This window comes from Mya arenaria, chromosome 16, assembly GCF_026914265.1.
Source record: "Mya arenaria isolate MELC-2E11 chromosome 16, ASM2691426v1".
NCBI classification, from domain to species: domain Eukaryota; kingdom Metazoa; phylum Mollusca; class Bivalvia; order Myida; family Myidae; genus Mya; species Mya arenaria.
The window spans coordinates 34,392,640-34,660,415 of record NC_069137.1 but is presented as its reverse complement, the minus strand read 5'-3'; the positions used below and the strand labels follow the sequence as shown (position 1 = coordinate 34,660,415).

General features: G+C 36.8%; 7 protein-coding genes and 4 long non-coding RNA genes across 12 annotated transcripts; 5 read left to right on the top strand and 6 right to left on the bottom strand.

The window, feature by feature from the left end:
• Positions 1-7,390: 7,390 nt before the first annotated feature.
• Positions 7,391-9,997, bottom strand: LOC128221303 (uncharacterized). Its single transcript, XR_008258956.1, has 3 exons — positions 9,225-9,997; positions 8,933-8,998; positions 7,391-8,084 (listed from the first exon to the last, which is right to left on the bottom strand). It is a non-coding gene; the product is annotated as an uncharacterized LOC128221303 (long non-coding RNA).
• A 39,228-nt stretch (positions 9,998-49,225) lies between these two features.
• LOC128221580 (uncharacterized) lies at positions 49,226-50,076 on the bottom strand. The gene is made up of 2 exons (XM_052930185.1): positions 49,924-50,076; positions 49,226-49,651 (listed from the first exon to the last, which is right to left on the bottom strand). The coding sequence occupies exons 1-2, from the start codon at positions 50,074-50,076 to the stop codon at positions 49,226-49,228; spliced, it is 579 nt and encodes a 192-aa protein (XP_052786145.1).
• An 8,194-nt stretch (positions 50,077-58,270) lies between these two features.
• On the bottom strand, positions 58,271-60,581 carry LOC128221579 (uncharacterized). The gene is made up of 5 exons (XM_052930184.1): positions 60,475-60,581; positions 59,682-59,961; positions 58,991-59,224; positions 58,522-58,885; positions 58,271-58,398 (listed from the first exon to the last, which is right to left on the bottom strand). Exons 1-5 carry the CDS (start codon positions 60,579-60,581, stop codon positions 58,271-58,273), a joined length of 1,113 nt encoding a protein of 370 aa, XP_052786144.1.
• A 48-nt stretch (positions 60,582-60,629) lies between these two features.
• Positions 60,630-75,099, top strand: LOC128221578 (mucin-2-like; the record flags this gene model as incomplete). Its single annotated transcript, XM_052930183.1, has 10 exons — positions 60,630-60,776; positions 61,125-61,747; positions 62,099-62,366; positions 62,964-63,032; positions 63,192-63,683; positions 63,843-63,929; positions 64,162-64,298; positions 69,056-69,400; positions 69,552-70,182; positions 75,082-75,099. Coding segments are annotated over 10 exons (2,817 nt in total), but the record flags the coding sequence as incomplete, so codon positions are not given.
• Positions 75,100-78,452: 3,353 nt separating this feature from the next.
• LOC128222603 (uncharacterized) lies at positions 78,453-81,061 on the top strand. The gene is made up of 3 exons (XR_008259173.1): positions 78,453-78,542; positions 79,708-79,914; positions 80,390-81,061. It is a non-coding gene; the product is annotated as an uncharacterized LOC128222603 (long non-coding RNA).
• Positions 81,062-83,466: 2,405 nt separating this feature from the next.
• On the top strand, positions 83,467-87,080 carry LOC128222604 (uncharacterized). Of its 2 annotated transcripts, none has more exons than XR_008259175.1 (3): positions 83,467-83,624; positions 85,513-85,715; positions 86,957-87,080. It is a non-coding gene; the product is annotated as an uncharacterized LOC128222604 (long non-coding RNA). The 2 variants fall into 2 exon arrangements; XR_008259174.1 differs by having other exon boundaries at positions 86,890-87,027.
• An 18,763-nt stretch (positions 87,081-105,843) lies between these two features.
• LOC128221806 (uncharacterized) lies at positions 105,844-107,084 on the bottom strand. Its single transcript, XR_008258991.1, has 3 exons — positions 107,024-107,084; positions 106,407-106,470; positions 105,844-105,957 (listed from the first exon to the last, which is right to left on the bottom strand). It is a non-coding gene; the product is annotated as an uncharacterized LOC128221806 (long non-coding RNA).
• Positions 107,085-115,655: 8,571 nt separating this feature from the next.
• On the top strand, positions 115,656-122,406 carry LOC128221577 (C-type lectin domain family 10 member A-like). Its single transcript, XM_052930182.1, has 4 exons — positions 115,656-115,779; positions 116,461-116,553; positions 118,919-119,036; positions 122,217-122,406. The coding sequence occupies exons 1-4, from the start codon at positions 115,656-115,658 to the stop codon at positions 122,248-122,250; spliced, it is 369 nt and encodes a 122-aa protein (XP_052786142.1). The 3' UTR covers positions 122,251-122,406.
• Positions 122,407-130,856: 8,450 nt separating this feature from the next.
• LOC128221576 (sushi, von Willebrand factor type A, EGF and pentraxin domain-containing protein 1-like) lies at positions 130,857-135,227 on the bottom strand. The gene is made up of 5 exons (XM_052930181.1): positions 135,010-135,227; positions 133,224-134,416; positions 132,797-132,922; positions 131,762-132,015; positions 130,857-130,865 (listed from the first exon to the last, which is right to left on the bottom strand). Exons 1-5 carry the CDS (start codon positions 135,225-135,227, stop codon positions 130,857-130,859), a joined length of 1,800 nt encoding a protein of 599 aa, XP_052786141.1.
• Positions 135,228-151,767: 16,540 nt separating this feature from the next.
• Positions 151,768-267,544, top strand: LOC128221076 (intermembrane lipid transfer protein VPS13A-like). The gene is made up of 82 exons (XM_052929518.1): positions 151,768-151,966; positions 152,649-152,692; positions 153,875-153,917; positions 168,058-168,153; positions 168,573-168,674; positions 169,362-169,531; positions 169,718-169,777; positions 172,042-172,122; positions 172,811-172,862; positions 173,164-173,294; positions 173,860-173,966; positions 175,044-175,215; positions 176,062-176,245; positions 176,862-176,962; positions 183,347-183,414; positions 184,133-184,210; positions 184,692-184,782; positions 185,164-185,268; positions 186,147-186,205; positions 186,660-186,818; positions 191,196-191,368; positions 192,870-192,987; positions 195,166-195,301; positions 195,998-196,162; positions 198,033-198,189; positions 199,314-199,367; positions 202,168-202,256; positions 202,570-202,707; positions 204,169-204,259; positions 205,211-205,327; positions 206,280-206,383; positions 206,930-207,097; positions 207,442-207,749; positions 208,009-208,159; positions 208,861-209,017; positions 209,531-209,649; positions 211,026-211,195; positions 213,531-213,610; positions 214,179-214,307; positions 215,213-215,349; positions 215,909-216,022; positions 216,431-216,583; positions 217,257-217,344; positions 219,640-219,654; positions 222,027-222,091; positions 223,900-224,019; positions 225,463-225,588; positions 226,269-226,430; positions 227,224-227,346; positions 227,627-227,776; positions 228,098-228,256; positions 228,496-228,659; positions 228,801-228,906; positions 229,212-229,343; positions 230,295-230,381; positions 230,865-230,978; positions 231,299-231,400; positions 232,115-232,207; positions 234,296-234,388; positions 237,031-237,135; positions 237,604-237,753; positions 242,426-242,557; positions 242,967-243,100; positions 245,944-246,073; positions 246,448-246,570; positions 250,246-250,358; positions 250,766-250,919; positions 251,199-251,333; positions 251,768-251,849; positions 252,724-252,793; positions 253,271-253,379; positions 255,344-255,463; positions 255,573-255,700; positions 256,102-256,183; positions 258,480-258,593; positions 258,779-258,854; positions 259,747-259,910; positions 260,298-260,467; positions 260,855-260,969; positions 261,162-261,256; positions 261,520-261,721; positions 262,451-267,544. The coding sequence occupies exons 1-82, from the start codon at positions 151,867-151,869 to the stop codon at positions 262,493-262,495; spliced, it is 9,678 nt and encodes a 3,225-aa protein (XP_052785478.1). The 5' UTR covers positions 151,768-151,866; the 3' UTR covers positions 262,496-267,544.
• LOC128221075 (uncharacterized) lies at positions 186,915-190,212 on the bottom strand. The gene is made up of 5 exons (XM_052929517.1): positions 190,151-190,212; positions 188,745-188,835; positions 188,219-188,400; positions 187,658-187,765; positions 186,915-187,222 (listed from the first exon to the last, which is right to left on the bottom strand). Exons 2-5 carry the CDS (start codon positions 188,824-188,826, stop codon positions 187,151-187,153), a joined length of 444 nt encoding a protein of 147 aa, XP_052785477.1. The 5' UTR covers positions 188,827-188,835; positions 190,151-190,212; the 3' UTR covers positions 186,915-187,150.
• Positions 267,545-267,776: the final 232 nt, after the last annotated feature.

The window sequence follows — 267,776 nt, the reverse complement described above, 5'->3', positions numbered from 1 at the left end:
ATTAACTTAATGAACTTATTTACAGGAACAATGTGCTCGTTTGTGGCAAGTTACATAACTTCAATATTAAAAGAGTTATGGCCCTTTGAAACATTTTAAACAACACATATTTTCATGATTTATAAGCCCGTTTGTAAAACAGGACGCATACAAGTGTCATTTGCCGCATACACGCGGGAAGGGTCCAGTATGTTGTCTAAAACATATATGTTGTGAATAACTTTAGAACCATTTGTCGAATCAGGTGATCGATATAGGGCCATCTTGTTTAAAATTCTGTTAAGATTGAGCTTTTCTACACACTTTAATGAACAAACACCGGACAACAATTGATTGATACTAAATTGACCATTCATGCTTGTAAAAAAAAAATCTAAAACATGTATCGTTTATTAGCGTAATTTTCCGCGAGATCGGGCATAGTGGTCACAATTTTCAGCAATTTTTAACAACAGCCCAAATTTGAACTTCTGGTTAAATTTATCATTTTACCGATCACTTCGCACAATTCTTTTTGAAGGCTGATAAAACGTGAACGAGTTTTTTCAAAGCTGCACTCTCACTGATTGACCTTTATAAAAGATATCTCAGAATCAGCTGATTTTGACATTAATCTCTTCATTTCAGTCATATAAGTTAACTCACAATATAACAGATGGCAATTGTGTGGAGATCGGGCGAAAATTTCCGTTTTCTTGCAGCGTGAGTAACGCTTTTACCCATAATTCAACTTTCGAACGTAAATATAAAAGACAAAAAAATAAAAAGGCTGTCAAAATAGTCAGTCGGTGAGTGTGCAGCTGTAAGAAATTTAGAATAATTTTGCACAAGAATCCATCACGAGAAGACGGCATGTCACATACAAGATCCATGTGTCTCAAAGGTCAAGGTCACCGTCTCGACGTCTAGAACTTGGCACAAGTATTCATCGTTAGAAGACGGCATGTCGCATACAAGATCCATGTGTCTCAAAGGTCAAGGTCGCAGTCTCGACGTCTAGAACTTAGCACAAGAATTCATCACGAAAAGACGGCATGTCGCATACAAGATCCATGTGTCTCAAAGGTCAAGGTCACCGTCTCGACGTCTAGAACTTAGCACAAGGATTCATCACGAGAAGACGGCATGTCGCATACAAGATCCATGTGTCTCAAAGGTCAAGGTCGCAGTCTCGACGTCTAGAACTTAGCACAAGAATTCATCACGAGAAGACGGCATGTCGCATACAAGATCCATGTGTCTCAAAGGTCAAGGACACAGTCTCGACGTCTAGAACTTAGCACAAGAATTCATCACGAGAAGACGGCATGTCGCATACAAGATCCATGTGTCTTAAAGGTCAAGGACACAGTCTCGACGTCTAGAACTTGGCACAAGAATTCATCACGAGAAGACGGCATGTCGCATACAAGATCCATGTGCCTCAAAGGTCAAGGTCACCGTCTCGACGTCTTGAACTTGGCACAAGTATTCATCATGAGAAGACGGCATGTCGCATACAAGATCCATGTGTCTCAAATGTCAAGGTCGCCGTCTCGACGTCTAGAACTTAGCAAAAGAATTCATCACGAGAAGACGGCATGTCGCATACAAGATCCATGTGTCTCAAAGGTCAAGGTCACCGTCTCGATGTCTAGAACTTGGCACAAGAATTCATCACGAGAAGACGGCATGTCGCATACAAGATCCATGTGTCTCAAAGGTCAAGGACACAGTCTCGACGTCTAGAACTTGGCACAAGTATTCATCATGAGAAGACGGCATGTCGCATACAAGATCCATGTGTCTCAAAGGTCAAGGTCACCGTCTCGACGTCTAGAACTTAGCACAAGAATTCATCACGAGAAGACGGCATGTCGCATACAAGATCCATGTGTCTCAAAGGTCAAGGTCATCGTCTCGACGTCTAGAACTTGGCACAAGTATTCATCATGAGAAGACGGCATGTCGCATACAAGATCCATGTGTCTCAAATGTCAAGGTCGCCGTCTCGACGTCTAGAACTTAGCAAAAGAATTCATCACGAGAAGACGGCATGTCGCATACAAGATCCATGTGTCTCAAAGGTCAAGGTCACCGTCTCGATGTCTAGAACTTGGCACAAGAATTCATCACGAGAAGACGGCATGTCGCATACAAGATCCATGTGTCTCAAAGGTCAAGGTCATCGTCTCGACGTCTAGAACTTGGCACAAGTATTCATCATGAGAAGACGGCATGTCGCATACAAGATTCATGTGTCTCAAAGGTCAAGGTCACAGTCTCGACGTCTAGAGCTTAGCACAAGAATTCATCACGAGAAGACGGCATGTCGCATACAAGATTCATGTGTCTCAAAGGTCAAGGACACAGTCTCGACGTCTAGAACTTAGCAAAAGAATTCATCACGAGAAGACGGCATGTCGCATACAAGATTCATGTGTCTCAAAGGTCAAGGACACAGTCTCGACGTCTAGAACTTAGCACAAGAATTCATCACGAGAAGACGGCATGTCGCATACAAGATCCATGTGTCTCAAAGGTCAAGGACACAGTCTCGACGTCTAGAACTTGGCACAAGTATTCATCATGAGAAGACGGCATGTCGCATACAAGATCCATGTGTCTCAAAGGTCAAGGTCGCAGTCTCGATGTCTAGAACTTGGCACAAGAATTCATCACGAGAAGACGGCATGTCGCATACAAGATCCATGTGTCTCAAAGGTCAAGGACACAGTCTCCACGTCTAGTTTCAATAACTTTGTTTTAAAATACATTTGTATCGCAAACATAAATTGGACGGGGCTAAATTTGACACCAGGCAAATCAACATAGACGAGACTCTATCTAAACGATCATAGTTGGTCATTCGTAAGGAAGTTAGTGGCTGTTGAGGATGTCCATGGTTACTTCTAATGAACAATCTTTAAGGACCATACTAAGATTAAACGTTCCCAGTATAAAGGATCTTGGTCTTGTGGTTTCAGACGAGGTTTTCCTATATTATTGTTCAGGAAACCGGTGACATGCTGGGCAGGAACAGCTTGACCCCAGTGACATTATTTGAACATTCTTGGTAAGACTACTACATGATGCTACAATCAAAAACTAATGATCCAACAAATACAGTTTCAGCCAAGCTAAGACGTTACCTATATGATAATATTTTATTTATAAAACAGGTGGCCCCGATGCGTGGCCAATTTTGACTCCAGACCGAAACTTAGCTATTTGCCAACATGTTTTAAAGTTCTTCTTTCCGTTGCCATGATATCTAGAGTTCTGCATGGTATTAAAATCTTCGAACAATTTTGAAAGGGGGCCTCACAAGGAAAACATACTTGCTAAACACATTTATTATGAGATTATTCATGTAAGGTTGCATATGACCATATTAATAAACAAATATTTTGCCATTACATAAATGGATAGTGCAGGTACCATTTTTGTTCAGTTATTTTGCAATTTTCTTTCAAAATACACACTAGTTATTTTAGAATATACAGTCTAAAAAATGTATCACTTCTGTGTGTTTAACACAATATAAAAAGGTATATAAAAGTTTATAATTTTACACTTAGAGAGATAAAAGTAGTATATATGCTTTCAAGTGGTTTTTAGGGATATATCTGTGAGAAAGAAATTGATTGTTTGAAACAGTAAAAATATCAATTCGATATTTTTTACTGATTTGAAATTATAGCCTGCTCTGCTATCCAAAACAAAATTCAGAGCACACAGGGCTGTGACACAAAATCAATGGCGTTTCGTGAAAAAATAATGCAATTAAATGTCTCAATATACCAATTTTAGGCATATACTAAAACAAGAGGGCCATGATGGCCCTGTATCGCTCACCTGTAGCTTTGCTAAATAAAGTGAACATTCTGACCTATTTTCATAAAGATCCAATGAAAAGTATGGCCCCTAGAGGCCACTCTTTTATTTGTCCCACTGACCTAGTTTTTTACCCCACATGACCCTATCAGTAGGCAATGCTTCAAACCAAATATTTAAGACCTAGTCCTTGTGGCTTCAGACAAGAAAATTTTAAAGTTTTTTCCTATATAAGCCTATGTAAAACTTGTGACACCAAGGGTGAGGCCTCTTTTCACCACAGGTGCACAAATTGAACAATCTTGGTAGCGGGCCACTAGGTTATGCCACATATAAAATGCCAATGTCTTGTTGGTTTAGACAAGAAGTTTTTTGTTCTATATAAGCCTATGCAAAACTTGTGACTCCCCCCAGGATAGGGCCTCTTCTCCCCAGGGGCATAAATTGAACAATCTTGGTAGAGGACCACTTGGTTATGATACATACCAAATATTGAATGCGTAGGCCTTGCATTTTCAGACAAGAAGATTTTTAAACACTTTCCTTATATAAGCCTATGTAAAACTTGTGACCCCCTAGGTGGGGCCTCTTATCACTTCAGGGGCATAATTTGAATAATCTCGGTAGAGAACCACAAGGTAAAGCTACATACCATATATCAAATGCCTAGGCCTTGTGGTTTTAGACAAGATTTTAAGTTTTCACTAAATAAGCCTATGTAAAACTTGCGACCCCCGGGCAAGGGCCTCTTATCACTCCAGAGGCATAATTAGAACAATCTTGGTAGATGTCCATAAAGTAATAATACATGCCAAATATCAAAGCCCTAGGACTTCTAGTTTTGGAGAAGATTTGTTAAGTTTTCCATATCTAAGTCTATGTAAACCACGTGACCCGGAGATCAGGCTAAAATTGTGACCTCTATTTTGTTCACAAGGTTTTTCTAATAATTGACCTAGTGACCTAGTTATTGACTGCGTATGACCCAATATCGAACTTGACCCAGATTTTATAGAGATGATCATTCTGACCAAGTTGCATTAAGATTAGCCTAAAATTGTGACCTCTATTGTGTTCACAAGGTTTTTGTACTAATTGACCTAGTGACCTAGTTATTGACCGCGGATGACCCAATATCGAACTTGACCTAGATTTTATAGAGATGATCATTCTGACCAAGTTGCATTGAGATTAGGCTAAAATTGTGACCTCTATTGTGTTCACAAGGTTTTTCTACTAATTGACCTAGTGACCTAGTTATTGACCGTGAATGACCCAATATCAAACTTGACCTACATTTTACAGCGATGATCATTCTGACCAATTTGCATTGAGATTAGGCTAAAATTGTGACCTCTATTGTGTTCACAAGGTTTTTCTACTAATTGACCTAGTTATTGACCGCGGATGACCCAATATCGAACTTGACCTAGATTTTATAGAGATGATCATTCTGACCAAGTTGCATTGAGATTAGGCTAAAATTGTGACCTCTAATGTGTTCACAAGGTATTTCTACTAATTGACCTACTGACCTAGTTTTTGACCCCAGATGACCCAATATCGAACTTGACCTAGATTTCATAGAGATGATCAGTCTGACCAAGTTTCATAAAGATTAGGTCAAAATTGTGACCTCTGTTGTGTTCACAAGGTTTTTCTAATAATTGACCTAGTGACCTAGTTATTGACTGCGGATGACCCAATATCGAACTTGACCTAGATTTTATAGAGATGATCATTCTGACCAAGTTGCATTGAGATTAGGCTAAAATTGTGACCTCTATTGTGTTCACAAGGTTTTTGTACTAATTGACCTAGTGACCTAGTTGTTGACCGCGGATGACCCAATATCGAACTTGACCTACATTTTATAGAGATGATCATTCTGACCAAGTTGCATTGAGATTAGGCTAAAATTGTGACCTCTATTGTGTTCACAAGGTTTTTCTACTAATTGACCTAAAGACCTAATTATTGACCGCGGATGACCCAATATCGAACTTGACCTAGATTTTATAGAGATGATTATTCTGACCAACTTGCATTGAGATAAGGCTAAAATTGTGACCTCTATTGTGTTCACAAGGTTTTTGTACTAATTGACCTAGTGACCTAGTTGTTGACCGCGGATGACCCAATATCGAACTTGACCTACATTTTATAGAGATGATCATTCTGACCAAGTTGCATTGAGATTAGGCTAAAATTGTGACCTCTATTGTGTTCACAAGGTTTTTCTACTAATTGACCTAGTGACCTAGTTTTTGACCTGGGTTGACCCAATATGGAACTTGACCTAGCTTATGTTAAGATGATCATTCTGACCAAGTTTCATTAGGATAAGGCTAAAATTGTGACCTCTATTTTGTTCACAAGGTTTTTCTAATAATTGACCTAGTGACCTAGTTATTGACTGCGTATGACCCAATATCGAACTTGACCCAGATTTTATAGAGATGATCATTCTGACCAAGTTGCATTAAGATTAGCCTAAAATTGTGACCTCTATTGTGTTCACAAGGTTTTTGTACTAATTGACCTAGTGACCTAGTTATTGACCGCGGATGACCCAATATCGAACTTGACCTAGATTTTATAGAGATGATCATTCTGACCAAGTTGCATTGAGATTAGGCTAAAATTGTGACCTCTATTGTGTTCACAAGGTTTTTCTACTAATTGACCTAGTGACCTAGTTATTGACCGTGAATGACCCAATATCAAACTTGACCTACATTTTACAGCGATGATCATTCTGACCAATTTGCATTGAGATTAGGCTAAAATTGTGACCTCTATTGTGTTCACAAGGTTTTTCTACTAATTGACCTAGTGACCTAGTTATTGACCGCGGATGACCCAATATCGAACTTGACCTAGATTTTATAGAGATGATCATTCTGACCAAGTTGCATTGAGATTAGGCTAAAATTGTGACCTCTAATGTGTTCACAAGGTATTTCTACTAATTGACCTACTGACCTCGTTTTTGACCCCAGATGACCCAATATCGAACTTGACCTAGATTTCATAGAGATGATCAGTCTGACCAAGTTTCATAAAGATTAGGTCAAAATTGTGACCTCTGTTGTGTTCACAAGGTTTTTCTAATAATTGACCTAGTGACCTAGTTATTGACTGCGGATGACCCAATATCGAACTTGACCTAGATTTTATAGAGATGATCATTCTGACCAAGTTGCATTGAGATTAGGCTAAAATTGTGACCTCTATTGTGTTCACAAGGTTTTTGTACTAATTGACCTAGTGACCTAGTTGTTGACCGCGGATGACCCAATATCGAACTTGACCTAGATTTTATAGAGATGATCAGTCTGACCAAGTATTCCAAGTTTCATAAAGATTAGGTCAAAATTGTGACCTCTATTGTGTTCACAAGCAATTGTGAACGGACGGACGGACGGACGGACGGGACGGGTGAGCTAAAAAGTTGTTTCAGTTTTGAAACACAATATATTTCACAATTGTGAACACCAAAAATGAAAATTACACTTGTGAAATATAACTTTGATGCTTATTTGTTGATTTTTTTACAAAAGTGAACTGAAAAAACAAACAATTATCCTTTATTTCTACATCATGATACATGTAATTCATCAAACCAAATATTACAGTGACTAGTGCAGATAATTGCATATAAAAATATAAAAAAGAAATTTCAACTACATTATACCTTGGTCAAATAAACGATACATTATTATTATTTAGTTGACATATGATTAAAAATGCCTATTTTAAGAATATGTTCATTTATTTAAGTACATGCCATTTTCACATTACACACCCAAAATAAAAAGGATTAGATGATGTCATTTTATTTGACTACTCTTTCTATATATTCACATATGTTTCATGATCAATACTTAAAGTTATACATCTGTGTTGTAAAATATGGTGTTTGTTACACAAAAATCTCAAAAGCTGAATTTTGAAATATGCGGCCTAGACACTTCACATAAAGACTGATTCCTTACTTTAACAAAACTATGACACAAACCACAACACTGGTGATAATTATTCAGCGTTGCTGTAGCTGTCGATCCTGTGCTGATAGTTTAGTCTTAATGAAACCTTTTACCACTGTCAAAGACCTTCTATGTAAACATTTGTTTTGCTTGATAACAGTCTCTTAATCCAACTTGGAATGGCGTTTCTGTAACCTGAAGCACTTCTGTATACCAGTTTCCACAGGGGGGTTTGGCTTCAAGGTGTTCTTTTTCACTTCCTTGGATGGTGCTTAACTCCTTTAAAAATATATAAAATATTTGTATAAATGCTACATAAAACATTATGAATTTCAAACTAATTTGGGACTTGATATCGTCCGCCGATAGCTGGTTAGAGAACAAAGAAGTGATAGCAGCATTGTTAGAGAACAGAAGAAACGGTGACCATAACGTTTTCAGCATCTGAAATCTGTCATAGATGTGCAATGCTTGAGAAAGATTATTAGTAGTTATTTTAAATCATATCTATCACGACAAAGTCATAATCAGAAAATCCCCACACAAGGATATATTTTTATTTTTGATAATTGAATGCAAGACCTTGATCTAAATATATGTATTAACTAATTGAAAAAAAGAAAAAAATACTTCATGAACAATGTCTCTTGGACCATACCAGGTGCCTGAGTCGGAGTGAAGTTGAATGTCTCTAAGTCAAAGAAAGGATATATGTTCAATTGTGCTCATTTTAATGTTTTATTTTTATACAAAAGCAATGAAATTATTTCTGACATTCATATGATCATAACTGTCCTCATCTAACTGATAATTCCCATGAACCTCATTAGTGCTTCTTGGGTCAATGACCAATTTGACATAGGGCATTTATGATTGAATCAATGGTCCTGAAATGAACTTTCACATATTTATAATATATATATTTACATTTAAAGTACTATATTAAATTGTGAATGCTATAAAAATATAAATATGTGATAATGCAATGCTAAATTAAGGTTGTGTGTGGAAAGATGCCCACATCTTATCTGCAATAAATGGTCAAGAAAGTTTCTAATGTCACCAAGCTATCCTATGTAAATATATACATATTACACCTATTAAAGAGTCCACAATCACAAACTTACCAATGTTGGAACTCGAGGCAATGTCCTCATAATAATGGGCTGGACCATTGTGAACATCAGAGATGCCTGAAATAAACAAACACATCAAATAATTCAGTAATAATGCAGTTGAGAAACATCTGATAAAAAAAAAACTCCCACTGAAGGCAATTGAAAACACACAGTGTAAACTGACAGGCAACTGAGGACAGTGTGTGAGAAAAGACAAGCTATTGAGATACAACATGTACTATGAAACATTAGGGCTATAGTAATGTTAAGACACATTAAGAGTCTGCAATCACAAACTTACCAATGTTGGAAATTGGGGCAATGTCCTCATAATAATGAGCTGGACCATTGTGAACATCAGAGTTGCCTGAAATAAACAAACACATCACATAATTCAGTAATAATGCAGTTGAGAAACATCTCCCTTTTAGATACAGCATTCCCAGGAAACACAGTGTATAACGACAGGCAAATGAGGGCAGGGTCTTAGAAAACATGAAATATCATTACCAAAAATAAACAACATAGATAAAATTATATTCTATTATTTATCTAAAAAACCATACTTAGACTCACTTTCAGCAGACATTTTATTGATTTTAAAAGTAATGTTATTAATTTGGTTACTGTTTTTTATTGTTCATTTAAAGCTGCACTCTCACAGATTGAACGTTTTGACAACATTTTTATTTTTTGTCTTGGAACCAACCAATTGTTGCGAAAATCCATGGAAACCATTTATATAAGACTGCTGACAAAAAAAAGATCGCAGATTTTTACATTTAAGAAAAAAAAAATGATGTTTTGTGCATTTTTCTTAAACAGTTAGTAATGGTTTAGGCCATAAAACATTAATTTCGAACGTAAATATGAAAATCCACCATCTGATTTTTTGTCAGCAATCTTAAATCACTAGTTTGCAGACAGTTATGCACAAATTTGGCCTTTCCAAGACAAAAAATAAAAAAAGCTGTAAAAATGGTATATCTGTGAGAGTGCAGCTTTAACAAACCCGCCGCTCAAAAAAGCAACTTCAGAAAAAAAATGAAATTGGAAATCCCAAACTTTTTTAATCCCTCCGCCGCGAATATAACCCGTCGATTAAAATCATATGTCATGGAAACAAGGGAAAGTTACAGAGCCGGACGGACGGACGATTTTAATATGCCCACCTTCGGGGGCATAAAAAGACAACTCCTTCCACATTCAGCTTTTCATCGTTTCTATAGCCAGTCTATAAGTCATCCAATTGTAAGCCCTGATTTTTGTATCCAGATGTTTGATTGGACAACAATGCTCGAAGAAACTGGCGGACTGGTTTCAGTTAAGCTATTTCTCGGACAGCATAACAGTAAATTCATTTGTTAAAATAAATGAAAGTGATACATTCTCCGATATTTTTAACACAAACATTCCCTCTTATACAATCGTAAGGCTGTACGTGGATATCGAACGGCTGAAAATGCAAGTAAACATGAAGAGAAGATCGCCATACCAAATGACATCCATGTTGAAACAATTTGGGGAAAAATTCATTGTCATAGAGGTTCTGTCAAAAATTGAGAAAGAAATCATGCCACCGACAATGACTGTCCAAGCATTTGATATAATGATGTCCACGACAAAGAAATTCCCAAGGCTAATAGTCAACTGGTTTTACCTGACCTCAGGGAAATAGTATTGATTATTAATCAACACAACATTCAGTTAGTTTTAATAGTCGACACATGTAAAGATTAAATAATTAGAAAACCATCCAGAAAGTTACTGTCGTGTGAAATAGTTGTAGTGTTTAATAAAAGAACTTGTGTAAAGATTCAATGCTGTGAACACCATCCACAGAGGCAGTAACTGTTGTGTGCAATTGTTTCAGTTAGTTTTTAATAAAAAAATGTTTTTGAAGATTCAGTGATGAGAACAGTATCCAGTCAGTATAAACTATCATGTTATGATTCAAATGGAACTGACTTATGTTTAATATAAAAAATGTGTTATGATTGTGAACAGGGTTATGATTGTGAACAGTGTTATGATTGTGAACAGTGTTATGATTGTGAACAGTATCTAGTCAGTATTACCAGTCATGTTATAATTATAATGGAACTTATTTGATTAAAATAAAACTTTTGTTAAATTGTGAACAGTACCTAGTCAGTTTTAACTATCAAGTGATCAATTATAAAAAAAATAATAGTAGTGATCAATATAGAACTGCTGTAAAGATTTAATGATGTGAACACCATTTAGGCAGTATTTGTTTAGTGATTGGAAGAAAAATTGTTTAATATAGCACTGTTGGTAAAATTCAAGCCTATTTGGTGTGTTAAGTATTAAATTCTTAATAATAAGCTTATTAAAAAATGCATCCTACCAAAATATATAACAAGATTTCGACATTTAAAAATGAAAGGCCTTTGTCCAAATATGTCACAACTGTGAATCTGTTCACCTTATATATTAAAGTGTGTAAGCCAAGTTGATTAGAACTTGGAATTGTGTGTGCATAAAGTGGTTTAAAAACAACTGTTTTAACTTTTGTCCTGTCCCTAAAATCAGTCCATCATGTTATTCCTACATAAAAATATACACAAACATTCACAGCATTAAAATAGATGATAATTCAATTTTAACCGGTTAAAGGATTAAGGGTGCTTGTATAACAAATATTTGCTCAAATATCCTCTTTGGAGACCACTAATGGTCACTTAATGACATATTTGTTGTTGCGGGATTGGTTGATTGACACGATCACTAGATTTTATCAATGTATTGTTAAAAGGTCAAACTATCCATCACATTTGGATAAGTCCTGGTGGCGTAGTGGTGAAAGCATTGGGTTTCTATTTTTTTCCTCACTTAACAGGCATGGGTTCGCACCTAACTTTATAAAAGTAAAATACTTTTTTTATACAATAATTATACACTATATATATTTTTCTGCAATTTGGATATCATAGAGTAAAATTATAATAAATAAGTGTTTGCATATATATGCATTACCAGAAAAACAATTTTTGGTCCAAAAACACGAGCGAGTCCCTTAAAAATGCAAGAAAATATAAACATATTTAACATCTAACATTAACCACATACAAATTTCACAGTCCATTGTAACCACATCCCCCTAGGTTCGGGGAAATAGAGGGGATTTTGACTTTCGGTCAAGCCAATCCTGGGTAAAATCACCAGCCTGCTGGGACAAACTGCTGGTAAAATCCCTGCAAAAATGGCCCCGGACACCAGGATAACTAAGTAAGGCCCATTCTCCGCTATTTTCCCCCAAAACAAAACCACTGCATTCACTCGACACTGCGGATCCACCTGAAAGGTAAAAACACGGCCCATTTCCCCCGCTTTCCCTTGTATACCCCCGGACCTGGGGGGAACTTTGGCCCTGAGGGGAGGGGGGGGGGGGGGTTCAATTGACTGGTCTGGTGCTGCATAAATCATGCTTAGTTTTTATATAGATCTGCAAACGTTTTCACTGCTACTGTTATAAATTGTCCCCAAAGACAAATGACTTCAGAAGGAATAGCTTTTACAGGTGTAAGCGACACATGCCAGTATTTGCTAATTTCAGGTCCTTAACTCTGGTCATACTTTGTACAGATGGAAAACATTTTCACCTGAACAACATTTTTCTAAGGCTTCATGACACTAGGTGAAATACTTTCGTAATAATGAGCACCAGAGGTTTGCGAGTACAAAACTCATATGATGGACACACAGACGATCAGACTTAATCCAAGCACTTAATTTAATTTATTTATTTTTTTTACTTTTTTTGGGGGGGGGGGGCTAGAATACCTCAGAATTGGTCTGTTTCCTTGGTTCATATCAAGATGTTTCATATAAAGATGTTTTTACTGAAAGAGATTACAAGTTGACATGAAAAACCATGAGGAAATTGAGCTTACTGTATAATTAATAAAATACCTGCACAAATTGCCATGTCCATACTTAGGTTGTGGGGCAATCAGTCTTTTGGGATATATGGAACATCTGTTCTGTCTGCTGCATCTTCTTTGGGCTGCCATTACGCTTCATCACCTGGCAAATAACAACAGCAAACTTTATTTCTGTTTCTAAAGTATGGAAATGTAATGAGATCTTCAAACCTGAGGGCCGGTTCTGTTTGTCGAGTTTTAGTAGGACCAAGAATTCTGCAACACATTTTTGCGATGTGAATTATGTCATTAATCTTTCGCAATGTGGTGATTTGTAACTGATGCTCCAGAGTCATTTCCCACATAGAAATAAAAGCTTGATGAGGAAAGGCTTTTAAAAGATTGTAGAGTGATTCTTAGTTTATTTTAAAACAATAAATTAAAATTGTTTTTTGCGAAAGGGTCACCAATTTTTTGGAGTAGGTGATCCTGTGGGTCAACTGATAAAAATATTTGTGTAGCGCCCTGCATTTATTCATCGGAATCAGAAAATAAACACCATTTTGGTAGGATGTAAATTAGGTGAGCCAATATAGAAAAATATGGCAAGATTTGAAAAATTTATTGATTATAAAATCAAAAATAAGCATGTTGATGAATTTAATAGAAAAAAAGCATTATCATTTTGAATTTGTAATACAGAAAATGAATGGATATAAAGAGATATGTCCTGAGTGAAGTGAATAAGTGATACAGAAAACCTAAGGTCCTAATTACCATTAAATACTGGAGATTCCCTTTTAAAACTGTCTGTGCATCCTTGGGACTCCTCAAGATTCACTTAATTATTGTGAAGGGCCCTCAGTTGTATGATTCCTGGATTTTTTAGTGATGTTTTGTTTAATCATCATTAAAAAGCATGGACAGCATATTATGCACCAGTCAACTGCACCCCCCCCCCACCCTGTCCTGGGAATAGAGGGGACTTTGACTTTCAGTCCAGCAAATCCTGGGTAGAATCTGGGCCCTGAGAGAACAATTGCTAATGCCCGTGCTCCCACACCCAAGGTATATATGAGGTAAGGCCCATCTCCCCAATATACCCCCAGACTAGTCTAAAATAATAGACGTGTTATAAGGGTTTCTTCTAATCCCTAACGTCCAAACGGGTTTGTGCAAAAACAGGGGGGTTTTGAAAATTTTGAAATTGTATTTAGAGAAGTATTTCATGTTTGAAATAGATAATAAAGGTTTATGTTCATTTTTTACCATGTACCAAAACAAGCATTACATGCATTTAAACCCAGGATGTACCTTTCCAATAAAATGAAACATGACTGACACAGACAACAATAATGCAAATCCTAACAACTCGACCATCTCCGGCACGCTTCGAGATATACCTCATAAATACAATCGTAACAACTCGGCATCCCCGAGGTGTTCCAATTGTTGTAAAACTGTGAACCCCAGCCTTGCAGGTGCCCTTCATGTATATATAGATTGTTATGTTTTGACGGTATGAAATGAAAAAAACCCACAGCAAACTCATAATTATTCGTTGGATATTTATTTTTTTTGTGTACGGAACTAATATGAAATAACATTATTTGGTAATATTTATTGTTTATATGATATTTTATTGACGCAATATGCTTTAACCCGGAAACATGATCGGAATAACTACCAACTTTTGGTACAAAACAATTTGTACGTGAAGGATTTGCCATATCAAATCGTAAAAAAATCTGTCAACATACAATTATTTGGTCTATCCCCCAGACCTGGTAGAGCGTGGTTACAATTAATTGGTGAATTAGAACGGCTATTTTAATGTCATAGAAAAATTGTTGTTGTTTTTTGTTAACCTGGTCAAAATGCTAATTTGGCGAACCATATACTATAGTCTCATAAAGAATCCAATTACATTTTAACCTCAAGCACCTGTGATTTTAACAAACAATTATTGTACTCAACTGGTCATACATTACTGTACAGTACTGTTACTATACATCATTAACATCTGAATCTTAAAAGCAGAATGTAAAGTTTACATCTTTAAAATGTTGAAGACATTACAGAAATCGCAGTCCTAAAATTTCCTAGTTAATTTTTACAACAATGGTCGCGAAAATACATGACATATGTTATTTATCACGAATAATTAAAAATCCATTGCTTACATAATCATTATTGTACTGTTTTCGTATTAACTGCAACATAATCACACATGATTTGAATGAATAGATACAACTTATAACACAGGATATACGTAAATCAACATTGCTTACGGTTCTGTCTGGTGTTGACCGTCAAATGAGGTATCGAGTGCGAAACACAAAATATGGCGAATTTCGTTATCGACACACTCGACCGACACACTCGACCTTGACACCTCCGACTAAGGCCCAATATTTGTTTATTATTTATTTTTATGTTTTAGCCCAAAACGAGTATTTTAAGAGTAATTTATTTTTTTGTCAAATGAGGACGTTCTCACTTGACCGAAATGTCCTCAGTCGCTGCTGTTATTTCTAATAAATGTCTTCAGTTGACGCAATGACGGTCTGTACACACACACACACACACACACACACACACTGGAACATGAAGCGCGCGGCGTAATCGATTACCCTTACCACATATGACGTGCATCGCTTAATCGGTTAACCCAACTAAAAGAGTTAGTAAATGTTTTGTTGACTTGTTAGGAAGCTTCAACTTGTTCCTGCGTGTTATACATTTTCGCGACACAAGTACTATTACTGTTGTACACCATGCCTCGATCAAACAAAACAGATGGTAAACTTGATGCGGTGTCCTTAAGTTTAACGAACGACGATATAGAGAGTATCGCTAATGCTGTAGCCCGTCGTCAAAATGAAAAGTTTGATATTCTTGAAGATAAAATTGATAAACTTGATGATATGCTCAGGAACTGTGTTCAGAAGCCAGAGTTTGAGAAAACTAAATGTAATGTCAGAGTTGCAAGATATCAGCATGATAATTTGGAACAATATACTAGGCGGGAAAACATTCGTATACATGGTGTGCAGGAGTCTAGTGATGTCCCTCTCGTATCCACAGTTCTTTCCATTCTAAATGACATGATTAAATTCAAGTCACAGGATGACGAAGCTAACGTTAGTGAGGATGGCACTCCATCGCCTTTCCTGATTGAGAGTGATATAAGTACATGTCACAAAGTTGGAGGTAAAACTAATGGTGCTGGCAAACCCAGGCAGATTATTGTTAGATTTGTGTCCAGGCAGAGTGTTCACATAGTCTTCAGAAATAAGAAGAATCTTGCCTTAATGGAAAAGTATAAAAACATATTCATCACTGATGATCTCACTCAACTCCGTATGAAACTTAAGTCTGTTCTGAAAGAAACAGTTGGTGTGTCTAGGATCCATTCCAGAGACGGCAACTTACACTGTCAAAAGGATGGAAAGCAGTATACGGTTGCCACACCAGATGATCTGCATGTGTTGGGCATAGAAGTGGACCTGAAAACACTTGGACTGGAAGCACTAGAATAGGAAAAGGAGGATGATGACATTTGTGACAGTGATTCTGACCAGCATTTAAATATCAGTGACCTTTTCAATGATCAACAACATTCTGATCATTCTTATTGTTCACTTAATGTAAATAAGTTAAAAATAGTTAGTCTGAATGTATGTGGTCTATCTTCTAAACTAAAATATCCAGACTTTGATGATTTTATTAAGAAATTTGACATTATTTGCTTGAATGAAACAAAATTAGATGAGTTTGATAATATTGATGTACAAGGTTACAAATTCTTTGGAATTAATAGAAAACAGTTTGTTAAAAATCTGGTGGTGTTGGGGTATTGGTATGCAATAGTCTTTGGAGTAAAATTAGTTTTTTTGAAAATTCAAATGAAAACTGTATTTGGTTTCAAATTGATGAATCTATTCTTGATACTAAATGTGTGTTTGGAGCAATTTACATACCTCCCGAGGGTTCTCCTTATTCAAGTATCGAAATATTTGATCAGATTGAATCTGATATTGTTGATTTTCGTTCCGAAGGTCTTTTAGTTTATATGATAGGAGATTTCAATGCTCGTTCTGGTTTATTGTCTGATTTTATTTCTGTTGATCAACATATTTCGGATGCAAGGGAAAAGCCTTTTATGCATAGTGTGAATAAATGTGTTTAACTATTTGTAGTATTCTAAGCCCATGTGTATGTTGAGATTTGAATGTGGTGCACTGCCTAATAAAATATTAAGGTTGAAAATATCGTTACAATCCTTTCGTTGTAATTTTGTTTCCGTAAGACTTATAATGACTTAGAACTCAAAACAAATACAGATATCGTGGCCGTATTGTGTTTTCAATTTTATTTTTAATGGCCAAAAGAAGTATACGGTCTAAATATAGCTTAGCGTAGCTGGACTTTTCACAGTTGATCTGGGCCTGTGCATACTTTTCATGAATTCATTTTATCATCAACTGCAACAAAAACGTTGTACAGATGTTTTTATTGTATTCAGAATAAGAAAAGTAAGTAAACTTTTATTCAAGTAATTATGAAATATTCTAAATTGTAAATACATTTTTTTAATCAACTACGAATAATTATTTTATTCTAAATCTTACTAAACTGCCTGAAGTCGCCGTTTGGACATTCATATTTCTTTAATTTATATACATGTTGGTATCTTTTATTTTAGTGTTATCCTAGTAAATGTACATCACATTCTCAATGCAATGTGATTTAATAAATCAACCACAATTCACTTTAACAAGACTCCATTCCTATCAAAATGAAAGTCCTTAATTTCTTCAGATTCAAGACATTTGACCAAGAAATACCATCATATGCAAGACTTATAGTCAAAATGGCAATCTTACTTGCTATATATACAAGACTTTTAGCAAGGACAAACATCGTTCTTTGCTATATATTATAAACTGTAACTTCCTTTATATTCCAGACTTTTGGCCAGGAAAGACCATCTTACTCCCTTTATGTTCCAACTTTTTTTCCAGAAAGACAATCTAATTCCTTTATATTCCAATGTTTTAGACCATTTGTATTTAGTACACTGAATAACAGTGGAGTATGTTAAATACAGTAAGAGCGAGTAAAGAGAATTACAGTGAAATTTGTCAACTACAGTAAGAGCGAATTAAGTGAATTACAGTGACATTTATGAACTACTGTTAGAGCGAGTGAAATTAATAATAGTGACATGTGTTAACTGCAGTTAGAGCGAGAAAAGTGAATTACATTGGGATTGATTTGTTAACTACAGTAAGACTGAGTAATAACAGGGACAATTGTAAGCTACAGTAAGAGCGAACGATTTACAGTGGCATCTGTTCACTATGGTAAGAGCGAGTGATTTCAATTATAGTATACGGTTGTTACATGGGCATTTGTGTAACAGTCAAAACTGTTGTTCCGACGAAGAGGGGATGACTTTTGAATGTCACCGAGGGACAATATAAATATATATTTATAATGTAAACTACAGTTAGAGCGATTAAAGCAATGTGAACTATAGAGCCATTTGCAAACTACAGTAAGGGCGAGTAATGTAAATTACAGCGATATTTGTTAACTACAATAAGAGCGCGTAATGTGAATACAGTTACATTTCTTTACTACAGTAAGAGCGAATAGTCTGAATCACAGTGACATTTGTTAACTACAGTAAAAGCGATATTGTGAATTACAATGACATTTTCTAACTAGAGTAAGAGCGAATTGTGTGAATTACAGTGACATTTGTTAACTAGTAAGAACAAGTAGTGTAAATTATAGTGGAATTTGTTCATTACAGTTAGAGCTAGTAATGTTAATATAAGTGACATTTTTTAACTACAGTAAAAGCGAGTAGTGTGAATAACAGTGACATTTGTTAACTGCAGTAAGAGCTAGTAGTGTGAGTTACAGTAACGTATGTTAACTACAGTAAGAGCTAGAAGTTTGAATTACAGTAATATTTTTAACTACAGTAAAGGCTAGTATTGTGCATAACAGTGACATTTGTTAACTTCAGTAAGAGCTAGTAGTGTGAATAAAAGTGACATTTGTTAACTACAGTAAGAGCGATTAGTGTGAATAACAGTCACATTTGTTTAATACAGTATCAAATACAGTGATATTGTTTAACTACAGTAAGAGTGAGTAGTGTCAAATATTTCTGCTACCCTGATTATTTTACAGTATAAATTTATTGAAGATGTTCGTGCATCATTATAAAAACATATGACATTCAAACGTCTAATTTAAAGTCTTAATAAAATTCGAAATGGGCATAAAATACACTCAAGAATTTACATCCAGTACAAAATGCATTCGCATCTTATTTCGCTTATATGATTAATTGAGACTTGTCATATTTGCATATTTCAAAAACATAATTGTTAGTCTTATTTAAAAACAAGAATATGAATAGTAAAGTTTGTGAAATTTTAAATACTTTTATCCATATAATCAAGATATTTAATGCATACATCGATTTCCTTGAATCAGATAAAAAGGACATTCGCTTTCGAAAACATAATATAGTTGAAATATGCAATAATCAATTAAAAATGTTTTATTGGTGTGTTATGTTAACTGTAGTGTATGAAATACCATACATATTTAGGAATATGTACATTATTTTATAAGTGAAATAAACTGTAACAAACGCCAGCTCTTAAACATATCATTTTACTAAGTTGCAACTTTTTAAACAGAGACAATATCGTGGATGACATCGCAATATATAACATCAATGTACTACGTACTTATTGTAATAAAATTCAAAACAAAAAGTGGACATATGCGGCCGCAAAAAACGGAACTGCAAGGGTTCGCTTTAAGGCGCCAAGCAGTCCGTTAAAAATACAACCAGCCGAGATAAGGGCAGATAATTTGTATTTTACCCCCCTTTGCTAAATATTTAAAGTTAAACTTAACGCAATGTTTGTACGCAATACACACCCTGCTGACACGCAATTAAAACGCAAAGCAAACTGTTTCCACAGCGTTTAAAGGTTAAACGCAAAAATTGCTAGACTCAACACGCAAGAACCTGCAGGGTTACGCAACATAGGTGTTACCATAACACAAGAGCAACAACCTAAGGACTTGTATATTATATTGCGTTAAATTATCGTCTTAACATGTTTTTGCCCGTTTGTCTGTAACCACCAATTCACCGATGGGTATGGGGCTTAGCCCCGCCATCAAGTTTCAAGTTGGGAACAAACATAAAAAATATTGGATTTAACCAAAAAGATTATTGACTGATATAGTGATCATGTAGATTAAATGTTGCCCTACTCTCAGCTGGCTGAATTTTTCTTTGCGACTTGTAATAAAAAGAAGACATGTGAATGAGTATAACAACTTATGTTAAAAGACTGGCACTATATAAAATATAAATGAATCTCCCAGTCTTATCCTTGGCGCATATTGTAGTAATAGGTCCCGTTGTCTGTGTGTCACTCGAGGGGACGACGATCAAACACAGTGACGCCGTTTGTGCTCCTGGCAAGTTTTTTCATCTCCACGAACAATTCTCTCAATCATTATTACAACACCGAGCGCACTGAAAATACACAAGCAGAAAAAGGACAGCAAGAACACCGTTTAATGCCTTGATGCTGTAACTTTAAAACTTTACTGTTTACTCTACAAGTGAAAAACAATGGGGAGTGGGAGGGCGGGTGTAAATTTTTGTATGCTATCCTACAGACGACGAAAACGGAAAGGAAGAGCTATGACAGACTGGTTAATAATTTCATCCTTAAATCTTGATATCTGATTACATTCGATCCCAGAATCGAAAGCAGTCGATAAAAATTAATTGCACTTCCGGCTGTCAGAAAGTGTAAACAAACGACCACAATGCGTCAAAATTACAAAGTTGTGTATTACTGCGACTACATAAACAATTCTTACAGAACTTAAATAGAGCGGTTTATTTCCTAAAAATAAATGTCGTTATGCCTATAAAGTCATAACGAATATTATGTTTGTAGTTGTCGCCATGTTCTGTGTTGTATGATACAAGACCACATTGGTCGATGATATTATGGTAGATAGATGTTTTGTTCTGTTCTACATTTTGAAATAAGAATAATACGGAAACCAAAAAGTTTTGTTATTATATCTCATCCCAAACAACAATGACATTATCTGACGCATGACGTGTATAATCCAATCACCAAAGTTAATTTGCAAAACCCAGAAAATGGCGGACATTTCAAGTGTCTTGCTTATTACAGGAAACGAAAATGTATGTTTACAATCAAACATGTTTGTCGTCATTACTAAAGCACATGTACAATACCGCATGGAATAAAACCACTGAGAATGTTTTTGCGATGCATAATGGGGTATTAAATAGTCCTTCATTGTGTAATGATATTTCTTAACAAAGGTTCAATTATTTGCCGTGTGACTTACATGAACGTGTCAGAAGAAGCAGATATTTGTTAAGGTATCTTTTCTGCAATTTTAAGAATTGATGCCTATTTTGACTATTTTGATTTCGACCATGTTTGATTAGCCTGAGACTCGTTTAAAAACGATGTGCCTGTATAGTGAAACAGCACCAATCGAGTTTTGTAACTTAACGACAAATTACATAGAATTTCTGTTCGGTTTTGTAAAAGTAGCGAAAAACTTGTTCAAATCAGTTGCATCGTTCATATTTCATTGTATTAATAAAATTGCGCTATATGACCTTAGGTGTATATAGCAATGGCGGGTCATGCTAGCCCACTATCAATTACCATGTACTTTGCACGATGTTAATACATGATAAAGACAACCATAATTTTGAACATCCGATCAAGTAACAAACGAACAACGTGTATGTATCAATTTTATTTCGAGGCACTTCTCAAATTCTTTTAAAAAAATCCTTTTTTCCTTGATCAGAGGACTTTGGAAATTTTGTTCCATTCTTAGTAAATCCTACATGCACAGTCCAAATAACACCCTCGAATTCAAAGAATGATATGACATCGCTTGTGTCTGAGTCGTCGAGTCTGTGTTAAACCACAAGTAGTGTCGTCGATGGTGTGTCTGAAACAATATAAATAGCATAAGGAAATACAATTAACATGCTGTCGTGAAAGGTAAGTTTTGTTTTGTGTCGGCAAAATATATTACATGCAAGCATAAGCTCTGTAGGGATTTTAAACCAATTATTAAAGTTTAAACATATAGTACCATTCTAATAACAAATATATATGTAAGACACAGGAAGTAACAAAACATACTTTTATATACTTAATTAAGTTATGTTACCATACGTAATCTTACAGGATTTGTACAAGTTCCATAATAAACTAATTTAATTTGAAGAATTATTACGAACAAGAATATATAATTTAAATATATATACGAATGAGACCATTTTGATTACCATGTCTGGACATAACATTTAATTGGTTAAGCAAGAACTAGAACGTTTACTGGTAGATAAGTACATATATGTACATGATATCCCATGCAAATTACCTCTAGCGTATGTCTCTGACTCATTCTTCGTTGCTGCACTTAAAAGTGTGACATATTGATAACGGGATCTTAATATCTATAAAACGTCTTTTGTCGATTATAAATATTTGAACTCTGCTCTGAACAAATTAATCGATTAATTTATTAACAGTGAGAATTGTTTAATTTATTTCGAATTCTAACAAAAAATCAAATTCCTTATTTTCTGTTACAAATTGTCTTTGAAGAAATTAATATCAAACAAATATCAATGTATCAATGTAAGAAATCCAATAAAAATAACAACGTTTTCAAAAAGCTTTCCTTTTTCATTGGTACAACAATACTAAATGCAGTTTCTACCTACTCAAAATGTTCCCAAAAAAGGTATATACTTTTTGATTTGAGTTTTTCTGTCTATATTGCTTAATAGTAAAACATTACAATCATGGATAATTATTGACGAATTCAACGGTAATGCAATATCTGAAGTAGAATTATCAGAATTAGTAACGCCCATTGTAATGACATAGCGCACATTATTTTGATAGCTGGATCCATCCATCTGTCTATCAATATTTTGACTATGTCAATCAGCATGTTTTATCATTAAATAAACGCTCATTCGCCAGTGTCCTCGAGATCGTTTCAATTAGAATAAAGATAGTAAATGAAATACTTAAACACTGATGGGATATGGCAAATACAAATTCACAGTCAACAATTAAAATTTGGCTTATGTGAATGACATTTAACATTTAGCAATTGGAATTTCACGAATAGCATACGAATACTGTATAATAAGGTTAAATGAAAAGTTTTAAGTAGAAAGAGGCAAATGGCGAATTGTGCGTTTGTATGTAAGTGGCAATTCAATAAACATATACCAACTGACAATGTCATCCATATTTCCACAGCATAGTTATGGTGTTTGATTTAAAGTGATTTTGTTTTTCTTAGTAAACAATTGGAGGTTTTGCAGAACCAAAATCGAATCATAATTACGCCTTTTTTGTAATTGGCCCGTTTTTATGACACAAGGTTACTTTATATCAGTAGGGTTATTGAAACTTTGTTAGTAGCCCTTTATAAGAGTCCACCGAGTTGTTTTTACTATTATCCTACAATCAGGGTACTTACGTACCCTACCAACTGATAAACTTGCAAACGAACATTTAGTGGACATACTTTTAGATCAAATTAATTAAGCTTGGTTCCGTTCAATAAAACAAAAGGGGAACTTCGGATACATTTTAAAATACGCGTTGAAATATATGATTAAATATACTGTAAATGAAAAATATCCCTGTCGTGATAATGAATTAGGACACAATCTTGTTGCCAATGACTTTCAAAAAGTTAATCTTCAAATAAAGTTTATCAGGGCTAAGATCATCATATGTTCACCGTAAGATGCAGAAGAAAAAACTGACATATACGAAAATTTATTTCTGTTTTATTTAGGCCATAACTTCCTGTAAGGGATCTTAGATTAGACTTATCTTATAAGGAGAAGATTTGTAACAGCAACTCTTAGGTGGCTTGATGTAATATTTTGTAAGAACAGTTTAACATCACGTAAACTTTAAGCCATGTACATATAAATTCCTTTAGACCATTGCCTTGAAAATACTCCAAGGTATTCAAACTAATTTACAACATCGACAGTTCCGTTGTTGCATGAAATTTCTAAGACCCGTGAAATGTGTCATACTTACCATACTGTGCATTTGCAGACGGGGATCATTGGTCATCGAGTAATGGCCGTGAAATATGCAACATTTGTCACTGCATGCGATAAATATTCGACGATAAGAGGAATTTAGGGGAGATTTTCATTTGATTGAATTTACTTACACCCATTATACACATCAGGTGCTTTCAGTTTATTATTTCTCTTCGATTTGGTCAAATTGCAAAACATGAATGTTCTCAAATGTGACATGTCAATCGTTTCTAGTAACCTAGAATGCTCAGGTGTCCGTGCGTTGTTTAGACCCCCTATTACCCCCCTTCTTCCCCCAAACTATAACTCTCCAAATTGTGTTTAAAAAATATCCGAAACATATCCAGATGTTGTTTAAACATCATATTGTGTCTTAAAACTGCACTCTCGCAGATTGACCGGTTAACAACTTTCTTAATTTTTGTCTAAGAATCAGTATTGTTTTACGTAAATGTCTAAAAACTAATTACATGTAAGATATGTATTATCTTAGTTCTTATTTGTGCTTATAAATTGATGTTTTACGGCTTAAAGCGATCAAATGCGTAAAGAAATTAGTGTTTAATGGCAGATAAATAATAAACATTAATATGATAACCTGCAATCTGATCTTTTTGTCAGCGGTCTTCAACTACTGGTGTCCAAACATTCAGGGCTTCCATTAAAGGACGTTTTAAAGTATATTACTCAGGACTTAGAAATGATTTCCAAAATTGATTTCTTGGAAGTACATTCCCGTCAAAATCAAGTTGGAAGAATATAGTGAGCGAAAATGTGAGCCATGTTCGAGAAACGGCGACAATACAATAGCTTATATTTTGTTCCTGGCCAACATATGCAATAATTTTGGACAGTTCTGTGAACAAATGATGAATATTATTAGTTTAACAACTGAACTGGAATATTTATGACAATGCAATCATTTGACTTACTAATAGACAATTGAATGCATCGAAATTGTTTCTGTTGTGCTCATGATGCGAGATGGTATTTAATGTGGAGATATGTTCTCACAAACACTGACACTCATTGGATCATGCTTTATAAACCTAGATACACGGGCCTATTAGAACTGATATAGCGTTGCGATTTGTATATATATTATTATTATCTGTAAATCGGTAGAAAATATATCAAATTTATCTAGATATTTCGGATTTGTTCTACGAAATGTATGCCATGTTAAATTTTCGTCAAAAATGTTGATATAATCTTGGTCTCTTAATCGTGTTTTATAATTAATAATATAGTAAAGTAACTGTTGGTAAAGCAATTGGAACTAGACACAGGCCTGGCTGTACCAATTTCATGTAATTCCATTATAAGTACTTAAAGTTTAATACTTCAGTGTAAGTGTGAATGTTGTTTATAGTTTTGTTTAAGTGTACTGTAATCATGTAAACGTGTATGTTAATAAACTTATAGTTTTGCTCTGTATCGCCGCATAGCGGCATGCCGCATAAACGTGTTTTTTTTTCGTTTATGAGGTGATTTTCAACGCATAAACGTTTATGCGGCGACGCTCAACGCATAAAGCAGAAATTGCTTATGTGGGGTGCAACTGTGCCTTTTTGCCACATAAAGAGGATTAACCTAACCATTTAATAATATTATAAAGCTAAAAAATATTTCAACAAAAATGATGGTGATGACGTTGATGATGATGATGATGATGATGATGATGATGGTGGTTGTGGTTGTGATTGTGGAGATGATGGTGGTGGTTGTGATTGTTGAGATGATGATGGTGGTTGTGATGATGATGATGATGCTGATGATGATGATGATGATGATGGTTGTGGGGATGATTATGGTGTGAGAGGTTGTGATTGTGGTGATGATGATAGTGGTTGTAATGATGTTGTTGATTATGGTGATGATTAAGATTAGGGCGTTGCATATAACTGTCAATTTAAAGAAAATATGGGAAAAGTTGGCATGCAAGTTGGGCCAAAATGGAAGTTGAAATTAAACCTTTAGAGTGTTCAAATGACTAGTGCATTAAAACACAATCAATGAAAGAAAGAAGTCCACGATGAACCTAGTTTGAAATGACGTTGAAAGTATTTAGTTAGCGGCCTGGCGGCCTAAAATGATATCCTATTTTCTTATAAAACAAAGAAATATTAACTGAGTATTAAGCACACACTATCACTCTGAGGCGATTATCAACATTTTTTTTTTTAAAGTCGAACAAGCAGTCAGCTTTTCAAAGCATGTGAACATACCTCTTCTTCTATTTTCTTTATGTATTTTCTGTGTTTACTAGTATGCCCAAATTATCACTCTTAAGCAATTAGTAAGCAAATCGAGCACTTCAGCGGCCTAGCGGCGTAAAGTTAGCGGCCTAGCAGCCTAAAATGGTATGTATACATGCGTTTTATTCCAAAACAATGATGAATCTATGGTTAAACAATCTTGCTAAATACAAAATAAAAACTAAAAATACTGATATTCGCTATAATGGATTTTTTAGGCAGCTTGGTCGAGTTTTGGGCGAAATGCAGACATTCGTTAAAGGATGGTAATTTATGATAGGAACCATAATTTTGTTATTTTTTTAGAAAAGGAAAGGCATGTATAAATGGTTTATATTAGAAACCAATTTTAGGCCGCTAGGCCGCTAGGCCGCTGAACTGCTTGATCGACTATTTTGAAGAAAAAAAGTTGCTTAAGAGTGATTATTTGTGCATAAAACAGTAAATATATCATTGTTTTCGAAGAACAGGCATGTTTAATGCTTTAAAATAGCTGACTACTTTATTGACATTTTTGAAAAAAAAATGTTGATAATAGCTTCAATGTGTTAATTTGTGCATAAAAACAGTTACTATGTCATTGTTTTAAGAGAGAATACATGTATACATGCTTTGAAATAGGATTCAATTTTAGGCTGCTAGGCCGCCAACTTCACGCCGCTAAGCCGCCAGGCCGCTAACTTCATGTTGTTAGGCCGCTAACTTCACGCTGCTAGGCCACCAGGCCGCTAACTTCATGTTGCAAGGCCGCTAACTTCACGCCGCTAGGCCGATAACTTCACGCCGCTAGGCACCTAGGACGCATGGCCGCTTTCACATACATTTTGAAAGTGCGCATTGTCAAGGGTACATGCCCGTCAGTCTGACAATAAGGCAAGAATACATGTAACGTCATAGGACGATTCAGTTTTCTGAATGTCCCTTATGACGGTGTTGTGCTTTGTCGTAACATTTAGTCCATCCTTTAGTCGGGTTAAACGTCATTTCAAACGTTTTCGCAGAAAGATCATTTGGTTTGATTAACATTTAAACCGATCTTTCTTTATCTATGTCAAAAATTACGTCTCTAAAAGTCTAGTTCAAAGCTTGGTTAAGTGGACATTAAAAACTAAGACCGATCTTGATGAAACTTTATCAACCACTATTGTATTATTATATGTTTTAATTGCCTTTTATGCGGCGAAAGTGTGACTTTGTGCCCCATGAAAAATCCTTTTTTATGCGTTGAAAATCACCGCATAAACGAAAAAAAACACGTTTATGCGGCGATGCCGCTATGCGGCGTTACATTGCTCCTCATAGAATTACGGAGGAAATAAAGGTAATAAAGATTATTTATATAGATTTTTAAATACTACGTATTTCAAAATCATGTAGCAAGACGGTTGTAAATATTTGAATCAGTTGCAGGCATACTGATATATGTAAATTACAGAAAAAAGATTCCGTGAAAGCAGAAGAGCGTTCATAGTACGTTGAGGTACTGAGTAATATGTAAAATACTACATTGGTATTAAAACCTTATCCAGTAATGACACATGGCAATAAAATAGCAACTATGGCTCTTACCTGGAACTTCATAGGGTCCAATTATACCATCATATCTTTTATGACTAACGCATTTACATATCTCAGATTTCCTTAACGAGATCGTTGGCAAAAATTGCAAAAAGCGTTGATGACAACGTGCAACCTTGTTTCACACTAGTGACACAGTCAAACCAGTTCGTTTGCGAATTGTTTAACCGGACACAAGATAGAGAACTTGCGTAAATGTTTTACTGAATTATAAAACTTGCGGTCTATATTATTGTTAGTTTGTACAAGAGCATGTCCCTATCAAAGTACTCAAAACAACGTCGCAAGTCGACGTACGCTGCAAATACATTTTTGTTGTTCCGTATAACACTATTAAGCGTGAAAACATGATCTTCACAAGATCTATTGGCCTGGAATCCATTTTGCTCGTCCGCAAGGATAATTTCGTTTTCGGGTTTTTCAATACATCGTACAATTTATTGTCTATTCAGCATGCTGAACCAATTTTACTCTTCTGTAATATAAAAGCAATCTCCTCTTAACGTATATTACTATTTAATGAGTCATTTGCGACATAAACAGGATCACTGATATTATTTTCCAAAAACCTTTGTGTATTTATGAGCGATTGTAATGGTCATCCCGAAATTGTCGAAATCCGGGCAATTATACAAGTCCTCGCTCCATCGCTCAAACACCCTATTTTTATCGCTGGTAAATGTACCATCTGATTCGTATAATTCTAAAGGAATGCGTGCGTCTTTTCGTGGCCAAAGCGCTTTGATTTTATTCCAAAATTCCTGTGCATTATTGGCCTCAAAAGTCTCTATTTCTATAGAAATGTCCCTTCTGTATGCTCGTTCTGTTCTGTCTGGCATCTTATCGAACGTATTCCGTGCTGTAATATACTCAGCCTAAAAACGAGCTCTCATAGTCCTATTTTCCTTGCACTTAAGGTATTTTTTTCATTATCTCTAAGTTTATTCCAGATGCCCATGGGTGAAGATAAAATGCCCGTATGGAACTCCTTTTTAATGGTCGCCAAATTGTAATTACCTCCCTCGATGAAGTGAGTCGTCCGTAGCATCAATGAAACCTTGTCTTGTGGTAATATTTAGAACGCTAATAAATTATTTCTCGCTTCATATGTCACCATAAAACAGTTTTCACGCACCTTTCAAGAAATAATGCTTCACTCTCCTAATAACTATTTAAAGACCGATTTGACTTTTTACATATTCTGAATCACTGCGCGCATATCCATGACAACCACGAATATCGCATATCCATACGCAATTATTTTCACTAAGCACAAAAGAGTTCCAGCAAAAAAATAAGTACAGTTTTACTTAATTTTGTTTCACTGAGGTGGTAGAAAAAGCCTCTACCTTGTAAGATAGGTTCATCCCGACCCTCGCGCAGAGTGTTTTGCGGAAACTCGGTAAACCTCGTTTCCGCAAAACACCCTACGCTCGGGTCGAAATGAATCCATTTGACACTCTTGGCCATGGAAGATACTTATAATCCAGTATAGAGATGTCTTCTTTTAAAGCAGTATGCAAAACCAAGATGATGGTTTTTCACCCTAACACTGAGAACAAAACCTTTTTTCATAATCATTTTTCAAACACAAATATTTATGTTTCAGAAATATTCTTAATGTATCTTTTTATTTCAAAATATGTGTATCAATAAAGCTTTGTTTTTTATATATCCGATTTATCATTTTCCATATTACATTATGCTACAAGTTGCTCTTAGGGTTTGATTAGGCGTGTGAAACTGGCTCATAAAACAACGATAAACCTTCGGCATTCAGATATTAAACGACACTGACGAAATTCTATTTGTATTCTCTGTTCACATTTACAACATAAGCGAAATTCACAACATTTTCAACATTTACTTCATTCATAAAATCCATAATACTGGCAACATTCCCAACATTTACGACAATCGAAGCAATTGCGCCATCCTAGAGATTCGCGGGATACTTTATATTTAGGACCATCACGGTCATCGCAACATTTTATTATTTAAGATAAATATTTACAACCAAAAAATGGGAATGTCGATAATGTCGGAATGTTCTGATTGTATGGTATTTCGCAAGTGTTTTGAATGGTGCAGATGTTGGGAATGTTGTGAATGGTTGAAATTTTGTGAGTGTTTTGCATGGTGTAAATGTCGCAAATGTATTAAATAGTGTAAATTTTGCGAGTGTTATGAACGGCGTGAATGTCGCGAGTGTTTGAATGGTGTAAACGTCGCGAGTGTTTGAATGGTGTAAACGTCGCGAGTGTTTGAATGGTGTAAACGTCGCGAGTGTTTGAATGGTGTAAACGTCGCGAGTGTTTGAATGGTGTAAACGTCGCGAGTGTTTGAATGGTATAAATGTCGCGAGTGTTTGAATGGTGTAAACGTCGCGAGTGTTTGAATGGTGTAAACGTCGCGAGTGTTTTGAATGGTGTAAATGTCGCAAGTGTTTTGAATGGTGTAAATATGCGAGTGTTTGAATGGTGTAAATGTCGCGAGTGTTTGAATGGTGCTAATGTCGCGAGTGTTTGAATGGTGTAAATGTCGCGAGTGTTTGAATGGTGCTAATGTGGCGAGTGTTTGAATGATGTAAATGTGGCGAGTGTTTTGCATGGTAAAGGTAGCGAGTGTTTTGCATGGTGTAAATGTCGAGAGTGTTTTGCATGGTGTAAATGTCGAGAGTGTTTTGCATGGTGTAAATGTGGCGAGTGTTTTGCATGGTGTAAATGTGGCGAGTGTTTTGAATGGTGTAAATGTGGCGAGTGTTTTGAATGGTGTAAATGTGGCGAGTGTTTTGAGTGGTGTAAATGTGGCGAGTGTTTTGTATGGTGTAAATGTGGCGAGTGTTTTGAGTGGTGTAAGTGTTAAGTGTGTGTTTTGATTTTTTTCAAATATAATTTATCGTGGATATTGCGAAGGTCGTAAATGTTGCTGAGAAACTGATTGTATCAAATGAAATGCTGTAATTCATTGTGAATATCCGAAATGGTGTGAGTAATGGAAGCGTTGCGAAGTGGACGGCTTGAATTTTGTGAAAGTTTTTTTTTATTTTAATTTAATTGATAGTTAGTTAAATCATCGTTGTCAAGCCAGAAGGAAATAAGAATGCACTATTGGATTGCAAGTAAAGTTTAAAAAGAAGACTTTAAACTTACGGTATAAGAAAATAAATATGAATTAAAGAGTTAAATACACGGCGTACCCTGTCCGTTGTGTAATAATTGGCCCTCGTGCTCATAATGTCTCTCGATTACGTCTCTGGCCAGAATGAGTCACTCGGGCAAATTCATCGGCCCGGCTACGCTCTGTATTAACCTCTAAATAACAGACATTCGTTTCCGTATTTTTACGTGGCCTGGACCATACTTATACAAAACCATGTGTGACTCACGTGCCAAAAAGCGCGGTTTTAATATTTTAAAAGACATTGATACGTGATTTAAAGTGATATATTTTAAAGGATTGAAGTGAATTTAAGACAAAAATAGCACTTCAAAATCATTTCACTTCACACTCGTCATGGTGTTGAAGTCAGTGAACAACTATGCACGTGCTATTTGATTAATGTATTAAACAACATTTGCATAGTCAATGTTTCAGGTTTGTGGGGAAAAGTAGCATTTATGGGTATGCTAGGCGAATCGAAACATCCGTCCCACGCGTGTCGTCGGAGCAGATATGTCGATCCGTCCTGCATACTTATAAACAAATTTAATATGCGTTAAATCTTCGCTGTATAGAACAATAAATGCTATGTGTATTCAAAGAGCAAGTCTGTGAATTAGTTAATTATATTATATACTTATATTTACAATGAATCCCTTCCAAAGCTGCTTTACAGCTAGTCTGTACTCTGCATTTCATCTTAACCAAAACTATCAAGGGAATATCCATTGTAACACTGTCTTTAGTATGGCGTCTGATGGACTTGATGTTGCGACAACATTTAAGTAATGAAGTTTCTGCTCGTTCATTTGACGCGGTATTAAGTAATTGAACTTTAATTTGAAAATAGATAAATTGAAGGTAACGTGGCAACTCGGCAATCAAACGAATTTTACTTTTTACATCGAGCAAGACATCATATATGTCCGTAATAATTTATTTAACAAAGCATTTCGCGTTCAACTTACATATCCGACTGCGAAGACGAAAATATAACTCACATTTTTGCTTTTGCAAAAGCAGCATGCGACGCAGGCCATTGGTATCACAAACACAATAAACACTAATGTAAAAGGGTATGCGATGTCGCAAAATGACTGCATCGTATAAATCCAGTGTTTACTTAATTTATTAACAACTAAACAGATATTCCGACGTAGTATTTTTACAAGGATGCATTTACAACTGCTGTTGATGCTGTTTTTGGTGCTGCTACTGTTGTTGGTGGTGCTGCTATTGTTTCTGTGCTGCTGCTGATGATTATGTTGTTAAGCAAGGAAAACGGTTATGAAGTGTTTCATCATCGGAAGTAGCAGCAGCAACAGTAGAATGTCGTCATAAGAATAATCGTTTATGCTATTGATATCATTTGCTCGTGATAGATCGAACGTTTTCTAGAGTAAAAATCAAAGCGCTGATAGCGCTGCATGAACAGGGTTTTATACGGGTTTTCACCATTATGATTCACGACCATGTGTGTATGCTGATTGTTTACCAAGTTATAAGTTTCCAACGCCAGCATTTTAAACACTTTTAATATTTTTATGTTATTGGCAATGCTTCATTTATAGTATACACTAATATTTCAGGATGTTATTGTTCGGACAAGAAAGTCGATGGTTGGAGAGAATTTTCTAAGTTATGGTGCTAAAAGGTTAATTTGAAAACGCTTAGCAGGTTTAATGTTACTAGATGTTCCTGTCATGATGTATATTATCATGCACATAAGATGGCATTGTACCAGTGGCTAAAATAGCCATGTCAATTGACAGCAAGTCGGACACCTTGAGATACTGGGATTGATTTTAGGGATGATTGGTCAAGCCACTGTTGCTATTTTTGTGAAATATAGTTTATGGTCAATTGCAATTAATAAAGTGATGCCTTTATCATTTATTGTAGTGGTAAACTGTTAGTTGCATGCAGTTTAAACCATAAGTGCATTAGTTGTAGAGCCAAAGTAGTTTATATAGATCGGCAATTACTGTATATGAACGCTATACGAATTTTTAAGGTGAACTAAACTTTTAAATAATTACAGATTGTAACTTTTGTTATTGTGTTTCTACATCTATTTTGCAATTATCGTCTATGCCTTTGTGTTGTATCGAACCGGGTTTACAGTTAATCAATATGCCGTTGGGTCAGCAAGGATATTATTATCGTGGATTGTCAGTTTGAGCATTTTTTGAAAGTACTTATCAAAAGTTTGAGATAAAAAAAAATATATCAAAACAGACAAGATAAAAAAATAAATTCACAACAAAACTTTGTTTGACCTTGTTAATTCAAATAAGTTTGTTGTGTTAACAAAACGTTCAATAGAAGATGCATCAATTAAGACACAAGTATCAAGTTGGATTCCATTACTCTTAAAGGTTCTTGTAACAAATGTTTTTTGTTTCTTTTTGAAAACGAAATAGAAGAAACAATGTTATATACAATATTGCTAATATGCAAAATGAAATATATCAATTTTATACAGAACACAGCTTATACCTTTAAAATACAAAAAAAAATCAGTGAAATGCAAAACAGATTATACACGAACACGGTACCAGTATCGAGGAATTTTAGTATTGAGAGAAATCGTAAGGATGATGAAATCTTTCAAAATGCCTTTTATCTACAGATTTGTCTGAAATAAAATATGTTCTGAAGTTTTAATGGCTTGAGTAAAACCAGTTACTGGAGACTTTTAATCATCCATCTAAATGTACACTTTAAAAGTATATAAAAAAATAAACAAAAAAAGTCTTGAAAAATCTTTAATTTCAAACGTGCTCGGTGTAAAGCATCGATACACGGGATACAACTTTCCTGGGTTGAACCAGTACTGAGTACATCACTTTTCCAAGCACTACCCTTTAAATGCCGAGCGCCAGGCAAGGGAGCTACTTGTACCAACTTTTAACGTCTTTCGGTATGACGCGGCCCGGGATCGAACCCACGACCTCCCGCTCCGTAGGCGGACGCCTTAACCACAAGGCCAAGGAGACGGTCAGCAAACTCGTCAGTACTTTAGTACGTGCCTGGTGTGCGTTTGTTATTCCCACGTGATCAAATAACGACTGTTGATTGGATGCGGGCTATCATGCGATGTTTTAATGGGGGAAACTGCGCAGTGAATGAGATCATTATGTCACGTGATCGAATGATCGAACGATTCGCTTTGAGTGGATAGTTATTCTTTGTTTCCGTTTCGATGTTCATTCATTTTTGGCGCAGGGATACTTCTTTAATATTATCTTTATCTAAGTTCAACAAATTAAATGATTAAAACAAATATTGCGTTATGATTGCTTCTTGCTTTGTCACATCTAGCTCGGTTATTGAAAACATAGCTTGCAATTTATATAGTCCGCACTTTCTCTAACTATATTTTTGGTGGTAAAGAAGCAGACGACACTTGTTACTATTAATAGGCATTTTATGTTGTGAGTGTCGAGTTTGTGGCTACACTGAACAGGGTTGAAAACAACCCCGTTCAATAATGCTCAATTTAAGGCTGAGTTAAGACTATTCTTCATATGTCAATCAACCATGATGACGTTGTCAATCAATTGTGATAACACTCGTTCACTTTATCACACGATATCACTAGAGTCGATAGCAAAATGTAGATTATCATGAAAAATGTTAAGTGGTTAATCAGTCAGACAAAAACTGGTTCATAGCCGTGCACCTCTGCAATACAAATACTGTACATGCACCCGATATGGTCTACTTTGTGAACACACACTGAAATTGATCCATCACAGTCGATATTTCGATGAACTAATTAATATCCTAGTGTTTGCTTTGTTACAAAAGCGCATGACGATTTACAAGCAGACATTTGAACCCATTAATAAAAAATAAATTAATTAATGAATAGAAGTTAATTGGTTGTTTCCGAACGTGATTTATTTCACCGAGTGAGCACCACAGGCTATTTCTTAATATTGATGTTTTGTGGTCACGAGGTAAATAATATATTGCGATCTTACAGTGAAACAAACATTCATTATTTTAAGTACATGCCAAAAAAGGATATTAAATGTATCATATTTTTTATATTAAATATACATAAAAATCACAAAGTAAAATACGGTATGCTAAAAACAAAATTATCGGCCACGCTGCGAACCTCATCTCGGCATGATTTATTCAGTTTTGATGCACAATCCTCATCGGTTGTTAAACATCCTTTGTGACATGTTTTTTGAAAGTAAGAAGTTGACCACATTTTACGAAAGAAGATTCTTACAGATATCTGATTAAAAAAGCATTCGTTATTTTTCAAAAAAATCAATCGAAATATAAACTTTGATTTTCTTGTGTCAAAATGACCCAAAACTATTAACAATGTTGTGTGGGTTCTTGAAGATATATTTTCACATAAGAAAATATTCAATAAAATGATGAAAACATGTGGATTAAATTCATTGTCTAGGAACAAAAATGTAAATATCTTCCTGAAAAAAATCGAAACCACCAAATAGCCTCAAGACGTTGTTGATTTGGTAGTATTGATTTTTTTATAAATGCCAACGTTTAAACTGTTAATCTGGATATAAAGCGAAAGTCATCATGCCAAAACAACTATTTTCAACAGCATGCTACGTTAATGTATTTGAATATTACAATGCTTTTAACATTGAGAAAAACCGAAAAGGCCTAAACATGCTTTTGGTTCGGGTTACCTGACCCAACCTACGAAATAGGCACAGACCTTGCCGTTTTTAAAGTCGGTTGGTAGTCAGTGTATGAATGAATATGGAGTTTAAAACCTTAAAGCTTTATACAGAAGATTACTTTAACATCAATTCTCCAATTATGACAACAAAGTTCTTATATAAAGCCTAATGCCTACCTACCCTACCTGTTTTTAAAACGGATGTAACCCTTACCAAACCTATTTTATTTGACCGAACCAAAATGCTGCTTTAAAGTCCAACATGATTAAAGCCTTTTGAAGTTGCCGCTAACATAAGATAGATTTATTTTTTTACATCAATTTAATTAATGTTTCAGGATATTGAAAATACTAAACTGTTGAGCTTAAGCTTGAAATGTATATACATGTAAATATTCGTTTGAAGAAGAACTCTTGAAAAACAACAATACTGAAATATGTCTTTACATTTCAAATCTAGATTTGTGTTTATGTATTGTGCTTATAACTCGTGGCCAGAATGAGTTATTTTGGAAAGCATGAATCTTTGAAAAGGGACAGTGACATACTAAAACACACGTGTATATAGGGTCATTGACAACCTAGAAACAGACATGTTGTTTTTGCTCTTTAAAAATGATTAATACACTGGCTGCTTATTTTGGCTTTTATTCATTTTGTAATCAAGTAGGCCTACATTTGTACGGAATTCAAACAATTTAGATTTAAGTTCACATTAATTATGTTTTTACTGATAATAAGTATAACTATTTATTTTTAAAGGGAGACAAAGATTGTTAGCATTTGTTTTAAAATCTGTTCTATATTTTATTTTACATACATACACACTTTTTATCGATCACTTGCCAACAACATGCAGATACTCATGAGAAAAGAAATGTGTTAATCCTAGCGTAACTCATGCTTTACTGAAAAATCTCTACTGTTTTAACCAGGTTTTCACATGGATAACTTCCATTGAATTGCGTCAAACCCACCTATGAAACTGAATAACTTGAGTAAGGGTTGACACATCTTGACCAAACTTGGTCTTTATAAAGAGTTTATGGGTACCTTTCATGGGATAGAGTTTCGGGGCCCCAGTCAAGGTCACTATTACTAAAAATAGAAAAACGGTTGATACGGAATAACTTTAGTTAGGGGTGACATATCTTGACTTAACTTGGTCAATAGGAAGAGTTTATGGAGTCATTTCATGGAATTGCGTCTAGGGTCACTATGGTCAAGGTCAAGGTCACTGTTACTAAAATTAGAAAAACGGTTGAAACTGAATAACTTTAGTTATGGTTGACATATATTTACCAAACTTGGTCTATAAAAAGATTTTATGGATAACTTTCATTGGATTGCGTTTGGGGTCAAGGTTTAAGGTCAAGGTCACTGTTACCAAAATAGAAAAAAAATGAAATTGAATAACTTTAGTAAGGGTAACATATATTGACCAAACTTGGTCTATAGAAAGAGTTTGTGGGTATCTTTCATATGATTGCGTTTGGGGTCCCTAGGGTCAAGGTCGAGGTCACTGTTATTAAAAATAGAAAAACTGTTGAAATTGAATAACTTTAGTAAAAAGGGTTGAAATACCTTGACCAAACTTGGATACCTTTCATTGGATTGCATTTGGGGTCCCTAGGGTCAAGGTAACTGTTACAAAAATAGAAAAACGGTTGAAGCTTAATATCTTTAGTTAGGGCATATCTTGACCAAACTTGGTCTATAGGAAGAGTTTATAAATACTTTCATGGGATTGCGTTTGGGGTCCCTAGGGTCAACTTCAGTCAGTGTCCACACATCTTGACCAAACCAGGTATAAAGCAAGATTTTATGGATACCTTTCATGGGATTGCGTCTGGGGTCCCTAGATTCAATGTCAAGGTCACTGTTACTAAAAATAGAAAAATGGTTGAAACTGAACAACTTAAGTTAGGGTTGACATATCCTGACCCAACTTGGTATAAAGGAAGAGTTTATGGATACCTTTCCATCGATTGCTTTTGGGGTCCCTAGGGTCAAGGTCACTGTTTCTAAAAATACAAAAACAGACACAGGCTGAAGTACTTCTGTCAATCATTAAAAAACCTGGTTTCGTCGCATTGCGGTGTTTCTTTTTTTATTTATATTATTATTTTTTATAGTTATTATTTATCTTTTGATGATATTTCATAATTGTTACAAGCATTATGTTTGCCTTTCAAATGGAATATATTTTTTCGAATGACCTAAAAAATGCGAACGAGCAGATTCTGTTATCTTTTTTTTTTCTTTTTTTTACGTTTGCTTCAATTTCGCATTTTGCAACATTGTTTGTGTGTGCCTTTTTAACCCTCATCACATGCCTTGAAACTGTTTGTAATTTATAAAATCACTCTTTGGAATAAAACTGCTATGGTGTGATGTTGTGAATGAGTTTGAAATAAGATACCGAGTGAATGGAATTAGACTGAAAAGTGTGCTTTCCAGCGCTCCCACATTTCCTTCCTTTTCCCACTTTCTTCCCACTTGAAAGGTCTCCTATTGTTCTTACTTTTTGGGTAATCTTTCATAAAATTTGTCATAGCTGTGAAAATACATCAACATCATGCTAGTGAAAAACCCTTATTGTCCGTACCTTTTAAGCTGGATATGTTCTGTAGTTATTCATACGCTCGTATATATATTTGTACCAACTGTATAAGTGGTCAAACACTACTGCAAATCTCCGATTCTATTTTCTTTTGCGTGTCAATTCTTTCAATGAAGGTTACTTTTGTCAGTTTGTAAATCATTCTTTTAATTCTTCGCCATAGTCACATAGTATTTTTTTATATTAGGAGCATCCAAAAAGGTGAATGTATCATTTCGTGTTTCCTACGGTAGAACATAGGTGACATCCGCAACACTTTATTTATAAAATGGCCATAACTTAGTTAATGAAGGCCACAAATTGGTAAATTGTGGCAAAAAAATAGTAACTTGTGGAAACAACTTAGTCAATTGTGGCCACAACTTTATAACTTAAGGCCTCTGTGTCACCGTTGTTTCCTGAATGAAATGGGTTAAAGTTGTATAAAACACATCTGACATCTACTGAATTAATCAGACACAAGAACTGAGAATTTAAAATTATAATGCAATAGGAACACCGATATCATTCGTTTCTGTTTTGCTTTTCTCGCTAAAGTGAAGTGATCACTTGATATTGAAAAGACAAAAGTTTTCATGATGACTTGTTTAAAATTTTGTTTCACTCGGTTGTTGGATAACAAATGGTCATTTCTCATATACATGTACAACTAATTCCAGTTTCAAATTTATTAAAAAGAAGGCAACAGATGACAAAGTACAAATATGCATAATCAATAGAAACAACAATATACATTTGTACAAGAAATTTGACTCGTGAAACACAATCAGAAGCAAAAAATACAAGAACTAAATGTCAAAATTTCAAAGTAAATAAATATGAGAAAAGTTTTTAGCTAGACTATTCGAAGAATAAGGAGGTCTTTACTACTCGCCCCAGCGTCGGCGTCAGGTTTAAAATTTAGGGCAAGTTTGGATTTTCACGTATAACTTCAATATCCTTCATTCATTTTACCTAATACTTCACACAGTTATTCAGGGCCATAACATAATGAGGTTAGATAACTCCATTTTATCCTTTATACAAATTATTGCCCCTGATTGACTATGGAACTAAGGATAATGTTTTAGGGCATGTTGGAATATTTATTAATAACTCCTTTACCCTTCATTCAATAGACTTAATAATTCACAGTTGTTCGGGACCATCACACAATGAGGTTACACAAATCCATATTATCCTTAATACATGTAATGGCCCCTGATTGACTTAGAAACTTCGGTTGAGGTTTCAGGGCAAGTTAGGATTTTAATAAAAACACTTAATACTTCGCCTGTTAATGACGACCAACTTGCAATACGTTCACATAATTCCATTTTAACCCATAAATTATGGCCCTTGATTGATTTTTTTTATTGATTTTTTTACAGGCGCAATTTACAAAAGGAAAACAAGTTATAAGAATGTTCGGCGCAGGCTAGTGGAAGAGCAGCGTCAAAAACACCTTATCTATCGAATAGTTTTAGTTAGGCTTGACTTAAAGTGACCAAACTTGGTATATACGAAGAGTTTATGAAGACCTTTCATGGGAATGCCTTTGAGGCACCTTGGAATAAGGTCAAGGTCAAAGTTACTATTAATAGAAAAATTGTTGGTATTGAATAACACAAGTAAGGGTCTATATATTGAGACCAAATATATAAAGGAAGAGTTTATAGAGACCTTTCCTGAGATTATGTTTTGGGCCCCAAGAGTTATGGTCTAGGTAAAGGTCACTTTTGCCATTTATAGAAATATGGTAAGTATTAGTCACTGTTACTAAAAATAGATTACCGATTGGTACTGAATAACTTTAGTTATGGTTGACATACAGTGACCAAACTTGATAAGTAGGAAGAGTTTAATGACTTCCATGGATTTGTGTTTGGGGCCCTTTAGGTTCAAGGTCACTGTTACAAAATATAGAAAAAAGCAGTTGAAACTGAATCTCTACTACCAATAATTAACAAGAGCACCGCCAAACGGAGCATTATACGCCCGAAGAAGATTCGGCTTGAGGTCCTTTTAATGTAGTGATGATTTGTATAAAGTTATCTAAAAAATCGCTTTATTAGTTACCAAGTTATGGCCCGGACACGGAATTGCTAACGGACGAGTAACAAAGATGTGGCCCGGAAACAGAATTGCTAACGCCCCCCATGGTGATTCTAGTCTTTGAGGTATGGACCTGGAAATTGCGCGCGACACATCCTTTTAATGTAGTGATGATTTGTATAAAGTTATTTGAAAATCGCTTTATTAGTTACCAAGTTATGGCCCGGACACGGAATTGCTAACGGACGAGTAACAAAGATGTGGCCCGGACACAGAATTGCTAACGCCCCCCATTGGTGATTCTAGTCTTTGAGTTATGGCCTGGACATGGAATTGCTAACGTCCCCCCATGGTGATTCTAGACTTTGAGGTATGGACCTGGAAATTGAATGTGACACATCCTTTTAATGTAGTGATGATTTGTATAAAGTTATTGAAAATCACTTTATTAGTAACAAAGATGTGGCCCGGACACAGAATTGCTAACGCCCACCCCCCATGGTGATTCTAGTGTTTGAAGTATGGACCTGGAAATTGCGCGCGACACATCCTTTAAATGTAATGATGCTTTGTATAAAGTTATTTGAAAATGACTATTAGTGACCAAGTTGTGGCCTGGACATGGATTTGCTAACGCACCCCCATGGTGATTCTAGTCCTTGAGGTATGGACCTGGAAATTGCGCGCGACACATCCTTTTAATGTAGTGATGATTTGTATAAAGTTATTTGAAAATCGCTTTATTAGTTACCAAGTTATGGCCCGGACACGGAATTGCTAACGGACGAGTAACAAAGATGTGGCCCGGACACAGAATTGCTAACGCCCCCCATTGGTGATTCTAGTCTTTGAGTTATGGCCTGGACATGGAATTGCTAACGTCCCCCCATGGTGATTCTAGTGTTTGAGGTATGGACCTGGAAATTGAATGTGACACATCCTTTTAATGTAGTGATGATTTGTATAAAGTTATTTGAAAATCACTTTATTAGTAACAAAGATGTGGCCCGGACACAGAATTGCTAACGCCCCCCCATGGTGATTCTAGTGTTTGAAGTATGGACCTGGAAATTGCGCGCGACACATCCTTTTAATGTAGTGATGCTTTGTATAAAGTTATTTGAAAATCGCTTTATTAGTTACCAAGTTATGGCCCGGACACGGAATTGCTAACGGACGAGTAACAAAGATGTGGCCCGGACACAGAATTGATAACGCCCCCCATTGGTGATTCTAGTCTTTGAGTTATGGCCTGGACATGGAATTGCTAACGTCCCCCCATGGTGATTCTAGTGTTTGAGGTATGGACCTGGAAATTGCATGTGACACATCCTTTTAATGTAGTGATGATTTGTATAAAGTTATTTGAAAATCACTTTATTAGTAACAAAGATGTGGCCCGGACACAGAATTGCTAACGCCCCCCATGGTGATTCTAGTGTTTGAAGTATGGACCTGGAAATTGCGCGCGACACATCCTTTTAATGTAATGATGCTTTGTATAAAGTTATTTGAAAATGACTATTAGTGACCAAGTTGTGGCCCGGACATGGATTTGCTAACGCACCCCCATGGTGATTCTAGTCTTTGAGGTATGGACCTGGAAATTGCGCGCGGCACATCCTTTTAATGTAGTGATGATTTGTATAAAGTTATTTGAAAATCGCTTTATTAGTTACCAAGTTATGGCCCGGACACGGAATTGCTAACGGACGAGTAACAAAGATGTGGCTCGGACAAAGAATTGCTAACGCCCCCCATTGGTGATTCTAGTCTTTGAGTTATGGCCTGGACATGGAATTGCTAACGTCCCCCCATGGTGATTCTAGTGTTTGAGGTATGGACCTGGAAATTGCATGTGACACATCCTTTTAATGTAGTGATGATTTGTATAAAGTTATTTGAAAATCACTTTATTAGTAACAAAGATGTGGCCCGGACACAGAATTGCTAACGCCCCCCCATGGTGATTCTAGTGTTTGAAGTATGGACCTGGAAATTGCGCGCGACACATCCTTTTAATGTAATGATGCTTTGTATAAAGTTATTTGAAAATGACTATTAGTGACCAAGTTGTGGCCCGGACATGGATTTGCTAACGCACCCCCATGGTGATTCTAGTCTTTGAGGTATGGACCTGGAAATTGCGCGCGACACATCCTTTTAATGTAATGATGATTTGTATAAAGTTATTTGAAAATCGCTTTATTAGTTACCAAGTTATGGCCCGGACACGGAATTGCTAACGGACGAGTAACAAAGATGTGGCCCGGACACAGAATTGCTAACGCCCCCCATTGGTGATTCTAGTCTTTGAGTTATGGCCTGGACATGGAATTGCTAACGTTCCCCCATGGTGATTCTAGTGTTTGAGGTATGGACCTGGAAATTGCATGTGACACATCCTTTTAATGTAGTGATGATTTGTATAAAGTTATTTGAAAATCACTTTATTAGTAACAAAGATGTGGCCCGGACACAGAATTGCTAACGCCCCCCATGGTGATTCTAGTGTTTGAAGTATGGACCTGGAAATTGCGCGCGACACATCCTTTTAATGTAATGATGCTTTGTATAAAGTTATTTGAAAATGACTATTAGTGACCAAGTTGTGGCCCGGACACGGATTTGCTAACGCACCCCCATGGTGATTCTAGTCTTTGAGGTATGGACCTGGAAATTGCGCGCGACACATCCTTTTAATGTAATGATGCTTTGTATAAAGTTATTTGAAAATGACTTTATTAGTGACAAAGTTGTAACGCCCCCATGGTGATTCTAGTCTTTGATGTATGGACCTGGAAATTGCGCGCGACACATCCTTTTAATGTAATGATGCTTTGTATAAAGTTATTTGAAAATGACTTTATTAGTGACAAAGTTGTGGCCCGGACACAGAATTGCTAACGCACCCCCATGGTGATTCTAGTCTTTGAGGTATGGACCTGGAAATTGCGCGCGACACATCCTTTTAATGTAGTGATGATTTGTATAAAGTTATTTGAAAATCGCTTTATTAGTTACCAAGTTATGGCCCGGACACGGAATTGCTAACGGACGGACAGACGGACAGACGGACAGACGATGGAGGCCATAACATAATACGACCCTTCGGGCGTATAAAAACCTAGGCACATCACGATTCGTGTTCCATTTTTTAATTTGATTTTTTATTGCATTTGACAGGCACATGTAACATTGTTATTGAGTTCACTTCTAAGTAAAAGCGGTGTTGTCGAGCGCGCTGTCTTACGACAGCTCTTGTATTATAAAGAGGTGTTTTTTCAACCAGACTTGTGACTGGCTTAGGTCAGGTTAAACACTTGACAAAGGAGGAAATGTTACACACCATTACTCTGCCAGCACCCTTAAGAGCCCTTCCAGGCGGGTTTATCTACTGTAGAAGTCCTAGCGAGGAGAAGTACTGGGCCTCTCGGATTATTTCTACGGGGCCACACTGGTATTTTATGGACACAACGCCAAACTGATGATCAGGATACATGAAGGGATATACTGAAGCAAATATCGGGTGCATCAGCCGCATAGTCCGATCAGTAACGAAGGGATGTCTGCAATCAACATCATGTATTTAAACCACCAGTCAGGCTTGAAAACTCTGTACACTTATTTCGCATTTTATCTTTGCAAAATCTACTGAGTTCACCTGAAAACATGCAGCATTGGGTAATGAAGCAATTGTTTGGCCACATACTCACTTTGTCCATTCAAAAGAAGGTAGGAAATGGTAACTAGTATCGCCGATACCTATGTCCGTTTAATATTTATCTTTTTACCGTACTTATCAACATTATAAGCACAACCACCATCGTACTGATCACCATCAAAACCACAATCACCACCACCACCATACTTATCATCATCATGACCACAGCCACCATCGTGCTTATCAACATCATGACCAACACCTCAATCGTACTTATCACCATCATGAGCACCACCAGCATTGTACTTATCACCATCATGAGCACCACCACCATTGTACTTATCACCATCATGAGCACCACCACCATTGTACTTATCACCATCATGAGCAAAACCACCATTGTACTTATCACCATCATGAGCAAAACCACCATCGTACTTATCACCATTATGACCACCGCCACTTACGTACTTAGCACCAACATGACCACCTCCACCACCACCGTGCTCATCACCATCACGAGCACAACCACCATCGTACTCATTACCATAATGACCACCACCACCACCATCGTACTAATCACCATCGTGAGCGCCATCACCATTGTACTTATCACCATCATGAGCACAACCAACATTGTACTTATCACCATCATGAACGCAGCTACAAGCATACTTATCACCATCATGACCACCACCAACACCGTACTTATCACCATCGTAAGCACAACCACATTCGTACTTATCACCATCATGAGCACAATCACCATAGTACTTATCACCATCATGAGCACAATCACCATCGTACTTATCACCATCATGACCACCACCACTACCGTACTTCTCACCAACATGACAACCTCCACCACCACCGTGCTCATCACCATCATGAGCACAACCGCCATCGAACCTATCACCATCATGACCACCATCACCATCTTACTTATCACCATCGTGAGCACCATCACCATTGTAATGATAACCATCATAAGCACAACTACCATTGTACTTATCACTATCATGAGCACAATGACCGTCATACTAATCATCATCATCACCACCACCACCACCAACACCACAACCATCACCATTACAACCATCACCACCACCTCCACCACCACCGTGCTCATCACCATCATGAACACAACCTCCATCGTACTTATCACCATCATGACCAACATCACCATTGTACTTATCACCATCGTGAGCACAATTACCATCGTACTTATCACTATCATGAACACCACCATCATCGTACTTATCACCAGCATGAGCAACACCACCATCTTACTTATCACCATAGTGAGCACAATCACCATCATACTTATCACAATCATGAGCACAGCAACCACCGAACTTATCACCATCATGAGCACAGTAACCATCGTACTTATCACCATCACGACCACCACCAGCACAGTACTTATCTCCGTCGTGAGCACAACCACCACCGTACTTATTCCCATCATGATCACAACCACCATCGTACTTATCACAATCATGACCACCACCACCGTCCTTATCACCATCCAAACCACCACCACCATGTTACCACCATCATTAGCACAGTCCCCATCGTACTTATCACCATCACGACCACCACCACCACCGTACTTATCAACGTCGTGAGCTCAACCACCATCGTACTTATCAACATCATGAGCACAGCCACCATCGAATTTATCACAATCATGAACACCACCACTACCGTACTTATCACCAACATGACCATCTCCACCACCACCATACTTATCACCATCATGAACACAACCACCATCGTACTTATCAACATCATGACAACCACCTTCACCACTTTTCACCAGCATGAGCACCATCACCATCGTACTAATCACCATCGTGTGAACACCCAACATCGTACTTTTCACCATCATGAGCACAGCCACCACCATACGTATCACCTTCAGGAGCACAACCACCATCGTAATATCACCATCATAAGCACAGCCACCATCGTTCTTATCACTATCATGACCACCACCACCACCGTACTTATCACCATCGTGAGCACAACCAACATCGTATTTATCACCATCATAAGCACAATCACCATCGTACTTATCACCATCATGACAAACACCAGTACCGTGCTTAGCAACATCACCACAATAATCACCAACATGACCACAACCAACACTGTACTTAATACCATCATGAGCACAATACCATCGTACTTATTACCATCATGATCACCACCACCATCGTACTTATCACCACCACCACCACTTCTATCATCACCACCACCACCACCAACACCGTGCTTATCAACATCATGAGTACAACCACCATCGTACTTATCACCAACATGACCACCACCACCATCGTACTTATCATTATCATGATCCCCACCACCAACGTACTTATCACAAACATGACCACCACCACCACCACCACCACCGTGCTCATCACCATCATAAGCACATACACCTTCGTACTTATCACCATCATGAGCAACACCAACATTGTACTTATCACTATCATGAGCACAACCACCATTGTACTTATCACCATCATGAGCACAACCACCATTGTACTTATCACCATCATGAGCACATCACCATCGTACTTATCACCATCGTGAGAACAACCACCATCGTGTTTATCACCATCATGACCACCACCACCATCACCACCAACATGCTTATCATCAACACCACCGCCAACGCCAACACCGTGCTTATCACTATCATGAGCACAACCACCATCGTACCTATTACCAACATGACCAACACCACCACCACCACCACCACCACTGTACTTATCACCATCATAACCACAAACACCACCACTACCACTGTACTTATCACCATCATAACCACCACCACCACCATCGCACTTATCACCATCGTGAGCACAACCACCATCGTACTTATCACCAGCATGAGCACCACCACCACCATACTTATCAACAGCATGAGCATCACCACCATTGTATTTATCACCATCGTGAGCACAACCACCATCGTACTTATCACCATCATGAGCACTGCCACCATCGTATTTATCACCATCATGAGCACTGCCACCATCGTACTTATCACCATCATGATAACCACACAACCGTACTCATCCCTATTATGAGCACAACCATTATCGTACTTATCACCATCATGACCACCACCACCACCGTACTTATCACAAACTTGACCACAACCACCACCGTACTTATCACCATCATAACCACCACCACCACCGTACTAATCCCTTTCATCAGCACAAAAACCATTGACTTATCACCATCATGGCCACCACCACTACCGTACTTAACACAAACATGACCACAACCACCACCGTACTTATCACCATCATAACCACCACCACCACCGTACTAATCCCGATAATGAGCACAAAAACAATCGTACTTATCACCATCATGACCACCACCAGCACCGCACTTAACACAAACATGACCACAACCACCACCGTACTTCTCACCATCATAACCACCACCACCACCGTACTAATCCCTATCATGAGCACAAAAACCATCGTACTTATCACCATCATGACCACCACCACCAACGTACTTATCACTAACATGACCACAACCACCACCATACTTATCACCATCAAAACAACCACCACCACCATATTTATCACAATCATGAGCTCAACCACCATTGTACTAATCACCACCATGAGCACAGTCACCATCGTACTTATCACCATTATGACCACCGCCACTACCGTACTTAGCACCAATATAACCATCTCAACCACCACCGCGCTCATAACCATCATGACACCACCACAATCGTACTTATCACCATCATGACCATCACCACAATCGTACTTATCACCATCATGAGCACCACCACCATTGTACTTATCCACCATCATGAGCGCAACCACCATCGTACTTATCACCATCATGAGCACAACCACCATCGTACTTATCACCAACATCAGTACAACCACCATCGTACATATCACCATCATGAGTACAACCACCATCGTACTTATCACCAACATGAGTACAACTACCATCGTACTTATAACCATCATGAGCACAACCACCATCGTACTTATCACCACCATGAGTCCAACCACCATCGTACTTATTACCATCATGAGCACAACCACCATCGTACTTGTCACCAGCATTAGCACAACCACGTTCGTACTTATCACCATCATGAGCACAACCACCATCGTAGTTGTTACCATCATGAGCACAACCACCATCGTACTTATAACCATAATGAGTATCACCACCATCGTACTTGTCACCATCATAAGCACAACCACCATCGTACTTGTCACCATCATGAGTATCACCACCATCGTACTTGTCACCATCATAAGCACAACCACCATCGTACTTATCACCATCATGAGCACAACCACCATCGTACTTGTCACCATCATAAGCACAACCACCATCGTACTTATCACCATCATGAGTATCACCACCATCGTACTTGTCACCATCATAAGCACAACCACCATCGTACTTATAACCACCATTAGTATCACCACCATCGTACTTGTCACCATCATAAGCACAACCACCATCGTACTTATCCCCATCATGAGTATCACCACCATCGTACTTGTCACCATCATAAGCACAACCACCATCGTACTTATAACCATCATGAGTATCACCACCATCGTACTTGTCACCATCATAAGCACAACCACCTTCGTACTTATAACCATCATGAGCACAACCACCATCGTACTTGTCACAATCATAAGCACAACCACCATCGTACGTATCACCATCATGAGCACAACCACCATCGTACTTGTCACCATCATGAGCACAACCAACATCGTACTTGTCACCAGCATTAGCACAACCACCTTCGTACTTATCACCATCATGAGCACAACCACCATCGTACTTGTCACCATCATGAGCACAACCACCATCGTACTTATAACCATCATGAGTATCACCACCATCGTACTTGTCACCATCATAAGCACAACCACCATCGTACTTGTCACCATCATGAGTATCACCACCATCGTACTTGTCACCATCATAAGCACAACCACCATCGTACTTATCACCATCATGAGTATCACCACCATCGTACTTGTCACCATCATAAGCACAACCACCATCGTACTTATAACCATCATGAGCACAACCACCATCGTACTTGTCACCATCATAATTACAACCACCATCGTACTTATCGCCATCATGAGTACAACCACCATCGTACTTGTCACCATCATGAGCCAACCAGCATCGTACTTATCACAAGCATCACCACGATGGTGCCACCACCATCGTACTTATCACCATCATCAGTACAAACACCGTCATACTTATCACCATCATAACCACCACCACCATCGTACTTACCACCATCATAAGCACAACCACCATCGTACTTATCACCATCATGAGTATCACCACCATCGTACTTGTCACCATCATAAGCACAACCACCATCGTACTTATAACCACCATGAGTATCACCACCATCGTACTTGTCACCATCATAAGCACAACCACCATCGTACTTATCCCCATCATGAGTATCACCACCATCGTACTTGTCACCATCATAAGCACAACCACCATCGTACTTATAACCATCATGAGTATCACCACCATCGTACTTGTCACCATCATAAGCACAACCACCTTCGTACTTATAACCATCATGAGCACAACCACCATCGTACTTGTCACAATCATAAGCACAACCACCATCGTACGTATCACCATCATGAGCACAACCACCATCGTACTTATCACCATCATGAGCACAACCACCATCGTACTTGTCACCAGCATTAGCACAACCACCTTCGTACTTATCACCATCATGAGCACAACCACCATCGTACTTGTCACTATCATGAGCACAACCACCATCGTACTTATAACCATCATGAGTATCACCACCATCGTACTTGTCACCATCATAAGCACAACCACCATCGTACTTGTCACCATCATGAGTATCACCACCATCGTACTTGTCACCATCATAAGCACAACCACCATCGTACTTATCACCATCATGAGTATCACCACCATCGTACTTGTCACCATCATAAGCACAACCACCATCGTACTTATAACCATCATGAGCACAACCACCATCGTACTTGTCACCATCATAAGCACAACCACCATCGTACTTATCGCCATCATGAGTACAACCACCATCGTACTTGTCACCATCATGAGCCAACCAGCATCGTACTTATCACAAGCATCACCACGATGGTGCCACCACCATCGTACTTATCACCATCATGATTACAAACACCGTCATACTTATCACCATCATAACCACCACCACCATCGTACTTACCACCACCACCATCACCACAACCACCATCACCACCACCACAGTGCTTATGAGCATCATAGGCACAACCACCATCGTACTTATTACCAACAAGACCCCAAACACCACCGTACTTATCACAATCATGAGCACAACCACCATCCTACTTATCACCATCATGACCACCACCACAATCGTACTTATCACCATCGTGAACACCATCACCATTGTACTTATCACCATCATATGCACAACCACCATTGTACTTATCACCACCATGAGCACAGCTACCACCATACTTATCACCATCATGACCACCACCACCATCACCACCAACATGCTTATTATCAATACCACCGCCTACACCAACACAGTGCTTATCACCATCATGAGCACAACCACCATCGTACTTATTACCAACATGACCACCACCACCACCACCACCACTGTACTTATCACCATCATAACCACCAACACCACCACCACCACTGTACTTATCACCATGATAACCACCACCACCACCATCGCACTTATCACCGTCGTGAGCACAACCACCACCATACTTATCAACAACCTGAGCAACACCACCATTGTATTTATCACCATCGTGAGCACAACCACCATCGTTCTTATCACCATCATGAGCACTGCCACCATCGTACTTATCACCATCATGAGCACTGCCAACATCGTACTTATCACCATCATGATAACCACACCACCGTACTCATCCCTATTATGAGCACAACCATCATCGTACTTATCACCATCATGACCACCACCACCACCGTACTTACCACAAACATGACCACAACCACCACCGTACTAATCAACATCATAACCACCACCACCACCGTACTAATCCCTATCATGAGCACAAAAAACATCGTAATTATCACCACCATGACCACCACCACCACCGTACTTATCACTTACATGACCACAACCACCACCGTACTTATCACCATCAAAACAACCACCACCACCATATTTATCACAATCATGAGCTCAACCACCATCGTACTTATCACCATTATGTCCACCGCCACTACCGTACTTAGCAACATTATCACCATCTCAACCACCACCGTGCTTATCACCATCACGGCCCCCCCACAATCGTACTTATCACCATCATGACCATCACCAAAATCGTACTTATCACCATCATGAGCACCACCAACATTGTACTTATCCACCATCATGAGCGCAACCACCAATGTACGTATTACCATCATGAGCACAACCACCTTCGTACTTATCACCATCATGAGCACAAGCACCATCGTAATTATCACCATCACGAGTACAACAACCATCGTACTTATAAACATCATGTGCACCACAATCATTGTACTTATCCACCATCATGAGCGCAACCACCATTGTACTTATTACCATCTTGAGCACAACCACCTTCGTATTTATCACCATCATCACCACAACCACCATCGTACTTATCACCATCATGAGTACAACCACCATCGTACTTATAACCATCATGAGCACCACCACCATCGTACATGTCACCAACATGAGCACAATCACCTTCGTACTTATCACCATCATGAGTACAACCACCATCATACTTTTAACCATCATGAGCACCACCCCCATCGTACTTGTCACCATCATGAGCACAACCACTTTCGTACTTATCACCATCATGAGCACAACCACCATCGTACTTATCACCATCATGAGTAAAACCACCATCGTACTTAAAACCATCATGAGCACCACCACCATCGTACTTGTCACCATCATGAGCACAACCAGCATCGTACTTATCACCATAATCACCATGAGCATCATAGGCACAACCACCATCGTACTTATTACCAACAAGACCACCACCACCACCGTACTTATCACAATCATGAGCACAACCACCATCGTAATTATCACAATCATGAGCACAACCACCATCGTAATTATCACAATCATAACCATCACCACCATCGTACTTATCACCATCGTGAACACCATCACCATTGTACTTATCACCATCATATGCACAACCACCATTGTACTTATCACCATCATGAGCACAGCCACCACAATACTTATCACCATCTTGACCACCATCACCACCGTACTTATCATCATCGTAAGCACAACCACAATTGTGGTTATCACCACCATGAGCACAACCACAATTGTACTTATCACCATCATGAGCACAACCACCATTGTACTTATCACCATCATGAACACAACCACAATCGTATCTATCACCACCATAAGCTCAAACACCAATGTACTTATCACCATCATGAGCACAACAACCATTGTACTTATCACCATCATGAGCACAATCACCAATGTACTTATCACCATCATGAGCATAACGACCATTGTACTTATCACCATTATGAGCACAACCACCTTCGTATTAATCACCATCATGAGCACAACCACCATCGTACTTATCACCATCATGAACACAACCACCTTCGTATTTATCACCATCATGAGCACAACCACCATTGTACTTATCACCATCATGAGCACAACCATCACCGTACTTATCACCACCATGAGCTCATCCACCAATGTACTTATCGCCATCATGAGCACAACCACCATTGTACTTATCACCATCATGAGCACAACCACCTTCGTATTTATCACAATCATGAGCACAACCACCATCGTACTTATCACCATCATGAACACAACCACAATTGTACTTATCAGCATCATGAGCACAACCACCATTGTACTTATCACCATCATGAGCACAACCACCTTCGTATTGATCACCATCATGAGCACAACCACAATCGTACTTATCACCATCATGAACACAACCACCTTCGTATTTATCACCATCATGAGCACAACCACCTTCGTATCTATCACCATCATGAGCACAACCACATAGTACTTATCACCATCATGAGCACAACCACCTTCGTAAGTATCACCATCATGAGCACAACCACCTTCGTATTTATCACGTCAGAGCACAACCACCATCGTACTTATCACCATCATGAGCACAACCCCATTGTACTTATCATCTCCATGAGCTCAACCACCAATGTACTTATCACCACCATGAGCACAACCACCATCGTACTTATCACCATCATGAGCACAACCACCATGGTACTTATCACCATCATGAGCACCACCAAAATCGTAAATATTAATATCATGAGCACAACCATCATCGTACTTTATCACCATCATGTGCACAACCACCTTCGTATTTATTACCATCATGAGCACAACCACCTTCGTATTTATCACCATCATGAGCACAACCAACATCGTACTTATCACCATCATGAGCACAACCACCATCGTACTTATCACAATCATGAGCACAATCACCATTGTACTTATCACCATCACGACCACCACCAGCACCGTACTTATCACCGTCGTGAGCACAACCACCACCGTACTTATTCCCATCATGATCAAAACCACCATCGTATTTAACACCATCATGACCACCACCACCATCGTACTTATCACCATTATGACAACAACCACCACCGTCCTTATCACCATCCTAACCAACAACACCATGTTTACCACCATCATTAGCACAGTCACCATCGTACTTATCACCAATGACCACCACCACCACCGTACTTATCACCGTCGTGAGCTCAACCACCATCGTACTTATCACCATCATGAGCACAGCCACTATCGAATTTATCACAATCATGAACACCACCACTACCGTACTTATCACCAACATGACCATCTCCACCATCACCATACTTATCACCATCATGAGCACAACCACCATCGTACTTATCAACATCATTACAACCACCTTCACCATACTTTTCACCAGCATGAGCACCATCACCATCGTACTAATCACCATCGTGTGAACACCCAACATCGTTTTTTTCACCATCATGAGCACAGCCACCACCATACGTATAACCCTCAGGAGCACAACCACCATCGTAATATCACCATCATAAGCACAGACACAATCGTTCTTATCACTATCATGACCACCACCACCACCGTACTTATCACCATCGTGAGCACAACCAACATCGTATTTATCACCATCATTAGCACAATCACCATCGTACTTATCACCTTCATGACCAACACCAGTACCGTGCTTATCAACATCAACACAATAATAAAAAAACATGACCACAACCAACACCGTACTTTATACCATCATGAGCACAATACCATCGTACTTATCACCATCATGATCACCACCACCGTCGTACTTATCACCACCACCACCACTGACATCACCACCACCACTACCACCACCACCAACACCGTGCTTATTAACATCATGAGTACAACCAAAATCGTACTTATCACCAACATGACCACCACCACCATCGTACTTATCACTATCATGAACCTCACCACCAACGTACTTATCACAAACATCACCACCACCACCACCGTGCTCATCACCATAATAAGCACATACACCTTCGTACTTATCACCATCATGAACACTGCTATAATCGTACTTATCACCATCATGAGCACAACCACAATCGTACTAGTAACCATCATGAGCACCACCAACATTGTACTTATCACCATCATGAGCACAAACACTATTGTACTTATCACCATCATGAGCACATTACCATCGTACTTATCACCATCATGAGAACAACCACCATCGTACTTATCACCATCATGACCACCACCACCAGCATCACCACCGTCATGCTTATCATCAACACCACCGCCTACACCAACACCGTGCTTATCACCATCATGAGCTCAACAACCATCGTACTTATTACCAACATGACCACCGCCACCACTGTACTTATCACCATTATAAACACCAACACCACCACTACCACTGTACTTATCACCATCATAACCACCGCCACCACCATCGCACTTATCACCATCGTGAGCACAACCACCATCGTACTTATCACCAGCATGAGCAACACCACCACCAAACTTATCAACAGCATGAGCACAACCAACATTGTATTTATCACCATCGTGAGCACAACCACCATCGTACTTATCACCATCATGAGCACAGCCACCATCGTACTTATCACCATCATGAGCACTGCCACCATCGTACTTATCACCATCATGAGCACTGCCACCATCGTACTTATCACCATCATGAGCACTGCCACCATCTTACTTATCACCATCATGATAACCACAACACCGTACTTATCCCTATCATCAGCACAAAAACCATCGTACTTATCACCATCAAAACAACCACCACCACCATATTTATCACAATCATGAGCTCAACCACCATCATACTTATCACCATCATGAGCACAGTCACCATCGTACTTATCACCATTATGACCACCGCCGCTACTGTACTTAGCACCATCACCACCATCTCAACCACCACCGTGCTCATCACAATCATGAGCACAACCACCATCGTACTTATCACCATCATGAGCTCAAACACCACCGTACTTATCACCACCATGAACTCAAACACCAATGAACTTATCACCAACATGAGCACAACCACAATTGTACTTATCAGCATCATGAGCACAACCACCTTCGTAATTATCACCATCATGAGCCCAACCACCATCGTACTTATCACCATCATGAACACAACCACCTTCGTATTTTTCACCATCATGAGCACAACCACCATTGAACTTATCACAATCATGAGCACAACCACCTTCGAATTTATCACCATCATGAGCACAACCACCATCGTACTTATCACCATCATGAGCAAAACCACCTTCGTATGTATCACCATCATGAGCACAACCACATTCGTATTTATCACTTCAGAGCACAACCATTATCGTACTTATCACCATCATGAGCGCAAACACCATTGTACTTATCACCATCATGAGCTCAACCACCAATGTACTGTTCGCCACCATGAGCACAACCACCATCGTACTTATCACCATCATGAGCACAAACACCATCGTACTTATCACCATCATGAGCACCACCAAAATCGTAAATATTAATATCATGAGCAAAACCATCATCGTACTTCATCACCATCATCAGAACAACCACCAATGTACTTATCACCATCATGAGCACAACCACCTTCATATTTATCACCATCATGAGCACAACCACCATCGTACTTATCACCATCATGAGCACAATCACCTTCGTATTTATCACCATCATGAGCACAACCACCATCGTACTTATCACCCTCATGAGCACAACCACCAGTGTACTTATCACCATCATGAGCACAACCTCCATCGTACTTATTAACATCAATAGCACTACCACCATTGTACTTATCACCATCATGAGCACAACCACCTTCGTAATTATCACAATCATGAGCACAACCACCATCGTAATTATCACAATCATGACCATCACCACCATCGTACTTATCACCATCGTGAACACCATCACCATTGTACTTATCACCATCATATGCACAACCACCATTGTACTTATCACCATCATGAGCACAGCCACCACAATACTTATCACCATCTTGACCACCATCACCACCGTACTTATCATCATCGTAAGCACAACTACAATTGTGGTTATCACCACCATGAGCACAACCACAATTGTACTTATCACCATCATGAGCACAACCACCTTCGTATTTATTACCATCATGAGCACAACCACCATCATACTTATCACCATCATGAGCACATCCATCATCGTACTTATCACCATCATCACCACGATGGTGCCACCACCATCGTACTTATCACCATCATGAGCACAAACATCGTCATACTTATCACCATCATGACCACCACCACCATCGTACTTATCACCACCACCACCACAATCACCACAACCACAATCACCACCACCACCATCACCACAGTGCTTATCAGCATCGTTGGCACAACCACCATCGTACTTATCACCAACAAGACCACCACCAACACCACCGTACTTATCACAATCATGAGCACAACCACCATCGTACTTATGACCATCATAACCACCACCACCATCGTACTTATCACCATCGTGTACAACATCACCATTGTACTTATCACCATCATTTGCAAAACCACCATTGTACTTATCACCATTATGAGCACAGCTACCACTATACTTATCACCATCTTGACCACCACCACCACCGTACTTATCACCATCGTGAACACCATCACCATTGTACTTATCACCATCATATGCGCAACCACCATTGTACTTATCACCATCATGAGCACAGCTACCACCATACTTATCACAGTCTTGAACACCACCACCACCGTACTTATCATCATCGTTAGCACAACCACAATTGTACTTATCACCACCATGAGCTCAACCACCATTGTACTTATCACCATCATGAGCACAACCACCACCGTACTTATCATCATCATAAGAACAATCACCATTGTACTTATCACCATTATGAGCATAACCACCTTCGTATTTATCACCATCATGAGCACAACCAACAATGTACTTATCACCATCATAAGAACAATCACCATTGTACTTATCACCATCATGAGCACAACCACCTTCGTATTTATCACCATTATGAGCACAACCAACAATGTACTTATCACCATCATGAGCACAACCACCTTCGTATTTATTATCATCATGAGCACAACCACCATCGTACTTATCACCATCAAGAGCACTACCACCCTCGTACTTATCACCACCATGAGCTCAGCCACCAATGTACTTATCACCATCATGAGCACAGCAACCACCATACTTATCACTATCATGAGCACAAACACCACCGTACTTATCATCATCATAAGAACAAACACCATTGTATTTATCACCATCATGACCACTTCCACCAACACCGTACTTATCACCATCGTGAGCACAACAGCCACCTTACTTATCCCCATCATGAGCATCACCACCATTATACTTATCATCATCATGACCACCACCCGCACCGTACTTATCATCAACATAATCACAACTACCACAGTACTTATCACCATCAAAACCACCACCACCATCATACTATTTATCACCATCATGAGCTCAATCACCATCGTACTTATCACGATCATGAGAACAGCCACCATCGTACTTATCACCATCATGACCATCACCACTTCCGTACTTATCACCAACATGACCATCTCCACTACCACCATCATCACCACCACCTACACAATCACCACAACCATCACTACAACCACAACCGTGCTTATCACCATCATGAGCACTACCACCATCGTACTTATTAGTATCATCACGACCATCACCATCTCCACCACCTAGCTAATCACCATCACCACCAACAACATCACCACCACCAACTCCAACACCACAACAACCACAACCATCACCACCACCATGCTTTTCACCATCAAGACCACCTTCACCTCCAACCACACCGTACTTATCACTATCATGACCACCACCACCACCACCACCACTACCACCGTACTTATCACTACCATGAACAAAACCACCATGGTACTTATCAACGGCATGTGCAACACCGTCATCGTACTTATCACCATCATAATCACCAACATCATCGTACTTAACAACATTATGACCACCACCACCATCACCACCACCGTGTTTATCACCATCAGCAGCACCAATACCACCTCTATCACCATGATCACCACAACCACCACCGTACTTATCACCATCATGAGAAGAACCACAATTATACTTATCACCATCATGACAACCACCATCATCACCATCACCGTGCTTATCACCATCACTACCACAACCACAAACACCACCACCACCACCGCCGCCGCCATCAACATCACCGCCACTACCACTGTGCTTATCACCATCAAGACCAACTTCAACTCCAACACCACCGTACCTATCACTATCATGACCATCACCACCACCGTACCTATCACTACCATGAACAAAACCACCATGGAACTTATCAAAAGCATGTGCACCACCGCCATCGTACTTTATCACCATGGTGAGCACACCCACCAGCGTACTTATCACCTTCAAGAGCACACCAACCATCATACTTATCACCATCATGAGCACAACCACCATCGTACTTATCACCATCATAAGCTCAGCCACCCTTGTACTTATCACCATTATGAGCACAACCACCATCGTACTTATCACCATCATGAGCTCAGCCACCCTTGTACTTATCACCATCGTGAAAACAACAACCATCGTACTTCATGATCACAATCGTACTTATCACCATCATGACCACCACCACTACCGTACTTATCAACAACATGACCACCTCCACCACAGTGCTTATCACCATCATGAGCACAACCACCATCGTACTTATCACCATCATGACCACCACCACTACCGTACTTATCAACAACATGACCACCTCCACCACAGTGCTTATCACCATCATGAGCACAACCACCATCGTACTTATCACCATTATGACCACCACCACCATCGAACTTATCACTATTATGACCAACACCACCATACCACCACCGTGTTTATCACCATAGCCCCCATCACCACCACCATCGTACTTATCACCAACATGACCACCACCTACATCAACACCACCGCTACAACCACCACCATAGTACTTATCACCATCATGAGCATCACCTACATCAACACCACCGCTACAACCACCACCATAGTTCTTATCACCAACATAACCACCACCTACATAAACACCACCGCTACAACAACCACCATAGTACTTATCACCAACATGACCACCACCTACATCAACACCGCCGCTACAACCACCACCATTGTACTTATCACCATCATGAGCACAACCACTATCGTACTTATCACCATCTTGATCACCACAACAATTGTACTTATCATGAGCAAAACCGCCATCGTACTTATCACCATCATGAGCACAACCACCATAGTACTTTTCACCAACATGACCCACCACCACCACTGTTCTTATCACCAGCATGAGCACCACCACCATCGTACTTATCACCATCATGAGCACAACCAACATTGTATTTATCACCAAATACAATCATGAGCACAACCACCATCGTACTTAAGACCATCATGACCAACACCACCATCACCACCACTGTGCTTATCACCATCAGCACCACCACTACCACCACCACCATCATCATCACCACCACCAACGTGCTTATCACTATCATGAGCACAACCACCATTGTACTTATCACCATCATGAGAACAACCACAATTGTACTTTAATATCATCAGCAGAACTAACATCGTTATTTATCACTATCATGACTACCACCAACATTGTACTTATCACCATCATGATCACCACCACCATCACCACCGTGCTTATCTCCATCACCACAACAACCACAAACATACCCACCACCACCTCCGTCGCAATCACCATTACCACCATCACCATCACCACCAACACCAACACTACAACCACCACCATCACCACCACCACCACAACGCCGCAATCACCATTACCACCATCACCATCACCACCAACACCACCACTACAACCACCACCATCACCACCACCACCACCACAACGCCATCACCCATCACCATCAATAACTCCACAACCACAACCACCACCACCACCGTGCTAATCACCATCATGAGCACAAACATCGTGTTTATCACCATCATGACCACCATCACCATCACCACCACCGTTCTAATCAACATCATCACCATCATCATCACCACCACCACCATCTCCAAAACAACCACCATCATCATCACAACCACCACCATCACCACCACCACCATCATGCTTTTCACCGTCAAGACCACCATCACCTCCACCACCACTACCACCATCACCGGACTTATCACCATCATGAGTACAACCACCATCGTGCTTATCACCATCATGAGCACAACCACCATCATACTTATCACCATCATGAGCACCACAGCCATCGAACTTATCACCATTAAGACCACCACCACAATCACCACCATCGTACTTATCACCATCGTGAGCACAGCCACCATCGTACTTATTCCCATCATGGTCACCACCAACACCGAACTTATCCCCATCATGAGCAAAACAACCATCGTATTTATCACCATCATGACCACCTCCACAACCACCGTACTCATCCGAATTATGAGCACAATCACCTTCACCACCATCGTGCTTATCAACATCACCACAATCACCACCAACACCACCACCACCAACACAACCACCAACACCGTGCTTATCACCATCATGAGCACAACCACAATTGTACTTATCACCAACATGACCACTTTCACCACCAGACTTATCACCAGCATGAGCAACACCACCATCGTACTTATCACCATCGTGAGAACAACCTCCATCGTACTTATCAGCAGCATGAGCACCATCACCATCATACTTCTCACCATCCTGAGAACAACCACCATCGTACTAATCACGATTATGAGCACAGCCATCGTACTTATTCCTATTATGATAACCACCCTCACCGTACTTATTCCCATATTAAGAATAACCACCATCGTACTTATCACCATCATGACCACCACCACCGTCATACTTATCACCAACATGACCACACCCACCCCGTACTTATCACCATCACCATCACCACAACCATCACCACCACCACCACAACAACAAATATCAAGACCAACACCACCATCACCACCACCACCACCATCACCACCACCACAACTACTGTGATTATCACCATCACCACCACCACCATCACCACCACCACCACCACCATCACCACCAACGTGTTCATCACCATCATGGCCACCACCATCACTTCGCCACCACCATCATGACCACCACCACCACCTTGCTTATCTCCATCATGACCACCACCACCACCGTGCTCTTCATCATCATGACAATCACAATCCACCAAAGTGCTAATCACTTTCATTACCAAACACCACCTCCGAGCTCAGCATCATCATGACTACCACCACGACCGTGCTCATCACAATCATAACCATAACCACCGTGTTCATCACCATCATGAACACCACCACCACCGCTCTCTACACCATCAAAACCACCACCACCTCCACCTCCACCCTGTTCATCACCGTCATGACCACCATAACCATCTCCGTGCTCCTAACCATCATGACAATCACCACTACCATATTGCTAATCACCATCATGACCACCACCATCGCAATAACCGTGCTTATCACCATCATCACCGTCACTGTACTTAAAACCATCATGAACATCATCACTACCATAATGCTCATAACAATCATGACCACCACAACAACTATCACTGTGCTTATCACTATTACCGCCATCACCACTATCATCGTGCTCATAACCATCATGACAATCACCACTACCATCTTGCTCATCACCATCATGACCACCATCACCATGCTCATAACCATCATCACAATATCCTCTACCATCTTGCTTGTCAAAATCATGATCACCACCACCACCATGCTTATCAGCATCATCACCATCACCAGCAACCACTTTGCTCATAACCATCATGACAATCACACCACCTAAGTGCTCATTACCATCATCACCACAACCACAAGCACTGTGCTCATAACCATCATGACAATCACCATTACCATGCTTATCACCATCATCACCATCACCACCACCACCACCACAACGCCATCACCCATCACCATCAATAACTCCACAACCACAACCACCACCACCACCGTGCTAATCACCATCATGAGCACAAACATCGTGTTTATCACCATCATGACCACCATCACCATCACCACCACCGTTCTAATCAACATCATCACCATCATCATCACCACCACCACCATCTCCAAAACAACCACCATCATCATCACAACCACCACCATCACCACCACCACCATCATGCTTTTCACCGTCAAGACCACCATCACCTCCACCACCACTACCACCATCACCGGACTTATCACCATCATGAGTACAACCACCATCGTGCTTATCACCATCATGAGCACAACCACCATCATACTTATCACCATCATGAGCACCACAGCCATCGAACTTATCACCATTAAGACCACCACCACAATCACCACCATCGTACTTATCACCATCGTGAGCACAGCCACCATCGTACTTATTCCCATCATGGTCACCACCAACACCGAACTTATCCCCATCATGAGCAAAACAACCATCGTATTTATCACCATCATGACCACCTCCACAACCACCGTACTCATCCGAATTATGAGCACAATCACCTTCACCACCATCGTGCTTATCAACATCACCACAATCACCACCAACACCACCACCACCAACACAACCACCAACACCGTGCTTATCACCATCATGAGCACAACCACAATTGTACTTATCACCAACATGACCACTTTCACCACCAGACTTATCACCAGCATGAGCAACACCACCATCGTACTTATCACCATCGTGAGAACAACCTCCATCGTACTTATCAGCAGCATGAACACCATCACCATCGTACTTCTCACCATCCTGAGAACAACCACCATCGTACTAATCACGATTATGAGCACAGCCATCGTACTTATTCCTATTATGATAACCACCCTCACCGTACTTATTCCCATATTAAGAATAACCACCATCGTACTTATCACCATCATGACCACCACCACCGTCATACTTATCACCAACATGACCACACCCACCTCCGTACTTATCACCATCACCATCACCACAACCATCACCACCACCACCACAACAACAAATATCAAGACCAACACCACCATCACCACCACCACCACCATCACCACCACCACAACTACTGTGATTATCACCATCACCACCACCACCATCACCACCACCACCACCACCATCACCACCAACGTGTTCATCACCATCATGGCCACCACCATCACTTCGCCACCACCATCATGACCACCACCACCACCTTGCTTATCTCCATCATGACCACCACCACCACCGTGCTCTTCATCATCATGACAATCACAATCCACCAAAGTGCTAATCACTTTCATTACCAAACACCACCTCCGAGCTCAGCATCATCATGACTACCACCACGACCGTGCTCATCACAATCATAACCATAACCACCGTGTTCATCACCATCATGAACACCACCACCACCGCTCTCTACACCATCAAAACCACCACCACCTCCACCTCCACCCTGTTCATCACCGTCATGACCACCATAACCATCTCCGTGCTCCTAACCATCATGACAATCACCACTACCATATTGCTAATCACCATCATGACCACCACCATCGCCATAACCGTGCTTATCACCATCATCACCGTCACTGTACTTAAAACCATCATGAACATCACCACTACCATAATGCTCATAACAATCATGACCACCACAACAACTATCACTGTGCTTATCACTATTACCGCCATCACCACTATCATCGTGCTCATAACCATCATGACAATCACCACTACCATCTTGCTCATCACCATCATGACCACCATCACCATGCTCATAACCATCATCACAATAACCTCTACCATCTTGCTTGTCAAAATCATGATCACCACCACCACCATGCTTATCAGCATCATCACCATCACCAGCAACCACTTTGCTCATAACCATCATGACAATCACACCACCTAAGTGCTCATTACCATCATCACCACAACCACAAGCACTGTGCTTATCACCATCATGACCATTACTACCACCACCACCTTGCGTATCACCATCATGATCACCACCACTGTGCTCATCACAATCATGACCACCACCATCAGCGTGCTTATCATCATCATGACCATCACCACCATCGTTGTGCTCATAACCATCATGACAATCACCACTATCATCTTGCTCATCACCATCATGACCACCACCATCAGCGTGCTTATCATCATCATGACCATCACCACCATCGTTGTGCTCATAACCATCATGACAATCACCACTATCATCTTGCTCATCATCATCATGACCACCACCACAATCATCACCTTGCTTATCACCATCATACACCACTGTTCTTATCAACATCATCACCATCAACGTGCTCATAACCACCATGACTATCACCACTACCATCTTGCTCATCACAATCATGACCACCATCACTGTTTTTATCACATCATCAACATCACCACCACCACCGTTCTTATCACCATCTTCACAATGACCACTACCATCTTGCTCATCACCATCATGAACACCACCATAACCGGGCTTATCACCATCTTGACCATCACCACCATCACCGTGCCCATAACCATCACCCCTACCATCTTGCTTATCACCATCATGGCAATCACAAACACCATCACCGTGCATATCACCATCATAACCACCATAATCGCTGTGCTCATCACAATCATGACAACCTACACCACCATCAACCAACGTTCTTATCACCGTCATGACAATCACCACTACCATCTAGCTCATCATCATCATGACCACCACCACCACCACCACCATCACCGTGCTTATCACCATCATCACCATCACCGTGCTCATTGTAAAATGACAATCACCTCTACCATGTTGCTCATCACCATCATGACCACCAACACCACCATGCTTATCAGCATCATCACCATCACCACCAAACACCATGCTTAAAACCATCATGACAATCTCCACAAACAACATGCTTATCATCAACATGACCACCACCACCACCACCACCACCACTACCACTATGCTCATCACCATCATGATCACCACAATCACTATGCTTTTAACCACATGACCTTCACAATCCACCACCCAGCTCATCACCATCATGACCATCACTACCACCACCACCTTGTCTATCACCATTAAGACCACCACCACCACAGTGCTCATCACTATCATGACCACCACCGACACCTAGCTCATCACCATCATGACAATCATCACCATCATGCTTATAACAATTATGCAAACCACCATTGCCATGCTCATTATTAACATGACCACCACCACCACCGTGCTCATCACCATCACAACAACCACCATCACCATGTTTATCACCTACATGACCACCACCACCACCGCGTTAAACACCATCATAACCACCAACACCACCATAACCATAATGACAATCACCACCATCACCGTGCTCATAACCATCATGACAATCACCATTACCATGCTTATCACCATCATCACCATCACAACCACCACCGTTCTTATTACCATCATGACAAACACCACTACCATCTTGCTCATCACCATCATGACAACCACCATCACCGTGCTTATCACCATCATGTCTATCACCATCATGTCTATCACCATCATCACAGTGCTCATAACCATTGTGACAATTACCACTACCATCTTGCTCATCACCATCATGACCACCACCACCACCACCACCATCACCGTGCTCATCACCATCATGACAATCGTCACTACCATCTTCCTCATCACCATCATGACCAGCACCATCACCGTGCTTATCACCATCCTCACCATCACCGTGCAAATAACCATCATGGCAATCACGACTACCATCTTGCTCATCACCATCAAGACCAGCACCACCACCATCCACCACCATTCTTATCATTACACCACCATCAACGTGCACATAACTATCATGACAATCATCCACTACCATCTTCCTCACCACCATAATGACCACCATCACTGTGCTTATCACCATCATCACCATCACCATGCTTATTACCATCATCACCATCACCACCACCATCGTTTTTATCACCATCATGACAATCACCACTACCATCTTGCACATCACGATCATTACCACCACCATCACCATGCTTATCACCATCATGACAATCACCACTACCATCACCCATGCTTATAACCATCATGACAATCACCCTCACCATCTTGCTTATCACCATCATGACCATCACCAACAAGACCATGCTCATAACCATCATGACAATCACCACTACCAACTTGCTCATCAACATCATAATCACCACCAACACCATCAACCACTGTTATTATCACCGTCATGACAATCACCACTACGAACTTGCTCATCACCATCATGACCACCACCATCACCATGCTCATAACCATCATAACAAACACCACTACCGTCCTGCTCCTCACCATCATGACCACCGCCATCACCATGCTTATCACCATCATCACCATCACCGTGCTCATAACCATCATGAAAATCACCACTACCATATTGCTCATCACCATCATGACCATCTCATCACCGTGCTTATCACCATCATCATCATCACCGTGCTCATAACCATCATGACAATCACCACTACCATCTTGCTCATCACCATCATGACCATCACCACCACCACCAACACCGTTTTTATCACCATCATGACAAATACGCTTACCATCTTGCTTATCACCATTACCACCTTGCTCATCACCATCATGACCACCACAATCACCTTGCTCATAACCTTCATGACCATCACCACCATCACCGTGCTCATAACCATCATGAAAATCAAAACTACCATCTTGCTCATCACCATCATGACCACCACAATCACCGTGCTTATCACCATAATGACCATCACCACCATCACCGTGCTCAAAACCATCATGACAATCACCCCTACCATCTTGCTCATCACCATCATGACCACCACCATCACCGTGCTTATCACCATCGTCACCATCACCATCATCACCTTGCTCATGACCATCATGACAATCACGATTACCATTTTGCTCATCACAATCATGCCCACCACCATCACCGTGCTTATCACCATCACCACCATCACCGTGCTCATGACCATCATGACCATCACCACTACCATCTTGCTCATCACCAACATGACCAAAACGACCACCATCACTGTGCTTATCACCATCATCACCATCACCGTGCTCATAACCATCATGACAATCACCACTCTCATTGTCCTCACCACCATAATGACCACCATGACAACCATCACCGTGCTTATCACCACCATCATCATACTTATCACCATCATCACCATCACCACTCTAACCGTTCTTATCACCATCATGACAATCATCACTACCTTCTTGCTCATCACCATCATGACCAACACCATCATCGTGCTTATCACCATCATCACCATCACCGTGCTCATAACAATCATGACATTAACCACTACCATCTTGCTCATCACAATCATAACCACCATCACCACCATCACCATGCTTATCACCATCATCACCATCACCATGATCACCATGCTCATAATCATCATGATAATCACCACTACCATCTTGCTCATCACCATCATTACCAACACCATCACCGTACAATCACCATTATCACCATCACCACCACCAACGTGCACATGACCATCATAACAATCACCACTACCATCTTGCTCATCACCATCATGACCACCACCACCACCACCATCACCATGCTTATCACCATCACCACCATCACCGTGCTCATAACCATCATGTTAAACACTACTACCATCTTGCTCATCACCATCTTGAACATGACCACCACCATCACCGTACTTATTACCATCATCACCATCACCACCATCACCATGCTTATCACCATCATAACCATCACCGTGCTCATAACCATCATGACAATCACCACTACCATCTTGCTCATCACCATCATGACCACCACCACCACCGTTCTCATCACCATCATCACCACCATCATCGTGCTTATAACCATCATGACCATCACCTCTTCCATCTTGCTCATTAGCAACATGACCACTAACACCACCATCACCGTGCTAATCACCATCATGACCACCACCATTCATCACCGTGCTCATCACCGTGCTCATCACAACCACCACCACCACCATGCTTTTCACCATCATCACCACCTCCACCAACCACCTTGCTTGTCACTATCTTGATCATCACCACCACTACCACCACCATCACCACCACTATGCTAATCACCATCATAACCACCATCATCCACCAACGTGCTTATTACTATCATGACGAACACCAACATTGTGCTCACCACCATCAGCACATCGTCATCCACCACCACCGTGCTAACAACCATCAGCAAATCCACCACAATCATGCTCACCACCATCAGCACATCCACCATCATCATGACCACCACCGTGCTCAACACCATCAGCACGTCAACCACCACAACCACCATGCTTACCACCTTCAGCACATCCAACACCACCACCATTTTGCTCACCACCATCAAAACTTCCACCTCCATTACCACCACCACCACCACCGTGCTCACCACCGTCAGCACATCCACAACCACCACTACCGTGCTCACCACCTTCAGCAGATCCACCACAACCGTGCTCACCTCCATCAACACATCCACCATTACTGTGCTCACTACGCACATCTTCCACCACCATCACCGTGCTTCCCACCATCAGCACATCCAACACCAACACCATCAGCACTACCACCACCCCCACCACCATCGCCACAGTGATCACCACCATCAGCACATCCACCACCACCATTACCATGCTCACCACCATCAGCACATCCACCACAAACATGCTGCCCAGATTCAGCACATCAACCACCACCATGCTCATCACCATCAGCGCATCCACCACCACCATGCTCACCACCACCAGCACATCCATCACCACAGTGCTCACCACCATCAGCACATCCACTACCGCCGTGCTTACCACCATCAGCACATCCATCACCACCATGCTTACCACCATCAGCACATCTACCACTACTGTGCTCACCACCATCAGCACATCCACCACCACCGTGCTCACCACCATCAGCACATCCACCACCACCACTACTGTGCTCACCACCATCAGCACATCCACCACCACCGTGCTCACCACCATCAGCACATCCATCACCACCGTGCTCACCACCATCAGCACATCTACCACTACTGTGCTCACCACCATCAGTACATCCACCACCACCACCGTGCTCACCACCATCAGCACATCCACCATCATCACTACTGTGCTCAACACCATCAGCACATCCACCACCACCACTACTGTGCTCACCACCATCAGCACATCCACCACTACCGTGCTCACCACCATCAGCACATCCACCACCACTGTGCTCATCACCATCAGCACATCCACCACCACTGCGCTCACCACAATCAGCACATCCACCACCACCGTGCTCACCACCATCATCACATCCACCATCACCATGTTCACCACCATCATCACATCCACCACCACCACCACAACTGTGCTCACAACCATCAGCACATCCACCACCAGCATCACTACCGTGCTCACCACAATCAGCACATCCACCACCACCACCACTACCGTGCTCGCCACCATCAGCACATCCACCACCACCACCACCACTACTGTGCTCGCCACCATCAGGACATCCACCACCACTACTGTGCTCGCAACCATCTGCACATCCACCACCACCTTCACTACCGTGCTCACCACCATCAGCACATCCACCACCACCACAACTACCGTGCTCACCACCATCCGCACATCCACCACCACCACGACGACCGTGTACATCACCATCAGTCACTGAAGCATGGAAACAATGCAGTCACTAATTCTCATAAAACTCTTATAAATAATTGAAATAAATATCATAATTAAAGAGGCAAATATCACATGTATTAATAAACGTGCTTATATTAAACGTGCTTATATTAAAAAATATTGTTTTAAATTAAATATCACATGTACTAATAAACGTGCTTATATTAAACGTGCTTATATTAAAAAATATTGTTTTAAATTAATTTAAAATATGTTCATTACACTAATATATCTACATTGCTGTAAACTGTTTTTCACTTCTTGATTCATGAGTTTTTCCATCCAGTCTATTATAAGCCACGTGCAAATGAAGCCACATGAATGTGCAACTTTTTAAATAAAAGTATTATATAGGAATATACATGAATATGAAATAAACCTTTTCTGGTACCCATGTTTGGTTAAGGAAATCTTGGGAAAGAATGCTGGTGCCTTTTAGCATTTTCACTATAAGATTTCAACTAGAACTCCGCGAGTTGGATGTGTCGCCTGACGAATTATTTACTGTCGACATTATAGCTGTTAGATTGGCATTTTATTCATTTATAGACAATGATGTTGCCATTTAACTTTCAAGTGTTGGTGGCATTTGATAGTTTACGAGATATGCCACGGACAAAACCTAAGCAAGAAAATTAACAAAGGGCAATAACTCTAAAAAATATGGCAGCAAGAGTAACGGTTCTTGTGCACTGCACTTGCCCTCAATGAGATCTATCTAGCTATGAAGTTTCAAGTTGATACCTCTTATATTCTTCAAGATATGCCCCGGACAAAACTAACAAAGGGCAATAACTCTAAAAATATGGCAGCAAGAGTTACGGTTCTTGTGCACTGCACTTGCCCTCAATGAGATCTATCTAGCTATGAAGTTTCCAGTTGATACCTCTTATATTCTTCAAGATATGCCCCGGACAAAACTTTAAGCATGAAAATTAACAAAGGGCAATAACTCTAAACATATAGATGCAAGAGTTACGGTTTTTCTGCACTGCACTTTCCCTCAATCAGATATACCTACGGAATAAGTTTCAGGTTGATACCTCCTATAGTTTACGAGATATGCCACGGACAAAACCTAAGCAAGAAAATTAACAAAGGGCAATAACTCTAAAAATATGGCAGCAAGCGTTACGGTTCTTGTGCACTGCACTTGTCCTCAATGCGATCTATCTAGCTATGAAGTTTCAAGTTGATACCTCTTATATTCTTCAAGATATGCCCCGGACAAAACTTTAATCATGAAAATTAACAAAGGGCAATAACTTTAAAACTAAGAAAGCAAGAGTTACTGTTATTGTGCACTGCACTTGCCCTCCATGAGATCTATCTACATATGAAGTTTCAAGTTGATAGCTCTTATATTCTACAAGATATGCCCCGGACAAAACTTTAAGCATGAAAAATAACAAACGGCAATAACTCTAAAAATATGGGAGCAATAGTAACAGCTCATGTGCACTGCACTTGCCCTCAATTAGATCTATCTACATATGAAATTTCAAGTTGATACCACTAATAGTTTAGGAGATATACCCTGGACAAGCGAAAATGGGACGCGGACGCCGCCGCCGCCGCCGAAAAAAGTAAGCCCTATATGTCGTCTTTTCAGGCGACACAAAAACCATCAGAAAATGCCTTTTTCAGTTTTCGTGTTTTTCTTAAAAAATAAATATAATTTGTTAATTTGACAAACATTTAAGAAATTAATTCAAAACTAATGATTTAATAATAAAGAATTGAAAATGATGTCCATAAATTTTTTATATGAACAAATTTAAATACATATCTTTGTGTTGATAATGTTGTTCAAAGCATATTGTGCAAACATGACTGCCAAAGTAGTCCAATCACAACACCATCATGACAGCCACCACCACCACCACCGCCATGCGAATGTATCTCCATACCACCAATCTAAATAAAACAGCTTAGGTTATGTGGACAAGACATTTAAACTTAGGGATAATCATCATTATCATTATCATCATCACCATCATAATAATCATCGTATGACCACAATGACAAACAATATGACCACCACCACAATCATCATCGTCATCACCATCACCACCAACACCACGATCACCAGCATCACCATCACTAACAACCATCATCATCATCATCATCATCATCATCATCATCATCATTATCATCATCATCATCATCATCATTGCCATCATCATCACAACAACAACCACCAGCACCATCATCATCATCAACATAACAATCATCATCTACTGTGAAATCATTAATGTTCGTGGGGCATTAATGTTCGTGGTTTTCGTGGGTTGGGTGATCCACGAATTCAAGATCCCACGAAATATAAACACTTTATTCACTTTTTCAATTGCCTTGTTACGTACATACTCTAGTATATTCTTTACAGAGGTCGCAGTATACAGTGTTAAAACCTGTCTCACTGTATGACTTACGATCATTATTCTGTTAATATATTACTAGTATAACTGCCTTTAACAAATAATGAACCAAATCAATTAAATGTGTTTAATGCAGCAAATGATAGTTATAAGCACGTGGTTAAACGTGTGCTGTTAATGAAAATCTCCAAGTTTACAAGATGTGCGTGATGAGTGTCCATACTCGATTTTTTTATTTAATGAAATAATTAATCGATTACTAGTACATTGAAGGTTAATAAGCACCGAACGTGACAATATACGCACCTTTTCGGTGTTTTCACAGTTTGCAAATTCTTAATTGGCATTCAATGGCTTCCCCTATCTGTATTTATGATCAGGGTACATCTTCTTTTATTACCTTTATTCCCAATTAAATCGATAATTGACATGGGTATATGCACTAATTGGCATGTCGTACCACATTAGCGAGTTTGTATCTTTATTTACATCTCATCATTGCACATACCATAAAACACATACAATGTAAAATAACATTAAAAAACAGTGCAATGCCATTCCATTCGGAATTATAAGAGATGGTCCATGACCTTTTACAATAATATTTTACCTATCTACAAAATATTCATGTACATGTATTCTAAAAGCTAACAGATTTGCTAAATTTATCAATAAAGCGAGTGTCATAAACCGAGTGACGTATAAGACGGAAATCACGGGCCAGCGCGTGGATATTATGCAGACGATCTAGGACGATCGCATCTTCGATTATTTTTTTCCAAAAATGAAAATCCACGAATTCAAGTACCCACGAAATTGTTTTTTTTCGACAAACCACGAAATTTCATGCCCACGAACATTAATGATTTCACAGTAAATGCAATACCAAAATCACAATCCATTTCATTCTCATTGTATTGACTTTGTTCACCTGGTCAAGTTCAGCCATTGAGTCTTCATTGCCTGTACACCCATAGCCAACTCCACTGCTAGAGGCATCTCTTCTGGGTAGTTAGACACTTCCAGTAATTCAGACGCTAAAAAAGTGAAACAGCTGGAATCTCTTATTTTAGTTAAGAATGTATGCATAATCAAAACAAGTATCAAATCATGTATGTATATGAAACAAAAATAGTTATATTATTTTATAGTTTCATACACTAAGATCACTTTTTGTCTACAGTATTAGCACTATCTATATATTTACCTAAAGGTGCTAAGTTTCATTCACTTTGATCACCCGCTTCAATCCTGCTGTCAAGCTACTGTCCTCAGTGAGTTATCTCTCATAACCAACCCAAATGCATGTGTCAACACTTCAAGTGGACAGTTGGGCACTTCCCAGTACAGTGGGCACTGAAATATTGAACTGATGCAGTAATTTATTTCAATAAAGAGTTTATATATATAAAATTAAAACAAGTAGCTTAATCAAACAAACACATATTAAACATATTTAATGTTAATTAACTAATATTATTCAATGGAAATAAAGAATAAACATCTCTACTATAACAAGAACCACCATTGCTCATTTAAATTTAAATTGACAGTTGTGTTTATAACTTTTACGACACCTTTCACCATATGGTAACAATACATTTAAAAATAGAATAAATTAAACCTTTCTTAAATGATACGTATTGCTTTTGATGTTTTTTGTTTGCGAAATGTTTTTGGAAGTTTGTCTAATTGACCCACCAACTTCGGGCCCCAGCGGGATTTTTGCAGAATAACACAGGTTTTTTCAACCTCACTCTTCAACCTTCTGGGGAAAATTCCTGCGGGGTTTCAATAAAACAAGATTTAAGTTATTTTAGCTCAAAACAACATCTTATACCAAAAGGAGCTTCGACACCGGAAATGAAATAACGTGAAACAAAAAAACAAAACTTTTCTGTACAACGAAATCAATATAAGCCTTGTTTTTGAGATTATTTACATTACTTTTAAGTAAATAGCTTCTTTGATGGACTATTTAGAGTTATTTCTTTCATTTGAAAATTCCATTTACTTAATGCATATTTTACGGGAGAAAAACCCAGCAAAAATCAAGTACGCCATTTAATGAAAAATAGCAAGATATAAATTACACTTTAAAATTCATCTTCCAGCGGTTTGATGTTGTTTAGATGTAAAGTTGTTAAACATATTTATATTGAGTAAATGATATAAAGTTAACATGTGTTTATAATATTTATTATTTTTAACTTTAACTTTATATTTAACAGATCTTAATAGTTAGTTGTATGTAACCTTCAGCATCGTCAATATACAGACGTCGCAAAATCTAGTTATGTTATGGCCTTGTCACCATCAGTGATCTTCCAGTTTATTTATTGCCTAAATGATAACTTTCATTAAAGGCTTTAAAATTTCATTTAAAAACTACAAAGTGATATATAATTTTGTTTAAATAATGGATAACTACCCCCCTCCCCTCCCCTCCACTACCATTAAACATTTTTACATTTTGAAGCTGCACTCTCACAGATTTGCCGTTTTAACAGATTTTATTTTATTTTTTACGTTTTGTCTTTGAATGAGCAAATTTTTGTGTGAATATCTGCAAACCAGTGTTCAAAGACTGCTGACGAAATATAAGATCGCAGATTTTTAATTTTCAGTTCGAAAACTAATTTCAGAGTTACTTACAGTTTAAGAAAAATGCATAAAAAATGAATTTTTGAACTAAAAAAGAAAAATCTGTGACTATTTTTAGACTGTCGGCTGCAAGCCGACAGTCTTTAGAGAGCGGTATTTCAGAAACGCGACTAGTCGCCTGACACGACATATTGAACATGAATATATTAATACACACCACCTGCGTAGCAACAGAACTACTTACGTGAATGTGGGGCGTCAAGTACCTGCTTATGTGTATTTAACGCGTTATTGCCTTTTTTATGACAAACATTGCGTGTTACTCTTAGTATAGTTGTACCGTTGCAATTTGGTGAGTTTTATTGAACAAAATAATGAAAAATAATGAAAGTATAGCAATTACATACGAAGTCATTTTACCCTACATCCAAGAGTAAGCTACACCACATGTTTGCACACCGTGTGACGTCACACATATCCCGGCATTCAAGACTGACCCGGCAAACCCCGGCAAAGAACTTATTTTATGAATGAAAGCTATTAAGAAATAAATCATACGCGGTTAAAGAGTTCATGTCATGTAATATTTTGTGAAATAGCTTTTATGTTTCAAATGATTTTTTTCAGCAGCAATCGAACTATTGTATTTGTTTGAGTAAATTATTTGGATTATACCTATCACAGTGTGTCAACGTTATGCCTATTGTTATTTTGGACTATAGGGTGTAGTTTTTAAAGTCATACACAATATGGCGGCGATTATGCGGAAATGAAATTGTATGTTACTTCGAACATGTTCTTCTACAAAATAACCGACCTGTATTTAGTGCTATTGCTTTAACATCAATCGAAGCAAAAATGGCATCAATGTATGCGTCTAAAAATGTTAAATTTAGATGGAGACAATCCAGAAATGAGCTGCCAGGAAGTGATCGATTTCGGACACGAAGGTACATGTACATTAGTCTGAAATAATAGGCGTGTTATACGGGATTCTTCCAATCCCTAACGTCTAAACGGTTTTGTGCAAAAAGCGGGGCTGTTTGAAAAATATTGAAATTGTATTAAGTGAAGTATTTTATGGAAATGGATAATAAAGTAAAGATTTATATTCATATTTTACCATGGAAGTGCAAAGCTATTTTGCAAAAAAACAAGCATTTAATGCATTAAAACACATTATTCACCTTTTCATTAAAAGGAAAGTTGACTGACACAGACAACAATTATGCCAAGTGGAACAACTTGACCCAATCGTAATAATTCGGCCACCTCCTACAAGCTTCGAGATAATACAATCGTAACAACTCGGCCTTGGCCGAACAATCTGAACACCTCAGCCAGTATCCAACAGGGATTGACTATCTCGAAGCTTACCGAAGATGGCGAGTTGTTACAATTGATGGCCGAAATGTTCCGATTGTTGTAAAATTGTGAACTTCAGCCTTGCAGGTGCCCTTCATGTATATTTTGTTATGTTTTGACAGAATGAAATGAAGAAAAAACCATCAAACTCATAAGTATTTGCTTGATATTACTTTTTGGTTACGGAATTTATATAAAATAACATTATCTGGTAATATTTCTTGTTTTTATGATATGTTATAGATGCAATATGCTTTAACCCGGAATCCCTATCGGAATAACTACCCACTTTTCGTACAAAACAATTTGTACGTGAAGGATTTGCTGTATCAAAAATCGTAAAAAAATCTGTCAACGTACAATTATTACGACTAGAAGGTAATCTAGCTGATCTTCATCTCTTAGTCTAAATATTTGTACGTTGACGGACTCTTTTTACGATTAAAAAAATGTATATATATATATGTATATATATATGGCAAATCCTTCACTACAACATCTTCATGTTACTTTCAATTCAGAGTTGATTATTCACTAAAATTATTTCGCATTTTTAATTGTTGTTTAACCTGAAACGTCTCAACCATCAAAAAAGAACATATATGCTTCAATAGTCTAAAAAAATAGACGTGTTATATGGGATTCTTCCAATCCCTTACGTCTAATCGGGTTTGTGCAAAACAGGGTGGGGGTTGAAAGATATTGAAATCGTAGTTAGATAAGTATTATATGTTTGAAATAGATATTAAAGGTTTTATATTCGTATTTTAGTTATTATCATGTAAGTGCAAAGATTTTTTTCACAAAACAAGTATTTAATGCATTTAAACACAACCATTTTACATCTATGTAAATATATGCACCGCAGTCTTGCAGGTGATCTTCATGTATAACAGTTTATATCATTATGTTTTGACAGTATTAAATGAAGAAAAACACTCATCAAACTCATAATAATTCGTCAGCTTTTATTTTTTGTGTACATAACTCATATTTTAGATATATATAATTATCTGACCCAGAGTCCCAATCGGAATAGCTACTCACTTTTGGTACAAAAAAATTGTATGTGAAGGATATGCCATTTCAAAATTTGTAAAAAGATCAGTTAAGTCACTATTATTTGGACTAGTGCTTCAAGTGTTTGATTTATTGACTCTATAATGTATAATGCACCTGTCAATTGTAGAGCCAAGCTGGGAGCTGCCTAAAAATCAGTTACCCAGTTAGCTCAGTTTGACAGATCTCCATGCAAGTGTTCACATGGTCGTGGGTTCAAGCACCATATCAGTAGCATCTTTTCTCAAAGGTTTACTTTAGAACCCATCATCCAGGAGTAAACAATTACCGGGTATGATTTTTTTATTAAATATTACAGGCCATGTTCTTTTGTAAACTTTCAGATTGAGAAGTGCCTGAATACAAGGCTAGTATTGTTAACATCATCTGATACAATCAACTGGAACAAAGCTGAAGTGGCTGCCTGACCTGACTTAAAAATTGGATGGCAGTATATCAGACTAGAAGATTACAAGTATTGAGGTGGACAAAATGAAACATGAGCCTACCAAAGCTGACAGATTGCACAAGAAACACATAAATGCAGGTATTTACTGAGATATTGTAATTATTTTTTGAAACTTCTCATTCATTTAGGAAGTTCAGTTGAAACAGAGTTGGCAAAAAAATGAACAAAGGTATATACATTTTGAATTCTAATTCAAATGAGAACTTTACTGGCCAGCACAGAATGGTAAAATGCTAGTCTACCAATATCAATGTGCCTGGTTCGAATCAGTAAAGCTGATGAATGTACTGGCTGTGTAGCCAGGATGTGAGTAGGTCTGCACTTGGCTAATAAGGCGTATCATATGTTTAAGCTGCACTCTCACAGATTGTCTGTTTTACCAACTCTTTTTTTTATTTCTTGGTATTGTAATGAATTATTTTATGCGAATTTCTGAACACTGGTCATAACAGACAACTGGAAAAAGGGGATCGCTGCTTTCTTATACTAATTCAGTCAAAAAAGACAACTGAAAATATTGGAACGCTGTTTTCTTAGTTTAATACGGTCAAAAGATGATGTTCTGTGCCAAAAATCTCATTATTAGTAAAGCGTTAGTAATGCTTTTAACCATAAAACTAATAGTTACAAATGTAAATATAAAAAACATGATCTTATCTTTTGTCAGCAGTCTTATTTCATCAGTTTTCATACTGCTTTTCATTAGCTTATTCCAAGCCAAAAAGTAAAAGAAGTTGTCAAAACCTTCAGTGACTGAGAGTGCAGCACTCTTACAGATTGAATGTTTTGACTACTTTATTTATTTTTTGTCTTGGAACGGGCCAATTTATGTGAAAATGCATGTTAACCATTCATATAAGATTGCTGACAATAAATTTGTCAGAAAATGTTATTTGTAAGTTCAAAATGTTTTATGCATTTTTCTTAAACCGTTAGTAACGCTTTAAGCCATAAAACCTTTGTTTTCAACCTGAAATATGGAAGTCTGCAATCTAATATTTTGTCAGTAGTCTTATATCACTGGTTTACAGATATTTTAGCAAAAAAATAGGTCATTCCAAGACAAAAAATACAAAAGTTGTAAAAACAGTAAATCTGTGAGAGTGCAGCTTTAAATGACTAAATGTTTTGATTTGGCTCAATTTTCACCTAAAATCTTATAGTTTTGTGGCATCTAAATGGTTTGTTTTTAACAACATTACATGTGCATATGTATATATTTGTTCTTAAATTTGTAATTTAGATTGGAAGATTCATTCTCTGGAAAGTAGAAAAGGGCATGTTACATACTGTTATCACTGCCATGACAGAAACCATATTGAGGAGCTGGTCCACCTGTAGGAAGAATTGCTCTATTGGTTGGAGCAGCACTATTACCCAGCCATACACCAGCACTTAGTTTGTCATAGGGAGCATTTCTGAGCAGTTATGGAGACCACTAACTATGCAGGTATGTCATAATCAAAATCTTGGTTTATGTATTTTTTTTATAATTTAGCATCTGTTGAGAAGAAATTTATTCCTAGATTGAAGGCACACACTATAGATTGATGCCCAAAAATATATTTCTTATTTTAATGCATTATCATGTCTAACTCATTTGACTTAAATGATCAAAGCAAAAGAAATGCAAATGATTAATCTGCAGATATACAAATGTAAGCTTTATTAACTGGGGAAATTGTTGCCACTTGTCTATTAATTAAAGAACACATTTATAATTAATAATGTTTAATCTGTACACAAATCATGTGCCTGTTTTAACCATCAATGTCAAAGAGTCCAGCATGGTAATGCATTAAATTGAAAAAAAAATGCATTAATTTATATGAACCCTTTAAAACAAAGACATTTCCTAAATCCAATAAAAAATAATTGAATATTGATGCAGAGTTCAGTTAGAATATGATATAACTTTTTTGCAGTTGTTGCAGTGAAACTTGCACCAGTGTGTTTTCTGTGGAGATAAAGAGATAGTGTCCAGCAATGAAGACCCAATTCAAGATCTGACCTTGTAAGGCCAATATGAAATAACTGTGTGGGAAAATGGGAAAAACCTGCAGTCAGGAATGCACGGAAATCATCAAAAGAACAGTGTTAAATTAATCTTGAATAACTTGACATTTATTTTGTTTGACATATTTATTCATGGTGCAGTGAAAACATTCTTTTTTTTCTCATGGTTATTTAAATTTAGAATTGATAGGAGGGAACATCACTATGTAGTTTTATGTTCATAGTCAGATCAAAACCCATGTACATGCCCAAATGAGCATTCGAAAATATCAAAATGGTACTTGTTGTATGTAGTGTAAGTTAATTAACATAATAAACAAAAGTATTTAAACAATTTCAATTTATTATGCCCCTTTCAAAGAAGAGGAGTATATTGCTTTGCACATGTTGGCCGCTACGTCCGTCTGTCTGACAGTAGACCAAAGCTTTTCCGGGTGATAACTCTACAATTCCTAGACCTATTGTCAAACTTGACATGAAAGTTTGGTTTAACCAGTAGATGACCCCTTTTGATTTTAGGGGTAATATGGTCAAAGGTCACAGTGACCTTGAACAGGAAGGTGTCAAACCATACATCTGACTGATAAGTTGACAATGCCTGCACCTATGGCCCTGAAACTCAACCTGGAGGCTAAGTCTGACTATTAGAAGATCCTATTGATTTAAGGGGTCATTGGGTCAAAAGTCAAGGTCACAGTGACCTTGAATGCTAAAAGATTGTACTAATAATGACTGGACAAAGCCTGCACCCATGGCCCTTCAACAACTTGACTTTGGGGTTGGGCCTGACCAGTAGGTGAGCCCTATTGATTTGTCACAGACCATTGAACGCAAAAAGCTTGCCTGTGTGACAACTCGACAAAGTCTGCACCCATGGCCTTTAAACTTGAAATTTAGGTTTGGGGTGACCAGCAGATGACCCCTTTGAATTTGGAGGTCAAGGTCACATCTCCAATATTGGTCATTAAAACTATGTCATTTACTTATTCCCTGCTGCTAAGAGGATACATGTTTATCAGCAAACATCAGCCATCATCTGAATATGAGTGAAAACTGTACCAACTACCCTCATACTTTGAATAGCATAATCTTAAAACTGCCTCAAAGGCATCTTTTGTCAATGAAAAACCAGCTGTCATTTCGGTCCATGCATATTTCATTCAATTGTCCAGATATTCTTGACAACATGGCGCTAATTAATGCTGCAGATTTGAAATTTAAGACATTAGTTTTTTTTCTTCAGCACCATGCAGATTTATTAACACTTTTATAATAAAAACAAACTAGAAAACAAATTTTAAAGATATTAGTTTTTTTTTCATGGTATGATGCCACAGCACCATGCAGATTTGTTTTCAATTTAATATCAAAGAAAGTAACTCGAGCACAAATTTTGTAGATATGTGGACTCTGTTGATAGAAGTTCTGGGAGGCATTTTTAGGCTTGAAAGAGCATTTAAAGTTATATTTTTATTTTGTCCCTTGAATCTTGGGTATAGTTTGTATTGTATTTGCATTTTAAAGACATTGGCTTCAACAGACCATAATGAAATGAAGGAATGTAATTGCTTACTGAAACTGTTATAAGCGACGTCATAAATTGAAGCAATTTTAACATAATGAATATGCATTGAACTAATTTAAAGCGGTTCAAAATTAGGAAATTTGAATTAAGAATCTTGTAGGCCATTGGATACATGATTAAGTAGGGCCAATATATTTGTGCTTATTATAATCACATTTATCCTTCTTCATCTACCTTAAAGAGTGGTAATCATTTGTATGAAATCATTTGATCATGTTTCATTTGAAAGAACTTTGCGGTAGTGTTTGCTTGCTTCAGTTACGTCACCGACAGTCTTGCAGCGCTTTCAGCGCTTTGATTTATCAGCAGACTTATATGAATGCATTTTCACGTTCCATGACAAAAACAAATGTTGACAAAATGTTCAATCTGTGAGAGTGCAGATTTAATAATAAATTATGTGATGTAAAGTTTATGAGATAATTGAATACAGAAAACATTGATAGTGAATAATCAGGGCTTTTTCTAAAGTACCCACGGGTCCGACTATCGGACCCATTCCCAACGCAAAATATATGATATTTTTCCCAATCTTCAGAAAAACTCCCAATCAAAAGTAAAAAAAAAAATAAGAAAACAAAATTATTATTTTTTTAATGAAAGTCTGGATTAAGAAGTAAGGATTATGAATGAATTTAAATAAGGTTGTGCTAAAAGTAAGATAAAATATAAGGGTTATTTTTAATTCTGGTTACATTATTCATTCATGCATTTCTTTGGGCTGATTGGGGACACAGTAGGCCCCTTGGTCTTAGGGATGTACTCTGATGAGTAGTTTTTAGACTGTCGGCTGCAAGCCGACAGTCTTTAGAGAGCGGAATTTCAGAAACGCGACTAGTCGCCTGACACGACATATTGAACATGAATATATTAATACACACCACCTGCGTAGCAACAGAAATACTTGCCATTTTTATGACAAACATTGCGTGTTACTCTTAGTATAGTTGTACCGTTGCAATTTGGTGAGTTTTATTGAATAAAGTAATGAAAAATAATGAAAGTATAGCATTTACATACGAAGTCATTTTACCCTACAACCAATAGTAAGCTACACCACATGTTTGCACCCCGTGTGACGTCACACATATCCCAGCATTCAAGACTGACCCGGCAAACCCCGGCAAAGAACATATTTTATGAATGCTATTAAGAAATAAATCATACGCGGTTAAAGAGTTCATATCGTGTAATATTTTGTTAAATAGCTTTTATGTTTCAAATGATTTATTTTCAGCAGCAATCGAACAATTGTATTTGTTTGAGTAAGTTATTTGGATTATAACTATCACAGTGTTTCAACGTTATGCCTATTGTTATTCTGTACTATAGGGTGTAGTTTTTAAAGTCATACACAAGATGGCGGCGATTATGCGGAAATGAAATTGAATGTTACTTCGAACACGTTCCTCTACAAAATAACCGACCTGTATTTAGTGTTATTGCTTCAACATCAATCGAAAAAAAATGGCATCAATGTATGCGTCTAAAAATGTTAAATTTAGATGGAGACAATCCAGAAATGAGCTGCCAGGAAGTGATCGATTTCGGACACGAAGGTGCATGTACATTAGTCTGAAATAATAGACGTGTTATACGGGATTCTTCCAATCCCTAACGTCTAAACGGGTTTGTGCAAAAAGCTGGAGTGTTTGAAAAATATTGAAATTGTATTAAATGAAGTATTTTATGGTTGAAATAGATATTTAAGGTTTATATTCATATTTTACCATGGAAGTGCAAAGCTATTTTGCAAAAAAGCATTTAATGCATTAAAACACAGTTTTTACCTTTCCATTGAAAGGAAAGTTGACTGACACAGACAACAATTATGCCAAGCGGAACAACTTGACCCAATCGTAATAACTCGGCCACCTCCGACAAGCTTCGAGATAATACAATCTTAACAACTCGGCCATGGCCGAACAATGGGAACACCTAGGCCAGTATCCAACAGGAATTGACTATCTCGAAGCTTACAGAAGATGGCGAGTTGTTACAATTGATGGCTGAAATGTTCCGATTGTTGTAAAATTGTGAACTGCAGCCTTGCAGGTGCCCTTCATGTATATATTGTTATGTTTTGACAGAATGAATTGAAAAAAACAACATTAAACTCATAATTATTTGCTGGATATTACTTTTTGGTTACGGAATTTATATAAAATAACATTATCTGGTAATATTTCTTTTTTTTATGAAATGTTATAGACGCAATATGCTTTAACCCCGGAATCCCGATCGGAATAACTACCCACTTGTCGTACAAAACAATGTGTACGTGAAGGATTTGTTGTGTCAAAAATCGTTAAAAAATATGTCAACGTACAATTATTTGGACTAGAAGGTACATCTAGCTGATCCACATCTCTTAGTCTAAATATTTGTACATTGACGATTCAAAAAAAATACATATATTTACATTATATAAATATGGCAAATCCTCCATTACAACATCTTCATGTTACTTTCAATTCAGAGTTAATTATTCACTAAATTTATTTTGTATTTTTAATTGTTGTTTAACCTGAAACGTCTCAACCATCAAAAAAGAACATATGTGCTTCAATAGTCTAAAAAAAATAGACGTGTTATATGGGATTCTTACAATCCCTTACGTCTAATCGGGTTTGTGCAAAACAGGTGGGGGGGGGGGGTTGAAATATATTGAAATCGTAGTTAGATAAGTATTATATGTTTGAAATAGATATTAAAGGTTTATATTCGTATTTTAGTTATAACCATGTAAGTACACAGATTTTTTTCACAAAACAAGCATTTAATGCATTTAAACACAACCATTTTACCTTGCATAGCAACTGGACCATCTCAGGTTAACTTCGAGATAGACCAGTCACCTTTTGTATATATAATTTTAACAACTTGACCATGGCCAAAAGGCTCCGATTGTTGTTAATCTATGTACCGCAGCCTTGCAGGTGCTCTTCATGTAAAACAGTTTATATCATTATGTTTTGACAGTATGAAATGAAGGAAAACACTCATCAAAATAATTCGGCGCATTTTATTTTTTGTGTACATAACTCATATTTTAGATAATTATCTGACCGGAATCCCAATCAGAATAGCTACCCACTTTTGGTACAACAAAAAATGTATGTAAAGGATATGCCATTTCAAAATTTGTAAAAAGATCAGTCAAGTTACTATTATTTGGACTAGTGCTTCAAGTGTTTGATTTATTTTCTTTATAATGTATAATGCACCTGTCAATTGTAGAGCCAAGCTGGGAACTGCCTAAAAATCAGTTACCCGGTTAGCTCAGTTTGACAGATCTCCATGCAAGTGTTCACATGGTCGTGGGTTCAAGCACCATACCAGTAGCATCTTTTCTCACAGGTTTACTTTAGAACCCATCATCCAGGGGTTGACAATTATAATTTTTTTATTAAATATTATAGGCCATGTTTTTTTGTAAACTTTCAGATTGAGAAGTGCCTGGATACAAGGCTAGTATTGTTAACATCATCTGATACAATCAACTGGAACAAAGCTGAAATGGCTGCCTGACCTGACTTAAAAATCGGATGGCAATACATCAGACTAGAAGATTATTAGTAATGAGATGGACAAAATGAAACATGAGCCTACCAAAGCTGACAGATTGCACAAGAAACACATAAATGCAGGTATTTACTGAGATATTGTAATTATTTTTTGAAACTTCTCATTCATTTAGGAAGTTCAGTTGAAACAGAGTTGGCAAAAATGAACTAAGGTATATACATTTTGAATTCTAATTTTTAAATGAGAACTTTACTGGCCAGCACAGATTGGTAAAATGCTAGTCTACCAATATAAATGTGCCTGGTTCGAATCAGTAAAGCTGATGAATGTACTGGTTGTGTAGCCAGGATGTGAATAGGTCTGCACTTGGCTGATAATGCATATCACTTTAAATGTTTAAGCTGCACTCTCACAGATTGTCTGTTTAACTAACTCTTTTTTTATTTCTTGATCTTGTAATGAATTATTTTATGCGAATTTCTGAACACTGGTCATAACAGACAACTGGAAAAAGTAGATCGCTGCTTTCTTATATTAATTCAGTCAAAACGACAAGTGAAAATATTGGAACGCTGATTTCTTATTTTAATACGATCAAAAGATCGTGTTCTATGCCAAAAATCTCATTATTAGTAAAGCGTTAGTAATGCTTTTAACCATAAAACAATTAGTCACAAATGTAAATGTAAAAAGAACATGATCATATCTTTTGTCAGCAGTCTTATATCATCAGTTTTCATACTGCTTTTCATTAGCTTATTCCAAGCCAAAAAGTAAAAGAAGTTGTCAAAACCTTCAATCTGTGACTGAGAGTGCAGCACTCTCACAGATTGAACATTTTGACTACTTTATTTATTTTTTGTCTTGGAATGGGCCAATTTATGTGAAAATGCATGTTAACCATTCATATAAGATTGCTGACAATAAATAAGTCAGAAAATGTTTATATTAAAGTTCAAAATGTTTTATGCATTTTTCTTAAATCGTTAGTAACGCTTTAAGCCATAAAACCTTAGATTTCGACCTGAAATATGGAAGTCTGCAATGTAATATTTTGTCAATAGTCTTATATCACTGGTTTGCAGATTTTTATGCAAAAAATAGGTCATTCCAAGACAAAAAATACAAAAGTTGTAAAAACAGTAAATCAGTCAGAGTGCAGCTTTAAATGACTAAATGTTTTGATTTGGCTCAATTCTCACCTAAATTCTTATAGTTTTGTTGCACCTAAATGGTTTGTTTTTAACAATATCACACTTGCATATGTATAAATTTGTTCTTAAATTTGTAATTTAGATTGGAGGATTCATTCTCTGGAAAATAGAAAAGGGCATGTTACATACTGTTATCATTGCCATGACAGAAACCATATTGAGGAGCTGGTCCACCTGTAGAAAGAATTGCGCTATTGGTTGGAGCAGCACTATTCCCCAGCCATACACCAGCACTTAGTTTGTCATAGGGAGCATTTCTGAGCAGTTATGGAGACCGCTAACTATGCAGGTATGTCATAATCAAAATCTTGGTTTATATATTTTTTTTATAATTTAGCATTATGTTGAGAAGAAATTTATTTCTAGATTGAAGGCACACACTATAATTTGATGCCCAAAAATATATTTCTTATTTTTATGCGTTATCATGTCTAACTCATTTGACTTAAATGATCAAAGCAAAAGAAATGCAATTGATTAATCTGCAGATATGCAAATGTAAACTTTTTAACTGGGGAAATTGTTGCCACTTGTCTACTTATTAAAGAACATATTTATAATTAATAATGTTTAATCTGTACACAAATCATATGCCTTCTTTGTTTTAACCATCAATGTCAAAGAGTCCAGCATGATAATGGATTAAATTGAAAAAAAATGCATTAATTTATATGAACCCTTTAAAACAAAGACATTTCCTAAATCCAATAAAATATAATTGAATATTGATGCAGAGTTCACTTAGAATATAATATAACTTTTTTTGCAGTTGTTGCAGTGAAACTTGCATCAGTGTGTTTTCTGTGGCAATAAAGAGATAGTGTCCAGCAATGAAGATCCAACTCAAGATCTGACCTTGTAAGGCCAGTATGAAATAACTGTGTGGAAAAATGGGAAAAACCTGCAGTCAGGAATGCATGGAAATCATCAAAAGAACAGTGTTAAATTAATCTTGAATAACTTGACATTTATTTTGTTTGACATATTTATTCATGGTGCAGTGAAAACATGTTTTTTTTTCCTCATGGTTATTTAAATTTAGAATTGAATTTAGAATTGATAGGAGGGAACATCATTATGTAGTTTCATGTTCATAGTCAGATCAAAACCCATGTACATGTATAAATGAGCATTCGAAAATATTAAATTTTAATATTAAATAAATTTATTATGCCCCCTTCAAAGAAGAGGAGTATATTGCTTTGCACATGTTGGCTGCTACGTCCGTCTGTCTGACAGTAGACCAAAGCGTTTCCGGGTGATAACTCTACAATTCCTAGACCTATTGTCAAACTTGACATGAAAGTTTGGTTTAACCAGTAGATGACGCCTTTTGATTTTAGGGGTAATATGGTCAAAGGTCACAGTGACCTTGAACAGGAAGGTGTCAAAGCATGTCTGACTGATAAGAAGCCTGACTATTAGATGATCCTATTGATTTAAGGGGTCATTGGGTCAAAAGACAAGGTCACAGTGACCTTGAATGCTTAAAGGTTGTACTAATAATGACTGGACAAAGCCTGCACCCATGGCCCTTCAACAACTTGACTTTGGGGTTTGGCCTGACCAGTAGGTGAGCCCTATTTATTTGTCACAGAGACATTGAACGCAAAAAGCTTGCCTGTGTGACAACTCGACAAAGTCTGCACCCATGGCCTTCAAACTTGAAATTTTGGTTTGGGGTGACCAGCAGATGACCCCTTTGAATTTGGAGGTCAAGGTCACAACTCCAATATTGGTCATTAAAACTATGTCATTTACTTATTCCCTGCTGCTAAGAGGATACATGTTTATCAGCAAATATCAGCCATTATCTGAATATGATTGAAAACTTTACCAACTACCCTCATACTTTGAATAGCATAATCTTAAAACTGCCTCTAAGGCATCTGTTGTCAATTAAAAACCAGCTGTCATTTCGGTCCATGCATATTTCATTCAATTGTCCAGACATTCTTGACAACATGGCGCTAATTAATGCTGCAGGTTTAAAATTTAAGACATTAGTTTTTTTCTTCAGCACCATACAGATTTATTAACACTTTTATTATAAAAACAAACTAGAAACACATTTACAAGATATTGTTTTTTTTTCATGGTATGATGCCACAGCACCATGCAGATTTGTTTTCACTTTTATATCAAAGAAAGTAACTCAAGCTTAAAATTAATTTTGTAGATATGTGGACTCTGTTGATAGAAATTCTGGGAGGCATTTTTAGGCTTGAAAGAAGTTATACATTGTGTATTTTTATTTTGTCCCTTGAATCTTGGGTATAGTTTGTATTATATTTGCATTTTAAAGACATTGGCTTCAACAGACCCTAATGAACTGAAGGAATGTAATTGCTTACTGAAACTGTTAAAAGCGACGTCATAAATTGAAGCAATTTTAACATAAGGAATATGCATTTAACTACTTTAAAGCGGTAAAAACTTAGGAAACTTAAATTAAGAACCTTGTAGGCCATTGGATACATGATTAAGTAGGGCCAATATATTTGTGCTTATTATAATCACATTTATCCTTCTTCATCTACCTTAAAGAGTGTTCATCATTTGTATAAAATCATTTGATCACGTTTCATTTGAAAGAACTTTGCGGTAGTGTTTGCTTGCGTCAGTTACATCACCGACAGTCTTGCAGCGCTTTCAGCGCTTTGATTAATCTCCACTATAGAAAGCGTGAAAATGTAACACATTGGCTGATAGCTGGTCAGATCATTAATATATGTGATTTCAATCCTCTAGAGCAATTCAAACTCCATTAGTTGTCTTCATCACTGACAAAATTTGCACACCCAACTGAATAACAACAATAAGCCGCCATTTTGAATTGAACCGGAAGTACACTTCTGCAGACGATAATAGATGAAGCTTTCAATTTTCTTGTAGGTCAATCGACCATGATGGCAAACTGGTGATATTTTAACTATCACTTGTAAATTATTGTTGAACTAAATTAGTTTTGACTCCTTACTAAATGTACAAAATTATTCAATGGCAATATCAAGTGACTGTTATTTCTGGAAAGAGCATGTCAATCGTCAGTTTGAATTTTCTTATAAAAAATAATTTATTTTTTACAAAACAGTCATTAGCGCTTATTGCAATTTGCTTCATTACTTTGAAATGGTTTTACTTGTGTAATACTATCATTCGATCTAGAAAGAGACAATTTAAAGAAGTCGCAAAAATATGTGACAGTTTAGAATTTATGATTCGTGACAGCATTCATTTAATGTTCTAGGATGATGGGGTGAATAAAAACATGTGTAACTCATAATTGTTTATAATATTCATTAAAATACTTGTCCATTTTAGACTCAATGGAGACAAGAAATACACAACCAGTTATACAGTCAACTTTCTGCGTTACCGGTACGCCTGACCCCTGATCATTTTGACACCGTACAGAGCCCCAACCCACCAACATGTCGTGTACTGAATTTCTGCAGGTGCTCACTTGTTTGTGACACTAGGGTTATTGGAAAGGATTTCAGTTAAGATAATTTCAAAATTTATGAAGTTCTTTCTTGTCATGAAAGTGTCATTGTGGATTTAAATGGAACCAAATATATATTTGACAAAAGTGATAGTAGCTGTTAATACAAAGTTGTACATTTATTGTTTTACCCAGGACGACCCATTCCTCTCAAACATAGCCATTCTACTACAGAAAAATGCCCCTGAACTGTCATATGACTTGAGAACTTGATAGTAGATTGCAAATAGTTTACTTTTACTTTGAGGCGTATGTGAATCATCCTGTACCTACAATTAGTCCTGTTTCAACTGCAAAGTAAAACTTCAATGTGAATGACTTAAAATCTCATCAATTCTATAATCTTCTAGAGTTAAAATCATTTACAATAAGCCTTATTTAAAGAAAGAAGACTTTATTTTAAACTTGCTTCTTATCATTAAAATCTTAATTCAATGTTGTATATTTTTCAGGGAAAACAGACTTAAAATAAAGGATGACAACTGCCATTTGAGAAAGAAAAGGAGTACATGGGCGATACATACTACTGCACTACAGTATAGAATAAAATCATCTACCGACCCCATGTTAGTTACTGTGGGCATCAACATTGATACAGATGCAATTTTGGAAACTGTTCAGAAATATGAGTTACACTATCTTAACTAAAGAAGAAATAAAAAACGTTGTATACTGTAAAGTGAAGGACTGGTTTACACTAACTAGTTGCTAAAAACGTTTGGCAAGTTGCTGTGATTAAATAAATTACAAACTTACACATCAACCCTCAAGAAGAAGAACCATCATCATCTAGAATGATTGCATCATTTGGCAAGGTGTATATACTCACAACATTGTTATGTGTCATAAGAAGTGGAAGTGTTCTATAAGGACAACTTCCTGACAAAACCATAGAACTGTCATATTTTCAATGCTTAGTCTTGTTTCATTATAACTATTTAAACCATTATAAACATTAGTATCATAAATTAATGTGTGTTCATTTGCATTACTTAGTTTTTTTAATATCAAATGTTTTTGTTCTTTAAGATTTTGTTGTGTAATGCTGTTGATTAAGCTGACCTTGAAGTAAATCTGCTGTAACATGTAATATGGATATTGTTTTTAATTAATGTCACAGATTCTAGTGGTATTCCAGTAAAAGTATACCTCTGGTATTCACTGGTATTGTAGTATACCAGCGGTAAACTTTTAGTGGAATACCACCAAAATTTACCGCTGGTAATCCACTGAAATACCATTGGTATACCACCGGCATACCGCTGGTATTACAGTGGTATTCCACTGACATTTTTACTGAGGCCGCGACGTTGACAATCAAATGATGACAATAGGTTGTCATTTTTTTCAGACGAGCTTATAAAATGTACGAATTTTACAGTGTTTAGGCCACTCCTTTTTTATTTTTTGGTTTACAAGAATTTTTGAAAAAAATGTCCACTGGGTGGTCGAAAAAAAAAAAAAAAAAAAAGGAAAAAAGTCACAAAACATACTCTTAAAGGGTGAAAATAAGAGAGCAACATAACAACGTTGAAAATTTATATCATTTACTTGACATTTAATAATTTTAAACTGCTATTTATACATGTTTTAATACACTCAAAGTTTCAAAGTTCTAATTAAACACACAGTTTAAATCGTACATACTGTGCATATAAAACATCAATGAAATTGACTATAAAACATGTTTACATGTATACACTAAACTTTTTATCAAAGATACATTGAATATCACTCAGCAAGACATTTGTTTAGCTTTAAGGGTATGCTAAAGCAAAAGTGAATGCAGAACACTTAAAAACTGACACATACTAAATTGAAAAAGGGAGAATTTTACGCATTAAAATTGCACTGTATTAAAACAATACATTACATTTTCTAAACATTGTTTCAGTTATTTTAATATTGGAAAATGTCAATAAAGTGAAATAATTACCAGTTTTGTAAATAAGGAAGTAACATTTTAAGAAGACATTTGAGGTTTTAATATTGTGAAAACAATTCCTGAAAAACTAAAAACCAAACTAGACCTAGATTTGAGTTTTAATAACCTTTGCGGGGTCCTAGTTGTGTGTAAACCGATCCATGCTTAGTCCGAATATTTTCGGACCGGGATATTTAACATGGGATGTTCAGCAAATTACAACATCAGTACATGAAAATCACATAGCAAATTAATAAATCTAGCATGTGACTTAACTTTATGTACCAATGATAGTAACAGAGAAATCCATAATTATGTATCGGATATTTTCATATTCTCCCAACTCCGCCATTTTGTGTAATACATGCGTTCACAGGGCATCTATATTTCATGCTTGTTTATTTTTCACTTTAAAGAGTATTCCTTGGTTTCAACAACAAACTTTATTTATAGTGAAATATCAAGTTCATTACAAATTGAAATGGACTTATTCAAAATAGTTTTCCGTGTTGTTTTATCTTAATGTTTTGCACACAACTCCTGGCATAAGTAAATGTCACTGACACATGTGCTCTACTCTTTCATTGTTTTTACTCTACTATTAACCCAAACATGAATAAACATGTAATCTAGAATAAACACAAGCTTTACACTGACTCAATGACAAGTATTTCCAAACCATTTTGTGATTTAAAATCCATTAACACCACCGACCGAACTTGTGAGACTAGGTCACCGGTGTCAACTTAGAAATTTTACTTTCGATTTCACCACTCACACTTAGTGCACTGTTATTTGATATTTAACCATAAAATGTTATAAAATGTTTTTCTCACACATAATTTACAGATATTTGTGTCTACTAAAATGATGGCAGCCGCTGACACTTTTATTTTTTATCTATAAACAACAATATTTTTATAACCTAAATTGGCGGGGAAAAACAACAATCACGTGACAGTTATTGTTTGTGTCGGCTGTCCAATTTGCCAATGTTTTTATTGCTATTGTTTTTTTAACAACTCCTGCATATTTTAATTAATTATTTCATACAAAGAATGACTGCTATCGTCAATTCCGCCATTGCCACCGGCGCTGCCATAACAGTTGACTTGCTCACATGCTATTACTATAAATGGGCGAATACGGCTTCGGAACAACAAACCAGTCAAGATCTGCTGCATTCATACTCTTAACTGATCGTTTTTCTTTCGTTTCGCACCAAAATCAATACGGTCGGGAAAATAATTTTGAAAAAAAAAGTGAAATTCATTTTTTATTTTTTTTGTACTTTTCGGAAAATTGGACCCGCCGGTTTTGTAAACCAATTTATATAAATTGGTGGCCATATTAAAGGGACTAGACACCAGATAATACAATTGCAAGAAAAATAGATAATTGTCAAAAACTTACATACAATTTATATGCTTGTGTATTAAACTTTTAATCTTACTTTAATAAATATATAACATTGCTTAAGACTCATCCATATTTCACAGTTTTGCACCTTTGTCGATATGAAATTTACTGGGGTGTGTCTACTACATAATCCCAGTAATTATAAAGCGTCAGTATATTTATCTGTACTCATAAAAAGATATGATATAAACTTGGAAATCTTTATGCACTCTTTTTAAACGAGGAAACCCAAATGAGACAGTTGAATGATTGCGCTGTTGTAGTCATCGAAATTAGACCTTTGGATGAACAAGTCCGAATTCTTATACTATTGCTTAGCATCAGTTCTCTAATAAGCCCTGCTATATAAAATTCAGAATTTGAGCAAGCCCAGAAGACATTTAACCAGTGCAGAGCTTGCGAGCTTGTGCTAATTTAGACCACTGCTGTTTATTTAAATCATGTAAAATTATTTATAATATACCCATCATAAATCCACATGATACATACCGCAAAATACGGTAGTCTGTATTCCACTTCTATGCAATACGGCCGTATTCCTCTCCAGTGCAATACAACCGTATTCCACTCTTGTGACATCACGTCATAACAACTTACAAGTATCGTTGCGCAATGTTCAAATTATATCAACAACAAAAAATGTGGCGTTAAAATGACATTTATTATGAAAACATGTGGCTTTTAAGTGATCTAACCAGTAAATTGTACTAATAACCCTTTTATTAATATACATTTCTCAGTTATGTACATAATAAAAGGGTAACATTAGTACTGTATTTTGATCCGGGAGGTGGTATTCGACTCTCGTGGATTTTTGCAGATTACATTACATTACATTACTTATTCAGAAAGCGACTATCGTTGAGTGATGACAAGTCACCATTGCAGAACGTGAGACCACAGGCTCTAACTATTGTCTGAATACATTTAGTATGGCATACATGTGCAAAACAACACAAAGAAGAATATCAATTTCTTTTTAATCATTATTCATTAAGTACAACAAGCAGTTTAATATCCCTGTTGAGAATCTGTTCTTTAACTGATGAACTTTTCATGAATGTTCATGAACTGTCCATCAAGTTCTTGAAAAAAAATATCAATGTAGCTTATAAACAGTTCATGAACCAAAGTTGATGAATTTTTCATGAATTGTTCATCAAGTTCATCAAAAGAAGTTCACGAACCTTATGCTATAATAATAAAAATCATAAATTTTCTTGCACAGAATTCATAAAAAATAATGATACATGTAAGTCTATAAAACTGTTCATGAACTTGAATCATCAAAGTTTAATGAATTTGATGAACTGTGTAACCTTTCAAAAGATGACATGTCCAGCAGAAGGGTGCGGCAGCAACAGGCAGGTAGTTGAGAATTGAGAAAGTGGTGACTGTTTGGTGAAGGTCGGATGAAAACTTAAAAAGCCATTTTGGACAATTCAACGGCAATAACCTATAAATGTGCGAGGTTCCCATGCGTATCTATCAACTGGCATAAAAAAATCCAGCAAGTTGCAGATTTGAAACATTTGTTAAATAATAAATAAACAATAAAATATTATTACCAGCTTTTTTATCAGATCGTCCAAGATAGAGATAATATGGGAGCTGGTATTGATCTCACTATTAGACAGTGTTATAAAAAATAACACTTCAACTAATAGCATTGAAGACCATTGAGTGTATTTAATTAATCCAAAAAATAACAAGCTCTAAAAATCAATTATCATTCAGCACCTTCCTTCAAGTTATAAAAGATGGTATATCGTGCAGCTATAAGGTCATCTAACACCTTGTTTTTAGATTAAATCTGCGTTCTTATATTTTGTCAGCAGTTATAACTGCCTTCCATGTAATTTCGCAAAATAGCAAGACTAAAGAATAAAAAAAGTGTCAAAACGTTTAATCTGTGGGAGTGCAGCTTTAACACTGGGCAAAAGAATATAAAGTAGAGACCTAATATTAGTAATTTACGCATCAATAATGAATAATAATCATTATTAATGACAAAAATTTGACAGTGATCTAAACTGCATGGATTGAATTTGTCAATAGAGTTGTTATTTCACATTTAAATATGTACCGGATCCGTACGGGTCATGAAGTGATTGTTGCTGTCCACCATTTTGTATACATGTTGATTTTTATCGAATGAAATTGTACCAATCCGTCAATGATTATTAATCCTCAAACTCACAGTTATCCTCGCTTCTCAATGTATTGGGAGCATTGTAAATAACATGTGTCCAGAATAAGTGTGATCCCTAATTTGTCTGTTGTATGTTAACTAGTGAGATATAATTAATTACAGAGTATATTTACCATAAATAATTCATGTAATTTTCATAGTAAAGTCATCATCATCATCATCATCATCATCATCATCATCATCATCATCATCATCATCATCATCATCAATCAATCAATCAATCAATCAATCATCATCATCATCATCATCACCACTGATGATAAAACGAGGTACTAAAAAACCTTATATTATTATTAATCACCCAATAAATGTCATAATAACATAATAACATCGTTTTTTCGTCACAAATGGTGTTCTTTTGAAATGGGTGAAATATCAATCCGTGTGAATGTTAATATCTAAAGCCGTACATCGACATGACAGTTGATATTGCTTATTGATCTATAACTGTGATGAAAAACAGCCATTTCTTTATTCAATTATCCCCTAAACAAAATCAAAACATCAAACAATTCATTAGAAGATGAATGAGCAATTACAGGCAAGAAGAAGTTGATTTCAATCACAATAATCACTTTCAAGCATTTTAGTCTTGTTGGTAAACAGTGTTGAGGTAAACACTCAGGCCACTACTTTTATATAAATTGGTTTACAAAACCGGCGGGTCCAATTTTTCGAAAAGTACAAAAAAAATAAAAAATGAATTTCACTTTTTTTTTCAAAATTATTTTCCCGACCGTATTGATTTTGGTGCGAAACGAAAGAAAAACGACCAGTTAAGAGTATGAATGCAGCAGATCTTGACTGTTTGTTGTTCCGAAGCCATATTCGCCCATTTATAGTAATAGCATGTGAGCAAGTCAACTGTTATGGCAGCGCCGGTGGCAATGGTGGAATTGACGATAGCAGTCATTCTTTGTATGAAATAATTAATTAAAATATGCAGGAGTTGTTAAAAAAACAATAGCAATAAAAACATTGGCAAATTGGACAGCCGACACAAACAATAATTGTCACGTGATTGTTGTTTTTCCCCGCCAATTTAGGTTATAAAAATATTGTTGTTTATAGATAAAAAATAAAAGTGTCAGCGGCTGCCATCATTTTAGTAGACACAAATATCTGTAAATTATGTGTGAGAAAAACATTTTATAACATTTTATGGTTAAATATCAAATAACAGTGCACTAAGTGTGAGTGGTGAAATCGAAAGTAAAATTTCTAAGTTGACACCGGTGACCTAGTCTCACAAGTTCGGTCGGTGGTGTTAATGGATTTTAAATCACAAAATGGTTTGGAAATACTTGTCATTGAGTCAGTGTAAAGCTTGTGTTTATTCTAGATTACATGTTTATTCATGTTTGGGTTAATAGTAGAGTAAAAACAATGAAAGAGTAGAGCACATGTGTCAGTGACATTTACTTATGCCAGGAGTTGTGTGCAAAACATTAAGATAAAACAACACGGAAAACTATTTTGAATAAGTCCATTTCAATTTGTAATGAACTTGATATTTCACTATAAATAAAGTTTGTTGTTGAAACCAAAGAATACTCTTTAAAATGAAAAATAAACAAGCATGAAATATAGATGCCCTGTGAACGCATGTATTACACAAAATGGCGGAGTTGGGAGAATATGAAAATATCCGATACATAATTATGGATTTCTCTGTTACTATCATTGGTACATAAAGTTAAGTCACATGCTAGATTTATTAATTTGCTATGTGATTTTCATGTAATGATGTTGTAATTTGCTGAACATCCCATGTTAAATATCCCGGTCCGAAAATATTCGGACTAAGCATGGATCGGTTTACACACAACTAGGACCCCGCAAAGGTTATTAAAACTCAAATCTAGGTCTAGTTTGGTTTTTAGTTTTTCAGGAATTGTTTTCACAATATTAAAACCCCAAATGTCTTCTTAAAATGTTACTTCCTTATTTACAAAACTGGTAATTATTTCACTTTATTGACATTTTCCAATATTAAAATAACTGAAACAATGTCTAGAAAATGTAATGTATTGTTTTAATACAGTGCAATTTTAATGCGTAAAATTCTCCCTTTTTCAATTTAGTATGTGTCAGTTTTTAAGTGTTCTGCATTCACTTTTGCTTTAGCATACCCTTAAAGCTAAACAAATGTCTTGCTGAGTGATATTCAATGTATCTTTGATAAAAAGTTTAGTGTATACATGTAAACATGTTTTATAGTCAATTTCATTGATGTTTTATATGCACAGTATGTAAGATTTAAACTGTGTGTTTAATTAGAACTTTGAAACTTTGAGTGTATTAAAACATGTATAAATAGCAGTTTAAAATTATTAAATGTCAAGTAAATGATATAAATTTTCAACGTTGTTATGTTGCTCTCTTATTTTCACCCTTTAAGAGTATGTTTTGTGACTTTTTTCCTTTTTTTTTTCTTTTTTTTCGACCACCCAGTAGACATTTTTTTCAAAAATTCTTGTAAACCAAAAAATAAAAAAGGAGTGGCCTCACTGGAAATTTATTTTTAGTCTTTAAGGCCGATGATTTCATTGCCAATCAATCATTATTCGTAGCAGTTACTTTTTTTGGAAATATTTTTACCGCCTGTGCCTTGCAAAGTGGGAAAAAAGTAGATTTTTGGGAAAAATACAAAATCATGCCAAAATAGCTAATATTTATAATGGTAAATATACATGTTTTATCTTTTTTATGCATACATTATGCTGTGAAAGAGGTAGTCTTATCAAGATTTTGTTTGTATTTGTGTTGTTATTATTCATTAACGTAATCGGCATTTATCAAATTGGGAAAATATTCTAAAACTTTGGGAAACAAGGGGAAACAGTCTTTAGAAGGCGGTAAATTGCACCAAAAAAAATCACTGCGTAGCCTGGTTCATTTCTTTCTGCGCCTCAGGCAATCAGGCTACCGTTGATTTCATACACTAAATTTGTTAAGATATAATGTCATTTTAGTACCATTGCGATTGGATGAAAACTGTGTTGAACTTTGAACTTTTGTATCCCTGTCTCCAGACTGCCATAGAAAAACTTGTCAAAAGACTCGTTGACAGCCATTTAGGTGGACTATAACCTGCTTAGATGTTAAGGGATTAGCAGATGATCCATGGGTCCAGAATTTGACATAAGAGGGGGCATAACATAGGTGTGTATGCTTTTGACTACTGCCCCTCCCTCAAACGCCTTGTGACATCCCTCCTCCCCCTGGGGAGCCTCTTGTCGGGATTAGAAGAATACCGTTTTTGGACGATGCCCGCTCAGGGCAGCGTTCATAGTAGGGGCAATCGGCTGAAAAGTTACAAACCGATTTACCGCCTGTCTCAGTCGAAGAAAGAGTGCGGTTTTTCAATGCTTAAAACACCAGTAATATTCAATAGCTTACAAGAACATTTATAATTATGCAATAAACCTTTAATTCTAAAGCACAAAGGATATGTTTAAAATACATTACTTAAGAATGCATTTATTTTATCTTGATTTTTTCCTGCGCGAGCTGACCGTTACATTTAATGACATTGGACTTTTTCCTTGTTTTGGCACCAACCAAATTACTTGCTAGAATAAATCCGGACTCCAAGCTTTACTAGAATAAGGGCCAGTTTTATTAAACTTCGTACGAAGTCTGTGTTGCTTACGAACTTTGTACGATGTATCTCAGGCTGTTTAGCCGTTTTATTAAGAATTTCGTTCGAACATGCACCTGTTTCTTTGTAGATCTACGAAAATTTCTACGGAAGCTCTTAGGGTGACGTACGAACTTCGTAGACTAAAAATTGGCCGCAACAACAACAGAAATATTCTATATTGGCGGTCTTTCATTTATTATGGCGTATTTTAACAAAACCAACTGCCAATTTCAAGACAGAAGACGACTCTGTGGAATCTGCAACCCGGTGAGTAAATTAACAAATCGTTAAGACGCCGTTTTGACTAAATTTTCAGGGAACGCAACTTCGCGCCAACTGTCAAAATGTTTTGAAAAACAAAATGCTCTTATTTCGATGCATTTCAAGAGTTTTGTTGTGATAAGAACACTGGAATATAGACTGAAATACTATCCAACCATTAGACTCATGGTATTTGAATTTTACGGTGTTTAAAGTAAAACAGCAAGCTAAAAACAGACTGATTTTATGACAGTGTTTTCATCTGTCAAAGTTTTTATCATTTTTCAATAACTTGCTTTGACTTACATTTACAAGATTATCATGTCTCTAATAGTGTTCAGAAATTCCAAATCAACATTGAAGCTTATAAATTTAAAAGTTGCCTGGGGGTGGGGATGCGGAGGGTGGGATGGGTCAAAAAGTATTTTTTTTAAAATATCCAGAGCAGCCAGAAGGTAAGCATAAGCTCTATTGGTCACAGTTGGGAGACTTGTTTGTCCCAAACTACATTTTTTTCAATTTTCTTGCGGTTCTGAAAACATTGCAGCTAGTAATGGGACTTGGACTGGGGACTCCCTGTTTGCAAGTTTGTGCTCTATCAACTTGGCTCACAGGCCCTTAGAAATTAAAATAACTTAAAGCTTGCAGTTGAATTGTTCAACCAGCTCGACAAACTGTTCCTGATAACTTAATTTGCAAACAATCTGACCTTTGTGGGTTAGTACTGGGACACACTCATGAACGGTATAATATTAGTACGGTAAACCTGGGTGCAAAAGTGGGACAGGTTCAGATCTTGAACCCCACGACTGATGACTACTTGAGCTCAAGCAATGGCTTTATTAAAACAGAAACCACCTTGCATTTAAAGAAAAATGTCAACCATATTTTAAGCTTCAGAAAGAAAACAGCCTGTTTATAAATAAATAGATTATTCATTTTTTATTTCAGATCTTGACATGGATCCAAGATGCTGGTAACTAGGCGGGACGGATTGTTACACAGAACTGCAGGTTTTTGGATGGGTAACTAAATTTCCATATTTCCGGTTTACTTGTGTTATTTATAAGCAAGATAAAAGTAAATACACCGCAAGAGCGAATCAAGTGGAAATCGTGCATTATGTATGTATTTACAGTCAGTTTGTAGCATTTTTTTTTACCAAATCTCAATTTAATACAAACTTTTAAGCTTATAATGCATATAGTTTGATGCACATTCTATAATTATAATATTAAAGATGTGCAGCATATATATGGAATGATCCACATCACTGGATACTGTATATATGTAACATTGCATGTGAAAATGCATAGCAACAAGTGATATAAGACTGCTGAAAAAATCACATTGCAAGTTTTCATATTTATTTTCAAATATTGATGTTTTATGCATTTTTATTAATTTGCGACAGAAATATGAAAAACTGCGATAAAATCTTTTGTCAGCATTCTTGTATCGCTGGTTTTCAGATGTTTACACAAAATTTGCTCATTCCTGGACAAAAGATAAAATACTATTAAAACTGTTAATCTGTAAGAGTGCAGCCTTAAAGAAAACAAATGAAATAAAAAGGGTTTTTAATGATTTCTAGCAGATAAGTCTGTTGTCAAAGAACCAAATTCAAGGTATCATTATAGCCGTCTGTCATGTCAGAGACAATACACTAATGTTATTGTATTATATTTGTATATGATGTATAGGTCCTAATTATTAGGTCTATAAATCCGGCTTTAAATGATTTTGTGTTGTGCCCTTTATTTAACTGAGAAAACAACTGATGTTTTATTAAACATATTTTACAAGTGGCTCTGTGAAATATTCTGTGACTGTTAAAAGGTGTAAATTTAAAATATTTTGTATATATGTACTCAATTTTTTTGATTATTGTTTTTTTTTTTGCTCTTAAATAATTTTTGTTTTTCGTTTCAGAGACTCAGCGCCATGTCCCAAATACTTCAGAACCTAGATTGAAAGTTACCGAAAGAGCAATAGACTTTCCAATCTCTACAAAATTCATCTTAACTGTTTTTCAAGGTGATACTTGAGACTACCAAAGACTTTTCAAGGACAGAATTCACAAAACAGTTTATGCCACCATCTCATATCAAAGGATTGTGCTTGAGTTGAACAGCCTTCAAACAGAAACTGCTTCAACACCTTCATTGGATTCATTCTGATTCAGTTTACCCTTGCTGTGATCTGAGCACTTATTTACATCAATTCAACATTGTAAATTGTTTAAACTTGAAAATTCTGTCTTCGTGCAACTCACATGAATCTATTTACTGTGGACTTTGATGTTGACTCTATACAGGAAGAAGAGACCATCTTTTTACATGCTGGCATATCTTTTAAAAAGGAAACAAATATTATAACCAACATACTACACTGTTATGTCATCCAAGGACTCAACTACTGACTCAATTTATAAATACTTCAAAGGAAAAATGTCTCTGTCAATGTAATTACTGCTGTGCATAATAAGACATTTTTTATTATGCGCCCCTTCTAAGAAGAGGGGTATATTGCTTTGCACATGTCGGTCTGTCGGTCGGTACCGTCTACCGGCTGTAGACCAAAGCTTGTCCGAGTGATAACTCAACAATTCCTGGACGTATGGTCATCAAACTTGACATAAAGGTTGGGCCTGACCAGTAGATGATTTTAGGGCTCATCGGGTCAAGGTCACAGTGATCTTGAATGGTAAATTAATTTTAAAGCTTGTCCGAGTGATAACTCAACAATGCCTAGACCTTTCGTCATCAAACTTGATATGGAAGTTGGGCCTCACCATTAGATGACCCCTATTGGTTTTGGGGATCATCGAGTCAAAAATCAATGTCTCAGTGACCTTGAATGGTAAAAGGTTGTCCAAGTGATAAATCAACAATGCCTGCACCCCATGGCCCTCATACTTGACTCGGAGGTTGGGCCTTACCAGTAGATGACCCCTATTGATTTTAGGGGTCAAAGGTCAAGGTCAAAGTGATCTTGAAAGCAAACTCGACAATTCCTGGACCAATCATGCCATTCAGTCTGAATGGTCATCAAACTTGACATAAAGGTTGGGCCTGACCAGTAGATGACCCCTTGTGACTTTGAGGGTCATCAAGCCAAGGTCAAGGTCACAATAACCTTTAATGCAAAAAAGATAACAAATCCTCTCTCAGGGATATCTCGACAATGCCTGAACCTATGATCATCAAACTTGACATGGAAGTTGGTCCTGACAAGGAGATGACGCTTATTGATTTTAGGAGTCATTGGGTCAAAGGTCAAGTTCACAGTGACCTTGAATGCGAAAATGTTCCGAGTGATAACATGACAATGCCTGTACCCATGGCCCTCAAACCCGACTTGGAGTTGTGTCTGGCCTGTAGATGAGTCCCTTTCATTTTAGGGGTCAAACGTCAAGGTCACAGTGACATTGATTGAAAAAAGCTTGTCTGTGTGATAACGTGTCAATGCATGAACCCATGTCCCTCAAACTTGACATTTAGATTTTTGTAGACCAACTGATGACGCATATGGATTTTGAGGTCATATAGAGTCAAAAGTCATGGTCATAACACACTCTATCCTCCCACTTTGAATGGTCAATCTTAAAACGGCATCCAATGTCAGTGACTAATCAGCTGTCATTTCGGTCCATGCTTATTTCATTCAATTGTTCATATAATCCTGACAACATGGCGCTCTGGATCGAATTTAACGGTCGCTAACTCGCAAAATGCGAGTAAGAATCGAAAAATGCGAGTAGAAAATCCTGGCACTCGAATATTTTTGCGACCGCAAATAAAATTGTCGAATTCGCTCAAACTCTCCTTTGCGCTTCAAAAACTCCTTTCCGCAAGTTTACCGCATAATTGATAATCACGTGACCCGGAATATGGACGCTTGTCGCTGTGTACAATGGTTATTATCGGATATTTAAGTAAGCGCCTCGAAGATAAACTCGTGACCGTGTATGGACGCTTGTCGCTATCCTCAAATGTTATTATCGGGTATTTAAGCAAGCGCCTAGGAGATAACTGTTTTCGTCTGGTTTGTGATTCGCAACTGCCAAAAAAGAAGAGGAAATTAACCACGTTTTGTTACGCGAAAATGCCTGGAAAGGTGAAAAGGCTGACAGCGACGCGATGATTGACCGAAAAGCCCTTCAATAAAACCAAACCTAGCGAAAAGTCATGAATTGTCGGTACTTTGTCGCAAACCGAAAATTCTACGGCATCTGTCAGAACCGTCAAAAAAAGGAAACGGAGTTGAACACCAAACTTTTGAATGCAACAAAAGAGAATAATGGCAATGTTGATTTCAAAGTGTAGTGTGATGTTTGTAAAGAATTCGCCAGCGATAAAACATCAACTGTAGGCATTACAGTATTTTATTTTTTATTTACTAAGCAACAGTTCGCACCCTGCCCATATTACTGGCTAGATCCTTCATGCGTTGGTCACGTGTGCAACATACATTACCATCTAAAAATGTCAGTGTACATACATATTTTCAAGAGAAAAACATCTACTCGGTGTAGGATTCGAGCCTATGAACCCCTGCTTGCAAGTCTGGTCCTTTACCCAACTTGACTTACCAGGCATTTGGCTACTCAGACGTATTGGAATGGCTTAAAATAATGACTGCTACACTCCTCCCCACTTTACATTTTGAAAGTATAAACATAGGTGGGGAGGAGTGTAATCACTTACTACTAATGATTCAAGGCTTTTGAGTAACCAGGAGCTTAGTTATCCCAGCTGGGTATATGACTTAATCTATGTAAGAATTAAAAACAAAATGTAAAGGTTTATAGTTTATTCTTATCTCAGTGCACTTGATAAACAATGTACATAATGCTACCACAAAACTACTTGTTTATTTGGCAACTAACATGAAGTAAAACAGCCTTTAAATAACTGCTAGTGGAACCCACCATTTTGCTAGTTGAAAAAAATGGCACTGGCAAAAACTTGCTAGTGGCAAAAAAAGTTAAATTCGGTCCCTGCAGCCTCAGGTCGGGGCATAATGTTTGACAAACATCTCTTGTTGATACTTGGCTCATTTCTTACAGGTAGCTGTAACATTTTGGGCAACTTCTCAATTATTTTGTTTAAGACATTTTTCATCTAGCTCATCTAAGCCTAAGTTAGTGTTCATGTTAACTTTTATGACTGCCTGTTTATTGTACTTTTTATAAATTATTTTTAATGACTTTTTCTCAAGAACCATTTGGCTAAGTATGTCTCCTCCTGAAATATACTAATTCTTTTAGCTCCAGTTGTCTGTCTGTCCGTCTGTAACAAATTGTGTCTGCTCCATGTCTCTTTAACCTTTCGAAGGATTAGATATAACTTCCCACAAATGTACACCATATTGAGAGGAAGGGTTTATTATTATAACTGTTGAGCAGTTTCTGAACTTGACTGTATTATATCTTGCATTTACCTCAAGCTGTTAAGTGAACAATATAACATTGACCAATACAAGGAACTTAACCTTCTAGGTCACCATTTTGGAATAAAGTAATACTTAAAGCTCATATTTCCATAAGAATCTGCTCATATACAGTTTAAATAGCTTATACAAGTATATCATTTCAACATAACATCAGATCCTCCACTGTTTTATGTTTGCAACATTTTTTTTAGACTTTGATTTATATATCATGACTTTTATGAACAAATACCAAACAGCAACTCACAGATCTATACTCATTTGGGCAGAATTTTGTAAATCCAAGCATTGTCATTTGATATTCAATGCTTTTTGGCAAAATGGGGCATTTTCTGTCACATTAAAATCAATATTAACAACAAATCTCCAACTTCAATATTCTCATATTTTTGTGCCCATTCTTTGCCAATTATTTGTTTGTCTATTGGTATACATGTATGTTTATTCATACTGTTTTTCAAAATAACGAATTAATAAAATGTTTGAAATATTTTATTTGTTCATAACATATTTAATATAACAAAAAGATGACTGCATTTTGTTTTATTTCACATCATGATCACTCATAGAGCAAGACTTGAAGAAGTATAGTGATATAGCCACGAGTGTTTGTCTGACTTTCTCCTACCCAAGAGGGCATGTGTTTGAATCCCAAGTTGGAAAACACAGTTCAAAGGTCAGTTGATGTATCCTGATTGCAGGCAAAGAGAAACACTCTATGATGGGCACCTGTAAAATAGAAGATACATAATCTTTACTATTACCCATAAAACGTGAGTTGTTAGTAAAATAAAAGAAATGGTCTAACATTTTTTTCAAATACAATTCTTGATAATATTTCTTGTAAAAGTACACATTTATCTTAAGAGATAAAAAAAAACACTATAGTACAAATTTGTTTTGTAAAAGCCATTTCTCAAATTCAAATGAAATGCCTGCCTTGACAGTGATATTTTGTATTAAGATTACATATATTGGTAAAAAAAATCGGTAGTTTGCAAGAAGCAGAAGCAAGTATTTTCTTATTTCATACTATGTTAAAATGGCAATTGCATCTGTTTTTGAAAGACTGGGTCTAATAACACTAAAAAATATAATAATAATCCTACTCCCCGATTACTGTTTGCATAGTTTTTGCAATAGTTGGTTTAATCATACGCTGAGATATACAGTCATACCCAATGCTTTTCAGTGCTGCAACACTGCATCTCAGATGACTGAGCTTTTCTTTCAAAAGATTGCCTGCAATGAAAAACTAAATCATATCAATAACAAACAAAGAGGATACTGTAATTGACAATAGGTCTACCTATTTGTAATGACAAATGTCATTTGTATACTGGTTAGTATATAGAATTGTATAGAATTGTATATTAAAACATATTTGAGTGTGTAAACTTACATACGTTAAGGAAACAGTTCAAATAATATTAAACTCTTTCTTAAATTTGTACTTCCGGGGTTTTCAATCGAATAGAACAAAGAATTAACGAACGTAATAGTACATTTACCTTTTAGGATGTGATTATTTAACATGTTAACGCCATAACAATTATTATACACAATACAAGCGATAAGAAATGAATATAGTTGGTATCGAAATGTGTCATAACCTGAAAGCATTGCAATGTGACACAGGAAACAGCTGTTTAAACGGGTAAAACCATCCCGTAACAACCGTAGTCGACAAAACGTTACCACCCACTATATTTATTAAAATAAATAGTAAATTTTGATTATTCGAAAAGCGAAGCAGATCAAATCACTATTTGCGAATTTGTTTTAGTATACTCACATCTACGGTTTGTTTACATTTTCGTCCGATCCTTCCCCATTTTGAAGAGTAATTACGTACGAAAGCGTTAATAAAACGGTCACAGAAATCTTCGTATGTAACTTCGTACGAAGTGATCGCTTGCTTAACATGCATTCATAAAAAATAGTCATGCATGACGAAAGTTGGCTCTTGAAATAACCAAACTGTCAATAGTTGATAACAACAACACGATTTTGAAACCAGGCAGCTCTCCCTGTATATTTTTCTGCACATACACCAGAGGCACCGTCCCTCAGCACTTTCAGTGCTTTGATACAGTAATGCACCAGTCAATTGTAACCACCATCCCCAGAGATAGAGAAATGGGCTGTGTTTTTACCTCCGCAGTGCAGATTGTATGCGGTGGTTTCGCCTTTGCACCAAAAATAGCAGGGAATAGGCCTGACCTAAGGTGTCTTGGATGCGGGGGCATTTGGCAGGGATTTTACCAGCAGTTTGTCACTGCAGAAAAGAGATTTTACCCGGGCTTGGCTTGACCGAAAGTCAAAGTCCCTGTTATGCACCAGTCAATTGTAACCACGCCCCCCCAGGTCCGCGGAATAGCAGGGACTTTGACTTTCAGTCCAGCCTAGCTCGGGCAAAATCCCCACCAAATGCCCCCGCACCCAAGGGACATTAGGTAAGGCCCATTCCCCGCTATTTTTTGCGCCAAGACAAAACCACCGCATTCACCCGGCACTGCGGGGCCACCTGGAAGGTAAAAACACGGCCCATTTCCCCGGTATATCCCCGGACCTGGGGGGGGGGGGGGCGTAGTTACAATTGACTGGTGCAGGATTTCCCCGGACCTTGGGATGCCTTGGTGACAGTTGACTTACATGTGCATAACGAGTTTTCCTACTTCTTACCTTATTCAACAAGCCACACAAAAAATTAAATGAATAAAATACATGACTTACCCAGTGGGTGTTTGGGATATCCATTTAGTGTCATTCTGCAAAGCTCGTTGATTTTGTTTATTTTTGATGAACCACAAAATAATTCGTCTGACACCTTCCAGCAGGGCATTCGGAGCTCCTCGGCCATTTTTTCAAAAATGTTTTTGAAAAAAATGGCCGAGGAGTTCCGAATGTCCAGCAGGGGTGAGTATTGATTACTGTATGTTTGTGTTAAACCGGTTTAAACCCTTATTCAAGTATCAATAATAAAACAATTTTACGCAATATTGACATGTTAACGTAACAGCACAACTCATTAACGTCACTCATAATTTTATGCAGCATTTTTAAAGTCGGTTAAAAAGAGGAAGATAATTAAAAAAGCACCAAGGTTACATTACACTATTTCATAAGTTTCGAAATAAGTCAAATGACCTTTTATAATAACAATAAATAAAATAACTTGGGTGTTATATCAAACAAATGAGTAATTTATGTAAAAAAATTGTTTTGCTTTAAATGAAGTGCAATATACGTGTTGCAATAATAAATTGTCAAAACGGTTTTTGCTGGGTTTTTCTCCTGTTAAAAAGACATTACATTTCTGAAGCCAGTTGTATAAAAGTGAATAAGTCCTAACCAGAGGTTATCTTTTGGTTATCTCCCTGGTTTGGTCAAGTTATCCGAAAACCGATTGTATAAAAATTAAGTTATCCTAACCAGCGAGTGATTCGGCTAACTTTTGGACAAAATTGGCTGCTGTTGTTTTTTAAAACTACGCTGGGGACCGAAATTGGCGGGTCAATTAGACAAACTTCCAAAAACATTTCGCAAACAAAAAACACCAAAATCATACCTTAATGAAGCCTGCTAACTAAATTATAGGCCAGTATTTGATTACAGCGTAATTATAAGGTACTTGAGTTTGCAAACACAAATTGGAGGTCGTTTCAGACTGACATAGATCTATATGAGCGAATATTCAACTACTTAAGTTAAAATGTTAGCAACGATCACATTAAATAACTTTAACAAAGTTCTGAACAATTGACTCATTATTAAACCATTTCTTCCATTTAAAAACCAACCTTAATTATCCACCATTGCGCCTCTAAGGATGTGTCTCTTATTGCGTCTCTTAAGCCAACTCCATTGGAAAGGTTTCACTTCCGGTTGGACGGAGCGACACTTCCGGTACTGTTGGCGCTGAAACATTGAACCAATAATTTTGTTCAAAAATGTCGACTTAAGAGTTTACATGAATAACACTAAATTAGCATCATTTTAAAAGATATTTTTAAGATGTAACACCGAAGTAAAATGTAATATGGAAGTAAAATCTATGAGTCGCATCGCGCCATTTAGGTCATCTCGTTGACACACTCACACACGCACGCACGCACGCACGCATGCACACAAAACAAACTCTTAAGAGATCTCATGATAAAGGTAACACACTCGTGGTCATTTTGCTTTTTGCCGTTTGACAATAATTGAAAGCAACAAAATACCAGAATAAAATCAGTTGAAACAGTTCGGGATATTCGTACAAATCATTAACACTATCAGCAAGCTAAGTGCATGTAAAACAAACAACATACCTGCAATCCCGAATACACAACTATTGCGAAACGTCCATCTTTTTCCGGTTCCCACCTTCACCTGACCAATGTAAATGCAAGGTTGAATTTATCGCTCCATGCATTTACACCTACACGTACACATGGCCAGGGGCTAGAATGCATTTCTTAGTCTATTTTGTTTAGATGCTTCCACTGAGGGTGTGGACGCGCTGGTCCGGCACGGATTACATCAAGTATACTGCTCTAGTGCAAGTTGTCCTATATAACGCCGCATAGCAGTTTTGCCGCATTAACGTTTTCATTTTCGTTTATGCGGCGATCACGTTTATGCGGCGACGTTTAAATGGGATGTACTCCGTATAATAAAATAGCGGGAAAAAAGAGAAAAATGTCGAAAACTGACATTAACTTGGCATCGATGTGTACAATGCATTGAAATTTACTAACTGAAGTACCACAAAGTTTACAATTTATTTAAGTTTAGCAGTTATTTCGTATTTATCCTTTAAAAAAGATTACTGGGTATGTCTACCAGGTAGAATTCATTCCTTATGCGTGATTGGATAGTCGGTGTTATCACGTGATATTACCCATGTAGAGGTATAGCTTAATTATGTCACACAAAGCCGTCATAGCTCAGTGGATACGACGCTGGACTGCGATTTTGGCGACACGGGGTTTTTTTGGTGCCAATCTGGTGTACAGTTCCTTAAACGCATAAAGCAGAAATTGGTTATATGGGACGCAACTGTGCCTTTTTGCCATATACAGAGGATTATGTTAACCACTTATTATAAAGCTAAAACTAGAGTTCTTATATTTCAACAAAAACGATGGTTATGACGTTGATGATGATGATGATGATGATGATGATGATGATGATGATGATGATGATGATGATGATGATGATTGTGATTTTAAAGATGGTGATGGAGGTTTTGATGATGTTGTTGATTATGATGATGATTAAAGGGGCTGTACTTCGTATGTTAAAATAGCGGAAAAAAGAGAAAATTGTCGAAAAATGACATAAACTTGGCTTCGATGTGTACAATGCATTAAAACTTACTAACTGAAGTACCACATAGTTTACAATGTATTTAAATACACCCAAAGCCGTATTAGCTCAGTGGATACGACGCTGGACTGCAAGTTTTGGCGACACGGGTTCGAACCAGGTCTCCGACACAATTTTTTTTTATACATTTTGGTACTTTTTTTAACAATTATGACATTAAAGTGTAACACATTATATTAGATAATTGTCCTGAGATTCGTTAGAGAAAAAAACTTTTTTTGGTGCATATCTGGTGTACAGTCCCTTTAAATGCCGATCGCCAGGCAAGGGAGCTACTTGTACCAGCTTTTAACGTCTTTTTCCAGATTGTATCTATTTATTTATGTTGGTGACGTCACTGACAGGTGCTTCTTAAAAACGTGCCTTTTCGCGGTCACGTTACCTCTATGTTTGGTATTGTTATCTACTTATCTTAACTTCCGATGTTTTGTATAAAAAATATTCGATGGTAAGTTTAATTTGAAATGAATAGCTAATTTCAGTTTCCAACTATTTACAAAGTAAAGAGGCGATAATATGATGCTACACAAATTAACAAGACTTCAGTGATGTTAAAAAAGGGAATGCTAGTGTGCAAGGCCGGTAGGGTGTGTGGGGTTCCAGAATCTACACTTAGAGACAGGACACTTGGACTGCAGCCTACTGGTGACTTGCCATATTCTGGTCCTTGGCCATTGTTTTCTAAGAATGAAGAGAGCCAGCTTGTGGAACATGTAGCATATATGGCTAGGATTGGAGACGGCTATTCACGGCAAGAATTTATGAGTCTGGCAACAGATTATGCCATCAGTTTAAAAAAAAAATGGAGATGGACTCACCTTTTGCTTCTTCCTGGTTTAATGGTTTCAGAAAAAGAAATCCAGAAGTTGCAATGACAAAACCACAGAAATTGTCAGTAATTCGGGCGAAATGCACATCTGAAGAAGTTCTGAATAACTATTTCTAGGAGCTTGACAAGGTGTTGAAGGCCCACAACCTTCATGGAAGCTCTGAATCTAATTAGAACATTTATGAGACAGGATTGCAGATTGAGCATTCCCCAAGGAAGATCCTCTGCATGCAGGGGGAAAAAAAGCAAACACAGTAACTTCCAACAGAGGCCAGACAGTTACTTAGGATGTGGTTGAAACTATAATCACCTTAGCAAACTCTGGTAAAACAACGAAGGCAGGACTCCTTAGGTGGCATAGACTGCCCTTTGTTTCATTTAAAATGGTGTAGTGATTAAAGTCTTCATTTTAAGCAAAATGTTGCCTTCCGACGTAGCATAATTTTTATACGACTTAATTTATCACGTGGTATACACACACTGCCAGTGCAAAATTACCCTTCTTAGACGTGCTTTAGTACATAAACTAAAATAAAATCGACGCTTTTTATTCGTTATTCTACTGTGCCATAGATATTTCAGATTTGGGATGAACCTAGGTTCTACAAATGTACAGAATGAATTAGCAAGCATTTTCGTAAATGAGCCGATTTAACTCAAACATTGGCTGTCTGCATTCGGAAAACAACAGCAATACTGTTTTGTCCAAAACAAAGCATCGGGCGGGGTTTGTACGCAGGAGAACGGTATCAAATAGTTGCTTTGAAGCAAAAGTGCATTGAGTGAGTCGGGAAGCCTAGTAAGAACGTGCATTGTTTTCACGAGATAGTTTAATACAGACATTATTTTGATCTAAAACAAGCGTCTTCGTAAATGAGCAATTGCTCTTCATTCGATGCAAGAGGTCGTTTCTGAAAATTATCGTTGAAACATATTAAAAACAGTGGTAATACTCACCGAATCGATGACGTTTTCCACTCAAACCAATGAACCGGGAAGCATGGACGCACCTGAATTACTGCCCTTGATAATCGCCCTGACGTGGCGTGATAATCTCACGGGCTGAGACGATAATCATTATTGCGGGAACGAATTTCTATAGTAAAATGTTACTCTTTATAGTAACATGTGTATTATAATAGCATAACACATGTATGGCAATAATTGATAAATGCGAAAGTGTATATTCATATAAAAATATGTCAATGGTTGTAACATATTAAAAACAATACAGATAAGTATCATTATTCAAAGCGTTATATCGTAACTCAAAACTTTTAAGCTAGCGATTGTATAATTATTTTCCTATTTGATGAATAAGGCATGATCATAAAAAATATCGTTATAATAATTGCTCATTGGAAACGGACAGTCCCTATTTATGTGTTAGCACTGTTAAATAGCCTAGGCGAGTTTGTAGAAAGATAATACATGTCCTTCTCGCCGCTGATAAGGATATAGGTATGCTTATCATATAATGTGTTCTATTTACGAAGTGGTTCACAGGACAAGATGGTTTTCAACATATATGTGATTCTATTTTTTGTATTGAATTATAAGGAGGTCGGTAAGTAGCTTTACGAAGTGACTGCTAAAGCAAACCTTCATTTTTTTTTCTTTTTCATAAAATGTATTCATATAAAACAAATTGCACACTAACAGTCTTAAATATGTTTTCTGAATATAATAGATATCTTATATATCTAAAGTTATACAACATCCCTATTTGTTTCGATGCTTCGGATAAGTATGAAAAAAAAAAAAATCCGCTTAATAGTTCGGTAATAATTGAAAACACATAATCACTATTAAGGTAATCAGGTAATGTATCGTTACATTTTAGCGGAAGCAACAACCTACACACTTTGTCCTGACCACTGGGTAGCATTCCAAGACAGCTGTTACTTCTTTCATCGAAATGGAGCGCCATACTTCGAACAGGAGGTATTAACCCGCTATAAAGCAACGATGACGATACTTGCAGTAAACTCAAGTTTCTTTCATGCTTTTTGATGAAATATAGGGGTTTAATCATTGAAATAACAACAGTAAAAATATCAATTTGATATTTTCACTGCAAAATAGTGAAAATATAAACTTTCAGAACTACTTTTAAAATCCTCTGTAATTACTTCGCCTTGATCAAAACAGAACACTTCACTTTGAACCAGAAAATGTCGGCAACAAAATTAAAATTTAAAGAAATGTTTTATAAATTTAAATACATATATATTTGGAAATTAACAACTTACCGTTTATTACCGGTTATCCCGTTGTTCAAACATTTTCTTGACCTTGAAGCTGAATGTTCGAATATTTGCCTTCATACCAAACAATGCACAGACGAAAACAACTGTTCGAACATAAATAGAATTTTATATCATCGTTCAAATGTATTTTGAATTGTTTGTCGTTGTATTACGTAAAACTAGCTTCCCGGAAAATTCACACAACAATTTACATATAATCTGATAGTTTTACCCCACCCACGCCTCAAAAATTGTCAACAAACTAGCGTGACATTCACTCTTTACCTGGAAAACAAACCTGTTTTAAGCGAAACAGACTGGTCTCTAACAGTAAGACTGAATATTCATGAATCATGCAACACAGTCTAAAACTAAGAAAAATAATAAAAATCCGATGATTATCCGCATTTGTTTAGCTAACCATTTGACCTTCCAAATTTCATTCATTAAATGGCGGCGTAGTAACTTGGTTATGTATTTATGCCCTGCTTAAAATAAAGTGTTTTCGTTATTTTTTGGAACATATGTGCACTTATAAAACTTTATTGATTACTGTTCATAAAAGCTTTGCACTAAAAAACGAGCGACTATAAGAATGAATAGCAGAGAACTCAACAAACCGGATATAGAAAAGTTGACAGCTATAATTTAGCGTGAGGGGCGCCCCACGATTAGCGACGTAAATAACATCCTTTTCAAAAAAGGGAGTAATTAAGAAATGAATTAAAAAAACAATTCTTAATAAAACTCCGAAAATAAGCATATAAGAAACAGAAAATTAATATGTTTTTCGATGACACTCGTGGAATAAAATACGATCGCACACTGAAATAAACAAATATCCTCAATATATTACTAAAAAGGTTATATCAATATTAATACAGAATGGTGTACAATAAGTTTTGTCACATTTAAAATTATTCATTTTTTTAGTAGAGTCTCAAACGGAGACCCACTTAACTGAATACCAGCCTTGACAAAAGCCGATTAGTAAAACTTGATAATTACGATGACCTTGTTTAGAGAGACACGGTTAAAGGTCAAGAAAATGACATTTTAACTTACCTCTATTTTTATTTTTGCTATTTTGAAAAGGGGGACGCACGCATACCGTATATTTGTAGAATTCATTGTATTGGTTGAAACTGTGTCATTTTGTCAATGATAATGATTTAAGTATGTCACTTAAGATAAGTAATGTAAGTTATTTGTTCTGAAAACGGACCATGTTTATTTCTGTAATTGAATAAGAGGTTACCAGCTCCAATGTGAAAACCACACGTTACTTCTTCCACAAGATTGACCCTCTTCCGAACGGTATATAGATGCGATTACTGCAGACAGTTCATGTATTTTATAATTATTTGTAATATGCCTATCTTTAATTTATGATATGGCTTTAAAAAAATTACATTTGGTTCGGGTTACCCGAGCCTACCTACGGAATAGGCGCCGATCCTACCATTTGTATAGTCAGTTTGAAAAAAAAAAATGAAAAACTAAAAAAAAAAACTTTTTTCTTTTTTTGGTAAATTGCTTTTCATTTTGTAGTTGAAAACCTTAAATGCATATACAGAAGATAACTTTAACACCATTTTCCAATGATGAAAATGACATTCTTATATAAAGCCTAATAAAAAAAAAGATAAAAAAAGCCTACCTACCCTTCCTATTTTTTAAAAGGATGTAACCCTAACCAAACAATTATTTTTTAGGCCTATGATAAAAATAAGCATATAACATTTTATGTGATTCAGTACTACGTGAAATATGCAACAGTTTTTATGACATGATAGAAAGGCATAATTTGATTGATCTGCACTCCTTCCATTTGTATCATCAACTTTTTTGATGGGTCCTCCAATTATTACAATGGCACTCTTTTTTGGAGTTTTAATTTTGCTTTCTGTGTTTGACAATTAAATCATATTTAAAAACTAAAACGTCTAATATATTCAATAAAAGGAATTTCAATGAGTGTGATCCCGTCTTGTCTCCTTGACTTCCAGCATTACTGCACATCAAAGGGAGGCCATCTTGTGCACGTCAACAACGCCAATGAAAACAACTTCATACGAGACGTTATCATGCATCAAGGTTGGTGTATGCAAAGGTTTCGTATGTGTATTCCATAAAGCCACCTTCGGTTATCAATGTCATTGCCCACAAAGCCGTGTACACGTACAACCCTGTAATACACGACGTCATTATGAGCTAGACAAGTGTTGCTTTAATGATTGTTTTGGGTGAAAGTTGTTTTCGATTTCAGGAAGTACTGTGTCCTTTATTGTACAGTACATTTAAACAAATCTAAGTTGCGTTTTTTTTAATGGGAGGGTGATTTCCCAAACTGATAATCCGAGTATCATTCGGAACTTCTCGGCCATTTTTTATCGAAAACAACCTCGGATGTTTATGGACGGTTTACAAACTCGATATGCTTAAGTCCGGTGCAAGTACATCGCGAAGTAATTTATTTAAGCAGATAAACTTAATGACTTTACTCTTTGGAATCTTCCGAGTATTTGATTATAGTGTATATCTGGGTACTTATTGGTATAGCTATGTTGTTATAACCAAGTGTAAATATGTACTCTTGGAAAGGCTTCCATATTTATTACCAATTTGCCGTACTAAATGATCTGGCGAACCTACCTCAGCATCCGGAATATCACCCGCATTGACCCGTATTTTTGCTTATCAAAAGGGTGAGGAGACGTCCTTAAATGTCATGTTGTGATCTTGCTTATGACGAGTATTATGTCAAATCTATTTCAGCCCCAACGGCACACTGGTGGCTAGGAGCGAACGATGATACGACAGAGGGAGTATGGCAGTGGGTAGATGATGACTCCTCGCTTCAATTTAATGGTATCGTTCAAGCAAATAAACATACATACTTCAGTGTATGCTAATGAAGACTCTATTGTACCAGTAAAGCTTATGTTTAGTACATACCTACCATCTTAAGCCACTGGTATGGCTCATATAACTACAAGTTTGTAGTTAATAACAAACTTGTTCGCTGCACCCCAAGCTCTTTTTGAGCGATACATTCTATGATAATTACGAGCACGTTCCCCGTTCTCTAATCTCGATTTCAATGGTTTGGTCCACGTTAACTATGGATTTGTGACCCGTACTCTAATCTCGATTTCAATGGTTTGGTCCACGTTAACTATGGACTTGTGACCCGTACTCTAATCTCGATTTCAATGGTTTGGTCCACGTTAACTATGGACTTGTGTCCCGAACTCTAATCTCGATTTCAATGGTTTGGTCCACGTTAACTATGGACTTGTGACCCGTACTCTAATCTCGATTTCAATGGTCTGGTCCACGCTTACTACGAGCATGTTCCCCGTCCACGTAAATAACGACCATGTTCCCCGTACTCTGAACTCGAATTCAATGGTTTGGTCCACGTTAACTATGGACTTGTGACCCGTACTCTAATCTCGATTTCAATGGTCAGGTCCACGTTAACTACGAGCATGTTCACCGTACTCTGAACTCGATTTCAATGGTTTGGTCCACGTTAACTACGAATGTGTTCCCCGTACTCGAAACTCGATTTCAATGGTTTGGTCCACGTTAACTACGAATGTGATCCCCGTACTCTGAACTCGATTTCAATGTTTTGGTCCACGTTAACTACGAACGTGATCCCCGTACTCTAAACTCGATTTCAATGGTTTGGTCCACGTTAACTACGAACGTGATCCCCGTACTCTAAACTCGATTTCAATGGTTTGGTCCACGTTAACTACGAACGTGTTCCCCGTACTCTGAACTCGATTTCAATGTTTTGGTCCACGTTAACTACGAACGTGATCCCCGTACTCTAAACTCGATTTCAATGGTTTGGTCCACGTTAACTACGAATGTGTTCCCCGTACTCTAAACTCGATTTCAATGGTTTGGTCCACGTTAACTACGAACGTGTTCCCCGTACTCTAAACTCGATTTCAATGGTCTGGTCAACGTTAATAACGAACGTGTTCCCCGTAATCTGAACTCGATTTCAATGGTCAGGTCCTAGTACATTACGAACATGTTTTCCGCACTCTAAACAAGATTTCAATGGCCTGGTCCTAGTACATTACGAACATGTTCCCCGTACTCTAAACTCGATGTCAATGGTCTGGTACACGTTAACTAAGAACGTGTTCGCTGCACTCAAAGATATATATCAATGCTATGGTCTTCGAAATAGTTCAAGCCGTATTTCCATTTAATAGTCTATGTCAACTGCGAAATTGCTCCCTATATTCCAAGCCCTTTTTCAAATGTTTGGTCCACTTGAACTATGAATTGTTCCCTGTACTACACGCTCTATTTCAAAAGTGTCTAAAAGGTCAAGTACCAGTGTTTCTTAATTGTCTTATGATTTCCCGTCACAGTTTTCTTTCCCGTATAAAAACGCCATAAAAGCGATTCGCTTCAAGTTCATCGTTGACGGAACTACTGATTTCATTTAAACATTATTAATTACAATACTCTCAAACAAAAACGGGGTTAGTGTTTGAATTCTTAGTGATTCTTTCCTCAATTTCATCGTTTAGGAGACTATAATTTCTGTATTTGCTAGCGAGTTATGCTTGTACGTGAGTTTTAAAGTTCACGTTCAATATGCAAATCCTGCAGTCGGACAATTTCGTGTTGTAGTATTAGAAACACTATTCAACGATTCAAACCAGTTATTGAATAATAAGTCACTACACCGATTAAAAATTTGCAGTTGTTTACTTTCAATCATATTATTTGAGTGAACTTGTATTATACTCTAATGATGAAGTAGAGCTTACGTGTTGTGTAAGACCAATGGAGGACAAATGTATTACGTATGTTGGTCATGCTAGACTCACACGTGCGACATCATTGCTGTTTTGTCATATTCGATCACGTTATCATTTGACTAGTAAGAACATGACAAAATTCCGATTCGCGTCAAGATTCAATAAATAAACGTCAATTGACCTGAACATGACTCCATCCCTAACGGAATAGAAGTCAATCGCGTTTCCTTGACACTCCAGAGTTCCAGTCTTTTGGCCAGGAAAGACCTTATCACTTTTATTGCAGACTTTTGGCCAGGACAGAACATCTTACTTATATTGCAGACTTTTGGCCAGGAAAGATCGTAGACTTTTATTGCAGACTTTTGGCCAGGACAGAACATCTTACTTATATTGCAGACTTTTGGCCAGGAAAGACCGTCTGACTTTTATTGCAGACTTTTGGCCAGGAATGCCGGATGGTGATGGGGACTGCGCGTTTTACAGCCACGGTGGAGACTACAAGTGGGATGACGCCAACTGCCAGTTGGCTTACAACGGCATCTGTGAACTAAAGTAAGGGCGTATATAGAGTATAACATCCATCTCATTCAATTCATTAAGCACCAGTGAGATGCATTACAGTGGCATCTGTGAATTATAGTCAGTGCTCGAGAGGTAATGAATAACATGATAAAATGTTATCTAGTAGTATAGGTGTCTGCCTCTCACCGATTGTTGTGAGATTGAATCTCAAAAGGGCAACTTTCCCATGGCTTCAAATGGGCAACGTGTACTGGTTTCAATTTGGACACTGCCAATTTTATAAAGTTTTGTCTCAATCACACGTATGCAAAGGAGTATAACATATAGCACATTAAAGTGCGCTTCAACGGTTAGACGCGAATGCTTTACAACGAGACATGTGCACTAAAGAATTTGTGGATAAAATGAACTAATGCAGATGCTATTTAAATGTATGGTGGCATATTACTGCCGTATTTCTGTTCGTGCTATCCATTTTATTTTCGTGATAATTATCTAGCTATCTAGTTAATATTCGCGATACTGTGTGTGGCATATGTGAACTAAAGAAAGTGCGAGTTAAGTACATTACAATGGCATATGTGAACTAAAGTAAGTGCGAGTAAAGTACATTACAATGGCATATGTGATAAAAAAAAATCTTGCGAGTAAAGTACATTACAATGGCATACGTGAAATAAAATAAGTGCGAGTTAAGTACATTACAATGGCATATGTGAACTAAAATACGTGCGAGTAAAGTACATTACAATGACATATGTGAACTAAAGTACGTGCGAGTTAAGTACATTGCAAATGCATAACTGCTTCTGAAGTATACTTAAACGGTGTGTAATTTATAGAAAGTGCAAGTAAAATACATCACAACATTAAATTAAAGGTAGTGTTAGTAAGGTGGGTTGAGGTAAGTTCGAGTATATCTGTAATCGAAAGTTGAGGCGATTTTAATTTAGCTCACTGGCATCTTTGAACTCAAGTATATTGGCGCAATATGGGTGCTTGATCTAAAAGTAAGATATTGTAAAGAACATAGCAGAAATAGTTGTGAAGTGCAGTAGATGCATGTAATGTCTGTTCACTAAAGGAAGCTCAATTAACGAACAATATGAAGTCATCTGCGTAATAAAGTAAGAGTGAGTAATGTGAATTGCAGTGACATTTGTTTACTACAGTAAAAAGCGAGAAAAGTGAACTACAGTGTCATTTATCAACTACAGTAAGAGCGAGTAATGTGAATTGCAGTGATATTTGTTAACTGCAGTAAGAGTGAGTAATGTGAATTGCAGTGGCATTTGTTTACTACAGTAAGAGCGAGTAAAGTGAATTGCAGTGATATATGTTAACTGCAGTAAGAGCGAGTAAAGTGAATTGCAGTGATTTATGTTAACTACAGTAAAAGCGAGTAATGTGAATTGCAGTGGTATTTGTTAACTGTAGTAAGAGCGAGTAATTTGAATTGCAGTGATATTTGTTAACTGTAGTAAGAGCGAGTAATTTGAATTGCAGTGATATTTGTTAACTGTAGTAAGAGCGAGTAATTTGAATTGCAGTGATATTTGTTAACTGTAGTAAGAGCGAGTAATGTGAATTGCAGTGATATTTGTTTAATGCGGTTAGAGCGAGTTATGTGAATTGCAGTGATATTTGTTAACTGCAGTAAGAGCGAGTAAAGTAAATTGCAGTGATGTTTGTTTGATGCAGTAACAGCGAGTAATGTGAATTGCAGTGATATTTGTTTAATGCAGTAAGAGCGAATAATGTGAATTGCAGTGATATTTGTTTAATGCAGTAAGAGCGAGTAATGTGAATTGCATTGGCATTTGTTAACTACAGTAAGAGCGAGTAATGTGAATTGCAGTGGCATTTGTTAACTAAAGTAAGAGCGAGTAATGTGAACTGCAGTGATATTTGTTAACAACAGTAAGAGCGAGTAATGTGAATTGCATTGGCATTTGTTAACTACAGTAAGAGCGAGTAATGTGAACTGCAGTGGCCTTTGTTAACTACAGTAAGAGCGAGTAATGTGAACTGCAGTGATATTTGTTAACTACAGTAAGAGCGAGTAATGTGAATTGCAGTGATATTTATTAACTGCAGTAAGAGCGAGTAATTTGAATTGCAGTGGCATTTGTTTACTACCGTAAGAGCGAGTAAGGTTAATTGCAGTGGAATTTGTTTACTACCGTACGAGCGAGTAATGTTAATTGCAATGACATTTTTTTACTTCCATAAGAGCGAGTAATGTGAATTGCAGTGGCATTTATTAACTGCAGTAAGAGCGAGTTATGTGAATTGCAGTGGTATATGTTCACTACAGTAAGAGCGAGTAATGTTAATTGCAGTGGCATTTATTAACTGCAGTAAGAGCGAGTAATGTGAATTGCAGTGGCATTTATTAACTACAGTAAGAGCGAGTAATTTGAATTCAGTGGCATTTATTAACTGCAGTAAGAACAAGTTATGTGAATTGCAGTGGCATTTGTTAACTACAGTAAGAGCGAGTAATGTGAATTGCAGTGGAATTTGTTTACTACAGAAGGAGCAAATAATGTGAATTGCAGTGGCATTTGTTAACTGCAGTAAGAGCGAGTAATGTGAATTGCAGTGGCATTTGTTTACTACAGAAGGAGTGAATAATGTGAATTGCAGTGGCATTTGTTTACTACAATAAGAGCGAATAATGTGAATTACAGTGACATTTGTTTACTGCAGTAAGAGCGAGTGAAGTGAATTGCAGTGGCATTTGTTCACTACAGTAAGTGTAATGTACACTCGTTTCTTTCAATAAAATTATAATGTTACAATTGTAAGGCTTTTCAAATAAGACGTTGCAGGTTCGATCTTCTCTAAGGGAACTTTCTAACGGCTTCTACAAATGGAAACCATATTTATTTTTACCAGGACTCGAGCGGGATTCTTTGAGCGTATTGTTCAATATTGTTCAATTCCCACTGATGTTATTGTACTGCAATTTATGACTGGCTCATTGACAAATCATGTATGCGTAATGAAAACAATCCACCTAATCGTAAAACAAACACACATCAATTATCATAAAGCAAATGTCATCTTCTATGTGTTTCATGTGTATTTTATCACAGAATGAACAAGAGAAAAATGAAACAGACTGGTACATCTTATGAAGGGCCATCATTTAGACCATAGTATGAGCTGAATGTTTTTGTACTTTTTAAGATTTTTACATTGCAGGATTCAGAAGGAATGTGCTCCTATCATCGGCTGAACACGTCAACAGTCAAAGAAGTACGGATGAAGTTGAACACTCCGTTGAATATTTGCTTCATAACCTGAGTAATTACTTTTAAAGGGTTTCACCCTTGCATACGTAGAAACGCTTGATTTTTTAAAATAGGTTATAAAAATATACTGTAGATTCTTGTTGTTTTGTCTTTCCATCTGTTTGTATTATCCTACCTGGTACGTAGGTTTTGAAATTTGAACCCGACGTTAACCATACAATAAAATGAATATGACCTAACTTTAAACTGTTCTAGACTGCCCTTGAACTGGAGAGGTCCCTTATTGATCTTGGAGTATGTACGTTCACTGCAATAGTCAAATAGTTATACTCATTTCAACAAAACTTTTGCCTGCACAATGACTAATTAAACGTTTGACGCATGAAACTATGTAGGTAGGTTGCCAATGATCATTCCAATTCTCAAAATGGTTTGGGGGACAGTAGGTAATCCAGGGAATGTTTGTCTTAGAAACCTTATTAAAATATGTCCTGCATGCAATACTGAATACAGATCAAATTAACAACAAATGAGCCATGTGTCCCAGCAGTAACTATAATTTTATATAACCCGCGACCATGAAACAGTGTAGGAAAGTTACCATTGGTATCAGTACTGTAAATAGCCCCGACGTAGTTAAGGATTCGGAAGTTATAAAACAAATTGGCTGCTAAAGTTCAAGTTAGTAAAAAATACAAATGGAAATAAGACACAGGAAAATGTTTATTATACCTAAAGCGTCAGTAAGGCTGTTAAAAAAAGGCATGGTTTCCCTCTACAGTTGACGTTAAAAGATCACATACTAAGTTGGTTTAAAAATAGCGTTTTAAGCTTAATTTAAACCTCAGCTACAGGAAGAGAGTATCGACACATTGTTCTGCCATGACAAACAATCAGAGCACAAGAACGCGACTGCGATTTGGGAGATTAGTCTTGTGGTGTACGGTTCCGCTTCGTACCCATAAGATTATGAGATCTAGCCCCGTTAGGGACATGTTCTAATTGTTGTTGTTTAAAAAAAAAACATTATTGTAAGCGTAGTATACTGTATGTCCGTACGAATATTACGCATAGGCATGAGTTTGATTATTTAGAATATGTTATTTAAAAACTGTTGACCTAATCGAGCTCCACAAGATGCCTAAATGTATATAGACACTCAATTTTGCAATAAACGGCTACAGACGGTTTATTTACTTTACTAACGTACAAGTAGTAGTTTTTATAATCCATCCACACAGCTATTCCTTATTATAAAAATTATAAAATGAATGGCAAACTAATGTACTCGTGTTTTTCAAAATCGTCCGTTGAAAAAGTTTGAACCAAGGAACAATTTTTGAAAATGGTAAAGCAATAAATAAACGCGACAAGTGTGACGTAACTTGTTTTGATATTTTGTGGATAAACTCGCCACAACAATCAAGGAAAATTGCTACTTAAAAACATTTGAAAATATCAATTTTAAACCGACACGCTTTGTGGCGCTTTGTGGAGGAACACATCTTGTAACATACATACCTTACGTCATATATCGTCCTTCAGCACGAGCAGGCAACCATATGTTCCAAATTGCTGTCTTCATTGTATTAGCAAGTAGGGGTGGTTTTACACCATATGTTTATGATTTATATCAATAATGATAAATAAATGATTGGTTCAAAACACCGAAGATGTATTTTTACTTAACACTAATGGTAACAGAGAAAAAGAAACCAGCAATAACTATAAACAATAACAACATTTATTTACTAACATTTTTACAATAAAAAAATCGAAAAAGTAATGCTAAAATTCAAATATCTTTGAATAAAGAATAATGTCCAAAAGCTCACAAAATATCTTCACTTATTATGGTTAACTTGATGTCCTCAGAATTAAATCCACATGCAACATTGTACACACTATATTAACACTACTTCAATCCAACAACACTTCAGAAAAAAACACAAATGGTTGATATGTTATCCTAACAGAATAATTTTAATTAAATCTAAGATTTTACAAATGTTCAAGCACTGTTAATTTTTTTAAAGAAACCTTAATTTTACCCAAAGACCAATGATCAGAGTAATTTTTCCCTCATATACAAAATAAGAATCTCGTATCTTCTACATCTTCTATACATGGAATAAATAGAAACATCTAGATGGATTTGAAAAAAAATCCTGATTAACGCATTCCAAAAATAACATAGAGAAAGTATAGTTTACTTAAATGAATCTTGGTCACCTAAAATGCATAATCAATATAGTACTGAATTTTAAGCAAAATATTGCCTTCCGACGTAGCATATATGACGTCATTTATCACCATGCAATATTTAAAAAATAACATTATTGTAAATAGTCACATAATTATATTGTATTATAGCTTTTTAATTCAGACCATCGACGTCGTTATCAAGAATAAACCAACTATTGCTTTTTGAACGACATCTAAAATATATGATGAATAACCTAAATAAGAAGATCGGTATGCGTACGTTCCTTGTGCATAGTGTTTGTGTGTATTTAACTAAATATCGTTCAGTGTATTCGCTTTCTTTTAACAATAAAATACGCGCATTAAAGACAGATTTCCGTTACTTGAATGTACATAATTTTCTTTACAAATACTTTGACAAATACTCAACACAAATAGTTTAAGACAAACATGGTCATAATAAAGTATGTTGTCATCGTGAAAATACAATACGGGAATAACTAACTCACTGTCATATTGCACCACTTCGAAATGATGGTATTCCTTATCAACATTGGTTTACCTTTTGAGCATTTAGCTGTATTTAACTTTCCTGTTTTGTGTTTGTATGTAAATCAGTGACCGTTTATGATACTCATTTCAAACACATCGTAAAATCAATATCTACAACATACAAAAAGTATATCTGTAAATGGCAAAATAACGTCTACATGTCCTATGTAAGAATTGATGAGTATCATTTAATTTTGTACAGTTGTCTGTGATATCGTCGCAAATATTTAATTTACTTTCCGAAAACGAAACAATAACGAAAATACTTAAAGGTGCTTTCGATCAAGATGTTATAGCTTACAAAAGTGTGGCACTGTTGGAAAAACTCGTGTACAACGTCCTGTTACCGTTTACGAGCGAGACGGTATATCTCTGCGCGGTTATGGTAATTTCATTCGGAACTCCTCGGCCATTTTTTTCAAAAACAACCTCGGATGTATGCAGGTACATCAGTTGAAGTAGTTCGTAAAATTTTGAATTATATCATTAATTAAATGTAGTGTTTTAGAGTTGTATTTATTGATCTAAGTTTAAATTGATTGCCATTGAATTGTTTTATTGCAAACATATTTAAGAATCCCAAGAGTAATGTCACAAAGTTTAACTGCTAAATAAAATTAATACGCGATCTACTTGCAGCGGACTTAAACGTACCACTTTTTGAGTATGTAAACCGTCCAAATACATCCGAGGTTGTTTTCGATAAAATGGCCGAGGAGCTCCGAATGTGGTAATTTGAAACCGACATTCGGAGCTCCTCGGCCATTTTTTTCAAAAACAACCTCGGATGTATATGGACCGTTTACATACTTAAAAAGTGGAACGTTTAAGTCCGCTGCAAATAGATTGCGTAGTAATCTTATTTAGTAGTTAAAATTTATGACTTAACTCTTGGGAATCGTAATTATGTTTGCAATAATACACTTCACTTTAATGCTTTTATTCAAAAAAAATACGGACTACTTCAATAGATGTACCGGCATACATCCGAGGTTGTTTTTGAAAAAATGGCCGAGGAGTTACGAATGTTGAAACCGAAAGTTAATTTCCGTTCCTTATTCAAGCTAATATTGTTTCCTGTCCCGCGTTCTTCAGAACTTGTTACTGTTGTTTTTACTTTGTATTTCTTACTGCCATAGTTAATCTTCGGTTTAATTACTGTTTAAATTGCTCAATATTGTCATCTGAATAACCTATTCAGGTACAACAAGATTGTTTGATACTATAATACACTTCCCAAACTGTGCTGATCCTGTTTGATACTATAATACACTACCCAAACTGTGCTATCCTGTTTGATACTATAATGCACTACCCAAACTGTGCTGATTCTGTTGTATACTATAATACACTACCCAAACTGTGCTGATTCTGTTGTATACTATAATACACTACCCAAACTGTGCTGATTCTGTTTGATACTATAATACACTACCCAAACTGTGCTGATTCTGTTGTATACTATAATACACTACCCAAACTGTGCTGATTCTGTTTGATACTGTAATACACTACCCAAACCGTGCTGATCCTGTTTGATACTATAATACACTACCCAAACTGTGCTGATTCTGTTGTATACTATAATACACTACCCAAACTGTGCTGATTCTGTTGTATACTATAATACACTACCCAATCTGTGCTGATCCTGTTGTATACTATAATACACTACCCAAACTGTGCTGATTCTGTTGTATACTGTAATACACTACCCAAACTGTGCTGATTCTGTTTGATACTGTAATACACTACCCAATCTGTGCTGATCCTGTTGTATACTATAATACACTACCCAAACTGTGCTGATTCTGTTGTATACTATAATACACTACCCAAACTGTGCTGATTCTGTTGTATACTATAATACACTACCCAATCTGTGCTGATCCTGTTGTATACTATAATACACTACCCAAACTGTGCTGATTCTGTTGTATACTATAATACACTACCCAAACTGTGCTGATTCTGTTGTATACTATAATACACTACCCAAACTGTGCTGATCCTGTTTGATACTATAATACACTACCCAAACTGTGCTGATTCTGTTGTATACTATAATACACTACCCAAACTGTGCTGATTCTGTTTGATACTATAATACACTACCCAAACTGTGCTGATCCTGTTTGATACTATAATACACTACCCAACCTGTGCTGATCCTGTTTGATACTATAATACACTACCCAAACTGTGCTGATTCTGTTTGATACTGTAATACACTACCCAAACTGTGCTGATCCTGTTGTATACTATAATACACTACCCAAACTGTGCTGATTCTGTTGTATACTATAATACACTACCCAAACTGTGCTGATTCTGTTGTATACTATAATACACTACCCAAACTGTGCTGATTCTGTTTGATACTGTAATACACTACCCAAACTGTGCTGATCCTGTTTGATACTATAATACACTACCCAAACTGTGCTGATTCTGTTGTATACTATAATACACTACCCAAACTGTGCTGATTCTGTTGTATACTATAATACACTACCCAAACTGTCCTGATTCTGTTTGATACTATAATACACTACCCAAACTGTGCTGATCCTGTTGTATACTATAATACACTACCCAAACTGTGCTGATTCTGTTGTATACTATAATACACTACCCAAACTGTGCTGATCCTGTTGTATACTATAATACACTACCCAATCTGTGCTGATTCTGTTGTATACTATAATACACTACCCAAACTGTGCTGATTCTGTTTGATACTATAATACACTACCCAAACTGTGCTGATCCTGTTGTATACTATAATACACTACCCAAACTGTGCTGATTCTGTTGTATACTATAATACACTACCCAAACTGTGCTGATTCTGTTGTATACTATAATGCACTACCCAAACTGTGCTGATTCTGTTGTATACTATAATACACTACCCAAACTGTGCTGATTCTGTTGTATACTATAATACACTACCCAATCTGTGCTGATTCTGTTGTATACTATAATACACTACCCAAACTGTGCTGATTCTGTTGTATACTATAATACACTACCCAAACTGTGCTGATCCTGTTGTATACTATAATACACTACCCAAACTGTGCTGATTCTGTTGTATACTATAATACACTACCCAAACTGTGCTGATCCTGTTGTATACTATAATACACTACCCAAACTGTGCTGATTCTGTTTGATACTATAATACACTACCCAAACTGTGCTGATTCTGTTGTATACTATAATACACTACCCAAACTGTGCTGATCCTGTTGTATACTATAATACACTACCCAAACTGTGCTGATTCTGTTTGATACTATAATACACTACCCAAACTGTGCTGATTCTGTTGTATACTATAATACACTACCCAACCTGTGCTGATCCTGTTTGATACTGTAATACACTACCAAAACTGTGCTGATTCTGTTGTATACTATAATACACTACCCAACCTGTGCTGATCCTGTTTGATACTGTAATACACTACCACAACTGTGCTGATCCTGTTGTATACTATAATACACTACCCAACCTGTGCTGATCCTGTTTGATACTATAATACACTACCCAAACTGTGCTGATCCTGTTGTATACTATAATACACTACCCAAACTGTGCTGATCCTGTTGTATACTATAATACACTACCCAAACTGTGCTGATCCTGTTTGATACTATAATACACTACCCAAACTGTGCTGATTCTGTTGTATACTATAATACACTACCCAAACTGTGCTGATCCTGTTGTATACTATAATACACTACCCAAACTGTGCTGATTCTGTTTGATACTATAATACACTACCCAAACTGTGCTGATCCTGTTTGATACTATAATACACTACCCAAACTGTGCTGATTCTGTTGTATACTATAATACACTACCCAAACTGTGCTGATCCTGTTTGATACTATAATGCACTACCCAAACTGTGCTATCCTGTTTGATACTATAATGCACTACCCAAACTGTGCTGATTCTGTTGTATACTATAATACACTACCCAAACTGTGCTGATTCTGTTGTATACTATAATACACTACCCAACCTGTCCTGATTCTGTTGTATACTATAATGCACTACCCAAACTGTGCTGATTCTGTTGTATACTATAATACACTACCCAAACTGTGCTGATTCTGTTGTATACTATAATACACTACCCAAACTGTGCTGATTCTGTTTGATACTGTAATACACTACCCAAACTGTGCTGATTCTGTTGTATACTATAATACACTACCCAAACTGTGCTGATTCTGTTGTATACTATAATACACTACCCAAACTGTGCTGATTCTGTTGTATACTATAATACACTACCCAAACTGTCCTGATTCTGTTGTATACTATAATACACTACCCAAACTGTGCTGATTCTGTTGTATACTATAATACACTACCCAAACTGTGCTGATTCTGTTGTATACTATAATACACTACCCAAACTGTGCTGATTCTGTTGTATACTATAATACACTACCCAAACTGTGCTGATTCTGTTTGATACTATAATACACTACCCAAACTGTGCTGATTCTGTTTGATACTATAAGGCCATCCTTAAAAAAATGAATGTTTGCTGTAACGCGACCGACTCACGAAATTACCGCGACTCAACTTTTTTTTTAGGCCCTCCAGGACGAAAATTTTTTTTTCGCATCTCCGAGCGTACGGAAAATAATCTTTCCGATCATTATATTTTCTTTCCGCTCATTATTTTCCTTCGGCTCATTTATATTACGTCATGCGGTTGACTTTTGTTTTTATCTACAAAATGGCCGACGAAGGCGAGCGTGTAACCTTTGCGGTTACAGTTATCGAGAAAAAGGGGCCTGAAACCATATTCCATGCTCGAAACTCCATTAGAAAATTCAGCACAAACGAGTCCTGGTTTGATGTCTTTTCCGCTTTAACTGAAAATGTCGCAATTGACCCTGAAATAGATGAACATTTTGAGAAAATTGCGTCGGTGCAGGTGTCCTCGAATCTGGAAAATCCTACACAATTCAGTCCAGATACTTACGATAAAATAAGTGTCTTATATGACTTTGACAAGACTCTGAAGTATGTCACGATCACAATTAAAACTACACCACAACAGGAACATAAAGCTTTCCTTTAGACCTGAAGTTTAGCTTGCCTGTACCTACTTATTTGTCCACTGCCTAGTGTATCCATTATAATTAAGGGACAATTTCAAGAGATTAGGGTGTCTGCAAGGTAGCAGGGGTCCGGCCCTAGGCTGTAAATTCCTTTAGGCCCAACTGACTGCTACTGTCTCGCCTGGTTTGTCTAGCCTGACTAATCATGAGCAATCACAATGATGTAAGCTTTACTTTAACATGGTATATCATAGGTCAGCCCAAAATCCAGGTTTACAACACATTCATGGGTCATGATTTGTACATGATTTCTACAGCATTTTGGTCCCTCTTGCTGTTCTCAGTTACTGATAGGAGTATGGGAACTTTATAGAACTGGTAAACAACTCGGGATGACTGAGATTGCCCAGGAACATTGTGAGTAGGTTTCTAAAAATGTTACTCAAACAAAGCCAATAAACAAAAATGATGCAATGCATTAGACTTTATTAACAGGAAACTTATTTTGGATGTTCATTATAAATACCAAATTTATTATTATAATGTTCTGTAACTATTTATATTGTAATCCTAAGAGTTTGTTGTACAACTATGTAGACACACTGATGAAGTATCTAAGTCTGTGTCCATGGGATCTGTCCAAATGAGGATGATGGAATGAGGCATGTCTGATGATAGTCATCACACTGTACTACATGATAATGGATTAATGGATGAGGTCTGTCCAAAATGAAGTGTCAAGCAATCTGAAATGATAAGAAACTTATTTACTGAGTAATTTAAGGCACACAATGGGAAAAAAAAAAATCCCTACCTACCTACTCACTGTAAAAATGATGGGTAGCGTTACAGCAAACATACAATTTTTTAAGGATGGCCTAATACACTACCCAAACTGTGCTGATCCTGTTTGATACTATAATACACTACCCAAACTGTGCTGATTCTGTTGTATACTATAATACACTACCCAAACTGTGCTGATCCTGTTTGATACTATAATGCACTACCCAAACTGTGCTATCCTGTTTGATACTATAATGCACTACCCAAACTGTACTTAGGATCAGCTGCACGATCGAAACTAAGTCATACAGTAAATGTGACGTAGGCGGGATAGAAAAAAGAATGGGTACGCCTCTGGTGTGATGTGTTTCTAACGTAGTTGTTACCGTAGTTGTTTATGTAGTGTACACTTATTATCAAGAATAACAAATATGATATTATGTTACTCAAATACTACTGGAATCATGTCTGCGTGACGTATTCAAACAGGAAAAGGATATCCCCTAATGATGAGTGGTGCCGCACTGAATCTGAAGTGATATCCGTCATTTCATACACATACAGTCATATGATTTAATTAGCTTTTAAATGAAGTCATATTGAAATGAGTTTATTTCTCGGCGTATGAATAATTTGAGACTTCACAGTCGCACTACCAAACATTAGAAGCGCATGTATTTGTGTCAAGCTGGCTTACAGTCAATTGAATAAACACCGCACTTATTTTTCATAAACAATTCAAAGGCAGTTTTATGCGCATAGTCTATTTGTTTTTATTTTTGCGAGATCGGACAAAGATGGATCCATAATTATTCATATGCCGTACGAAGTTCCTTATATCCGAGCACACAATTACCGCGAGCATAGTGCTGATGACACACACGCTGGCAAACCCTGTAGTAACGCTAACTGGGCGGTTATCTTCCCGGCTTATGTATTTGTTAAGGAATGCGGAGGTGTTCTTCTTTTCAATAGAGGTGTTCCGAACAAGCTGCTCAATGATCTCGTCCTGCGTGAGTCCAGCAAACGCCTTGTGTGGATTGCACAAGCACGGCATGATGTAGAGAGGTTTAAGGTTTGGTTTGCTGGGGGTAGTTGCTATCACGTCACCTGTTAAATAGCAAGGATGGAAGAACCACGGACAATATCTACATGAATTTGTCTGTCATAATTGTGAAAAATAAACTTTAAGAGTCATATATCCTTCTGTTACGTGAGCGTTTGATATATCATGTTTTCTGCAGGTTATTTCGTATTTTAAATGTTGTACTTGTTAATTTTTATTTCTAAATTATTCTGATTATTGTTTTTAGTGTGCACATATCGTATGAACCTCCTAACTGGGTAAAAGTATATCGCTGGTTTAACGCCCATGATGCGGTTCTTAGTACTTGTAGTGGTGGTGGTGATATTGGTAGTGGTGGTGGTAGTGGTGATGGTGGTGGTGGTGGTGGTGGTGGTGGTGGAAGTGGTAGTGGTAGTAATGGTAGTGGTAGTGGTGGTGGTGGTGGAGGTGGTGGTGGTAGTAGTAGTAGCAGTAGTAGAAGTAGTAGTAGTAGTAGTAGTAGTAGTAGTAGTAGTAGTAGTAGTAGTAGTAGTAGTAGTAGTAGTAGTAGTAGTAGTAGTAAAAGTAGTAGTAGCATTAGTAGTAGTAGTGGTAGTAGTGGTGGTGGTGGTGATGGTGGTGATGGAGATGGTAATAATAGTGGTAGTTGTAGAGGTTGTAGTAGTAGCACTAGTAGTAGTAGTAGTTTTGGTAGTAGTAGTGATAGTAAAGGTGGTAGCGGAAGTGGTAGAGGAAGTAATAAAAGAAGTGTTGATAGTGTTGGTGATGTTCGTGGATTTGCTGGTGGTGGTGGTGGTGGTGGTGGTGTCGAACATCAAGGATTACCTGACAAAATGCATGATGGCGTTAAACCATTCCATAGGCCGCTAGCATTGCATCTGATACGAGTGTTGCCGTTCAGCTCATGACCAGCGTCGCACACAAAGGTAGCTATCTGACCATACGTTGTGCCTTAAAATGTCAAAGTTGGTTTTTAGTTTCAATGATCATAATAATAATCATAATAATCAACCTCATCATCATCATCATCATCATCATCATCATCATCATCATCATCATCATTGTCATAATAATAATAATAATAATAATAATAATAATAATAATAATAATAATTCTTATAATAATAATAATAATAATAATAATAATAATAATAATAATAATAATAATAATAATAACACTTCATAAAAACCTCATACAACTCATTCAGAATGGGCAATGTAAACATTACGATAACAATTTAAGGACGTCTCACCTCCAGGAAACACAACTTCACCGTTGTCTGGTGCTGTAACTGGTCCACAGTCAACTGCTGTGCATCGTGGCATAGTGCCGTTCCATACACCAGTATGAGAGCAAACGATGGTGTCGTTTCTGGAAATAGTAAAACCTATATTGCACGAGTACACAAGTTGGCTTAGGTACACGGTACCAGAAGATGAGCTGTAGGAGCCGTTATGAAGTGCTGGAGGGAGGCCACAATCAACAAGTTGACAAACAGGCTCACTCTCGTTCCATGTTCCGTCCTCTAGACATACTCTTTTGTCACTGCCAACAAGCGTAAAGCCAATGTCACACGAATAGCTTGCATCTTGCTGAAACGTAGTCCCTGATGTAAGATTAACAGAGCCATTATCAGGGTTTAAAAGAATTCCGCAGTCGACTATGACACAAGTTGGTTCTATGAAGCTCCACTGCAAATTATCTAAACAAGTTCTATTCATCGCGCCGTTTAACACGTATCCATCTTGACACGTGAACGAGGCGGTAGCATTTATTTCTAAGGAGGAGAAGAATACGTCGCCTTTCACTGGTGTCGATGGTGTTTCACACAATGGCAATGGGCAACTCACGTTTCCAATCCATTCGCCTTCTGTATTACATGAAATAGTGGAGTGTTCTGATAATTCATTTGAGGCATCGCATTCTATAACCGCCACGCTACCATAGTACGTTTCATTATAGGCAAACTGACCATACTTCAGGTTTAATGGGATACCGCAATCAACAAAGGTACAAGTCGGTGGTGTTCCGGTCCATCCGTCATCGTTTGAGTCACACGTTACAATACTATTTCCAGAAAGAACATGGCCAGCATTGCACGAATAGATGGCTCTAAATGGAATAAGATCAACATATAATCTGTTTCGTGTATAAACCTTAAACGATCCATTCGCCACATCGGGTGGGAGACCGCATGTCTCATAAACACATACGAGCTCCAGATCCGTCCAGGTACCCTCAGATTGACACGTAATTGTGCCATTCCCAACAGGCATATACCCCGCATCACAACCGTAGATCGCCATAGTTCCGTATACTGGAGCTGTAAGTGGCGGGATTAGGGAAAAGTCTGTGTTCAACTGCGTGCTTGGATTGGCACATGTGACGGGGCTGCACACGGGGATATCTCCACTCCAATCGGGTACGGTAGCGTTCAGGCATGTCCTGGAATCAAACGTGGGACTTGTTTACAACTGTCTTCTCAGTAAACTAACAATCTTAGAATTGTTCATAAATATACAACATTGTATACACGTACAAAAGGCAATCATGATACATATTGACGTGAGACATAAAATGTTTAAAGTATAACGAGTTTAACAGGTCTGTCCGCTCCTTTTAACATAAGTCCATTTCTGCCCGACTTTCATCGCAAAAGGCATTTTCAAATACCCATTTCGTTATTTAAATTTAAAAAACGCTATTATCACCACCGGGAAAGATGGGGGCCAAAGTTTGAACGTTAGAATTATTTGCAAGATATTGATTGTCTACACACATATTAGTAGCAAGATAAATCTCAGCTCAAAATTGCTTGTGAAACATATCATTTGTTGCGGTCATATACGGTCAGAAATCGACGAAACTAAATACCAGACGAAAGCTATACTCACTTTAAAGTATATAACGGGATATGTTACACCACTGTGGCTGATTTCTTTTATATGACGATATCAGTGGTAGTTGGTGGACTTTGTTCACGTTCTTTTGTCTATCTATTGCTATTTTTAAAATGTCTGAATAAAACGTGGACATACCTGGAAAGATTTCCGGATGTATTGACGGTCCCGAGATGACAGGCAAAAGTCAAAACTGTCCCCGGTTGTCTTTCTTCCGGTAAGTTGACGGTGTAAGAAGACGTATTGGCGATGACAGGGCACTCTGGAACAATATGTAAGTTGGATGCATCAGCGTAACCCTCGGTGCACATATCATATTTGTACACCCCATTTATGTTCACAAAGGTACACCCCATTTCTGTACAGAAAGGTACATCCCATTTATGTACACCATTTATGTACACAAAGGAACATCCCATTTGCGTACACAAAGGTACATCCAATTTATGTACACAAAGGTACACCCCATTTATGTACACAAAGGTACACCCCATTTATGTACACACAGGTACATCCCATTTATGTACACACAGGTACATCCCATTTATGTACACAAAGGTACACCCCATTTATGTACACAAAGGTACACCCCATTTATGTACACAAAGGTACACCCCATTTATGTACATAAAGGTACATCCCATTTATGTACACAAAGGTACACCCCATATATGTACACAAAGGTACACCCCATTTATGTAAACAAAGGTACACCCCATTTATGTACACAAAGGTACATCCCATTTATGTACACACAGGTACATCCCATTTATGTACACAAAGGTACACCCCATTTATGTACACAAAGGTACACCCCATTTATGTACATAAAGGTACATCCCATTTATGTACACAAAGGTACACCCCATATATGTACACAAAGGTACACCCCATTTATGTAAACAAAGGTACACCCCTTTTATGTACACAAAGGTACACCCCATTTATGTACAGAAATGTACACCCCATTTATGTACACAAAGGTACACCCCTTTTATGTACAGAAAGTTACACCCCATTTATTTATGTACACAAAGGTACACCCCATTTATGTACAGAAATGTACACCCCATTTATGTACACAAAGGTACACCCCATTTATGTACACAAAGGTACACCCCCTTATGTGTACACAAAGGAACACCCCATTTATGTACACAAAGGTCCACCCCATTTATGTACACAAAGGTCCATTGCATATTTGTACAGAAAGGTACACCCCATTTATGTGCACAAAGGTACACCCCATGTATGTACACAAAGTCCACCCCATTTATGTACACAAAGGTCCACCACATATTTGTACACAAAGGTCCACCCCATATTTGTACACAAAGGTCCACCCCATATTTGTACAGAAAGGTACACCCATATATGTACAGAAAGGTACCCCCTCCCCCCACATGTACAATAAAAGTGCACACACCATATATGCAAAGGTATACACATCCAAGTATGTATAAAATCGTTCACACACCAAAAATGTACAATGAACGCTCATCTTAATATATGTACAGTAAGAGTGCACACATCATATACTAGTATTTACAAAAACATATGCACTTATTATACAGTGTGTGTATACCACGTGATAAATTACGTCATATATGCTACGTCGGAAGGCAACATTTTGCTTGAAATGAAGGCTTAAATCAAAGACAACTTTTCTTTTACTGCACCATTTTAGCTGGCAAAATATTGCCTTCCGACGTAGCAATTATGACGCAATTTATCACGTGGTATACACACACTGCTACTAGTATATATAATACCCGAACCCAGATCGCTGGACTGTCTGTTAATTGCCATAACCACTCCACCGGCTCCTTAACACTACTTTATTGGACTAACATACTTTCGGGCAGTCTTTTATAGTTCTTCGCTTTCTGTTTAAACATAACGACGTTGGCTTTTCATTACCAGGATTGTCGCTCTCGACATGTAGGAACTATACATAAAAAATTGGCAGTGAAAAATAAACCGCCGTCACCAAATGAATAAATGCTTTTACGCGGCACCTCCAATTAAAAAATAACTAATGTCAGCTCTGTTTAAACGTTTTATTTCCTTTACTGTTGTTGTTGTTGTTGTTGTTGTTGTTTTTTACTGGTAAAAAATTGCCATGCGTTATGTATACTTTCGGGGTTTTTTAAATGATAACACCAGTTTTTTTACACTTAAGTTAAAATATGTTAAAGTTTTCTTAAGACGCTAATACGGGCCCTTTATGTTTAAGTTTGGGTCGGGCGGGTATGAGAATCGCAGAATTTTTTATTTACCAAATAACATTTTCAGTATGTATTTTGGCTAATTGAAATAAGCGACTTAAGCCTGTTAAGCTTAAGAAGTTTCGAGAAATTGGAGCCAGGTGTTTAAGTTTGGGTCGGGCGGGTATGGGAATTGCAGAATTTTCATGTGTCCTTAAATCCAAGAATAAATGCAGAATGACTATTTACCGTCATTGCACCGTCTTTGGTAAATTGTGAACGGCCCTCCCTCTATATGACATATTCCGCCACAGTCATAGCGAACACAGGAGCCGTTGAAACGGAACGTATAGCAAAGAGGGTCATCAAAGCATTTCTTGAAACATTCACCAATCGTTGAAACGGTTGGCAAAATTGTTTGTTTGTAATTAACATTAGACTGACCATTCTTGAAGAGTTCAAATTGCCGGCAACCTGAAAAAAGGTTAGATATTCTTTGATTTCCGATAATTATATTGATTAAGGAAAGAACGAAAGCATGAAAAGAGAAGAAAAACAAAATACTTATTAAATAGACATATTAAATAAAGTCTTTAACGAAGTCGACTTTGAATATATGTATTACTTCTCTCATAACTTCATCGTCCGGTTAGCGCAGTGGTTAGCGCACTCGCTTCTCACCAAGGCGACCCGGATTCGATTCCCGGCCTGGCGCCCGGCATGTGAGTTTGGTTAGTGGTCACCAAGCCGGACAAGTGATTTCTCCGGGTACTCCGGTTTCCCCCACAACACAAGACCACACTCTCGCGCAACATCGTGCTCACGAGAGTGATAAATATAAGTTGCAATAGCTTGTTTCACATTCGTTGCAAAATAAAAAAGTTTAAACTATAACTTCATCGTTTCTTCTCCAACTAGTAAGTATGTATAAATATATATAAGTTTCAAGTAAGACACGAACGTTTCGCCGCTGACATAAAGCTTATTTCAGAGTCCCGAGTCATATTTGTTCTTACTATTGAGCTATCTACGTTGACGGTCAATGTCGCGTTCGTCTTCGGACATTAGGCAACACCAGTTGCACGTTCTCTTTAGCTCGCTTTATAGCGGGTTCACAATCGAACATTCATTATTTAGCATATCATAGCTATCTTATAGAAGCAAAATCTTGCCAAGTGCCAAATAATTGATCGGTCATCTCAGCACTAAAACTTATAAATGTGCTTATTTATAAATAGTACTTTCGGGCGTAAATGGGGTTCCCGCCTTCCAATAGTATACGTTGGCGCACGTTGAAACCCGTAGGTAGCTATAGTCGTGGACTCATATTGTCTGAATGCTGTGCTCGCAAACCCAACAATACTGAACCCTTCACCAATGCTACAGCTATAGTCTGGGACTCATATTGTCTGAACGCTGTGCTCGCAAACCCAACAATACTGAACCCTTCACCAATGGTACAGCGTTCAGTGTGGTAACTTATCAGATGTACCTTTATAACATGTTCTCCAAGACTGCCATCGACCGTGTGGGTTGTCATCAAATTGGACGTCAAATGGGTTGTCAAAGTATCGGCACATGTTCACCACAGATTTCCAATGCACAGTTGGGTATTCAAAAGTTCTGGGTTGAAAAAAAAAGTGTATATTAAATTCATAAGTCAGTCTAACTTATGTGTATCAGGGTGTCTATAAAATAGAATTGCATCAAGTGCTTTCTGTCTGTGTCTATATGGTTAAATTAAAAAAAAAGTTATCAATACAATGCAATAGTGTTTGCAGTAGCTATGATCTAGTAGTAATATATGCCAGTTGCCTGTTCCAATAGGAATTCTGTGGTTCCTTGTTCAAAATCTTACGAATTTGTACAGATCTTTATTTGGCATATTATAGATACAAAATTTAAAAATCAAAAAGTTCTGTAAAATACACAGTTGGTTGCAGTTTTTACCATAAATTATGCAGAGGCCGTTTTCAAATGAAGTATATCCAAGGTTGTTTTTTCTTATTCAATTCAGGAATGAATTGCGGGCTTGATAATGACATCAAGACCGCAATTCATTACTTTTATTTACACCAATAGTTCATTATTTCATTCAAGAATTGTTAAAAAAAAACTTAATTTCGTTTAAAAAAAACTTTCAGTAACCCATTCCTACCCATTCTGTAAATAGAACGACCCGGAAGCATTTTTAATGACGTCACAATATCGCGGGAAAAGATCAACCACTTGAAATCACTTTTAAACGTAAAAATCAAACAGTTATGGCAACTACACATGTAAAATTTTAAAAAAAACTAACACTTTCTAAAACGTTGATTTATATTTTACGGGACCTTCTGACGCAATACAAATAATAACAAGATAAATATTGTTCATGTATATTGTTTTGCAATGAATTGCGATCCGAACATATCCGAAGATGTTGCGTTCATCGATTGATGGACGCAATTGCCGAAATGACGTTCATTTAAGGAATGGAAGTTGAGGTGTAAATATTCATTTAATGATGATGTCAAATGATATATTACTTTATTAATTGCTTCAGTAATTAATCTAATGATAAAAATTTGTTTTGGCTGTTATTTTTTATGGTAATTAATTTCCAGCAATCAGTTATATTTTTTCTATATCAATTGATAATGTTTTAAATTAAATCATGTTTCCCTGTAGACCATGTATTTTGGCGTCGAGCGTTTCAATTTAAGAACATAACATTAACTTAAGCTGAACTCTTTCTATTATGTCATTATTACCGTATCCCCAAATTCAGCACTATATTTTTAAAAGGCTTTATAGTTTCATGAAAAAGTTATATTAGTAAGTCAATTGGTAATGGTAGTCATTTGGAGTTTTTAATTCGGCTTTACATAGCACGGGTGGCCTGCGAAGCTATATGCGTGTTGCACCCAGCAAATGAACCGGATCTACGGAAATAAATATCGAGATATGTATATCCATCAGCCATATCCAAATCATTGTTTTTGAATTTTAAAGTTGCAATGTCCAAACGCTATAGTTGATGACGTATTATTGACTGTTAGTTTCCATGTAAAACAAACGCGGGAATAAATGCTCATAGAATTTTGTAATTATTTCAGTTTCTGACATGAAAATAGTATTGTCAGCATACAACACAATAAACAATTTTAGAAAGGTTTGCATACATATATGAGTAGTATTTTGAATATCAACACCGCCATTTAGGATATTCTGCTTTGGGTATATGTGAGAGAATATGCGAAACACATGATAGCATGGACACTGTCAATTTGTGAATTATATTGTTAAATTACACTTGTATTTTTGTGCGACTCCGACGTTGAAAATCTATGGGTTGACAGCCTGTGGTATTCACATATTGTACGTGGATTTAATCCTTTTGATATTTGTGGTGTTCGGTGCAAAGGTGGCATTATCGGTCAGGTATCGTAAACAGAGGTCCGTGAATTGTTTTTTATTTTTTTAAGTGAGGCACATGTTAAGTGCAGCACAGTTTGGTGGAATCGTTCGTTATTTTTTTGTATTTTCGAAGGATAAAAAAACTGTTATCGTAATATAAATACGCCCATCCGGAGGCAAGACGTGTAAGTTCTTCTCGGTTTTTAACCTATGTTTCTAGAGGCCTTAACCAAAAGTTATTGAATGTTTAAGCTGAAACAGTGTTTGTTTACAAAGTGAATATAGAAAATTGCGTGACTTGAAACTGAGTTTTTATTCAAAATATACCGTTTTTGGACATTTTTAGTTAAATTATTATAGAGATTTTGCATCTATTTTTCTACGACGGCTTGTGCACTTAACATGGGTACCATATGGCCAATTTGTTTATGTCTAAACACCTTTAAGGTTTGCCTTGAAAGTTTTATGCCAGTTCTAATAAGTTGAGGAAATGAAAACAACCAAGGTATTGCCATTTGTGGCGTTAATACAGATTTAAGATCATTAAAATTACTACTAAAATCCTGGATTGAAACGCCCCAACCCGACCGCTATGGATAGGCGAGATTCCGAGACGTGTTGGATACAAGGTCCGTGCCTGTAGTTGCATTCATATATAGTTTATAATGTTTTTTAGAATATGTTCACAAATGGGTATATAATATCATTTATATTTACTTTTCGTTTAAACAGTCATCCTGCAAAATAGAGTCATCCCCTAGTTTGTTGGCAACATCCGCCTTGCAATGAACACACTGTTGGGTAAGCGTACACGCGTCACTGATCGGGAGACCAAGGCCTGCTGAAATGATTACCATTACTGATACATAATTATGGTATCGGTGTAAAAACTAAGTTAAGTGACTCAAGTTAGTTGAAACCTGAGATAAGTACATATAGATTTAACTGAGATAGCTATGATCTGTAACGAGTCGTCATAATACACTTTATTTAACGAGTTCAGGAAATATGTAAATTAACGCTTACTAAGATATTTCCTGGAAGAGTTGAATACAACTGTGTATTATAAGATGACAAGTGCTGGATTATGTTTGTCACTTGCCTTTTTTGGAAATAAAGAATGAAAAGAATGAAAAAGACCGACCTGCATCACAACCGAAATTAACAAAATGACGAAGCAATATTATTTCCGCACTAAATGTAGTACCCGGCAGAATTAAAAATATGTATTTCAGCAGCCAAATGTATACATAACACCTATTAAATTCTTTAGTTTGGCCAATGTTATCCGGAGTGTATACTGATTGGTCAATATTTATCCAATAATAACTACTTACAAAAGAGGGTCGGATCCAGGATTTGTGAGAGGGAGCGTTAATAAGGGGCGCAACCTTTTAACGTCATCCCCTCCCTCAGTACAGAAATGTATTTGGTTAAAAGTGTTGGCATTGGGTTTTGGGGTACTCCCCCAAGAAATCTTCAAATCTACAAGTTCTAGTCCGAAATGTTGCATTTTTTTGGCGTATTTAATTACTTTTTCTCCCCTGGATCCGCTTACTAGTGCAAATCAAATCGTTTCAATGAGTCAATTAGCCAAAAGATAACATATAGAACAGTTATTCAAACGTGTTATACAATTGGCTGTCGATCATCGTAATTACGTTATTAAGTATCTATAATAAATTATTGCATGCTATACTAAAAGAACAACATGAAAACTATACTTTTAACGATATCTGTTTTTGTTCTAAATAGTACAATACATGCGGTTCGATGACGTCTTAATTTTGGAATATGTTTTAGACGTCATTTTCTATTTAGATACAAGAAGGTCTTAAGAATGTTTTTCGTGAAATCAAGAGGAAATATCACGTTTTCGTATTATTATTTATAAATAAAAAAAATGCTTTATTCAAATCTTCATCATAAAACAAAATGAAAAATAAAGTAAAATATACGTTTGGTTATCGTAAGTAAACGAAAGATATTCAAATAAGCCACGAGGATAAGACTCGGGCAATTTAGCTCTGAAAGAGTATTACATCTCTGGTAACTAAGCTATGTACGAGTATTACTACTCTGGTAGCTAAGCTATGTAAGAGTATTACTTCTCTGGTATTACTTCTCTGGTAGCTAAGCTATGTAAGAGTATTACTTCTCTGGTAGCTAAGCTTTGTACGAGTATTACTTCTCTGGTATTACTTCTCTGGTAACTAAGCTTTGTAAGAGTATTACTTCTCTGGTATTACTTCTCTGGTAGCTAAGCTATGTAAGAGTATTACTTCTCTGGTAGCTAAGCTTTGTACGAGTATTACTTCTCTGGTATTACTTCTCTGGTAGCTAAGCTATGAAAGAGTATTACTTCTCTGGTATTACTTCTCTGGTAGCTAAGCTATGTAAGAGTATTACTTCTCTGGAAACTAAGCAATGTAAGAGTATTACTTCTCTGGTAACTAAGCTATGTAAGAGTATTACTTCTTTAGAAACTAAGCTATGTAAGAGTATTACTTCTCTGGTAACTTAGCTATGTCAGAGTATTACTTCTCTGGAAACTAAGCTATGTAAGAGTATTACTTCTCTGGTAACTAAGCTATGTAAGAGTGTTACTTCTCTAGAAACTAAGCTATGTAAGAGTATTATTTCTCTGTTAACTAAGCTATGTAAGAGTATTACTTCTCTGGTAACTAAGCTATGTAAGAGTATTACTTCTCTGTAACTAAGCTATGTAAGAATATTACTTCTCTGACAAATGAGCTATGTAAGAGTGTTACTTCTCTAGAAACTAAGCTATGTAAGAGTATTACTTCTCTGGTAATTAAGCTATGTAAGAGTGTTACTTCTCTGGTAACTAAGCTATGTAAGAGTATTACTTCTCTGGTAACTTAGCTATGTAAGAGTATTACTTCTCTGGTAACTAAGCTATGTAAGAGTATTACTTCTCTGGTAACTAAGCTATGTAAGAGTATTACTTCTCTAGAAACTAAGCTATGTAAGAGTATCACTTCTCTAGAAACTAAGCTATGTAAGAGTATTACTTTTCTAGAAACTAAGCTATGTAAGAGTATTACTTCTCTGGAATCTAAGCTATGTAAGAGTATTACTTCTCTGGTAACTAAGCTATGTAAGAGTATTACTTCTCTGGTAACTTAGCTATATAAGAGTATTACTTCTCTGGTAACTAAGCTATGTAAGAGTATTACTTCTCTAGAAACTAAGCTATGTAAGAGTATTACTTCTCTGGTAACTTAGCTATGTAAGAGTATTATTTCTCTGGTAATTAAGCTATGTACGAGTATAACTTCTCTGGTAACTAAGCTATGTAAGAGTATTACTTCTCTGGTAATTAAGCTATGTACGAGTATTACTTCTCTGGTAACTAAGCTATGTAAGAGTATTACTTCTCTGGTAATACGGCTATGTACGAGTATTACTTCTCTGGTAACTAAGCTATGTAAGAGTATTACTTCTCTGGTAACTATGCTATGTAAGAGTATTACTTCTCTGGTAATTAAGCTATGTACGAGTATTACTTCTCTGGTAACTAAGCTATGTAAGAGTATTACTTCTCTGGTAACTAAGCTATGTAAGAGTATTACTTCTCTGGTAACTAAGCTATGTAAGAGTATTACTTCTCTGGTAACTAAGCTATGTAAGAGTATTACTTCTCTGGTAACTATTCTATGTACGAGTATTACTTCTCTAGAAACTAAGCTATGTAAGAGTATTACTTCTCTGGTAACTAAGCTATGTAAGAGTGTTACTTCTCTGGTAATTAAGCTATGTACGAGTATTACTTCTCTGGTAACTAAGTTATGTAAGAGTATTACTTCTCTGGAAACTAAGCTATGTAAGAGTATTACTTCTGTGGTAATTAAGCTATGTACGAGTATTACTTCTCTGGTAACTAAGCTATGTAAGAGTATTACTTCTCTGGTAATTAAGCTATGTACGAGTATTACTTCTCTGGTAACTAAGCTATGTAAGAGTATTACTTCTCTGGTAATTAAGCTATGTACGAGTATTACTTCTCTGGTAACTAAGCTATGTAAGAGTATTACTTCTCTGGTAATTAAGCTATGTACGAGTATTACTTCTCTGGTAACTAAGCTATGTAAGAGTATTGCTTCTCTGGTAACTATGCTATGTAAGAGTATTACTTCTCTGGTCATTAAGCTATGTACGAGTATTACTTCTCTGGTAACTAAGCTATGTAAGAATATTACTTCTCTGGTAACTAAGCTATGTAAGAGTATTACTTCTCTGGTAACTAAGCGATGTAAGAGTATTACTTCTCTGGTAACTATGCTATGTAAGAGTATTACTTCTCTAGAAACTAAGCTATGTAAGAGTATTACTTCTCTGGGAACTAAGCTATGTAAGAGTATTACTTCTCTGGGAACTAAGCTATGTAAGAGTATTACTTCTCTGGTAACTAAGCTATGTAAGAGTGTTTCTTCTCTAGAAACTAAGCTATGTAAGAGTATTACTTCTCTAGAAACTAAGCTATGTAAGAGTATTACTTCTCTGGTAACTTAGCTATGTAAGAGTATTACTTCTCTAGAAACTAAGCTATGTAAGGGTATTACTTCTCTGACAACTTAGCTATGTAAGAGTATTACTTCTCTGGAAACTAAGCTATGTAAGAGTATTACTTCTCTAGAAACTAAGCTATGTAAGAGTATTACTTCTCTGGAAACTAAGCTATTTAGAGTATTACTTCTCTGGTAACTAAGCTATGTAAGAGTATTACTTCTCTGGTAACTTAGCTATGTAAGAGTATTACTTCTCTAGAAACTAAGCTATGTAAGAGTATTACTTCTCTAGAAACTAAGCTATGTAAGAGTATTACTTCTCTAGAAACTAAGCTATGTAAGAGTATTACTTCTCTGGTAACTTAGCTATGTAAGAGTATTACTTCTCTGGAAACTAAGCTATGTAAGAGTATTACTTCTCTGGTAATTAAGCTATGTACGAGTATTACTTCTCTGGTAACTAAGCTATGTAAGAGTATTACTTCTCTGGTAATTAAGCTATGTACGAGTATTACTTCTCTGGTAACTAAGCTATGTAAGAGTATTACTTCTCTGGTAATTAAGCTATGTACGAGTATTACTTCTCTGGTAACTAAGCTATGTAAGAGTATTACTTCTCTGGTAACTATGCTATGTAAGAGTATTACTTCTCTGGTAATTAAGCTATGTAAGAGTATTACTTCTCTGGTAACTATGCTATGTAAGAGTATTACTTCTCTAGAAACTAAGCTATGTAAGAGTGTTACTTCTCTAGAAACTAAGCTATGTAAGAGTATTACTTCTCTGGTAACTAAGCTATGTAAGAGCATTACTTCTCTGGTAACTAAGCTATGTAAGAGTATTACTTCTCTGGTAACTAAGCTATGTAAGAGTATTACTTCTCTGGTAACTAAGCTATGTAAGAGTATTACTTCTCTAGAAACTAAGCTATGTATATATATAAGAGTATTACTTCTCTGGTAATTAAGCTATGTACGAGTATTACTTCTCTAGAAACTTATTACTTCTCTGGTAATTAAGCTATGTACGAGTATTACTTCTCTGGAAACTAAGCTATGTAAGAGTATTACTTCTCTAGAAACTAAGCTATGTAAGAGTATTATTTCTCTAGAAACTAAGCTATGTAAGAGTATTACTTCTCTAGAAACTAAGCTATGTAAGAGTATTACTTTTCTAGAAACTAAGCTATGTAAGAGTATTACTTCTCTGGAAACTAAGCTATGTAAGAGTATTACTTCTCTGGTAACTTAGCTATGTTATAGAATATTGCTTCTCTGGAAACTAAGCTAAAAATAAGCGAGAAAAAAATGTTTGTTAAAATTCAAACTCGATTTTGTAGAGTTTCTTACCCAGAGCAGCGGCATCGAGTAAGAAAATCATACACAGTATTCCCGTCATTCTCGCAAGACATATGCGGTGTTTTAGTCAGAATACAAAATTAATGATAGTTTAGACAAAGTAATGCATAACGCATGTACACAGAAGACATCCATTCTATAAGTATGTAACAAAAGTATGAATGGAATAAAAAATAGTTAAAGCTTCGAAATACAGTACTGTAAAGCCAATGAGTTGTGCACAGTTTAGAGTATTTTGCCTTATATTTGATAATTAAACTTTAACAGTGAAACTTTACAGAACGATGTTTAATATTACTACGAAATGCGTGAACATTAGCCGTTATTATGGCAGAAACTTACGCGAGCTGTTTCCAATGTGTGTCAGTGTATTTGGGGAAGTCAGCTGATTTCATTTATTCAGTGTATGTAAGATCAAATATGTTCGTTATCAATGGGGTTAATAAGTTTAATTGATGTATGCGTGTTGTTAAATGTTTGGAGAAATGTTAGGTGAACCGCTCGAAATCCGTTTTGCTTACAAACAATGTGAAAACAAACATCCACAACTGTTCCTACTTTACAGTACATCATCAGTTTTATAATATTCGCCTCTGCCCTATCGAAGCTATAAAAAACGACTTTTAAAAAATAAAACTTTCAAAACAAGAAGCTTTTAATAAAATAAATCTACACCGGATATGTCAGGTTCACGAGCTGAAACTCCTTTGTCTATATATCGTTTAAACAGGTCTCTAAATATTTGAACAGACACATGTAAATCCATAACCATCCCCTTTTCATAACAATTAAACAGGATAAACAGCGTTTGTAACTTTTATTTATGTGGGAAGGTTTGGTGTTTCGCGGAAGTCCCCCGTTTGCACAGCGAACGCGATTTCCTTCTTGACTCGTTCGCTACTTCTCAGTTACTGCTGACTTGAATACAATTGAATTTAACAAACAGCTCTATTATCGAGATGAGACATAATGTACATATCGTCATTATCATGCAGCTTCACTCTTGTTTCTATCAACATTATTATTTTCGCGGGAAAAACGGCGTCGTGTTTCGCTGAAAACAGTGCGCCTTTCATTAAGTCTTGAAAAAAAAACTGCTCGTTTAATTTTTGATTTTTTTAAGTACATGTATTCAATGTTTTATTACCAATCGCCTGATATAAAAAAAGATACCTCACCGAGTTCGTTTTTGCGCAGTATCAAATAATCTAACCCCTATACATGCTCTTTTTCATTACGTATTGTTATAAAACGTTTAGCATGACGTAAATCGAACTATTATTTACGCTAATAAGAGCTTAGTTTTGAATAAACCACTGATTAATTACATATAACAGTTGTTGTTAATTTAAGTTAATTTGATAATTCAACATTGTTTTCTTCTGTTGAATTCCGAATAACATTATTAAATCATTAAGGCACTGATTATAAATGAACTATAGTTAAAATGACATGCTTATCCAAAATCCATGCATAAACATGTATAACAAGATCAATGTTGACTAATAAAACTTCTTACTCAATTATGCATTTATGGAAAATATTAATTACTGGTTACAAGATTTTAACCGCGTGTATAATTACAAAATGCGCAAAAACATTAAATTATTGTTGAATGCTAAAATATTTACTGTGTCTACTCTAATCTCATAATGAAAAAATACCATGTTTCATGCTCATATTTTTTCAAGTCAACTCGGTATTTCTCATAAGAACCTTTGTTTTCGACCAGTTTTCTGCAACCAAGCGTCAGATCACATACGACCTTACTATCACTGAAGTCATTGAAGTCAAATATACTTATTTTATTTGCATGTAGAATATAAGCTGTTTATTTATACTTATATATAGTTATATCCTACCTACATAAATATTTTGACACCAATATGCTATAATTTTAAACTATACTATTATTGTATATAATATTATTTATGTTCTACGTCTATCAATGTTTGGATATATTATGAATATGTCCAGCCATGGGGAAAATTAAGATATTGAGTTGAGTTGAGATGGGAGAGTAAGTGTGCATCTTTAAATAGCTACTATCAGCTCATTTTGTTAAGGGTTGTAATAGCTTACATACGAACACACGAACAAAACGTACACTAAAGTCACGTACGCAAGCACGCGTAAAAACGCACACCACACACCATCTCACACTCAAGCACGCGTGCACAAGCATGCATATATGCGCATGCGCTCGTGCTCTCGCACACACACACACACGCACGCACGCACGCACGCACGCACGCGCGTGCACACACATATACATACACATACACAAACGATTATACGCACGCCCATACACACGCACACACACACACACACGCGCACATGCACACACACGCTCTCATGCACATGTACGCTCTCACACGCAGGCATGTATGCACACACGCTCGCGCGCACACACACACACAGGCACGCACGCACGCACACGTGCACAGCCATTGTACGCACGACAGGGACATTGAATGCGGGATAAGGTAGCTATGGTGGCTTCTGTATCATGGGCATTAAGTGCATCACCGAAAGTTGTCTCATAAAGTTGCTTGTACGCTCGACGAGAAGCTTTGATTGCGTGGTAAAGTCAGGAAAACAAAATAACTCAATTCAACAATTCAATGTGATCATTTACAATTAGTGCAAACATTTGTATTAAACACAAATACGATTTACCACAACAAATAAGAAAAAATACATATCAGTCAAAATTAATGTTTGTTATACATGTGGAATATTGATTTTGAATAAGAGGCACTTTAAAACTTAAGTGTGTTTTAATTTTACGCCGATGTAACATTCAATTTTGACCCCGTTATATATTGACCACATGAGTCATTTTCTTTCTGTTCAAAGAATGACACAAGAACTGACCATCCCCCACTCCTCCCCAAACCGTTGCGTAACAAATGACCCTCGTTGAAAATGTTCAAGAGTTATATTCACTACCAAACTTAGTCAATAATATGGTTACCACTATTAGTGGAATTTATTAATTGTATACGTTTTTATTCAACGATAACCGATTGACTACATCAAACTAAGATTCAAAACACTGAACTCTGTAGTCGCGTATTTTATAGATCTGTATACCGGGGGGTACAAGTATTCGGAATCTGCAATGGTTTAAGTGAGGTTTGGGAGCTTGATATGCAAGATGGCGGCGAAACCGTGAAGAAATAGGATTTTTGGAAGCTGTTTTTGCCTGGTAGGTAGTATTTTGTATATATTTCCAAAATATCATTGTGTGCATTCGGCTCTACAATTACCATGCCTCACTCGGCTTTTTATTTCATGCTTCTAGGTTACGGAATAAAAATGTTATTAAAGGAAAACCTTCTGTCAGTCTGTTGTTTACAAATGTGGGAAGCGAGAATTTGATACTTTATAGGACGTTTAAGCTCCAAAAACACATATTTTTGCAATGGTTACTGATTTTGCATTATTTAAATGTGGTCTTTTAATTTCCTGACAATTCCTTTGCTGGACAAGAGCCTTCATGTTTTTTTTTTTTGGTTTAACCACCTAAATGTGCGCTGAAAATAGTTCAACCACCTTTTGGCATCTGAAATGAAAGACAATTGACGAGTTTTTATAAATGAAACCAAACTGTGTGGCCAATTAAATTTGTGACAAACGTTCCATAATATTATAACAAACTTTCCATTATACTATACTATCACGTGTTGAATACTTTTTATAAAAATATTTTTAAAGCGATTTATCTGTCTTTTGTTTACTGTCTAATTTTCTTTTTCTCACATTTTAAGCACTTATAACCAATTGTTAAAGTAGAAATTAAAACAATCTATTATAATAAAAAAACTTAGGTATCTGTATAAGGTTTCGGTACTACAAATATGTCAAATGCCTGGTGACCCTATAGGATAGGCAATCTTACCATTACAGTGGATGGTTATTTTTATATTTGCTATTTCATAATGGTTACATGAGAAGAACCAGAAATCAAATGAAAATTCAGTTTACTGTTAACAATGGAATTAACGTCATGTTTCTATTTGTAGGGCCATCGAAATGCCGAGATACAAAAAGAAATCATCTCTGAGTGATCGTTTTCACAAGACGCACTTGACGTTGAAATTTCATAGCTGTAAACGAAGAATTGGTGAAAATATCGGTTATTGTAGCTGGAACGCAAAATTATGACAGACGTCTCAAAATTGACGTCAGTGGCATATTTTGAAGACTCGTATATTCATAACTGTTCCGAATATTGAAAAAGTAAAAACAGTCCCTAACTGGGCATATGGTCTTTTATTCGTATACCAATTTTCAGACAGTAACTCTAAAAAAAATCATAGTCGCGTTCCACCTTAAGTTAATTACGCCCTATCTAACGTCAATTCCTGGATCCGCCCATGTGGGTAGGCCTATTCTGATACATATGATACTAGAAGTCTTTGCGTATATGCTACAGCAGGAAACTGTGGAGATATAGCAAAAAAGAAAAACAGACCAGACTATATTTTATTAAAACATCAAACTGATATGTTTTCATGTTGTGATTATATCGTGGTTGTTGTTATACTGATGAAGACGTATTTAGCTTAGATTTAGTAAAATCGCTCGGTGCAAGTACTAGAATAATGGTTTCATCCTCGCGAGACGCATGGTAAGCGGAAGCGTGGGTAGTGTACACGTTAAAATATATTCATTTGAAAGTTAACCCCGGCACGTAACATAAGTTACCCGCTATTGCTACATTATTGGACGGCTGGGCCTTTTCCGAGATAAGTTGTTCACAGAACGCTGTTAAGACAGTGACATAGATTTTATTTCATTCTATGATGTGTACAGGTGGCCCCGCAGTGCCGGGTGAATGCGGTGGTTTTGTCTTTGCTCCAAAAATGACCGGGAATGGGCCTTACTTAGAATCCCTGGGTGCGGGGGCATTTGGCGGGGATTTTATCAGCAGTTTGTCCCCGCAGGACGGGAATTCTACCCGGGTTTGGCTGGACCGAAAGTCAAAGTCCCTGCTATTCCCCAGACCTGTGGGCCGTGGTTTCAATTAATTAATGCATTATAGGAGTCTATCAGCCATTTTAAGTCGCACAAAGAAAACTTTGTTGAAACCTTCACAATGAAAAGTAATAAATACATTATAATCAGTCATATTTATACTCGTATATTGTTGTCGGTAAAAAGCTATACAAAGCTGATGCTTTAAATGTCACATGATATCCGACAATAAACAAATAATGACTTGATGACATGACGTTATAGTAGTTACTCTAGAAATAATATTGCTAAAAGTCTTCATGACGATCTGTATAATTAAATATAAGGTACGGAGCAATACGGAGTTTAACAAGACCATAGTATGTGGAGCGTGTCGATCAAGGTCACATCTCATTTGCATAATGACGACAACAACATGGCTGCTTCCTGCTTTCGGAGCCAAATAAAGTTGTAGAGTCAAATTAATCTGTTTTGCAAGAAGCCTTTCTTGTTGCATCAAGACCATTTGCAGAAATGGTGTTTGAATCGATCGTGGTTGATTTAATCAACAAGTATCTAGGAGATTTTGTTGAGAACTTGGATAAATCGCAGCTAAAACTTGGGATTTGGGGAGGTGATATGCTATTTTTAGCCATATTTCTGATAAGCCATATGATTGTATACTATCAATAGCAATTATTATATCAATCATTTAAAACAATTTTAACATAACTTGCTATTCAGGTAGGTCTATAGCAGCATGGTCGTTTGCTTGAGAATCTAGGGATTCTCCACTAATCAAATTCCAATCTGGCAAGAAAGTGTGTGGTGACTGGTGTGTGTGGGTAAGAACCAGTGTCCGGTTAGCTGAGTTGGTTAGCACTGTCCTTGTGTTCGGGCGGTTGTGAGTTTGAGCTCCAAACTGGGCGCACATTTCCTCTCAGGGCTCTACCACATTGAATAAAGTGGCGAAAAAACACTGATGAATTAATTTTGTAACATGTGCTCATTAAGGTGGCTTTACAAGAGGGAGAGAGCTTGTGTCCTGACTAGGGATTCTACACTGTATCTTAACATGTAGTATTGCAGACACAACGTCTCTACAAAGCTACATTAAGCCTTTGTATTACAATTTACAAATTTAAGCACCTAGCTTTCCTTGGATCATTGTTAAGGCCAAGTTGGGATGGAACCTTGTCTCCTCTGTTCTAAAATGTGACTACTGTTGTCGTCTTTAATATCAGCACTGAGCCGATAGTTCATTGTTTTGTAAAATTATTTATTTATGAGAAACAAAATATTCCTATCTATTTCAGGTGATGTTGTTCTCAATGAGCTGGACCTGAAAGAGAGTGCCCTTGTGAGTAATTGCAATATTTGCTGTTCAAATCATTTTTTTTTCAATGCGTTTTGATTTATTTGTGCAAAGAGTATTTACAAATGAAGTGTTGTTGAGATATGATCATTTCTAAGGAATGCTCTTAACTAGTTGCTTAAAGTATGACAATCTAATTGTACCAGGGCATGGTTGGGTACCCGCTGGCTGGGTATGTTTTGGAAGGTAACAAGTAACAGTTTAGATTATGTTTGTTTAGGGGAATGAAAGGGATCTTCCTTCTCCATGTGCATTTTCATAGATAAGGGATCCCTGCCTTTGTGACTGAGCTCACTTGAACAGAGACAACATATCTTCTTTTCAATTGCAAATGATAAAACAACTTAAAAACTGTATAGGCCAATATAAATTAAATGCTAGGTTTTCATCATTTTTTTTAAATGGCCCCATTTTTTTATTTTTTTTTTAGATGACTCTTTCACCAATGAATGCTCATGTGTTTCTAGACGTACCACAAACACAATCGTAATTATTTTCCTTTTTTAAATGTGACTGTTATACATCAGCAGTACTCGACCGATATGCAACTCTTGTTCAACCTTTTTTTAGTAAATAAAATTCAAGGGGCTGCAGAAAAAAGGGGCGGGCATGAAAATTTATAGTTGCCTTAAATTAACTGTGCATTAACTATTCTTTGTCATGTTTATTTTGTGATTTGAATTGTTTATACGGGTAGCCAGGTATGCTCGGGTAATTGACAATCCGGTTCCCAGGTCCAAAATGTTGCCTGTCCATGTCTGCACCATGTCCTCAGTACAAGCAGAAAAAAATATTCTAGTACTGCAGAAAGAAGTACATTTTGTACTACCATATTGGGTATTCTCCTCTCTTCAGGATAAATACTGTACTTGATTTGCATGGCTGATATGTAAGCCAATCAATTAGAAAGACATTCTAACCAAATCCAATGTGTTTTCTGCTAAAATCATTTTTTTTCTTTTAATGCGTTTTTTTGCAATTTAACTCCTGCTAAACACCCCACTTCTAGATTTTTCTATGCACATTATCATAACTATCATGTATTGTTATACTTTTAATACGATGTAATCTGGTTGGTGTATCAAGTCACTGTTTTTACAAATCAAGAAGTCATGGCCCCATTCACTAAACGATAAGATAAAACTAGAGATTATTATTGTTTTTCAGGATGACCTTGACCTTCCAGTAAAGATCAAAGCAGGCCACATAGGTAAGACATAATACAATCTGGTTAACTTTGATCAAGCAATGATATTCAAAGCTATACATTTAAATACTAAGTAAATTTTGTATGTATGCATCCACAATGTTCTCAACAGCATTTTGAATCATACTAAACAGTGAAGTAATAGCTGCTTTCTTATTTGTTCCACAATGCATTAAAGTACACGTTGAAGTTGAGGGATTTTTATCTCGACTATTCGAAGAATAGGTGGGCTATACTTCTCGCCCCAGCGTCGGCGTCCGGTTAAAGTTTTAGGGCAAGTTGGGATTTTCACTTATAAAACCAATACCCTACATTCAATCGACTTAATACTTCCTGCAGTTGTTCAGGGCCATCACATGATGAGGTTAGATAACTCCATATTATTCTTTACACAGATTATTGCCCCTGATTGACTATGGAACTTAGTTAAAGTTTTAGGGCAAGTTGGAATATTTATTAATAACTTCTATATCCTTTGTTCAATTGACTTAATACTTCACACAGTTGTTCAGGACCATCACACAATGAGGTTACATAACTCCATATTATCCTAAATACAAGTTATGGCCCCTGATTGACTTAGGTTAAAGTTTTAGGGCAGGTTAAAGTTTTAGGGCAAGTTGGGATTTTCACTTAAAACTCCAATACCATTCATTCAATTGACTTAATAATTCACACAGATGTTCAGAGCCATCACACAATGAGGTTAGATAACTCCATATTATTTTTTATACAAATTATGGCCCCTGATTGACTATGGAACTTAGGTTAAAGTTTTAGGGCAGGTTGGGATATTGTTTAATAACTTCTATACCCTTCATTCAATTGACTTTATACTTCACACAATTGTTCAGGACCATCACCCAATGAGGTTACATAACTCCATATCCTTAATACAAGTTATGGCCCCTGATTGACTGAGGTTAAAGTTTTAGGCAAGTAAAAGTTAAGGGCAAGTTGGGATTTTAATAAAAAAAACTTCTATACCGTTAATTAAATGCACTTAATAAAATTCAAAATTATTTACGACCATCTTACAACAAGAAACATAACTCCGTTTTAAGCCTTAATACAAATTATGGCCCTTGAATTTTTTTTTTTTTTAATTTCCTCTGAAAGGCATATTTGTATATTCTTAACCACATTTTCATAATGGGAAATCAAGTTATTTGAATGACTTGCGTCATTTTTTGGGCGGGCTGGTGGGAGGGCAGCATCAAAGTCGGCTTATGTATTGAATAATTTTAGTTAGGTTTGTCATAAAGAGACCAAACTTGGTATTATTACATCGTTATTGTATTCTAAGTCAAAGCGGCGTAGTCGAGCACGCTGTCTTACGACGGCTCTTGTTACAGTCATTCTCAACCCTGTTATGTTAGTTTATATGTGAGGAGTGTTATACAAGACCAAATCAGGTGTATACATGTGTATGCCCATCTTTAAAAAGGGATTGGGGGTTTTATACCTGGGATTTCTTTTCGCTCTAAGAAGTGTTTTCAAGCTTATCTAAGACTAATCAGGATATTTTCTGAAAATGATATGTTGGCCCAGGTGGAGTGCTTTTTTAATGTATTTTTGAAACTATTAAGATATTCAATTATATACACTTATTATGTCTCTAGTCTGGCCTAGCGAATAGAACAGTTGGCTAATTATATACACTTATTATGTCTCTAGTTTGGCCTAGCGAATAGAACAGTTGCCTAATTATATACACTTATTATGTCTCTAGTCTGGCCTAGCGAATAGAACAGTTGCCTAATTATATACACTTATTATGTCTCTAGTCTGGCCTAGCGAATAGAACAGTTGCCTAATTATATACACTTATTATGTCTCTAGTCTGGCCTAGCGAATAGAACAGTTGCCTAATTATATACACTTATTATGTCTCTAGTCTGGCCTAGCGAATAGAACAGTTGCCTAATTATATACACTTATTATGTCTCTAGTCTGGCCTAGCGAATAGAACAGTTGCCTAATTATATACACTTATTATGTCTCTAGTCTGGCCTAGCGAATAGAACAGTTGCCTAATTATATACACTTATTATGTCTCTAGTCTGGCCTAGCGAATAGAACAGTTGCCTAATTATATACACTTATTATGTCTCTAGTCTGGCCTAGCGAATAGAACAGTTGCCTAATTATATACACTTATTATGTCTCTAGTCTGGCCTAGCGAATAGAACAGTTGCCTAATTATATACACTTATTATGTCTCTAGTCTGGCCTAGCGAATAGAACAGTTGCCTAATTATATACACTTATTATGTCTCTAGTCTGGCCTAGCGAATAGAACAGTTGCCTAATTATATACACTTATTATGTCTCTAGTCTGGCCTAGCGAATAGAACAGTTGCCTAATTATATACACTTATTATGTCTCTAGTCTGGCCTAGCGAATAGAACAGTTGCCTTATTATATACACTTATTATGTCTCTAGTCTGGCCTAGCGAATAGAACAGTTGCCTAATTATATACACTTATTATGTCTCTAGTCTGGCCTAGCGAATAGAACAGTTGCCTAATTATATACACTTATTATGTCTCTAGTCTGGCCTAGCGAATAGAACAGTTGCCTAATTATATACACTTATTATGTCTCTAGTCTGGCCTAGCGAATAGAACAGTTGCCTTATTATATACACTTATTATGTCTCTAGTCTGGCCTAGCGAATAGAACAGTTGCCTAATTATATACACTTATTATGTCTCTAGTCTGGCCTAGCGAATAGAACAGTTGCCTAATTATATACACTTATTATGTCTCTAGTCTGGCCTAGCGAATAGAACAGTTGCCTAATTATATACACTTATTATGTCTCTAGTCTGGCCTAGCGAATAGAACAGTTGCCTAATTATATACACTTATTATGTCTCTAGTCTGGCCTAGCGAATAGAACAGTTGCCTAATTATATACACTTATTATGTCTCTAGTCTGGCCTAGCGAATAGAACAGTTGCCTTATTATATACACTTATTATGTCTCTAGTCTGGCCTAGCGAATAGAACAGTTGCCTAATTATATACACTTATTATGTCTCTAGTCTGGCCTAGCGAATAGAACAGTTGCCTAATTATATACACTTATTATGTCTCTAGTCTGGCCTAGCGAATAGAACAGTTGCCTTATTATATACACTTATTATGTCTCTAGTCTGGCCTAGCGAATAGAACAGTTGCCTAATTATATACACTTATTATGTCTCTAGTCTGGCCTAGCGAATAGAACAGTTGCCTAATTATATACACTTATTATGTCTCTAGTTTGGCCTAGCGAATAGAACAGTTGCCTAATTATATACACTTATTATGTCTCTAGTCTGGCCTTGCGCATAGAACAGTTGCCTAATTATATACACTTATTATGTCTCTAGTCTGGCCTAGCGAATAGAACAGTTGCCTAATTATATACACTTATTATGTCTCTAGTCTGGCCTAGCGAATAGAACAGTTGCCTAATTATATACACTTATTATGTCTCTAGTCTGGCCTAGCGAATAGAACAGTTGCCTAATTATATACACTTATTATGTCTCTAGTTTGGCCTAGCGAATAGAACAGTTGCCTAATTATATACACTTATTATGTCTCTAGTTTGGCCTAGCGAATAGAACAGTTGCCTAATTATATACACTTATTATGTCTCTAGTCTGGCCTAGCGAATAGAACAGTTGCCTAATTATATACACTTATTATGTCTCTAGTCTGGCCTAGCGAATAGAACAGTTGCCTAATTATATACACTTATTATGTCTCTAGTCTGGCCTAGCGAATAGAACAGTTGCCTAATTATATACACTTATTATGTCTCTAGTCTGGCCTAGCGAATAGAACAGTTGCCTAATTATATACACTTATTATGTCTCTAGTCTGGCCTAGCGAATAGAACAGTTGCCTAATTATATACACTTATTATGTCTCTAGTCTGGCCTAGCGAATAGAACAGTTGCCTTATTATATACACTTATTATGTCTCTAGTCTGGCCTAGCGAATAGAACAGTTGCCTAATTATATACACTTATTATGTCTCTAGTCTGGCCTAGCGAATAGAACAGTTGCCTAATTATATACACTTTTTGTGTACAGTTAGGCCAAACGAATAAAACAGAGGCTTAATTATATACACTTTATGTGTACAGTTAGGCCTAACAAATAGAACAGTATGTTCATTATGTTTGTATTCGACTAAAACCAAACATGTACAGAACACATACAATGCTGCTATGTTTAGCTAGCTGTCAGGCAATCCATATTGTAATCACATTAATTGCTCCCTCCCTCCCTGATACTTGTGAAATATAAAATCATCAATGTAATTAATGCCCTTGAGAGCTCAGATGTTCAAGAGGCTGCACTTCAATGTTACAGCTAGCAACAAGTGTTTTGCTGACAAAATGTTAACTAGAGTGCCATTGATACTGCAAGATGTTTTTTTTTTTCATTTTGAGGATGGGGCCATGACCTTTTATTTGAGGAATAGGCCTTGACCTTTTATTCTGAGGAAGGGGTATTGACCTTTTTTTGGAGGAAGGCGTCTTGACCATTTATTTTTGTGAAGGGGCCTTGACCTTTTTATTTTAGGGAAGGGGCCTTGACCTTTTATTTGAAGGGAAGGGGCCTTGACCTTTTATTTTGGGAAAGAGACCTTGACCTTTTATTTTTGGGAAGGGGTATTGACCTTTTATTTGAGGAAGGGGTCTTGACCTTCTATTTTTTGGAAGGGGCCTTGACCTTCTATATTTGGAAAGGGGCCTTGACCTCCCATTTTTATCCCCTGCCTTGAAAAGGCGAGGAGATATAGTAATGGTAGGCGCGATTCCGTGCGTGTGCGTGTGTGCGTCCGTCCGTCCCACATTCCTTTCTTTGCATCTTCTCTTACATTTCTCATGCGATTTCTCCCAAACTTTCACAGATTGATGATCTTAAAGTGAAGCAGCGCATGTTGTCGGGCTTTTGCGATTCAACCATTTTTGAAAGAGTTTTAGCCCTTCGTTTATTTTTCATTTAAAATTGGTTTCTTCACAACTCCTCTTATGTTTTTCATGCGATTTCTACCAAACTTTCACAGATTGATGACTATATAGTGACATAGCTCATATTGTCGGGCTTTCACGATTCGGCTGTTTTTGAAAGAGTTATTGCCCTTTTTTACATTTAAAATTGGTTTCTTCGCAACTCCTCTTACGTTTTGCATGCAATTTCTACCAAACTTTCACAGATTGATGACTATATGAATTATTGCCCTTTCTTAATTTTACGCATTTCTTATGTTCCTGAAAAACTACCCTTACCATTGATTTGCTTTCGTTACAAAAAATGCGTCCATGAGGCGGGGGATATAGCTGTCTGTGACCGCTCTTGTTTGGAAGGGGTCTTCAGGGTCTTGATCCTTTTTTGGGGGAAGGGTTCTTGACCTTTTATTCAGAGAAGGGCTTTGCAGATCCTTTAAAGCTTTAAAAACTATACCCTCCAAAGATTTAGATTTTGATCTCTCAGATAGCCGGTTCCTTTGGGAGCAATGAATAACACATTTATATTTTCTATTCACTTGTGTGGGAAAACTGCGACCTTATTCATTTTTAGCTCTACTGGCCAAAGGCCAGAAGAGCTTATGCGATGGTAATGTGTACGTAGTATGTGCATCCGTGCGATCGTGGGGTCTTGCGTTCGTGCGTCTGTAAACAATTGCTTGTGAACACGATACAGTCTTCAGTTTTGATTGTATCTTGATGAAACTTGTACAGTATCTAGATATCCATTAGAGCTGGGTTCCTTTCAAAAACCAGCCAGATCCGCCCATGCATGCCTAGATTTTGGCCCTTGATAGTATAAAAAAATGCTATTGTGTAAACAATTGGTTGTGAACACGATACAGTCTTCAGTTTTGATTGTATCTCGATGAAACTTGTACAGTATCTAGATATAGATTAGAGCTCGGTTCCTTTCGATCCGCCCATGAATGCCTAGATTATGGGCCATGAAAGTTTCAAAGAAATGCTTTCTATTTTTAGCCAGGTCTGCATGAGCGAATTCTATTTTTAGCCAAGTTTACATGTACATGAAAATTCAAGTCTAGAGTTAAGGGAGACAATTTGCAAGTCTAGGATTTTGAGAGACAATTTGCTTTTTGCTTCTGCAGCTGATTTTGTGAATTACCCTGCCTTGTTCTTGTTGAAAGCCCAAAGGCCATTTTTTAGCTTTAAGTTCTGTAGTTTGCGCATTCATCTTAACAAAATTGGTTGTGAATGTTTAAGTTATGCACCTGGTGTCATTACTGGCCACACCTAGGGTTCACAGGTTTGGTAAACATAAATCTGGAAAGGTTTGAAAATCTTTTTGTGTGTTCGTGCATCCATCTCAGCACAATTGATTGTGAATGTTTGTTCAAATTGATCAATGTTGTCCTAGGATGCCCTTGACTTTGATCAACTTTTTTTAACTTTTAAAACTACAGAATTTTTTACTATGGGTACAGTTTTGAAAGCATTTTTTTTTGTCAGATTACTTTTACTTGGCACATATTAAAATAGTTCATGCAACTAATCTGCTTACAATACTTTCTGGGCTCAGATGTTGAACGTGCTACGTTTTTAGGTAACCCAAACACAAAACATAAACTATATGTCTGTTGCCTTTTGCCCATACATACATGCTCTGGATTGATATGACCACAAAAGCCATGCCAGTAGAGCATAGGCCCTTTTGGGCCTCTTGTTGAAAGAGTTTTAGCCCTTCGTTTATTTTACATTTAAAATTGGTTTCTTCGCAACTCCTCTTACGTTTTTCATGCGATTTCTACCAAACTTTCACAGATTGATGACTATATAGTGACGTCAGGCTTTTGCAATTTGACCTTTTTTGACAGAGTTATTGCCCTTTCTTAATTTTACGCATTTCTTATGTTCCTGAAAAACTACCCTTACCATTGATTTGCTTTCATTACAAAAAATGCGTCCATGAGGCGGGGGATATAGCTGTCTGTGACTGCTCTTGTTTGGAAGGGGTCTTCAGAGTCTTGATCCTTTTTTGGGGGAAGGGTTCTTGACCATATTCAGAGAAGGGCTTTGCAGATCCTTTAAAGCTTTAAAAACTATAAAAACCTGTAATTCACCCTCCAAAGATTTAGATTTTGATCTCTCAGTTAGCCGGTTCCTTTGGGAGCAATGAATAACACATTTATATTTTCTATCACTTGTGTGGGAAAACTGCAACCTTATTCATTTTTCCTTTATACAGTCTGAGTCAACAATCAGCTATATGCAACAACACATGGCATTTAGTGGTCATTGATTTACTAAAGTGCATTGTTTTCGTAGGCAGATGATATGATAGACTTTTATTATTTCATTATTAGTTCAGAATATTTCAATTTAACATTACGAAATTATGATTACGTACTAATTGTTCATTTTGTTTTACATAAGCAAGATTAATATTATTTGTGACAACGCCAAGGATATGAATGAATTCTGCAGGGTACTAAATGTATATGTATATTTTTATATGTGATACAGTGTATCTAGCAAAAGGTTCAGTTCACAATGATATTGAAATATCTTGTTATAATTAACCCTCACAAAGTTCGAGCAATATTTACAGGCATTGGGAGGTAATTAGTGGTTGTAAAACTGGTATAAATTAGTTCTGAAGCAAAACCAGTAACAAGATAAACACCAGTGTGGCTACCAGGATATATTTTCATGTGACATCCCCCTAGATCTTGTTCAAATATTGTAGAAATATTGAGGGTTGTTCTGGAAGGAATGGTCAGAATAAGCCTTTAATGCTTTTAATAATTTTACAGAAATCACCCTAAAAACCTTTATCTTACCGAAATTGCACAGTTAGTGAAAACCTTTATTTTTGCCAAATTGCTACCAATATAAAAAACCTTTATTTTGCTAAATTGCAACCTTTATAAAATCCTTTATTTTGCTAAATTGCAACCTTTTTAAAAACTTAATTCTCATTCAGGCCTGCAATAGGAGACCAGGGCAGTACTAAACTCATATTAATAGTATTAATCTTTTTTCATTATTCAGTCCAGTGAACATCAAAGAATTTGAGAAGATGTATGTACAGTTTAACTGACTAAACCTGGTCACATCATATGACAAATCACATGTTTATTGTCATGTGCCTCTCAGTCATCACTGCAGTAATTATCCTTCTCACTCCCACAATAGAATGCTAATTATACAATGATCAGGATTATTTTTATTTGTATGTTTGTCCATATTGACAGCAGTTTTCTTTAGGATGAAATTTCAGCTTGGGGTCCTTATTATGATCCTCCATATTGACTCTGGGTTTTCCGTAGGATGTTCCAGCTAGGGGCCCTATGATCCTTCTTACTCACTCGGGGTTTTCCCTAGGATGTTTCAGCTAGGGGCCCTATGATCCTCCTTACTCACTCGGGGTTTTCCCTAGGATGTTCCAGCTAGGGGCCCTATGATCCTCCTTACTCACTCAGGGTTTTCCCTAGGATGTTTCAGCTAGGGGCCCTATGATCCTCCGTACTCACTCGGGGTTTTCCCTAGGATGTTCCAGCTAGGGGTCCTATGATCCTCCGTACTCACTCGGGGTTTTCCCTAGGATGTTTCAGCTGGGGGCCCTATGATCCTCCTTACTCACTCGGGGTTTTCCCTAGGATGTTTCAGCTGGGGGCCCTATGATCCTCCTTACTCACTCAGGGTTTTCCCTAGGATGTTTCAGCTGGGGGCCCTATGATTCTCCTTACTCACTCGGGGTTTTCCCTAGGATGTTTCAGCTGGGGGCCCTATGATCCTCCTTACTCACTCGGGGTTTTCCCTAGGATGTTCCAGCTGGGGGCCCTATGATCCTTCATACTCACTCAGGGTTTTCCCTAGGATGTTCCAGCTAGGGGTCCTATGATCCTTCATACTCACTCGGGGTTTTCCCTAGGATGTTCCAGCTGGGGGTCCTATGGTCCTTCATACTCACTCGGGGTTTTCCCTAGGATGTTCCAGCTAGGGGTCCTATGATCCTTCATACTCAGTCAGGGTTTTCCCTAGGATGTTTCAGCTAGGGGTCCTATGATCCTTCATACACACTCAGGGTTTTTCCTAGGATGTTTCAGCTTGGGGTCCCTTTATAATAGTTTACACTAAATAGCAGTTTACATTGGGTCCTAGGGATGAACAGTAATTTTTAAAGTCAGGGTTCTTAAGGCCATGTTTACAGTCTCAAGTCCTAATCTAGACTCAGACTCAAAAATGCACTTTCATTAAGTGATAAAGAATCATCTTTATACCATTCATTTTACAAAATAATTAAAGATGTGATAAATTGTACACTTTTTAATATGTAGTATTAACATTCAGCACAATTTCATCATAAAACCTCAACACGAAAGAAAATTAGAAGAAATGAAGGTTTGCAGTTTTGAGTCATAAGTCTAAACTTAGATTGTTCCTAGTCACTTCCCCAGATCTTGAAATTAGTGTCAGGGACTCAGGTCAGAATTTCTACCCATGAGAAATCCTTGATTGACTCCTTCGAGATTGTTTTTTATTTCCATTCTACACTAATTACTTACTATTATCTGACTGCACTATGAAGATTTGAGTTTAAGGCGAGGTTGAGTATTACTAAATTCATCAAAGAACAAATAGATCATGTTTAAAGAAACAGTTTGAGATAAGTTATTTACAGCACATGCATGAATCACTATGCAACAAACTTGCTTTCATTGTCAGGGTTTGAATTTAGAGGGGGGCTTACCTCAGGACTTGCACCCCACCCCCACCCCCCAGGAAACAAAAAATATAGATTTTGAAATAAAGTATAAAATATAATATGGTTGGGGCCACCCCTATGAACATATTGGCTAATTTAAGTCTAAAATGTTGAATTTTGTCTAAATTGTGCATATTTTGTATTCAGAGTTCACATAGACAATCCTGGGGGAGGTGCAGGGTGTCCCCCTCCCATTCTTTTAGCTGCTACTGATTGCCATATGAATTTCATATATTTATATGTTAATAACTGTGTTTAACATTACAGTCTCTTGGGATAGTTGTATAGTACAGGTTGTTGATCTTGTTTTGTGCAAGATATTTTAGAATTGCAGAATATTGCTGAAACTGCCTGCTCAGACATTTAGTAATTGTAAATACAATAGTCTGTGAGTGCTTGCCAAAATACTTGCTTAGCTGTCTGTTTCATATGTATTCATTATTTTATATTATAAGAAGTTTTCTGGCATGAACTATCATGCATTTGCTATAAAACATGTTTGTGCACTCTGAAATAAAAAGGCTGAAAACATAGGTCAAACAAATATAGTAAGGTGGTTCCTGTAAAACACTAAGGTTAGATAGGTTTAATAAAATGATTTGATTGTGTGCTAAGTATATTTATTATTGTTTTGTTTACATATATAGCGGTTCACATCTTGACATTAATGTTAATTGCCAAGAGAGCAACACAATGCAAGTCAACTGTTTACTTTGTACAAATAATAGTGCCACATAGTTTATTTATTAATATTAGGATATCAGGATTTTAAAATAGGGTCAGTCAGGTAACTGCAACCATAACTTTTTTGTTTGGCCTGATATTTGTATATACCATTTGATGGCAGATATGTTACATCTTACAGTACTATGTAAATGTAAATCAATAATATATTGAAAGATGCAAGAACATCAGGAGCTCAGTGTGTCCCTACTGATGCCTAGATCAATTATGCTGAAAAACAGTTTTTTGGTTGAAATATTCAAGTCTCTTTTTTTCTGTACATTAATTATAATTCATACTCCTACACTGAATTTATAATAGCCAAGATGATTGATTAAAGTGAAGTTTCTGATTAACATTGAACATATCCTCTTCCCAATGTCAAGGTTTCTCTTAAGTATTGATGCATCATATGTGTGATCGTGTGGTTTTTGCCAGTTTTCACTGATAACCAATATCATATGAGATGAAGTTATATTATAGCCCATTGAGAATGCATCATTTTCTGAAAACAGACCGATGATTGTGTGACTAAAATGGTTAACATCTTTGTATAAATGAAACATTCATACATTCATCATGAGTGAGAAAGAAGAGACATGAATATTTCGACCAGAAAACTGTTTTTTCAGCAAAATTGCTCTAGGCATTATAACTATTACAGTTAAAATTAAATCCCAACACATAACTTATTAAACCAAATTTTAATAACTAAAACTTGATGACATAGAGCCCTATGAAATTATCATTTTTCTCCTCAGTTCACACAAATGTTCAACAAATCCTCATTTATGTTTTCATAGGCATGTAAATGCATCAGGTTTTAGAAATTATAGAAAAGTATAAAAAAAACAGAGATAATGTGTGAACTTAAGTTGATGGGTTCCAGCTTTATATATATATGATATATTGCATAAATGTAGACACGTAAATGAGTGAAACTTATTCTTTATGGTCAGAGATATTTAAGCATGTTTCTGAAGTTATGTTATCAAGTTTTAGTTATTAAATGATTTCGTTTATCAAGTTACTGCTTGGGATTAGAATAAACTGAAATAGTGACATATAATATATATATATATTTGTTCAATGAAATTCGATCATCGCGCTAGAACTGAAATTTAATTTAAAGCTGTAAAATTCTACTATATAATGACACTTTTTTGTTCATAAAGACATCAGCATTAATACTGAATGTAAACAGACTGTGAGCTGTACATTTGTGTCCTTAATGCCTTTTTCAGGAAATCAATGTTAAACATGAAATCACTTGAGAAAATGTAGATGGCCTATATGCACCTGCTTGTTTGAACGGTAACCATTTGCTGGATACAGTAACCATTTGCTGGATACAGTAACCATTTGCTGGATATAGAATCATAGATGACCTATATCCACCTGTATGGTTGTGCAGTAACCATTTGCTGGGTATAGAATCATAGATGGCCTATATCCACCTGTATGGTTGTGCAGTAACCATTTGCTGGATATAGAATCATAGATGACCTATATCCACCTGTATGGTTGTGCAGTAATCCTTTGCTGGATATAGAATCATAGATGGCCTATATCCACCTGTGTTGTTGTGCAGTAACCCTTTGCTGGATATAGAATCATAGATGGCCTATATCCACCTGTGTTGTTGTGCAGTAACCCTTTGCTGGATATAGAATCAGAGATGGCCTATATGCACCTGTGTGGTTGTGCAGTAACCCTTTGCTGGATATAGAATCATAGATGGCCTATATCCACCTGTATGTTTGTGCAGTAACCCTTTGCTGGATATAGAATCATTGATGGCCTATATCCACCTGTATGGTTGTGCAGTAACCCTTTGCTGGATATAGAATCATTGATGGCCTATATCCACCTGTATGGTTGTGCAGTAACCATTTGCTGGGTATAGAATCCGAGATGGCCTATTTCCACCTGTATGGTTGTGCAGTAACCCTTTGCTGGGTATAGAATCATAGATGGCCTATATCCACCTGTATGTTTGTGCAGTAACCCTTTGCTGGATATAGAATCATAGATGGCCTATATCCACCTGTATGGTTGTGCAGTAACCCTTTGCTGGATATAGAATCATAGATGGCCTATTTCCACCTGTATGGTTGTGCAGTTACCCTTTGCTGGATATAGAATCATAGATGGCCTATATCCACCTGTATGATTGTGCAGTAACCCTTTGCTGGATATAGAATCATAGATGGCCTATATGCACCTGTATGGTTGTGCAGTAACCCTTTGCTGGATATAGAATCATAGATGACCTATATCCACCTGTATGGTTGTGCAGTAACCCTTTGCTGGGTATAGAATCATAGATGGCCTATATCCACCTGTATGGTTGTGCAGTAACCCTTTGCTGGATAAAGAATCATAGATGGCCTATATCCACCTGTATGGTTGTGCAGTAACCCTTTGCTGGATATAGAATCATATATGGCCTATATCCACCTGTATGGTTGTGCAGTAACCCTTTGCTGGATATAGAATCATAGATGGCCTATTTCCACCTGTATGGTTGTGCAGTAACGATTTGCTGGATATAGAATCATAGATGACCTATATCCACCTGTATGGTTGTGCAGTAACTATTTGCTGGATATAGAATCATAGATGGCCTATATGCACCTGTATGGTTGTGCAGTAACCATTTGTTGGGTATAGAATCATTGATGGCCTGTAATATGCACCAGTTTGGTTGTCAGTAACCATTTGCTGGATATAGAATCAGAGATGGCCTATATCTACATGTGTGGTTGTGCAGTTACCATTGCTGGATATAGAATCATAGATGGCCTATATAATATGCACCTGTGTGGTTGTGCAGTAACCATTGCTTGATATAGAATCAGAGATGGCCTATATCTACATGTGTGGTTGTGCAGTAACCATTGCTGGATATAGAATCATAGATGGCCTATATAATATGCACCTGTGTGGTTGTGCAGTTTTCATAAGATGGCCTATAATATGCACCTGTTTGTTTAAGAGCAATAACTTTTTGCTGGGTATAAAATCATGATATCATAGATGAAGAATGTGAATTATGTATCATTTCTCTACCAGGTTTATGAAGCTGACCTTGAAAATTCCCTGGAAGAATTGTACATAAAACATGTAATTGCCACCATGATAGACAAACTAAATGCTCTTCACACCTGCCTTGTGTTTGTAATATTACCATTTTATGGGAGTTAATTAAGGTTTTCGCTATTTAAGGAAAGCTCAGACCTTGAAAATTCCATGAAGAATTTATACACTGCGCCAATAATTGCAACCAGAGACAGACTGAATGATCTTGACACCTGTCTATATATTTATAATACAACCATTTCAGGATAGTGAATAGATACTCTTCCTCTGCCAATTTCAGGAAAGCTCACTTTGAAGATTCCTTTGAATAAATGATAGACAAGGCCAGTAAGTGCAAACCAGAGACAGACTGAATTCTCTTGACACCTGTCTTATATTTGTAATACAAGTTCATTTCAGGATAGGGAATATACGCTTTTCCTCTGCCAATTTCAGGAAAGCTCACTTTAAAAATTTACACTGAGCCAGTAATTGTGACCATTGACTGACTTTAATAATACTCTTGATGCAACCATTTTATGATAGTGAAGACCTTTTCTGCATATTTCAGGAAAGCTGACATTGAAAATTCCATGGAAGAACCTTTACACAGAGCCAGTGATTGCCACCATAGACGGGCTCTATGCTCTGGCGGTGCCCAATGTCGGTATGTCACATGCAGCAGTAACATTGGAACTAATAAATAAAACGTCTTGATTTTAATCAATCATATCTACAGCCTGTGAATGCAACAGATCATTAATAATTGCTAAGTTTGGAACTAAAACGGGTGATAATGTTCAATGTTGTACTTAATCTTCTTAGAGCTTTTTTGGAAAAGTTACATTTATTTTTCAAGTTCAAGGGTTTTTCTTCTTAAATCATAAATATGAACAAATTGATGATAAAACAAATGCCTAGACACTACATGCTTTCAAGATTTAATTTGAAAGTGACAACAAAATCCTGAGATATGGTCCTAAGCCATACACTGTATCACATGATTAAGTTAATACCTCTCTATTATAACATTTATGTGGTGATAATAAGTATTTGTTGAAGAATCTGGCTGTGTTTCTGTTCCAGGAATCAAGTACAATGCCGAGAAAGAGGAGAAGGAACACCAGGAGACGAAACAGAAAAAGTTACGAGCCCTGGAAGAAGCTAAAAAACTGGAGGCTGAAAAAGGTTGAAACATTTGTCTGCTTTCATTCACAACCTTTGCTTTCTTTGAAATGTTTGCAGTATAGACCAAAGAATAATGTGAATTAGTTTGCATATCTATGACCTTGCATAGATTTGTTTTTAAAAAAAAAAAAAAAAAAAGTAAGGCCTTTTGAAGTAATTGAAGCTTGTAAGCATGATGTTTCGCCATAAACTGGTCCTGTGTTATCGAATACATTTTGGAGGAAAACAGGTTGTGTTGCTCTGTGATATTGTGTTGCTCTGTGATAGCCAACCATACTTGTATGCACCTAGGCTGGAAATCAATACTAACCATTCTTAGAGTGCTCAAATGGTAAAGGTGTCTGACTCTCACTCATGAGGTTGTGGGTTCGATCCAAACCAGGGGTACTTACTCATGGCCTTTTAAGAAAGACTTAGTACTGGTTTTTGCCTTGTAGACAGACTGAAGAGAAATTCATATCAGCTTTCAACTGTTTTCACAATCAAGCTTTAATAAAATAATGTATACTGACAAACATAACATGTGCTCTGGCCAGAAATCAAATCAAACTCAGGATGTCTTGTGAGAACTGAGTACGCTGATCACTGTGCTAGCCACAAAAATATGCATCTTTAAAAACTATTAAACACCATATTATCTAACTGTTGCTTTCTGTAAAACATCATTTTTTAATAAATTTCTTGCAGACCAACCTAAAGAGAAGAAAAAAGACTCCTTTGCGGAGAAGTTTGCTACACAAGTTATCAAGAATCTTCAGGTGGAGGTGCGAAACATCCATGTACGTTACGAGGACAAATATACCAACCCTAAACAACCATTCTCTATTGGTGCCACATTGAAGGAACTCCTGTTCAGAGTGAGTACCAGTATCTTGTCAAAAGAAGCCTTAAATTTGTTATACATAATTTATGCAGTAATGTTATCTTTACGGCATTTATATCTGAATATTTATTCTTTTTTTTTGAAAAACAATTAAATATGTGATGATTTATTAGTCTACTGTAAGAAAATTGACAATAAGTCATATGAACTTCTATTTCAGACGACAGATGAGAACTGGAAACCCTGTATCATCAAGGAAGCTGTATCACAGATATACAAGGTACATAGTTGTCTCTAGCCGTGAAATCACAGATATACAAGGTACATAGTTGTCTCTAGCCGTGATATCACAGATATACAAGGTACATAGTTGTCTCTAGCTGTGATACCACAGATATACAAGATACATAGTTGTCTCTAGTCGTGATATCACAGATATACAAAGTACATAGTTGTCTCTAGCTGTGAAATCACAGATATACAAGGTACATAGTTGTCTCTAGCTGTGATACCAAAGATATACAAGATACATAGTTGTCTCTAGCTGTGATACCACAGATACACAAGGTACATAGTTGTCTCTAGCCGTGATATATCAGATAAACAAGGTACATAGTTGTCTCTAGCTGTGAAATCACAGATATACAAGGTACATAGTTGTCTCTAGCTGTGAAATCACAGATATACTAGGTACATAGTTGTCTCTAGCCGTGAAATCACAGATATACAAGGTACATAGTTGTCTCTAGCCGTGATACCACAGATATACAAGGTACATAGTTGTCTCTAGCCGTGATACCACAGATATACAAGGTACGTAGTTGTCTCTAGCCGTGATATCACAGATATACAAGGTACGTAGTTGTTTCTAGCCGTGAAATCAGATATACAAGGTACATAGTTGTCTCTAGCCGTGATATATCAGATAAACAAGGTACATAGTTGTCTCTAGCTGTGAAATCACAGATTTACAAGGTACATAGTTGTCTCTAGCTGTGAAATCACAGATATACAAGGTACATAGTTGTCTCTAGCTGTGAAATCACAGATATACAAGGTACATAGTTGTCTCTAGCTGTGAAATCACAGATATACTAGGTACATAGTTGTCTCTAGCCGTGAAATCACAGATATACAAGGTACATAGTTGTCTCTAGCCGTGATACCACAGATATACAAGGTACATAGTTGTCTCTAGCCGTGATACCACAGATATACAAGGTACATAGTTGTCTCTAGCCGTGATACCACAGATATACAAGGTACATAGTTGTCTCTAGCTGTGAAATCACAGATATACAAGGTACATAGTTGTCTCTAGCTGTGAAATCACAGATATACAAGGTACATAGTTGTCTCTAGCCATGATATCACAGATATACAAGGTACATAGTTGTCTCTTGCCATGATATCACAGATATACAAGGTACATAGTTGTCTCTAGCCATGATATCACAGATATACAAGGTACATAGTTGTCTCTAGCTGTGAAATCACAGATATACAAGGTACATAGTTGTCTCTTGCCATGATATCACAGATATACAAGGTACATAGTTGTCTCTAGCCATGATATCACAGATATACAAGGTACATAGTTGTCTCTAGCTGTGAAATCACAGATATACAAGGTACATAGTTGTCTCTAGCCATGATATCACAGGAATACAAGATATACAAGGTACATAGTTGTCTCTAGCCGTGATATCACAGGTATACAAGATACATAGTTGTCTCTAGCTGTGGAATCACAGATATACAAGGTACATAGTTGACTCTAGCCATGATATCACAGATATACAAGGTACATAGTTGTTTTTAGCTGTGAAATCACAGATATACAAGGTACATAGTTGTCTCTAGCTGTGAAATCACAGATATACAAGGTACATAGTTGTCTCTAGCCGTGATACCACAGATATACAAGGAATATAGTTGTCTTTAGCCGTGATATCACAGATATACAAGGAATATAGTTGTTGCTAACCATGATACCACAGATATACAAGGTACATAGTTGTCTCTAGTTTTGATATCCCAGATACACAAGGAATATAGTTGTCTCTAGCCGTGACACCACAGATATACAAGTTACAAAATTGTCTCTAGCCATGATATCACAGATATTCAAGATCCATCGTTAACTTAAGTTGTGATATCACAGATATACAAAGTACATGGTTGTCTCTAGCCATGATAGCACAGATTTTTTCTGTGAAAACAGAGAGTAACAGTTACTCTTGATTAAACATTCAATATGAATACTTGTAAACATATCATCCACTTAAAATGTTTGCTTGAAACACAACCACCTATACACCTGTCAGAATTATTAGGATAATACCTTTCCATGAACTAAGCTCTCAGCATTGAATGCATAGCATCTAAATTGGTCTAGTATATAAGTAAGATTTTGCTCAGAAGTTGTCATCTGTTAATTGGGTAATTGTACCTTGTACAAAATCACTATGTTAAAAACCAACACCACAGCCATGACTTATGTTAGAGTGACACATTTCTAGCATCATCCAATTCTGTTTACAGTTGGTGAAGCTGGAGCAGTTGGCTGTCTACTGGAACAGCCATTCTACACTGTATGAAGACAGACCCAAGGCTGACATTCTGGTAAAGAAATGTATTAATAAGCAAATGTATTAATAAGCATTATTTCAAGATACTTAACAGATATATTTTTTCCACTATGGGCGCTAGAAACCTTCATTAAACACAAACAATACATTTTTTATGTATGCAACTTAATGCAACTCAGTTATAACGTAATGTGAGGGGTCCATAGGACACAGTCAAGTTGGTGCTTGACCGTGTGATAGTGTTACAAAGAAGAATGACTATAATTACATACTGCATTCCCCACCCACTATCAAGTACCATGCATATTTTGCTTGACCTTGGAAAAGATGCTGTTCAATGTGATTCATATATCTCATCTCAAACAATGTATTAAAGTAATATTGACATACAACAGTTTTGTGCTGACAAGGTGTTAAAGATATAAACTACATAAGAGAACACTCCATAATTCACCTTCTTGGCTCATGAACAGTGCATGAATTTTCACCTAAGCAGACAAGACATCATTTAAGCAATCAATTATTTCAGAAATTTCATTATACTTGGGAGCAATTTTTTTTTGATAATGGAACAAATCGGGATGCACTCGGGTATAGTGTTATAATGAGTATTATTTTTAGCTGACTACAAATATTTTCCTTAACATCAACAAAAGATCAGTGTTCGCCTTATATTATATACATGTATGTTACCAAGGATTTGACTTTCTTTCATTTTACAGAAAAGTCTGAAGAGTGCCATAGAAGAGGGCAATAAGACCAACTTCCAGTACTGTAAGTATGTCTCGGATAAATAACAACAACAACAGTTTTGAACCAGTTATCGAAATTAGGTTTTGAGATGAACAAGTCAAAATTCTTATACCATTGCCTGGCATGAAAATTTTGAACAAGCCCTGCTATATAAGATTCAGAATTTGAACAAGCCTGGAAGACATTTTACCAGTGCAGGGCTTGGGTTAATTGGACCACTGCTTTTCCAAGAGAACAAATATTATTCACTCTTGAATATATACATCATTTTACAAATGTTGATAAGTTTTAATACTGTCGTCTTTAAAACTTCCCCTTTTAGTGATCAGGCCAATTTCATCAGTGGCCCACCTTCGATTGAACACAAAACCTGAAGAACAGGAATTCACTGTTCCAAAGGTGTCCTTGACAGTCATATTTGATGACATCTCCATCGGACTAGCCAAGGTTCAGGTTAGTTGAATTTTTTTTCTCAACAGTGATTGGGCTAAATATAGATACACCTAAAAATAAAGTGGTTTGGTTTCAAAACTGTAGTTAGCAATCCTATTTCATGACATTATCACTGGACTAGCCAAGTTAGTAGAGTCATAGCATAGCATTTCATTCTTAATAGTAGAACTTAATGTAGTAACCCCCCCCCCAACCCCCTTCCCCTTGGTTCAAAAGATGTCATTGCCTGTAATTGCCTATTTGTACTAAGTCAAGCCAAGGTTGAGTTTACCAGTAGTTGAATGTCAGAAATGTCCACATGCAAAATCTCAAAAGTATTTGCCCAAATTTGAAAACAACTAACGTTTCATTCTAGGTAAAGCTGTTTTAGTACAGGTATAGCATTACTGATATAACTGTTTCAGTACAGTAACAATATACCATTGAAACATTCACGGAATTTAGCACTACCCATTCATTTAACCATGAAAACACTTGATAGTTAGAAGTTCCAGATATATAGATAACTTGTCACAATTTATTGTTTAACCCTCACTGTGCAGCTACATGTATAATTCTGTTACAGTATAATGATGTCCTGGAGATGTTGGAGGGCTTTGAGAGAGTCAATCTGATGGGTATCTATAGGAAATACAAGCCAGATGTCCCCTTTAGAGGTCACACAGCTGCATGGTAGGTGTTATCAAACCTTATGTATAATAAAGCAGAGAAAAGCAACATTTTGATAAGCACCTCTCCGTATTCTTCATGATGTTATGGTTTACTCCCTGACTCTTATTGCTTAAGTTTCTTTCTTGATTCAAAGCTAACCTCTGCTCCCCCTATCTAATAAACTATAATATAGGCCCTTGTCCATTTCTTTCATAACTCAGGGCTTTCAAGCAAACAAAGTAGATGTATTGTCAAAGTGGCAGCATGCATAAAACTGATACCTTGGCAATAACTCAGAATGGGTCAATGTGTAGCAAGACCCATAACTCTGACTAAAATGATTGTTACATTATGTCCCTTCTTCAATAGAGGATCAGCGTTTGCTCTTACTCATTTACCCAAAATTGTTTACAGATATTTTGGTAAGAGACAGATCATTATGAATGCCAGAACGTTTATTAACCAGGTTTTTAACGAAAACCGGGTTATTAGAATGAGGTTGTCGTTGGGCGGATGGGCGGGCGGTTGTCAAACATTGGTTTCTGTTCAATTACTTTAGTTAGCATTGATAGATATTGATGAAACTTGGTGTGTAGGTAGCTTATGGGAAGAGCTAGCTTGGGATTGCTTTTGAGGGGGGTGGGGCTAAGGTCTTCTGACATGTGAAGAGCTAGCTTGGAATTGCTTTTGAGTGGGGAGGGGCTAAGGTCAAGGTCACTATTACTAAAAATAGAAAAATGGTTTCCGCCAACAGTAATTTTCAGTTACGTCTCTTTTTGATAAAAGTAAAGATAAAGTCATACAACAAATTAATTGGCTATAATTACTGATTGCCCATAACAAAAACCTGGTTTCGTCGCATTGCTGCGCTTCTAGTTATTGTTACATTGGTTTTTTTTTTTCACTTAAATGCTAAATTTAAATAGTTTGTGTTTGTTATTCCTTAAATTGACCATTTTAATGGCATATAAAGGAATTATAATTGCAGCAGCTTTAGTATATGACTATTATATATATATTTCAACATGTAGTATATAATAGCAAAATATCCTTTTTCATGTGGAATTTTGGGTATGATGTCAGTTATTCAATTTTCAGGTGGCATTTTGCATACAAGAGCATACTAGAAGAAACTGTACGCAGACGACGTAAAATGTGGTCGTGGGAACATATTCGAGAACATAGGGACAAAAAGAATCAGTACAGGGAAGCGTACATTAAGAAACTGGAGAGCAAGAAAGTGGCGTCTGACCTGCAGAAGACACTTGATGTGAGTTGCCACTGAAATTCTTAAATTTGTCTTCTGTTGTGGAATATCTTATGTAACCTTAGCTTTGGTCATAACTTCAGAACAGCATGAGAATAGTTCTAGATAAACTACTCCTATTGCAGATAACATTGAGCACATAAGGAGCAAGGCCCTTTACTCAGTCTTGATTGAATAATTTACAAGTTTTGCCCCTTTTTGCCTGATAACCACAACAGCAGATAAGCCATGGTAACCACTTGTGATGCTTTTGTTAAACTGTCTATTACTTAAACAAATAGGTGGAGATTTGTAGTAGTTTTGCTTTCATTGTGTCGGCCAAAGCAAAACAGATGTTGAAGATTACCTTGAAACTTGGTACACATGTTCCCTATGACAATACACAATTTTTATTTTATGTGACCCTGTCTAGAAAATATGTTGAGTTATACATTGAACATCAGAGAAAAACTGAAAGTACTTACATATGTTTGTTTTAGCTGCATGACTTAAAAGTGACAATATGTTATTGTGAAATACAAACAGAAAAAGTGTGTCTCAAGACTTCTCATAGACATGTTAAAGATGAAGTGAATAAAAAGAATCTTTGTTGGTTAATACATGGCCAAGAAATAATTTGAATTAATGGTTGACCAGGTAATATTCTTTATAATTAAAATGCATTCAATGGTCTCATGAAATGCCTTGGGTCGAGCTGATTCACTGAGGACTAGAGCATGCTGGTAATGTTTCATGTAAGTAGGAATTAAACCATTACAGTAATTGCTAGCAATCAAGTGTGAGATCATATCATTCAGTCTGAGGATTATTTTTTTTTTCATTTTTATCAAATATTTTATATTACCTCAGGAATGTGAAGCCTACCTAGATGTATTCAACATCACAGTGATTCGCCAACAAGCCGAGATAGAGAGCGTAAAACGTGGGCTTAAACGTGCTGAGGAGAAGAAAAACGCAGGCTGGTTCGGCGGAATGTTCGGGGGCGGGAAGAAGAAAGATGAGGCGAAGAAGAAGAGTGATGCAGAACAGATACGTAAGTGCGGTTGACTGTTCTGATGCAGATTTCGCACTTACCTATCAGTGCCATCTTTTATGGTTATTTTCAGAACCATCTTATGTTTAATTTGCATCTCTTCCTTAAATAAAACTGTTTTATTCCAGACCTTAAGCATTAGGGTGTTAAATGCCTATTGTAAACTCTTTGAAATATGAAAAAACTTAAAATAAAAACAGGACTTAAACTTAAATATTGTTTGAAGAAGCAGTTTGAGAATAAAATTTTAGGATTATGATCATCTCTGTAGAAATCAAAACCTTCTGAAATCTTTAGTTATAGTTTGTATTGTGTAGGGATCACTAATAGTACTTTTAGCTCCTCTGTTTCAAGAACCTTGGTGTTGACATCATAATGGATGTCATCTTGGAAAACAAGAACACTTTGGCCATTACTTATTACTTTTTCAAGACATTCACTTGAAACTTGTAACATGATTTGCTGAGGGCAGTGCACATATGTGTAGTGATGCTCTTAACTCTTGTTTCAGTAAGTGTTCATTTCTGCCTTTCTTCGACTAAATAAACAACAACATGCAGTGCTTTTGTTGCTTTTGTTTCTGTTAAAAACATTTGAATTTCTGTTCCCATTACAGAGGAGCAGTTTTATGAGCAGTTCAACTCTGATGAAAAGAAGAAGTTATATGATGCCATCGGCTACCAGGAGAATGAGTCTGACCCCACTCTGCCCAAAGCTGTAAGTCTGACCCTACTCTGCCCAAAGCAGTAAATCTGACTCACTCTGCCCAAAAAGGAAAGTCTGTTCCCAATCTGGCAAAAACAGTAAATCTGACCCCACTCTGTCCAAAACAAAGTCTGGCCACACTGCTCAAAACAGTAAGTCGGTCACACTCTGACCAAAACAGTAAGTCTGGCCACACTCTGCCCAAAACAGTAAGTCTGGCCACACTCTGTCAAAAACAGTAAGTCTGACCACACTCTGCCTAAAACAGTAAGTCTGGCCACACTGTCCAAAACAGTAAGTCTGGCCACACTCTGTCCAAAACAGTAAGTCTGGCCACACTCTGTCCAAAACAGTAAGTCTGGCCACACTCTGCCCAAAACAGTTAGTCTGGCCACACTCTGCCCAAAACAGTAAGTGGCCACACTCTGTCCAAAACAGTAAGTCTGGCCCCACTCTGCCCAAAGCAGTAAGTCTGGCCACACTCTGCCCAAAGCAGTAAGTCTGGCCACACTCTGCCCAAAACAGTAAGTCTGGCCACACTGTCCAAAACAGTAAGTCTGGCCACACTCTGTCCAAAACAGTAAGTCTGGCCCCACTTTGCCCAAAGCAGTAAGTCAGGCCACACTCTGCCCAAAACAGTAAGTCTGGCCACACTGTCCAAAACAGTAAGTCTGGCCACACTCTGTCCAAAACAGTAAGTCTGGCCCCACTCTGCCCAAAGCAGTAAGTCTGGCCACACTCAGCCCAAAACAGTTAGACTGGCCACACTCTGCCCAAAACAGTAAGTGGCCTCACTCTGTCCAAAACAGTAAGTCTGGCCCCACTCTGCCCAAAGCAGTAAGGCTGGCTACACTCTGTCCAAAACAGTAAGTCTGGCCACACTGTCCAAAACAGTTAGTCTGGCCACACTCTGCCCAAAACAGTTAGTCTGGCCACACTCTGTCCAAAACAGTAAGTCTGGCCACAGTGTCCAAAACAGTAAGTCTGGCCACACTCTGTCCAAAACAGTAAGTCTGGTCACACTCTGTCCAAAACAGTTAGTCTGGCCACACTCTGTCCAAAACAGTAAGTCTGGCCACACTCTGTCCAAAACAGTAAGTCTGGCCACACTCTGTCCAAAACACTAAGTCTGGTCACACTCTGTCCAAAACAGTAAGTCTGGCCACACTCTTCCCAAAACAGAAAGTCTGGTCACACTCTGTCCAAAACAGTTAGTCTGGTCACACTCTGTCCAAAACAGTAAGTCTGGCCACACTCTTCCCAAAACAGTTAGTCTGGCCACACTCTGCCCAAAACAGTTAGTCTGGCCACACTCTGCCCAAAACAGTAAGTCTGGCCACACTCTGCCCAAAACAGTTAGTCTGGCCACACTCTTCCCAAAACAGTAAGTCTGGCCACACTCTTCCCAAAACAGTTAGTCTGGCCACACTGTGCCCAAAACAGTAAGTGGCCTCACTCCGTCCAAAACAGTAAGTCTGGCCCCACTCTGCCCAAAGCAGTAAGTCTGGCCACACTCTGTCCAAAACAGTTAGTCTGGCCACACTCTGTCCAAAACAGTTAGTCTGGCCACACTCTGCCCAAAACAGTAAGTGGCCTCACTCTGTCCAAAACAGTAAGTCTGGCCCCACTCTGCCCAAAGCAGTAAGGCTGGCCACACTCTGTCCAAAACAGTTAGTCTGGCCACACTCTTCCCAAAACAGTAAGTCTGGCCACACTCTGTCCAAAACAGTAAGTCTGGCCACACTGTCCAAAACAGTAAGTCTGGCCACACTCTGTCCAAAACAGTAAGTCTGGCCACACTCTGCCCAAAACAGTAAGTCTGGCCACACTCTGCCCAAAACAGTATGTCTGGCCACACTGTCCAAAACAGTAAGTCTGGCCACACTCTGTCCAAAACAGTAAGTCTGGCCACACTGTTCAAAAAAGTAAGTCTGGCCACACTCTGCCCAATACAGTAAGTCTGGTCGCACTCTGTTCAAAACAGTAAGTCTTGCCACACTCTGTCCAAAACAGTAAGTCTGGCCACACTCTGTTCAAAACAGTAAGTCTGGCCACACTCTGTCCAAAACAGTAAGTCTGGCCACACTCTGTTCAAAACAGTAAGTCTGGCCACACTCTGTTCAAAACAGTAAGTCTGGCCACACTCTGTCCAAAACAGTAAGTCTGGCCACACTGTCCAAAACAGTAAGTCTTGCCACACTCTGCCCAAGACAGTAAGTCTGGCCACACTCTTCCCAAAACAGTAAGTCTGGCCACACTCTGCCCAAAACAGTAAGTCTGGCCACACTCTGTTCAAAACAGTAAGTCTGGCCACACTCTGCCCAAAACAGTAAGTCTGGCCACACTCTGTTCAAAACAGTAAGTCTGGCCACACTCTGTCCAAAACAGTAAGTCTGGCCACACTCTGTTCAAAACAGTAAGTCTGGCCCCACTCTGCCCAAAACAGTAAGTCTGGCCACACTCTGTTCAAAACAGTAAGTCTGGCCACACTCTGTTCAAAACAGCAAGTCTGGTCACACTCTGTCCAAAACAGTTAGTCTGGTCACACTCTGTCCAAAACAGTAAGTCTGGCCACACTCTTCCCAAAACAGTTAGTCTGGCCACACTCTGCCCAAAACAGTTAGTCTGGCCACACTCAGCCCAAAACAGTAAGTCTGGCCACACTCTGCCCAAAACAGTTAGTCTGGCCACACTCTTCCCAAAACAGTAAGTCTGGCCACACTCTGTCCAAAACAGTTAGTCTGGTCACACTCTGTCCAAAACAGTAAGTCTGGCCACACTCTTCCCAAAACAGTTAGTCTGGCCACACTCTGCCCAAAACAGTTAGTCTGGCCACACTCTGCCCAAAACAGTAAGTCTGGCCACACTCTGCCCAAAACAGTTAGTCTGGCCACACTCTTCCCAAAACAGTAAGTCTGGCCACACTCTTCCCAAAACAGTTAGTCTGGCCACACTGTGCCCAAAACAGTAAGTGGCCTCACTCCGTCCAAAACAGTAAGTCTGGCCCCACTCTGCCCAAAGCAGTAAGTCTGGCCACACTCTGTCCAAAACAGTTAGTCTGGCCACACTCTGTCCAAAACAGTTAGTCTGGCCACACTCTGCCCAAAACAGTAAGTGGCCTCACTCTGTCCAAAACAGTAAGTCTGGCCCCACTCTGCCCAAAGCAGTAAGGCTGGCCACACTCTGTCCAAAACAGTTAGTCTGGCCACACTCTTCCCAAAACAGTAAGTCTGGCCACACTCTGTCCAAAACAGTAAGTCTGGCCACACTGTCCAAAACAGTAAGTCTGGCCACACTCTGTCCAAAACAGTAAGTCTGGCCACACTCTGCCCAAAACAGTAAGTCTGGCCACACTCTGCCCAAAACAGTATGTCTGGCCACACTGTCCAAAACAGTAAGTCTGGCCACACTCTGTCCAAAACAGTAAGTCTGGCCACACTGTTCAAAAAAGTAAGTCTGGCCACACTCTGCCCAATACAGTAAGTCTGGTCGCACTCTGTTCAAAACAGTAAGTCTTGCCACACTCTGCCCAAGACAGTAAGTCTGGCCACACTCTTCCCAAAACAGTAAGTCTGGCCACACTCTGCCCAAAACAGTAAGTCTGGCCACACTCTGTTCAAAACAGTAAGTCTGGCCACACTCTGCCCAAAACAGTAAGTCTGGCCACACTCTGTTCAAAACAGTAAGTCTGGCCACACTCTGTCCAAAACAGTAAGTATGGCCACACTCTGTTCAAAACAGTAAGTCTGGCCCCACTCTGCCCAAAACAGTAAGTCTGGCCACACTCTGTTCAAAACAGTAAGTCTGGCCACACTCTGTTCAAAACAGCAAGTCTGGTCACACTCTGTCCAAAACAGTTAGTCTGGTCACACTCTGTCCAAAACAGTAAGTCTGGCCACACTCTTCCCAAAACAGTTAGTCTGGCCACACTCTGCCCAAAACAGTTAGTCTGGCCACACTCTGCCCAAAACAGTAAGTCTGGCCACACTCTGCCCAAAACAGTTAGTCTGGCCACACTCTTCCCAAAACAGTAAGTCTGGCCACACTCTTCCCAAAACAGTTAGTCTGGCCACACTGTGCCCAAAACAGTAAGTGGCCTCACTCCGTCCAAAACAGTAAGTCTGGCCCCACTCTGCCCAAAGCAGTAAGGCTGGCCACACTCTGTCCAAAACAGTTAGTCTGGCCACACTCTGTCCAAAACAGTTAGTCTGGCCACACTCTGCCCAAAACAGTAAGTGGCCTCACTCTGTCCAAAACAGTAAGTCTGGCCCCACTCTGCCCAAAGCAGTAAGGCTGGCCACACTCTGTCCAAAACAGTTAGTCTGGCCACACTCTTCCCAAAACAGTAAGTCTGGCCACACTCTGTCCAAAACAGTAAGTCTGGCCACACTGTCCAAAACAGTAAGTCTGGCCACACTCTGTCCAAAACAGTAAGTCTGGCCACACTCTGCCCAAAACAGTAAGTCTGGCCACACTCTGCCCAAAACAGTATGTCTGGCCACACTGTCCAAAACAGTAAGTCTGGCCACACTCTGTCCAAAACAGTAAGTCTGGCCACACTGTTCAAAAAAGTAAGTCTGGCCACACTCTGCCCAATACAGTAAGTCTGGTCGCACTCTGTTCAAAACAGTAAGTCTTGCCACACTCTGTCCAAAACAGTAAGTCTGGCCACACTCTGTTCAAAACAGTAAGTCTGGCCACACTCTGTCCAAAACAGTAAGTCTGGCCACACTCTGTTCAAAACAGTAAGTCTGGCCACACTCTGTTCAAAACAGTAAGTCTGGCCACACTCTGTCCAAAACAGTAAGTCTGGCCACACTGTCCAAAACAGTAAGTCTTGCCCGCTCTGCCCAAGACAGTAAGTCTGGCCACACTCTTCCCAAAACAGTAAGTCTGGCCACACTCTGCCCAAAACAGTAAGTCTGGCCACACTCTGTTCAAAACAGTAAGTCTGGCCACACTCTGCCCAAAACAGTAAGTCTGGCCACACTCTGTTCAAAACAGTAAGTCTGGCCACACTCTGTCCAAAACAGTAAGTCTGGCCACACTGTCCAAAACAGTAAGTCTGGCCACACTCTGCCCAAAGCAGTAAGTCTGGCCACACTCTACCCAAAACAATAAGTCTGGCCACACTCTGCCCAAAACAGTTAGTCTGGCCACACTCTGCCCAAAACAGTAAGTCTGGCCACACTCTTCCCAAAACAGTAAGTCTGGCCACACTCTGCCCAAAACAGTAAGTCTGGCCACACTCTGTTCAAAACAGTAAGTCTGGCCCCACTCTGCCCAAAACAGTAAGTCTGGCCACACTCTGTCCAAAACAGTAAGTCTGGCCACACTCTGTCCAAAACAGTAAGTCTGGCCACACTGTCCAAAACAGTAAGTCTGGCCACACTCTGCCCAAAGCAGTAAGTCTGGCCACACTCTACCCAAAACAATAAGTCTGGCCACACTCTGCCCAAAACAGTTAGTCTGGCCACACTCTGCCCAAAACAGTAAGTCTGGCCACACTCTTCCCAAAACAGTAAGTCTGGCCACACTCTGCCCAAAACAGTAAGTCTGGCCACACTCTGTTCAAAACAGTAAGTCTGGCCCCACTCTGCCCAAAACAGTAAGTCTGGCCACACTCTGTCCAAAACAGTAAGTCTGGCCACACTCTGTTCAAATCAGTTAGTCTGGCCACACTCTGTTCAAAACAGTAAGTCTGGCCACACTCTGTTCAAAACAGTAAGTCTGGCCACACTCTGTTCAAAACAGCAAGTATGGCCACACTCTGTTCAAAACAGTAAGTCTGGCCACACTCTGCCCAAAACAGTAAGTCTGGCCACACTCTGCCCAAAACAGTAAGTCTGGCCACACTCTGTCCAAAACAGTAAGTATGGCCACACTCTGTTCAAAACTGTTAGTCTGGCCACACTCTGTTCAAAACAGTTAGTCTGGCCACACTCTGTTCAAAACAGTAAGTCTTGCCACACTCTGTCCAAAACAGTAAGTATGGCCACACTCTGTTCAAAACAGTTAGTCTGGCTACACTCTGCCGAAGACAGTTAGTCTTTGATCAAAGCTTATTGTTTTATCTGAAAAATCAGGCCCCAGTTTCTCCAGAAAGTTATAGAGTAAAAACAATTAGTTTGAAATACACCAGGCTTGTTTTGTTTAGCCAGTTAAGGGAATTAATACTTAAAAAAAAACATTTATGAGAAACTGGTGCCAGTTTTGATCCTTCTTTTTTACAGTGATGGTTTTGAAATCAATCATTGTGATATGAACATAAAAAAGTAAAATATACATAAATGGTAAGCTTTGTAGTAAAAGTCATCTTATTGAGATATTCATAAATCTGCATATTCTAAATTTAAACTTCAGATTGATGAAATAAATATAAGATCTTGTTTTCAGTTTGTGGCCTTGAGAATAGTGACAAAGCTGAACAATGTCTCCCTCACCCTGAAAGATGACAAGATAAAGTAAGCTGACTGAGATATCAAATTAATCACTTAGGCTTTTATAAAAGCCATGTAAATCAACTTCTAGGAATCTATATATTGCGCAAAACCCATTATATTTTCATGCCATTTAAAGTAAAGCTGGTTATTGAACTAATTTTAAACCGTAAAAGGTTTAAAAGGTTTGGTTTAATAATGAAACAGACAATCATTGAAGAGATGATATTGCCTATTCATTTGTAGTACGGTTATAGACATAAGTATTGATCCCTTGCACGCAGACAGACTCAAACATGGTGTTTATAGCTGTCATGAATGTATAATGTGATAGCCAACTTCTCAATAAGGCTTTAAATCAAGCAGGAACTCAGCATCAGAAGTGTTTTCCTGGTTTCTGCATGGGTCATGCAGTACATGCAATATAATCTATTAATAGATCCTACTATTGTACAATTAAAAGTTCAGTTTTTAAATGTTCCAAATTCATTGAAGCGAAAAACTATTAATATTTTGTGGTCTCTGTTCAAAAGGAGTAGTATATTGTTTGTGTGAAAAGACCAACTTAAAGTGACACGCTTATTCAAAAACAATACATGCACATGTATAACAAACATACATTTTGACTGATAAATCTTTAACTACTTACTAAAAACACTTAAAAACATGGACAGCCCTCAAATTTTTGATTTAGAAATTGAGTCTACAAGAATACACTTTAAAATATTTGTAACATTTTCAGGGAGCCCCAATTATTAAAACTTCAGCTGAAGAATGTTTACAGCACGGTGGGTCAGAGGCCAGCAGCTTCCGCAATAAGGTAAGCCATTCAGTGGGTAAGAAATTTTATTCCAAATTAGCTATTCAGATGGAAACATGATCTGATCAGTATGGTATTGAAATGATTGTGTCTGCTTGTGTATGTATATGATAAGGGTTCATAATCAATGAATAAGAGGGCGATGCAATCATTGTTTTACCTATGTACAAAATTGTGTCCATTTTCAGTTTTCCCTTTAAGAAAAACTAGGTTACTACGACCACTTTCACAAATGAAGAAGATTGCCGGAAAATGAACTATGGTATTGTACCAAGATCCAGTGTACCTCTTCTTGTTCTTCTTCTATGTCTCCTAAATAAGTGGAGTAATCCACTATTGCATCTGTTTCCTTTACAGTGTAGAAGCTACAAAGTCCAGACAGTGCTTGGTACCTACCAAGGTGACTCTGGTTCAACAATGTTTTCCTCTACAATGTAAGATAGAATAAATAAGTGTTAACCTGTCTTTTTCTGCCATACAGGGTAGAAGCTAAAATGGACCGTCTGACAGTCCTCGGTACCCAGCAAGGTGACTGTATTCCCAGAATGGTTTCTTCTGTGGTCACTGATCAGGTATTGTTATATGAAATAAATTCTGTTCAAGAGTTTGATTTGCAAATTATATAATCAATTATATGTGTAAAATGAATTTGAAATTTGAGGTCCATTAAATCGGAACTTTTTTGAGATACAAAGTGACCATTTTGAATCCCTAAGATACTGTAATACAAACTTGAAGATTATGCAGATACTTACCGTAATTGCAGACAACAATTTCATTTGTACAACTGTGAGACATATTCATAAATATTCTGAATGACAGCTCCCATATTTATTTATTAGTTGCAAGGATGTCAAATTATTGTTATAAAAGAATGCTTCGAGCCCCTGTTCAGGGGTTTTACTTCTCCTGAATCCCCTATGACATTGAAAATACCCTTGGTTTATTTACAGGTGATGTCACTGGTAGATTTCCAGTTTGAGACAAACCCCCTGGATGGGGAGTGTGACGCCAGAGTGAAGGTTGGGGCTCGTCCTGTACAGATTATCTATGACGCTGTAAGTATAACTTTTGGGGCCCAAGGTCTCTTACCCGTATTTACAGAATCTCTTACCAAGCTTCTCAAGTCTGGATTGCCCTTTTCAAAAGTCAAGTCTTGCATAGTGACAAAAGTCAATATTAATATGATGCTAAATTTGTGTAACAAATGCCCTCAATTACCTTCTTTGTTTAACAAACGCCCTCAATTACCTTCTTTGTTTAACAAACGCCCTCAATTACCTTCTTTGTTTAACAAACGCCCTCAATTACGTTCTTTGTTTAACAAACGCCCTCAATTACCTTCTTTGTTTAACAAACGCCCTCAATTACGTTCTTTGTTTAACAAACGCCCTCAATTACCTTCTTTGTTTAACAAACGCCCTCAATTACCTTCTTTGTTTAACAAACGCCCTCAATTACCTTCTTTGTTTAACAAACGCCCTCAATTACCTTCTTTGTTTAACAAACGCCCTCAATTACCTTCTTTGTTTAACAAACGCCCTCAATTACCTTCTTTGTTTAACAAAACAGTATTTATTGAATGCAAGTCATTGTCCTTGTGTTTGTCAAGGGTTATCATGTGACTTGTAAAACACTTCATTGGTTTATTAGTGATAAATATTTATATGAGGTAGGTTCAGTGTCATAACAGTTAGGGTTTAAAGCCCTGGTATGGTTCAATCCCTCAATATGGATTACATAACAATACATTGAGTCTGAAACATACCTATCAGTTAGTTGTCACTGCCAACAAGTATGGTTCATTGCCTCACAAGGGATAACATAGTAATACATTGTGTCAGAAACCTAGCTCAGTTAAAGTTGATTGAAGTTAATGCTATGAAAGGCATGGTTGTTCACCTGACTAATATACATGTGTTTCTCTCCTCTCCAGGTGACAGTGAACCAGTTGGCAGGATTCTTCAAACCTCCTAAAGATATTCAACTCAAACAGTAAGTTCTGTTAGGAACAAGGAGTTGGTAATCATACTGCACATTAACGTTTAAAATGTTGTATTCCATATCACTAAGCTGATTTATAGATGACATATATGTAACTGCAGACATTTAGCATTTTGGCAGCAAGTCGTATTTTATAGTGTTGGCTCGGGGCTCATAAAAGGATTGGTTAATTTTCATCATTCTTTCATTTACCAATCATATATTGAAGGTTTTTATTTAATTCATATGTATAGAACCTTTAGCATTACCACCGTTATTCAGTTTTTAGATGGTTTATGTATTGGTGTAGCCTTGGTGTGTTGGCATTGTCATCCTTCACAATTGTTAACCATGAGTTAAAGCCATACCTCAAAAATCGTCCAAGATATTCAAATGAAACTTGGTCCATATGATGACAATCACTCTGCGGTGCTCTTGTTAAAATATGAAAAAACAATATTTACAGGCTGTCGCAGGCAGCCATGTCAAAGTATGAAGACATCAAGGAACAGACTGCCACAGGAATGCAGCATGCCATTGACCAGCAAAAGTACACGGAGATATCTGTGGATCTTCAGTCTTCATATGTGATAGTACCGCATGGTGGAATATGGACCAAGGGACGGTATGTAACTAAAGATGGAACAGTTGATTTATGTATGCTATTGACCAACAAAGTTACTAGGAGATATCCGGTATTCTCTGTCTTCAACAAAAAAAATTTAAAAGAAAAACAAAATTTATATTGAACTATAAAGGATTAAAAAGTCAAGTGTGTTTTGGCAGAACAAAAGCCTCGTGCATTCTATGCTTCTAAACCTTAAAGTGCTGAGTTCATTTGCAAACAGTAGTTTGATGTTACAATAGTTCAAGCAATAAAGTCATTCTCATATCCACCTGTGAGTTATAATGACCTGTTACATTGAACACAAACACATTGTATGGTTGAATGTCTGTTCATTTGGCCTTTTCAAACTTGATAGTAGCTGTCACATCACTGCCACCATTTTCTGGGCTGTACTTGTATACCTGAAATATATGGAGAAAAATACTGAAAAAATCCTTTACAGTAATCATTGATAATCACTACTACAAAGGACGTAGTTCCAAATGGGGAACAAAATCTGGTATAAAAATGACGGACCCGCTGATCCAAAAATATAACATGTTAACCACTCTGCCATTGACCCCGATAATCTTACCTTATTGTAACCCTCTCTTTTGATTCACAGTTTGCAAAGAAGTTTATGGGAGAACTTTGGACTTATGGGTGGTATTTCAGAATTATTCAGTACACACACTGTCAACACCGTTAAGTATTATTTATTATGCAGGATTGAGCTAGGGAATGTAGAAGTACACCTGCGAATAGAAAAAACAGTGATACATATAAGATCCATCTATCCATTAATTATTCACATGTATTTATGAATAAAATGAAAAGTATATTATTTTCTATTTCACCTTCAATAGTTGGCTTTTGTCATTGAGGGAGTATTCAATTGTACCCTTCTTCATCGTGGTCGGATGCATATGCTGAACAAGCTTTCCATCTTTCCACTCAAAACGCATCTGAAAAATAAAGAGATCTCAGCTACATATGTTTTGAGGATTTTTATAGGCTTAAAGATGTCAACTCTAATTAAAAAGGGAGCTTTTCTTCCAAAGATTTCCTTTGGTTTAAGTTAAGTTAGTTTTACTAAAAAAGTGCACATCTGAAGTTTTGATATTTACCCAGTTGCCATTATGACATATATCATTGCCATCCTCTGATTGGACAAGAGCAACATTTTTTAACCAATTGTAAACAATGTTCCAAGAATCCTCCTCAAATGAGCTCTTGAGAGAATCATCTGATTTGGACATTATGATTATTAAGCTGGGCAGAAAACTTTCAGTATAGTATAAGAATCTGGGCTTTTTCATTTAAAAATCTCATTTCTATGACTGGTGCATGTTTTGTAATTAGAGCAAAAAAATACATTACTCATGCTGTGGATTTTTAACCCTTAATCCTGACCTGACCTTGACATTCTGAGTAATTCCAATAGTGATCTCTTCCCCAAGGCCGCACTTGTATGAGATGACGGATGACGGGTCTGTTGTGGGATTCGGGGTGTTTGTGAACACAATTTTGTCCCCTTCCACTGCAAAAGTGAGTCTGGGACGACTGCTCATCATAGCATTCTTGTCGAAATCAGGAGCCTCTGCAATGCGGAGATTTAGTGATTATTTCATTATTTATAGTATTTATATCATAAGAAAGTATGAAAGAACAATTCCAAAAGTTGTGTATTAAAGACCTTTTGTCGAGATGTAGAAGCTCTTGGGAGAAAGAGGGACAAGCGGATATGTAACACATATTTGTCACACATTCATGCTTTTGATACGCAACTGGGGCCGTAAAGCATAAAGCATCTTAGGGAAAAAATGTTGAATTTCGTGAAACATTGCAGAGGCCCACATTATAAATACATATAAAAACATGTGATGAAAAGTAGAGGGTAAAATTATAAAGAAGCATTATAAATGCCGCCCCTGAATGTGTTACCTATTGCATTTAGGAATGGCTCCATATCATCTTGTTCAACATAGCTCCAAGTCCCAACGATGGTTTTCTCAATGGCGTCCATTTCAAGTCCCTGTATCACAAAACTTTATTAGATTTAAGACAATTGTGTTTGTGGTCTTAAAAACATCATTCATTAATACAGCGTCCATTTTCATAAATGCACCCTTCTTAAATATAAAATAGCATTTGCTGTTGTAAATACAGCATTTGTGGTTATAAAAACATTTGTGGTTATTAAAACAGCATTTGTGATCATAAACACAGCATTTGTGATCATAAACACAGCATTTATGATCATAAATACAGCATTTGTGGTCATAAAAACAGCATTTGTTGTTATAAAAACAGCATTCCTGGTTATAAATACAGCATTTATGGTCATAAACACAGCATTTATGGTTATTAAAACAGCAATTGTGGACATAAACACAGCATTTCTGGTCATATATACAGCATTTATGGTCATAAATACAGCATTTATGGTCATAAACACAGCATTTGTGGTTATTAAAACAGCATTTGTGGGCATGAACACAGCATTTGTGGTCATAAACACAGCATTTGTGATCATAAATACAGAATTTGTGCTCATAAATACAGCATTTTTGGTTATTAAAACAGCATTTGTGGTTATAAACACATGATTTGTGGTCATAAATACAGCATTCCTGGTCATAAATACAGCATTTTTGGTTATTAAAACAGCATTTGTGGTTATAAACACATGATTTGTGGTCATAAATACAGCATTCCTGGTCATAAATACAGCATTTGTGGTCATAAATACAGCATTTGTGGTCATAAATACAGCATTCCTGGTAATAAATACAGCATTTGTGGTCATAAATACAGCATTTGTGGTCATAAACACAGCATTTGTGGTCATAAATACAGCATTTGTGGTCATAAATACTGTATTATATTATAATGCAGCAATGAATGTCTTTCATAAATCAAATTGATTATAATAGCCCAATTTGGCCAACATGGTCTAGCTAAAAGTATATCAGAAATGATGTTATAAACAGGAAATGACATCATATGATGTCAACTGTGATGATATCAAAATAAAGCATACATTTTTGTGCAAATAATTGTCATAAATATTTTCTAAATTAGGCTTTTTGATTTTGCACCAAAATTACTGCAATGCATTTTCTTTGTTTGAATGACCAGGAGTGCTAAAATCCTTAAATTGTCCTGTTCTTTTATGTTCACTAAACAACACTCCCTTCACTTGCCTGGTCAGCAGTAATTATTATAACACTAGTTTTATGTCATGTATTCTCATGACATTTTTTTGTGACAGCCACATTATTTATGATTATTGTTTTCAAGCAAAAAATAACCTTAAAACGCATAGTAGAGGTATATAAAATATTTACAATTTTGAATATATCCAGGTGGAAGTCTTACAATGTGTTCTAATCCGCAGGGTTTATTTGACTACTGACTAGTGTGTCTGTGCCAAAACAGAGATCAATCAATTCTCCAATATTGATTGCCTGTAAACTTTAAGGATTTGAACAATGTTTTATACGCTATATACTTTGAACTACTGAGATTTGGCATTTTCACTTTATAATAAAGACTCACAGCTGCCAAAGCAATTTCATACAGGACTGCAAACAAGAATGCAAAATTCACAGATTGAACATAAACAGATGGTTAAGAAACCTGATAAGGCCAGAATTTATTAATTTTTTTTTGCCGTTCCAGACCAAAATTAAAAAATACTCACAAACTGAAAGTTTTATAGCTCCACTGGTGGTCATTTTTTAATTACGCAATTAAGGGGGTTAAACCCACCCTACCCACACCCAGATATGTGGATAGAGAAATAGCAAACAAACTATTGATTAATTGTGGCCCCATATCATCTCAATTCATACTAAATGTGTAATGTCTGCAAAGACAATCTCTTGATTGTGTTTTAACCCTGGTAGTAAGGCATTCATTTGGGCATTTAACCATATAGCATAAAAGTTATTTAAAATCATGTGTTTTGCACCTTTTAAAAGCACATTAAATAGGACAAAAGTCTTTTTGTCAAGATTCCAAGGAAAACATATTCTACAGCCAAAAATGTATTTGAGTACAATTCATGGTTTTTGAACAATTCTCAAGTATATTTCTTTAAACTAGAATTATTTTTCTTCCAAATATTGACAAAATTTTATCAACAGATTCTAAGGGAACATACTTTTTCAAAAAGTAGAAAAAAATGCAAGATTTTGAATCATGCTAAGCTTTTATGTGGTAAATTTTGTTGAGATTGAGATTTGACTGGAGTATTTTTGTGATTATAGAGCCAGGGTTATTTCCAGTCTTGGAACGGGTACCTGTGACCTTTAGAGGTCAAGGAATTTGTCATTATGTAGACTGTGTTTTCTTCCATATTTTTGGACATGTTTTCAATTCTATCTTCAGAGATGTGTCAAAGCTGATTCTCGATCTCGGTCACCTGAAGATTGGATCAGAGAGGAGCCAATCAGACATCAAGAGCAAAAGTCAACTGGGGTCACTGGAGGATGTGATGACCAAGGCTTATGACAAGTTCAATATCAGCCTTGACAATATACAGCTGCTCATGGTCCATGCAAGTGAGTAATGTTCAATATCAGCCTGGGCAATATACAGCTGCTCATGGTCCATGCAAGTGAATTATGTTCAATATCAGCCTCGACAATATACAGCTGCTCATGGTCCATGCAAGTGAGTAAAGATCAATATCAGCCTGGACAATATACAGCTGCTCATGGTCCATGCAAGTGAGTAATGTTCAATATCAGCCTGGACAATATACAGCTGCTCATGGTCCATGCAAGTGAGTAATGTTCAATATCAGCCTGGGCAATATACAGCTGCTCATGGTCCATGCAAGTGAATTATGTTCAATTTCAGCCTCGGCAATAGACAGCTGCTCATGGTCCATGCAAGTGAGTAGTGTTCAATATCAGCCTGGACAATATACAGCTGATCATGGTCCGTGCAAGTGAGTTATGTTCAATATCAGCCTTGATTATATACAGCTGCTCATGTTCCATGCAAGTGAGTAATGTTCAATATCAGCCTGGGCAATATACAGTTGCTCATGGTCCATGCAAGTGAGTAATGTTCAATATCAGCCTGGACAATATACAGTTGCTCATGGTCCATACATCTGCTCATGGTCCATGGTAGTGAGTAATGTTCAATATCAGCCTTGATAATATACAGCTGCTCATGGTCCATGCAAATGAGTAATGTTCAACATCAGCCTGGACAATATACAGTTGCTCATGGTCCATACATCTGCTCATGATCCATGGTAGTGAGTAATGCTCATGGTCCATGGTAGTGAGTAATGCTCATGGTCCATGGTAGTGAGTAATGCTCATGGTCCATGGTAGTGAGTAATGCTCATGGTCCATGGTAGTGAGTAATGCTCATGGTCCATGGTAGTGAGTAATGCTCATGGTCCATGGTAGTGAGTAATGCTCATGGTCCATGGTAGTGAGTAATGCTCATGGTCCATGCTATTGAGTAATGCTCATGGTCCATGCTAGTGAGTAATGCTCATGGTCCATGCTAGTGAGTAATGCTCATGGTCCATGCTAGTGAGTAATGCTCATGGTCCATGCTAGTGAGTAATGCTCATGGTCCATGCTAGTGAGTAATGCTCAATAACATCCTGCACAATATACAGCTGCTCATGGTCCATGCTAGTGAGTAATATTCAATATCACCCTGCACAATATACAGCTGCTCATGGTCATTTGTCTAACTGTCAATGAAACATTTGAAACTCTAGGGGTTTAAGGAATTGTTACTGCACACACAACCAGAGTTAATGAAATTTTACAAGAGGGCTTTTGTGCTTTCAACCATGAAATTAGTGAGGGAAGTGACTGTTTTGTTCCATATTGTCAATGGCAGCATTCAATAATTAACTAGCGTGGGTAAAAGAGAATAGCTTATTAATTTATCCACACAATAGCTATAACATGGTTAAGCAAAATTAAAGAAAACATTTTCCAACATGGTACATACTACACTCGGTGTATGAATAATAAATATCACAGTTCCTAAGAATCAAGAATGAATTCAATATTTATGTTACAGATGAGGACTGGCAGGCTATCCGGAGACTGAAAGACTCCCCCACCCACATCCTGTGTCCCATCTCCCTGAACATTCTCCTGGAAAAGTGTATGTTTGACAAGGACCCAAGGATGGCCAGGTAAGTGCTGTAGTGGGTAATTGTATGTAGGCGTTATATAGTGGGTTATTTTATGTGAATGGGTATTGTGGGTTATTCTATGTGAATTGGTATTGTGGGTTAGTCTATGTGAATGGGTATTGTGGGTTAGTCTATGTGAATGGGTATTGTGGGTTATTCTATGTGAATGGGTATTGTGGGTTATTCTATGTGAATGGGTATTGTGGGTTAGTCTATGTGAATGGGTATTGTGGGTTATTCTATGTGAATGGGTATTGTGGGTTATTTTATGTGAATGGGTATTGTGGGTTATTCTATGTGAATGGGTATTGTGGGTTATTCTATGTGAATTGGTATTGTGGGTTAGTCTATGTGAATGGGTATTGTGGGTTAGTCTATGTGAATGGGTATTGTGGGTTATTCTATGATTGTGAATGGGTATTGTGGGTTATTCTATGTGAATGGGTATTGTGGGTTAGTCTATATGAATGGGTATTGTGGGTTAGTCTATATGAATGGGTATTGTGGGTTAGTCTATGTGGGTGCTAAAGTGAGTTTTGTGAGTGGTGGAGTTTCTTATTTTATGTGGGTGTTATATTTGGTTCTATGTGGGATATAGAATGTGGGTGGTATAGTGGGTAAGTGTAGTATGTGACTGGTATAGTGGGATATAGAATGTGGGTGGTATAGTGGGTAAGTGTAGTATGTGACTGGTATAGTGGGATATAGAATGTGGGTGGTATAGTGGGTAACTAGTATGTGACTGGTATAGTGGGTAACTAGTATGTGACTGGTATAGTGGGATATAGAATGTGGGTGGTAAAGTGGGTAAGTGTAGAATGTGACTGGTATAGTGGGATATAGAATGTGGGAACTAAAGTGGGATATAGAATGTGGGTGGTATAGTGGGTAAGTGTAGTATGTGGGTGGTATAGTGGGATATAGAATGTGGGTGATATAGTTGGTAAGTGTAGTATGTGACTGGTATAGTGGGATATAGAATGTGGGTGGTATAGTGGGATATAGAATGTGGATGGTATAGTGGGATATAGAAAGTGGGTGGTATAGTGAGTAAGTGTAGTATGTGACTGATATAGTGGGATATAGAATGTGGGTGGTATAGTGGGATATAGAAAGTGGGTGGTATAGTGAGTAAGTGTAGTATGTGACTGATATAGTGGGATATAGAATGTGGATGGTATAGTGGGATATAGAAAGTGGGTGGTATAGTGGGATATAGAAAGTGGGTGGTATAGTGGGATATAGAAAGTGACTGATATAGTGGGATATAGTATGTGACTGATATAGTGGGATATAGAATGTGGATGGTATAGTGGGATATAGAAAGTGGGTGGTATAGTGAGTAAGTGTAGTATGTGACTGATATAGTGGGATATAGAATGTGGGAACTAAAGTGGGATATAGAATGTGGGTGGTATAGTGGGTAAGTGTAGTATGTGACTGATATAGTGGGATATAGAATGTGGGTGGTATAGTGGGTTGTAGAATGTGACTGGTATAGTGGGATATAGAATGTGGGTGGTATAGTGGGTAAGTGTAGTATGTGACTGGTATAGTGGGATATAGAATGTGGGTGGTATAGTGGGTTGTAGAATGTGACTGGTATAGTGGGATATAGAATGTGGGTGGTATAGTGGTGAGTGTAGTATGTGACTGATATAGTGGGATATAGAATGTGGGTGGTATAGTGGGTTGTAGAATGTGGGTGGTATAGTGGGATATAGAATGTGGGTGGTATAGTGGGATATAGAATGTGGGTGGTATAGTGGGATATAGAATGTGGGTGGTATAGTGGGTAAGTGTAGTATGTGACTGGTATAGTGGGATATAGAATGTGGGTGATATAGTTGGTAAGTGTAGTATGTGACTGGTATAGTGGGATATAGAATGTGGGTGGTATAGTGGGATATAGAATGTGGGTGGTATAGTGGAATATAGAATGTGGGTGGTATAGTGGTGAGTGTAGTATGTGACTGGTATAGTGGGATATAGAATGTGGGTGGTATAGTGGGATATAGAATGTTGGTGGTATAGTTGGTAAGTGTAGTATGTGACTGGTATAATGGGTTATTCTAAGTGAATGGTTTAGTGATGTTTACTTATAGTTAGATAATTTCTCTTGCTGTAAGCATACAGCTGTATTAATAACTGTTATATTTTTAATGTCCTCACTTACAGGATGAAGGTAAAAGGGGAGCTACCCTTGGTCAGCCTAAATATATCGGACAAGAGGCTACAGGAAGTTATCTCCCTTGCTACCAGTATTCCTCTCCCGGAGTCAGAACCTGAAGCACCCAAGGACCAATTTGCTGAGGTATGTGTTCATATATAGTGTATACCAATTAACTTGAGTTTGACTGTTTTGAAGATGAACCTACATAGAATCAAGATAGATCAAAGTGCCATAGAAAAACATTACTTATTCTGTTAACAACATTATGCCTTCTATAACAGATTCCACCAATGAAATGAGAGAAATGTCTACCTATATGTGATATATTTCCCAGAACACTAATATTTAATCCAAAGTTGACAGGACAGAAAAAATGGATGTGACTGAGAATTAAAAGAAAGTGGCAATTATCATCACAAACACTGGTTGAGGTTTTAGATTGTAAAACAAGACAGGTCACAATTTTCATAATCATCAATAATTAAAACTCAGAACAGGACTCCCATCTTTCATAAACATGGTCACAGCCCACTACCAACAGTTGATTCAACAGAAAGCAGGATCACAGAAAAGACCCTATCTCTGATTATTTATTATTATTTAAATAGTCTTAATCTCAACATCATCTGATGGTTGAAATTAGCACTAGCCAAATAGCTGTGCTCTGGCAGAATACTTTGTTGACTGGCACAAATTCCAAGATTTTATATAGCAGGGTTGTACAATTTTGATGCCAAGCACATGTGTGAGATTTCAGGCTTATTAATCCAAAAGTGTAATCTCACTGACTGTGCATCATGTCAGTACTAATTTAGATATTTCATCTTTTGGCTTCAGGGTCCTAGTACGCTACCTACAGTTGACATCACAGAAAGCAGGCTCGCAGAAAAGGCTCAATCCATGGTTGCTACTGGTGACGAGGGGAAATCCCCGCCGGCTCGCAGTGAATCACAGGAGTTTGTTAACTGTACAGACCTTGAGCTCACCTTCGTGTTGAAACAGGTACGAAGATATTATTGATATCCTTGGCTCCACGCTTTCAATGCCAGCAAAATATTACCCTTGTAATGCAAGGCCTACAACTCTTCAATTACAGTCGAACCTTGTTATGTGGACTTTTTCGGGACCTAGTGAAAAAAGTCAAGATAACGAAAAGTCCAATCATCCGAATAACAAAAAATATCACCAATACCAACACGTTTGAGTTGGATTGTCCGATGTTTACATCCACAATTGAACGGTCTTGTTAAATATTTTCGTCGTGAAAACAGCAAACTTATTATTGAAAAATAAAGTGAAACAAAAGAAGAATTATTTGTGTCAAATCTATTTCTTTTAAGTTTATGGATCACACAAAACACATATAAAACCACAATTGCATACATTTGTACATTGTAAGATTTTATACCGGGTCCTTCTCTGAATTGGTCGACCAGAGCAGTGGAACTAACATTTGACAGTTTGAAGTTATTCCTTCTGTTCCCATTCGGGATTGATATCTTTTCAATAAAATGGTCATGTTTTAAACAATACCAAAGAGCTTGAGCAATAAATGTCTCTTTAATTAAATACATAAACAAACAACTTTAATTATTCGCACTTACCAATTAGATTTTTGTATCCCCCAATTATGACAGTTTGTTATATTGACATGCACGGTATTTTGCGACATGCCGCAAACTGTCATGAATATTTTCACACCTACGTCTCGATCTACAGTTCGACATAAAGAACATAGGAAATGTGTGGAATTCGACCACTGGGACCGAAAAACGAGGTCGACATAGCGAAAAAGTCGAGATAAAAAAATCGACACAAACAGATTTATTTTATATAGAATTAAAAGGAATAAATACGGAACCACAAAAAAAAGTCGACATAACCAGAAAGTCGACTTATCCGACGTTGACATAGCGAGGTTCGACTGTATATCCCTTGATCAACTTAGAAAATTGAATCCAGTTGTGTTGCTCCTGTTTGATTTATAACAAAAAGTGATGATGCCTTTTATCAAACAGGGTATTATTCATGTAATCTTGAACATAGTGTAATTAGCATTGTATGATATGGATTGACCTCTGTTGTGTTTGGCTGTCAAAGTCATTGGAACAGGAATTTAAACCTTGTTTATCATCTTTAAACTTGATTTGAAGTTTGTTTAAGCTGGATTATTCTGATATTCTTTGCACATGGACTGCTGATAATTTTGATAATCTCAGCATAGCGACTGCTCTCTGTTGCTTTTGGTAGTCAGTGTTATGACCTTGAGACAGCCCTCAAGCTGGATGACCTCAGGGATGTGATTTGTTCGAAGATTTCCAGGGTTTCCAGGGTTCTAATCACTTCAGGGGGCAAATTAAAAATGATTAAAATAAGTTAATTAGATGCTTTTGGTTGTTGTTTATTTGTTGTTAGTTTTGACGTCCATGTTTGCTTCAATTTGAAGTCAGGAGAGCCCTCAAAAGGGATTTTGATAGCCAGTTTTGTTTCTGAGGCAGGGTGCTTCAGACCCTTTGATCCCCATTGGGGACCTCAAAACCCTTCGCTGATGTGGTATCGGCACTTCAGCTGCCAGGTCAATCACTTCCCTGAACCAAAATAATATCTTAAAAAATTAAAAACAATTCTATATTAAATTGGCGCCAATGACATTGGCACTGGTGTTTAAAGTTGGATGTTATTAAGATGTGCTATTATCTTTGCAGATAAGCTTAAACATCACTCAGGTTAAGGATGATATGGACTGCTCCCTGTTATGTCTGGTTGTCAACCAAATTAAAACAAAGGTCAAGGACAAAGAATAGTGGACAAAGAATATTGTATCAGCTCCTTTTAACAAAAATATTTTAGAAGTGTTATTTTTTCTTTGCAGATAAGCTTGAACATAGCCCAACGAAAAGGTGACATGGACTGTCCCCTGTTACGCCTGGTTGTCAACGATATCGGGACAGGGGTGAAGGTCAGGACATTTGACATGGTTGCTGATGCCCATCTGGGAAGTGTTTACCTGCAGTACCTTAAGGCAGAAGGTAGGCTATGGTAGTGGATGGACATTATTTGTAATAGAAAGGTCATATTAGTGTTTAAATATGATTCATATGTATGCTTGAAATAGTCATAATGCTTTGACCTGTCATATATGCGTCTTTGTGCTTGACCTTGGCTTTTCAAAACAGATGGCCATAGTTGCCAAGTTAAAAACAAAAAGACAGTTTTCATACCTACATTATACAACTGAAATTTTCTCATGCAAATAGACCAACTATTAACAGGTCAAGGTTGTAATACATATATATATATTATAGTGCAGTCTTTATAAAATTATGTTGCTACATTTTATTTATATAGAATAGATAGTTGATGTTGTTTTCTAATATGCTTTAACAAGTTATTAATTTGCCATGTGGGAGGAGTTTCAAATTTTAACTATTGTTATGTATTATAATTGGGTCAATACTCCTGATTACAGCTCACAGTACACTCTTCAATGTGCTTTAAAATGGAATAATGCTTTAAATGTATACAAATATGTTGGATGAAGAACATACATGTAGCTTTGTTCATACAGAAATATATCTCTATAGATGTGTACAGTAGTATTTACATATTTGCTATATTCACATTGGCATATTTCTTTATACATGTCCAAGTGCGTTCTAGTCATAGCTTCATGTATGTTCATACAGTTCATGTAAAACAAGGGGTTGTTTTTGCCTGAGATTTTTATAGCTGATATTCAGCTTTATTTCCAATGCCAATAAATATGGGGGTTTCCAAAATTTTGAATAAATATTCCCATTTCCAATCAGAAATTCTTAAAAATCGCTTTGCTTGAAATGTAGTTGTTGATTGTAGTTTAAGTTATAAAAGCCCACATAAATGGTTAAAAAGAGTATTTCAGTATGTTCTTACATAGCTATTTTTTCAAAAATCCCAATAATGTAAAAAGATGATGCAGCAATTCCTAATTCTATAAGTCATTTTCCCAAAATAACATACAAAATCCCTGAAAACTATATAGTATAAGTTGTAAATAGTCCAACTTCTTCAGTATGCTTATATAGTTTTATTACTCTGTACTCTTTTGTTGTTGTTTTCGAGCACCGCTTGAAGTATTTTTATTTCCCTTTTTTTTGCATGCTTTTACTAACAGTTCCAGAAGATTTGGTGGAACAATTGCAGAAGGTTGGAGAGAATTTATACACTGGTAAGTCTGTTATACACTGGTAAGTCTGTTAAATGCACCAAAGTTGGGATGCCTTTATTACCGTAAATGACTGGGTATTAGACGCCCTTTTTTTCCTCAGATTTCGATGCAAAAAAATGCCTGCGTATAATAACCCGTAACAATTTTTCAAAGTTTTTTTCTGAGGTCGATTTTTAAGCTGAGAGTTTGTTTACATTTATGTAGAAAGGGAAGTTACTCGCGTCATATTGATCGATTATATACGGGTTAAAACGGCAAGTTAAAGATCGGTATACGGTATATCGTAAGACGTTTATAATTTTAACAAAAATATTTTTGGATTAAATGTTTTTCGATTAAAGTTATTCAATTTAATTTTGAATAATAAATTGAATTGAACAATAATTAAACTTGCATATAAGAAAGCAAAGTTGGGCACTGTCAAAATATTTTTTGTCAGTTGTACGATAAGGTGTGAAAAACTCGACTGCCTTTAACCTGTTAACATACCAATACTACAAACTGTTGCGATAATGGTCTTGTTTATTCGCACTTTGTCACGTTCTTTATTCTTTTCTGTAGGTGTTGACATTTTGAGAACAAACTCGTACAATGTAAGGTCTTTGCAAAACTTAACTTATCATTCTTGACGTATTTTGCTTACTGTCAGAAAGAATCTTACAAATTGTCATAAAAGGTACTTTATAGTGCCATCCAACAACAAATTGTCACACTAGGTACTTTTTAGTGCCATCATGGGGAAAGTGCGTACATCGTACACAGCACGAGAAAAGCTAGCTGTTATCAGCTATGCTGAAGAGCACGGCAATCGTGCAGCGGGTCGCCAGTACACGATGAATGAGGTCAACGTACGCAAGTGGCGAAAACAGAAGCACGAATTAATGGCGGTTACTACACGGACAAGACGACCAAAGACATGACGGAAGATGAAATGGAGCGTTTCTTCGAGAGTGACGACGATGACGAGGAATTTGAGGAAAGCGATTTAAGGATTAGTGAATGACAATTTGTGTGTTTCTTTGTGCAATATGTGCTGATTGAATGTGTTTATTTTAAATAATCTGTTATGTTTTATATCACATGAAACGAATAAAAATGAAACCAATTTTGCTTTGTGTTATCATTGTATGGTTTTAAAGATAACCATCGCCATTTTCACGAAAAAAAATTTTTTTGTCACTGTCAACAAACATGGTGGCCGAAAATGCCAGACAATTTGACATTTTTTCTATGCGTCTTTTAACCCAAAACATAAATTAAAAGTTTTTTTCCCCGATTTAGCACATATTTTTTTCCCTGCGTCTAATACCCCCTATCGTCTTATAACCAGTCATTTACGGTAGCTAAAAAAAGTACTGAAAATGGCCGTGCCTCCTTACATGCTGGGAAATACTTCAAAACCTGTCTGTTTTTCAGCAGTATTATCATAGTCTTGGAATTTTCATTGGAGACAGCAGCAATGCAGCTTTTATCATTGTGGTACAAATACTTGAATGCTCATTATTTAGAAAAATGGAAAAAAAGATAGCAACTAGAATCCCTTAAATACAAATGTTCTCCATGACAGTACACACATGTTGCATTTCCCATAACTCTATCTAGAAAACTTGTTATGTCCCATAACTTTAGGTAAAATACTTGTTTTGTCCAATAACTCTATCTAAAAAATGTGAAGTTTTTTCAATAAATCTACCCATAATACATCTTGACCCATAACTTTCGCTGAAATACTTGTGTAAGTTATGTCCCACACCTTACCTAAAAAACTTTTTAAGTCATGTCCTTTTAGGTAAACTACTGGTTGTGTTTTCCCATAACTCTAGCTAAAATACTTGTGGAGTTATTCTATAAATCTAGTTCTTGTTCCTAACTCTGGGTAAAATACTTGTGGAGTTATCCTATAAATCTAGTTCTTGTTCCTAACTCTAGCTAAATTACTTGTGGAGTTATCCTATAAATCTAGTTCTTGTCCCATAACTCTAGGTAAAATACTTGTGGAGTTATCCTATAAATCTAGTTATTGTCCCATAACTCTAGCTAATATACTTGTGGAGTTATCCTATAAATCTTGTTCTTGTCCCATAACTCTGGCTTAAATACTTAAATACAAGTAATGTCGCATAACTCTAGCTAACGGAATTTTGTTCAATAACTCTACCATAAAAACTTGTAGAGTTCTTCCCCGTAACTCTAGCTGAAATACTTGTGGAGTAATGTCCCTTGATCAGCTCATATAAAAAAGCGAGCATTGGTTTCTGCTTTTTATGTTCTCGTTTATGATTGGCTTTGATGAGCAAACTTCTTGTTCCTTTGTACACATACTGTTTTCACAAAAGAAACTGTTCATTTTAATTCTTAAGAGTTTATGTAACATGCATGTTTATTTTTATTTTTGTGTATTATATGTATATCAAAGCGTATCATTTTGCTTGCAATAAATACTAAAATTACTGTTTAGGGAATTGTTCTAATGGCTTGTGTGATGCTTAAAATAAACTCTTCTGAGCTCACTGTATACAACCATGTAACATTAAAAATTATCAATAAATAGTTCATTATAATGCAGTTTATTGTTGCTACTTACATGTGCCCTCATTTTCTTTGGCAATGAGAAGAACCATCTATTGGAAAAGTTATAATTCTCGCTACTAGAAATTAATTAAATGAAGTTATTTAAATATATTTTATTATTTATTTAGTTTACATATATTTAATCTTCCTTTTTCGTAATGCATTTATATTTTTCAAAGTTTGCAGATATAATATTTCTTATCTCAATTAAATGTCCCATCTTTCACAGTGACAGAGGGAGGGCCAGCCATCAACATTGTGAACACACCACAGAGTGTACACGGCCCTTCACACCTACTGAATGTCAACTACCTCAAGGTAGGCTTTATTTTTTACAAAAAATCGTAAGGATTATCTTTGTTTTCTTTGCCGCCCAAGAACTTACACTTTACAAAGAAACAGTTTATTTAGCATGAAATTCTACGAATTTGCTTGATTATTTTTAAGCCAGTATTGGTACACTATACTTTACAACCGCATACAGCCTTTTTGTCAAATAGTTTACCTTTTGGATTTAATTGATGCAGAGGCTCTTTTTTATTTGAATACTTAATGAACTGATTCTCTGCAAGTTCACAGTTTATAACATTGAAGCCATGAATTTTATATCGACTTGTTCTATTATTACCAGGCAAACACTGATGCCCCAGACTTTGCTACCACATACAAAAAGACAGAACAGACGGTCAATGTGGACTTTGCATCTCTTGAGCTTCTCCTGCACCAAGAGGCAATACTGGATCTCCTTGTGTTTGCACAGTCCCTACAGGTACTGTACAGTTAATGATTAAGTCCTTGTCCAAGGATAAAAAATAATGTATTCAAACATGCCATAGTTTCGACAGGGGGAAAAAATCCCCTGGAATTTCTATCTATTCCCCAGTCTTCTGGCAGGAGGTGAATATCCCTGGCAATAAAAATATTATTCTTACATACATATTTATATACTCAATACAGTAGAACATGCAGAAAATTCGCTATTTCAAAATTATTTTTCGCTCCCGATTTTACTTCTTCTTTGTTTAACTGAATTTTTAATATTTAATCAGAAATCGCTAGTCCGAAATAATCGCTATTCCGAAGTAAAATGACGGTCCCGATTTGGTATTTTACACCTATTTATCAATTCTTATTTCAAACTAGATCATGTCATAGTTTTTCACACCATATTTCAAATGCACTCGGGCATGGGCTTGAGGTGACAATAGAGCAATTAGCGCTTCTTAAAGAATGACATTGAACACGCGTATGTTACAAACATCAATGTCAGAAAATGAGCGATTCATTTGGGAGATGTAGTGTGTAGTGTAATTAATGGTTAACACAACCTAAGTATCATTCGTAAATGTCTATCTCATCAGATTTGATTGCCGCATTTCTCACTCGAAAGATCTCTCAAACCAAATGTATCGTATTGGTAACGTGTAACCGACATTGCAATCTTCACGACTATTTCATGTAACCTATAATTCGCGAACGCTGTCATTTTCTGAAAATTGTTAATCCGAAATATCGCTATTCCGAAATATTTTTTGGGGTCCATACAAGTTCGGATTAACGGTGTTCATCTGTATAAGATATTGACACGTTTTGAAAAACACGTTATAAAAACTCCCCTGGGCTTATTACAAAACCCCCTTGTTTTCTGAACAAAATCCTCTGGAGTTATTTCCAGAAATATGGCTTGTATGTTTACTGCCAAAGTGCTGGTGGAAATCATGAATCATGCAAAAACCAGGCCTTTTATAAAAAAATTGTTACATATTCACACAATTTTAGTATACATTGTACATATGTTATTTTAATGTAGTAGTAACGTGCCATATCTGCTTGTGAGGATATTCATCCCCTGGAATTAAAATAAAATGGGTGTCTCGGAGGGGAAATGTAGGCTAAGTCTGGTCTGTGCAACACTTTTTCTTATCTGTTTTCCATACAGTACTTTTAAGTAGAATTGTAATGCTAGTTTAAATAAAAGTAGAACATGCAAAAAAGCATGCCCTTAGGAAGAGGAATTAATGACGATATATGAGAATTCCCCTGGTTTACTGACCAGAATCCCCTGGGAAGGTCTTGAGAAGTATGGCATGTCAGCCTTATGGAAACATTTTAAGATGCATTCAAAATTCTCTGGGCTATTGTCAAATTCACCTGTTTTTGTTTTTTTTAAATAAATTGCCTGGGTAGGTCTTCAGAAACATGGCATATATGGTAGTGTTCAATCTTTTAGACCCCTGAAGTGAAGCAATTGGAAAGCAAGACACCTCAAGTGAAGGCGACTGCAGATGAAACAGAGAAGTCCAAGGAACTGGTGAAAAAGAGTAGGTGGCCTAGTGAAATGTCATCAAAAATAGTTGAACAGCCCTTTTTGACCATTGATTGATTATTAATCGGCCCTCTTTTACCATTACTTGATAATTAATCTAATTGACCAGTTGCCAATTGTCAGTCAAAGGATCATTTGACCAATAATATGATTTTATACATCAATTTAAGCACATGGTTGCATTACCCAATGAATTAACTGAAGAACCCAACCAAATGATCGCTACTAGTTGCAGTAATTGCTTTGGCAACCGGTAAAATGCACAATAGCAACCAATAGCAAGAAAACGATATAGAAATGGGTAAGCAAGTGTGCAATCAAAGCATTTTTCACTCCAAAAGTCATTGAGGTTTTGACCTCAAATTTGATATTTAGCTAAATCATAAGGTGAAGAAAGAACCATTGCTCAGACTGATATTTCTTGAGTTATTGCCCTTTGTTCAATTCCTATCTTCTGTCAAAATGCGAAGGAGGTAATGAACTTCATTCAGTGAGGGTTATAGCAGCCTTTGACTGCTCTTGTCCACAACTTAAATACAAGAAAATTGGAAAAATACCTGTTTTGGATGATTGTTGAGTACATGCCTAGTTTCAACGAAGATGTTAGTTTCTTTAAATATTTGTAGCCAAAATAGTGTTAGTACAGAAATGGATGTTTTTATATAAAGAAGATTGTTGACTATTCCTTTGGTTGTATATTACATTAATTTTTTAAAGAAGTGCAATAAAATTGGCTGGTATTTATGATCAGCAAAGTTCATAATAAGGCTTCACATGAATTTGGAAAGATATTAACCAGCAATAGAATGACATGTTTCTTTTGTAGCACAGACAAATTAATTGAGTTTTGCCCCTTTATGTTGGGAATAATCAATGTGAGTTATTGTGCTAAATATTGGATATATTAATTATATTTCAAGATGTTATCTCCATTCTACCATTCCAGAGCATGTGTTCAAGAAGGATCCTGACCTGATAGACATGAAACTGAAGGCCGGACTGAAAATGTTCTCTGTGGCGATCTGCTCCCAGAAAAAAATGATCACAGATATTAGAGTCAAAGGTATGGGATTTATATAGAAATACATGCATTTAGTAGTTTTTGCTTCCAGGAGCTTGTTATAAAGTATTTTTTTGAATATTTTACCGTCTCCCTGGCCTAGTGGTTAAGGCGTCGGCCTACAAAGCGGGAGGTCGTGGGTTGGATCCCTGGCAGTGTCATACCAAACACATTAAAAGTTGGTACAAGTAGCTCCCTTGCCAGGCGCTCGGCATTTAAAGGGTAGTGCTTGGAAATGTGGTGTACTCAGTACTGGTTTAACCCAGGAAAATTGTACCCCGGGTATCGGTGCTTTACACCGAGCATGTAAAAGAACCAAGGGGTCTCTTCGAAAAAGAGCTAGGGTATTGCACCCGAACTTCCTTGTATCCCACCACTGTCTCTTCCATTTGCTGTCCCTTCAGCAAAAACATAGGAACCCGTTGGAAATATGAGCTTGCACTTTCACGGGTTATCCTTGACCGCAAGGTCTAAAGAAATACATACGTGGAAAGTCCATGGACATTTTTTCTAATAGCGAGATGACTAATGGTGTCAGGGGTCAAGATATTATAAAACATGTCTGGATAAGATATCTTGTAGTTTAAAGCTTGTTTGATCGAAGAAAGGGATTGAGGAATTGTCAAAGCCTCAGTGTCAGCGTCGTCATGGTGCAAACAATTTAACCTTGGCCTCAAGAATTTCAAATGAAACTTGGTACACATATTTACATGGTCAATACTCTGATCTACTCATGTTTAATGTGGTTGATGATCATCATGAAATGTCTTCACTGTGGTAATAAATTATTTCGGAATAGGTTTGTTCAAAGTTCTGAATTTTCTTTTTTGTCATTGCAAATTGTCTATATTGATATTACAGTTCTTTATTTATGATTTGTCAATGGAATCTCTAAAATAGTTTTTGGTAGCATGAATTTGTCCTTCTAAGCAATGACATGTGTACTACTTTTAAGGTATCGAGGCTGAAGTGACTCTACAAGAGCGTCAAACCCAAGTATCAGCTGTCCTGAAAGGCATTTCTGTACAGGATCCGAGTCCGGAGACTTTCTACCCTAATGTATGTGTTAAGTTAGTCCATACTCTGGTTAATGTGAAGCCTCATTTTCATCCTTGCCCTATAGAGGTTAGACCCAAGTACCAGCTGTCCTGTAGGGCATTTCTTGACAACATCCCAGTACGGAGACCATTAGATAGACTTCTTACTTTGTTAAGTAATGCCATTCTGTGTAGAATGAGAGGCCCCAATTTAATCCTGTGTCTGACTCAGGTGTTAGCTGTCCTGAAGGGCATTACTGTCAAACACCTTCATTATCAGTGCTTTTGATTTATAAAGAATTTTCACTATTTTAAGTTAAGCTATCAGTGCCTAGCTCATTTTCAATGTTTGGCTAGGCTATCATCTGTCTTAAAGAGTTTTGTTGAAGCACCAATGATATTGGTAAACCTTTCCAAATACACAGTTCTAAATTGTTATTATTTCAATTTTTATTATTCCAAATATCGGCTGTTTCATACAATATTTACTACATGTTCCAGTTTGAATATTGTAGGTTTGAAATATGATTAAAAACATACAGTATCCATTTTATTTCTATGATTTCAGATCTTAGAGATAGAGGGAACTGAAATGTTGACATTGAACCTGGCAATATTCAACAACAACACAGAGGGTGAGAGATATGATGATATGAACAACGTGGATATGAAGGTCAAGGTCATGATTGGAAAGATCAAGGTCACCTTCCTCAACAAGTTTGTGGCTGATCTACTGGTAAGTTAAATGTTATGATTTTAAGAATAAACAGCAAAGATTTTAAAAGGAAATTAAAAGTAATGTCAGTCTTTTTGAATACATGATACATGCACATGCATTGTAAAATGTTAACATTTTGAATGCCTTATAAGCATTAAAAGTCTTATGGAAATATCTATATAGATTTTGATATATAGACATTTCCATACGACTTTTAATGCTTATATGATATTCTAAGCTTATCATTCCAATGTTTAGAATATTTGTCAAGTTATGTGGAAAACAACAGACAATAACTGTGTGCTTCTGATTTATGTTATGCATAAATGGAAAGATAGAAATCATGTTTTATTTATTTCCAGGCATTTGCCGACAACTTCCAAGAAGCCCAGGCCAAGCTGAAGGAAGCCAGTACAGCAATGGCTGAAATTACCCAGGATGCTGTGCAGAATCTGCAAGAAACAGCTTCCCGATTGTCTCTCCAAGTGGAAATGCATGCTCCATTGATTCTCATGCCCCAGAATTCCAAGTGTTACGATGTGCTGATTGTTGATTTAGGTCATTTGCAAGTTAAAAATAACTTTGAGAAACTGGGTCAAAGGGCACCGTCAGGGATACCAGCTGTCCTAGAGAAAATGAATGTGACCTTGACAAATGTGAAGATTTCAAGGTGAGTGAATGAACGCCTAAAATGTAATATTATGTTTATTGTTGAAATTTCCAACAAAACAGTTCCTGTTCTGTTTATTTAAGTGAGAATGTTATGGTACTGTTTATTCTTGATGCTGCAGTTGTTGTAGAAAAAGGAATTCCAAATATTAAGTTTATGCGATTTATTTAAAAATCTTTAAGATATTGGAATGAAATTTGGACCGTATCAATATCATATCTGATAACTTTAATGTATATCTACTGCTGCCTATTCACAGGGCCAAGGTGGATGCCAGCCAGTTTGTGAAGGCAGAGGTGGAATTACTACAACCAGTCACCATCTCTGTGAACATCTGTAGAAACCTGTCCGCAGCCTGGTACCATGACTCCCCAGATATAGATATCTCTGGAACTCTCAACTTGCTTCAGGTATGATGTTTATTTTTACATATATTTCTGTAGCACATTTTAACACTGACATAAACTTTCTTTAAATACTTCATCGGTTCTTAGTCCAGGGGCTTTTTTCAATATTTAATGAAAGAAAAGTAACAATGCCATATGGAAATTAGTAAGAAAAATGATTAAAGAATTTAATGAAATTTGGTTTGTAATATTTGTTGTGAAAAAAATCGATAAATTTCACCAAGTTGAAAATGTTCCCTAAGAAGCTTTATGAATACGGCCCGAGGCCTTTTTTTACCTAGCCTTTTGAAACCATTTGAGGTAAAGGTCCATAAGCTGTGGTAATGAAGTAATCAATTTTACAACATTTTCAACAAATTTTAAAAAGTCAATTTGTTAGCTTTGTAGCAAAAGTTGTTCACCATCATTGTTTATGTTTATGCTGTAAGTGTCAACATACTTTTAAACAAAATTACTTTTTTGTTTCTCATAAAAAGAAGGCTAAAAAGTTTTATGAGGCCTTATGTAACCAATAATTTGTTTTGTTTTGTCTATTTATATATACAAGTATACTGACTGAAGCTTTGAGATAGGCTTTAACATAAAAAACAAGTGTATATGTATTAAATAACTGCCATGTCCACATTACATCACCTTCATGCTATATTTATTAAATAAATTGTACAACAAAATAAACAACTCAAATTCAATTGTGTTTATTCCAGCTGTGTTTGAGTCAGGGAGACTTCACTGCTATGATGTTAACCCTGAATGAGAACTTGTCAGAGGGCCAGACAAAGCCAGCCCCTAAACAGGAAACATCAGAGACCCTAGCCATAGAATCAGCTGGTCAGGAGCAGGCTATTGTGGCTGAGAAAAGTGGTGAGTTGTGGCCCTTGGTTTGTTGTTAAAGTTTATAACTATTGAAAGAGAATATATCAGATGGCAAGAAAAAATGGTTTCTAAATAGGGGACTGCAGAGAACCTGGCATAGAATCAAGGGCAAGTCAGGAGCAGACCATTTTGGCTGTGAGAGGTGGTGAGTTGTGGCCCTTGTTTGGTTCTTTAGGTTCAGAGGAAATAATATCAATGTTAGGAACTTGGTCTTGTGATCACTTCAAAATTCTTCCTATCTTACTACACATGTAGCTGTCTTGCCTCTGGGGGTATTCATCACTTTCTGTGATAGTACTTGTTTCCAACAGGCTTGATACTACATTTAACGACTTCTTAACAAACTTATCTCCTACAGTTGAGCGGGTCTAGAAAGCGCCCCACCCACCAGGGCTAGTGGCTTATCTACTCAAGTGAGGTGAAACTCAATTATATATTTGTTGTATATGGTCTGGGGACTATAGAGGCACACTGGTTAAACATTTATTTCCAACCTTTCAGCTGGTGTACAAAGTGCCCCAGCAGCACCTGGCTCATCTACTCAAGTGTGGTGTAAACTCAAGTTTACCTTCATTGTAAATAGTCTGGGGGCCACCCTGTACTCTGGAGATAGTAACTTGGTAAGTTATTGATATGATTAGTACCGTAAATGACTGGGTATAAGACGATAGGGGGTATAAGACGCAGACAAAAAAATCCGAGAAAAAATCTTTTAATGTATGTTTTGGGTTAAAGGACACATAGAAAAAATGTCAAAATCTTCTGCTGCGATCGGCCACCATGTTTGTTGACAGTGACGAAAAAAATAAAATTCGTGAAAATGGCAATGGTTATTTTAAAAACCATACCATACTAATACAAAACAAAATATGTTTCATTGTTTATTCCTTTCATGTTATATAAAAATATAACAAATTATTTAAAATTTGTATCTGGATGGCACTGAAAAGTACCTTTTATGACAATTTGTAAGATTTCTTTATGACAGTATATCATGTCGAGAATGAAAAGTTTAGTAATGCAAAAACCTTATATTGTACGGGTTTGTTCTCAAAATGTCAACACCTACAGAAAAGAATAAAGAACGTGGCAAAGTGCGAAAAAACAAGACCATTATCGCAACAGTTTGTAGTATTGGTATGTTAAACAGCTTTAAAGGCAGTGCGAGATTTTCACACCTTATTGTACAACTGACAAAAAATATTTTGACAGTGCACAGCTTTGCTTCTTTATATGTATGTTTAATTATGTTTTTTTCAAAATAATATTGAATAATTTTAATCGTACAATATTTTTTTTAATTATGAAGTCTTACGATATACCTTATCCTGATCTTCAACTGCCGTTTTAACCCGTATATACTCGATCAATATGACGCGAGTAACATCCCTTTCTACATAAGTATAAACAAACCCTCTGTCTGAAATTGACCTCAGAAAATAAGTTCAAAAGCTTGTTACTGGTTATTAGACGCAGGCATTTTTTTACATCGAAATCTGAGGGAAAAAAGTGCGTCTAATACCAAGTCATTTACAGTACATGGTAAGATTGGCTCATCTGGGGTTCTTAAAAAAAAAAGTAGAGCTTTTTTGATAGCTCTTTCGTCATTATTGGTAGCAGAGTTGTCATCTTAAAAAAATATTAGAAAAAAATTACATCAAACTTTGTACACTACTATTCCATAGGTTGCTTTCTCCTCCCCTCATGTGTTTTGAATCTCCTTCAATTTCTTATTGATTCCTGCTTAACAAATAATAATAAATTATTTTGAGTGTCTGCGTACCAAATAATGCGGAAATTTGAATTGACCTTTGCCCCTTGATTAACTGAACGAAATGTAGGAGTTTTGCCTAAATGTTCTCATGTTTTAAATTTATAAATGTATCTCTCTCTAGCTTAGTTAAGTTAAGGTTTATGTTTCTTACCATCTGTAAAATTGCACATCATATTATTTGACTCATGGAATAATAAAGCAATCACATTCCTTTTGTTTCAGACTTCTGGTCTAGTTGTTAGAGATGCATCGAAGCTTCTTGGAGGATTTGCCCTGGATTTCTTCTCGCTAAAGGGTCGCATCATGTCTAACAACGATATTGATACTGCTGTCAAACTGAAGGACATGATGATGGATGATAAACGCATGCAGAAACAGGGCGGCATTACAAAGTAAGTAGACTTATCAAATTAGTTTCAATATGAGGGTGATGTGGTGTTGCTGTTGTCTGTTTATGTTTATTTCGCCAGTGGCAGAGAGAACAGGCTTAAATGTCAAAACTGTGAATAATATATCTTATTGATATTTTCAATGTATATTAAAATATGAAGTTAAAAAAAGTATATTTCACAGATAAATCGCTACTGATCACTGGGAAACATATAACAAATAAATTAATTATTTTGTGAAATAAAGTTAGCCTTACGTAAGATAGAGCAACAATGCATCCAAAATGGAGATTAAGATTAAAAGTGGAATGTTTACTTAACTAAAAGAAGGCTTTAAGACAACACATTATTATTATTAACTTACACCCAAAATACATATTCACGAATAACTGTCTGTACTCTAAACATCACCATTAACCTTGATAGACCAGAGTGAAACATTGTAAGCTCTACTTTTGTTTTAATCTGTTCAAGTATATCATGTATGTTATAGCATGACATACAATATATTTTATCATTTATGTACATGTGTTGTAATATTTGATAGCATTTGCCATTTTCATGATTCAATCAAATTTGTCAAAACAAATATGGTGGCTGCCGATTTTGACATTTTTTCACTGCATCCTATCTATGGTATTAAGTTTTTTTCCTGATTTTTCTCGTAATTTTTGCCTGCGTCTTATATACGCTAGTGTCCTATACACAGTGGTCTACGGTAAAACATGTTTTGATTTACTTTGATATTTAGCTTGTTTATTTTTTTACTGAAAATGTTAGATATTGTCATAATCTTTAGTTGGTGCAAAAACTTACACCATTAGCCACAACTCAAATACTGTTCAAGAAATTCCAATAAAACTTCATACACAAGTTGTGAGAGCAATGTACAGCAAGGCCCATAACTCTGGCTTTAATACTTGTCATGTTATTCCCCTAGTTTAACTGGGAGGCATCAAGCATTGGCATTCACTCAGAGGCGCTCTTGTTCCTTGTTATGACAAAATGGTTGTCAATTTTGAATGCTTAAAGAATGTCAATTTGGAACACTTAAAACAATGCTAATTAGGTATACATCAGCTATGTTTATTATGCCCCCTTTTGAAAAAAGTGGGGTATATTGTTTTGCACATGTCGGTCGGTCGGTCGGTCGGTCGGTCGGTCTGTCTGTCTGTCGGTCGGTCGGAATACCAAATGGTTTCCGATCAATAACTTGAGAACGCTTTGACCGAGGGACCTCATACTTGGTATGTGTATTGGTCATCACCAGCAGATGAACCCTATTGATTTTGAGGTCAGTGGGTCAAAGGTCAAGGTCAGTGTGACCTTTACATGAAAAACGGTTTCCGATCAATAACTTGAGAACGCTTTGACCCAGGAACCTCATACTTGGTAGGTGTATTGGTCATGACCAGCAGATGAACCCTATTGATTTTGACGTCAGTGGGTCAAAGGTCAAGGTCAGTGTGACCTTAACATGAAAAACGGTTTCCGATCAATAACTTGAGAACGCTTTGACCCAGGGACCTCATACTAGGTAGGCTTATTGGTCATGACCAGCAGATGAACCCTATTGATTTTGAGGTCAGTGGGTCAAAGGTCAAGGTCAGTGTGACTGTAAGCTGAAAAAAGGTTTTCTGATTGTCCATATTTATGCCCCCTTTTGAAAAAAGTGGGGTATATTGTTTTGCACATGTCGGTCGGTCGGTCGGTCTGTCTGTCTGTCGGTCGGTCTGAATACCAAATGGTTTCCGATCAATAACTTGAGAACGCTTTGACCGAGGGACCTCATACTTGGTATGTGTATTGGTCATCACCAGCAGATGAACCCTATTGATTTTGAGGTCAGTGGGTCAAAGGTCAAGGTCAGTGTGACCTTTATATGAAAAACGGTTTCCGATCAATAACTTGAGAACGCTTTGACCCAGGAACCTCATACTTGGTAGGTGTATTGGTCATGACCAGCAGATGAACCCTATTGATTTTGAGGTCAGTGGGTCAAAGGTCAAGGTCAGTGTGACCTTAACATGAAAAACGGTTTCCGATCAATAACTTGAGAACGCTTTGACCCAGGGACCTCATACTAGGTAGGCTTATTGGTCATGACCAGCAGATGAACCCTATTGATTTTGAGGTCAGTGGGTCAAAGGTCAAGGTCAGTGTGACTGTAAGCTGAAAAAAGGTTTTCTGATTGTCCATATTTTATTTAAGTGTCCAAATCCTACTAACAATTTGGCTCCCAAGGGGGCATAAATGTTTCACTAACATCTCTTGTTTGGAATACTTGAAGAATGCCATTTAGTAATACTTGAAGATAAGCTGTTTGTTGCTATTACAGGATGATGGAGCGCAGCAAGAAAGGTGGAGGGAAGGACATGATTGATGTATCCTTCAAACAGGCCGGAGACGATAAAACAAGTAAGGAGTGTTCAACAATTCATCATCATTTAACTAGGTAGGCTTTTAAGCAAGGCTTGACAACCAAATGGGAAAGATTTCACCATAAACCAAATTTTACATACTTAATTACTGAGTTTGCTTGCCTAATAGACACATGTTTCGGTATTTTAAGTGGGTCGGAAACCTTTTTTTTTTCAACTCTAGTCAACAACTTAATCAGAATAATATTTTACTGGATCATAATACGCATTTAAAAGGGCCGAGTCAAAAGTAGATATATTGACAATAAACAGTACAATAAAATAACTTTTAAACCTTTAAACTAGAACATTTAGTTGCAAACTCAGAACTTTTGGTTTAAACAATATGATATATGCACAAAACAATGGAACCACAACAGAAAAGAGGAAGCTGTAAAGCCTTTACTATGTCTTTGTAGATATTTAGAAACCCTATTGTTTAAACAGAAGGAATTCATTTCACCATGATCATATTATAAACACCAAAACATGTAAAAAGAATCAAAACATGAAAATACAAGACGAAAAAGAAGTTAATGTATAATGCAATTTAATCACTATTCCAGTTGATGTCCACATGTCAAGCTTGTATGTGTGTGTGTGCCTGGACTTCCTGATGTCCGTGGCAGACTTTTTCGTGAAGGGACTACCCCAGACAGAAACCCCACCCCCTCTCGCAATAGAGGATCAAAAAGGTATGGATAATCTTTAAAGCTATTAATTCTTAGAGGTGAACTTTCTCATGGAGGAGCTTCACCAGACAGAAACTCCACCCCCTCCCGCAAAAGACGCTCAAAAAGGAAGAGTTAGATTTTTATCGTCTCTCATTCAGTTTCATTTAAATATAATAAAGTTCTATAATCTTTAGTTTTCATGTTTTTCTTAAACTCATGTTGTGTTAAACCAACAAAACCAAATCATATATGATCTCATTTGTAAATTTGTTCTTCAAACAGGATAGTTAATGATAAAAATAATTCACTTAATACCTTTTGATGAATAATTTACAATACTGAAACTTAATATACATAATGGTACAGCCTTAATTAATCTTCCCCTTTACATTTATATCACCTAGAGAGGACACGGACTCTGCTCCACTCCCTTGGTTGAGTTGAGTATCACCCTGTTGATAGTTCATGATAGAAGATCAGGCGGTTGGAAATTGCCATCCTCGGCACCCAAGCATATCTATAACCTATATGATACCCTGGGCAAATCAGCTGTAAAAATCTCGTACTCATGAATATTAATAAGGTGAAATCCAGCCGCTTGATTGGTCGCATGAGACACACCTCATGCGGTGTGGAAATGGCCGAGATGTTACGGATGTAATCTCGGTTTGAAATAATCCAATGAGATCACGGCTTACAAATCGTTTTAGGCAGAATAGTCTTATATATGCCGGTGGCTCTTCACAAAGAGATTCTTTCGTTTTTGTTATTGGCTATTTCATTGGTTGGAAAATGCTTATGAATATTCAAGATTTACAAAATTTCCCTAGCCAATTTGCCCAGGGTATCATATAGGTTATGATACGCTGGGATGCCGAGGATGGAAATTGCTAATTGATTTAAAAGTATAATCTCCTTTTTTACAGCTATAAAGCCCAAAGAGGTCGCCACCCAAGCCCCACCCCCTGTGGGCGAGATGAATATCACCGTGGTGATAGACCGGCCAGAGTTCATCATGATAGAGGACCAGGCCAGGGAAAATACCAACGCCCTTATGCTTGATGTAAGTGAAACAGTGGTGTTGTCTTGTATAGGATTTGTGTGGTTTTTAAAGATATTGAGTCTACTTGCTGTTGAAAATAAGATTGATAGTGTAAATTGTACAATACACCCGTAGTAACCATTGTTATGATATAGTTTGATGGCATTAATGATTAAGAATGAGTGGAGTGAGTGTTAACATCTTAAAACCCCAAATGTTGAATCTTAATGATTAAGCCTAGTACTTAGTGGTTGCATATCTGCAATGTCATAGGGTTAAAGGTAGGTTCTATTCTAAATTTGCTTTAATAGTTAAAAAAAAATATAGTTCAGAAGGCATTAAGTTCATGATCTTTATATTTTATTATTATTATTATTATTATTATATATACATGTACCATTCACAAATATAATTCATCATTTTAACTGTTAAGTATTATATTGTAGCTGCAAAGAGGTTAACCATTCTCGAAGACACTTTACCATCAATAATTGGTGGTCACTAAGTCTTGTAGCTTATTTTTACCTACTCACTATATGCACTTTGAACTCAAGGTATTTTCTCTTTTCATTTCTCTTAGATGGAGCTGAAGTTCCAGATGCGACAGAGCCCAGAGACAATGGACATGTCTGCCAGCATCCGGAACTTGGGCATTGTATCCTGTAAATACAACAATAGGACCGGAGGGGCTCAGGTTTCAACAAGTTTTAACAACCCTCTAGTAAACTTGTTAATAGAAAAGATGTATATTTGCAGGGAATCTAAAAAATAATAATTACGTGAAACACAGAGCACTGAAAGGCTTTGTAATTATGACAATGTAATTTACGTAATATTGGATGTTCAGTGACATGAATACTTGTACTGTTATTGTAAGAGATTCTGACCCTTATATGATATTGTCCTACAGCAAGACACTATGCTGTGAGGAGGCACATATGGATTATACTCAATATTACACCCAATATATGTATACCATACAGATCTTTACCCCATGTGCATCTACAGTAAAAAAAACACATGGAAGGGGGCACTTATGGATTTGTCAACACTGGATCCTATCTATCCTTGATGTCTTACATGAGATTTGTATACATTACAGATCCTTACCCCGTGTGACATATCGTTCTACAGTAAGACCCCCCATGGGGAGGGGGCACATATGGATGTGTCGACGTCAGATCTCATCCTAAATATCTCACCTGGAACCATCAGGACGATGTCAGCTATAGCTGCTGGCCTCTCCCAGCAAAGTGTGAGTAGTGTTCAGTCAGTCAATTTGTACTATTGTATGTCATTTCTTGCCCATATTAATGCCTCTGTCATAGAAGCTGGATCATGTTTGAGGCTGAATAAAACCATGTTTGTGAGTTTGGTGTTAAGGTGTTGATTAGCCAAACTTTTAAACTTGTCTGTCGGTTGATGAAAAAAAGGTTAAGATATTGTGATAGACTGGGAGTTGTTTGTTGTGATAGACTGGGGGTTGTTTGTTGTGATAGACTGGGGGTTGTTTGTTGTGATAGACTGGGGGTTGTTTGTTGTGATAGACTGGAGGTTGTTGGTCTTGGCATGCAAAACTACATTGTTGGCCATGATTGAAAAACAATTTGAGATATTATCATGAAACTTGGTATATATATTGCAAGAGACCCTGCAGACATGTGGTATAGCAAGGTACGCACTTGTTTCTGTCAATATAGGATGCCTTATTTAAGGTATTGACTACATGTAGGTGGGGTAATTGAAAATGTTAATACAAAAAGGAAGTTGAGCAGTCAAGAAAAATGAACAAATATTGAGCACCAACAGCATGAAGTTATAGGCTTGATGTAGCTGCCATAGGTCTGTAGTTCTGATTGCCCTGAGCATACCACTTGAACGTTGATTGATAGCAAACTTACCAAGATGATTGTTTATTCACCCTACAGGAGGAGGCTACAGCGGAAGAAGTGGTACCAGCTGACCTGTGGCAGTTCAAGAGGATACAGGACTGTAACTTCTGGTTCCTCAAGGCCGGTATGTATTGTGAAGCCTTTTTTGTAGTGGTGGTATTTGAAATGATATGATTTGAATGTTTTGGACAATAAGATATCAGAAGTAATCAGTGAATGAGTCATTAAGGCATGACTTAATAGATTACTTATAATATGCCACCCTTTGGAAGATGTACCATGCTGGTTAGCGTTGACATTTTGGCTAAATGATTCGACTAATTTGAAAAAATATTACAATTTATTTTTTATAAATGTGATGTTTGTAGAAGCATAACAGTTTACTCACTGTAACTTTGATTTAAGCATGTTTTAATTGTATTGCGTATTCAATTGCACAATCAAATTTACTAATATGCGAGAGACCAGTGGTAACTTCATATTTCCTATTTTACAAGTGTGTGTGTAATCTTAAGTCTGAAATCATTTTTAGCTCGTCTGTTTTTCGAAGAAAAAAAGTCGAGTTATTGTGATAGCCTTGGCGTCGTCGGCGTCGTCTGCGTCTGCGTCTGCGTCGTCGTCGTCGTCCAAAAACTTTAACCTTACCTCATAACTCAAAAACCGTTCAACATTTTCACATTAAACTTGCTACACGTGTTCCTATTAACACTATGCATGTTTATAGCAGGTCATATAATTTTGCCTTTAATTAATATTGAGTTATCCCCCCTTTTCGACTTAAAAAACAGACGAGCGTTGGCACCCACTCCGCGGTGCTCTTGTTTCAAGAAAAATTGTGCATTAAGAAATTGTTCAGTATGAAATGTTGACTTTAAGAAGAAAATCATAAAATAAGAAATTGTGATGTGTGAAATTAATGAATTTTTGTAGGGAAATGACAAAAGTATGACTGATGAAGTCACCAAGTTGGTCTTTCATATTTGCGCATTTTTGTACCTGCCTGATTTAGCTTTCTTTTCAAGGACAATATTTTGTCTTTGCATTCCATGTATTTTTGTAAATTTAACTTAAGCATGTTCCATTCCTTTCATACATGCATCTACAAAGACTGCTTTAATTTTGAAAATTAGCTCATCTGTTTTTAGCTCAAGGTGAGCTATTGTGATCGCCCTGTGTCCGTCGTCCATCGTCGTCGTCCATCTTCAACAATTTGACTGTTAACACTCTAGAGGTCACAATTTGGGCACTATCTTAATAAAACTTGGTCAGAATGTTACCCTCAATAAAATCTTGGATGAGTTTGATATTGGGTCATCTGGAGTTAAAAACTAGGTCACCCTGTTAAATTAAAGGAAAAGCTTGTTAACACTATAGAGATCACATTTATGACTGTATCTTCAGGAAACTTGGTCAGAATGTTAATATTAATACTCTCCAGGTCAAGTTCGAATCTGGGTCATGTGCGATCAAAAACTAGGACACCAGGTCAAATTGAAGGAAAATCTTGTTAACACTCTAGAGGTCTCATTTTTGACTGTATCTTCATGAAAGTTGGTCAGAATATTTATATTAATAATCTTGTAAGTCAAGTTTAAATCTGGGTCATGTGTGGTCAAAAACTAGTTCACCAGGTCAAATCATAGGAAAAGCTTGTTAGCTTTCTAGAGGTCACATTTATGAATTTATGTTCATGAAACTTAGTCAGAATGTTTATATTAATTAGCTCTAGGCCAAGTTCGAATCTGGGTCATGTGCGGTCAAAAACTAGGTCACCAGGTCAAATTTAAGGAAAAGCTTGTTAACACTCTAGAGGTGACATTTATAAAGGTTTCTTCATGAAAAGTGGTCAGAATGTTAACATTAATTATCTCTAAGTCAAGTTTAAAACTGGGTCATGTGTGGTCAAAAACTAGGTCATAAGGTCAAATCATAGGAAAAGTATTTTAACACTCTAGAGGCCACATTTATGACCATATGTTCATGGAACTTGATCAGAATGTTATTGTTGATGATCTTTATTGGATCAGGTGAGCGATTAAGGGCCTTCAGGGCCCTCTAGTTTACAAGTAAAAATGGTATTGTTGAATGTTGTTGTTGACATCGGAGTCATTGCAAATAGCTTAGTGGCCACAGATTCCCAAGTTAATAAAACACACCAAAATATTGCTAGTAATTTTTTACCTGTACACAAATTATTACCATTTTTTGTTTGTTTTGATCATAAAAGTCAAATGAGTTAAACATAATCATGCATAAAATTAAATATGTTTCTTTTGTTATGAAATTAAATATTGCATGGTGGTTAAAAATCGCGAGAGAAAACCACACAAAGTTGAAGCAATACATGTATAGTTTTATATATTTCTTAATGTTTGCCTTTTAATTGGTATAACCGTTTGATTCTGTTCTGTTTTTCTAGGCGAGGGAACTTCAGGTATAAAGATAGTTTCTTCTGTTAGAATTGCTCCTTGTACACTGCTAAACTTGGTAAAATGTATAACCTGCAGGTGAAAGAAATACTAGTCTAATGTAGTGAAAAAATTCTGGTTCAGGGTTTGCTTATAATAAACTGAGACATTGGACCATGAAATACCCAGTAGTTCAACTCAGCAAATTATATACAGCATATTAGGTTGCTTTATCATAAGTTTTGCCCATGAAACAAATGATACCCTTTTCCATTTCTTTTACAATTCAGAAAAATGCCTCAAAGTATGATTGTAAAGTTGTTAAAGTAACTGATGCATATTTATGTACAAGTAAGTGCTGTGAGATTAAAAAGTGATTGGCTTATATGACTCTTTACTAATACATGCTAATGTGGTGATCAGCACTAAATGTAGATCCCAGAATGTATTACAAAATCTGTTTCTATGGTTTTGCATATGATTAATTATTATATGGAAATGAAAAGGGGATTGGTTTGTTTGGAAATGAAGTAAGAATTGACATTTCTGGAATTTAATAAACAAAGACTGGCAATGATCATATACCACCATCTAGATGGAATTGCATGGTATATTGAATAACAATTATTTATTATTTCTTTGTATTAAAGTTTAATAGAGTGGCACAGTAGTATAATCAACTAATCTAGCTAACATTACCATTTCTTGTATTTAGATCTTTTAGTAATGTTTTTTACAGCTGTCATTTGTTTCCTACTCCTCTTTGCATGTTCGGCTGTTGCATGCCAAGTATCATGTACTCCACCCTTGTCTCAGCATATAAATAACAAGCTTACTTTTTGAAATTTTGTTTATAATAAGTAGATATTTAACTGATCAGTCAAGGCCAAGTTTATATTACCCTCTTACTATGCAGGGGAAATTGTTTTTAGCACAGATGTCTGTCTATCTGTCCGTTTGTCCATCTGTCACACTTTCATTTCCGCTTCATATCTCTGAAACTCCTTGAAGGATTTTCATGAAATAGTGTATAATTGTCACCACATTGAGACAACTTATAGAACCCACAATGCACTTCCATCAAGGCTAATGGTGAAAGTCAGAGCCAAGGTCAAATTTTGAGCCATAATTTCCTAGTCTGCTCCATATATCCTAAATCCCTGGAAGGATGTTTATGAAATTTACCACATCGAGATGACGTGCAGAACCCATAAAACAGGCACCTGGCTCAAAATCAAAGGTCAAAAGCTGAATGCATAGATTTTGTTGCTGCTACTAGCGCCTACCATAATTTCCTGAAAGGATATACATGAAACATTGGTAAAATGTTAACCAAATTTACACGACATGCAGAACTCGAACACCAGACACTCCATCTCAAGGTTACAGTTAAAGGTGAAAGATTCATGCTATAGATTTCATGATGGCTCAATATGTCTTAAACTCCTCGAAGGATTTTCATGAAACTTTGGAAAATGTTCACGTCATTGGCACAGCACTCTCAATCCACTCCATTATAACATCAAAAGTAGTTGAATAGAATGAGACAAGCATGGAGGAAGACATCTGATTTTGTGTCCAAAAGCAACTGTCTAGTTTCAGTTTGCAAGTAAACTTGTGATCTTGTATATTCTAGTATTCGTAAAAGGGCCCCTGTTTTTCTACCGCTGTTTTATATGTTTCATCGTTCTAAAGCCTGGCTGTTACAATCACAGTTAAGGTTATGATTCATCCAGATTGACCATAGCTGTAACTTGAAGCAGATTCGATACGATTGTACTATGATACTTTACAATCCTATACGCCATAAGTGAATAGTCATGACCAACCAAAGGTAATCCTGATGAATGGTACAGAGGTCATTCTTGACCACTCGCACTGAAGTATCATTAAAAAGAGAGACAATTATCTGCAATGACTCACAAATTGCCACAACCGCCTATGCGATGACTGTACAATTATGTCTGATTGAGTTACAAATTCACTAAGATTGCACAAAACCGTTTAGCAAGAAAAGTAGCTGCACATATCCTGAGGGTTCATGTTTCACCAGGATAACCAACAACTCTCCAAGATTCATAAAGATGGGCACAATGAATGTATGCATGAATTTCCAAGAATCATCTCAATTTTTTCGACCTTTAGCAAAACTTACCAACACTGAGATGGTAAAGCCAGGCTGTTGATGGGTTAGCATTTTGCTGGTATAATTACAGTTATCTGAGAGTTTGTTTTTGTGGTTTTAAGAAAAGGTCCTGATATTAAAAAGATGCTAGCTAACTCTTGTAATTATCCCTTTTCTTCATCACTTGTTTAATAAATCCTGTGTCTACAAAATTAGTTCAATGACTACTTTGAGGCAGTTTTATATCTTGGTTCCTGGCTCGTATATTTGCAGTTGACACAGAGCCATTAAGCTTGGGAACTGGTGTGGAGGAACCACTTACAGAGAGGGGAGAACAGGTTAGTCTACTATTGCAGAAAAATGGAGGAGTTAGGATGTAAAAATAAATTTCTTTTATTTATTTGGAGATAATGGTAAAATATTTGTACATAAACATAAATTATTCAATAAAAGATTATGTGACCATTATCAGCTTTCCTTTACGAATTCGTACCCTGTCGGTGAGCATTCATAGTCTTGTTATGAATTTGAAATTCTTAAACTGAAGATGTAAAGAAGACCTTTATATCACTGTCCAAATTTATAATGGATAGTTTAGTTCATAAATGAACAGAATGTCTTATATCTATACAGAAATATAAGGAAAGGGTAAAGTGAAAAACCGTTCGAATTGCCTCTTAACCCACCCCTATGAATCCTGTGTTCCTTGTGTTCTGTTATGTAATAATCAGGAATGTTTGAACTAAGTGAAATTTTATATAAAGTTTGAATTTCTTTTTGCTTAGATTTTTCATTTTGTTTTTCACTTTTCTTTTACAAGGTTTCCTCTTGTTTGCATTGAGATTTTTAGTGCAGTACCATTTTTTTCACATACAATTAGAAGATGAAGAACAATAGCCAATCAATTTCTATTTGTCATCTAAAGATTCGCAATTAAACTAAAATATTTACACCTCAACTTCCATTCCTTAAATGAATTGCCTTTCGGCAATTGCGTTCATCAATCGATGAACGCAACATCTTCGGATATGTTCGGATCGTAATTCATTGCATAACAATATACATGAAAGCTATTGATCTTGTTATTGGTTGTATTGTGTCTGCAGGTCCCGTAAAATATAGATCAACATTTTTAAAAGTGTTAGTTTATTATATTTTAAATATATTAGTAACAGAAGTGTTTCAATTTTACGTTTTAAAGTGATTTCAAGTGGTTGATCTTTTCCCACGTTATTGTGACGTCATTTGAAAAAAATGTTTCCGGTTATAGTCGGGTCGTTCTATTTACAGAATGGGTAAGAACGGATTACTGAAAGGTTTTCTTAAATGAAATGAACTATTTTTTTAACAATTCTTGAATGAAATAATGAACTATTGGTGTAAATATAAGGAATGAATTGCGGGGTTGATGTCATTATCGGGGATATGAACGCAATTGGGTTGGTCAAAGTACGCGTGGAGTCCTTCGGACTCCACACACATTGACCAACCCAATTGCGTTCATACCCCGATAATGACATCAACCCCGCAATTCATTCCTTAAATTATTATCTATAAACTTGGTTAAATGGATAAGCATTGAATAAGTATGTACCCATATGTTCCTCACCCTCGTATTACATGGATCTCCTTGAGTTATTATTATATGTGCAAGGCGTTTCTGGAAAATTGAGATATTTGCTTCTATTCAGATGTAGTTTGCTCAGTTCTATTGCCATTCAGTGTGTGTTGAGCTAACATTTCTAACCATGAATTCACAATTTCAAAATGTACTAACTTCCAAAATAAACATTGCTTTTGCATATCAATTTCTTATTGTGCTTATTGTCAAAAAAGGCGACGTAAGTAGTCTTAAAATGAAGTTTTGTCAAGGCAGTGAGTAAGTGTAAGACCTCTAGTACATTTTGTATGGTCATATATGCTTATATTGAACATTTTTTAAGCCATGCATCTCAAAACATTAAATTGACATAATTTTGTCTTCCAGGGGTCTATATAGTCACATGCATAATGCTGAAAAATAGTATAATAGTTCCTTCATCCATTACAATGCCTAACAAATAGCTAAGATATACCCTATACCTGAAACAGCTAAAACAATAGCATTTTTTAAAGGTTATATTGATTGATGTTTTGCATGTTGCAGCTGATCCTGAAAGTGCCGACAGTTGTGGTGAAGATTGAAGGAGGCGTTGGCAACAGAACTGTGCCTCTGCTGATAACTGACATGTCATTTGAGGGCGAAGTTAGGGATTGGACAGGAAAGGTATATCATAAAAAAATTTTCAATTTATTTTTTAAAGGTAAGATGTATTGTCATAACATGGTGTCAGTCTTGTACTTAACTTAAACAGTCTTTTAAGATAAATGCATTAAACATAGTACACAATTATACCAGTACACAGTTCACATATGTGTAGTAAATGGGAAGACTTAAGTTGTAATAGATTTGGAGTTGTGTCCCTTCATCAACTTAGAAAAAACACCACAATTTACTGATATAACATCTTCAGATATTACAAACAGAATTTTTTGGGCCGATTTCTTGTCAGTCATACAAACTTTTTTGACAGAAAATATTTTTTAGCCTACAAAGGACAGAAAATAGCATAGTCTTTATAGGCTAAAAAATATTTTTATATCCTTTCTGTCAAAAAAGTTGTTTAAAAATCAACATTAAATACTTACATTTTCACCGGTTGTGAGCTATGATGACCCATGTGAGAACCCCTTTGAAGTCATGTGACTCCTCCGTCTGATTGCGCAGTGTTAGCTCAAATGTGATTTGGCATGATTGTTACTATTTAAAGATTTTCAGAAAATCATGATTGAAAGTGACTGGGGTCAAACATCCTTTCAAGTTTACAGTACAGAGGGCCTAGCGTCTTGCTATTTTTAACCACAAATAATTAATATCATATAATTATACACTACATTGTATTCAATATTTCATTCTCACAAGTTTAACAAGGGCATTCATCAAGTGCACATAAAGTGACAATAGTGTCTGAAAACTGTTGTAAAGCATAATAGTCAGGAATCAAACTACGTTTTGAGTACAGACAAAGTGATGTGTAGATTATGGGTAATAAAACTGAATGTGATGGGCGTTATATATGCTATAGTATAGGGTATAGTGAAAATTTGATTAAAAAGATAATGTCACAATATTGCAATATCGTGGCAATAAGTAAAATTTGCAAAAAACATATGGTTGGTTGTGTATCTGAAATGTTCCGAGGAGTTGGTCATATCCGGAGTTTACTGTATCTGCCTCAAGCCTGTCTATAAAATGGTCCTGCTACCACTCTACGTCTATTGCTTATTGTAAAGTGTTTAACACATTTACAGCGTTCCCATTACAACTTTACTTGGAAGATCAGAATATTAATTTGTTTGATAGACCATGCTTATTATACAGTGTTTTTCCGGCCTTTTTAGGCACTGAAATTCGGCCCCTATCCCTTCCTGAAAAATTATGTAAATTTTTCCCAGCCCCAAGGAAAAAAATTCCCTTTAAACAATAAAAGAGGATCATTGACCCCATTTAGCAAATGAATCAATAAAATGCCATCCATGAAATATATGTCCATAGGTTTGTTGAATAAAAGCTTTGAAAACAAGTTTTATATGAATAATAATAATAATATTGATGATTATTTTTAGGCCCACAATACACAGGTAGTGTATAATTTTATATCTGTTTCAGCTGTCTGTGGAGAGCAGGCTGAAACTGGAGGTGGCCTACTACAATGAGAAGGTGTCAGTCTGGGAGCCGTTGTTGGAACCAGTCTTACATGAGGGCAAATACAGGAGATGGGAGCTATCCCTAGAGGTAGGCTTGTAGTTCACAGTGGTTGATTATTGGAGGGCGTGTAGTTTATTATAGTTGATTGTGCGTTGTTAACTTTTAAAGGTGAAATGTTTTATGATGTGCTCATGTATTGAACATTGAAAAAAGTAAGTACAATTAAAAAGGTTGACTCAAATCGGGTTAGGAATATCGCAGATCATAAGTGTATTTGTGAAACTTCTAGAACAGTACCAATTCCATGGTTAACAATGATGACGGCCTGAACAATCGGCCAAATTGATTTGAAACATTTTACTTCATTTTGTGGATTTAAACTCCAGTACACTTTATTGGTCTTCTTCATTGTCATTTTCGTAGTGGTATACCATATATATATATATTATGAATTGTATAATATTTCATTATCTTACATTTGCAACATTTATACTAACAATGTATATGAAAGTTGGTTAAAATGCATGGGGTTGGGGTTGGGGGGGGGGGGGGGTGTTACGACTCATCATAGAGGCCTTAAGCAAAATCCTTTTATATCAGAAATCTGTAGGAGCTGATATGGAAAGAGGTGGCCAAATATAACTCTGACCCCTTTTAAACTGTATTTGGTACTAAAGAAAATGTTGACTACAGTTCCTTTTTATAAGTCTTATAAACAGAATTTGTTTTCGTTTTTGAGTAACACAGTTTTCTTGTATGCTATTCAGGTGGAGAAAAATGAAGATGTGGACCTGGGTCTGGATGAAGATGAGGACACGGACAATATCCGCCTACCACCTCCGAAAATGAGCATCAATATCAAGTCTACAGACTCCCTGAATCTGACCATGACAAAAGCATGCCTGGAAAGCCTCACCAACCTGGGAAAGGTGGGTTTTCCTCCTGTTTTATTCCCTTTGTGGATAACGTTGTTATAGATACTGAAAAAGCAATGCTGTCATCATCAAAAAATGTTCAAAGATATGTAAATGAAATTTAGATCATGTGTTGCCATAGACAATGTGCAAATATGTAGCAACACCTAAACTTGGGCTTTATTACTTGTAGATATATGCCCTGTTTCAATGGGAAAAAGGCATTTATATATTTCTGCATTGCTTTAGTAACCTACAATTATATTTGTTAAATAGGAGTATCATCTCAATTTCAAATAAATGTGCATACTTTTAAAACTGTAGTGTGACCAAGGTCTTACAAAGGTAAGGTGTTGATATATTTTTGAATTCCTCTTGTAACCTAGAATAAGAATTTTCAAATAGTATCGCCTCAGTTTCAAACAAATGTGCAGATTTTCTAAATCTGAGTGTGACCAAGTTCAGAAGAGGGGGAGTGATATTAAGATTGCCCCTAATCATTCATTTCTGAAAAAAGCTACATAAAATTGGCTCTTTCAAATACCCAGCAGCAACATGAAGTCGTTTGGAATTACCATGTGTATAGAAACCTACAAACTGTAGTATTAATGACTTGTTTGATTCCATCCCTGTATTCATAGTGTTGCGTTTCAGTTAATAATGTGTATTTTAATACACTCTCCAAACATAAATTTGTATCATAATGTCTGAAGAATCCCGGAAGTCGACAATGGCAAAGGCCTTTGACAGAGCAAGAAATGGATTCATCTAACAGCTCAGTTCAAATGATATTGAAACTGTGTTGCAGGCATTTGGTGATGCCTACCAACTGGTTGAGCCCACGCTGAGGGCAGGAGAAGTGTTGGACCCTTTCATCATACGTAACGAGACTGGCGAAGACCTAATGCTGAAACTGGACAATACCTTTGAGGTAGAAATTATGATAATAACTCTGATGCACTTTGTTGTACAACCTGGTGCTATATTGGTTGAATGTGGTGTACATAGGTATGCTGTTTTGGTCAATGAAAATTATAAATGCACACATAAAAACATTGTGGAAATGTTCAATATTCCAATTTAAAAATAAAAATAAAAGTTATGCTGAAAGTCTGGTTACATACACTGAAACAGTTGAATATCAAGATTTCGTTGACTGCAAATGCCTCTCAGAACTGTCAAACATACATAAATTGTGTATATCTCTCCAGATGCCAGAAACAGCAGTAAATACCAAGGTGAGACTAAGGTCTGGTGACATTCTACCACTCAAGAACAAGGAAGCAGGAAACAAACTCAGCAGGCAGGCATCTGTCATCCGGGCAACTCAAAACCAGGATGAGAAGAAAATGATCTTCCAGGTATGTGCCAAGCTGATTAAGTCTGAATCATATCTCCCATAAGAGACAGTGTTTCAGATGAGAGCATTAGTCAATGAGATATTTATGGTGATATTCGAAGCCGAATGGTTTGACATGAAACTGAAATGGTACGAGTTTATTTGGAAGGTGATTATTAGGGAAAAAAAATTGAGGCTATGTAAATGCATTTAAAGTCTGTCCTTTTGTCTGTCTGGATATGTTTTGTTGACTTTGGACTTTCTTGACTTAAATATTATCTCCATATTCAAGCTCTAAAAGGCAATGAAAAGCCAAAAAACGGACAGTTTATTCATTATTCAGGTTGAGAAATTTGACACCCCGAAAGAACTGAACATCAAGAGGGCAGAGAAGAGGCTGTTCCACTTCACCAAGTCGAAGGACACTGACCAGTGGGCAGTGGTGGCAGACACCAGTATACACCTGGGACAGAAAACACTCATATTCAGATCAGCTGTGCAGGTATATACAATCATGTATCTATTAATTTCTCATTACCAAAATTATTGAGTGTTTCAGTGGCTGATTTATCAAGTGAGTATTTGATGGACATACTTCGTAACAGATTGATTTGTCTGTTCGTTTATTCATTGATTGATTGATTGATTGAAAGATTGATTAAATGGTTGAATGAATGATATGTTTCTAACTTATTCCATATCACACCTTTCTATTTGAAAACAAATCATTGAATGTTTAAGGTGAAAAACCATCTGCTCTTGCCAGTGGATGTCTACTACAAAGATCCAAGCACTGGGAACGTGAAGCTGATCTCACACATCAACCCGGGACAACTATACAGTCTCCCCCTTAACACAATATACACCACCACTAGCCAGTTCATGTTCAGACCAATAAAAGATGGGTGAGTTCTGTATCTTTTCTATGCTTCCATATCTAACTTGTTCATGTTAAATCACTTAACAAGCTATCCCACATCAATCACATGAAAAAATAATGAGTGAAGAAGTAAATGATAAAATTAGAAGTGTACTGCTATTTGCAGGTGTGTTGAGCTGAGTGAGCCAATTTCCTGGAGAGGGGCTGAAAATCTTGGCCTGAAACAGCTGGCCTGTAAGGGAGACAACGTGCACCAACCATTCTATATCAAGGTAAAATGCATTTATGATCTAATTTAAATATTTAAAAGATGGACATTATTGACAAAACTGACCATCATGCAGTTAATCAAATTATCAATTGTTGTTTTATAAATTTCCTGATGTCTCTGAAATACATTAAAAAGTCATAAAAGTATATCACCATCCAGATTTACCAAAGTAGATAACATGTTGGTAGTAAGGTACATAAAACCAGAACTTTTGGTTTAAAATATTTGCTTTGTTAATTGCAGTTACCATATTTTTTTATGCCCAAAGTGATTTCTAATCTGTGTACTTTAATCATCTCATTACAGCTGAGAGCTGAAATAGAGGCTGTTTACTATGAGGGAGGAGAAATGCCATCGGCCAAGAGCACAGTGTTTCACCTCTATCCCACTGCTATATTCCATAATCTGCTGCCGTACGATGTCAAGGTCATGTTAGAGGTAAGTTCAAGGTTATTGTAACTAGCGGCTAAGTCAAGCTGTATTCTGTATGAAGGAGTTGACTTGCTCTTGGCCAAGAGTACAGTGTTTCACCTCTACCCAACTGCTGTATTCCATAATCTGCTGCCCTACGATGTCAAGGTCATGTTAGAGGTAAGTTAAAGGTTATTGTAGCTAGCGGCTAAGTCAACCTGTATTCTATATGAAGGAGTTGACATGCTCTTGGCCAAGAGCACAGTGTTTCACCTTTACCACACTACTTTATTCCATAATTTGCTGCCGTACGACGTCAAGGTCATGTTAGAGGTAAGTTCAAGGTTGTTGTAGCTAGCCGCTAAGTCAAGCTGTATTCTGTATGAAGGAGTTGACTTGCTCTTGGCCTAGGGCAGTGTTTCACCTGTACCCCGCTGCTGTTTTCCATAATCTGCTGCCGTACGGCGTCAAGGTCATGTTAGAGGTAAGTTCAAGGTTATTGTAGGTAAAAGCTTTGTAGAACTGTATACTATGAAGAAGTTGACATGGTCTTGGCCAAGAGCACAGTGTTTCACCTCTACCCCGATATTTCCATTATCTCCTGCCATATGATGTCAAAGTCATGTTAGAGGTAAGTTTAAGATCAATGTAGCTGAGGTAGAGGCAGTATTCTGTATGGTGGAAAACTCCCCTGGGCTGAGTGCACAGTGTTCCACCTATGATGTCAAGTTTCTTTCCATTGTAGTTGCTGTTTATTTAACCTCCGAAAGTGCTATATGAGTCAGTGCATAAAGATACACAGTAAGTGTAACTAGTGATCTTTGCAGTTCACTACACTTATTATATATCTTATACTTATATACTTATTTGCAGGGCACTGCAGATGAGATTTTGTTAGAAAAGGTTGTAGCATGCCACTAGATCAGTTTGTATCAGCAAAAACCATGGTGATGCTAATGTTTGGGATTATAATTGCAGGGCACAGAAGATGAGATGATGTTAAAGAAGGGATGTAATATGCCTCTGGATCACGCCTGTATTGGTAAAACCAACATGGAGGTCATGGTGAGTGATGATCATATTTGCTATTGATTTAAGCATGAATTGTCTTCATTCTTAGATTGTATAGTTTACATAACTCATTCTTACCCTTGATTTAGCTGGGGGGAGGGTTCTTAGTTGTCTGGTGTCGATATCAGGGCTGTCCTAGTCAGTGGTGGTGTTGTCAATTCTGGCATTCTCTTTGGGTTATTGTCAATGGTGTCATGAGAAAACTTTGACCATACTTTGAAAGTTGCTGAAAATAGTACATGAAAGTAGTAATTGTGTTATCAATTCAAATACATATATTTGTGGCAAGCGGTATGAATTCCGGCTTCAGTAATTGATTGAAATGCCAAATATTGACTGATGAGAACAACAGATTGGTATTACAAATTTGGCTTCTAGTGCCCTTTTTTGATTTCATTTTTTACATAATTTGACTATCTGTATATGTGTTATAACAATTTGTACACCATTAACTACCCAAACCTAATTTGTTTGCAGATATCAAACTACCTTGATAAGGATTGGCACGGACGCAGGGTCATAGACTTTGACATCCCGGAACTGTCAATTTTGAGTTTTGAGAGCTACCAAGGGAAGAAGAAAGTTACCATGGTTAATATATTTACTTTAAAATAAAAATAAAGGATTAAAGTGATTATAAAATATGGCATAGTAATTTTAACTGATCCTCCAGTGGAGTTGAACTGAACAAAATATAGAATGTAATCAAGGGAATTTTCTTAACCCAACATTATTTGTAATAGGAGAAAATAACCAGCATTTAATAATTTTCAAAACTAAATTTATATTTTTCAAATCAGAAATGATGATGATGTAGATCTTGGTTTGGTATGGTTTAGGACTTGTTTCAAGACTTACTTGTAATTTTCAGCACTCCAAATTAACCTTAATGTCCTGTTGCTCTGTTTCAGGACCTAGGCCTACACTTTAAGAAAGGAGAGGGTTCTATCAATGTGTCTGTGTTCAGCCCATACTGGATGGTAAACAAGACTACCCTGCTCCTCAGATATAAGGTGAGTCCTGTATATTATACCAGAGTGAATAATTCCTGGACAATTTAACCAAGAACTAGATCCTCACTTTAAGAAAGGAGAGGGTTCTATCAATGTGTCTGTGTTCAGCCCATACTGGATGGTAAACAAGACTACCCTGCTCCTCAGATATAAGGTGAGTCCTGTATATCATACCAGAGTGAATAATTCCTGGACAATTTAACCAAGAACTAGATCCTCACTTTAAGAAAGGACTGGGCTTTATCAATGTGCCTGTGTTTCAGCCCTTGCTGAATGGTCAACAGTACTGCTCCTCCAATATAAGGTTGGTCTATGATGTGTTTTGTCATCACTGTTGACCATTTAATCATTATTGTGTTACTGTTAATAAGTTAAAGTTTACATTTGTGTCTATAAATAGATGTTTATATCTTGTTACTATTTATGGGCAGAAGATAATGAACCAATTGAAAAGGACCCTGATGTTATCCAATATTTACTTAATATATCAATTGTTTTATCCATTGTTTGTGTTGAAATAGATACTAACATCATGTTACTATTTATAGACAGGAGACGACGACCCTGTGGAACCCTATTGAACATGCCCTAGATTTTAACCCAATATTTAACTTAATATAGAAGCATGACTCACAGTTGTGTCTTAAAATAGATACTTACATCATGTTACATCATGTCTAAAAATAGATACTTACATCATGTTACTATTTATAGGCTGGAGACGACGAGCCAATGGAACACGCCCCTGATGTCAAGGATATTATCATGTTCTCATTCAAGAAGGGATCTCTCTTCAGCAAGAAAAAGGTAATTGTTACAAGTTTGCTAAATTATTCGACTTTTATATAGCTTTTCTGATGTGTTGTTTTTGTAGGATACGAAAATGTTTCATGTGTGAATTGTACACTTATATGTCAAATTTAATGTTAAGATTGTGATGTTAGTTGTGAATATGTTTCTGTAGCCATGAACGTTTGGAGTAGGTTTTGTTTGTGATTTATGAACATTATCTAAATATGTTTTGCAAATTGTATTTAGGACTCAGAAAAGGTAAGAGGATTGAGTGTGTTACATGCCCTCTTCCGCCTTTGCCTGAATTAAATGTACAAGTAAATGAAGTATAAATTCTACTTTTACTTCTAAAATGTATATGTGCATATAAGTGCCGTTTTCTATACTTCAGCATATTATGCTCTTTCCATGCATATCTTGTTTTATAGTTCATTGCTCCAAACAGGCCAATCAGAGCTTGGTATTTTGTGCACAATCTCTATAATTCATGGTGCTCATGGCTGAGTTGGTTCATATATTAGGCTGAGATGTAACATTCAATGGTCCACTTACTTGAGTTTCAATGATAAACCGTAAAAGCCAGTTTAAGCCAGTTATAGTTCTTGTATTGCAAGTTGAACAAACTTGTTCCTACAGTCGCTGTTGCTCCCTTAGAATTAATTCTTTAATTTGATATACATGAATGATGACCTAAACACACCAGAGAGAAAATCTAAGAAATGCCAAAAAAACCAATACAAATGTTTCTATTATAAAAGATTTGTATTTTTATAATGGAACTTTATCTTTTGACGATTGAAGTTTGATATTTAATTTTCTTTGCTATAAACTCAATAGTAAATTGCTGAAGAATTGCGTATATATTTTATCTGCAATATTTTCCTTTGTACCAGGGTTTTAGTTGTTTAAGTTCTGATGCTGGGGTAAGCATTTCACGCTAGATTTTGAAGTGCCACACAACCTCATAAGTATTCTTGTTGTCCCTGAAAAATTCTCCATAGCGTTAAACCGTGATACTTGCAAATTAATTTCTTAACTTTTAATAAAGTAGAACAGGCATTGGAGAACTAATTTTTGATATGCATTAGAAAAATGTAGGGGCTCTAAACAGTTCCTGATGAATGTGACTGTGGTAATATGTAATAGGTTCAATTTTTTTTAAATAAAAAAATATTTCTAGATTGGTCAATATTATGATAAAATATATAAAGTAACTCATAATGCTACATTTACACTATGTACCCGGTGGCCAAGGCAGCCCCGTTTCAGACCACCGTGGAGAAAACGGGATAAATGTGAGACAGTGCGGGGTGACGAGATAACGTGACAGACCGTTATTGCCGTGCATGCTGGGCCTGATTTTTAAACTGTCAAAACATTTGCCACGGCAGCCACGGTGTGGATGAGAAACGTAGTAGGTCGTAGTAAAACGGGGTAAACGCAATGACACATGACAGTTCGTGACAGTACATAATAGGCCGTTACACAACTTATAAATTGTCCGTAGGGGGGTGGAAATCATATGTAATCCCCGGCATCTGAAGTTCCTTTCCAGTTTTGTCACGTTGTGCTTCGTTTTGTCACAAAATCTTCTTCATCTTGGGAATTCATGTTTACTTGTCGAAGTATTCTGATACAGTGATTGGTGTTGCTTGGGGGATTTTTTTTATACCGTGGACACAAACGTAATCCAAAGTTCTGCGGTGTTCGCGTTCGATGCATAGGAGGCCTTGACAAAACGTGGAAAACGCATCAGACCTGGATGAAGACGTGAACAATGTGAGGGATCCCATCAGAACATATCAGACCGGGACGCAACGTACATGTATCCCTGGTAGACTGTGCCCGGACCTTTTCGCCCCTGCGGCTTGTCACGGTTAGTTTGATATGACGTGAGGAAACTTAGCACAACCTAACAACACTTGTTTATTGAGACAAAAATGGCCACAATCCCACGGCGCAATATGTTTCGGGAAAACGGGGCTGTCATGGCTACCGGGAACATTGTGTAAACATAGCATTAGATAAAATGTAAAACAATACGGAAAATGTTGTCAAACAAACGTTATGCAAAACTGTTATGGAAGGCTACACTTTTTGAAGGATGACTTGCCAGAGAAAAAGACCGGCACCTTGGAACGAAAGAAGGAAGGAAAAAATAAGCCGAAAGTGAAAGAAATGAAGCAGAGTGGGAAAGTATGTTGGCATCCGCGCACGAGCCCAGGATGTTGACATGTGCTATATGATTTTTGTAACCTTGGCTTTTATGATAATAGGGCATTTGAAGGAAATATTGAAGAGTTTATGAACAATTTTATCTGCAAAGCTTCATTAACTCATAGAACAGTGAGATAATTTATAGGAGTGAAATTATTAATAATAGGACTTAGATGCACTTATCATAACTTATTTATAACAAAATTTATTTCCTTAAAGTTGCATAACTGTGCTTGAAAACAATAAAATAAAATTTTGCTGTAAAATATTTTAATATACAGATGTTTAGCATCTGCTGCATGTGTATGAATAGTTCTATATAAATGTGTATGAATAGTTCTGTATACACCAGTATGAATAGTTCTATATACACATCTGTGAATAGCTCTTTATTCACATTTATGAATAGTTCTATATACATGTGTAGTTCTATATACATTTGTATGAATAATTATACATACATGTAAATAGCTTTTAGCTCGACTATTCGAAGAATAGGTGGGCTATACTACTCGTCCCGGCGTCGGCGTCCGGTTAAAGTTTTAGGGCAAGTTGGGATTTTCACTTATAAGTCCAATACCCTTCATTCAATTGACTTAATACTTCACACAGTTGTTCAGGGCCATCACATGATGAGGTTGGATAACTCCATAGTATTCTTTACACAGATTATGGAACTTAGGTTAAAGTTTTAGGGCAGGTTGGGATATTTATTAATAACTTCTATACCCTTTGTCCAATTGACTGAATACTTCACACAGTTGTTCAGGACCATCACACAATGAGGTTACATAACTCCATATTATCCTAAATACAAGTTATGGCCCCTGATTGACTTAGGTTAAAGTTTTAGGGCAGGTTAAAGTTTTAGGGCAAGTTGGGATTTTCACTTAAAACTCCAATACCATTCATTCAATTGGCTTAATACTTCACACAGTTGTTCAGAGCCATCACATAATGAGGTTAGATAACTCCATATTATCTTTAATACAAATTATGGCCCCTGATTGTCCATGGAACTTAGGTTAAAGTTTTAGGGCAGGTTGGGATATTTATTAATAACTTCTATACCCTTCATTCAATTGACTTAATACTTCACACAATTGTTCAGGACCGTCACCCAATGAGGTTACATAACTCCATATCCTTAATTAATACAAGTTATGGCCCCTGATTGACTTAAAGTTTTAGGCAAGTAAAAGTTAAGAGCAAATTGGGATTTTAATAAAAAAAGCTTCTATACCATTCATTCAATGCACTTATTAAAAATCAAAATTATTTACGACCATCTTACAACAAGAAACATAACTCCATTTCAACCGTAAATACAAATTATGGCCCTTGATTTTTTTTTTTTTTTTTTTTTTTTTATTTCTTTTGAAAGGCATATTTGTATATTCTTAACCACATTTTCATAATGGGAAATCAAGTTATTTGAATGACTTGCGTCATTGTTCGGGCTTCAGCATCAAAGTCACCTTATATATGGAATAATTTTAGTTAGGTTTGACATAAAGAGACCAAACTTGGTAATATTACATCGTTATTGTATTCACTTCTAAGTCAAAGCGGCGTAGTCGTGCGCGCTGTCTTACGACGGCTCTTGTTATTACAGCTGTGACATATATATAAATATATTTCCTCTAATGCCTTATTTCCATGGTTAGTCACAATTTTCAGACCTGGTGTTCAATTTTGTCAGGCATTTTGCTAGAAAGGAATTATGATTTAATGGTTTGCACAGTCATCCTCGTACTGAAATATCATCATGTTGATTCAATGTGGTGAAAATGATAATGCAACCCTTTTCTACCTTTTTTATTGTCAGAAATAGATATAAAACTGCATAACTAAATGGTATTATTATCATTGTAGGTAAAATATTTAGAATTACTTATCAAAGTTAAAGTGGTTTATTAAGCGGATATGAAGGAATTTCATTCCATGTACGATATTTCTGTACAACTGTAATACCCTTATGCACAAACTTTTACTAATATTTGAAAATTTTTTTTTTACTTATTTTCAGGACATTATTATAGCTTACTGTGGCTAAATGCAGTTTATCTTTAAATTTTAGCTTAGATATTGACTATAGTGCATCATTTTGCAGAACTCAAGTGAGATAGTGCCATTCTTACATTGTATTGTGCAGAGACAATCCAATGAGGTTGCATTTGTTAATGAATGTTAAAATTTTTGGTGATTTACGATGAGTTCTGCTAGTTGCATGGCTTTATATTTTCTTCCATTTGGAAGAAAGCTTGTGACTGCTTTTATTGTTGTTATTTTATATACATGTACAATCTAATCAAGCAATGAGTTGCTTAAATGGCATGGTTTCTGTGTTTTATTTCAAGACCAGTTTTTAAAATGTGTTTGTGGGTAGGCAACACAACCCATCAGTAAAAATTATAAACAAAATTAAGATTTATATTTGATCAGATAATATATGTAAGTACCATGTTAACCAAATGCTATGTTAAAGCTTAAAATAATGTTCAGGTTTTATTTGGAATTCAGGCATTTCAATAAAATATCATATTTAACAGTGATACATCGAAAGACATGCTGTATTTTATTTGAATATGTTACAAGCTATCTGATTGGTCTATTTGCAGGCATCCCTATGTATTGGAGAAGGTGATTGGTCAGACAAGTTCTCTCTGGATGTTGTAGGCAGCTCTGGAACTGTGCAGAGCAAGAACAAAAACCGGACCTGGGAGGTTGGTTATTTGAAAAGAAACAATCCTGTTATCACTCTGGTATTTAGTACTCATTATTACTCTGATGGATAGTTCCTGACATAGTTCTGGAGACCTACATCTTTTATCTTAGAATTATATGCCCATGAATATGATTTTCATGCTAATGGCTATTATTGAGTTTGTATTGCAAACTATTACTACAGTTATGATAGTTGTTAAAACATTGACACTATGATGGGTAAACGTGCTAGCATATTTATCTTTACACATGGCTTATATCATTTTCATTTATCCTGAAACTCTTTTGGGGCTTATACGCCTACTACATACTATTCAAACTTCCCATGTAACCATAGTTATACTTAGTCAGCAAACATGCTGTCCTTTCAAGTTAAAGCCTAACCAAGGTGATGACATTCACATCCCCCCATATACTTAAATCATATGCAAATGTATTTTAAATGTTGAGTATTCCAATGTTTTTAGGTGGGAGTCAGCATAATCCTCTCCAGTTCAGGCCTGACAAAAGTGGTGACATTCACCCCCTTCTACATGCTAGTCAACTCTTCCCCTTACACTTACCAGTGCAAGGAAACTATAACAAGCAGTGAATGGATTGAAGTGCCACCCAAACAGGTTTGTTACTTTAAACTTAATTACAAACCAAGAATACCAAGTATGTGGTGTCCATCCTTATAATTCTCATTTCTCTTTATGATTAATGGGAACCAAGGTATTTGTTTTTATCCATTGAATGGACATCCACAATAGACAATGGGAAACAATGTTAGTTATCAAAGTTCAGTAGAAACCCATTGGCTTGATATTCCAGGGACAGGGCAAAATACTACAAGTCAAGTAGGAATGCTTACAAAGAGTTAAACAAAATTGGTCCTTAACATCCAGTTTGAGCCTACGAGGAATTTTAACAAAGAGATATCGAGCCAACAGGTTTAAATGTAGTGAGCATGAATTTCTTTTAGCTTGATTGTGATGAATTCTGATAACTGCTATAGTATCACTGTGTGTCTGTTTCCTGGGTAGAAACCAGTATGGGTGTTAATTTTGAGAGGCCGTGAGAAAGTACTGCTGGATCAAGCCCACAATCTCTTGAATGGCTCTGGTTCATTGCTCTCTTATTACATCATCATGTTCTGCATATCACATAGTAAATACTAATAGGACTAAGGTACATTAAAACCAATGATTTATTCCTAGGTGTATTAATTTTATACCAGAAGGTAGATGATAGTGCAAGTGTAAGACAATACAAACAAAACATTCTGCGCGAAATAAAACTACAAGCATTGAAAATGAAGTTTCAAGGACAAGCTTGTTAAATGTACATTTTGTCATATACTGTCTGGGGTGAGTTGCGTAGACATCTTTATGACCAGAGTCAAAATAGATGGATAGACCTAGGTGGCCCAGTCTGCTAAGGTACCATTGTCCATTGAAGTTGGTTGGTTAATGATCAGCAGTAGCAACTTACCCCTGATTTTCCAATCCATTTTGCATTCGTCATTCTACACTCAGAGGAAGCGACCTCAGATTTATAGTTAATAAGAAAATCCTAATTTAAAGCAGTTTAAAAATTAGGCTACATTGGTTAAAAATCAATTTAATTTGTTTTCATCCTTGGTAAAGTGAGAAAAGTGATATCTAAATTAGAATATTCCAAGAATTCACTATAATCTAATAAAAATTTGAGATATAATTATGAAGTGTAAAACTTTTAACAGGTGTTGTCACTATTAAATATTTACACCTCAACTTCCATTCCTTAAATGAACTGCATTTTGACAGTTGCGTTAACAATATACATGAAAACTATTGATCTTGTTATTGTTTGTATTGTGTCAGCAGGTCCCGTAAAATATAAATCAACATTTTAGAAAGTGTTAATTTGTTAGATTTTAAACATATTATTGCCATTAGTGTTTAAATTTAACATTTAAAAGTGATTTCAAGTGGTTGATCTTTTCCTGCATTATTGTGACGTCATTTGAAAAATGTTTCCTGTAACAGTCGGGTCGTTGTATTTACAGAATGGGTAAGAAAGGATTAATGAATGTTTTATTTTTTAAATGAAATAAGTATTTTTTTTAACAATTCTTCAATGAAATAACGAACTATTGGTGTAAATATAAGAAATGAAATGCGGGGTTGATGTCATTATAAGAGTTATGAACGCAATTGGGCTGATCAAAGTACGCGTGGAGTCCTTCGGACTCAATACACTTATACCAGCCCAATTGTGTTCATACACAGATAATGACATCAAGCCCGTAATTCATTCCTTAATTTTATTAATTATGTTCATGTTATTTCTACTTGGAAATAGGCTAATATTTCAGCTCTTAATATGCAACATTTTTGTCCTGTGTTTTTTTCTGCCACCACGTGTGTTTAACCTGTCCGTTTGTCTCCATCGAATGTTCGGGTTTCCTATAAGGTATGGCATTATCATTATAGTAAGACATGGCAACAATATTAAGAATAGTCCTAAAATATCGTACAGATTCCAAAAGATTTCTTTCCCTTTTGTGTGGACAATTTCACAAATAATATTAAAATTGTGTGACAAATTCATGGTAATTTCTATCCCTGATGTATAGACAATTTCAGCGATGTAATCTAGACAGTATATCAAATTGAGGGTTACTTCTTTTGCCTTTGTGTGGACATTATCACAAATATTATCAAGATAGTATGACAAATTGATGATAATTTCTATCCCGGATGTGAAGACAATTTCACAGACGTTCACAAGATGGTATAATAAGTTGAAAATAATTAATTTTCCAGCTTCATAGAAAGGTTCACTAATATGATATATAATGTAAAATACATTGGCAGTAATAGATTGGCATCCAGAGCTATATAAAACAATTAATATACCAACTCCCACAATAAATCAGCAAAAAAGAGATAAAAATGAATGATGTCAAGCCAACCATTTTCAGCATAGTTAACCCAAACTGGGTTAGGTTAAGAATGATCCACTTGACCAATGCATATACTTTCCAAATTGATATCTTCATATTTCTTATCCATATCAGTGTGATTGTCATTGGGAAAAGTTGATTTGTCTGATTTATTAATAGCCCCTCTAAATGTGGGGAAACAGTTTGTGTTTCTGCGTCTTGCATTGCTTTATTTTCCATTCTTTCTGTTTCTGGAAAAACTTCTTTCTTTTCAGTTTCATGCTGATTGTCAATAATGTATTTGATGTCATTTTCAAAATCATCAATTAGGTTTTGTATCGTCATGTTTTTTGGAAACGTGTATGTCAATGGATTGGTTTTGTCAATTTCGATCTCTTTTCGACACATCGGGCAAGGAAACATTAAATTGTTCCGTCCCTTTTTTCTTCTCTTCCTTATACACAATATCATACACACAGCGTGTGTTGACATGGCAACTGTCTCGGGTCCTTGAAAATCTCCATGCAGATTGAACATGTCAGAATCTGTCGTAATGTTTCAAGCACTGACAGTGCCATCGTTTACAGAGTTAAAGTATATGGGTAACCAATCTGAAAAAGAAACCATATGATTTGAAATAGATGAAGTCTTCTTTGAAACTCATATATTGCCTCATAGGTTAGAAAACAATGAACAATAGATGATATTTTAAAAAGTATGGTTGAGTACACAATGGCTTTGAAAATATTAGTATGAATTTAGTATTTACAGCATTTGTTGACGTTATGATGTGTTAAATAATGCTTATATTTATGCAACTTTCTGCTAACAATGACAATATACTTTGTTCTTAATAATCCATTTATTATTGAATAATATTCCTTTGTTTACATACTTTTATAAAAAAAGAGTTTGATATAAACTTGTAGTTTAAAATTCAGCAATAAATCACTCCCAAACTTAAGGTGCTATATGTAAAGAAAATAGATTTATTTATGTATGCATTTTGTTATTCCAAAATACTGAATGCAATATCGACCATTAAAATCTGATTTCACAAAATGGTAATAAAGAAATAACATTGTATCCAGCCAGCTAGATCACTTGGAGAGGTATCAGGTTACATCTTTTCAGTTTTTCAACATTCAATCTATTTCGGTTCAATCTATTTCGGTTCCATATTTTTGTCATACATAGGTGCATACCGCATTTATCCTCATACATGCAAATGCCTTAATAGTTGTGCAGGGATGTTTTAACCTCGGCAGTTTCACAGATTCTATGACCTTAAAGGGACTAGACACCAGTTGGTCCAAAAATCGGCAAAGTCAGTATTTCCTCAAAACAAGCCTAGAACTGTCAATGCGAGCTAGTAGGAGGCCAGTTATACATCATTTTACATGATTGAAAGAATAAAATCATCACTCATGTTGCTGTCTTATATAAGTTTTCCCATTTAAAAATAGTGCATATTGGTTTCCCAGTTAAAATCATACCTGTTAATGAGTACAAATAAATATACCAACGCTATTTTAAAACTTACTGGGATTTAAGTGATAGACAACCCAAGTAAATTTCAAATCGAAAAATGCGCAAATACTGCATTTGATGCATGTGTAGTAAGTGATGGGATACATCAGTAAGTGAGACTCATTGCATTGTACACAACAATGTCAATTTTATTTCAATTTTGGACAATTTTTTTTCAGTTGTATCATCTGGTGTCTAGTCCCTTTCTAGACCATTTCTTTGACAGCACACTTGCTGATGCCACTATTATAAACCTGTAACCTAGCCAACCTCTCTTAGGTTACATTTAATTTTCGAATATTTTGTGTGAGAGGGTCTGAAAAATGACAGGCGCATGGCACATCTTTTATAAAAAGTATGGTAAGTGACAGTGCCCAGATTGTTGAAGCTGTTGCAGTTTGTCAAAAGCATAGTTGCTTCAGGTCTGGCTGGGTTTTCATGATGTTATGATTACCCGTAGATGATAGTATGGCATCTTCTTGACCATCTGAAACCAACAGCCTTTAACTTAATAGACAGTAGTTGTCATGAAATTTTGAATAGGGATTTTCAAACTAGTATGTTCGAAGTCTCATATTCAGCTTTTAATTTCAGATGGGCGATTTAAAGGTTGCAATTATGAAATCATCAGAAACAACTGTAATTGTACATTTTCAAGTTCTCATCATTGCAATCCAACGTGTTCAGGTCACAAAAAAAATCTAAAATTAATGTAAACCTTTAGAAAATAAGGATTCTACAGTGCATACTGATGATTTGGCATCAAACTGCAATGTTGAGTAGAATTTACAGAAGGAGTATATATCTGTAAAATGTTCACTATTTAAGCCAATCATGTTTGTTTCTTCCAGTGTGTGCCACTGTGGCCCCTGCAATCAGGCAAGGAGATGAAGATGCAGGCAACCGTGAAAGATTCTGACATCTCAACCAATCATTTCCTCTTTAACAAACCACACTCTTCACTCATGCGATTGGACAATAATGTAAGTATAAACCAATAGGTTCCTCTTTAACAAACTTACCCATCTCTATGTGATTGGACCGTAACGTATATATCAAGCAATCAGACTTTGCGGTCGTTCATATAATTTGGAAGAAGTTGATTAGTAACTTATTTGGAAGTTTTATCAGTTTACTCCAGCCTAATGAGGAATGATTAACTGCTTTAAGAATGATGGAAAGATTCTTATCAATGGGATTAATGTCAGACCTGAAATTATTTATTTAAAATGAACACAGTCAAAAACTCGTATTGGAAGATTCCTCATGCATTTGACACAAAATATGTGAGTTATTTCATATTGATTTTATTTGACTGCTCTTTTATGTTACAAAACTATGTAACACAGAGGAAAGTAACATCAGACAAAACCCAATGTTTTTCTATCACAGTATGGTGGGATAAATGTGGAGGTTCAGGAGACTGAGAGCGCCATGGTAACGACTTTCACCAACTACAAGGACGGTCTGGCAACAGTCAACGTTGTGAATCATACCGACAAGTGTGATATACAGTTCTTTCAAAGGTATGCAGGGCTGAGGTATTACTCTTTTTATGCCCCCAAGGGTGGGCATATCAAAATCGCACCGTCCGTCCGGCCTGCTCAATAACTCGTGTCCAGGCTGTAACTTTCCCTTGTATGGACAGATTTTAAAATAACTTGCCACATATGTTCCACATACCAAGACAACGTGTCGCGTGAAAGACCCATGTCCCTACCTCTAAGTTCAAGTTCCCACTTAGTGTTTATTCACAATGGAGTGCTGCATATAAGGACATAAGAGTATAGGTTGTCGTGTCTGGGCTGTAACTTTCCCTTGTATGGACATATTTTAAAATAACTTGCCACATGTGTTCCACATACCAAGACGACATGTCACGTGCAAGACCCGTGTCCCTACCTCTGAGGTCAAGGTCACACTTAGGTGTTTATTCACAATGGAGTGCTGCATATAAGGACATAGAGTATAGGTTGTCGTGTCCAGGCTGTAACTTTCCCTTGTATGGACAGATTTTAAAATAACTTGCCACATGTGTTCCACAAACCAAGACGACGTGTGGCGTGCAAGACTCGTGTCCCTACCTCAAAGGTCAAGGTCACACATAGTGTTTATTCACAATGGAGTGCTGCATATAAGGACATAGAGTATAGGTTGTCGTGTCCGGGCTGTAACTTTCTCTTGTATGGACAGATTTTAAAATAACTTGCCACATGTGTTCCACAAACCAAGACGACGTGTGGCGTGCAAGACTCGTGTCCCTACCTCAAAGGTCAAGGTCACACATAGTGTTTATTCACAATGGAGTGCTGCATATAAGGACATAGAGTATAGGTTGTCGTGTCCGGGCTGTAACTTTCTCTTGTATGGACAGATTTTAAAATAACTTGCCACATGTGTTCCACAAACAAAGACGACGTGTGGCGTGCAAGACTCGTGTCCCTACCTCAAAGGTCAAGGTCACACTTAGTGTTTATTCACAATGGAGTGCTGCATATAAGGACATAGAGTATTGGTTGTCGTGTCCAGGCTGTAACTTTCCCTTGTACGGACAGATTTTAAAATAAATTGCCACATGTGTTCCACATACCAAGACAACGTGTGGCGTGCAAGACTCATGTCCCTACCTCAAAGTTCAAGGTCACACTTAGTGTTTATTCACAATGGAGTGCTGCATATAAGGACATAGAGTATAGGTTGTCGTGTCAGGGCTGTAACTTTCCCTTGTATGGACAGATTTAAAATAACTTGCCACATGTGTTCCACATACCAAGACGATGTCTCGCGTGCAAGACCGTGTCCCTACCCCTAAGGTCAAGGTCACACTTAGGTGTTTATTCACAATGGAGTGCAGGTGTTTATTCACAATGGAGTGCTGCATATAAGGACATAGAGTATAGGTTGTCGTGTCCGGGCTGTAACTTTCCCTTGTATGGACAGATTTTAAAATAACTTGCCACATGTGTTCCACATGCAAAGACGACGTGTCGCGTGAAAGACCCGTGTCCCTACCTCTCAGGTCAAGGTCACACTTAGGTGTTTATTCACAATGGAATGCTGCATATAAGGACATAGAGTATAGGTTGTCATGTCAGGGCTGTAACTTTCTCTTGTATGGACATATTTTAAAGTAACTTGCCACATGTGTTCCACATACCAAGACGACGTGTCACGTGCAAGACCCGTGTCCCTTCCTTTAGGGTCAAGGTGTTTATTCACAATGGAATGCTGCATATAAGGATATAGAGTATAGGTTGTCATGTCCGGCATGTAACTTTCTCTTGTATGGACAGATTTTAAAATAACTTGCCACATGTGTTTGACATACCAAGACGACGTGTCGCATGCAAGACCCGTGTCCTTACCTCTAAGGTCAAGGTCACACTTAGGTGTTTATTCACAATGGAATGCTGCATATAAGGACAAAGAGTATAGGTTGTCGTGTCCGGGCTGTAACTTTTTCTTGTATGGACATATTTTAAAATAACTTGCCACATGTGTTTGACATACCAAGACGACGTGTCGTGTGCAAGACCCATGTCCCTACCTCTAAGGTGAAAGATACACTGAGTGTTTATTCACAATGGAATGCTGAATAAAAGGACATAAGAGTGTAGGTTGTCAAATATGTGTGGTATTTTTTATGTTCATAGGCAATTTAAAATAAGTTGCCATATGTAGTTGACACGTAAAGGCAAGATCAACTTTTCATGTACTGACCTTGTTCATAGGTCAATGTCACATGTGGGGGCATTCGTCACATACTGTGACAGCTCTTGTTTTGTGTGTTTTGCGCTTGTTATTTGTGACCTTGACCTTACTTGGTTTGCAAGGCTGTCAACATTGTGAACTTTACCTACAAGTTTGATAAATGGTACATTCAAAAATACAGTGGGCTTAGGTATTTCTTTTGTATATGTGTGTTTTACGCATGTTATTTACCTTGACCTTACCTAATTTGGGATGCCGCAACCATTGAGAGCCATACCTTCAAGTGTGATTCTATAGCCTTGGTGTCATCAGTGTCATTGTTCAAAAGCTTGAACCTTGGCCATAACTCAAAAACCATTAGAGAAATTCTTATAAAACCTGGTGCATATGTCACCAGAGACAACACACTTCATAAGCAAGGTCCATTACTCTGGCCTAAGTAATTATCAAGTTATGCACCTTGTTAGAACAGTAGAAAAGTTGACTGTTAACTTGGGCACCCTTGTAGATGCTTGGTTTTTACCAGCACATTGTTTTTGATTTTTAGTTTCTGATGTTAATGTTTGTGTTCATGTTCATTAACAAATTTGTCAGAAAGAACCTAATGTTTGCACTGCTTGATAACTACGTAGATTTAATAATAAATTTATCATTGCAGTTCAGTGAAGAATATACAAATTATGGCCGCTGGCATGGCTGGGTTCTATACCTGGGAGGATGCTATAGGCAAAAGAGAGCTGGTCTGGAGTTGTGGGGAGAAGAAAGACGTGAAAAATGACCTCTCACAGGTAAGACAAAATGTATACAGTTCATTAAAGAATGTTAAAGCTATTGCTGATTGTATGGCTGGATTTTATACACGGAAGGATGCTGTGTGCAAGACACATTTGGAGTTGTGGTGAAACAATTAACATAAATAATTGACCTCTCACAGGATAGACAGTGCAGAATGTATCACAGGTTACTGGCAAGTTACTTCACACCTCTACAAATGAGGTGTGGCTTAAGAATACAGTGTTATGTTATCAATCCTTCCAAATATAATTGTTCAACTTTGATTCATAATCTACTATTTTATATTCACTGTCGTATATGGTATCATAAAACTTCTCATTATAAAGAAACTACTACTAATTGCTCTGTATTTTTCTTCATCCTGTAGGATGGTATAGGGGAGTTTTTCTACAACTCTGACGTGAAGGTGTACTGGGTCTCCTTCCTGTCCGGGATGCAGAGGGTGCTTCTCTTCACTCATGACCTGGCCCTGGCTACAATTGCGCAGGAGGTAAGAGACAATGATGTTTTATTGATCCCTGATCAAAACTCAGGGTAGAGTTATTGAAGCTGCTGGTTTTTCCTTCCATTTGTCTGTACAGCTGTCAGTATGTCCCATTCTGCTTCACTGGGCTGATCTCACTGTCAACTGACTTGAGTTAAAAAAAATGCATGGAAAGCTTTCACAATTGTTTCAGGTTTATACATGCTGTATATCAGGTGCTTGTAATATGACCAGACTAGCAGGTGGGCCTTTGTTAACAATTCTGCATTTAAGTTTTTATTCCATGTCATAAAGTTTTTATCCAATTGTTATGAAACTTTGTCAGAGTACTTGTCTACATGTTTTCTTGAACATTTGTAAATATGGGTCACCTCAGGTCAAAAACTAGGTCACTAGGTCAAAACTTTGGAAATATTTTTCCCCATGTCATAAATTCGGATGTTTTAATCAAATCTTCATACAACTTGTTTGGAAAATTTGTCTGCATTGTATCTTAGGCTGTTGTGAATATGAGTCACCTTAGGTAAAAAACTAAGTCATACATGTGATAATTTCTTGGGTCGATTCCGGGACACTCGTCGTTATGTCAACGCACACTAGGGGGGTCCGGGGGCATGCCCCCCCCGGAATTTTTTTCAAATGGGGAATGTCTGTGGTGCATTCTAGAGCATATCTGGGACTATTTTAGTCGTTTTTAACGTCGGGAAAATGTACCTGTTTTGACTGCCAAGACGTATTTTTTACTTGACATGGTTGTGTTTTTTCTGCTTTTTCTTGAAAAAATAAAACCACCAGGCTTTAAATGAAGTGCTAACCAGGAGGATATGCAGTCAACTTTCGGTTTCATCAAAACAGGAAATAAACAACTATACGGGCACCTGTTTTCCCGCGCTTTTGAGAACATGCGTTATAAAATATTTATTTTTTCATCACATTTAAAACGTTTGCAATTTATGACACACAATATTTTCCAGACGATAAAAAAGATTTTCCAGTCGATGAGCTTTTTTCCGTTTGGAGATGTATATAATTCATTCGGAGCTCCTCGGCCATTTTTTCAAAAACAACCTCGGATGTATATGGACGGTTTAGGTACTTAAAAAGTGGTACGTTTAAGTCCGCTGCAAATAGATCGCGTAGTAATCTTATTTAGTAGTTAAAATTTATGACTTAACTCTTGGGAATCGTAATTATGTTTGCAATAATACACTTCACTGGCGATCAATTTAAACTGAGAGCAATGAATACAACTCTTAAACACTACATTTAATTAATGCTTTTATTCAAAAAAATACGGACTACTTCAACAGATGTACCGGCATACATCCGAGGTTGTTTTTGAAAAAATGGCCGAGGAGTTCCGAATGGCATATAATTTTGATAGAGACATGTCAACAATCGGCTGTATAAAGCGATCACGTGACTTACCATGGTCACGTGATTAAAGCATTCTATATAACCACCTGTAAACCCCATATCGTCAGTTTTATTTCGGCGTAAAAATACACACGATAGTTCGGAAAAAAATGTCAAAACACTAAAATTCATTATGGACGCGTAAGTTGTTTAAAGTTGTTTAAAGTATAACGATGTATCGACTTTGAAATTTGAAAGGAATATGGGATGTTTTCCGTGTTTTAATTTTGTTTTTTTACTCATTTTGTCACTTTCTTTGAACTTACCTTCATGCTCGTTTGTCGGTAAAATGTGTGAAAAATATCAATTCATCAATTTAAAGCTATCACTCATAAGACCAAACAAATCCATATGAAAACAATGAATTTGTATACAAGAACCCTCCCCCACTCGTTAAGCACAACAATAGGCCGATAGATCAATTATCGGGTGATTGACGATGACCTCGACGACACACGTACCAATTAACGGATTAGTGTCAACATGTCCTGTGTTTTACGACCAGTGTCCCGGACAGGCAAAATAGCTGACTTACATTGGTAAAATAGGATAATCGATTCCGATTCCGAGATTTTTTTTTTCGTTTTTTTTTTTTATGACTTTCCGGGACAAACATGCACCCTTCCGTGACTCCGTGACAGAGATACGATTTCCGGGACAATCCCGGACGTCCGGGACGTTATCACATGTATGACTAAGTCATTAGGTATAATGTTTGGAAACATGTTACCCTGTTCTAGATCTTAGATGTTAAAGTGTGTCATCTGTGGTCAAGAACCAGGTCTCTGGGACTTATCTTTTAGGAAATGTTGATTTATTTATAACTTGTTTATTTTCCTAAATGGAATAGTTTCTGTTGATCTTCATGCAATTTGATCAGGGTATTTGTATGAACATATCTCTGAAAGGTATAAATATGGGTCTTCTTGGTTAAAAAAATAGATAACTAACTCAAATCTTGTGTTTGCAAAACTGCATCGTCAAATATCCGGCTTTAATGAGGCGTTACTGCATTGGTGTCTTTTGTAGCTTCAAGTAAATGTGTCATGGGGCATTGCAATAAAAAATGAAGAATACCTGCAGCTGTGAATCTTGCATGAATCACATTTATTGCAGGTATGTGTCTGGTCAATGAGTAAGGGAGGAGGGTGGGGCTAGTTCAATGAGGGAGTTATATGTTTGTATGTTTGTGTCTTGTTTGCATGGCATACATGTATATACAGCTGGTGTGGTTTGTTTAGCTTCCTGTTTTTATGTTTAGTTTATTAATCAACTCATGCCTTTTTTATAATATAAAATAATGCTGAAGTTGTATTGTCTTACATTGTAATGGAAAATTTATGTCTTAAATAAGAAATTTGGGTGTGTTTTTTTAAGTTGTCATTGGGTACCTGAAATTATTGCAATTGTAAAACTTTGCCTTATTTATATTTCAGCTGTTTAAAAAGTCACAGGTTACGTTTTTAGGGTGGCTTATTTAACTTTGCTGTGCATAGGATATTTTGTCTTTAATTCACTTTGATCTAAATAGTTCACATAGTGTAGTTATTGATTATAGTTTTCGTATCTATAAATATATAGTCTATAACTCATAATGATCAGCTTTTAGCTACTTTTTCAGTACATTTCACTTTATACTCTGCAGACTAGACTACTAGTATTGTTGTTAGCTACAAGTCGGGATTGCTAATTTAAGAAATCAACAGTCATTGAATTTAGTAAAAAAGTTGAGATATGTAATTTCAGTCTAACACAGTCATTTATATTAAAAGTTGCACTAAAGTTGTACATCGCTGTCTGAGTTCGAATGTTGTAACAAACCTGGCTGTGTAAAGGTTAACTATTAACAAGTCCAGTAAAGATATTCACAGTGCGGCTGTTCCAGGTTTCAAGTTGGGTTCCATATGACCACTGAACTCTTTGTGTCATTGAGTGAGCTTTAACTGATTCAAGAAGCCGTTACTTCAAATGGTGAAATATTAACATCGCTAAGCTACCTTGTAGTGGCACATGAGTTTTTGTTTGTATTTCCCACCACTAAACAATTAGACACCTCCTCGTCTGATCATTAAGACTTACAATGCATTACAAAGAGACTAATTTTTTCCTTTCTTACGTTTTCATTCAAAGAATTTTCTCTTCCTTCATTCCACTCCATTTTTCTCTTGGAAATGGTAGCTGTCAATATTCAAACTTCTCAGTTCTTTTTGTCATTTGTATGTCAACCTGTCTTACATATTTGTCATGATTGTGTTATTTCCCCAGGCGGGTGAGTTGGAGCGGTTGGAGCAAGAAATAACAGTGAGCCTACAAGATATGGGAATGTCACTGGTGAACAACTATACACAGAAGGAGGTTGCCTTCCTCGGGTTAACCAGGTAACAAGCTTTTATGTTCGAACATATTGAGCTTGGATTGATATTTTTTTTATATGCCTATAAACATTGGACATTTAAACTAACACGGACCAGACATTTCATGCCCTGGCAATGGATATAAGGAATTTTGTTATAACTCAGCACTGGATTTTTTTTTTAAAAAATGGCATGAACCCATGAATTCACCTCGGAATCAAAACCTAGCCCCAGAACAAGCATACCTAAAATGTGTCATGCCATTGCAAATGATTAAAGGAATTTTGTTAAATTTCAGCTTCAAAATTATATTGAAAGAAAAGCATTATAGGCAACATAAATGTTCTCTTTGAAAACCTATTGCCCTGGAATAAGCATACCAGAAAAGTATCATGCCCTGGTTATAGATATGGAAAAATGTTATACTTCAGCTCTGGTTTCATTTGGGAAGAGAAAAGAAAAAGGCGACACAAAGCATTCACTTTAAAATCAAACCTGGCCTTGGAGCAAGCATATCAGAAGTTTGACCTTGAAAAAGTCAGTGGAAGAACGCCACCGGAAAAAATCAACATTGACAAGATGGAGGTCTTGTTTCGTTTATTTTATTTTGAGCTTATATTTAAAATTCAACTTTATTTTTCAATATTGTCATAAAACAATATTGTACGCGCAAATATTAGGTTTGATAAAATAATGTTCTGTAGCTAATTGTAGAAAACCGGTTAAGTTTTTAGGATAGTCAAAGATATCTAAAAGGTTGTCCGGTTTACTTCTCATCTTGGCGACCCGGGTTGGATTCCTTTCATAAATCCTCTGCAAAAGACTATGGGAAAATATTTGCAAATATTGTGTTGCTGTTTTCAGGTGAATTTCAATGAGATGATGATGTTCAAACCAAATAAGAGACAGATACGGAGAAGTTTCCAGGATGGGATCTGGATCCAGTATAAGACTTCCCCTCATCAGGTCCAGTTCCACGCAAAAATCAACAGGGTTCAGGTAAGGTATAACGTTTATCTAGTATTGTTTATCTAGTATTGTCAAACACGGTAGATTGTGACTGAGGTCACCAATAATAGATTCGAGAATCTCACAAACAATTACTTCTCTGTGTTTTTATTCTCTAAATGTAGAAAAATATGGTTAAAACAAAGTATAAATTACTTTATATTGAGTTAAAAACATCAAGGTTATACATAAAAGATCACTACTTGATAAATTAAAAACAGCACAAAACTTTGCATTTTTTTTAGTGTTAACATTTAAGTGAAGATTGGTATTATTCTATACCTCTTAAATTTTAGCAATTTCATAAAAACACAAAATTGATTTTTTAACAAAGAAACAGAAACTAGCTTTTTTACTTTTCAAAACTTAAAACTCAGTATTTCTGCATCATCCTTTACAGTGCCCCATTTTATGTTCTATTACAGCTAGACAACCAGGTAGCTGGTGCTGTGTTCCCTACCGTGCTGTCACCTATGCCTCCACCAAAATCTGTGGCTGCTGAAAGTGGTGAGTTTACCACACAAATATCATGTTTTGTCGCTGGCGATGCATGGCTTACACTTAGGGATTACTTTGTCAAGATTCATTGTCTTTATTGTCACACTATTGTTTCTGATCAGATACTTTTGGACACCATGGTGTAGTCTTCGAACTTGGTATGTACGGTAGATAAATGACACCTTTTGATTTTTGGGTCAAGGTCATGGTGACCTTTTCTTGAGATTTGATGGGTGTTTCAAATCCATAACTTTTGAATGTCTTTGTGAAAAGTCTTCAAACTCATTATGCCCATTGGTCATGGTCAATAGCATGGCATGACTGGAATAATATGGGTGGTGCCCACAGGTGACTCATTCTATTCATGGAATCCTATAGTGAACTGATAGTGAACAAGAAGTGCACTTACTGTCAAGTTTGGTCTTAACGGTACTGTAGTTAGCTTAAATGTCCATTCAATGAAAAAGTGTTGAGGTTTTACGTTAGCCTTGATGCCATCAGCAATAACATTGGCTAACTAGTGGCATTTTGTGAAAACTTTTATTATCATCATTATTTGGAAACCTTTAAAAAATATTTCCATCAAATTTGGTACAAATGTTCAAAATAACTATGTAAAGTGAGTCCCATCACTGTCAACAAACCAGGAGTTGGGTGTACCAAGTGATATTGTTTGTTCTTTATCAGTATAACAATATATATTCATACAAAAGCTATAGCTTTAAGAAAATGTAGATTAAGCTTTAGCTACATTTGATCTTTGTTTCAATTATTTTGTCTTTTAGTAATACATACTTGTTGAGTGAGTTGGCCTTACTTTGATCATTTGTTCATCTTTTCCTTAATTAATGCTAATATTGATTAATGATACATGACTTTTCAGTGCCCAAGCCATTCACGGAAGTGAGCATGATGCTACGAAAACATGAACACACAAACATCTCCCAGATGAAGTAAGTCACACTTCTGTTTAGGTATCTGGAGCCATTGGCAATAATGTTAAATGTTGTGCCTAGTGAACCCATGTCACTTTGGTAGCATTTGAAACAGTATTGCATACTCTGTACATTTATGTAAAATTAATGTCCGAATAAAACATAATTATAAAAGTTCAATGCACTTTGTGTTTTATTTCAACATAAATCAGACAAGGAACTGCTTATATTTAAAATTTCCTTTGAGAAAGAGCTTGTTTCCAATTTTGTTTTTTGTTATAAATTTGATAAAAAAAAAATACTATGGGGTATATGAGGCATACGAAATTTACATCATTGTCTATCATATATCTTTATACACTTAGTATTCGAAAGTGTTGAAAGTTCTAAGGGTCCCTGTTTCTGGTAGTGCTTAACAGCTTATCGACCTCTGTTTAATTTCTTCCTGTATGTGTATTTGGTTTTACTGTTGATTTTGTTGATGTTCTCCTCTAGGTACTTCAAGGTGCTGATCCAGGAGATGCAGCTCAAGGTGGACCAGGGTTTCCTCAACAACATCATAGACCTGTTCTCCTCCGACCAGGATATCACCAGTGAACAAGAGGTGACTCCCATTCTTACATGTGAACCTCTGGCAATGTCAGACAGGTAGATTTGGGTCTCCAAGTCGGTAGATTGGGTTCAAAAGCTGTAGAATTTCTAAATCCCTTTCATTTTCAGTCAAAAACAATGGTGGATACAATGTAAACAAAAACTTGATGGTTGTTACTATTATTAGATTTTCGGAAAATACGCATCAAATGCGTCTTGGTTCAGGGTCATGTTAAATATCAGTGTTTTGGTTGTGAAACAGAAGGAATATGACTGCTGGCTGGTGAAATCTCAAGTTTATATTTAGTAGAGCTGTTGATAATTCAATCAGACTGCTAAACAGGTCTAGTGCAGGGTGGAGATGCATGAGCAGAGGAATGCAAAATTGTGTATTTTCATTTTCGCGCAAAAATGTGGTAAAATCTTATATTCAAGATAATTAATAAAACTATGGGAATGTTATTTCTATCCAGAAATGTTTTGATCAAAGCATTAAAAGATATGTTTTTAAGATTAACCAAGAATATTGATTAGTAGGATGCCGTTCTTTAAATAGTGCCGTAACTTTGCGACGATCTCGCCCAAGGTGTCAAGAAACATGACAGGTTGTATATTGCACCATTTCCTTAAAGTGACAGATAATGGGGTATTAAAGCATGGTTGAATTTTGAGGGTTTTCAAATGGAATTGTAAGGCCAAAAATTGTTTAGATTAATTTTTTTAAGAGGGGTAGTTTTTGTGGGGTGAGCGGTAGAGCGGTAGGGAGGTCTCAAAAGCAGTAGAGTTCACATGTCTGCTCCCATGTTTATACTTAACTACCGGTATACAAGTAGTCACTTAGTGTAACTTGTCAATAATACATGTAGCTTAGCTAAGCTTATATATTGTACCTTAACTAGCAGTGGACCGGAGTTTTTACCAGCTTAGCTATAAGTTGACCTGGGTTTTAATTTTAAGCACAGTGGCTTAGCAAACATTTGACCAGAACTTACAGAAGCTGAACAAATTTAAAAGGTTCAATAGAAGCTTAGCTTATGGTTGCCAAAGGTTTATTGTAGCTTAGCTCAAAGTTCACCAGGTTTATAGGAAATTAAGTGAAAGTTCACCAGTTTTTTCAGTTGCATGGCGTATAGAAGCTTACTTAAGCAAAAGGTTCACTATAAAGGTTTATCAGTTTAGGTTTGCTAAAAATTGAACAACAGTGCTTAGCTTATTGTTAATTAAGGCTTATTGTGGCTTAGCTTGGCTGAAGGTTTACCAGGGTATGTGATGTTCATCATCATAACGGCTTTTCCAAAATATTTTAGTTGAGAGTTGGACACCTATATTTATTCCACTTTATCAAATCAGCCCAAATTTAAGCTCATTTTTTCTAAAATTGTCTTAGAGTTTGTGTTGAAAAAATAATATTTTTTGTTAACTCAACACATGTCTAAGATATTTACACATTCCTGGCTTTGTGCCCCTTCTACCTTCTTATTACCCATTAAAGGGACTGTACACCAGATTGGCACCAAAAAAAATATATATAATTACTGTAACGAATCTCAGGACAATTATTTAATAGAATGTGTTACGCTTTGATATCATAATTGTAAAAAAAGTACCAAAATGTAAAAAAAAATGGTGTCGTAGACCGGGTTTGAATCCGTGTCGACAAAATTGCAGTCCAGCATCGTATCTACTGAGCTATACACCTAACTCGGTAATATCACGTGATAACACAAACTAGCCAATCACGCATAAGGAATGAATTCTACTAGGTAGACATACCCAGTAATCTTTTTTAATGGAAAAATATGAAATAACTGCTAAACTTAAATAAATTGTAAACTATGTGGTTTTTCAGTTAGTAAGTTTAAATGCATTGTACACATTGATACCAAGTTTATGTCAGTTTTCAACACTTTTTTTTTTCTTGCAAATTGATCATCTGGTGCACAGTTGCTTTAATGTATTATTCTCTGGGGTTTTCAGAAGCAAATGTTGGAAGAAGACATAGAGAGAACAAAGCAAGACCTGGTGACAACCATGGGGCTGTCCCTGGCCAGTGAACAGAAGATGTTCTATGACTATCTACATCTCTCTCCTATAAAGGTACGCCTAATTCTGTGTTTTAAACTTTGATGTGGAAAATTAAGGCATGGGTGCATGATTATAAATTATACTGTAAATATTGGAACTATTTCCTCCCCTTGTTTTGCAGGTGCACCTGAGTTTCTCCCTGCAAGGAGGTGGTGATGGCAAGGCCATGCAGCTACACGCCAACGTGATCAACGTGTTCCTACAGAGTGTGGGCGTCGTCCTTACTGATATACAGGATGTTGTCTTCAAGTGAGTTTTATAAGCTATTGATATTCTTATATAGCAAAACATCTTGAAAGGATGATGAATATTGGCTCTCTGTGGTGAACCCCATGTGTATGCAGACCGCTACTATTCTCTTTTCTATGTACAGACTTCGCTTTATTAGCCTTCACTGTAGTATATACTACATGTGGTTACTGAAGAAGCTACAGCTGATTATTTTTCTGACTTCATGGTTACAGAGCTGGTACATTGTTCCAAACAAAACAGGCACAAGTGAATATTAGTGTTCTTTTAAAACATTTATGTAAAATGTTCATCCAAACATGTTATGCCCTTAAGTAGATTTTTTCCACCTTATTCATATATCAATTTTTCCTCCATAGATATGCTTTGAGTATTAATTTTGTAATACATTTCCTTTCCAGACTTGGCTTCTTCCAGAGAGAACACAAGTTCTACAACAACAAACAACTGACCGGGGAAATGACCAGCCACTATGCTGGACAGGTCAGTAAATACTTCATGTACAAGGCTCCTGACTGGGAGATGACCAGCCACTTTGCTGGACAGGTCAGTAAATACTCCATGTACAAGGCTCCTGACCAGGCAGATGACCAACCACTATGCTGGACAGGTCAGTAATTACATAATGTACCATTCTCCTGACTGGGGAGATGACCAGCCACTATGCTGGACAGGTCAGTAAATACTTCCTGTACCATCCTTCTTACTGAGGAGATGACCAGCCACTATGCTGGACAGGTCAGTAAATACTTCCTGTACCATCCTTCTTACTGAGGAGATGACCAGCCACTATGCTGGACAGGTCAGTAAATGCATAATGTACCATCCTCCTGACAGGGTTCGACACTAACGGTAGTCCGGTAGTCCGAGACTACCAGTTTTTTGATCGGACTACAAGAAATTTTAAGTCAGTAGTCTGTCGGACTACTAGAACAATTAAATATCACATCAGTTAATTGAGTATAAAATCTTGATTACGCTTAAACTTGGGTTGAACGTCATGTTAAAAAAAAGCCGAACATCAGCGGTAAATGCTCATTCTAAAGTTTGCCGAAAATGGCCGAGCAGTTCCGGACAACGTGGACTGTTCACCGAATTACGTGCGCATTTCATTTAGTCTTTTGACCAATATTTAAACCAGTCTTTAAAATGTCTTAATTTAGAAAGGGAAAAAAAAATTCGCACTGTGTGGTGTGTTTAAATTCTCAGACATGTGAACCTCTGCCAATCTCAGCGAGGTAGATTTGGGTCCAGAAGTGGTAGAATTTCTAAGTCCCTTGCATTTTCAGTCAGAAACAATGATAGATACGATGTAAACCAAAGCATAATGGCGGTTACTATTTTTAGATTTTCTGAACATTCGTCAGGGTTATTATGGTTTAGGGTATTGTCAAATGTCAGTGTCTCGATAAAGCAAACAGAAGGAACATAATGTCTGGCTTGTGAAATCTTTTAAATGGCTTTTAGAAGAGCAGCTGATAAAATAATCATACTGCCAAAATAGGTCTAATGCAGTGTAAGTGCAGACTGGGACCAATCTTACTCCCAGGTGCAGACAACGGCAGACTTGTGTGCGTTAATTTTCGCTCCAAAATGTAGTAACATTTTATGCATTGAAGCTAGGGCAAATAACAACTTTGATCTAAATACTCCCATAATAGAAAAGTAATTTAAAAATAACACTTTGGGAGTTTATTTCATTATGTTGTTTTTTTAGCATTATGGTATGTCGTTTAGATTAACAAAGAATACTGAATAATAGGATGCCAAATTATCAAATATTGCCTATAAGTAGAATGTCTGTCATTTGTGCCGTAACTTAGCAACGATTTCGGTAGAGGTGTCAAGTGATTTATAACGCTGTTTTCCCGAAAGTGACAGATTAAGGGGGTATTTTAAGATTAAGGGGGTATTTTAGGATGGTTCTTATATTTTTATTATGGGGCATATAAGCATGTTTTTTAGTTTTTTTTAAGGTTTAAAAATTATATTTAAAGGCCAGAATTGTTTTTAAAATTGAGATAGATAAAAAAAAATACCAATCAAATGGTTATACTGACAATGTCGCAAAACTCTAGAAATCCATTGCAGGCTTGCAATTTTTTGGACTACCAGAAATTTTGCTGGACTACCCAGATTTCAGATCCAGTAGTCCGAGGGACTACCTTTTGAAAAGTATTAGTGTCTAACCCTGCCTGACTGTGGAGATGACCAGCCACTATGCTGGACAGGTCAGTAAATACATAATGTGCCATCCTCCTGACTGGGGAGATGACCAGCCACTATGCTGGACAGGTCAGTAAATATTTCATGTACCAGGCCCTTGATGAGGGAGATGACCAGCCACTATGATGAACAAGTCAGTTAATATTTAATGTACCATGGGAAATAACCGGTAATACAGCTGGACAGGTCAGTAAATACTCATGTACAATGCTACAGAATAGGAACATTACACCCTGTAAGTCTCTGCCTTCATTATTTGATTCTTAGTTTCGTTTTGTCTCACAATATTTCTTAAGACCAAGAGTTCCATAAAAAAAGTAGGTGTGAATTATAACAGGTGCAACTTTCTCTTTTGATGAATTGATACTTTCATATTATCACCTTGAATATTGTCCCAGGCTCACGGGAGATTTGAAGCCCAGCAGCAAATGACACTTTCAAAATTTCTGTTCAGAGATTTTGCCATCCTCGACCTTTCAGACTGCTGTATTTCACTTAACCTATTACCCATCTTCTTCTAGTTACATGTTTGCATTCTTTCCATACACTTCAGGCGATTAAGCAAATGTATGTCCTTGTGCTGGGACTGGATGTGCTGGGAAATCCATTTGGGTTACTGAGAGGAATGGCCGAGGGCATTGAGGACCTCTTCTATGAGCCATACCAGGTACGGTACATTACATAGTGTTTATACTTTTTTAGGTAAATTTCCCTGTAAACTTTGTTGCCTTTAAAGCAGGATTATGTCATGTCTGTCAGTTCTTTATAATAACATAGAAATGTGTTTCTGCTCTCAATTAAAGCTAGTGTTGTTCATGTTGGCTTCTTCATTCATTATATTGCCTTCTTTAGGGAGCCATCCAGGGTCCAGAGGAGTTTGCTGAGGGGATGATGCTGGGGGTGAAGAGTTTGTTTGGACACGCTGTCGGTACGTCCATAATTCTGCTGTTCAGTTGTTGGTACAATAGAGACAAACATACATGACTTTGTATATTAATTGTCTAGGTTGATGGTACCATGACCATATGGGAACTAGATATTGAATATACAGGCAAATACTCATTATGGTACACAATAATGCAATTCATCCATTAAGTGTACTGGGCAAGTACAGAAATTGGAACACTTTCGGCACTATTTTTGAAATATTTTTAGTTAGACTTGCGTCACAACTACAAAATTTTCCATCAGCATACCAGGATTCAAGAGAAATTGGTTGATATAAATGGGTTTTTTCAAGATACTACCAATCTGCATGAAAAGTACTTAATTAACCGCAAAGTCAAGGACAGCCATTTTCGTCCCCGGAGTACCTAAATATGGAACAGTTCTAATTTGTTATTTATTTTTATGTATTCTTTTAAAATTATTGCTCTATGTTTTGTTTAAGTAAATTAATAATTTATGTTCCAGCTTATCTTTTTTTGTCATTTTTGGCTGTAAAATTTGATGGTTTCAGTAAAATATAGGCTTTACCAATAGGCTGTGATTGTGGCAAGCATGAAATCTTTTCCCCGCATGCCATGTCTTGACATTTGAACATGAAAAACTTAAAATGATCGCAGTAATTGAAATACTTACCCGGAGAATCATGTTCCTTGGAACTTGTATCTGAAGCAAACGTCTTTATTGATGAAAATCGTAAATAAACTGATCTCGATCTGAAAAACACCTTTATAATGGGTGTTCCATATTTAGGTACTGTTCCGATTTAGGCTCTCGCCCAGTATATACCAACCTAAATATTCCAACAAAGTAAGTCTTAGACAAAGAAGTGTAAAATATGGGAACAAGTACAATATCATGCATTATTTTTTTAGGAGGAGCAGCAGGTGCAGTGTCCAGAATCACTGGAACTCTCGGCAAGGGCATAGCGGCCTTGACCTTGGATGACGACTACCAGAAGAAGAGACGGGAGGCACTCAACAAGAGACCTGCTAATGTAGGCGAGGGCTTTGCTAGGGGAGGGAAAGGACTTGTTATGGTGAGGATACTAGATTTTTTTTATGATATTTCATACTCATATGATTCTTTAACCTTGATCTTTGATAACAGTTTTCCGAAAAGGGAGCATGAGGCCTCAATAAGCATCTTGCAAGTTTCAGTTCTTGCTTGAAATTGATCTTGACAAAACTGTCTTTGTCTTGATAGTGAGATTCATCAGTAAATATAGATCATAATCAGGCAAAATCTGTCCAACATGTTTTAATTTAATCTAAATTATCCTTGTACCAAAGAAAAGAAATTTAGAAGTTTCGGACTGGTTACCAAGTATAAATCTTTTAGGGAATGTTAATAAAATGAACTGCTCAGTAGCCTTTCAAATTTGTTGCATTGTTAAGCAGTATTTGTAACTCTTCCACATTTCCAGGGAGTCTTTGACGGAGTTACAGGGATTGTTCGCAAGCCTATCGAAGGGGCTAAGAAGGAGGGAGTGGAAGGGTTTTTCAAGGGGGTTGGCAAGGGGCTGGTAGGGGTTGTTACCAGGCCAACCAGTGGGGTCATTGACTTCGCTAGCAGCTCGTTTGAGGGAATAAAAAGGTATAATTTAAAATATTAGTGAAAATATGATGTTCATTCTACGTGAATAGCTTGGCTGTATGTCGTCATTGTTTATGTTATTACTGCAATCTGATTGGACAAGCATGAAGTCATCTGACCTCTGGTAAACTATGTTTCAAATTTTGGTCATTCCTCTTCATAGAAGTTAAATGCTAATAAATAGATCTCGTTAATTTTGCCTGTAATAGCTTATATTTTACATTCAAAACAGTTAAAAGAAGTAAAGAAAAATGATCCATTCTTAAACTTTTAATCGACTTTGTACAAATCTTTTATTATTGAGACTTATTGATTTCACTCTCTGAAGCCACCACAGGGTATGACCATTTTAATTTAATAAACTAGAATCAACCTTCCATTTCCCAGGATTGCTGAGAATGTTGGTGAGATACACAGACTGCGTCCCCCGCGTAGATTCTACAAGGACGCGATTCTCCGTCCATACAACAAGCAGGAGGCAGAGGGATGTGCTGTACTCATAGTGAGTCTGGCCTAAGAATGTTCGGGGATTGATCTTGGATGAGAAACATTTTAAGATTATATATAAATATAGTACATCTACATAAACATAATAATTATAATTTGATGATGGCCAACATGACCAGCGCTCCCCAACAGTACGTGTGTGTATATTGTATAAAAACTTATGTTGCTTCTTATGACTTATTTTCAGGAGACAGAGAAAGGCCGATACTACAACACAGATGAATATGTAGCCCACGTGGTGGTTACCAAGGACAACAAGAATGTCCTCTTAGTTACCAACAAGTAGGAAACATCTGTTATTGAATACAATGTTTATAAAGTGGGACATGGGTGAACCTTTGATCTGCAGTATTTCTAACGAGATTTCAGACAACTGTTTAAGCTGTGCTTTTATTATTTGAATATTTACGTACATGATCATAGGTAACCTTTAAAAGTTTGCAACAATGGTGTTAACTTTAGCAAAATTTTGAAAGTGTTTATTGAAAAGCTTATTTATTGAATGTTTCTTGTTTAAAACTTGGTTGTTTTCTCTCCCCTATCAGGCGTGTATTATTTGCTAGTCGTGGGGAGATATTTGGCTCCTGGAACTGCGAGTTCACCTATACGTGGACGGAGATAAAGGAGAAACCCCGGGTCTCTGCCAAGGGGCTGGAAATCATCCTCAAAGAGAAGGAGAAGAAGGGATTCTTTGGCTCCACCAGCTCAAAGAAAGACATACATATTGCCGACAAGAAAATAGCCGAGGTGAGGGTTGGTTATCATCGTGTTTAGATTAATATAGCTTTAAGAGGAGGAGCTAAGAGGCGGTTTAATAACAGTTTGAGATATATTACCTAATTCATTTGTGTTTTAATGGCAATGTTGGTCTAAAGGCAACCTGTATTGCCATTACATGAGGAAATATGATTACAGTATGATAAATACATAAAGAATAATTACATTGATGTATAATAATAGCTTCAAATGCTTCATGTAAAATCATAAAAATCTAACTTATTGTCTATAATACTATTTTGGACTTGTAATTGTAGATTATCGAGGCCAGACCATACATGTTTACATTTTATATCATTGTATATACACATCCTATTTCTAGGAATATCAGTTTCTTTTCACAAAGAGCTCTTTACATAAATTTAGCGAGTCGAAACTTTTAAAAATGATTAACACTGACTTGACAATGAGATTGTAGTTTTGTTCTTTCAATCCACATATCCATGCACACGAAGTATAAAGGAGTATGCCCTAACATAATGTGACGCTTATCGGAATAAAATTATCATTTAAATGTACTTTTTCTTAGGTATTGTAAGATCAAGTCTGTACAATGTATTTGTATGTACACTTACTATAATCTGGTAGTCAATATACTACTCTATACATCTACCTTCTTGTAGGTTTATTTTTTAGAACCAAACGTGTGTCTTTGTTACCAACCTTTGATATTAATACATTGTCTTTATTTATTTTCAGTGGATGGTTGGAAAAATCTCAGACACCTGGGATGCGGCAAATTAACTTTCAAATAATAGTGCAATATAACCTAACTAGTGCTGTGTAACCTTGACAGTGCTGTGTAACCTGGCAAGTGCTATGGATCAATGTCTAGAATTAGTGCAATGATGCCTGCATAATGTCTTTTAAAATGATTTTATCTTTGTTTAGAATTTAAAGGATTCGTTTAGATAGATTATAATTGTATCCAATGTAACCATTTGTCGTAAAATTGCTTTCTGTTAATGTACCTGGTTTGTTGTAAACAACATTTTGAAAGTGTTTAAAAACACGTAATTCTTGAAATGATTCTCTCTCTATGCATTGACACATACCTTATAACCTCATAAAGCAAGGTGCTTGATTTGGCTGTTAAATAAATGTTGTATTGTGGGTAAAATATGAAAAAAGTATCACGTGCAATGAAGTTGCTTTAAGGAAGGCAATTAACATGTATGTGTTGGCATATTTTTTATTTCACATGGATAAAGAAACATGGCGTGACCGAAGTCAGTTTAATATTTTTTAACACAAGTAAATAGAAATGTTGTAACACTTTAAAAAGGCATTTGCACTACTTTGTGTTCCAGCTGTATTAGTTGTGAAGATGATTGTCCATTAATGAAGGTCATTATGGCATCACCTATCATTTTCCTTGTTGCATACATGGGTAATATTTTAAGGGGTGTGCTGGCATCTCAGTAAAACAGGGTTAACTTAATGTAAAATATCCAGTAGCACCCCCTAGTGCTGCACATCAGCTTGTATATATGTATGAAACCATTTTTTCTATTTAAAGGCAAATTTCCCTGTTATAACAAGGACAGTCCCATTGATAAGCTGTATTTCACCCATCACTGAGTGGATTTATCCAGACACCTTTTTATTAATCAGTGGTCACATCATTTTGCCAATTGTCAATCTACAAAAAGATTTCATCAGGGCCTCAGAAATGATCGTGATACTTGTGTATCTAACACTGAAGACGATTTATGTTTAAGTTTTATTAGATATAGGAGAAAACCTGATCAAGGGGAGTTTTGCCTTTAAATTCAGAACTTGAATATGTTCTCACTGCTGTTAATTACATAATGTACATGCCTATGCTGATTACAATAAGCTCTTTAATTACCGGGGTATGATGTTCTCTTTATTGTGTTTATTGTACAGCCATAACCCCACTATCACTGCTATATCTGCACTATATACCCAGCATGTACATGTACTCGCAACTTGTTTAAAAGTTGTATAGACGTGTGTATTTCTTAATGCTACTGAAATTAGAGCAATGTAATTACTGTTAACAATTTTGATATACCGGTAATGAAATGGCTACATACACTTAAAACAACATGATACCCAACACATGTATGCTTTGTATATGGAGATTGAATACGATCATTTTTAGTGCTTAATCTAGCTGTTAATGAAAATGGAAAACATCCTGCTGAGTATTAAGAATAAAGCAGTGTGGATGCTGACAATAATGGGGAACATGGAAATCTACTGTACCAAATTTGATGTATTTTATATTCAAATATTCTTGCCATTTCTTACTGCTGTCCTTATATGATATATCATTGCTGTATTTGGTGTTGTATATAATACTCATATATACCTGTTACTGGAGTTAACACATTCATGCGTTGACCTTACCGTTAAACCATTATGGTTCCTTTGATTGTTTTGGTTTTCATCTATTTATGTTCGTTATTTATTGTGTTAACTGATTTTTTATTAGTCATAAAATCATTCCTGTGTTAATTTGTGTCTCATTTTTCAACTTTTTGCTCATTTATTTTATTTTAATGGTTATTTCTTTGTTGGCCATTTTTATACTTGTTTTAACAAGTTTAACCTACCCGGGTACTCGGTTATCTTATGAACTTGCATAGAACAATAACTCCATATTTCTGAGTTGTTAAATATCTATATACATGAAAAAGCTAATATTTATATTTGTTTATTAAGGCAATGTTTGATTGATTTTGCAAGTAAAAAATTACATTAATTAAAAAATTTAATTTGTAACGTACACAACTAATCTTACCGTATTTTGTGGTTCGCTCTGTGGTACGCTCGTATTTTGTCATGAGCTGGTATTTTGTCATGAGCTGGTATTTTGTGGTTTGCTCATATTTTGTCATGAGCTGGTATTTTGTGGTACGCTTGTTGATGAGATTGTTGATGAGATGGTCCGTACATGTCGGTTTAACATTTCTGTGATTTTACCTATGACAGGGTTTGATGTAGGATTTTCTGAAAATATTCCTTTAAAAACTATTCTTAGAATTTCTTTTACTTTAGTTTTATATTAAGTTTTATGTTGTTAAGTATTTTGAAGAAAAAAATGAACTTTAAGAAATTTTGTTTTCTGGTAAGGTGTATCCTGGTAATAGTCACCATTCAGTAGAAATGGCCATGATGTTTGAATCTACCAGTACCAGCTTATGTAGTACCTTTTTGAATTTGAAAAAATAATTTCCGTCTCAATTTAGACAAAGGTATAATGACTAGAATCTATTGATGTTCATAATAATAATTATACAGCTAACCTTTACTGTAACTTTTGGAATTGTCATTATAAGCACGTAATTTTTTGCATCGAAAATGTAAAAAACATATCTTTTTGCTCAACATGGTTTTGCCTTGTTTGTTTTTCTTCAAAATTGAAGAAATAAATATTTTTCAATGTCATGAAAATCCTTAAGGCATTGCTGAGTTGTTGCTTTGTATTTTTAATGTGTATTTCATAAAATGATAAATGTGCTCTTAGCAATCTTCATTTGGGTGATTGTAGTGTTTATTGTTGTTTGCTATAGTTAACATATGATTGTGTCAGTTGTAGGAAATGTAATCATTGTTATACATAATATAGCCTATGAGTTGATTTAGAATAAGTTGTACCATTATGATAAGTAATATTGTTGTGATAGAGGACAAGTTCTTTTAACCTTGTATATGAGTAGATATTAGATATTAGATCATTATACTTAGAGTGGTTATAGAGCCGTAATAGAATATAATTATATACTATACTAAATACTATACTATAATACAATACCAAATTTTCCCCTGTACAAGTCCTTCACCATGCCTACCATAAAATATCGCATGATCAAGTTTTCTGTCTTGTTGTGCTGTCACAAATTCATGTAAAGGTTTAACTTGGAAAATCAAATCAACTTTGCCTAAACTACATGTAACTGATAAAGCTCTTGATTTCAAAAAGTTAAGATAACTTTTCCGAAATATTAATTTCATAAACTAATGGTAGATGCATTGATAGTCTTTAAATATCACTAGAAATACTGTTGCTTTGCTTATAGTTATTGCGTACCTCCATATTAATTGTCTCTACATTTTAAATCCTACCATTTTGTTTTGACAACATTATTCTTACTTTATGCTAGGCTTTACTGTTCTATACATGTAGTTAACACTGAGTGATCAAATGTTCATGCCTGACAAGGCAAATGCAACAAAACATAAACTACAATGTGAAACATACTATTTTTATTTAGTGTATATATGTTACCATGTATTAGGTGTATCAATGCATTTATTATCCAATTATCATCAGTAGATCGTTCCACAAATGGTCTTTTTGTATTTTTGCCCATCTAAGTTCATAGAAAGGAGTCAAGGTATTGTCATAGTCTTGAAGTCATGCTTCTTGTGGTTTGTGACAGCAGTCACATTCTTGAAGTCATGCTTCTTGTGGTTTATGACAGCAGCCATAGTCTTGAAGTCATGCTTCTTGTGGTTTATGACAGCAGTTCTAGTCTTAAAGTCATGCTTCTTGTGGTTTATGACAGCAGTCATAGTCTTGAAGTCATGCTTCTTGTGGTTTATGACAGCAGTCATAGTCTTGAAGTCATGCTTCTTGTGGTTTATGACAGCAGTCATAGTCTTGAAGTCATGCTTCTTGTGGTTTATGACAGCAGTCATAGTCTTGAAGTCATGCTTCTTGTGGTTTATGACAGCAGTCATAGTCTTGAAGTCATGCTTCTTGTGGTTTATTACAGCAGTCATACATGTAGTCTTGAAGTCATGCTTCTTGTGGTTTATGACAGCAGCGTAGGCATTGTTGGTAAAAGAAACTGTAGCCTTGGCCACAACTCTCAAAACGATCGATATATTTAAACGAGACTTTGTACAAATGTTACCATAAATAATAGTTACATATAAGGCAAGGCCCATAACCGGGCTTTAATAATTGCCAAGTTATGCCCCTTTTTTGACAGCACTTTGTGTTCACTGTTGTTCATGTTGACATTGTGCCATTTAATTTGTTCATTTCATCACAATTATGGTTATTCGTTTGGACTGTTTAAAAGTTTTATTTTAAATGTTTAATTATATCTCTGTAACTGCTCAGTGTATCTTATGAATTATTTATTTTTGCTATTTGATTTACATTCTGCAATATTTTGCTATATAATGTTTATTTTTGCTTTTCGTTCTATTAGTATGATTTCAAGACAGTTTAATGGGTTCCCTATATACTTACACATAAATGTTCCCTGTACACTCATTAATTAGAGCAGTACAATACTGTTATAAGACAGTTACATACAAAACCTCTCATTTCGTATTACATTGGTTGGACTTAGTACAAGCCTGCAAGCCCTTCACTGGTAACATGCTTTCTGGGCTTGCTTAGATCCTAGATATCATATACTGCACTAGGGCTTTTTTTAAAGACTTGATGCCAAGCACAAGATGAAGGATTCGGGCTTCGAAATTCTATCGTTAAAGGGGAACATTTTGTTTGACTACATGTGTGTGTAACACCTCGTGTATTCCTAAAAATAACATATTATTGTTATACATGTATTCGCATTCTATCTAATAGCAACATGTACATTAAAAGTTATAGTATAAACATGTACATTGTATAAAGAACATAATGAATCTGCTTTGACATAAAGATATCTAGCAAATCCATTTCTCTGTTGCATATTGTAATTGCTTATTTTTAGAAATTCCATGTTATGCTTTTGTTATTGTTGGCGTATAATATGATTAATTTGTAATTTCCGATTTCAATAAATGTGGGGGTTCAACATATGTATTGACTTATTTATGAATAATTCCTTGATGATGATGATATGCACACATATATATAGTATCTGCGTGCGGGCTGTAAGTTTGGCATGCACAGAGATTACCCTACACATGTTTTCGGTACATACAGACGAGGTGTCAGTTGCGAGACCAATGTCCCTCTGACTTTCTGCATCACTCCTCAACACTTGACATCAACCATCATGGCATCTGGCGTATGCTTATAGGCATATTA

Bases quoted from the DNA above. Each gene is read 5' to 3' on its own strand.
- LOC128221576 (XM_052930181.1), bottom strand. From the start codon at position 135,227: ATGGGGTGTACCTTTGTGAACATAAATGGGGTGTACAAATATGATATG. The intron at 134,417-135,009 runs GTATGTCCACGT...GTTTGATTCCAG, and splicing joins ACATCCGGAAATCTTTCCAG to GACATGCCTGAACGCTACCG. The intron at 132,923-133,223 runs GTGAGACGTCCT...TGACATTTTAAG, and splicing joins TGAAGTTGTGTTTCCTGGAG to GCACAACGTATGGTCAGATA.
- LOC128221075 (XM_052929517.1), bottom strand. From the start codon at position 188,826: ATGGACGCCATTGAGAAAACCATCGTTGGGACTTGGAGCTATGTTGAA. The intron at 188,401-188,744 runs GTAACACATTCA...TCCGCATTGCAG, and splicing joins GCCATTCCTAAATGCAATAG to AGGCTCCTGATTTCGACAAG. The intron at 187,223-187,657 runs GTGAAATAGAAA...CATATATTTCAG, and splicing joins ACAAAAGCCAACTATTGAAG to GTATACAAGTACAGCCCAGA.
- LOC128221577 (XM_052930182.1), top strand. From the start codon at position 115,656: ATGAGTGTGATCCCGTCTTGTCTCCTTGACTTCCAGCATTACTGCACA. The intron at 115,780-116,460 runs GTTGGTGTATGC...AATCTATTTCAG, and splicing joins AGACGTTATCATGCATCAAG to CCCCAACGGCACACTGGTGG. The intron at 119,037-122,216 runs GTAAGGGCGTAT...TTTACATTGCAG, and splicing joins AACGGCATCTGTGAACTAAA to GATTCAGAAGGAATGTGCTC.
- LOC128221076 (XM_052929518.1), top strand. From the start codon at position 151,867: ATGGTGTTTGAATCGATCGTGGTTGATTTAATCAACAAGTATCTAGGA. The intron at 198,190-199,313 runs GTAGGCTATGGT...TTTTACTAACAG, and splicing joins GCAGTACCTTAAGGCAGAAG to TTCCAGAAGATTTGGTGGAA. The intron at 224,020-225,462 runs GTATATCATAAA...TATCTGTTTCAG, and splicing joins TTAGGGATTGGACAGGAAAG to CTGTCTGTGGAGAGCAGGCT.
- LOC128221579 (XM_052930184.1), bottom strand. From the start codon at position 60,581: ATGGTGATTGCGACGGAGGTGGTGGTGGGTATGTTTGTGGTTGTTGTG. The intron at 59,225-59,681 runs GTCATAATAGTG...GTGCTCTTGAAG, and splicing joins GTGGTGGTATGGTGGTGTTG to GTGATAAGTACGCTGGTGGG. The intron at 58,886-58,990 runs GTTTGTGGTTGT...GATGGTGATAAG, and splicing joins GCGGCGGTGGTGGTGGTGGT to TACGGTGGTGGTTGTGGTGA.
- LOC128221580 (XM_052930185.1), bottom strand. From the start codon at position 50,076: ATGGTGGTTGTGCTTATGATGGTGACAAGTACGATGGTGGTGATACTC. The intron at 49,652-49,923 runs GTGACAAGTACG...GATGGTTATAAG, and splicing joins TGGTGGTTGTGCTTATGATG to TACGAAGGTGGTTGTGCTTA.